Below are 288,358 nucleotides of genomic sequence, written 5' to 3' on the forward strand. Positions count from 1 at the left end.
TGGAACCACTTAAACATATTATGTTCTTATTTCCAATACAAGTGACTCCAAAATGATTCAATATGTAATTTACCAATCAATTCTATTGGGATATTGTTTATAGATGAGGATATTGTTTTTATGCAGATTTTTGAATATTCGCATGAAAATCTGTTTCCATTTGACTGGCGTCAGATGTGAATATTTGTGACACTCTGGCTCTATGGACTTTGAATATTGAGCCAGGGTTGTTCATTTTCATGTGTTTGGGTGTATTTCATTTGGTGGTGTTGGGGATGGGTGAGTTTCATTTTGTTTGTGTTGTGGTGATTGGTCTATGACTCCCAATCGGAGGTAACGAGTGTCAGCTGTCGGCTCGTTATCTCTGATTGGGAGCCATATATATTCTGTGTGTTTTCTCCTTTGTTTTGTGGGTTATTGTTTCCGTGTTGCTGTTAGTCTGTATCAGTATTTGAACTTCACGTATAGTCATTTGTTGTTTTCTTCGTGGTTGCTTTAAATAATAAAGTCATCATGTTCACTCGCAACGCTGCGCATTGGTCCGCTCCTTCAGACGATCGTGACAGAATAACCCACCACAAAAGGACCAAGCAGCGTAACAAGCGTGTCCAGGAGCCGAGGGTCTGGACATGGGAAGAGTTATTGGACGGAAAGGATCCTTGGGCACATGGCTTGGGCAGCTGGGCAGCAGGAGGCTGCCACAGGGAGAAAAGGAGAGAAGGCTAACGGAGTACGGGAGCCATTGGCGAGTGGAAGGAGGGAAGTTGTTGTGGCACGGCATGAGAGACTGAAGTGTGTTACCAGTCCGGTCCGGCCCGTTCCTGATCCGCAGTTAAGGCCATTGGTGTGTGTTCCCGGTATGGACCGGCCTGTTCCTACTCCACGCACCAGGTCCACGATGTGCGTCGCCAGCCGGCCAGAGTCTGCCGTCTGCCCTAGGGCGTCTGAACTGCCCGTCTGCCAAGCGCTGCATAAGCCGCCCGTCTGTACTGAGCCTGCAAAGCCGTCCGTCTGCCATGAGCCTTCAGAGCCGTCCGCCAGATCGGAGCCGCTAGAGCCTTCCGCCAGACAGGAGCCGCTAGAGCCTGCCGCCAGACAGAATCATACACCTGCTATGGAATCAGCAGGAGCCGACGCAGCCCATACTAGACTGGAAGCTCAGGTTCGGGACCAGAAAGAGCAGCTCCTGCAGATGGGAGCCGCCCTGCTGGAGGTGATGACTGCAATCCGAGGCTGGGGTCCGCCTCCACCGCCAGCCTCCCAGCCAGCACCATCAGCCAGCCATGAGCAGCCAGATCTGTCAACCAGCCATGAGCAGCCAGATCCGTCAGCCAGCCATGAGCAGCCAGATCCGTCAGCCAGCCATGAGCAGCCAGATCTGTCAACCAGCCATGAGCAGCCAGATCCGTCAGCCCGCCATGAGCAGCCAGATCCGTCAGCCAGCCATGAGCAGCCAGATCCGTCAGCCAGCCATGAGCAGCCAGATCCGTCAGCCAGCCATGAGCAGCCAGATCCGTCAGCCAGCCATGAGCAGCCAGATCCGTCAGCCAGCCATGAGCAGCCAGATCCGTCAGCCAGCCATGAGCAGCCAGATCCGTCAGCCAGCCATGAGCAGCCAGATCCGTCAGCCAGCCATGAGCAGCCAGATCCGTCAGCCAGCCATGAGCAGCCAGATCCGTCAGCCCGCCATGAGCAGCCAGATCCGTCAGCCAGCCAGGAGCAGCCAGATCCGTCAGCCAGCCATGAGCAGCCAGATCCGTCAGCCAGCCATGAGCAGCCAGATCCGTCAGCCAGCCATGAGCAGCCAGATCCGTCAGCCAGCCATGAGCAGCCAGATCCGTCAGCCAGCCATGAGCAGCCAGATCCGTCAGCCAGCCATGAGCAGCCAGAACCGTCAGCCAGCCATGAGCAGCCAGATCCGTCAGCCAGCCATGAGCAGCCAGATCCGTCAGCCAGCCATGAGCAGCCAGATCCGTCAGCCAGCCATGAGCAGCCAGATCCGTCAGCCCGCCATGAGCAGCCAGATCCGTCAGCCAGCCATGAGCAGCCAGATCCGTCAGCCAGCCATGAGCAGCCAGATCCGTCAGCCAGCCATGAGCAGCCAGATCCGTCAGCCAGCCATGAGCAGCCAGATCCGTCAGCCAGCCATGAGCAGCCAGATCCGTCAGCCAGCCAGGATCCGCCAGAGCCGTCCAGCCAGGATCCGCCAGAGCCGTCCAGCCAGGATCCGCCAGAGCCGTCCAGCCAGGATCCGCCAGAGCCGCCCGCCTGGATCCGCCAGAGCCGTCCCGCCAGGATCTGCCAGAGCCGTCCAGCCTGGATCCGCCAGAGCCGTCCCGCCAGGATCCGCCAGAGCCGTCCAGCCAGGATCCGCCAGAGCCGTCCAGCCAGGATCCGCCAGAGCCGTCCAGCCAGGATCCGCCAGAGCCGTCCAGCCAGGATCCGCCAGAGCCGTCCAGCCTGGATCCGCCAGAGCCGTCCCGCCAGGATCTGCCAGAGCCGTCCAGCCTGGATCCGCCAGAGCCGTCCCGCCAGGATCCGCCAGAGCCGTCCAGCCAGGATCCGCCAGAGCCGTCCAGCCAGGATCCGCCAGAGCCGTCCAGCCAGGATCCGCCAGAGCCGTCTAGCCAGGATCCGCCAGAGCCGTCCAGCAAGGATCCGCCAGAGCCGTCCAGCCAGGATCCGCCAGAGCCGTCCAGCCAGGGTCCGCCAGAGCCGTCCAGCCAGGATCCGCCAGAGCCGTCCAGCCTGGATCCGCCAGAGCCGTCCCGCCAGGATCCGCCAGAGCCGTCCAGCCTGGATCCGCCAGAGCCGTCCCGCCGGGATCCGCCAGAGCCGTCCAGCCGGGATCCGCCAGAGCCGTCCAGCCGGGATCCGCCAGAGCCGTCCAGCCGGGATCCGCCAGAGCCGTCCAGCCGGGATCCGCCAGAGCCGTCCAGCCGGGATCCGCCAGAGCCGTCCAGCCGGGATCCGCCAGAGCCGTCCAGCCGGGATCCGCCAGAGCCGTCCAGCCGGGATCCGCCAGAGCCGTCCAGCCGGGATCCGCCAGAGCCGTCCAGCCGGGATCCGACAGAGCCGACCAGCCGGGATCCGCCATTCAGCCTGGTACTGCCCCTTAGTCCGGTGCTGCCCCTTAGTCAGGTACTGTCCCTTAGCCCGGTGCTGCCCCGTAGTCCGGTGCTGCCCCTTAGTCCGGTGCTGCCCCTTAGCCCGGTGCTGCCCCTTGTCCCGGTGCTGCCCCTTATCCCGGTGCTGCCCCTTATCCCGGTGCTGCCCCTTAGGCCGATGCTGCCCCTTAGTCCGGTGTTGCCCCTTAGTCCAGGTGGGGTTAGTTGGAGGGTGGTCATTGGGAGGAAGCTACCGAAGCAGGTTGTGACTGTGGTGGGGTGGGGATCACGACCGGGGCCAGAGCCGCCACCATGGACAGACGCCCACCCAGACCCTCCCCTAGTCCTGATGTTGGTGCGCCCGGAGTTCGCACCTTTAGGGGGGGGTACTGTGACACTCTGGCTCTATGGACTTTGAATATTGAGCCAGGGTTGTTCATTTTCATGTGTTTGGGTGTATTTCATTTGGTGGTGTTGGGGATGGGTGAGTTTCATTTTGTTTGTGTTGTGGTGATTGGTCTATGACTCCCAATCGGAGGTAACGAGTGTCAGCTGTCGGCTCGTTATCTCTGATTGGGAGCCATATATATTCTGTGTGTTTTCTCCTTTGTTTTGTGGGTTATTGTTTCCGTGTTGCTGTTAGTCTGTATCAGTATTTGAACTTCACGTATCGTCATTTGTTGTTTTCTTCGTGGTTGCTTTAAATAATAAAGTCATCATGTTCACTCGCAACGCTGCGCATTGGTCCGCTCCTTCAGACGATCGTGACAATATTGTAAAATCTTCATAAAAACATGTGCATTTTACCAGCAGAAATGTTTCCATCAAATTGACGTGTTGAAGATAAATGGCAGTGCGTGATGACGTAATGCACATACAAATATATATTTTAGAAAATACTAATATATTTTTGCAGTTAAATTCCCATGTACCGGTTTAAAAAGTTATGTTAAATGGGTTTCCATCACATTTTCAACTCTACCGATGGTTTTGTCAGATGTTTTGGGGGCATTATATAGTGAACATGCCCACTCTGGATAGGCTGCCTACATGATGACATTATTATGGACAAAAAGACCCTCCATATTTATTGGAAAGGAGCATCAAGCTCATCACTGTGAACTGTCACCACCCTGTGAAGTTCAGCATAACTTATTTCATCTGTAGCTTAATAAACTGCATGGTTTCCCGAGTCGTAGTGGGAGGACCACACCACATATCATCGTGTGACTCCAAGTTTACTTCAATATGATGGTTATTTTATCAATATTTGTGCATAAAGCCGTTTCCACCGCCATTTCTCGCTTAATTAATTCTACAGAGGTATTTGCACCCCACTGCATCCACATGTTTCTTTACAATTTATGATCATTTTACATGACTGAAAATGAAATAAAAGTTTTGATTTGACATATTCATAATTCACCACTGTGGCTTCTGAATAGGTCACTCTACATTTATTGAACCTTTAAAACGTTGTAATGTTTTACCACAACCTTATATTTGGTTACACATCACTATGGCTTCCATCCCTATATACCTCAGTGCATCCATCCAGGACTAAAGTCTCCAAACAGATCTAAAAGGCCTCCCCCACCACTCGTACTTTCAAAGAAATTAAAGTTATCTCTGAAATTATGCCGTGCATTTTGTTGTATGGACATAGCAGAGGCCCTTTTAAAAGATCCATTCTGCTGTCTGATCTGTCTGGATCTACTAAAGGATCCAGTTACGATTTCCTGTGGACACAGCTGTATGCAACATCATCTTCTTAGCTTGACTTCCATCCCCCAAAAACCTGTAGATACAGAGTACACAGTCAAGAGGAAGCCACTCCCTGTCCTCTGGTGTAGAGTGCAATGAAACAGAAAGTCATCTTTGACACCCTGTTGCTCAACCTTCAGGTGAAAGCACTAAAATGGCTGACAATCTAGAACTGTTCTGTTGCTCCGTCTGTCTGGATCCACTGAAGGATCCGGTGACTACTGCCTGTGGACACAGCTACTGTATGGGCTGTATTAAAGAAAGCTGGGATCAGGATGATCTGAAAGGGGTCTACACCTGTCCCCACACTCTAAACAATACTGGGTTGTTTGGTTGACCCAAATGTTGGGTTGCAGGGGTTGGGTCACTTAGTTGAGTTGTTTTCTTTAAAAACTGCTGGGTTATGGATGCTGGGTGTTGGGTTATTATTGCTTGGTTATTGAGATATGACCCAGCAGGTCAGATCAGAAGACTGTAGGCATAGTTTAGTAGGGGTGTGGCTTTCAGATAGTTATTTTTAGCCACCCATGAGAGTAAATATAATTCCTGTTCATCTGGTCTGTTGCGTAGTTAGCACATTTTAAGGTTGAACATTGACATTTTTGTAGCTTCAATGATGCTTATAGAGTTTCCTAAAAGTCCACGTATGTCTCATTGTTGGGCTATAATACAGTGGTATACCTTATTATAATATGTAATAAATACTCTACATATTATAGAAGAATTTAATAAGGAAACGTTGAGTTTACTGTATGTAAACGCCTTAAAATAACCTACAGTAAGGATGACATTAAAACAGACCCAGTTGCTAGGGCAACCAAGCATGACATTAAAACAGACCCAGTTGCTAGGTCAACCAAGCATGACATTAAAACAGACCCAGTTGCTAGGTCAACCAAGCATGACATTAAAACAGACCCAGTTGCTAGGTCAACCGAGCATGACATTAAAACAGACCCAGTTGCTAGATCAACCAAGCATGACATTAAAACAGACCCAGTTGCTAGGTCAACCAAGCATGACATTAAAACAGACCCAGTTGCTAGGTCAACCAAGCATGAGAGTAAAAAATACCCAACTAATGGTTAAATTAACCCGTGTTCTGTTAATACTAACAACCCAACACATTGGGTTATTCACGCAACCAAACAGTCTGGGTCAAAATAACCCAACATGTTCTTTCCACTACTTAACCTGCGCTGGGGTACTAAATAAACCAGATTGAGTGTAGTGCAGACATACCTTCACCCCAAGACCTATTCTGAACAGGAGTGCTGTGCTCGCCTAAGTGGTGGAGAAACTGAAGAAGACAGGACTCCAAGCTGCTTCTCCTGCTCACTGTCATGCTGGACCTTTAGATGTGGGGTGTGACATCCTCAGTGCAGACAGACCTTCACTCCAAGGCCTAATCTGAGGAAAAATAACATGTTGGCTGAGATGGTGGAGAAACTGAAGAAGACAGGACTCCAGGCTGCTCCCCCTCCTGCTCTGTGCTATGCTGGACCTGGAGATGTGGCGTGTGATTTCTGCACTGGGACCAGAAAGCAGAAAGCCCTCATGTCCTGTCTGGTGTGTCTGGCCTCTTACTGTGAGGCTCACCTCCAACCTCACTGTGAATTTCCTGGTTTCAAGAAACACCAGCTGGTCAAAGCCACTGCACAACTACAGGAGAATATCTGTTCTCATCATGACAAACTGCTGGAGGTTTTCTGATGTACCTATCAGCAGTGTATCCAGGGCCGTGCACAGACCTTTCAGAAGCATGTGCTCAAAATGAAAATAGGGCAACCCCCCTTAAGAAAAATACATTCATATTTCATATCTGGAAATTCATAACAAACAAAATACATCTGTAGGAAACATTTGACAAGAGGGTGAGCTATTAGCTGATCATTGATGTTGATTGTAGTAACTTTACAAGGATTATCCACACGCCTTTCAATTCAACATGAGGTAGTGTCCCGTTAATGCCGTGCCAACTCTAGGATGATGACATCACAGGAGGGTAAAGGTCATGGTCAACAGCAATGTCCATAATAACCATGCTCCAATGTAAGGTAATAATACTATACTGCAGTTAAGTACACGACCTATTCAGTAGGAATTGTTTATATAGTGTCCACACTATAACACTGTTCAATGACTATCTCTAGACCTCTTTCCCAGTGAAATGTGCTTGAAATTAAATAACCTTTGTCTTTCTCAATATCATAGTTTCCAGTCTCTCTGTGTTCCTCCTGGATCTGAGGAAATACCCAGCATCATTATCACATTCAAGCATGTGAAGAAATGTGTCAATGAACTGAAAGAGCAACTACCAAACATCTACAAGGAGGAAATTGACAGGATATCCAGGAAATATGTTTTTTAATCAGATATTATTATTATTATTGTACTGTTGTTGTTTTGTGTGTGTGTGTGTGTGTGTGTGTGGGGGGGGGGGGGTCAGCTTTAATATTGCAGATATACTGTGGCTTCTATCTGTGTAATTGTCTGCATCATTTCCAATCCCCCATATATATGTTTTGTAAATATTATTTTAAATATATTTTCCTTCTTTATTATTTTCCCCTAACCCTACCACCCCTCCTAAACTAATGGACAACAATACTTAGGCTTCCACTTCCAGCTTATAAATGTACATACTACATACATTTCACAGACACTACATTTTACATTAGTTATCTTTTGTTTGTTTTTAGTCCCCGCCTTCAGCTACCCGAAGCCCCTCCCATCTATCTCTGAAGACCATCCAGTTTTGATTTCTAGCTGCCATACAGTGCATTCGGAAAGTATTCAGACCCTTTGACTTTTTCAACATTTTATTACGTTACAGCCTTATTCTAAAATTGATTAAATAAAACATTTTCCTCATCACTCTACCCACAACACCACATAATGACAAAGCGAAAACAGGTTTTTATTTTTACACACTTATTGAAAATACAAGACAGAAATACCTTATTTACATAAGTATTCAGACCCTTTGCTATGAGACTCAAAATTGAGCTCAGGTGCATCCTGTTTCCATTGATCATCCTTGAGATGTTTCTACAACTTGATTGGAGTCCACCTGTGGTAAATTCAATTGATTGGACATGATTTGTAAAGACACACAGCTGTCTATATAAGGTCCCACAGTTGACAGTGCATGTCAGAGCAAAAACCAAGCCATGAGGGTGAAAGAATTGTCCGTAGAGCTCTGAGACAGGATTGTGTTGAGGCACAGATCTGGGGAAGGGTCCCAAAACATTTCTGCAACATTGAAGGTCCCCAAGATCACAATGGCCTCCATCATTCTTAAATGGAAGAAGTTTGTAACCACCAAGACTCTTCCTAGAGCTGGCCGCCTGGCCAAACTGAGCATCGGGGGAGAAGGGCCTTGGTCAGGGAAGTGACCAAGAACCCGATGGTAACTCTGACAGAGCTCCAGAGTTCCTCTGTGGAGATGGGAGAAACTTCCAGAAGGAAAACCACCTCTGCAGCACTCCACCAATTAGGCCTTTATGGTAGAGTGGCCAGACGGAAGCCACTCCTCAGTAAAAGACACATGACAGCCCGCTTGGAGTTTGCCAAAAGGATCCTAAAGTACTCTCAGACCATGAGAAAGAAGATTCTCTGGTCTGATGAAACCAAGATTGAACTCTTTGGCCTGAATGCCAAGCGTCACGTCTGTAGAAAACATAGCACCATCCCTATGGTGAAGCATGGTGGTGGCAGCATCAGGCTGTGGGGATGTTTTTCAGAGGCACGGACTGGGAGAATAGCCAGGATCGAGGGAAAAATGAACAGAGCAAAGTACAGAGAGATCCTTGATGAAAACCTGCTTCAGAGCACTCAGGATCTCAGACTGGGGCGAAGGTTCAACTTCCAACAAGACAACAACCCTAAGCACACAGCCAAGACGCAGGAGTGGCTTCGGGACAAGTCTCTGAATGTCCTTGAGTGGTCCAGACAGATCCTGGAGTTGAACCCAATCGACCATCTCTGGAGAGACCTGAAAATAGCTGTGCAGCACTGATAGCAACAACAACCACCGCAGAAAAGTTGGCTGTGTTTACAGACAGACAGACATACAGACAGACAGACAGAGGTTGTTTACTATGACTGGATGAAGGGATACAGTGTTGAAGGCTTCCTTTAGGTCTCCTGGTCTCTTGGGATTTAAACAGAGAATACAGTGAGATAGTCCTAACCATTCAATCAATGTACAGAACAAACAGTCATCATTAACACTAGACAGAGTAGAGTCTATGGATAGAATATGTTATCAAATAATATAATACAATATAATTTTATGAATAGAAAATAATAAATGTTTTGACATGAAAGCACAGCCAGATGATTTGACTTGACTTGATCAGTCAATACATACAGTTTTCATTTAAACTACAGTATATTGTATCAATATCAAACCCCCCCCCCCATTACAACCACTTATGAATTATTATAGACACTTATAATCAGTGTTATAACACATAAGTGTATTATAAGGCATTATGAAGCTTATTATAATAATTATAATATGTACTTCATAGGAACTGTTACCCTTTATATATTCTAACAACTCATATTTGTTAGATTTATTCCAAATGAAGGGCCCTAACCTAGAAACTAAAATATTTGTCTCCCTCTCCACGTTGAACGCAGTTCTCTCTCTATCCCCCCCTCCCTCCCTCCCTCTAACCTCACCTATCTGGCAGAACCAGGAAGTCCCTCCCCCTCCCAAAAACTCACTTCTGTGGAAACGAAACTGATCTGAGTCTCTGTGTCGTCTGTCTGTGTGAGAGTGAACAACCATCCAAATGGCTCAGCAGGGAGTTCTGCTGGACCAGGACCAGTTCTGTTGCTCCATCTGTCTGGATCTACTGAAGGATCCGGTGACTACTGCCTGTGGACACAGCTACTGTATGGGCTGTATTAAAGAAAGCTGGGATCAGGATCATCTGAAAGGTGTCTACAGCTGTCCACAGTGCAGACAGACCTTTACCCCAAGGCCTGTTCTGAAGAGAAACATCGTGCTGGCTGAGGTGATGTCTGCACTGGGACCAGAAAGCAGAAAGCCCTCATGTCCTGTCTGGCGTGTCTGGCCTCTTACTGTGAGACACACCTCCAACCTCACTATGAATCTCCTGCTTTCAAGAAGCACAAGCTGGTCAAAGCCACCGCACAACTACAGGAGAAGATCTGCTCTGATCATGACAAACTGCTGGAGGTTTACTGTCGTACCGATCAGCAGTGTATCTGTATGCTGTGTACAATGGATGAACATAAAGGCCATGATACAGTGTCAGCTGCAGCAGAGAGGACTGAGAAACAGGTAAGACCAGAACTACTTGTTGGTGACTGTCTGATAAACAAAGAATTAAAGATACAGTAGGAACTAAAGCTCTTTGAATATGAGATCATTCAAATGAAATCGATCCTCAGCAGAACAAATATGAACACAAACCTTGAGTATATTGAGTTTGCTCCAAATGTTTCACAATTTTCTAAAGTCAAACAACATTATCATTCTGAATGCCCTTTTAGGAGTTCAAAGTTCAGCCTCAACCCCTTGATACATGTACGCCTACCATAAAAACTATAATCATTCACATAGCAACATAATAAAATTATTTCACACAGACAGTTCCTCAACATTTTAGTCCCTAACTTCTATGGGTACTATGTCACATTACTATACTATTGATCTACTGGACAAATAAAGCTTGGTAGCTCATTGAAGATTGATTCTCCACAGAGGCAGCTGGGGATGAGTCAGCAGAAGGTCCAGCAGAGATTCCAGGAGAGAGAGAAGGAGCTGAAGGAGCTCCAACAGGCTGTGGAGTCTCTCAAGGTGAGTATTGTTGACCAGAGGAGACACACCATTTTACATCTCTCCTCCAGTCAGAGAGAGGGAGAGAGACAGGCCTCTATCTAATCCCACTGACCCCACTGTTGGAAACAGGACCCCTTTCAGAGAACACACGGCTTAATGTAACTGACGGGATATGAACCCGGGTCTACTGCGGGAGAAACCAACATCTTGGGGGTTCGATCCCCGGGACCACCCATTTGTAAAAATGTGTTCACACATGACTGTAAGTCGTTTGGATAAAAGCGTCTGCTAAATGGCATATTATATATTATTATGTTACACCAAGAGGAGATTCCCTACTGGGCCGACACTGATTTTAAAGTCACAAGTGGGGCTACCTCATCACATAACCATGAGTAATCATGAGTGACTCATGTCCGCTATACATTAACAGAGCTCTCTCTCTCTCACTCTCTCTCAATTCAATTAAATGGGCTTTATTGACATGGGAAACATGTTACATTACCAAAGCAGGTTAAATAAATAATAAACAACAGTGAAATCAATGATCAGAAATTAACAGTAAACGTTACACTCACAAACGTTTCAAAGTAATAGAGACATTTCAAATGTTATAATTCAAGTGCAAACAGAGTGAGTCAGACCGAGTTCTGGAGGTGAAATGGAAATGAATGAGGGAGAGTTATGTGAGGTAGAAGGTGTGGTGATGAGCTCAGAACCAGAGCCTGGCATCAATGGACATGATAAAGAAGAATCTGGTGCAGTAGGAGTTACATTGTTGGAGAAAGTGGATCCATACCTTTTGGCAGATTCATTTGTGGTTTCAGGGTGGGTGGGAAAGGAGTTGGGTGCAGTTGAATCAGTGAAGGTAACCTGTAGTGGACTTGTGATATTTGTTTGTGTTTCTTCTGACCAGAGGGAGTGGGCGCTCCGTGTCACGCAACTTGGGTCAAGATCTGTTTTTTGCTTTGCTCTTAGGAACAGGACACCATTGAAAGGAGTGATTTCTGGGGTAGCGTTAAGTGTAGAAGTGGAGCAATTAAGGTTGAAGACTGCTGGTGTTTGTGATTCCCGCCGTTTGGTGCAACACAGACCCGGTGGTGAGCGTGGTGAAACAGAAGAGTCACTGTCAGTCCTTTTGAGTTTTGAGTCTACCCAACAAAGTCATGGTAGGATATATCAGTTATCCTGTTAGAGCTTTTGTGCCGAATCCACTGCACTGATTCAGGTGCAACGTTTATGGTCATGTTGCAGCAGTTTGTAGGAGGGAGATTCCAAGATGTGGGAAATGTGCAGGAGGGCGTGGGATAGAGGATTGTGTAGTTTCGGTGGATAAAGTTGTGTGTGTCAACTGTTGGGATGCCCATGTTGCTGGATATCGGAAGTGTCCGGTGCGAGAGAGGCAGGTTGAGGTGGCTAGAGTCAGAGTAGTGCAGAAGGTGTCGTATGCTGAGACAGTGAAGAAAGTAGAGGAGGATGGGTCAAGGGTGACAGATCCTGAGAGGATCCCTGTGAGTAGTAGATCTGTGCCAGCACAGAGGGATAGGCCAACGAGTGATATATGCTTTAGTAAAGATAGCTTCTTAGCATTCATAGCAATGTTTATTAACTGTTCCGCAGAAATGGAACGTAAATCACAGAAAATAGATGTTGTGGTGGCAGCTGCAGAGAAGTATTTGGGCATACAATATTTGACTTCAGAAGAGTTACAGGGTGTGTTGAGTGGTTGTGTCCCGTCCTCCCAGGCCGTTGGCATGGTGCAGGAGCAGATAGGGTCAAAGTAGTGGAATGGGGTAGTGGGTATTTAATGAGTGTAGGGTTAGTTGGAAGGGTGTTTTTCTGTATTATTATAATTTCCCCTTTTCCCATTTTGTGTCACAAAGTATAATGGATTGATATTATAGTCCAGTTGGGGGCGGTAATGCAAAATATTGGATGCCAACCGCTGTTAAACTCCAAAGAAGAAGAACCGTTATATTATGGCTATGTACAGTGTTGTAACGATGTCTCTGTCTCTCTCATTCCATCACTTTTGCGGTAGTTGGTTGTGTGGGTCTCTGGTTATGAATGGGGTGCTGACAGACAATCGTTGATGGATATTTATAGAGCTCTGATCAGGACGACAATTGATTATGGGTGTATAGTTTATGGAACAGAGGCAAAGACTTGCCTTCAGAACCTGGACAGAATCCAGTATATAGCTTTAAGGATATGTATTGGTGCATTTAAATCAACATCTGTATGTGCCTTACTAGTGGAGGCAGGTGAGATGCCTTTGTATGTACGGCGTAAAAAATGGTCATTATCTTATTGGGTTGAAAGGCTGTGAGGTTGAGCATCCCAATGCTACTGTTCTAGATGACTGTTGGGAATATACTAGTAGACAAGGCAGTGGTTTTGGTTGGACAGTTGGAAAGCTTGCTGATGAGAGTGGTTTGAGGGAGTTGGAGGTTGGCCCTTCTGTGGTGATAGGGGATGTTCCTCCATGGTTACTCCCAGACCCTGTTGTTGATCTAACCTTGGTAGAGAAAAGGAAAGATTTGTCAGAAGTCAGTGATATAGAGAAACTGGTTGACAATTACATTGGTAAAAGTTTTTATACTTTTTTACCGCTTTTCACAGATGGATCTAAGGACCCAGATAGTGGGCGCACAGGAGCAGGCGTTTACGTTCCTGAATTTGATGTGCAGATATGTAGAAGACTAACAGATTAACTGTCAGTATACTCAGTTGAACTGTTGGTGATAATAGTTGCCCTCCAGTGGGTGGAGGACGTACAACCTGTTAGAATTATAGTATTCTCAGATTCTCTGTCTGTATTGAATAGTTTATCATCTGGTAAATCTAATAGGAGTTACCTGCTATTGGAGGTATTAATGTTATTATGGAAAATTGAGAGAATGGGTGTAGTAGTGAGATTCTGCTGGGTCCCAGCACATTCGGGTGTGGAAGGGAATGAAATTGTAGACCAGTTAGCTAAAAGAGCTTTGAAACAAGATATAATTTATATTAATGTTCCACTGGGTAGAGGTGAGGCAAAATGTAAGATCAGAGTCAGTTTTATAGATGTGTGGCAGAAGAGATGGTAGTCTGAGCACAAGGGCCGGCATTTATATGAATAGTTTACAGTTTTACAGAAAGGTCGATGGACCAAGATTCAAAAGTCAGATTAGGAAGGAAGAGGTGGTGTTCACTCAATTGCGCTTAGGACATTGTACATTGAACTTTTCATTACATTTGGTTGGCAAGCATGTGAATGGTTTGTGTCTGGGGGGTACGGTCGATGAAACGGTGGAGCATGTGTTGTTATATTGTTGTAAGTATGTTGAAGAGAGGGAAAGATTGAAGTGTAGGGTCATTGAGGTTGGGGGGGGTTTGGAAGGGATTTTGGGGATGGGGGAGGGTCTATTAGAAGTTAGTAGGGCTCTTCTTTATTTTCTCAGAAGTACTGAGTTAGGTAGGAGGATTTAGAAATGTTGGAAACCGTGATTGACCACACACTCCAGCACAGTAGGTGGCGGCATGCACCTTTAACGCTGGTTTGTGGACCGCCATTATATCATAGAAGAAGAAGTTGGTTGTGTGAGAGATTTGTGGTTCGTGAAGAGGGTATTTTCTGAATTTACTTTCTCATGGTGGAGGGTTTGTTTATTGATTTCCACTGTTTATCGTTTAGAGTTGAGGGGGGAGTAGGGGTAGTTTGTTAGGGCGGCGTGATGGCCTCAACCGAGTGGAGAAGAAACGCTGTCGCTTCGGGTGCGTTCCGGAGAAAGGTGTGGAGGAAGTTTTGCTCATGGTCGGCGAACAGGTTGGAGCGGAACATCTGCACTCTGCATCCAGAATGAACAAGGCGGTGGTTGTGTTAATGAAAAAGGTTTGTCTTGTTGCGAGTGGAATTTTTGTGAGGGGTGTGTTGGTGCAGATTTCGCCTCTTTCGATAAGAGTTGTGGTGGCTAATCTGCCTCCGTTTATTACGTACGAACAGACCGCAAGTAGTTGGTTAGTTTAGGTAAATTTGCAAGTGGTTTTGTGTGCTCTCGGCTGGGTGCCAAGCGGAATCCGTTAAACATGTCTCTTTTCGTAGACAAGTGTTTGTTTCTTAACAAACTTCAAGATTACACAGGGGAGGGGTGGAACACAGGGTTTGCTAGCAAAGATAGTTTTCGGTGTTTCTAGTGTGGGGATCATCAGTTATAGGCTACAAGCAGCAATATGATTGATAGGTAGGATAGGTATTGAACCCCGGCCAAATAATCCCTACTCAGATGCGCTAACCTCAACCCTAGTAAACATGCATTATAAAAACCTATATAAAATTATCTCATATTGGGAGTAAATAGCCTCTGAATAGAAAAGAAAAAACACTGCATCTTCCAGCCCACCAATAAATTACATAATGCAACTGTCGCGGTTAGCATATTTACCTCAACATGCCCCTCACTTGCGTGAGAAGGCAGAGTGCTCGATGCTGGTTGATGAATTTGACAATTAATGTACTAGGAAAATACGTTTTTGTCGACCAGAGGTGACTGAATTAATATTCAGGCGTATTGATAATCATTATAGTAATGAAGTATAATTTCAAAACATGACCATAAAAACAGGTAATAATAAACATGAATCATCATTATATTACTTCACAGTAATGTGTTTTCAGTCCTTCCTCTTGCGTTAGCAGTGTGGAAAGGGACAGTAAAAAGCTCAGGCAGGAGTTTTCCTGTGAGGTGGAGTGGTGGTGTATCCAGGGAGAGAACTAAACTAATCTTCTGAAATGTCATTCATGGTCTTATGCTTCCATCTATTGGAATTATTAAGCAACTGCAGTAGTACTGAATAAAGTGTTTTTCCTTACTAATCCTTACTGAAGTAGTGATAACTCAGAATTGCAAAATAAATGGCAGGGGTACCAGGAGGGAGGAGAGGAATTTTTTTACATTTTAGTCATTTAGCAGATGCTCTTATCCAGAGCGACTTACAGTTAGCGAGTGCATACATTTTCATACTGTCCCGCCATTGGAAACGAACCCACAACCCTGGCGTTGCAAGCGCCATGCTCTACCAACTGAGCTACACGGTAGTAGTGCAGGGCCAAGTGGTGGTGCGCAGGCCGTGGAGAAAGTGGTGGTGGGGAGGGTTGCAGCTGGGCTACATGAGCTGAGGCAGGTTTCTGTAGTAACAGAGACTTCCGGTGGGCAAAGGCTTGGTGGGCTCATCCCAGGAAAGATTGCCTGTCATTGGGGAAGAGGCACTGATCAGGGGGGAAGTGCAGGGGGGCAGAGACTGGGGAGGAGGAGGACGGTACCGTGCCAATGGTGGAGGAGGAGGAAGAGGGGGGAGGTGAGTCTGCGGGAGCGGAGGACAAGGCGTCTCGTTTTCAGACGGCTCATTGGATCCAGAGCTGACAGCCAGTCAGGCTGAGGGCCCAGTATATACGGTGAGAGAACTTTCTAGGTTCCTGATGGAGACTAAAGGGGAAAAATAAGGTTCTGCTGGAGTCTTATTTGATTGATCCTGGAAGGTTTGTAAGGTCAGTACAACACGTGATGAAGAATGAGGGGTTTAGTGTCCTCTCACCCAGGAAGCGGTATAGGCTGAGAAAATGGGTCATGGGTTCTTAATGGCATGTCTTCAGAATATGCTTAAATGGATGTTTTTTTCTGGCATGGCGGCTTTATGGGCTTCTCTACTGGTTTCTGATTGTGGTGATTTCCCTCCCACCTCTTATGGAGATTTCACGGTTAGACTTCCTTAACATGAACGGCGGCAGAGACTGGGGGAATATGTCAAACAAAAACATTTAAATGCCATGGCAGAAATCTTAGTGCAGGGGTAGCAAAAGAGGTGTGTAAGGGTAGGATGTTAGTGTTTAGAACCCAAATAATGACCTTGTCTTTGCTTTCATAAATGTGTCTGCACCTGGTCCTCTGTAGCTCAGCTGGTAGAGCACGGCGCTTGTAACGCCAGGGTAGTGGGTTCGATCCCCGAGACCACCCATACACAAAAAAAAAATATATATATATAAATGCACGCATGACTGTAAGTCGCTTTGGATAAAAGTGTCTGCAAAATGGCATATTATATAGTACAGGGCTCAGTTCTCTGTTTCACCAGAAGGGTTGGAAAAACAGAGTGGGGAAACCAAGAAAATCACTTGTTTTACGTTTGTCTGATGGGCTTATAACTTCTGTTGTGGGGAGATGAGGGAGCCTGATGGGTGGGTAACTTCTGTTGTGGGGGAGATGAGGGAGCCTGATGGGTGGGTAACTTCTGTTGTGGGGAGATGAGGGAGCCTGATGGGTGGGTAACTTCTGTTGTGAGGAGATGAGGCTGTGGAGTTGTACTCTGATTTATAGGGGGCAGAACTCTGTGGTCCTGGGTGTTCTCAGGTTCTGCTCACAGACCTTTCCAAACTCTCTCTGTCACAGAGAAATCAAATAGACATTTCCCAGGCCTTTCACAAACTCTCAGCTGCTGTCTCTCAGACGGTCTGCCTGTGGATTTTTATAAAAAGTTCTGGGGAATTATTTTACAGGACGTGTGTTGCGTGAGTGCGTCGGGGTGGGGGAGCTGTCGCTAAGCTGTAGACGGGAGGCTTTGACTCTCCTGCCCAAAAAAGGGGATTTGAGCAACATAAAGAACTGGAGGCCTGTGGCATTGCTCTGTGTGGACTATAAGATGGACGGGTAACTGTGTATCAGGACACCTAATCACAGACAATCTGTTCATAATCAGGAGAAAGCCTTTAATAGGGTGGACCATGAATATCTGTTCAATGTGTTGTTTTGGTTGTGGGGAGAATTTTGTGGCCTGTGTTCATATGTTGTACGCTGGGGATCATGTATGGTCAAGGTGTGGGGAGGGCTCAGTAGGCCAGTCTGGGTAGGGAGGGGCATTCACCAGGGACAGTTCCATCGTTCTGACTCAAAGCGGTGCAGAGGCTACTGTACCCTACGGTGGTGGGCTGGAGGGAACCAGCATGTGCTCTGTTGAGGAGGGCTGGTGGATTGGGGCTGGATCAGCAGCTCTTCATCATGCGGCAGGAGAGACTCAATACAGCAGGGGTCTCTGATTTCTATGCTGCAGTACTTAGGGCTGGAGCAGCCTGAGGAGGGGCCACCACCGTTTCCACCACTGCAAGTGACAGCAGAGACTGGGGACTGGCAGGAGAGTCCGGAGGACTCACTGACTTTTAACACTCTGAGCCTGGGGGAGTTTGAGGAGGTGGGGGGTAAGGTGCTGTACACCCTCAGTGTCAAGGTTAGACACATCAGGAGCTTAGCGGTTTTGAAGGGGCATCAGTGGCAGGGGGTTGTGGGGGCTGAGAGCATGGCAGGGTATAGGTGGAGGGTGCTCTATAAGCTCCCAGTGCTGGAAAGGTCAGGGGTCCTCCAGTGGAGGGTATTAAATGGAGCCCTGGACACCAATAGCTGGTTGGCTCGGGTTGACCTGGGAGTTGGGGAGGGTGTCCGTTTTCTGCAATGACAGACTGTTCATCATGTTTTTTCTGTGTTGCCAGGGTAATGCCATTACTGTTGACGCCTTAGGGTTGAGTTTGAGTTGTACAAAATGATCAACAGTGTGGAGATGTTTCAGGAGGTATGGGGGCTCAGGGGGGCTGTCTGTACGGCTGGAGAGGAGGGGTTGGATGGACGGTTGGAATGTGGTGCTGGATGGTGTATTGTACTGTGGTGTTGGGTACTGTATAATGTGATTGTGTGGAGGTTGTGGTGGCACGCAATGTGCTTTTAGGGGTGGGGGTGTTAGTGTAATGAGGATGGCTCATTAAAGTAAGACAAGTCAGTCTCTCTCTCTCTCTTAACAGAGCTCTGCACAGGCAGCAGTGGAGGACAGTGATAAGATCTTTACTGAGCTGATCCGCTCCATTGAGAGAAGGCGCTCTGAGGTGAAGGAGCTGATCAGAGCCCAAGAGAAGGCTCAAGTGAGTCAAGCTGAAGGACTCCTGGAGCAACTGGAGCAGGAGATAGCTGAGCTGAGGAAGAGAAGCACTGAGCTGGAGTAGCTCTCACACACAGAGGATCACATCCATTTCCTCCAGGTAACTCAACTGCCTTGATACATGTGATATAAAATTAAAACTCTCAATCATTTGGTTCTGCTCTGTCTCTGTCTCTGTCTCTCTCTCTCTCTCTCTCTCTCTCTCTCTCGCTTTCTCGTTATCAGTCTCTCTCTCTCTCTCTGTCTCCAGAGTTATCAGTCTCTCTCCGGTACCAGTGTATCTTCAGACTTACCCAGCATCGTTGTCCGTCCTCTTCAGTACTTTGGAGATGTGAGTAAGATTGTGTCTGAACTGAGAGAGAAACTAGAAGACTTCCTTAAAGGAGAATGGACCAAGATCTCCACTACAGGTGTGTTGAAAATAATAAGAACATCAACTTCAGACCATTGAAAGTTCCCTACTAGTCATATACATGTGGAATATGGTATGATGATAACATTCCATCTCTGTGAATGTGTTTGTGTGTCTGTAGTGAATATAGTGGATGTTGTACTGCCTCCAGAGCCCAAGACCAGAGAACAGTTCTTACAATGTGAGTCTCTTTATTCTGAAGTAACTAACAGTCTCTTTTTACTGACACTCCTAACAACCCCTCTAGAAAAATTTATAGCAATAGTAGATCTAATCAAAGACTGGGTATCTATCTGACTCCTCATATTTCTCTGATTTGATCTCTGCTGTGCTCTAATCAAAGACAGGGTAGATACAGTATCTGACTTAACTTATTGTTCTAACTCCCCTCATTGGTCTCTGCTCTGCTCTTCTCCCAGATTCCTGTCAGCTCACACTGGACCCAAACACAGCATACAAACACCTCTCTCTGTCTAAAGGGAACAGAAAGGTGACTAATACAGACGAAGAACAACCATATCCTGACCATCCAGACAGATTCACAAACTACTACCAGGTTCTGTGTAGAGAGGGTCTGTCTGGACGCTGTTACTGGGAGGTGGAGTGGAGTGGGTGGTGTGTTTATACAGCAGTCTCATATGAAGACATCAGCAGAACAGAGACAGATGGTGGATTTGGAGAGAATAACAAGTCCTGGAGTTTAAAGTGTCATAGTGTTGGTTATTGGTTCAGACACAATAATGTTAGGACTAAAGTATCAGGCCCTCGGTCCTCCAGAGTAGGAGTGTACCTGGATCACAAGGCAGGTACTCTGTCCTTCTACAGTGTCTCTGACACAATGACCCTCCTCCACAGAGTCCAGACCACATTCACTCAGCCCCTCTATCCTGGGTTTGGGATTGGTACAAAATCATATATCAAAATATTTACCAGTAGATATAGATGATTTCAACTATTTCAGATATATAGATGGAGAGCTTCTTGGTTATTAACAGTCTTCCATCAGGCCTACGACCTGGTTCAATTCCCCTTCTTTAACATTATTGTAAAAAAAATAATTCTTTAAACATAGCACATTCTTATTAGCCTGGTCCCAGATCTGTTAGTGCTCGTATAACATGCCATTTAGCAGACACTTTTATCCAAAGCGACTTACAGTCATGTGTGCAAACATTTATTTTTTCTTTTAACGTATGGGTGGTCCCGGGGATCGAACCCACTACCTTGGCGTTACAAGCGCCATGCTCTACCAATTGAGCTACAGAGATGGAATGATGGCACATACAGACTGACACTCAGGCTTCAGACTTTTACTGTCTACCTGATCACCTCTTGGCTGTTGCAATCCTCTGTAAATGTGTCTCTTTTTCTCTTGATGTAAACTGTAGTACTGGCAAACCAGTCAAATCAGAAACTGGGATCATTGTTGATCCATTTATGGTCAGATGAGAATATTTAAATCACCCATGTACATGTATGAATACAAACAATTCCGTTTTCTGAATCAATTACTGAATCAATGTGATCTTTCAAAATAAAACTCATCATCATGACATTGGAATTGCTCTATTATTGAATTGATTGACCCAATGAATCAGCTATTTCCAGTCATCTATGTACCAGTACATCCATTTAGAGAAATGGATGATACATAATACACCAACACATTATATTGGAGCAGGAAGGAACACAAAGGTTGAAGTCTATAACCATCTAAACTGTCTAAAACTGACTGTCAATGAAAAGAAAACACAGTACATACATAAATAAACCAAGTGGAAGTCCAGCGCTAGAGGGGACAAAAGTAGTGTAGAGGTCACAACACTGTTTCTATGGAGACTGTTGTGGAGGAGTGTTCCATGGTGTCGTAGAATCACAGGCAGGTCTTGTACTGCAGGAGTTTCTCTGCCAGAAGGCTGCTTCCTACTCCTCTACTCTGCACCACACTCAGGTCTAGGTACCTGGGACACAGGGGAGGAGAGACTGCTAGGGTGGATCTGTCTCAATACTGTCACCTGCCTCAATACTGTCACCTGTCTCAATATTGTCACCTGTCTCAAAACTGTCACCTGTCTCAGTACTGTCACCTGTCTCAATACTGTAATCTGTCTCCACACTGTCACCTGTCTCAGTACTGTCACCTGTCTCAGTACTGTCAACTGTCTCAATATTGTCACCTGTCTCAATACTGTCACCTGTCTCAATACTGTCACCAGTCTCAATACTGTCAGCTGTCTCAATACTGTCACCTGTCTCAGTACTGTCACCTGTCTCAATACTGTAATCTGTCTCCACACTGTCACCTGTCTCAATACTGTCACCTGTCTCAGTACTGTCACCTGTCTCAATACTGTAATCTGTCTCAATACTGTCACCTGTCTCAATACTGTCACCTGTCTCAATACTGTCTCAATACTGTCACCTGTCTCAATACTGTCACCTGTCTCAATACTGTGACCTGTCTCAATACTGTCACCTGTCTCAGTACTCTCACCTGTCTCAATACTCTCACCTGTCTCAATACTGTCAGCTGTCTCAATACTGTCACCTGTCTCAATACTGTCACCTGTCTCAATACTGTCACCTGTCTCAATACTGTCACCTGTCTCAGTACTGTCACCTGTCTCAATACTGTCACCTGTCTCAATACTGTCACCTGTCTCAATACTGTCACCTGTCTCAATACTGTCACCTGTCTCAATACTGTCACCTGTCTCAATACAGTCACCTGTCTCAATACTGTCACCTGTCTCAATACTGTCAGCTGTCTCAATATTGTCACCTGTCTCATCTGCACAGACTATATTGAAACTTTGTTCAGGCCACGTCAAGGGGTCAAGGAAATTCTCAAATTTGTTTGACTGAAAATCTTGAAGTCCAAGACTGAATGAACTCTAATGGCTTCCTCTCCTCCTCATGTCCTCTGTCTCATCTACAGTGACTATATTGATACATGAGAGGTTCTCATACTGTACCTGGAAGATATCCACCAGAACACCAGAGTGTTTATGGTCATCAACATGGCTAAGAAGAAGAAGAAACGTTCCAGATTCCCTTCATGCAGTGTGTTTGGGTACAAGTTACCTGTAGTTGGACAGGAGAACAGTGCTATCAGTGGCCATAGGACTGAATCACCATAATGCAGACAGAACCCCATCAACCATTCCAACATGAATGTATGTTCCTCTTCAGTTTCTATGGTTACGATGATGCATCTGTTAGTGAAGCCTTTACCTCCAGAGAGTAGGTAGACCAGCTGGATGATGAGGGCTCCCAGGAAACAGCCCCCTCCGTAGGACAGGGGGAGGAAGTGCAGGGAGATGCCTCTGATATGACTGGGTGTCAGGTGGAAGGAGATCACAGAGCCTGGAACAGAGAAGAGAGGAAGGCTGGGAAGCATTCATTTGGTTCAAACGTTTCTTGTCTGTCTCTAATACACCAGTAGGGGGAATCCTAACCCTAGCTTCCAGAGTTCAGAATACTATCCTCCATGTTGGCAGTTGGTTCCAAAACTCCACATTCTAACTTCATCCCAACTACATATGGTGTCCATTGACATTCGAAATCTCAAACCCAGTTTGTCTCTGTGTACGAACAATGTAGGAGCAATAGGTGTGTCAGAAATACGTGCTCAGCCAGCCCCAGTAGGATGTACTGGGGAGCCAGCTGGAAGCAGGCCATGGAGGACACCTGGAGCACCTTCCCTGACAGGGCCTGCTCCATCAGAGGATAGCCCTTCCTGTGGACCTCAGACAGGCCTGCTACCAGGACAGACAGGGCTGCACACACATGACCCAGCACTGAGAGAGGAGAGGAGGGAGGGGACAGGGAGAGAAACAGAGAGAGAGAGGAAGAGAGAGAGACATTAACATTGACTGGCTCATTGATGTGGATGGTATTTGTGTGTGTGTGTGTGTCGTGTATGTGTCTGTGTCCGTGTGTGTCTGTGCGTGTGTGTGTCTCTGTCTGTGTGTGTGTTTGTGTCTGTTTGTCTGTCCGTGTGTGTGTGCCGTGTGTGTGCTTACTGATGACTCTGTCGGGGGAGAAGGGTGTTGTGAACTCCACATTAATCTAGGTAGCCATAACCAAATCAGTTAGTCACTGAGAGACGATATATCAACACAGAGATGGGCAAAATATACTGTACATCAAAATTGGATCTTGTTAAAAATACCAGATACTCTAAAGACTAATGTATCAAACTAAAATACAAAATACTTTTGTAGTTGTATGTAGATAAAATACAAATACATACAGGTAAATACATTTGCTAGTATACACCTTCACTACAACAACATTCTCAGTGACGGAAGAAAACAGCTTTTAACTTTCTATGACTGTGATATGAGATTGTTCATCTACATTAGTTGAATGTACTGATGGTAAGTCTCTCTGGATATGAGTCTCTCCTAAATGACTAAAATGACAATGTAAAAATGAACAATTGCAAAGCACACTGGGTATTATTATTTGCTTTCTTTTGGGTGCAGAGCTCATTATTTTAATACCCAGCATATTTTTCAAGTGTTCTTTTTTACATGTATATTTAGTTCATTTAGCAGACGCTCTTATCACACCATAGTGCTATCAGACTTCTGATACCAATGCAGGGTGAAGGTGGGGCCACAAGATGTGAACCGCTATAAAAAAATGGTATAGAAAAGTATTTTGTATTTTCAAAATACATTGGAGTGTAGTTCATCCCAGCATAATTCAAATGACTAAATACTCAGAAGTAATTAATATATGTATTTCAAATGCATGTAACATAAATACAAACTATCTCTGCCGACTACCAAAAAATCTGTCACACTTCCTTATCAAAGAAACCACACCCCCTCTACATACAGAGTACACATTTTTGTCATTTACTAGTCACTGTATCAAACCATAGTGCCATCAGACTTCTGATACCAATGCAGGATGAAAGGGGATCACAAAATGTCCAACCCCTATAAAGAATGGTATAGAAAAATATGTTGTATTTTACAACAACAAAATGTTTTTACAAATTACAGGTCTCAAAAGTATCTTGTTCCAAATACATAGGATTGTAGTTCAGGCCAGTGCAATACAAATGACAAAATAGTCAAAAGTCATTGAAATATGTATTTCAAATACGTATAACAGAGATACTGCCCATCTCTGTCTCCACATTATCTTCTGTAACATGTTGAAGGGAATGCCTGCTGTTGGAAGCGTACTCCACCCTAAAGCCACTCTCCAATTAGGGCCACATCCTAGTTAAGCAGTACACCTTGCTGCAGTCAACTCTCTATGCCCGTTTGGTGAGCCACCATGCGGCTGGTGGGTCTCCAACCCAGCCACTATCTCAAAGACTATGGACCTCTTGATGAACTCTTTTGATGTAGTTTTGATTGGTATGGTGGCCAAAGACATTTCAGTTATAGTTTTGACTTAAAGGGATACTTCAGGATGTTGTCAATGAAGCCCTATATTTATTTCCCCAGTCAGATGAACTTGTGGATAACATTTGTGGTGACAGAAATTGACTTAGGTACAAGGTAATTAAGTAAGATGACATACAGTTAGTCTTAAAGGTACTAAACGTATTTATTGTGTGAAGAAGATATAATGAAGAAAACATTCTGCCAGTAAAACTTCATTAGAACAGTGTGTCGCACAAGTTCCTCTTTCTGGTCCTCTGTCTAAACCAACTGTTCTAGGAGGAGTGCCAAAACAGCTTCTGGTTGAGGGGCAGCATCCTGTTGTTGATCCTCTGTCTAAACCAACTGTTCTAGGAGGAGTGCCAAAAGAGCTTCTGGGTGAGGCGCAGCATCCTGTTGTTGAGATAGAAGTCACAACAGCTCAGCATTAGGGTTGAAAACTGAGATGTGTCAGTTCTCAGAACCCTGTTCCGAGAACTGAAACAACACCCTGATCTCTTGAGTTTGTAAGTGATTGCCCAGTAATTATGCTCTGAGGAGAGATGGGTATTTTATTTTGCCTTTTCAATGCCTTTTCAAAGTGATTTGTGAAACATTTATTTTTAATAAAACTCCAGGACATTTTCCTGTTTAAACCGGTCCTTTGCCTCCAGTGTCCTGGTCCTAAAAAACCCCTGCAGACAGAGTATTCTACTACCACGGATGGGTAGAAATTACTACATACAATTACAAAATACAGATACAAAATACCATCAAGATCAATGTATCAAAATAAACTACTAAATACTTGTATTTTGTAATGTATTTCATTCAATGTAATGTATTCATTTTAAATACAAAAATACATTTGCAAGTAACCGATCCGAACACCAACAACATTCTCAGAAACAGTGACAAAACCTTTTTTCTTGCTATGACAGTGATACTGTATTTTGCTATCTACCTTAGTTGAGCAAGTCACTCTGGATAAGCTAAATGACTAAAATGTAAATGTATATGTGAAAATGAACCTACCAAATTAACTGTAAAGCACACTGGGTATTATTATTGGCCTTGTTTAGGGGTGGAGCTCTTTAGAATAAAACTCAGCATGCTTTGCAATTATTCATTTTTACATCGACATTTACATTTTAGTCATTTAGCAGACGCACTTATCCAGGGTGACTTTTAATTAGTGCCTTCATCTTAAGACAGCTAGGTGAGACAACAAAATATTACAATCATATCAAGTACATTTTCCCTCAACAAAGTATTTATCAACATTTTTACATATACATTTATATTTAGTTAATTTAACAGACGTTCTTATCACACCATAGTGCTATCAGACTTCTGATACCAATGCAGGGTGAAAGGGGGGCCAGAACATGTGAACCGCTATGATAAATGGTGTAGAAAAGTATTTAGTATTTATTTGGAAAATAAAAAATACAAAATGCATTGGAGTGTAGTTCAGCCCAGTGTAATTCTAATGACAAAATATTCAGAAGTAATTAAAATACGTATTTCAAATACATGTAACATAAATACTAACCATCTCTGCCTACTACCCAACACTCTGTCACGCTTCCTCATCAAATAAACCACATCCCCTCTACATACAGAGTTCACAGTCAAGTAGGAAGCCACTTCCTGTCCTCTGCTGTAGAGTTCCATGAAACAGAAAGTCATCTTTGACACTGAACAGAAAGTTATCTTTGACACTGCCATTGCTTAACCTACGGGAGAGAGCACCAAAATGGCAGAGAATCAGGAACTGTTCTGTTGCTCCATCTGTCTGGATCTACTGAAGGATCCGGGGACTACTGCCTGTGGACACAGCTACTGTATGGGCTGTATTAAAGAAAGCTGGGATCAGGATCATCTGAAAGGTGTCTACTGCTGTCCACAGTGCAGACAGACCTTTACCCCAAGGCCTGTTCTGAACAGGAGCACTGTGTTGGCTGAAGTGGTGGAGAAACTGAAGAAGACAGGACTCCAGGCTGCTCCCCCTCCTGCTCTGTGCTATGCTAGACCTGGAGATGTGGCGTGTGATGTCTGCACTGGGACCAGAAAGCAGAAAGCCCTCATGTCCTGTCTGGTGTGTCTGGCCTCTTACTGTGAGACTCACCTCCAATCTCACTATGAATCTCCTGCTTTGAAGAAGCACAAGCTGGTCAAAGCCACCGCACAACTACAGGAGAAGATCTGCTCTGATCATGACAAACTGCTGGAGGTTTACTGTCGTACCGATCAGCAGTGTATCTGTATGCTGTGTACAATGGATGAACATAAAGGCCATGATACAGTGTCAGCTGCAGCAGAGAGGACTGAGAAACAGGTAAGACCAGAACTACTTGTTGGTGACTGTCTGATAAACAAATAATTAAAGATAGAGTGATTCTCCACAGAGGCAGCTGGGGATGAGTCAGCAGAAGGTCCAGCAGAGATTCCAGGAGAGAGAGAAGGAGCTGAAGGAGCTCAAACAGGCTGTAAAGTCTCTCAAGGTGAGTATTGTTAACCAGAGGAGAGGCATAATTTCCCTTCTCTCCTCCAGTCAGAGAGAGAGAGAGAGAGGGGGGGGGAGAGGGGCCCCTCTCCAATCCCACTGACCCCACTGTTGGGAACAGGCTGTCTGGACTCTTTTCAGAGAATAGACTGCTTAATGTAACCGACGGGATATGAACCAGGTTACAGCGGGAGAAAGCAACATCTTGACCGTTACAAAAAGAGGACATTCCCTATTGGGCTGAGGGCTGACACTGATTTTGAAATCGCTGGCGGGGCTACTTCATCACATAACCATGAGTAACCATGACTGACTCATGTCCCCTATACATTAACATGGAGCCCTCTCTCTCTCTCTCTTTCTCTCTCTCTCTCTCTCTCTCTCTCTCTCTCTCTCTCTCTCTCTCTCTCTCTCTCTCTCTCTCTCTCTCTCAATTCAATCAATTCAAAGGACTTTATTGGCATGGGAAACAAAGCAAGTTAAATAGACAATAAACAAAAGTGAAATAAACAATCAGAAATGAACAGTAAACATTACACTCACATAAGATTCAAAGGAATAGAGACTTTCAAATGTTATAATTCAAGTGCAAACAGAGTGAGCCATTCGCCAGACTGAGTTCTGGAGGTGAAATGGAAATGAATGAGGGAGAGTTAAGTGAGGTAGAAGGTGTGGTGAAGAGCTCAGAACCAGAGCCTGGCATCAATGGACATGATAAAGAAGAATCTGGTGCAGTAGGAGTTACATTGTTGGAGAAAGTGGATCCATTCCTATTGGCAGATCCATTTGTGGTTTCAGGGTGGGTGGGAAAGGAGTTGGGTGCAGTTGAATCAGTGAAGGTAACCTGTAGTGGACTTGTGATATTTGTTTGTGTTTCTTCTGACCAGAGGGAGTGGGCGCTCCGTGTCACGCAACTTGGGTCAAAATCTGTTTCTTGCTTTGCTCTTAGGAACAGGGCACCATTGAAAGGAGTGATTTCTGGGGTAGCGGTAAGTGTGGAGGTGGAGCAATTCAAGTTGAAGATTCCTGGTGTTTGTGATGCCCGCCGTTTGGTGCAACACAGACCCGGTGGTGAGCGTGGTGAAACATAGGAGTCACTGTCAGTCCTTTTGAGTTTTGAGTCTTTACCCGACAAAGTCAAAGGCCAAAGAGTGATATATGATTCAGTAAAGTTAGCTTCTTAGCATTCATAGCAATGGTTATCAACTGTACCGCAGAAATGGAACGTAAATCACAGAAAATAGATGTTGTTGTGGCAGCTGCAGCGAAGTATTTGGGCATACCAGATTAGACTTCAGAAGAGTATTTAATGAGTGTAGGGTTAGTTGGAAGGGTGTATTTCTGTATCATTATAATTTCCCCTTTTCCCATTTTGTATCACAAAGTATAATGGATTTATATTATAGTCCAGTTGGAGGCGGTAATGCAACATATTGGATGCCAACCGCTGTTAAACTCCAAAGAAGAAGAAACATTATATTATGGCTATGTACAGTGTTGTAATGATGTCTCTGCCTCTCTCATTCCATCACTTTTGTGGTAGTTGGTTGTGTGGGTCTCTGGTTATGAATGGGGTGCTGACAGACAATCGTTGATAGATATGTATAGAGCTCTGATCAGGACAACAATTGATTATGAGTGTATAGTTTATGGAACAGCGGCATGGACAGAATCCGGAATATAGCTTTAAGGATATCTATTGGTGCATTTAAATCAACATCTGTATGTACAGTGGGGGAAAAAAGTATTTAGTCAGCCACCAATTGTGCAAGTTCTCCCACTTAAAAAGATGAGAGAGGCCTGTAATTTTCATCATAGGTACACGTCAACTATGACAGACAAATTGAGGAAAAAAATTCCTGAAAATCACATTGTAGGATTGTTTATGAATTTATTTGCAAATTATGGTGGAAAATAAGTATTTGGTCACCGACAAACAAGCAAGATTTCTGGCTCTCACAGACCTGTAACTTCTTCTTTAAGAGGCTCCTCTGTCCTCCACTCGTTACCTGTATTAATGGCACCTGTTTGAACTTGTTGTCAGTATAAAAGACACCTGTCCACAACCTCAAACAGTCACACTCCAAACTCCACTATGGCCAAGACCAAAGAGCTGTCAAAGGACACCAGAAACAAAATTGTAGACCTGCACCAGGCTGGGAAGAAATCAACTGTGGGAGCAATTATTAGGAAATGGAAGACATACAAGACCACTGATAATCTCCCTAGATCTGGGGCTCCACGCAAGAGCTCACCCCGTGGGGTCAAAATGATCACAAGAACGGTGAGCAAAAATCCCAGAACCACACGGGGGGACCTAGTGAATGACCTGCAGAGAGCTGGGACCAAAGTAACAAAGCCTACCATCAGTAACACACTACGCCGCCAGGGACTCAAATCCTGCAGTGCGAGACGTGTCCCCCTGCTTAAGCCAGTACATGTCCAGGCCCGTCTGAAGTTTGCTAGAGTGCATTTGGATGATCCAGAAGAGGATTGGGAGAATGTCATATGGTCAGATGAAACCAAAATAGAACTTTTTGGTAAAAACTCAACTCGTCGTGTTTGGAGGACAAATAATGCTGAGTTGCACCCAAAGAACACCATAATTTGCAAATAAATTCATTAAAAATCCTACAATGTGATTTTCTGGATTTTTTTTCTAATTTTGTCTGTCATAGTTGACATGTACCTATGATGAAAATTACAGGCCTCTCTTATCTTTTTAAGTGGGAGAACATGCACAATTGGTGGCTGACTAAATACTTTTTTCCCCCACTTTAGTTGTCCTCCTGTGGGTGGAGGACGTACAACCTGTTAGAATTATAGTATACTCAGTTTCTCTGTCTGTATTGAATAGTTTATCATCTGGTAAATCTAATAGGAGTGACCTGCTATTGGAGGTATTAATGTTATTATGGAGAATTGAGAGAATGGGTGTAGTAGTGAGATTCTGCTGGGTCCCAGCACATTCGGGTGTGGAAAGGAATGAAATTGTTGACCAGTTAGCTAAAAGAGTTTTGAAACGAGATATAATTTATATTAATGTTCCACTGGGTAGAGGTGAGGCCAAATGTAAGATCAGAGCCATTTTGATAGATGTGTGGCAGAAGAGATGGTACTCTGAGCACAAGGGCCGGCATTTATATGCCCTCCAAATAAATGTAGTTGGACCAAGATTCAAAGGTCAGATTAGGAAGGAAGAGGTAGTGTTTACTCGATTGCGCTTAGGACATTGTACATTGATCTCGTCATTACATCTGGTTGGCAAGCATGTGAATGGTTTGTGTCTGGGGGGTACGGTCGATGAAACGGTGGAGCATGTGTTGTTATATTGTTGTAAGTATGTTGAAGAGAGGGAAAGATTGAAGTGTAGGGTCATTGAGGTTGGACGGGGTTGGGGGGGTTTGGAAGGGATTTTGGGGATGGGGGAGGGTCTATTAGAAGTTAGTAGGGCTCTTCTTTATTTTCTCAGAAGTACTGAGTTAGGTAGGAAGATTTAGAAATGTTGGAAACCGTGATTGACCACACACTCCAGCACAGTAGGTGGCGGCATGCACCTTTAACATTGGTTTGTGGACCGCCATTATATCATAGAAGAAGAAGTTGGTTGTGTGATAGTTTTGTGGTTCGTGAGGAGGGCTACTATTCTTTTTTCTTTTGGTTCTTGCATATTTTCTGAATTTATTTTCTCATGGTGGAGGGTTTGTTTATTGGTTTCCACTGTTTATCGTTTAGAGTTGAGGGGGGAGTAGGGGTAGTTTGTTAGGGCGGCGTGATGGCCTCAACCGAGTGGAGAAGAAACGCTGTCGCTTCGGGTGCGTTCCGGAGAAAGGTGTGGAGGAAGTTTTGCTCATGGTCGGCGAACAGGTTGGAGTGGAACATCTGCACTCTGCATCCAGAATGAACGAGGCGGTGGTTGTGTTAATGAAAAAGGTTTGTCTTGTTGCGAGTAGGATTTTTGTGAGGGGTGTGTTGGTGCAGATGTCGCCTCTTTCGATAAGTTGTGGTGGCTAATCTGCCTCCGTTTATTACTTACGAACAGACCACAAGTAGTTGGTTAGTTTAGGTAAATTTGCAAGTGGTTTTCGTGTGCTCTCGGCTGGGTGCCAAGCGGAATCCTTTAAACATGTCTCTTTTCGTAGACAAGTGTTTGTTTCTTAACAAACTTCAAGGTTACACAGGGGAGGGGTGGAACACAGTGTTTGCTAGCACATATAGTTTTCGGTGTTTCTAGTGTGGGGATCATCAGTTATAGGCTACAAGCAGCAATATGATTGATAGGTAGGACAGGTATTGAACCCCGGCCAAATAATCCCTACTCAGATGCGCTAACCTCAACCCTAGTAAACATGCATTATAAAAACCTTCTATATAAAATGATCTCATATTGGGAGTAAATAGCCTCTGAATAGAAAATAAAAAACACTGCATCTTCCAGCTTACCAATAAATTACATAATGCAACCGTCGCGGTTAGCATATTTACCTCAACATGCCCCTCGCTTGCGTGAGAAGGCAGAGTGCTCGATGCTGGTTGATGAATTTGACAATTAATGTACTAGGAAAATACGTTTTTGTCGACCAGAGGTGACTGAATTAATGTTCAGGCGTATTGATAATCATTATAGTAATGAAGTATAATTTCAAAACATGACCATAAAAACAGGTAATAATAAACATGAATCATCATTATATTACTTCACAGTAATGTGTTTTCAGTCCTTCCTCTTGCGTTAGCAGTGTGGAAAGGGACAGTAAAAAGCTCAGGCAGGAGTTTTCCTTTGAGGTGAAGTGGTGGCGTATCCAGGGAGAGAACTAAACTAATCTTCTGAAATGTCATTCATGGTCTTATGCTGCCAACTATTGGAATTATTAAGCAACTGCAGTAGTACTGAATAACGTGTTTTTCCTTACTAATCCTTACTAAAGTAGTGATTACTCAGAATTGCAAAATAAATGGCAGGGGTACCAGGAGGGAGGAGAGTACATTTTTTACATTTTAGTCATTTAGCAGATGCTCTTATCCAGAGCAAATTACAGTTAGTGAGTGCATACATTTTCATACTGTCCCCCCATGGGAAACGAACCCACAACCCTGGCGTTGCAAGCGCCATGCTCTACCAACTGAGCTGCACGGTAGTAGTGCATGGCCAAGTGGTGGTGCGCAGGCCGTGGGCTACATGAGCTGAGGCAGGTTTCTGTAGTAACGGAGACTCCGGTGGGCAAAGGCTTGGTGGGCTCATCCCAGGAAATATTGCCTGTCATTGGGGAAGAGGCTCTGATCAGGGGGGAAGTGCAGGGGGGCAGAGACTGGGGAGGAGGAGGACGGTACCGTGCCAATGGAGGAGGAGGAAGAGGGGGGAGGTGAGTCTGCGGGAGCGGAGGACAAGGCGTCTCGTTTTCAGACGGCTCATTGGATCCAGAGCTGACAGCCAGTCAGGCTGAGGGCCCAGTATATATGGTGAGAGAACTTTCTAGGTTCCTGATGGAGACTAAAGGGGAAAAATAAGGTTCTGCTGGAGTCTTATTTGATTGATCCTGGAAGGTTTGTAAGGTCAGTACAACACATGATGAAGAATGAGGGGTTTAGTGTCCTCTCACCCAGGAAGCGGTATAGGCTGAGAAAATAGGTCATGGGTTCTTAAGGGCATGTCTTCAGAATCTGCTTAAATTGATGTTTTTTTCTGGCATGGCGGCTTTATGGACTTCTCTACTGGTTTCTGATTGTGGTGATTTCCCTCCCACCTCTTATGGAGATTTCACGGTTAGACTTCCTTAACATGAACGGCGGCAGAGACTGGGGGAATATGTCAAACAAAAACATTTAAACGTGATTTTTTTGCAAGAGACACACAGTGATGTGATTAATGAAGTGTATTGGGGGTCTGGTGGAAGGGGGCGCAGGTGCTGAGCCATGGCACACATCTTAGTGCAGGGGTAGCAAAAGAGGTGTGTAAGGGTAGGTTGTTAGTGGTTAGAGCCAAAATCAATGACCTTGTCTTTGCTTTCCAAAATGTGTCTGCACCTAGTACAGGGCTCAGTTCTCTGTTTCACCAGGGCCCAGGCAGGTGTCCTATTGGCAATTCCATGTAAAGCTCTTCCAAGATGTCACTTTTTGCTCAAGCTTCCAAGGCTTTTGGGAGAGGTGGGGACAGCAGAAGGGGGAGTTTGAGTCTCTCAGTCAGTGGTAGGATGTAGGGAAAGCCCAGAGCTTTAACATGTTGAGAGAGATGGATGCTCCCAGCTCTTTCTTTTTGGGGTTGGAAAAACAGAGTGGGGAAACCAAGAAAATCCCTTGTTTTACGTTTGTCTGATGGGCGTGTAACTTCTGTTGTGGGGAGATGAGGGAGCCTGATGTGTGCGTAACTTCTGTTGTGGGGAGATGAGGGAGCCTGATGGGTGGGTAACTTCTGTTGTGAGGAGATGAGGGAGCCTGATGGGTGGGTAACTTCTGTTGTGGGGAGATGAGGGAGCCTGATGGGTGGGTAACTTCTGTTGTGGAGGAGATGAGGGAGCCTGATGGGTGGGTAACTTCTGTTTTGGGGAGATGATGCCGCGGCTGTGGAGTTGTACTCTGATTTATAGAGGGCATAACTCTGTGATCCTGTTTTTTCTCAGGTTCTGCTCACAGACCTTTCCAAACTCTCTCTGTCACAGAGAAATCAAATAGACCTTTCCCTGGCCTTACACAAACTCAGCTGCTGTCTCTCAGACGGTCTGCCTGTGGATTATTATAAAAAGTTCTGGGGAATAATTGGACAGGACTTGTGTTGCGTCGGGGTGGGGGAGCTGTCGCTAAGCTGTAGACGGGAGGCTTTGACTCTCCTGCCCAAACAAGTAGATTTGAGCGACTTAAAGAACTGGAGGCCTGTGGCATTGCTCTGTTTGGACTATAAGGTATTTTCCAAGGTCCTCGTTAACAGACTGAAGTCCCACCTGGACTCTATTGTACACAAGGACCAAACGTACTGTGTACCAGGACGCTCAAACACAGACAATCTGTTCATAATCAGGAGAAAGCCTTTGATAGGGTGGACCATGAATATCTGTTCAATGTGTTGTTTTGGTTGTGGGGAGAATTTTGTGGCCTGTATTCAAATGCTGTACGCTGGGGCTTCATTTATGGTCAAGGTGTGGGGAGGGCTCAGTAGGCCAGTGCTCGCTGCCGCTGATGGCACAAGCTTTTTGCGGGGCTTGTTGAGTTGGCTACTTGTTCGAGAAGGCAGAGTGGCTCTGTGCTGGTTGATGAATTTGACAATTAATTTACTAGAAAAATATATTTTTGTTGACCAGAGGTGACTGAATTGCTGCTGGAGAGAGTCATGGGGTAGGTCCAGGAGGCTCTGCCTGACCCAGTGAGGAGGGGGCTGGAGCAGCCTGAGGAGGGGCCACCACCGTTTCCACCACTGTAAGTGACAGCAGAGACTGGGGACTGGCAGGAGAGTCCGGAGGACTTACTGACTTTTAACACTCTGAGCCTGGGGGAGTTTGAGGAGGTGGGGGGTAAGGTGCTGTACACCCTCAGTGTCAAGGTTAGACACATCAGGAGCTTAGCGGGAGTGAAGGGGCATCAGTGGCAGGGTGTTGTGGGGGCTGAGAGCATGGCAGGGTATAGGTGGAGGGTGCTCTATAAGCTCCCAGTGCTGGAAAGGTCAGGGGTCCTCCAGTGGAGGGTATTACATGGAGCCCTGGACACCAATAGCTGGTTGGCTCGGGTTGACCTGGGAGTTGGGGAGGGGTGTCCGTTTTCTGCAATGACAGACTGTTCATCATGTTTTTTCTGTGTTGCCAGGGTAATTCCATTACTATTGACACCTTAGGGTTCAGTTTTAGTTGTACAAAATGATCAACAGTGTGGAGATGTTTCAGGAGGTATGGGGGCTCTGGGGGGCTGTCTGTACGGCTGGAGAGGAGGGGTTGGATGGACGGTTGGAATGTGGTGCTGGATGGTGTATTGTACTGTGGTGTTGGGTACTGGATAATGTGATTGTGTGGAGGTTGTGGTGGCACGCAATGTGCTTTTAGGGGTGGGGGTGTTAGTGTAATGAGGATGGCTCATTAAAGTAAGACAAGTCAGTCTCTCTCTCTCTCTCTCTCTCTCTCTTAACAGAGCTCTGCACAGGCAGCAGTGGAGGACACTGATAAGATCTTTACCGAGCTGATACGCTCCATTGAGAGAAGGCGCTCTGAGGTGAAGGAGCTGATCAGAGCCCAAGAGAAGGCTCAAGTGAGTCAAGCTAAAGGACTCCTGGAGCAACTGGAGCAGGAGATAGCTGAGCTGAGGAAGAGAAGCACTGAGCTGGAGCAGCTCTCACACACTGAGGATCACATCCATTTCCTCCAGGTAACTCAACTGCCTTGATACATGTGATATGAAACTAAAACTCAATGTGAAACTCTCAATCATTTGGTTCTGTTCTCTCTCTCTCTGTGTCTCTGTCTCCAGAGTTATCAGTCTCTCTCCAGTACCAGTGTATCTTCAGACTTACCCAGCATCGTTGTCCGTCCTCTTCAGTACTTTGGAGATGTGAGTAAGACTGTGTCTGAACTGAGAGAGAAACTAGAAGACGTCCTTAAAGGAGAATGGACCAAGATCTCCACTACAGGTGTGTTGAAAATAATAAGAACATCAACTTTAGACCATTGAAAGTTCCCTACTAGTCATATACATGTGGCATATGGTGTGATGATAACATTCCCTCTCTCTGTGAATGTGTTTGTGTGTCTGTAGTGAATATAGTGGAGGTTGTACTGCCTCCAGAGCCCAAGACCAGAGAACAGTTCTTACAATGTGAGTCTCTTTATTCTGAATTAACTAACAGTCTCTTTTTACTGACACTCCTAACAATCCCTCTAGAAATATATAGCAATAGTAGATCTAATCAAAGACTGGGTATCTATCTGACTCCTCATATTTCTCTGATTTGATCTCTGCTGTGCTCTAATCAAAGACAGGGTAGATACAGTATCTGACTTAACTTATTGTTCTAACTCCCCTCATTGGTCTCTGCTCTGCTCTTCTCCCAGATTCCTGTCAGCTCACACTGGACCCAAACACAGCAGGCACACTCCTCTCTCTGTCTGAAAGGAAGAGAAAGGTGACACATACAGGCCAAGTCCAACCATATCCTGATCATCCAGACAGATTCACAAACTACCAGGTTCTGTGTAGAAAGGGTCTGTCTGGACGCTGTTACTGGGAGGTGGAGTGGAGTGGGGGGTTTGTTGTTACAGCAGTCTCATATAAAGACATCAGCAGAACAGGGACAGATGGTGAATTTGGATACAATGACAAGTCCTGGAGTTTACTGTGTTATAGTGGTGGTTATTTGTTCAGACACAATAATGTTCTGACTAAAGTACCAGGCCCTCAGTCCTCCAGAGTAGGAGTGGACCTGGATCACAAGGCAGGTACTCTGTCCTTCTACAGTGTCTCTGAAACAATGACCCTCCTCCACAGAGTCCAGACCACATTCACTCAGCCCCTCTATCCTGGGTTTTGGCTCTCTTTACAAGGTACTGCTGAGCTGGTTAAACTGTAGTAGGGTCCACATAGATACGAGTCATGCTGGTGTAGTCTATAGCTGAGCTGGTTAAACTGTAGTAGGGTCCACATAGATACTAGTCATGCTGGTGTAGTCTATAGCTGAGCTGGTTAAACTGTAGTAGGGTCCACATAGATACTAGTCATGCTGGTGTAGTCTATAGCTGAGCTGGTTAAACTGTAGTAGGGTCCACATAGATACTAGTCATGCTGGTGTAGTCTATAGCTGAGCTGGTTAAACTGTAGTAGGGTCCACATAGATACTAGTCATGCTGGTGGTGATGGTCCCCAGATGTGATGATTCATTCTGCTCTGTTTTTATGTACAATGATTTGATTGATTTGATCTTCAGAAGATGTTATGAATTACAATTCAATGCATTCATATTATTTGTAAGTGCAACGTTTTAATCTTATACATTTACATTAATCATGATGTATGCTGTTAATGTATGTTGGTTGTCATTCAGAACCATTGAAATGTTTTCTCAATTGGTTCTCTGTCTCAATGTAATTTTCCTCAGTATCATGGAACAGGTAGTGTTACTTACTTGCTAATTGAACTATATGGGCCGGTTTCCCGGACACAGATGAAGCCTAGTCCTAGACTAAAAAGCATGTTCAATGGAGATGTCCGGGAAACCGGCCCTAAATTTGGCATCTTTTATTCTCCCATACTGCTCAGTCAAGCAATATTAAACCTGTCCAGCAGGTGGTGATATTAACCAAACAATAAAAACAGCAGATATCTTGACTTGTCACTCAGTATATCAGTAATGTTCAGAATTGTACTTTAATATCATTTGAGATTGATGGTCTTTTTAATCCACTATCCAGAGTCAGGAACAGATGAAGTTAGGTCTGCTACTGTTCAGTTATTAAATATGATTCATGGTGATGGGAAATAAAAAATACATCTAGTAGTAGTTTTCCTTTGCTATTTATTCCAAGGTGTGTCTTTAACTTGTAAATGGATTGTGTTGAAGCTGGCATGTGGTGTGGATGACAGAATAGAGTGAATAGAGGAGAGAAGAGAGGAGGAGAGGAGAACATAATATAGAAGACAGATAAGATAGAGAGAGAATTCATACCCAGGGGAGTTACTGACTCTGGCCCAAATGACACCCTGTTCCCTACGTAGTGCACTAGGCTACTTCTGACCAGATCTAAAGTAGTGCACTACATAGGGAATAGGGTGGAGATTGGAGATTTGCTCACTGTCATTAGAATGAAGATTTCCATACAGGAGTTAATGTCTCTGTCCCAAATCTCTCCCTGTTCCTTGCATAGTGCACTAGGCTTCTTTTGACCAGACCTAAAGTAGTCTTCTAGATTTTACATGTTTTCTCCCTGTCATTAGAAAATGACAATATGATAATGACTTTAGTGGTTTCCTCCCCCTTTGTTTTTATTGGTTGTGTGTTGTTGTGTTAGGTTTTCCCCTGTGTTCCTAATTGAAAATCCATTAACAATGAATCAGAAACAAATTATATTCCAGTTGTGTTTAGACAACTTCATGGCTGACATCCCCCAGTTCTGTTAAGACCCATTGAACTGGGTCACATTCTAAATGGTCACTTGTATTGATAGTCCATACTGGGGTTAACCATACTGGAGGGTTTCTTTCTGCACACACATTCCCTCATCTCCAGAACTTTACCTGATGTCCCGTCTCTCTCTCTCTCTCTCTCTCTCTCTGCCTCGCGCTCTCTCTCTCTCTGCCTCTCTCTCTCTCTCTCTCTCTCTGCCTCTCGTCTCTCTCTCTGTCTCTCTCTCTCTCTCTCTCTCTCTCTCTCTCTCTCTCTCTCTCTCTCTCTCTCTCTCTCTCTCTCTCTCTCTCTCTCTCTCTCTCTCTCTCTCTCTCTCTCTCTCTCATCAAACTGTATAGAAAGCAGACAACCTCAATATGGTTTCATTCCTGTAGTTATCAGGACACATGGGGTGTGTAACTATTATCTCCTTTCTAAGTTTGAACTTGTCCACTTCCCTTCATGGATTTAAAAGAAATGACTGGTATATGTAAACTCCCTCTACCCCATGCCAACACCAATCCAATGCTGTACGATTAATTCCATAGCTTAACATGGGAAATGCTCACTGCCTCCCATAAGAGTCATTGAAGCGTTGGATGAGATAGGACCCTGCCTTCACCAGGGGATATTTGTTGGACCCGTCACAACAGGTGAGGAGGGCCTCATCCTCCAGCTGCACAAAGAAAGCCAGGGACTGCCTTGTGCTCCAGTCACCTGCAGGGTGCAGCAAAACCCTATAGACCTGAAAGGGAAAGTGAGGAGTAAAAACCTAAGGTGAATTTACATTGATGTTTCCATAGAGACCTGAGTCGTATTCACTAGGCACCAAACTGAAGATAATTAGCTGAAACAGGGAGGGACTAACTGAACGAGAAAAGTTTTTGATGTTTGTACTTTTAGGACTTTTCTATTGGTTCCATTACAACGGGCAAACTCAATCAAGCACTGCTTATTAAGTATTCAACATTATTTTAAATAGTATTTGAACGCAGGTCTGTTTCCACATGCAATAAGCCTGTAACATCTTGTATGATCTTATGAGGTAAAGGTGTGTCAAATGGAAGGGCAAGTCTCACCACTGAGAGGAAAACATCACTGGTCCACCTCTGCATCAGGTCAGCTATGTTGTCAGTACTGTACCGTCGTTCTGTTACCAAACTTTGCATCTGCGCTGTTCTTCAAGTCAATGTGTTTTTGTTATTTTTTGTGTATATATTGTTAAAAGTAGTCCTTGTGCATAAAGTTGTAAGGTTTGTTTAACTTTGCAATCATTAGTTTTTGTTTGACGTACATTTTAAAGTGAAAAATCTGAGTGTCAGTGTCACTCTATTACCATGGAACTTCAGTTTTACATTCCTAGGACTGAGCAGCCCTTCACCCAGGTGTGATTGTACATAGATAACCCCCTGACAGAGAGAGAGCTGGACTCACTCCCTATGTGTCTGTCTGCACTCAGGAAGACCTCAGCCTCCAGGCCCAGACTGTAGGCCATCACATGGAGCACCCGGAGACTCCGGTCTTTACAGCGCAAGAAGAACGACGACTGGATCTCACAGAATCCACTCACTCCTTCCCACAATGGCCATTTCTATAGACCAGGAAGAGTTGTGTAAGGACAGTGAAATCAGAGCTATATACAATATAGGATATAAAAGATGACATGTTTTGACAACTGTCAATGTATTCCTATGGGTGGACTGGTGAGTTCTGTTAGAAGATGGAGGTATATCAGAGTGGTTGAACTCTGTATATGGGTCAGAGTGAGGTCAATCACTTTGTACCTTGACCTTAACACTGATAGCAACAACAACCACCACAGAGAAGTTGGCTGTGTCTAAAGCTGTCACAATAGATAGATAGATAGATAGATAGATAGATAGATAGATAGATAGATAGATAGATAGATAGATAGATAGATAGATAGATAGATAGATAGATAGATAGATAGATAGACAGACAGACAGACAGACAGACAGACAGACAGACAGACAGACAGACAGACAGACAGACAGACAGACAGACAGACAGACAGACAGACAGACAGACAGACAGACAGACAGACAGACAGACAGACAGACAGACAGACAGACAGACAGACAGACAGACAGACAGACAGACAGACAGACAGACAGACAGACAGACAGACAGACAGACAGACAGACAGACAGACAGACAGACAGACAGACAGACAGACAGACAGACAGTCAGTCAGTCAGTCAGTCAGTCAGTCAGTCAGTCAGTCAGTCAGTCAGTCAGTCAGTCAGTCAGTCAGTCAGTCAGTCAGTCAGTCAGTCAGTCAGTCAGTCAGTCAGTCAGTCAGTCAGTCAGTCAGTCAGTCAGTCAGTCAGTCAGTTAGTTAGTTTACTATGACTGGATGAAGGGATGCAGTGTTGAGGGCTTCCTTTTGGTCTCCTGGTCTCTTGGGATTTAATCTGTGAATACATTGAGATAGTCCTAACCATTCAATCAATGTACAGAACAAACAGTCATCATTAACACTATACAGAGTGGAGCCTATGGATATAATATATTATCTTATAATAGAATATAATTTTAAAAATAGAATAGAATAACTGTTTTGACATGAAAGCACAGACAGATGTTTTGACTTGACAGTGTGTATCTATACCTCAGTCTCTGAAGACACCCAGCAATGGTTAGGATTATTTGAGAAGCTTTTCCTGCTGAAAGGCAGTTTCATTTCATCTGGTTGCAGAAACAATTCATGGGATATTTTCATAACCCCATCCACCTATAAGATGTGGGGGATTTCTGTATGACTAAGAAGTATTACAAAGAACTCTGATTGTAAAACGTCTTCTCTTTTTAGTCCTAGATATGGCTAGGGTTATGGTTACTGCTGAATGTAGTAACTCTAACCCTGACCCTAGACCTAACAGTAATAACCACACTAATGTAAAGTGATATAACGTCTTGTCATAGTGTTGTGGGAACTAAGTTAAATCTGTTAGATAGGTAACTCTTGGTGCCACATGGTGCCACAGAGTCTGAATGCCAAGGATTCCATTATCTCGAGGGAGCTTACTAGGGTTTATCTTAGAATGATTGCTAGATGGAATATACTGACTTGGGGTACAAGGTAATAACATCAGAGTGGGGAGTGCCCACTGATGGTTACCAGATGTTGTTGAAGAAACGTGTAACATGAAAAATATAAACTGAGAGATTTCCTTTGTCCAGAGTTCGGATGACAAGAGGCAAAGCACGTGCCGTTTGTTATACGAACCCGGTACCGTAATCAATGAAATACTTTGCATCAACTCTCCATCTAAGTGTTAAATATCTTCTTGCATCATGAATTACTTGATACCAGAGGAACTTGTCATAACAGATTGGAGTCTAAATGAACAGGATGCAGTTTACAGCTGAAATAACAGGTAAGCAGACTTTCATTATATTGATTGTCAAATTCTGCTTATCTGTGGTAAAGCTGAGCTGTAACGAACGTTTAAAATTCAATTTTTTTTTTTTAGGGGAATAGATTTGTGGTTTTCAAGTATGTAAACATATGTAAGGAGAAATATCAAATTAGACAATGACATGGTGCTATGATTCAAAACAGGGTGTGTTCAGAGTAATGAGTAAAAAAGCAACAGAGGATAAACAGAGTGGGCGCAGGACTTCCCTTAATGTGTAATGGCATTATAAACAGAGTGGGCGCAGGACTTCCCTTAATGTGTAATGGCATTATAAACAGAGTGGGTGTTATTCCATTATGTTTAAAGTACATTATAAAAAGATTGGGCGCAGGTATCCCTTAGTGTATAGAGACATTATAAAGAGATAGGTTACGGGCCTTTGGTGTGGTAAATCATCATAAAAAGAAGTACAGAATTAGTCCTTTGTGAATTACTCAAAACGAGCATGTTGAATCATGGCACCAATGACAAAACAGGCAAACAAAATTTTAATAAAGATCAAGTTGGGGATTTGATTCAAGTATTTGATTACTAATATTGCATGAACTAATAATAAAAACTATAGCGTCAACTCAGTAGACTGGAATCTGGCAAGACAATCACAAGAACAAATCAGAGCTTCATTTAACTCGAAGAGAGAGAAAGGAAATGACGAAATTATTACAGACAAATCAGTATTTTAAACAAGTCTGTACTAAAAGTATCGAAAATCAGAGAATGGGCGAATGGATGTTAAGTAAATTAGGATTTGTCTCTGGGGAACCACATCTCAGTGATGTAGCAGCATGGACCGATAATGAGTATCCTCAAGAAGGGATTTTTAAAAGGGATCAATTACAGATAGCGTGAAAATATATAATTGACAATATCGCCGTAAGCAACACGAAATGGGATTTAGATGATATGAAAGAGGCGTATAAAGCATGTGATCTAATGAGCGCACGATGACCTGGAAATATAATGAATTAGGAGGAAAAGGCTGCTAACGAAGTTAAGTAGTGGAATGGAACAAAGTAGGCGATTTTATGAACAAACAGTAGAAAGTACTTTTAATCTGAAGGGTGCATAATAAATTATATAAATGTGTATGATAATTTGATATAAGTTTGGATAAGAAGTTTCGATATATCACAGAGTTAGGTCATAGAATATCAAGGAGTGGTATGGAGAGCGTGAGGTTATTTTAGAGAGTTTTAGAAAGTCTGTATTTTCTGGGAGGATCCCATGACAGGCAGGGCAGGGTCCTGGAAACTACAGTCTGTTTTTTGGTTCCGCTGGGAGTATGTTTGGAGAAGTTGATTTGTGTCGATTGAGAATTGTAAAAAAAAAAGAAGGGATTGTTTGATGTGAGTACCTAAGGATTTATAACGTTCTATATGGATTATGTTAATATATGAAAATGTTGGCCCTGGGTTCCTCCTAATGCAAGACAATGCTAGACCTCATGTGGCTGGAGTGTGTCAGCAGTTCCTGCAAGAGGAAAGCATTGATGCTATGGACTGGCCCGCCCGTTCCCCAGACCTGAATCCAATTGAGCACATCTGGGACATCATGTCTCGCTCCATCCACCAACGCAACGTTGCACCACAGACTGTCCAGGGGTTGGCGGATGCTTTAGTCCAGGTCTGGGAGGAGATCCCTCAGGAGACCATCCGCCACCTCATCAGGAGCATGCCCAGGCGTTGTAGGGAGGTCATACAGGCACGTGGAGGCCACACACACTACTGAGCCTCATTTTGACTTGTTTTAAGGACATTACATCAAAGTTGGATCAGCCTGTAGTGTGGTTTTCCACTTTAATTTTGAGGGTGACTCCAAATCCAGACCTCCATGGGTTGATACATTTGATTTCCATTGATCATTTTTGTTTGATTTTGTTGTCAGCACATTCAACTATGTAAAGAAAAAAGTATTTAATAAGATTATTTCATTCATTCAGATTTAGGATGTGTTATTTTAGTGTTCCCTTTATTTTTTGAGCAGTGTATATTATCATTGAGGAGCTATGGTGAGGAAGTGAAGGAATTTCATTATGGATCAGATGTTAAGACGACAAACCATTGTAATTGGGCTATTTGCGGGATTTCTTTGTCATTTCAATAGCATTGGGTCAATGGCATAGAGTAAAATCTGGGTTTCTGAGTGTAATTCAACTGTTGGTATGTGTTGCTTAGACAGATACTGCAGCCAGTGTTTGTTTTGTGATGTAGACTGGAAGATTTAGCAGCTTGTTTGGTTCAAATTGAAAGACTCACTTATGCCACAGAAATAGCGTGACGATTTCGAGGTAGTCATTTTTTTGAGTTGCCTAATGGTTTGCTAGCTTAAACGACTGAGAAATGGCGTCGTAATGTCAATCAATAGATTGAATATTAATAATAAATTTCCCTCATTAAAATGCAAATCAATTTATAACTTTTTGACATCCGTTTTTCAGGATTATTTTGTTGTTATTCTGTCTCTCACTGTTCAAATAAACCTACCATTAAAATTATAGACTGATCATGTCTTTGTCAGTGGGCAAACGTACAAAATCAGCAGGGGATCAAATACTTTTTTCCCTCACTGTAGATTTAAATTGAATGTATGATCGTCCAAAAAGAGTAGATGTTTGTTTCACTCCCTGCAGCCTAATTAAATGGGACAGTTACCTAAATCTACTGACTTCTAATAATAGGGGACTGGTAATTGCGATAGAGCTGTAGCCATGGTAACATTCTAGGGAAGGGGCAGAATATAAAGCAGTGGCTGTAGTGTTGAGAGAGTTGAGGTGGGTTATTCTGAAACGAGCTACAGTACTGGGGAGGCAAGTAGGCACAGATAGAAAATAGAACGGAGGAATATTTGATAAAATAGGGTGGGGTCTAGTGACCCGAAGCTGAATAAATCATTGGGGAAATACCTAAGCACAGGAGAGGAAAGTGGTTTTATAGGTTTGAGATAAGATAAATAAAGAATATAATACCAAAGCACAGGAAAGGGAGTGTGTTTTCTTAATGGGAAGTGAAGCAAGGGGACAAAGAGAATAAACAGACTATTAAAAACACAAGGGATAAAAACTCATTGTTGAAAAGAAGCAGAGTATGAAGATATATTAGGGAGAGAGATACCATTAACTGAGGGCTAGAAACACTTTTTGCTGAGAAAGAAATAATTTACCTTGCATCCTAACAGAGACACTGAACCAAAACATAAAGCTACAACAGGAATCTAGGATTGTGAAAGTTGTCAAGTTAGTTTTTAACCTTACGATAGAGGTAAACGCAGAACGCTGTTTGAGAATGGGTTTTATTTTTTGTCTACTAGTAAGAATGGAAGAGTTTCCATGGTTTTGCCTGTGGGTGTTAGCGACTGGGGCTCGCTGAACTACAGGGGGCTATAAGTGACATAATGGGTTCAGTTTGGTGTATTGGGATCACTGGTTGCTTCGGAAAAGGAGGAAGTCAAAGGGTGGGTGAGTGTAACCGGTTTGAAATGGCTAGCTACTTAGCGGTGAGAACTACTAGCATTTCCATTGGTGACGTAACTCGCTCTGAGACCTTGAAGTAGTTGTTTACCTTGCTCTGCAAGGGCCGCGGCTTTTGTGGAGCGATGGGTAACGGTGCTTCAAGGGTTACTGTTGTCGATGTTTGCAGAGGGTCCCTGGTTCAAGCCCACGTAGGGACGGAAGCAAAACTGTTACATTGATACTATTGACCCGGAGCACTGGTTGCATTGATTAGATTATAGGAAAGGGATTGTCCTACCAATCCATGGCGGCCTAGGATAACGTAGTAATTAAAGTGGATTCACTGTGAATAGATGTTTTGTTTGTTTTGACTATAATTTAACAATAATGTGTCACCTGCTAAAGTAACATTGGATGGAAACACAGCGGTAGAGAATAATATAAATTGTAGAGGGTTTTCTGGGTTAAAAAGTAAGTAGGTTAATTGGGAAATGAGACATGTCGAATTGGATTGTTTGAGTAGACTAGTATTAAAATAATGCCTTCTAGTAATGTGAATGCAAATATGTTATTAGGTAGTAGTGGTTTGTGGATAACATTTACTAATGCCATGATTTAGTCTGAGGGTGAAAGAGAGTCGTGCTCGTTGGGCTATATCAGGATGTAAAGGACTCAGAGGGTAATGAGGAGCAGAGATCTGAATAGGTGAATAGGAAACGTTCTTTGACAATTTTTTATTATTATTATTCAATTCTATAGTTTGCGTAACACCAGTGAGTTATGTAGACAGTTAATTAATTATAAAAACGATCATCTGTTTCTGTTACATTGAAATTAGGGGATGGCAGGTAGTTTTGACTATTACGCTGATCGGGCAGCGCAAACTTTTTGAAGGTTCTAGATTTGTTGGTCAACAGGTTTATATTTTTACTAAATCAATGCAACAGATAGCGATGATTAAATTAACGGAAATGGGTTATAGGTTTATTCCAATTAATGAAACGTGTTATTATCTGATGTGTCTTGAGTGGGAGTTTTTTTTCCAGGATTGATGGAAGGCCCCTCCAGTATATGTTAAAGGAAAAGTAGGAGACAACGTCTCAAACAACTTTTTTAATAGATGCCTGGGATAAAATATCACGGCTTCCTTACGCGGAGTAATTGGTTATATTGGCGAATGAATAAAATATGACATTGAGAGGGGTGACAGGAACAATATAAGGGGAAACAGATATTTCCTATGTTGTTGATCAAGTAATGATACTAGGATAATTTGATATGGGAGCAAATGGAGCCGATTTCGGGGTGGAATAATCCTTGCGAGAATTACAGAAAGTGGATTCTAAAGGGTACTCAGTTGAAAATACTCATTGCAAACTCAGAGAACATTGGGTGGTTTTCATCTTGTGAGAGATTTTAGGTCATCTTATTTTTGAGTAGAAACGAGGAATTGGATTGAAAGAAACGATTAGTGATATGAGGTAGTACAGTGGAATTATCTGCATCATGTTTTGTGTGTAATTACTATTTTGGGGATTGCTGATTATAACTGAATGTTAACAACAAGTCAACTTTCTGTTCCAGGAGAAGGGGGTTTCGTTATCTTTTTCAGATGTTCCCGAGTATGTGGTCTCACTGAGTGGACTATTTAATTTCGTTGAGGGGGTTTTCACGGGTTTGAAATTATATGTCTTAAAGGGACACACACATGGAATTTTTTGAAGTTTTATTTTCTGAGTGAGTTTTAATTAATCATATGTGATTTATTTTGATAAGAACTGTAATGAAGTCTTACTGTACACTGGGGATACGATATGTATGAAATGTTTTGACTGTTGTTAAGGATTAGTCTACTATAGAATGAAGCACTTCTTTGAAGGATTTGATTGACCTCTGACCTCTGTCCTGACTTTCTAGTGTGATTTGATCACCCACACTGGAAACCCGAGAGACATAGGATGGTGAATTTAAGGTAATTTATTATAACGAGTTGAGGGTAATTTGTAATACTGATAATTATGACGAAGGTTATGGTTCATAATCGTATATATGATTCGGACTATGACAAGGACAGAGAGGGAGTGCTAGCCCTGAATGAGGAATATCTGTCGCTAGTCAATTTTACTATTCTTGAATTACTTTATGGGATACAATTAAGTTAAGATATTATCAAAGGTTGTCATTTTAATTTCATGTATTATTTTAGTTTAACAGGCAATGTTGTTATTTTGTTTTTTGAACGCATGAATCACGATGTGAGGAGGAATTACTGGTCTCATGGGGCCTTTTTGGTAAATATGCAAATGGTATTAAGAATGTGAGCAGTAGTTATTAATGTGTTATGGGTTAGATAAAATGTGCAATTGTATTTGTGGTAGGAGGCAGGGTGTAGAGGAGGCCTGTGTCTGAAACTAGTGGACTACAACGGGCTGTAAGGATGTGCACTTCCTAATCTCAAGGTTTCTCCTGACTGAGGAGAAGACATGGTACAGTAGCTTACTGTGTCTCACCTAACAATGTTCTTAAGACTTTCTTCCCATGGGTGAAGGCAACTTTGCCCAACCTAACAGGAGAATCTGGGCATTTTCTGCCGCCCTGGAGGCTTTGTGGCGGTAAAGGATTACAGAAGTAAGAGATGGACGAACCCTAGGTGGAGAGGTCAGTACTAGGTGTTACTGTCTACCTCGATGGAGGGGAAAGTAGCAGAGAGAGATACCTAGATCCATGTCTCTCACTGTAGGAGAGGTCCAACCCCAGAAGAGGAAGATGGCCTCGCCATTGGGTAGCGTTATTTTATTTTGTGTGTCTTTGCAGTAGTGACTCTCAGCTTCCCTATTGGTATGCTGCCAGAAGGACACTATCCACAGACCGATGTCGGTGGATTGAGAGGGACTCTGACTGATCCGAGACCCTAGTGACGGAGGAAGGTTCAGAGCTAAAGGGACCGTACATCGTCATCCAGGCTACACCAACGGCTGTACGGATAGAGGGGAGATCGACCTGGTATCATCTAAACCACTGCACCAGAGTACCACGAGGAAACTGACGACCTGGAGAGGAGGAAGATGAGGATGCAGGGGATGATCAGAATCAGGAGATGGGAGACGATGGCAATGGGAAGGCTAATGATGAGCTACGTGCTCTGGCTGATTCCACAGGGTGATAAGGAGAGTATATTAGAAATTGGTATTAAGAAGAATTGGTAAAACATAATAATTTGTCATATAGTCTACGCTTATATGGATTTATTGGATTAGAAATGAACTCAGCTGAACTGTTATTATCTGTCCTGTAACTACAGAGGGAGTCTGGAATGCATAGCAGAGATAATTAGGTCAAGAACAGTGGGAACCTCAAAACCCCTCTAAACCGGCTGAAGATGAGCATCAGAGGCGTTGAAGACGTTCCTGTACAGCACCACTTCTACCTGCAGCCGATGTACAGCATCCAATAGAAGCTATCAACTGTCTTTTATCTCATGCTTTTCTCACGGGAGACAGGAGTCCATGTGGAGTGTGACAGGAGTCCATGTGGAGTGTGACATGAGTCCATGTGGAGTGTGACAGGAGTCCATGTGGAGTGAGACAGGAGTCCATGTGGAGTGTGACAGGAGTCCATGTGGAGTGTGACAAGAGTCCATGTGGAGTGTGACAGGAGTCCATCTGGAGTGTGACAGGAGTCCATCTGGAGTGTGACAGGAGTTCATCTGGAGTGTGACAGGAGTCCATGTGGAGTGTGACAGGAGTCCATGTGGAGTGTGACAGGAGTCCATGTGGAATGTGACTGGAGTCCATGTGGAGTGGGCATGGAGAGAGATCTGTTCAAATACAACAATTCTCATGTTGTTGGTATACTGGTTGGCAAATGGACGAGACAGAATTGGGTGTAGTGATGGTAGTGGCTCGTATGAAACATTGAAATTGGGACATTGTTATGGGAAATTCAAGTTGAAATATAAAGCTATCTGAAGAACATAATGAAGAAACGCCAGAAGATTGAGTGCCGGGGAAGGACGGGGTTGTCACGCCCTGACCTATAGAACTCTAGTAGTTTGGTCAGGGTGTGAATATCATGTGTGTGTTTTTCTATGTGGACTTTCTATGTTGTGTATTTCTATGTTTGGCCGGGTGTGATTCCCAATCAGAGGCAGCTGTCGCTCGTTGTCTCTGATTGGGGATCATACTTAGGCAGTCAGTTTTCCTGCCTGGGTTGTGGGATCTTGTTTGTGCTCTGTGAGTTTGTCTTGTTAGTGTATAGCCTACCGACGTCACGTTTCGTTGCCTTTTGTTGTTTTTGTATGTTTATTCAGTTTAATAAACATGTATGCATTTCACGCTGCGCCTTGGTCTGACCCGTTCTTCAACAACCGTGACAGGGGTTGGTCAGCTGTGTCCATAATTAATTTGGACTTCTTTAAATTTGATAATTTGGGTATGAGGTTGATGTAGAAGGTATATACACTGCTAAATGTATAGTAATGTGGACTAAGAATGCATTGTGATCTGTAGTTATTATCATGATGAGGAAGGTAATACTAGAATTCTGGATAGTTATACTGTATGTTAATATACATGTACATTCTGCCAGTGTCAATGGGTGCTAAGTTGAGCGTTTTAACTTTGAGTGATAGGAACAATGTGAATCACCAAGAATTGTCATTCTAAATTTGTGTTGGATAATTTATTTGATTTTGGTTATGATTTATAAGATGACTGAGTGATTTAAGTAAGTTGACACTGCAATTAATGTATTAGATATTGATATTGATTATTTTGATTGTTATACTAATTGTGATATGGGTAAAGAAGGTATGTGAGCTAAAGATGTTGAAACTATTCTCAGCATGCCCTGGCAGTGCTGGTACAATCGCAAGATACATGTCTTAAATAGATATTATGGTTAAAACAACGCTACATTAGTTATAATGTGTTAGGATACACAATTTGGAATATTACTGTTTGAAACATGTAAGGTTGATGCAAGGATTGTGCCTGATATCAGGAACATGTTGATTCACTGGGTTTGGTCACTATATACTATATACATTATATTGGGATGTATTGATATGGGACCTATGAAGTCCCAGAGAGGGGGGATTGAGGTGTATTTTTACATTGAAAGGTTTAAACATTGGTACATATGTGTTGTTAGAACTTAATGGGTTCATATCATTGGGTTTGGTGTGTGAAAGAGGAATGTTTGTTTTCTATCTTTATCTGATCTGACCTCGGGTTGAATTCCTCGCTCCTAACTAATCCAAGGCAGTCCTGATTCATCAGGGACTGGAACCAGAGTGTTATCCTTTGTCTCTATCTAAGGAATATTACTGGAACGGAGTCGGGGTTGAACAGAGTTCAGACTAAACATGGTACCTACTAACAGTATTAGGTTTTCAAGCAATTGGGTCTGAAAGGGCACTCATCAGACAATATGTAATGGATACTCGCATAGCATTGGATGCTATTACAGCAGCTCAAGGGGGCGTGTGTGCGATTGTAGGAGGAGATACATGTTGGGCATACTTGCCATCAGAATCAGGAAGGTCTTGGGAAGCTAAGGGAAATATTAGAGAAATACAGGATGGAATTAAGAATACGAATAGATATGCAAAAATATTAAGGGGATATAGCAATTTGAACGCTGTTGAAGTCTTTTCAAGGTTTGTTAGTGGTAATTCAATAGGAACATGGATGGCAAGCATTCTAGATCCCCTAGTGGCCATAGTAATTATTGTAGCCATAGTGATGGGGTGATGCCATAGTAATTATTGTAGCCATAGTTATGGGGTGTTGTTTTCCCATATTTCGGGGATTGATTTTGAGATCTGTACAAACGATTACGAACATGCCAGTGATTACAGCTAGACATGTATAAGGCAAATCCCCGCCTTATCTTAGCTCATTGGTCACCATAGCAACACCCACCTGTAGTATGCGCTCCAGCAGGTATATCTCACTGGTCATCCCCAAAGCCAACACCTCCTTTGGCCGCCATTCCTTCCAGTTCTCTGCTGCCAATGACTGGAACGAACTGCAAAAATCTCTGAAGCTGGAGACTCTTATCTCCCTCACTAACTTTAAGCATCAGTTGTCAGAGACGCTTACCGATCACTGCACCTGTACACAGCCCATCTGTAATTAGCCCACCCAACTACCTCATCCCCATATTGTTATTTATTTTACTCATTTGTACCCCAGTATCTCTATTTGCACATCATCTTCTGCACATCTATCACTCCAGTTTTAATACTAAATTGTAAATTTTCTCCCGAGTGGCGCAGTGGTCTAAGGCACTGCATCGCAGTGCTAGCTGTGCCACTAGAGATCCTGGTTCAAATCCAGGCTCTGTCATAGCCGGCCGTGACCGGGAGACCCATGGGGCGGCGCACAATTGGCCCAGCGTCGTCCAGGGTAGGGGAGGGAATGGCCGGCAGGGATGTAGCTCAGTTGGTAGAGCATGGTGTTTGCAACACCAGGGTTGTGGGTTCGATTCCCACGGGGGGCCAGTATGAAAAATAAAAATGTATACACTCACTAACTGTAAGTCGCTCTGGATAAGAGCGTCTGCTAAATGACTAAAATGTAATGTAAATGGAATTATTTTGCACTATGGCCTATTTATTGCCTTAACTCCATAACTTACTACATTTGCCCACACTGTTTATATATTTTTTATCGTGTTATTGACTGTACATTTTGTTTACCCTATATGTAACTCTGTGTTGTTGTTGTTTTTATCGCACTGCTTTGCTTTATCTTGGCCAGGTCGCAGTTGTAAATGAGAACTTGTTTTCAACTGGCTTACCTGGTTAAATAAAGGTTAAATAAATAAAAAATAAAATAAAATAAAAATAAATGTATCAGTCAATATTAATGCAGGGAGGAAAAGTACAAATTCATCATCTATATCATCTTATTCAAGTGTAGAGTCCATTGATAATGTTGATTGAGGATTTGGGAATGTGATGTGGGAATTGTATGACGTTGAATATAAGGTTTACAGGATGTGTAATGGGGAACGTGACTATTTTAGTAGATCAGATAGCGCCCCAAGTAACCAGAGAAAAGCTTGGGGCCCCTCTGAATCAAGAAAATTAAGAATTACATTTTTATTGGGATATATTCATATACCTATATTGTAGTTTACATGTAACTTAGAAATTGTCATGAATCAATGTATCTGGTTGGATGATGTCATGATGTTCAACATTCATTTGATGTATGTTTTTCTTGTATGGTCTATGTGGGATTTTTCCTTATGTATAAGTGAGGTTTTGCCTACATAGATATTAAGCGTGAATATAGTAGTTAATCATGTATCGATCTTTTACTCGGACTGACTCCATAGAGGTTTGATATGTTTGATCGTGCAGGAGCCAGGTGACTGAGAATCTATACCTTTGTTGATGAAATATATGGAGAATCTGGTTGGATTCAGGTATAGAAAGTAGAGGGGGATGAATTCTCCGGTATCTAGCATAGTTTAGGCTCTAATCTTATATACAGTGGGGGAAAAAAGTATTTAGTCAGCCACCAATTGTGCAAGTTCTCCCACTTAAAAAGATGAGAGAGGGTTGTAATTTTCATCATAGGTACACGTCAACTATGACAGACAAAATGAGAAAAACATTTCCAGAAAATCACATTGTAGGATTTTTTATGAATTTATTTGCAAATTATGGTGGAAAATAAGTATTTGGTCAATAACAAAAGTTTCTCAATACTTTGTTATATACCCTTTGTTGGCAATGACACAGGTCAAACGTTTTCTGTAAGTCTTCACAAGGTTTTCACACACTGTTGCTGGTATTTTGGCCCATTCCTCCATGCAGATCTCCTCTAGAGCAGTGATGTTTTGGGGCTGTCGCTGGGCAACATGGACTTTCAACTCCCTCCAAAGATTTTCTATGGGGTTGAGATCTGGAGACTGGCTAGGCCACTCCAGGACCTTGAAATGCTTCTTACGAAGCCACTCCTTCGTTGCCCGGGCGGTGTGTTTGGGATCATTGTCATGCTGAAAGACCCAGCCACGTTTCATCTTCAATGCCCTTGCTGATGGAAGGAGGTTTTCACTCAAAATCTCACGATACATGGCCCCATTCATTCTTTCCTTTACACAGATCTGTCGTCCTGGTCCCTTTGCAGAAAAACAGCCCCAAAGCATGATGTTTCCACCCCCATGCTTCAAAGTAGGTATGGTGTTCTTTGGATGCAACTCAGCATTCTTTGTCCTCCAAACACGACGAGTTGAGTTTTTACCAAAAAGTTCTATTTTGGTTTCATCTGACCATATGACATTCTCCCAATCCTCTTCTGGATCATCCAAATGCACTCTAGCAAACTTCAGACGGGCCTGGACATGTACTGGCTTAAGCAGGGGGACACGTCTCGCACTGCAGGATTTGAGTCCCTGGCGGCGTAGTGTGTTACTGATGGTAGGCTTTGTTACTTTGGTCCCAGCTCTCTGCAGGTCATTCACTAGGTCCCCCCGTGTGGTTCTGGGATTTTTGCTCACCGTTCTTGTGATCATTTTGACCCCACGGGGTGATATCTTGCATGGAGCCCCAGATCGAGGGAGATTATCAGTGGTCTTGTATGTCTTCCATTTCCTAATAATTGCTCCCACAGTTGATTTCTTCAAACCAAGCTGCTTACCTAATGCAGATTCAGTCTTTCCAGCCCTACAATTTTGTTTCTGGTGTCCTTTGACAGCTCTTTGGTCTTGGCCATAGTGGAGTTTGGAGTGTGACTGTTTGAGGTTGTGGACAGGTATCTTTTATACTGATAACAAGTTCAAACAGGTGCCGTTAATACAGGTAACGAGTGGAGGACAGAGGAGCCTCTTAAAGAAGAAGTTACAGGTCTGTGAGAGCCAGAAATCTTGATTGTTTGTAGGTGACCAAATACTTATTTTCCACCATAATTTGCAAATGAATTCATAAAAAATCCTACAATGTGAGTTTCTGGATTTCTTTCCCCTCAATTTGTCTGTCATAGTTGATGTGTACCTATGATGAAAATTACAGGCCTCTCTCATCTTTTTAAGTGGGAGAACTTGCACAATTGGTGGCTGACTAAATACTTTTTTTCCCTACTGTATATGTGCTTTCTTGAGCAGGGGGACCTTGCAGGCGCTGCAGGATTTCAATCCTTCACGGCGTAGTGTGTTACCAATAGTTTTCTTGGTGACTATGGTCCCAGCTGCCTTGAGATCATTGACAAGATCCTCCCGTGTAGTTCTGGGCTGATTCCTCACCGTTCTCATGATCATTGCAACTCCACGAGGTGAGATCTTGCATGGAGCCCTAGGCCGAGGGAGATTGACAGTTATTTTGTGTTTCTTCCATTTGCAAATATTCGCACCAACTGTTGTCACCTTCTCACCAAGCTGCTTGGCGATGGTCTTGTAGCCCATTCCAGCCTTGTGTAGGTCTACAATCTTGTCCCTGACATCCTTGGAGAGCTCTTTGGTCTTGGCCATGGTGGAGAGTTTGGAATCTGATTGATTGATTGCTTCTGTGGACAGGTGTCTTTTATACAGGTAAAAAAGCTGAGATTAGGAGAACTCCCTTTAAGAGTGTGCTCCTAATCCCAGCTCGTTACCTGTATAAAAGACACCTGGGAGCCAGAAATCCTTCTGATTTGAGAGGGGATCAAATACTTTTTTCCCTCACTGTAGTGGTTGCATCCCCCCTTTTTCTTCTGTTGTGTTTTCCCTCAGTGTTCCTTATTGAAAATCAATTAACAATTCATCCCCCCCAAAAAAATCATATTACGGTTTTGTTTTAATCATTTTGGTACTATTTTTACAAGCAGGTGGTACATTTTCACAACTCTTAGTATAAAACTCCAAGCTGGTCACAGGCGGTGTCAGAGGAAGGCCCTCAAAATTGTCAAAGACTCCAGCCACCCTAGTCATAGACTGTTCTCTCTGCTACCGCACGGCAAGCGGTACCGGAGTGCCAAGTCTAGGTCCAAAAGACTTCTCAACAGCTTCTACCCCCAAGCCATAAGACTGCTGAACAGCTAATCATGGCTACCCGGACTATTTGCACTGCCCCCCCCCACCCCATCCTTTTATGCTGCTGCTACTCTGTTAATTATTTATGCATAGTCACTTTAACTCTGCCCACATATACATATTACTTCAACTACCTCAACTAGCCGGTGCCCCCGCACATTGACTCTGCACCGGTACCCCCCTGTATATATAGCCTCCCTACTGTTATTTTATTTTACTTCTGCTCTTTTTTTCTCAACACTTTTTTTGTTGTTGTTTTATTTTTACTTTTTTGTTAAAAATAAATGCACTGTTGGTTAAGGGCTGTAAGTAAGCATTTCACTGTAATGTCTGCACCTGTTGTATTCGGCGCATGTGGCCAATACAATTTTATTTTATTTTATTTGTAACGCAGCCAGTCTTTCATTCAAAACCTGTCATTGTGCATTCATTTGGATTGGAAACATCTCTCACCACACAACCATTGACTCAAAATATAAATGTAATGACAGCATTGGTTTAATCACCAAAACAACTTAAAACTACTCAATTGAAAATATATCATTAACTACCAGTTAATCCAATAGCAATCACTGCAAGATAATTGTTTAAAATAACCCTTAGAAGTGCTGAAAGTAATATGCTACAGTACTGTAAATTACAGTTTACATTAGGCAATACTCTTACATTACCCAACAAAATTGACAATCTATCATTTCCATGATATCTATCCAATGTGTAATCAAAGGTGTAATCAATGATGACATCCTCTACAGTCATTCATGGGGAAAAAAAGTTATTTTTCGGATATAATTGCGACATACAGTACTGTCTGTAATTAGATGTAAGACATTAAATGAAACATTAAATGAATGAAAATAAAATAATGTTTAGCACGCATTAATTTGCATCAAACCTATCTAGAGCATTTGGCCATAAATTCTCATCCACATCAGTAAATGTCCTCATTGTTCAGGCACCGCTGGAGAAACCTTTCGGCATGTTGAATCAAAGCTTGACATTGGTCTGCATTGATGTCATCACATGCCTCATCCATGGCCAGAAGGAGGGTGGGACGCTCATGGGGATGGCGATCGTACACCTTCCACCTCCATGATGAAAAAAATTATTTAATAAGGTTGAGGAAGGAGAGTATCGGGGCTGGTATAGAGTCACAAATCAGGGAGGGACCTGAAACCATGCCTGAACCACCTCTGAATGGTGGAACCTGACATTGTCCCACACAATGACATAGGTGACCCCTTCACCTTGACAGGCCTGCTCAATTTAATTGAGAAACACAATGAGGTGTGCAGCGTGGTAGGATCCAAGTAATGGTCTACGTCCTACCACACCATCTTCAGAGATAGCTGCTGCTCTTGGAAATGTTTCCCCCACGTTGTCCAGGCACTTGGACGGACGCCCGTTGGCAGATGAGGTTCCGCCCACGGCGGCAAGTTTTGGCCAAGTTGAAGCCCGCTTCATCAACAAAGATATACTAGTGATGGTTCACAGCAGCATCAAGCACCATCACCCTCTAAATATATATTTTGGTTAGTTATTTTTACAGTATAGTTCCATTATGATATTGTGAAGTAGCATGTTCATTAATAGTAACAGTAATACAGTATATAGTGCTGTACCTGAACATACTCGGCCCGCAGTTGTTTCTCTCAGAAGGCACCAGGTAGATGTGTTCCATAGATACCTGGTGCCTCTTCAAAAGGCGGTTGATTGTTGGTAGGCTGATGGATGCCACATTGGCAAAGGTGTCATCATTCTCCTCAATGGCCTGCTTTATTTCAGACAGACGTATGTCATTCCTGGCCCTCACCATTTCCACCACTGCCCACTCCTGCTGGTCGGTCAGCACACGGCCACCACCATGGGGTCTTCTGTCAATTCTGAGGGTAGAACAAGAGTATACTGTCAGTAGATTATACTGGAAGAATACTGGAACAAGTTATGTGAATTTACATGCATTACAACATGTAATTTATTGTAAATGTAATGGTAAAGCATAGTGCATATCCAGCAGACTTACCGGTTTTCTTGGAGAAAATGTTCTTATGATCTTATTGACAGTTGATCTTTTCAGATTGGGGTGAACTAATCTGGCAGCCTCTGCCATGGTAAGGCCTCTGTTTACCACATGGTCCACAACGATGGCCCAGACTTCATTAGACACAACAGTTCCTTGCCGTCTGCTGTTGTAGAAATATAATTGACTCGTGAAGTAGTCAACTCAAACATATCTCACAAGAAACTGGAGCCTGTGAATCCAAGAATTAGACTTTTATTATCTAATAACGAAAGCCGAGCAGTTCCATGAAACGGCTGTCTCTCTCTGGCTTAGACATCCCTTTTATAAACCAAATGCACAAACATGCATACATGGCATATACAGTTACCCCCGGTTAAGTGATTAACCGTTAAGCGCAGTTAGATTAAGTGATGGTCAAATGTATTTAAACAAATGAGAAGAGAATCATATGAAAAGTATTGTGAGCATTGCATTGTGAAAGGCATTTACTTTATATGAAAGGTATTTCTAGATGAAACACTGATTTAGGGTTGGTGAAAATGTTACTGTGTGGTTTTGTGTTTCGTACTTAGTCAATTGAAAATGTGCTTCAAGTTTTGAAGAAAAAAGTAACAGCCTTTTTGACGATCTGTGATGAGTTTTGTTCTAAGAGTTGTGAAATTTTACCACACACTTGTGAAAATAGTACCAAGACAACACTGGGGAACAGGTTGTCTGGAATCCATTAACAGTGGAAATTGACCCCCTCCTCTCTCTCTGTGAGTTATCAGTGCTCTGTACAGGCAGAAGTTAGTAAGTATGAGACAATCTTTACTGAACTGATCGGGTCCATTGAGAGAATACTCACTGAGGTGAAAAGGTTGATTAGAGGCCAGGAGAAGACTGCAGCGAGACGGGCTGAAGGACTCCTGGAGCAACTGGAGCAGGAGATAGCTGAGCTGAGGAAGAGAAGCACTGAGCTGGAGCAGCTCTCACACACAGAGGATCACATCCATTTCCTCCAGGTAACTCAACTGCCTTGTTACATGTGATATGAAGTTGCATTTTTTAATAGTGACAGAATTCGAAATGTCTCCTTAGCTGAAGACCAAAAAAGAGTTGTCCCTCTGTAAGTGATATTCAAACACCCTCTCAAAGACAACATACATGTTCTTTCTTTTACTTATTGGGTTTTGTTGTTCATCAGTCAGACGTCCTCCAGCTGACATTGGATCTGAATACAGCTCATCCAGAACTCAGCTTGTCTGAGGGAAACTGGAAGGTGACAGCCACTGATAAAGCTCAGCCCTATCCTGACTACTGGAGACAGCTGCTGTGTAGAGAGGGCCTGTCTGGAGTCTGCTACTGGGAGGTAGAGTGGAGCGGTGGATGGGTTGAAATAGTAGTGTCATATAAACGGATCATCAGGAAAGGAAAGGTCCAAGAGTCTACATTTCTAGGTAACAGTCAGTCCTGGACTTTGGAGTGCTATCCCCCCCATTGTAGGGTTTGGCACAATGCTAATAAAACAGAAATATCTGTCCCCTGCTCCTCCAGAGTAGGAGTGGACCTGGACCACAGGGCAGGAACTCTGTCCTTCTACAGCGTCTCTGACACAATGACCCTCCTCCACAGAGTCCAGACCACATTCACTCAGCCCCTCTATCCTGGGTTTGGGATTGGTACAAAATCATATCTCAATAATTACCAGCAGGTACAGATGATTTCAACCATTTCAGACATATTGATGGCGAGCTTCTGGGTTATTAACAGTCTTCCAGTAGGCCTATGATCTGGTTCAATTCCCCTTTTTTAAAGTTATTGTAAAAATAAAAATAAAAGCCTGGTCCCAGATCTGTTAGTGCTCTTGCTAAACAGATGGCATGATGGCACATACAGACTGACACTCAGGCTTCAGACTTTTACTGTCTACCTGATCACCTCTTGGCTGTTGCAATCCTCTGTAAATGTGTCTCTTTTTCTCTTGATGTAAACTGTAGTACTGGCAAACCAGTCAAATCAGAAACTGGGATCATTGTTGATCCATTTATGATCAGATGAGAATATTTAAATCACCCATGTACATGTATGAATCCAAACAATTCTGTATTCTGAATCAATTACTGAATCAATGTGATCTTTCAATATAAAAGTCAAAATTATGACATTGGAATTGCTCTGTTATTGAATTGATTGACACAATGAATCAGCTATTTCCAGTCATCTATGTAGCAGTATATCCACAGGGGGAGGAAGTGCAGGGAGATGCCTCTGATATGACTGGGTGTCAGGTGGAAGGAGATCACAGAGCCTGGAACAGAGAAGAGAGGAAGACTGGGAAGAGAAAGAAGCATTCATTTGGTTCAAACGTCTCTTGTCTGTCTCTAATACACCAGTAGGGGGCAGGTACACCAGTAGGGTGTGTGTGTGTGTGTGTGTGTGTGTGTGTGTGTGTGTGTGTGTGTGTGTGTGTGTGTGTGTGTGTCTTTCTCTGTGTGTGTTTGTGTGTGTATCTGTGCCGTGTGTGTGTGTGTGCTTACTGATGACTCTGGCGTGGGAGAAGGGTGTTTTCTCCATGGACAGGTAGCAGTAGGTGACACACTCCATGAGAGGGGCCAGCAGCAGCAGAGGTAGGATGCTGATGACGTTCATGGCACCGATGGGCAGGAGGAAGCTGTTCAGGTGCAGGTTAGAGTTCATGGTCTGAATGTAGTAACCTGATGGAATCTGTGGGAGAGGTCAGGGTAACAACAGATTCTAGGACAACTTTATGGAGCATAAATAAACATTATAGATTTGCCAGTTTTACCCCCAACATCTGAAAAATAATGTATTTGGACTTTCCACTGAAAACAAACAATGACCTGTACATGTTCTAAAAATCAATGAATGAATGGAACCATTTATTTGTCTCTACAGTTTGAAGGAAGTTTCTAACTAACATTAGCGCTATGAAGTCTATAGTAACTGCTAGCATGCCATAGACTTCCAGTCATTGCTCTAACGCTAGTTGGCATTGGCTCACAAAACGACCTCTAACTTCCTTCATACTGGATGCAGAGACATTAAAATGGTATCCATGAGCTCATCTGACTCTGAGGAAGTAGATAAAGGGCTTCATTGCCTAAATCCCGAAGAATCCCTTTAAATTGAGTTTTTCAGTGATTGCAATTATTAATTTTTGCAATTACATTTACATTGTAATCATTTAGCAGACACTCTTATCCAGAGCAACTTTCAATTAATGCAAAATGTGAATCACAATTTTTTTAAAATGGTATAGAAAAGTATTTAGTATTTTGAAAAGTTTAGTTCAGCCCAGTGTGATTCAAATGACAAAATACTCAGAAGTAATTAAAATACGTATTTCAAATAGATGTAAGATAAATACTGAACATCTATGGCTACTACCCAACACTCTGTCACACTTCCTTATCAAAGAAACCACACCCCCTCTACATACAGAGTACACAGACAAGTAGGAAGCCCCTCCCTGTCCTCTGGTGTAGTGTTCCATGAAACACAAAGTCATCTTTGACACTGAACAGAAAGTTATCTTTGACACTGCCATTGCTTAAGCTACGGGAGAGAGCACCAAAATGGCAGAGAATCAGGAACTGTTCTGTTGCTCCATCTGTCTGGATCTACTGAAGGATCCGGTGACTACTGCCTGTGGACACAGCTACTGTATGGGCTGTATTAAAGAAAGCTGGGATCAGGATGTTCTGAAAGGTGTCTATAGCTGTCCTCAGTGCAGAGAGACCTTCACTCCAAGGCCTGGTGGTGGAGAAACTGAAGAAGTGGTGGAGAAACTGAAGAAGACAGGACTCCAGGCTGCTCCCCCTCCTGCTCTGTGCTATGCTGGACCTGGAGATGTAGCGTGTGATTTCTGCACTGGGACCAGAAAGCAGAAAGCCCTCATGTCCTGTCTGGCGTGTCTGGCCTCTTACTGTGAGACTCACCTCCAACCTCACTATGAATTTCCTGCTTTCAAGAAGCACAAGCTGGTCAAAGCCACCACACAACTACAGGAGAAGATCTGCTCTCATCATGACAAACTACTGGAGGTTTTCTGTCGTACCGATCAGCAGTGTATCTGTTATCAGTGTACAATGGATAAACATAAAGGCCATGATACAGTGTCAGCTGAAGCAGAGAGGACTGAGAAACAGGTAAGACCAGATGACTGTCTGTTGGTGACTGTCTGATAAACAAAGAATTAAAGAAACAGTAGGAACTAAGGTTGTTTGAATATGAGATCATTCAAATGAAATCAATCCTCAGCAGAACAAATATGAACACAAACCTTGAGTATATTGAGTTTGCTCCAAATGTATCACCATTTTCTAAAGTCAAACAACATTATCATTCTGAATGCCCTTTTATGAGTCCAAAGTTCAGCCTCAACACCTTGATACATGTACGCCTACCATAAACACTATAATCATTCACATAGCAACATAATAATATAGTTTCACACAGACACTTCCTCAACATATTAATCCCTAACTTCTATGGGCCCTATGTCACATTACTATACTATTGATCTACTGGACAAATAAAGCTTGATAGCTCATTGAAGAGTGATTCTCCACAGAGGCAGCTGGGGATGAGTCAGCAGAAGGTCCAGCAGAGATTCCAGGAGAGAGAGAAGGAGCTGAAGGAGCTCCAACAGGCTGTGGAGTCTCTCAAGGTGAGTATTGTTGACCAGAGGAGACACACCATTTCACATCTCTCCTCCAGTCAGAGAGAGAGAGATGCCCCTATCCAATCCCACTGTTGGGAACAGGCTGTCTGGACCCCTTTCAGAGAATAGACTGCTTAATGTAACTGACGGGTTATGAACCCGGGTCTACTGAGGGAGAAACCAACATCTTGGGGGTTCGATCCCCGGGACCACCCATACGTAAAAATGTGTTCACACATGACTGTAAGTCGTTTGGATAAAAGCGTCTGCTAAATGGCATATTATATTATTATTATGTTACACCAAGAGGAGATTCCCTACTGGGCCGACACTGATTTTAAAGTCACAAGTGGGGCTACCTCATCACATAACCATGAGTAACCATGAGTGACTCATGTCCGCTATACATTAACAGAGCTCTCTCTCTCTCACTCTCTCTCAATTCAATTAAATGGGCTTTATTGACATGGGAAACATGTTACATTACCAAAGCAGGTTAAATAAATAATAAACGAAAGTGAAATCAATGATCAGAAATTAACAGTAAATGTTACACTCACAAACGTTTCAAAGTAATAGAGACATTTCAAATGTTATAATTCAAGTAAAAACAGAGTGAGCCATTCGCCAGACTGAGTTCTGGAGGTGAAATGGAAATGAATGAGGGAGAGTTAAGTGAGGTAGAAGGTGTGGTGATGAGCTCAGAACCAGAGCCTGGCATCAATGGACATGATAAAGAAGAATCTGGTGCAGTAGGAGATACATTGTAGGAGAACGTGGATCCATTCCTTTTGGCAGATCCATTTGTAGTTTCAGGGTGGGTGGGAAAGGAGTTGGGTGCAGTTGAATCAGTGAAGGTAACCTGTAGTGGACTTGTGATATTTGTTGGTGTTTCTTCTGACCAGAGGTAGTGGGCGCTCCATGTCACGCAGCTTTGGTCAAGATCTGTTTCTTGCTTTGCTCTTAGGAACAGGGCACCATTGAAAGGAGTGATTTCTGGGGTAGTGTTAAGTGTGGAGGTGGAGTAATTAAGGTTGAAGATTCCTGGTGTTTGTGATTCCCGCCGTTTGGTGCAACGCAGACCCGGTGGTGAGCGTGGTGAAACAGAGGAGTCACTGTCAGCCCTTTTGAGTTTTGAGTCTTTACCCGATAAAGTCATGGTAGGATATCAGTTATCCTGTTAGAGCTTTTGTGCCGAATCCACTGCACTGATTCAGGTGCAACGTTTATGATCATGTTGCAAAAGTTTGTAGGAGGGAGATTCCAAGATGTGGTAAGTGTGCAGGAGGGCATGGGATAGAGGATTGTGTAGTTTCGGTGGATAAAGTTGTGTGTCAACTGATGGGATGCCCATGTTGCTGGGGATCGAAAGTGTCCGGTGCGAGAGAGGCAGGTTGAGGTGGCTAGAGTCAGAGTAGTACAGAAGGTGTCGTATGCTGAGACAGTGAAGAAAGTAGAGGAGGATGGGTCAAGGGTGAGAGATCCTGAGAGGATCCCTGTGAGTAGTAGATCTGTGCCAGCACAGAGGGATAGGCCAACGAGTGATATACAGTGGGGGAAAAAAGTATTTAGTCAGCCACCAATTGTGCAAGTTCTCCCACCTAAAAAGATGAGAGAGGCCTGTAATTTTCATCATAGGTAGACATTAACTATGACAGACATCTTGCTTGTTTGTAGGTGACCAAATACTTATTTTCCACCATCATTTGCAAATAAATTCATTAAAAATCCTACAATGTGATTTTTTGGCAAAAAAATTCTCATTTTGTCTGTCATAGTTGGCGTGTACCTATGATGAAAATTACAGGCCTCTCTCATCTTTTTAAGCGGGAGAACTTGCACAATTGGTGGCTGACTAAATATTTTTCCCCCCACTGTATGCTTTAGTAAAGTTAGCTTCTTAGCGTTCATAGCAATGGTTATCAACTGTACCGCAGAAATGGAACGTAAATCACAGAAAATGGATGTTGTGGTGGCAGCTGCAGAGAAGTATTTGGGCATACAAGATTAGACTTCAGAAGAGTTACAGGGTGTATTGAGTGGTGGTGTCCCGTCCTCCCAGACCGTTGGCATGGTGCAGATTCAGATAGGGTCAAATTAGTGGAATGGGGTACTGGGTATTTAATGTGTAGGGTTAGTTGGAAGGGTGTTTTTTAAAAATTATTATAGTTTCCCCTTTTCCCATGTTGTATCACCAAGTAAAATGGATTTATATTATAGTCCAGTAGGGGCGGTAATGCAACATATTGGATACCAACCGCCGTTAAACTCATTAAAGACATTTTATATTACGCTATGTACAGTGTTGTAACGATGACTCTGTCTCTCTCATTCCATCACTTTTGCAGTAGTTGGTTGTGTGGGTCTCTGGTTATGAATGGGGTGCTGACAGACAATCGTTGATGGATATTTATAGAGCTCTGATCAGGACAACAATTGATTATGAGTGTATATTTTATGGAACAGCGGCAAAGACATAATCCAGTATATAGCTTTAAGGATATGTATTGGTGCATTTATATCAACATCTGTATGTGCCTTACTGGTGGAGGCAGGTGAGATGCCTTTGGATATACAGCGTAAAAAATGGTCATCATCTTATTGGGTTAGGTTGAAAGGCTGTGAGGTTGAGCATCCCACTGCTACTGTTCTATAAACTACTTTTCTTTACAGATCTGACACAGTTGCCACCTCAGATAATGAGCCTAGCAAGTGTCGTGAATGAGGTATGTAGTACCCACAGAAGGCCACAGGGAGGAGCAAGAGAGCTATAAACCTATTCATTTTTTTTGCTTTAAATACCCTAAACCTAACAATCAATCAATCAATCAAATGTGTTTATAAAGTCCTTTTTACATCAGCAGATGTCACAAAGTGCTATACAGAAACTCTTACCCTACTTATAACCTATTTTAGCTTTAACTCTTTTCACTTTGCTTTAAATTAGTCATTTTATTATAGGTATTATTGCAAGGCAGAACACTTGATAAACAACACATTTGTTTTATTTTTTAAATGTGGTTTGAACTGGGTGTGACCTAGTAACCTCTATGTGAAAGTCCAGCAATTGGCATGTCATAGGTGGGGCAGGTTTGAGACTGATCTACAGAATTATTACGAAAAATACACTTTATTTCTCAGCTGCCTCACCAATGTCTTTACGTGAATTAATAACTTTTAATTGCTAAATGTTTCAAATAGATGGCTGCATAAGACCACAAACATCAGTTATAGGCTACAAGCATAAAATAGCATGCAACCAAAGACCATCTCCTATGATTTTCTAAAAAGGTCACTCATTACTTTACAGTTAGCTATATATCTCGTATTATTCCTGTGTTGCTTTTGGGAGAGCAACAAAATATTAACTCTAGCAGGTATTGAACACCGGCCAAATAATCACTAGTCAGATGCGCTAACCTCAACCCTAGTAAACATGCATTATGACATCATCTTAATATCTCATATATTCCAGCCCACCAATAAATCATGCAACCATCGCGGTTAGAATATTTACCTCAACATGCCCCTCGCTTGTGCTAGAAGGCAGAGTGCTCGCTGCCGCTGACGGCACAAGCTTTTTGCGGGGCTTGTTGAGTTGGCTACTTGTTCGAGAAGGCAGAGTGGCTCTGTGCTGGTTGATGAATTTGACAATTAATTTACTAGAAAAATACATTTTTGTCGACCAGAGGTGACTGAATTCCTGCTGGAGAGAGTCATGGGGGAGGTCCAGGAGGCTCTGCCTGACCCAGTGAGGAGGGGGCTGGAGCAGCCTGAGGAGGGGCCACCACCGTTTCCACCACTGCAAGTGACAGCAGAGACTGGGGACTGGCAGGAGAGTCCGGAGGACTTACTGACTTTTAACACTCTGAGCCTGGGGGAGTTTGAGGAGGTGGGGGGTAAGGTGCTGTACACCCTCAGGGTCAAGGTTAGACACATCAGGAGCTTAGCGGGAGTGAAGGGGCATCAGTGGCAGGGGGTTGTGGGGGCTGAGAGCATGGCAGGGTATAGGTGGAGGGTGCTCTATAAGCTCCCAGTGCTGGAAAGGTCAGGGGTCGTCCAGTGGAGGGTATTACATGGAGCCCTGGACACCAATAGCTGGTTGGCTCGGGTTGACCTGGGAGTTGGGGAGGGGTGTCCGTTTTCTGCAATGACAGACTGTTCATCATGTTTTTTCAGTGTTGCCAGGGTAATGCCATTACTGTTGACGCCTTAGGGTTGAGTTTGAGTTGTACAAAATGATCAACAGTGTAAAGATATTTCAGGAGGTATGGGGGCTCAGGGGGGCTGTCTGTACGGCTGGAGAGGAGGGGTTGGATGGACGGTTGGAATGTGGTGCTGGATGGTGTATTGTACTGTGGTGTTGGGTACTGCATAATGTGATTGTGTGGAGGTTGTGGTGGCACGCAATGTGTTTTTAGGAGATGGGGTGTTAGTGTAATGAGGATGGCTCATTAAAGTAAGACAAGTCAGTCTCTCTCTCTCTCTCTCTTAACAGCGCTCTGCACAGGCAGCAGTGGAGGACAGTGATAAGATCTTTACCGAGCTGATCCGCTCCATTGAGAGAAGGCGCTCTGAGGTGAAGGAGCTGATCAGAGCCCAAGAGAAGGCTCAAGTGAGTCAAGCTGAAGGACTCCTGGAGCAACTGGAGCAGGAGATAGCTGAGCTGAGGAAGAGAAGCACTGAGCTGGAGCAGCTCTCACAAACAGAGGATCACATCCATTTCCTCCAGGTAACTCAACTGCACAGATACATGTGATATGAAATTAAAACTCTCAATCATTTGGTTCTGCTCCCTCTCACTCTCTCTCTCTCTCTCTCTCTCCAGAGTTATCAGTCTCTCTCCAGTACCAGTGTATCTTCAGACTTACCCAGCATCGTTGTCCGTCCTCTTCAGTACTTTGGAGATGTGAGTAAGACTGTGTCTGAACTGAGAGAGAAACTAGAAGACTTCCTTAAAGGAGAATGGACCAAGATCTCCACTACAGGTGTGTTGAAAATAATAAGAACTTCAACTTTAGACCATTGAAAGTTCCCTAGTAATCATATACATGTGGAATATGGTATGATGATAACATTCCCTCTCTCTGTGAATGTGTTTGTGTGTCTGTAGTGAATATAGTGGATGTTGTACTGCCTCCAGAGCCCAAGACCAGAGAACAGTTCTTACAATGTGAGTCTCTTTATTCTGAAGTAACTAACAGTCTCTTTTTACTGACACTCCTAACAATCCCTCTAGAAATATATAGCAATAGTAGATCTAATCAAAGACTGGGTATCTATCTGACTCCTCATATTTCTCTGATTTGATCTCTGCTGTGCTCTAATCAAAGACAGGGTAGATACAGTATCTGACTTAACTTATTGTTCTAACTCCCCTCATTGGTCTCTGCTCTGCTCTACTCTTCTCCCAGATTCCTGTCAGATCACACTGGACCCAAACACAGCACACACACTCCTCTCTCTGTCTAAAGGGAACAGAAAGGTGAAACGTACAGACCAAGTCCAACCATATCCTGATCATCCAGACAGATTCACCGACTACTGTATGGTTCTGTGTAGAGAGGGTCTGTCTGGACGCTGTTACTGGGAGGTGGAGTGGAGTGGGGAGTGGGTTTATACAGCAGTCTCATATAAAGACATCAGCAGAACAGGGACAGATGGTGGATTTGGACACAATAACATGTCCTGGAGTTTAGAGTGTTATAGAAGTGGTTATTTGGTCATACACAATAATGTTGGGACTAAAGTATCAGGCCCTCAGTCCTCCAGAGTAGGAGTGTACCTGGATCACAAGGCAGGTACTCTGTCCTTCTACAGTGTCTCTGATACAATGACCCTCCTCCACAGAGTCCAGACCACATTCACTCAGCCCCTCTATCCTGGGTTTTTTCTCTATAATAGTACTGCTGAGCTGGTTAAACTGTAGTAGGGTCCACATAGATACTAGTCATGCTGGTGTAGTCTATAGCTGAGCTGGTTAAACTGTAGTAGGGTCCACATAGATACTAGTCATGCTGGTGTAGTCTATAGCTGAGCTGGTTAAACTGTAGTAGGGTCCACATAGATACTAGTCATGCTGGTGTAGTCTATAGCTGAGCTGGTTAAACTGTAGTAGGATCCACATAGATACTAGTCATGCTGGTGTAGTCTATAGCTGAGCTGGTTAAACTGTAGTAGGGTCCACATAGATACTAGTCATGCTGGTGTAGTCTATAGCTGAGCTGGTTAAACTGTAGTAGGGTCCACATAGATACTTGTCATGCTGGTGGTGATGGTCCCCAGATGTGATGATTCATTCTGCTCTGTTTTTATGTACAATGATTTGATTGATTTGATCTTAAGAAGATGTTATGAATTACAATTCAATGCATTCATATTATTTGTAAGTGCAACGTTTTAATCTTATACATTTACATTAATCATGATGTATGCTGTTAATGTATGTTGGTTGTCATTCAGAACCATTGAAATGTTTTCTCAATTGGTTCTCTGTCTCAATGTAATTTTCCTCAGTATCATGGAACAGGTAGTGTTACTTACTTGCTAATTGAACTATATGGGCCGGTTTCCCGGACACAGATGATGCCTAGTCCTAGACTAAAAAGCATGTTCAATGGAGATGTCCCGGAAACCGGCCCTAAATTTGGCATCTTTTATTCTCCCGTACTGCTCAGTCAAGCAACATTAAACCTGTCCAGCAGGTGGTGATATTAACCAAACAATAAAAACATCAGCTATCTTGACTTGTCACTCAGTATATCAGTAATGTTCAGAATTGTACTTTAATATCATTGGAGATTGATGGTCTTTTTAATCCACTACCCAGAGTCAGGAACAGATGAAGTTAGGTCTGCTACTGTTCAGTTATTAAATATGATTCATGGTGATGGGAAATAAAAAATACATCTAGTAGTAGTTTTCCTTTGCTATTTATTCCAAGGTGTGCCTTTAACTTGTAAATGGATTGTGTTGAAGCTGGCATGGGGTGTGGATGATAGAATAGAGTGAATAGAGGAGAGAAGAGAGGAGGAGAGGAGAACATAATATAGAAGACAGATAAGATAGAGAGAGAATTCATACCCAGGGGAGTTACTGACTCTGGCCCAAATGACACCCTGTTCCCTACGTAGTGCACTAGGCTACTTCTGACCAGATCTAAAGTAGTGCACTACATAGGGAATAGGGTGTAGATTGGATATTTTCTCCCTGTCATTAGAATGAAGATTTCCATACTGGAGTTACTGTCTCTGTCCCAAATCTCTCCCTGTTCCCTGCAGAGTGCACTAGGCTTCTTCTGACCAGATCTAAAGTAGTCTTCTAGATTTTACATGTTTTCTCCCTGTCATTAGAAAATGACAATATGGTAATGACGTTAGTGGTTTCCTCCCCCTTTGTTTTTATTGGTTGTGTGTTATGTGTGTTTGTCACGCCCTGGCTCTGGGGACTCTCGTATGTTGAGCCAGGGTGTTATATTCTATGTTTGTATTTCTAGGTTGGTCTGAGTGACTCCCAATCAGAGGCAACGAGTGTCAGCTGGTTGTCTCTGATTGGGAGCCATATTTAACTGTCTGTCTTTCACTTTGTGTTTGTGGTTTCTTGTTCCTTTTGATTTGTGTTTGTGTCGAAGGACTTCACGTATCGTTTGTTGTTTTGTTCGCTGTGGTGTACAAGTAAATAAATATGTACGCATCTCACGCTGCGCCTTGGCCCGCTTCTTTTCAAGACGATCGTGACAGAAGAAACCACCACGACTGGGTCAAGCAGCGTGATGAGGAGAAAGGCTGGAATTACGAGAAGTGGAGAGAGAATTGGACGAGAACCATGGAGGCCTGGTCCACGGGGGAGAGACAAGCCCAGAATTTTTTTAGGGGGGGGCTCACGCCGTGGACGACGGGGCAGCAGGAGTACGGGATAGAGTGGTGCAGAAGGTTGGCAGAGAAGGCCGCCAGGTTAAGGGGGCCACCGGTCACAGAGGAGAGGGAAAGTGTGGAGGCACGGCGAGAGGTACTGGGGTGTGTTACCAGTCCGGTCCGGCCCGTTCCTGATCCCTGCGTAGGGCCAGTGGTGTGTGTCCCCAGTACGGTCCGGCCTGTTCCTGTTCCTCGCATCGAGCCTGTGGTGCGTGTCGTCAGCCCGGCCCGGCCTGTTCCTGCTCCACGCACCACGCCTACAGGGTGCGTCGCCAGCACGGCCCGGCCTGTCCCTGCTCCACGCACCAAACCTACGGTGTGCGTCGCCAGCCCGGCCCAGCATGTTCCTGCCACTCGCACCAAACCTACGGTGTGCGTCGCCAGCCCAGCCCGGCCTGTCCCTGCTCCACGCACCAAACCTACGGTGTGCGTCGCCAGCCCGGCCCGGCCTGTTCCTGCCACTGGCACCAAACCTACGGTGCGCGTCGCCAGCCCGGCCCGGCCTGTTCCTGCCACTCGCACCAAACCTACGGTGCGCGTCGCCAGCCTGGTCCAGCCCATTCCTGCCACTCGCACCAAGCCAGGGGTGCGAGTCGTCAGCCTGGTCCAGCCCGTTCCTGCCACTCGCACCAAGCCAGGGGTGCGAGTCGTCAGCCTGGTTCAGCCCGTTCCTGCTACTCGCACCAAGCCCGGGGTACGAGTCGTCAGCCTGGTAAGGACAGTCGCTGCTCCACACACCAAGCCTAGGGTGCGAGTCGTCAGTCCGGCACAACCCGTGCCTGGGTCATCGGTGCCAATTCAGGTACCGCTCAACTGCTCCACTAAGGAGCTGAAGCCTACCGCCCCTGCTACGTCCAGTCCAGCTCCAGCCAGCGGGGTCAGACCGGACCAGGGGCGCTATGGGGGGTTTGTTGGAGGGTGGTGGGCAAGCCCGGAGCCGGATCCACCGCCGAGGCGGAGTGCCCACCCGGTCCCTCCCCTGTTGTGTTTGGTTGGCGCGGCCGGTGTCCGCGCCTTTGGGGGGGGGGTACTGTCACGCCCTGGCTCTGGGGACTCTCGTATGTTGAGCCAGGGTGTTATATTCTATGTTTGTATTTCTAGGTTGGTCTGAGTGACTCCCAATCAGAGGCAACGAGTGTCAGCTGGTTGTCTCTGATTGGGAGCCATATTTAACTCTCTGTCTTTCACTTTGTGTTTGTGGTTTCTTGTTCCTTTTGATTTGTGTTTGTGTCGAAGGACTTCACGTATCGTTTGTTGTTTTGTTCGCTGTGGTGTACAAGTAAATAAATATGTACGCATCTCACGCTGCGCCTTGGCCCGCTTCTTTTCAAGACGATCGTGACAGAAGAAACCACCACGACTGGGTCAAGCAACGTGATGAGGAGAAAGGCTGGAATTACGAGAAGTGGAGAGAGAATTGGACGAGAACCATGGAGGCCTGGTCCACGGGGGAGAGACAAGCCCAGAAAATTTTTAGGGGGGGGCTCACGCCGTGGACGACGGGGCAGCAGGAGTACGGGATAGAGTGGTGCAGAAGGTTGGCAGAGAAGGCCGCCAGGTTAAGGGGGCCACCGGTCACAGAGGAGAGGGAAAGTGTGGAGGCACGGCGAGAGGTACTGGGGTGTGTTACCAGTCCGGTCCGGCCCGTTCCTGATCCCTGCGTAGGGCCAGTGGTGTGTGTCCCAAGTACGGTCCGGCCTGTTCCTGTTCCTCGCATCGAGCCTGTGGTGCGTGTCGTCAGCCCGGCCCGGCCTGTTCCTGCTCCACGCACCACGCCTACAGGGTGCGTCGCCAGCACGGCCCGGCCTGTCCCTGCTCCACGCACCAAACCTACGGTGTGCGTCGCCAGCCCGGCCCGGCATGTTCCTGCCACTCGCACCAAACCTACGGTGTGCGTCGCCAGCCCAGCCCGGCCTGTCCCTGCTCCACGCACCAAACCTACGGTGTGCGTCGCCAGCCCGGCCCGGCCTGTTCCTGCCACTGGCACCAAACCTACGGTGCGCGTCGCCAGCCCGGCCCGGCCTGTTCCTGCCACTCGCACCAAACCTACGGTGCGCGTCGCCAGCCTGGTCCAGCCCGTTCCTGCCACTCGCACCAAGCCAGGGGTGCGAGTCGTCAGCCTGGTCCAGCCCGTTCCTGCCACTCGCACCAAGCCAGGGGTGCGAGTCGTCAGCCTGGTTCAGCCCGTTCCTGCTACTCGCACCAAGCCCGGGGTACGAGTCGTCAGCCTGGTAAGGCCAGTCGCTGCTCCACGCACCAAGCCTAGGGTGCGAGTCGTCAGTCCGGCACAACCCGTGCCTGGGTCATCGGTGCCAATTCAGGTACCGCTCAACTGCTCCACTAAGGAGCTGAAGCCTACTGCCCCTGCTACGTCCAGTCCAGCTCCAGCCAGCGGGGTCAGACCGGACCAGGGGCGCTATGGGGGGTTTGTTGGAGGGTGGTGGGCAAGCCCGGAGCCGGATCCACCGCCGAGGCGGAGTGCCCACCCGGTCCCTCCCCTGTTGTGTTTGGTTGGCGCGGCCGGTGTCCGCGCCTTTGGGGGGGGGTACTGTCACGCCCTGGCTCTGGGGACTCTCGTATGTTGAGCCAGGGTGTTATATTCTATGTTTGTATTTCTAGGTTGGTCTGAGTGACTCCCAATCAGAGGCAACGAGTGTCAGCTGGTTGTCTCTGATTGGGAGCCATATTTAACTCTCTGTCTTTCACTTTGTGTTTGTGGTTTCTTGTTCCTTTTGATTTGTGTTTGTGTCGAAGGACTTCACGTATCGTTTGTTGTTTTGTTCGCTGTGGTGTACAAGTAAATAAATATGTACGCATCTCACGCTGCGCCTTGGCCCGCTTCTTTTCAAGACGATCGTGACAGTGTTGTTGTTGTTAGGTTTTCCCCCTGTGGTCCTAATTGAAAATCCATTAACAATGAATCACAAACAAATTATGTTCCAGTTGTGTTTAGACAACTTCATGGCTGACATCCCCCAGAACTTTACCTGATGTTTTCTCTCTCTCTCAAACCATACACGTCATTTAGCAGACGCTCTTATCTAGAGCAACTTACCGTTAGTGCATATATATATATATACATGACTGTAAGTCGCTTTGGATAAAAGCGTCCGCGAAATGGCATATTAATATTATATATATATTTTTCATACTGGCCCCCATGGGAATCGAAACCACAACCCTGGCATTGCAAACACCATGCTCTACCAACTGAGCTACATCCCTGCCGGCCATTCCCTCCCCTATCCTGGACCAATTGTGCGCCGCCCGGTCGCTGACGGCTACGACAGAGCCTGGATTTGAATCAAGATCTCTAGTGGCACAGCTATCACTGTGATGCAGTGCCTTAGACCACTGCGCCACTCGGGAGACTATAGAAAGCAGACAACCTCAATATGGTTTCATTCCTGTAGTTATCAGGACACATGGGGTGTGGAACTATTATCTCCTTTCTAAGTTTGAACTTGTCCACTTCCCTTCATGGATTTAAAAGGAAATGACTGGTATATGTAAACTCCCTCTACCCCATGCCAACACCAATCCAATGCTGTACAATTAATTCCATAGCTTAACATGGGAAATGCTCACTGCCTCCCATAAGAGTCATTGAAGCGTTGGATGAGATATGACCCTGCCTTCACCAGGGGATATTTGTTGGACCCGTCACAACAGGTGAGGGCCTCAGCCTCCAGCTGCCCAAAGAAAGCCAGGGACTGCCTTGTGCTCCAGTCTCCAGCAGGGGGCAGCAAAACCCTATAGACCTGAAAGGGAAAGTGAGGAGTTAAAATCTAAGGTGAATTTACATTGATGTTTCCATAGAGACCTGAGTCATATTCACTAGGCACCAAACTGAAGTTAATTAGCTGAAACAGGGAGGGACTAACTGAACGAGAAAAGTTTTTGATGTTTGTACTTTTAGGACTTTTCTATTGGTTTTATTTTTTATTTATTTTACCTTTTTTTAACTAGGCAAGTGAGTTAAGAACACATTCTTATTTACAATGACGGCCTACACCGGCCAAACCTGGACGATGTAAACTCAATCAAGCACTGCTTATTAAGTATTCACAATTATTTTAAATAGTAATTGAATGCAGGTCTGTTTCCACATGCAATAACCTGTAACATCTTGTATGATCTTATGAGTTAACAGTGTGTCAAATGGAAGGGCAAGTCTCACCACTGAGAGGAAAACATCACTCGTCCACCTCTGCATCCGGTCAGCTATGTTGATCAGTACTATCCCAGGGATGCTGGGAGCAGAGATGAACTACCCTGACCTGGTACCCACCTATGGAGTTGTCATTTTAATATCAGTTTAACCCCATTACTGCTATAACACACATAAGCCATGTTAATAGAATGAAATGGATCCAGGTTCCATTTATTCTACAATAGATTTACTGCCTGTGGAACACTTCTCAAAAGTGGTCTTAAATCAAGATGACTGCAGGTCTCAATCCCAAATTAATGGGGGAACAATTAATGAAATGGCCACCCGGACTATTTACATTGACCCCCCCCCAACCCCCTTTTTGATTTTACACTGCTGCTACTTGCTGTTTATCTATGCATAGTCACTTTACAAATGACCTCAACTAACCTGTACCCCCACACATTGACTGGCAGAGCTACTCCACCTCAAGAATGACCCCCTGTATATTGCCTCATTATTGTTATGTCATTTTATTGTGTTACTTTTTTGATTTGATTTGTTTTTAAAATTTAGTTTATTTCGTAAATATTTTCTTAACTCTATTTCTTGAACAGCATTGTTGGTTAAGGGTTTGTAAGTAAGCATTTCACGGTAAGGTCTACACCTGTTGTATTCGGCGCATGTGACAAATTTAATTACATTTTATTTTATTTTATTTGAAAATGGCACCATCTAGTAAGATGGCATTTAGAGGTATGGAGAAACAAGATTCACACATCAGAGCTGACCACAACTGGACTGTACTGGCTGGGATATTTTCTTTACACATTGTCCTTTCAAGGATGGTTCCAGAACTTGGCTTGACTCAGCTCTGTAGCGTTAGCCAGCCCAGTTTGGCCCTGCTTGACTCAGCTCTGTAGCGTTAGCCAGCCCAGTTTGGCCCTGCTTGACTCAGCTCTGTAGCGTTAGCCAGCCCAGTTTGGCCCTGCTTGACTCAGCTCTGTAGTGTTAGCCAGCTCAGTTTGGCCCTGCTTGACTCAGCTCTGTAGTGTTAGCCAGCTCAGTTTGGCCCTGCTTGACTCAGCTCTGTAGTGTTAGCCAGCCGAGTTTGGCCCTGCTTGACTCAGCTCTGTAGTGTTAGCCAGCTCAGTTTGGCCCTGCTTGACTCAGCTCTGTAGTGTTAGCCAGCCCAGTTTGGCCCTGCTTGACTCAGCTCTGTAGTGTTAGCCAGCTCAGTTTGGCCCTGCTTGACTCAGCTCTGTAGTGTTAGCCAGCCCAGTTTGTCCCTGCTTGACTCAGCTCTGTAGTGTTAGCCAGCCCAGTTTGGCCCTGCTTGGCTTGACTCAGCTCTGTAGTGTTAGCCAGCCCAGTTTGGCCCTGCTTGACTCAGCTCTGTAGTGTTAGCCAGCCCAGTTTGGCCCTGCTTGGCTTGACTCAGCTCTATAGTGAGAAACAGGAATCAGTGTGTTGGAGGGGATCAGTCTGATCAAGGAGAGGCGCAGAATCACTGATCTGGACCACTTAGTGAGTCAATATTTGAGATGCAAGTGGATTTGTAGATGAGTGAGTCTGTGCAGTTGACTGCAATGGATTTGATCTAAAACATGCACAATGTCATGAAGATCACTGCTACTCCATAGAATGAAACCATCCCCTATGAGGACTAATGACCAACTCTGAAACTCACCACACTATGCTGTACTGACAGCATCATCATCACACTAGCATTAATGTTCACACTCTGGGGCTCATTTGTCCACATTTAAACTGGTCTAGGTCTCCTTACAGGTGAGACACATTTAAACTGGTCTAGGTCTCCTTACAGGTTGGACACATGGGTCTAGAGGTCTCTAGTGGTTGAATCTTGGTCTGGGTCTCACTGGTTCTGTTCCAATCAGTCTTGTCTCCATCTCTGGTATATTCAGTACCAATACACCAACGTCATACACTCCAGACCTAGGTTCCAGTGCTTAATTTGAGCCGGATCTGGCACCTCTCAGATTTGACCTAATTTGTTCCAGCACCTATTTGCCCGGCTCCGGTACCTCACGCGGCATTATTTATTCAATTTGTTCACTGTTTGCACTGTAAACATTTAAAAAAGCAATCAGAGTTAAATCAAGTTGCCTCCTGGTTATTTCTCCCACCTCCCAGAAAAACCATCATGTAAAAGTGTGGTGATCCTTCTATGCAGTCATCCTAATCCTTCCCCACTGATTTCAGACCTGCTCTCTTATTTCTACATATGTCCATCCACCGACGAAGTGCACGGGGGGGCAGTGCCCCGGAGCAGGTGCAATTTGGACGGAGGCTCAGTTCAAGGCCAAACAAACGTATAACCCCTGGCTTGTCAAGCAACATTCAAAGCTTATAATTGTAATAGCCAGTTATAATTGTAATGGCTTAGCAGACAATAACAAAAGAAGAACAATATTTACATGGCTCAAAGAGAAGGAACATAATATCTATTGTTTACAGGAAACCCATTCAACAATTCTAGATGAAGTTGGGTGGAAAAAGGAGGGGGGGGGGGGGGGGGGGGCGAAATATACTTCTCCCATGGGCTAAGAAACTCAAAAGGGGTGATGATATTAATTAACAGTAATTTCGATCCGAATGTGCAAATTGTCCAAACAGATACGCAAGGTAGATAGATTATTTTAAATATGTTATTGGACCATAAACAAATATGTCTCATTAACCTTTACGGACCAAATAATGATGATCTGAGGATGCCTCCCGCGACGGCGTGACCCGTCAGAGCTATAGTGGCCTTGCCATGCGGATATCCTCGCATGCGTTTGTTAACAATCTAGGTCTTAGTTGTTGAAGTGCATCACACATATCTGAATTGGCACTCGAGCTCCAAAAGAGAGACACACAGGGCAGTCACCAGGGAAGTGAGGGTGTTATTACTGCACACAGGGCAGTCACCAGGGAAGTGAGGGTGTTATTACCGCACACAGGGCAGTCACCAGGGAAGTGAGGGTGTTATTACTGCACACAGGGCAGTCACCAGGGAAGTGAGGGTGTTATTACTGCACACAGGGCAGTCACCAGGGAAGTGATGGTGTTATTACTGCACACAGGGCAGTCACCAGGGAAGTGAGGGTGTTATTACTGCACACAGGGCAGTCACCAGGGAAGTGAGGGTGTTATTACTGCACACAGGGCAGTCACCAGGGAAGTGATGGTGTTATTACTGCACACAGGGCAGTCACCAGGGAAGTGAGGGTGTTATTACTGCACACAGGGCAGTCACCAGGGAAGTGATGGTGTTATTACTGCACACAGGGCAGTCACCAGGGAAGTGATGGTGTTATTACTGCACACAGGGCAGTCACCAGGGAAGTGAGGGTGTAATTACTGCACACAGGGCAGTCACCAGGGAAGTGAGGGTGTTATTACTGCACACAGGGCAGTCACCAGGGAAGTGATGGTGTTATTACTGCACACAGGGCAGTCACCAGGGAAGTGAGGGTGTAATTACTGCACACAGGGCAGTCACCAGGGAAGTGAGGGTGTTATTACTGCACACAGGGCAGTCACCAGTGGACAATACAGGATACAGCCAGTTCATAGAGGAGCTGAAGGTGCTTTATGCTCAATACTGGCCAGAGGATGCAGGAGCACTGTATGGAGAAACAGTGATAGAATCTCTCTGCCAGAGGTTTGGCATTGGCAGTCCACGTACGGTCATACAGGCCTACAAGCAGTACAGGGACACTGATGGTAATGATAAAGGAGACTTTCCAGATGGACTTAAAGAGATGTTGATGGAGGTCAGCACCATCCCCATCTCCAGATGGACTTAAAGAGATGTTGATGGAGGTCAGCACGATCTCCATCTCCAGATTGACTTAAAGAGATGTTGATGGTGGTCAGCACCATCCCCATCTCCAGATGGACTTAAAGAGATGTTGATGGAGGTCAGCACCATCCCCATCTCCAGTGCAGAAGGCCAGCAGGGATTTTCTCAAATGAATCTGATTTGCACCTCAACCCACGCCTCTCTGCATACCTCCACCATAACAGGGCTACTCTTTCTGAACCTTGTTGGCCCACCCCTGACCAAATTCAACCCAGTCCCCTATGTGAGGTCATGGATTGCTAAAGGACCCAGATGTGTCACAGACACCAGGAGCAAAACAAGAGATAGGGATGAGAAGATGCACCAGGAAATGGCCGTGTTGTGGGAGGTTCTGGAAAACTTTACAAACTTGTTCTGTACTGTGAAGTTAATCTGAATATGCGCTTCATATTATCAGATAGGCAGGAGGCCTATATACTATAATATGTGTTCTGCTGTAGCATACATTGATTTATTTTATTTGAAGTATATTCTGATATCAAATCAAATGTTTGTCCTACAGTGATGTCTTGAAAAGTATATGAAATGTGAGTCTTGTAAGCCCCACCTCTGAGTATGTGAAATGTGAGTCTTGTAAGCCCCACCTCTGAGTATATGAAATGTGAGTCTTGTAAGCCCCACCTCTGAGTATGTGTTCATATGCATATGGAGGGTGTTCTGCAGTGACACCTAAAAATGTTGCTGTACATTGATGTCTTGAAAATTAGGCTGTAAGAAATTCAGACTTGTAAGCCCCACAGCTACACTTGAGTATGTGGGCATAGTATATGTTGGAGACAAACGCGTGGCCGACGTGTGACGGTGGCTGTGTGAGAAGCACGCCTGTATCTCTCACATAACTAGAATGACTGTGATGAGTGTGGTGGAAGGAGTCAGGCGCAGGAGGGTAATCACCGAATACAGAGTTTATTCCTACGTTGACACACAAATGCGCTCCAATAGCGATCAACGAAACAGGCACAGGGCAAACTAACATCCCTGGCAAATACACTGTAACGGAATCCAATAATACATAGGCACAGGGGGGAAATCTACCCTGGCAACACAATGTTATGAGTAGCTCCACCGAGCTACACTACTCTCACCATTAACAATCACCCACAAGGACAAGGGGGTAGAGGGAACACTTATACACTGACTAATTAGGGGATAGGAACCAGGTGTGTGTGATTGACAATACAAGACAATTGTGATGATGATTGGGGCAGCAGTGGTTAGTAAGCCGGTGACGACGAACGCCGAAGCCTGCCCGAACAAGGAGGAGAGGCAGCATCGGCCGAAGTCGTGACAATGACATTCACTTTCTACGATCTCTCTCCCTCTCTGCTCTGATAAAATGAGTTTAAATGTATTTGGCTAAGGTGTATGTAAACTTCCGACTTCAAATGTAACTAGAATGAGATTCACTTTCTATGATCTCTCTCCCTCTCTGCTCTGATAGACAGGAGCCTGAACTCTCATCTCTCAAGCGTTGCACTTCATCATTTATTTAGACTATGCTGTAGGCCACCAAAATATTTGATCAACTTCCAAATATTGTTTTACAAAAGAGAGAGAGAGAGAGAGAGGCTTTTGGCAGGAGTGCATCGGCCATCACCAGTGAGGGAGCTGTGCATCATTGGGTGAGTCAGTGAAACTGGAAAGCATTGTTAGGACTATAATTTCCTCCTCATATTGTAGCCTACAATATGTGTCTCCACACACCTAGGCCTAGGCTATTGATGGATTCAAGACAAGGTCGTTTTTATTGATCTCTGATTCTCAGTTTGTCAGTGTAGCCTGCCATTTCGATCATTTGTGTGGTATTAACAAATACTCTACCAAAGTCTCGTCATGTAAAATGACATAGAATTGCATGAAATGCGTTTATAAAAGGCCAACATTTTCTCGGCCATTATGCTATTAAAAATGTCCCCCATGTGTACAACTTCTGGAAGTGCCTCTACTCTACTGCTCTATGCCACTACGCAAATGTGATGATATGAATGCAATGCTTTATTATAAAGGATATGTATATTTTAATGCATTCCAGTACCTCAGATCCCCCAGGTCACCACCCTCTCGTGCTCACTGTTTGTAAAATAAGGTGCAGGACGGCAGATTAATTCCCTTCAGTGATATTACTTGCTGACACGTTTTGGAGAAAGCTTCTTCGTCAAAGCACTATTGTAAACAGGGTTAGAATGTTACAAATACACATTGACATTGAAAGGGAAGCATGATTATAGATTCATATTTTAAATCCTCAGAATTCATACAGTATGGAACACAATGTAGAAGACATAGACATATCATTACATACAGTATAGAACACCATATAGAAGACATAGACATGTCATTACATACAGTATAGAACACCATATAGAAGACATAGACATATCATTACATACAGTATAGAACACCATCTAGAAGACATAGACATATCATTACATACAGTATAGAACACCATCTAGAAGACATAGACATATCATTACATACAGTATAGAACACCATCTAGAAGACATAGACATATCATTACATACAGTATAGAACACCATATAGAAGACATAGACATATCATTACATACAGTATAGAACACCATATAGAAGACATAGACATATCATTACATACAGTATAGAACACCATCTAGAAGACATAGACATATCATTACATACAGTATAGAACACCATATAGAAGACATAGACATATCATTACATACAGTATAGAACACCATCTAGAAGACATAGACATATCATAACATACAGTATAGAACACCATCTAGAAGACATAGACGTATGTAGTTCTGTCCTTGAGCTGTTCTTGTCTATTAATGTTCTGTATTATGTCATGTTTCATGTTTTGTGTGGACCCCAGGAAGAGTAGCTGCTGCTTTTGCAACAGCTAATGGGGATCCTAATAAAATACCAAATATCAAATACACCAATAAAGACAATAATGTAAGGTTTTACATTATTTTCAATGATCAGTCAATACATACACTATTCATTTCACCTACAGTACATTGTATCCATTTCAAGTCCCCCCTCCCCCATTGTAGCTAATTATCTATAAAACATTGTACAGTTTTACAACCACGTATTACTTATTATGGATGGTTATAGTTAGTGTCATAGCACATAGGTTTAAGGCATTACACAATTCATTAAAAGCATTATACATATGTACTTCATAGAAACTGTTACATACTATAGGCTATAAATCACCTATCTGTCCCTAGATGTCTCAGTCGGAATATATTAGTAGCATATATCTTTGCACTTAATACCCAGTTTATCTTTTGACACTTACCGACTTTGAACGGGTGATGTATACTGCCTGAAACGCGTTTTTTATTGGCCGGAATCTCTTTCCATGTCAGAATCACACGGTTTAACAATACTTCGAAGACGCTGTTTTTCAGGAGGAGTTGGGATGCCAATAACCTCGGTTGTTTTTCCATGTCTTCACCAATAAGTCACCGCACTAGGTGACTTAGAGAGCGTATCAATGTTATCTTAATCTAAGCATTTCTTTAGTAATTTATCGGGTTACTGAGACCCATTCTCTACACAAGGAAACAATGTTGCTGTTTTCGACTGCCACAATTGGATAGCGGATTCTCCATTCACCAAAAGGGGACGGGCTGAAATTATGGTTGACGTCACGACGCATTCCAATTTTGGTGCTAGAGAAAGAGGCTTTGAGATGAGCTTGTTCATAAATAATATAATTGGTCATTTAGCAGACGCTCTTATCCAGAGCGACTTACAGGAGCAATTAGGGTTAAGTGCCTTGCTCAAGGGCACATCGACAGATTTTTCACCTAGTCGGCTCGGGGATTAGAACCAGCGACCTTTCGGTTACTGGCACAACACTCTTAACCACTAAGCTACCTGCCGCCCGTTCAGAGAGCAAATATTTCAATAAAATAAAATATAATTAATATGATTGTAGGCCTATGTGTATATTTGTAAAATAAATACAATTAAATTGTTATGTATTTTAAAAACGTCAGAATGACACTCAAACGGACCATTATTATTATACACAAAAAAAAAAAATGTATGCACGCATGACTGTAAGACGCTTTGGATAAAAGTGTCTGCTAAATGGCATTTTATTTTATTTATTTATTTTATTTATTTCACTTTCATGTTAGGCCTACTACTTCTGTCCAATAGAGATAGATAGAGGACTCTAGTGGCCAAAAGCCTGATCGTTTTAGCATGGGCAGCACCATTGAGGACTTTCACCATTTTGAAGTAGTGAACTGTATGGGACTTCCTAGGGGTTAAGGAAGGATCACAGAATTCCATCCAGGTCACCAAGAGGGATCAGCCAATGAATTATACTTGTGAGCAAACATTCCATAACTACAGGTGGCAGTAAATCGCCAACCTTGGCATTATATCTGTTCAAACAACACACTCCAGGTGGCAGTATGCACCCTTTCAGTTTGTTTACCAACTCATAAAAGTAGTAGTAGAAGAAAATGGACTACTTCAAAATGGAGATGGCCTTAATGGCAGTGCCCGTGCTCTCACAGACGCCATAATGGGACAGATACCATGATGCCATGTCTATCTAAGTCTATGTTCTATCCAGCACTTATAGTCTTTGATTTTGTGCCATAGGTGCACAAAAAATTAGTTTTATTTTGACATGAGGTAAGCCGAGAGGAAGTGGGTCTACAACAGACCCACGTTTGTAAAGTCTGTTCAATAATATTATCCTTTAGATATTTTGTCTCAAATTACCCCTCTCATAATGACCAACCGCCCTGCCCACCGGCACATTAAGTTTAAATGGAATTGTATTTAACTTCTGGCTTCCCACGGACTGTTGTTGTGCAACCGAGTACATTTGAAAGCAACGCTAGTGTGTGTTCTGTAAATACAGCTTATTTGCTAAAAGTAACTAGTACATTGGGTGCAGTAGGTCTTTAGAGTCTCCTGGAGGTGGTTTGTAAATCTTCCCTAGCGTGAGGTAATTTTTTTCTTATTTCTCTGGACTCTCGTTTGAGGTCAAGCAGGTCATAAACAGTTTCTCTGTATTGTAAAATTATGCTTTTGTTAATTCCATGAAGTTTGGACGTTGAAAGGGATTGAATTTATTTCTCACAAAATGTATTGCTGCAAAGCAGATCAATCTATGTGCTAGTTAGTCACTGCAGTAGATCATTCAAGAAAACAACGTCTTCAATGGCCAGTACTGTATAATCAATGATCTCACTAACAAAGCATCATTGGTTTAATTGGAACACAACACATCTCTGTTATGTAGTGGCTGTGTGAGCAATGACAGCTTTGTCAGAGTCCCATTACAATGAACTGGGAGTCTGTAGTTGTACATAGTGAAGCATTGAGGATGAGTAGAATGCCATCTTGGAGTGATGTCATAATGGGGTCATAAGAAGATAGAATCCTCTTGCCATTAGGCTAGAATCTTAGGTGGGAGAACATTCAGAGAGAAGGTTAGTTGGAGAAAGTCATCATATTGGTAAGTCATGTTTCTAAATTGTTCCTAAAGTTAAGGTGAATCTACTATAATGGAGAGGACGGTTTTAGGCAAATATGATAGAATTTCATATCACTTTGCGTAGCCTACTGCGAGTATCAAATTCCTGTCTTATGTTTAAATGAATATTTTCATGGTTAAGTATTGGTATGCATTCATTTATCTAAACTGATTACTGTATAATCTAGATTACCGAACCTGAGAGTGATTTCTGATGAGATTGAATTGATTAGTACTGTCTTAAAACACATTTAACAGCATAGTGTACTATACTATAAACATTTTTGAAAAGATTTACACAAAATCTATAGTATAAAGAGAAGTTTGCATAATTGGTTGGTCACACCTTGTTTAGTTTGGATACAGGGCTGTTTTATGGTGAGATGCAAAATAATGTGTTAGAGGCACTAGAAATGTAGGCATTGATGAAAGGCACCGCATAGGCTAAAAGGCTTTAATAGTAGTTTGAATGGCTATAGGGACACTGAGAGGTCATGTTTATTGGACATACTGTCACTATAATCACAGGATGCATAGCCGCGGGAAGTAGTTGTCACGATCGTCGGGAACAGAGGAGGACCAAGGCGCAGCGTGGAATGCGAACATATTTATTAATTGATGATCACACGAACAAAAACAAAACGAAAACGTGACGTCCCTGGTTACATTCACAAACCAACACGGAACAAGAAACCACACCAAATGAATGCCTAACGGCTACCTAAGTATGACTCCCAATCAGAGACAACGAGCTACAGCCGTCTCTGATTGGGAGCCACCCTGGCCAACATAGATATACAAAACCAGAACAAACACAAATGAAAACTCACACCCTGGCTCAACATACTAGAGTCCCCAGAGCCAGGGCGTGACAGTACAGAGTGGAGGACAGAGGAGCCTCTTAAAGAAGAAGTTACAGGTCTGTGAGAGCCAGATATCTTGCTTGTTTGTAGGTGACCAAATACTTATTTTCCACCATAATTTGCAAATAAATTCATTAAAAATCCTACAATGTGATTTTCTAGATTTTTTTTTCTCAATTTGTCTGTCATTGTTGACGTGTACCTATGATGAAAATTACAGGCCTCTCTCATCTTTTTAAGTGGGAGAACTTGCACAATTGGTGGCTGACTAAATACTTTTTTCCCCCACTGTAAATGTAAATTCTGTCAATTTGGAATTTACGTTAAGGTCAAATTAATCTTTGGCAATTGGGTAAAAAATTAATGTGGAACTGTTAAAAGTGATTTGCTTAATTTCTTTTGATGCCGATGCTGTCTTTAGGTTGTTTAAGGATTTGTTTTCCATTAGCAGCATCCTGTAGGTTGCTAACATTTAGGAACTCTCTTTTAGAGCTCATTCGTATTGGAAGTGCACAGTTTTGGTCAAGGCGACTTGCATGTTGAGGTGGGCCTGCTGAGGAAGGAGGTGGGCCTGCTGAAGCAATTGGCCTGTATGGGGGAGATGAGATGGATAGAGAGACAGTCTCTGGAGATGAATAGAGAGATTGTGTTGAAGGAAGTGGAGAGGGACAGACTTGAGAGGATGAAGAGGGAGGAGAAGAAGGAGCATGCAAAAATAAATCAGATGAAGGATGAAGAGTTGCTGTTGATGGATATTAGAATGAGGGAAAGGGAGAGAGAGATGGAGGAGGAAAGGAGGAGGTTAATGGAGAAATCTGAGAGGCAAAAGTTAGAGAAACAGATGGCGCTCCAGAAGAAAAGACAGGAGGAGAGAGACAAGTGGGAGATATCTGAAAAGAAGAGAGTGGAGGAATGGAAAGAGTTTTACTGGAAGGAAGAAGAAAACCGAAAGGAAGATGCATGGATGAAAGCAGAGAGGAAGGCAAAGAGAAAGGTGGAAGAAGCAAATAGAAAGGTGGAAGAAGCAAAGAGAAAGATGGAAGAAGCAAAGAGAAAGGTGGAAGAAGCAAAGATAATGATGGAAGAAGCAAAGAGAACGGTGGAAGAAGCAAAGAGAAAGGTGGAAGAAGCAAAGAGAAAGGTGGAAGAAGCAAAGAAAAAGATGGGAGAAGAACAACAGATGCTGAAAAAGCAAGCCAGGCTAACGGAGACCCTGAGCGATAGAAAAAGAAGAGACGGGGAAGAGAGAAAGGAAGATGAAAATAAGTGTGTGAAGGAAGCAAGGGAAGGAGACAGGAGAGAGCTCCTGAAAGAAAAGAGACTAAGTGCAGAAGAAAATATGACACACATGGAGAAACAAATGAGAGAGCTGGAGGTCAAAGGTAAAAAGGAGAGGGAATAGACAGAGAATAAAGTGTGATATGTGAGGTTAGCTTCAACACCTTAACTTATACTGTCTGTTTCCCAACTCCCTCTCTCCCAGATTCCTCCATCTTCTCAGCTGGTGCTGAGGTCAAACAGACCCAGTGCAAAGGTCATCTTAGTTTACAGTTCTTTTGTACATTGAAAGTGTTATACAACTGCACACATGGAGTGTGGTATTAACATCCTCCATTTTCCTTTGTCTTGTCAGATGTCTCCATGGTTACTGCAACTGAGTCAAAGACTCTGAACCCTCAGAAGGACCAGCCAGCAAAGTGCAAAGGTAAAGACCAGGGCCCGGTTTCCTGATAGCGATGGAACTTAAGCTTACTAGTGTTTTAACGATGTATCGTTTTTATAATGGCCGAAGATGTAAAAAATTACAGACAGTGTAGCCTACAAATAGAAGTAAATTGACTGAACATGAAATTGATTTCAATATGATTGAAATATAGGCCTATACAGCCTACTGGATTTATTTTCTAATGCAGTCATCTCGGTTTTCAGTTGAAGCATATTTTTATCCTTCGCTTGTTGAATTGCAAAGATATTGGCAACTTTGTATTTGTAGTCAACTTCCTGCCAAAGTTATCGTCAGTCACAGAGAGACAGATAAACAGCTTGATTCTATGTTTAGCAGATGTCTTCTGTGTAGAAAGTGACGCGGAAGGGCAAAAAAGAATCTAACAACGCATTTAGCTGTCTGATATCAGTGGAGTTTTCTGGTTGAATCACCCTTCTTTCCACCCAATTTTGTTTTTATGTGATGACGTTGAATCAACATCTCTCTCTCTCTCTCTCTCTCTCTCTCTCTCTCTCTCTCTCTCTCTCTCTCTCTCTCTCTCTCTCTCTCTCTCTCTCTCTCTCTCTCTCTCTCTCTCTCTCTCTCTCTCTCTCTCTCTCTCTCTCTCTCTCTCTCTCTCAGAATTCTCTGTGTTTTCCACGAGCAGTCAAGGCGTGGCCAAGGTCCCCCAGGTTCTGCAGGTCAAAGTGAGTAATAAAAGTGAGAGTGTCCAAAAGAAAGATGGGAATGACAAAGTAACAGCGCCAAAGACAGAGGCAGAGCTCCTTATGGACAAATTTGAGAGGATGGCAGAAGAGGAGAGAATTTGGCCTTGTCAGAAGGATAGGAGAGATAAAGACCAGGCCAAAGAGATAGAGGGAAAGAGAAAGGATAAGGAGGTGCTGTCTAAAGAAGAGCAGCGCAGGCTGAGGAATGAGAAGGCCTTACAGGAACACCTGGACAGGGTAAAGAATCCGGAATTGACAGGCAAACAGACCAGACAACCACAATGTAAAGGTAGGACCAGGCAAAGTGACAATGGACTCAAACACAAAACATTTCATTCTCTGTGGTTTAAAAGCAAAGAGCACCATCGTGCTCTCCCTAAAGTTAGGTTGGTGTGTAAAACCCTTAAATTCAAATAAGCAATAAAGTGTGATGGTCCGCACTCAAAAAGATGTCGCAGAAAGCTGACGTCATTTTTTTTGTTTTTGTTTTTGTCTTTTTCACTGCATGAGGGATAGCGTACACAGATGTTTCTGCTTTGCATCCTTCAGGGTGGTTTAGCATCACGTTGTACTCAGACGATGCCATCTTAATCCCCATGGGGAGGCTAATAAAACTGTATTACATTTAAGTAACAGCAGTGTATCTCACTAAGGTACTGAGTTATGTGTGACTACTCCTCTGGTGCATTGAAACAGCCTATAGGACTTAACTCTACTTTTACTGCTGTGTGTTATTGTCCTATCAAATCTCCATTCATATATATTCATTTTCTGTCCTTAGATTACTCTATTTTCACTGCATCAGGGCTAAAGAGCAAGGACCCGTATGATCAACAGTCAGCAAAATGCAAAGGTAAAACATGAAGGGGATAGAGAGGGACAGACTTTTCACAAAGTATTTGATGACACAGTGCAAAGATAAAAAGGACGAGAGATCTAGAGAGAGGGAGACAAAAAAGGACAAGAGAGAGAGACAGAGAGAGAGACAGAGAGAGAGACAGAGAGAGACAGAGAGACAGAGAGAGAGACACAGAGAGAGAGAGAGAGACAGAGACAGAGACAGAGAGAAACAGAGAGAGAGAGACAGAGAGAGAAACAGAGAGAGAGACAGAGAAAGAGAGAGAGAGAGAGAGAGAGAGAGAGAGAGAGAGAGAGAGAAAGAGCGAGACAGAGAGAGAGAGACAGAGAGAAATTCATTATTAGAGAGCGGACCCCATACTTCACTGCCATATAGAGCACTTGGTTCTATAACTGATTGAGCCAGATTCTAATTGGAATTTCGATTTTAATATTCCTTTTAATGGCTCTTCTTGCTTTGTCTCTGAGCTCATTCACAGCCATGTGAAAGCTACCTGTGTTGCTGATATTTAGTCCTAGATACGTGTAATTTTTGGTGTGTTCTAATAGAACTGTGTCCAAATAGAATTTATATTTGTCATCCTGATTTCCTGACCTTTTTTTGGAATATCATTATATTCATTTTTTTTTTGATTAACGGTCAGAGCCCAGGTCTGACAGAACCTGTGCAGATGATCTAGATGCTGCTGTAACCCCTCCTAAGTGGGAGACAGTTGCATCAGGTCATCTGCATACAGCAGACACTTGATTTCAGTGTTGTGTAGGGTGAGACCAGGTGCTGCCGATTCTTCTAATGTTTTTGCCAATTCATAGAGGTTAAATAGTGTTGCACTTATTGGGCAGCCCTGTTTCACTCCACGTCCCTGAGAGAAGAAGTCTCGGCTTGTTGCCGATTTTAAGTTGTTTTTAGTGTACATTGATTTAATAACATCATATGTTTTCCCTCCAATACCACTTACTATTCGTTTGTAATAAAATACCTTATTGCAAAATTGAATCAAATGCTTTCTTGAAGTCTACAAAACACGAGTAGATTTTGCCTTTGTTTTGGTTGACTTGTTTGTCAATTAGAGTGTGGAGGGTGTAAATGTGGTCTCTCTGTCTCTCTCTCTCTCTCTCAATTCAATTTCAATTTAAGGGCTTTATTGGCATGGGAAACGTATGTTAACATTGTCAAAGCAAGTGAAGTAGGTAGTAAACAAAAGAGAAATAAACAATAAATATTAACAGTAAACATTACACTCAGAAGATCCAAAAGAATAAAGACATTTCAAATGTCATATTGCGTCTATATACAGTGTTGTAACGATGGGCAAAGAGTTCAAAATTCTTTGTGGGTCTGTGTAATCTGAGGGATTCCACCTAATTTTTTGGGCAGTGCCTACGGCGGCCTCTCTCAATAGCAAGGCTATGCTCACTGAGTCTGTATATAGTCAAAGCTTCTCTCTCTCTCTCTCTCTCTCTCTCTCTCTCTCTCTCTCTCTCTCTCTCTCTCTCTCTCTCTCTCTCTCTCTCTCAGATTTCTCTGTGTTTTCCACGAGCAGTCAAGGCGTGGCCAAGGTCCCCCAGGTCAAAGTGAGTAATAAAAGTGAGAGTGTCCAAAAGAAAGATGGGAATGACAAAGTAACAGCGCCAAAGACAGAGGCAGAGCTCCTTATGGACAAATTTGAGAGGATGGCAGAAGAGGAGAGAATTTGGCCTTGTCAGAAGGATAGGAGAGATAAAGACCAGGCCAAAGAGATAGAGGGAAAGAGAAAGGAGGAGGAGGTGCTGTCTAAAGAAGAGCAGCGCAGGCTGAGGAATGAGAAGGCCTTACAGGAACACCTGGACAGGGTAAAGAATCCGGAAAGGACAGGCAAACAGACCAGACAACCACAATGTAAAGGTAGGACCAGGCAAAGTGACAAGGGACTCAAACACAAAACATTTCATTCTCTGTGGTTTAAAAGCAAAGAGCACCCTCGCGCTCTCCCTAAAGTTAGGTTGGTGCGTAAAACCCTTAAATTCAAATAAGCAATAAAGTGTGATGGTCCGCACTCAAAAAGATGTCGCATAAAGCTGACGTCATTTTTTTAGTTTTTGTTTTTGTCTTTTTCACTGCATGAGGGATAGCGTACACAGATGTTTCTGCTTTGCATCCTTCAGGGTGGTTTAGCATCACGTTGTACTCAGACGATGCCATCTTAATCCCCATGGGGAGGCTAATAAAACTGTATTACATTTAAGTAACAGCAGTGTATCTCACTAAGGTACTGAGTTATGTGTGACTACTCCTCTGGTGCATTGAAACAGCCTATAGGACTTAACTCTACTTTTACTGCTGTGTGTTATTGTCCTATCAAATCTCCATTCATATATATTCCTTTTCTGTCCTTAGATTACTCTATTTTCACTGCATCAGGGCTAAAGAGCAAGGACCCGCATGATCAACAGTCAGCAAAAAGCAAAGGTAAAACATGAAGGGGGATAGAGAGGGACAGACTTTTCACAAAGTATTTGATGACACGGTGCAAAGATAAAAAGGACGAGAGATATAGAGAGAGGGAGACAATAAAAGGACGAGAGAGAGAAAGAGAGAGAGACAGAGAGAGAGACAGAGAAAGACAGAGAGACAGAGAGAGAGACACAGAGAGAGAGAGACAGAGACAGAGATAGAGAGAAACAGAGAGACAGAGAGAGAAACAGAGAGAGAGACAGAGAAAGAGAGAGAGAGAGAGAGAGAGAGAGAGAGAAAGAGCGAGACAGAGAGAGAGAGACAGAGAGAAATTCATTATTAGAGAGCGGACACCATACTTCGCTGCCATATAGAGCACTTGGTTCTATAACTGATTGAGCCAGATTCTAATTGGAATTTCGATTTTAATATTCCTTTTAATGGCTCTTCTTGCTTTGTCTCTCAGCTCATTCACAGCCATGTGAAAGCTACCTGTGTTGCTGATATTTAGTCCTAGATACGTGTAATTTTTGGTGTGTTCTAATAGAACTGTGTCCAAATAGAATTTATATTTGTCATCCTGATTTCCTGACCTTTTTTTGGAATATCATTATATTCATTTTTTTTTAGATTAACGGTCAGAGCCCAGGTCTGACAGAACCTGTGCAGATGATCTAGATGCTGCTGTAACCCCTCCTAAGTGGGAGACAGTTGCACCAGGTCATCTGCGTACAGCAGACACTTGATTTCAGTGTTGTGTAGGGTGAGACCAGGTGCTGCCGATTCTTCTAATGTTTTTGCCAATTCATAGAGGTTAAATAGTGTTGCACTTATTGGGCAGCCCTGTTTCACTCCACGACCCTGAGAGAAGAAGTCTCGGCTTGTTGCCGATTTTAAGTTGTTTTTAGTGTACATTGATTTAATAACATCATATGTTTTCCCTCCAATACCACTTACTATTCGTTTGTAATAAAATACCTTAGTGCAAAATTGAATCAAATGCTTTCTTGAAGTCTACAAAACACGAGTAGATTTTGCCTTTGTTTTGGTTGACTTGTTTGTCAATTAGAGTGTGGAGGGTGTAAATGTGGTCTCTCTGTCTCTCTCTCTCTCTCTCAATTCAATTTCAATTTAAGGGCTTTATTGGCATGGGAAACGTATGTTAACATTGTCAAAGCAAGTGAAGTAGGTAGTAAACAAAAGAGAAATAAACAATAAATATTAACAGTAAACATTACACTCAGAAGTTCCAAAAGAATAAAGACATTTCAAATGTCATATTACGTCTATATACAGTTTTGTAACGATGGGCAAATAGTTCAACATTCTTTGTGGGTCTGTGTAATCTGAGGGATTCCACCTCATTTTGTGGGCAGTGCCTACGGCGGCCTCTCTCAATAGCAAGGCTATGCTCACTGAGTCTGTATATAGTCAAAGCTACACTCTCACTCACACACTCTCATACTTTTTATACTGGCCCCACGTGGGAATCGAACCCACAACCCTGGTGTTGCAAGCGCCATTCCATAACAACTGAGACACACTAGGCTCTAAATAACAGCGATGATGTATATTTCCAATCTCTCTCTCTCTCTCTCTCTCTCTCTCTCTCTCTCTCTCTCTCTCTCTCTCTCTCTCTCTCTCTCTCTCTCTCTCTCTCTCTCTCTCTCTCTCTCTCTCTCTCTCTCTCTCTGATGGTATTAACATCCCCCATTTTCCTTTGTCTTGTCAGATGTCTCCATGGTTACTGCAACTGAGTCAAAGACTCTGAACCCTCAGAAGGACCAGCCAGCAAAGTGCAAAGGTAAAGACCAGGGCCCGGTTTCCTGATAGCGATGGAACTTAAGCGTACTAGTTTTTTAACAATGTATCGTTTTTATAATGGCCGAAGATGTCAAAAATTACAGACAGTGTAGCCTACAAATAGAAGTAAATTGACTGAACATGAAATTGATTTCAATATGATTGAAATATAGGCCTATACAGCCTACTGGATTTATTTTCTAATGCAGTCATCTCGGTTTTCAGTTGAAGCATATTTTTATCCTTCGCTTGTTGAATTGCAAAGATATTGGCAACTTTGTATTTGTAGTCAACTTCCTGCCAAAGTTATCGTCAGTCACAGAGAGACAGATAAACAGCTTGATTCTATGTTTAGCGGATGTCTTCTGTGTAGAAAGTGACGCGGAAGGGCAAAAAAGAATCTAACGATGCATTTAGCTGTCTGATATCAGTGGAGTTTTCTGGTTGAATCACCCTTCTTTCCACCCAATTGTGTTTTTATGTGATGACGTTGAATCTACTTTTCTCTCTCTCTCTCTCTCTCTCTCTCTCTCTCTCTCTCTCTCTCTCTCTCTCTCTCTCTCTCTCTCTCTCTCTCTCTCTCTCTCTCTCTCTCTCTCTCTCTCTCTCTCTCTCTCTCTCTCTCTCTCTCTCTCTCTCTCTCTCTCTCTCTCTCTCTGATGTCTCTATATTTGCAGCTGGGAAAAATCGCTTGGCTACATTCTTGAAAACCCTTGTGTGCAGAAAAACGAAGGCATAATGCATAGGTAAGAGAGGAGAATGTTAAAGCTGATGACTGAAGTTTGTTTGACACACAGTATTACATGATTCTAACAATGATACCTTTTTGTATTTTTTCAGCTCCTGACGTTTTCCTTGCTAACAAGTGACCTCTGCAATTTTACAAATATTTTCTGAAATTCATTCTCATTCTTTCCCTTGTTTTCTATATCCATTTCTATATAAAATTCTTCAAGCATTATAAAATAATAAAAATAATTTTAGCATCAAATGTTTGTGTGTGCACATTCTTTTTAAGGGTCAGGTCAAGACGAATTCTTTGTTCTGTGTTTTGCTAGAGAGAAACTGTATGGATATTAGCCCAGATTCCTAACCTCTAGTTTTTGCCAAGACTTTCAAAAAAAAATTGTCACCAGCCTTAGATTCTCAACAATTATTTTGTCGCATTAGACTTGAAAGATATGCTAAGAGAATTGAGCGTGCCAGAGAAAATGGTCTCTAATGGTCTCTAATGTATCCACAGTTTTGTACTCAAAGCATTCTTTCTCTCTTTAGATTGTCACAGATGGTTGTGGCCATAGAGCTCGCCAGTTTGTAGTCCTAAAAACTGGAAATGAAACCTCATTCACAGATAGGGGTCTACCTCTGCCTGAGCACCTGCCCTTTGCCCTCCCACTCACAAGTGCCCTTTTGGTGGTATATTTATACTTTTTTGTATACAGTTTTTGCCATTGTTGTTCTAAACCCACTGTCCGCAAGTTGTCGTCAAGTTCCCCACATCCCACCCCCACCCCATCCATGGTTGGTTGCGCCTGTTTCCCAGTCTGCCCTGTATGGAGATTGTACCCGTCCAGTATCCAAACATGCATGGCTTGAGATGTATATATCTCCCTCTCTCTCTCTCTCTCTCTCTCTCTCTCCCCCCCCCCCTCTCTCGCCCTCTCTCTCTCACCCTCCCTCTCTCTCTCGGCCTCTCTCTGTCTCTGTGCATGCCAATACATCAGCTTAATGGAGATACAAGTCAAATGCATATATGTCAGCATGAATACATATTCAAACACATATTCTCAGCTGGATAATGCTGTGGGATAGTGCCCTCTAGTTCAGGATGTGATCAATAATCCAGTCATTGCACAGTCTATTAAAGAAGGTGTATATAGAAATCAGCCACAGGGCTGTCTGCCTCACAGACATTCTGAGTACGTACCGTATGTTATTGAGAAATAGGTTCTGGGGGATCCTTGCCAATTGGATGAGGAGACAAAGAAAGGAGACCAGGAAAAGAGACTAGGAAAGAAAGTCAGCTCCCATTGCTGGGACACATCACGAGACATGAACCCTGATGTCAAACGTACTCTTAGATGGCTGTTCTCTCTCCATACAAGCTGTGAGGGTCGGCATGAAAGCTCAGCTGAAATGAACAGGATCAGATATGCCCCCGGTTGCCAGATTGAAGGTTGCCAGATTGACGGTTGGCAGATTGACGGTTGCCAGATTGAGATTTACAAAAAAATGCCCTGGCTCATCTATCCAGACTAGGGGGTATTTCTCCTGAGCTTCCTCCTCAGAAGTGTGCATTCACACACTTGATACAGCATAGCCTAGATATCTTCATTTTCATTTCATGAGGGAGTTGGGGAATGCTTCTGGTATTGTGCATTTGTTGCTTAAGACGGGGTATGTTATAAGATGTGTGTTTGATGCCATTTTTTGTTATTCTGTAAATGTCTGGTTAGCACAGATACAACTTAGTAGTTGTATAGTAATAATAACAGATACAACAACTCCCACGTGGAGTTCCAGGTCTCAGGCAGCCTCTGGAATTGCCGTTCTGCTGCCAACAAGGCAGAGTTCATCTCAGCCTATGCTACCCTCCAGTCCCTCGACTTCTTGGCGCTGACGGAAACATGGATTACCACTGAAAACACTGCTACTCCTACTGCTCTCTCCTCGTCTGACCATGTGTTCTCGCATACCCCGAGAGCATCTGGTCAGCGGGGTGGTGGCACAGGAATCCTCATCTCTCCCAAGTGGACATTCTCTACTCCTCATCTCTCCCAAGTGGACATTCTCTCTTTTTCCCCTGACCCATCTGTCTATCTCCTCATTTGAATTCCATGTTGTCACAGTCACTAGCCCATTCAAGCTTAACATCCTTGTCATTTATCGCCCTCCAGGTTCCCTTGGAGAGTTCATCAATGAGCTTGACGCCTTGATAAATTCCTTTCCTGAGGATGGCTCACCCCTCACAGTTCTGGGTGACTTTAACCTCCCTACGTCTAGCTTTGACTAATTTCTCTCTGCCTCCTTCTTTCCACTCCTCTCCTCTTTTGACCTCACCCTCTCACCGTCCCCCCCTACTCACAAGGCAGGCAATACGCTTGACCTCATCTTTACTAGATGCTGTTCTTCTACTAATCTCACTGCAACTCCCCTCCATGTCTCCGACCACTACTTTTAGGGGTGTAACGATTCGTTTTAACAACGATTCGATTTGTATCACGATTCGTGGTTGTCGATACGATTCAAGGATGATATTGGTTCATTTAGAACGACACGATCCGAAATTATTCAGTGACTTGAAATCGATTCAGTAACCTTTTAGCCAAAAAATTCAACCAGTGTGATTGAAATAAATACCTGGATACTGGACAGTGCAGGTGAAGTTTCCTAGATTCCTGTTTCTTGTAATGGAATCAGGTATCAATTAATTATGAATATAAATAAACAAGTAAACAACAATGAATGGCAAATGCATTCACATTTTATTTGAATAAAGTGCAAACAACACTTTAGGTTGAATTAACAGGAAGTTAAAATTGTCTGATCTCATTTTCAATATTCAATACATTTTCAATAAAAGTACAGTAAGTGCAACCAACATTTCAACAGTAGGTTTACCTGCTACTTCTGCTTTTGTTTTTCAACATAAAAATATTACAATATTAATATCAAAAATAAAGTGCAACCAACATCTCTTCAGGTTGAATTAACAGTAGGTTTACCTGCTACTTCTGCTTTTGTTTTTCAACATAAAAATATTACAATATTAATATCAAAAATAAAGTGCAACCAACATCTCTTCAGGTTGAATTAACAGTAGGTTTACCTGCTACTTCTGCTTTTGTTTTTCAACATTACAATACAAATACAGTATTAATATCAAAAATAAAGTGCAACCAACATTTATTCAGGTTGAATGAGCAGTGGATGAACCTGCTACTACTCTCATTTTTATAAACAAACAATATTCAACAAAAGATCAAGTGTAACCTACTAGGCTACTCTTCAATGACTACAGAATTTCTTTCAAAAATATCAACTGATCAACATGATCTGGCTGCAGAACACTTCTCTGTGCGTTCACTATGTCGCCAGCAGTACTAAAAACTCGTTCTGCTGGCACACTGGTGCCTGGAATGCACAGGTACCGTTTAGCAAGGGTGGAAAGTACAGGTAGCAATTTCTCCTGAGATCTTCACCACTTCATGGCATTTTCAGTCAAAGGCAATGCATCTTTTGCTCGGTACCTTAACACCTCTGCTCTGGCTGTCTCACTTGTGGATTTTCTTTCTCTTTGGGTGAAGGAATCGCCAAACAGTGCATCTAAGGCTTTCTTCCTACAAGGAGGTGACTCATTTGGAGCTACAATATAAGAAATATATTTCAAAATATAGTCATGTTTCTCATTAATACAAAACAACAACAATCTTTTATTGGTATCACATGAAACACACCTGTGGTCTCTTCATTGAATCCTGACAGCTTTGTGCTTGAGCTTCCCTCGTCTTCCTCCTGATTTCCCATTGCTTGCATCTATTGATGTAAGAATGTGTGAACTGTTCAAATTTCTGCTCTGTAATACTGCACACATAAATTTAGAGGAAGATAAAGAACAGATGAGATTTGAGAGAGGACAAATGAAAGGGGAGAAGAGAAAAGAGCAGAGGAAAGAGGAGAGAAGAGTTACCTGGTGGGACACTTCTGCCTCAAAAACCAGTTTTGTGTAGACCTGTTCTCTGTCCTCTTTTTCCAGGTAGGGCAGTTCTTTAAATCGCGGGTCCAACGCTGATGCTGTTTAAAGAACAAGAATATTGCATTCATTGCATTATTAAATTAAGTTGACCTGAAATTGCAAGTGATGACCACCTCCTCATACACAAAATAATCAGAAGATTAAACTTTAGTATGTTTAAAAGAAATGTGGCACAGTGATGATGTAAAGCCACCATGAACTAAGAATTGTATTGCAGATATCTTGTTTACTTTTCCATATGAAAAAACAACTCAAATTCAAACTTGAAAACGCAAAGGTGTGGCATTTTACAAATTAATACAGTCTAATAACCTAAAATATTAACCAAGTTGATTTTAATTAAGACTCCAAATTAATTACCTATGTTGAGAGCATCTTGGGTGCCTCTGTAGCGTGTGGAGAGGTCACTGGCCATCACCCTCTTAATCTCTGCAACCAGGGTTGAGTCGTCTTCGCATGGCTGTAGGTGTTTCAGCAGTTTTGCTTGAAGAGGAGCAATTACAGAGAGAGTTGGCTGGTCTTCTTCACACATCACAGTGGTTGCCATTTTGACAGGACCCATCAACTGAACAATGTCATCCATGTTGGCAATATCACTCTCACTCAGCGTGCTTACATCTGTGACCCCCTTTCGTAGATCCTTGGACATCAGAGTTGCCATTATAGCTGGCTGTTGTTCCAAAAAACGTTCAAGCATTTCGAATGAACTGTTCCATCTGGTGATTTATGTCTTGGATCAGTTTATGTTTTGGTAAATCCATCAGAGTTTGTTTTTCCTGTAGGGCGTGACATGCAATCGGGCTGCGGTGAAAATATCCAACAATTTTTCGCACTTTCCCCCAACAACCTGGAAGCACGGTCCACCCCCAATCCCTTCTGCGAGGCAAGGTTGAGTGTATGTGCGAAGCAGGTAATGTGTGGACTGAACTGGGCTTCTGCACCGGCCACAATCATATTCCTGGCATTATCTGTGACGATGGCAGGATTCTTGTCGTAGATTTTCCACTCCATGCAGGCTTCACGCAGTAACGCGCCAATATTTTTACCAGTATGGGCTTCATTTAAAACTCTGGTTAGCAGAACAAAGGTCTTCATTTTCCACTCCGGATCAATGTGATGAGAGGTAATTGTCACATTCCCTTGATTTGAGCATGACGTCCAGCCATCTGTCGTTATCGCTACTCGTTCAGCTTGAGAAAGCAACAGCTTCACATCATTCTTAGTACTTTCGTACAATGCAGGAATAACCTTTTCTGAGAAGTGTGGTCGGCTTGGTATTGTGTACCTTGGCTCCAATGTTTGAATCATTTCACAGAATCCCGGATTTTCAACCACACTGTAGGGTCGCATGTCTTTGCAGATAAACTTGGCAATTGTTGCCGTGATGTTTTTCGCCCGAGCTGAGTTTTGGCCTAGTCTCTGACTAAACATGCAGGCGAGACCTGAGGCTTCTGCAGAGTTGACTTTACCTTTCGCTGCTGTAGCAGCGGGAACGCTGCAAGAGGTGCCTGGACGGTCGGTGTTGTGTGAAATCCCATGGCGCCTTAGTAGGTGGTTGGAGAGATTTGTCGTGTTGCCGTTGTACTTTACTTGACCTTTACATATCCTACAAACAGCGAGCAACTTATTTAGAACATCTCCGTCTTTGCAAAAGCCAAAGTGTTTCCACACACTGGACCGCAATGGTGGCTTGATAATTTTCGCTCGTCGGCTTCTCCTCTGTCGTCCGCCATGCTATGTTTTGTTGTCTTTGCGCCTTTGCGCTGCTGCTGGCGCGGGGCGATGACGTCACGGATAAGCAGACTGAATCGAGTAATGTTTAAAGCCTTTATCATTAAAAGTGCTAAGAAAAAACATCCATATAAAGTCTGACGTGCTTAAATCCAATGGGTTATTTCCTAGTATCGATTCAATCGATTTATTACATTTTAAAACGATGTTAGATTGATATATGTTGTCCAAAAGGCCAACTCGCCGAGCGATGTAGTTGGATCATAGGACTATAAATCGATACATCGTTACACCCCTAGTTATTATATATATTTTTCATACTGGCCCTCATGGGAATCGAAACCACAACCCTGGCATTGCAAACACCATGCTCTACCAACTGAGCTACATCCCTGCCGGCCATTCCCTCCCCTACCCTGGACCAATTGTGCGCCACCCGGTCGCTGACGGCTACGACAGAGCCTGGATTTGAACCAAGATCTCTAGTGGCACAGCTATCACTGTGATGCAGTGCCTTAGACCACTGCCCCACTCGGGAGACTATAGAAAGCAGACAACCTCAATATGGTTCCATTCCTGTAGTTATCAGGACACATGGGGTGTGGAACTATTATCTCCTTTCTAAGTGTGAACTTGTCCACTTCTCTTCATGGATTTAAAAGGAAATGACTGGTATATGTAAACTCCCTCTACCCCATGCCAACACCAATCCAATGCTGTACAATTAATTCCATAGCTTAACATGGGAAATGCTCACTGCCTCCCATAAGAGTCATTGAAGCGTTGGATGAGATAGGACCCTGCCTTCACCAGGGGATATTTGTTGGACCCGTCACAACAGGTGAGGAGGGCCTCATCCTCCAGCTGCCCAAAGAAAAGCCAGGGACTGCCTTGTGCTCCAGTCTCCAGCAGGGGGCAGCAAAACCCTATGGACCTGAAAGGGAAAGTGAGGAGTAAAAACCTAAGGTGAATTTACATTGATGTTTCCATAGAGACCTGAGTCGTATTCACTAGGCACCAAACTGAAGATAATTAGCTGAAACAGGGAGGGACTAACTGAACGAGAAAAGTTTTTGATGTTTGTACTTTTAGGACTTTTCTATTGGTTCCATTACAACAGGCAAACTCAATCAAGCACTGCTTATTAAGTATTCAACATTATTTTAAATAGTATTTGAACGCAGGTCTGTTTCCACATGCAATAAGCCTGTAACATATTGTATGATCTTATGAGGTAAAGGTGTGTCAAATGGAAGGGCAAGTCTCACCACTGAGAGGAAAACATCACTGGTCCACCTCTGCATCAGGTCAGCTATGTTGTCAGTACTGTGCCGTCATTCTGTTACCAAACTTTGCATCTGCGCTGTTCTTCAAGTCAATATGTTTTTGTTATTTTTTGTGTATATATTGTTAAAAGTAGTCCTTGTGCATAAAGGTGTAAGGTTTGTTTAACTTTGCAATTGTAATACCTTGCTAAAACCAAGTATAGAGTTTATTTGTTATAATTCATTGGTATTAGATTTAAAAGGTGATCGAATAGCTCCTGATTTGTAATGTCATTAATGCATTTCTTTTGAAGCAATGTTTAAAAAAAATGTACAAGTGAATAGGTTGGTTTATTTTTAAGTTTAAATTTCCCACGTATCTCGTTAAAGTTTTGACCAATGAGGTAACTTGTTAAGTTGTGGCCAATGGGAGAGTGGACTGGTTGCTGGGGGAAAAAAAGAGAGGGAAAGGTTGAAAGAGGAGAGACGTTAGTGGGGTTGGTGAAGGAAAAAACGACCAAAGGAAACGATAAAGATAAAACAAAACCATACCTACAGAGTTTTATAAAGGGAAATCCTGATTTTATTTTTATAAGAAAGTGTTTATTAGTTCGTTAAGAAAGACCTAGTAGAGACTGAAGCTGCCGTCACATTGTGGAGACATTCGACATCCTAGAGGTTAGCCTAGCATCGTGCAAGACTTGGAGAGAATTGCTGGTGACGATCAGTTCGGGTTTCCAACGGATGTCTGTTGCTGCTACGGATTACTGGCTGCATTGATAGCTGTGTTCGTTGTGGATCTTGTGAGGACACCTGCACGGAACTACTATATTTTGCTGAGGCATTATCTACAAGTAGTGAGTAACTACAAATGTGTGGTGGACTTCGGGACTTTATGTATGTCGTCATTTTTTTTGAGCTCCAACGCGCGCCCAGGGTTTAAGCAAGCTTGCAAATAATTTGGACATGGGTTGTGGAAAAATCATTGGGGTTTATAATTTTTATTTCTTTTGATGTGATACATTGAACATTTGATTAATATAGATATTGAACCTTATGTCTGTTGTATTGGTGGAGTCATTTACTGTTTCAGTTTCATTTAATGCATGGGAAAGTATGTCCTTATACCAATAACCAAGTCTATAATCATTCTATCTGAAGTTAATACCCTATTTGTCATTCACCCTAGCAAGTTTACAATAGGGATTCTTATTGGAGATGTCCTTCTCACCTAATATCCCATGCTGTTCAGATATTCTAAATAAGGTAATATCTTGAGAGTCAAATTCGAGCCTGGTGAGAGGGTTACACAATCATTAGTTTTTGTTTGACATACATTTTAAAGTGAAAAATCTGAGTGTCAGTGTCACTCTATTACCATGGAACTTCAGTTTTACATTCCTAGGACTGAGCAGCCCTTCACCCAGGTGTGATTGTACATAGATAACCCCCTGAGAGAGAGAGAGCGCTGTACTCACTCCCTATGTGTCTGTCTGCACTCAGGAAGACCTCAGCCTCCAGGCCCAGACTGTAGGCCATCACATGGAGCACCCGGAGACACAGGTCCTTACAGCGCAAGAAAAACGACGACTGGATCTCACAGAATCCACTCACTCCTTCCCACAATGGCCATTTCTATAGACCAGGAAGAGTTGTGTAAGGACAGTGAAATCAGAGCTATATACAATACAGGATAAAGAAGATGACATGTTTTGACAACTTTAAATGTATTCTAATTTGTGGCCTGGTGAGTTCTGTTCCAAGATGGAGGTCTATCAGAGTGGTTGAACTCTGTATATGGGTCAGAGTGAGGTCAATCACTTTGTACCTTGACCTTAACACTGATAGCAACAACAACCACCACAGAGAAGTTGGCTGTGTCTACATCTGTCACAATAAAGAGAGAGACAGGTTGTTTACTATGACTGGATGAAGGGATGCAGTGTTGAAGGCTTCCTTTTGGTCTCCTGGTCTCTTGGGATTTAATCTGTGAATACAGAGAGATAGTCCTAACCATTCAATCAATGTACAGAACAAACAGTCATCATTAACACTATACAGAGTGGAGCCTATGGATATAATATATTATCTTATAATATAGTAGAATAACTGTTTTGACATGAAAGCACAGCCAGATGATTTGACTTGACAGTGTGTCTCTATACCTCAGTCTCTGAAGACACCCAGCAAAGATTAGGATTATTAGAGAAGCTTTTCCTGCTGAAAGGCAGTTTCATTTCATCTGGTTGCAGAAAACAATTCATTGGATATGTTCATAACCCCGTCCACCTATAAGATGTGGGGGGTTTCTGTCTGACTAAGAAGATATACAAAGAACTGATTGTGAAACGTCTTCTCTTTTTAGTCCTAGATATGGCTAGGGTTAGGGTTACTGCTGAATGTAGTAACTCTAACCCTGACCCTAGACCTAACAGTAATAACCACACTAATGTAAAGTGATATAACGTCTTGTCTTAGTGTTGTGGGAACTAAGTTAAATCTGTTAGATAGGTAACTCTTGGTGCCACATGGTGCCACAGAGTCTGAATGCCAAGGATTCCATTATCTCGAGGGAGCTTACTAGGGTTTATCTTAGAATGATTGATAGATGGAATATACTGACTTGGGGTACAAGGTAATAACATCAGAGTGGGGAGTGCCCATTGATGGTTACCAGATGTTGTTGAAGAAACGTGTAACATGAAATATATAAACTGAGAGATTTCCTTTGTCCAGAGTTCGGATGACGAGAGGCAAAGCACGTGCCGTTTGTTATACGAACCCGGTACCGTAATCAATTAAATACTTTGCATCAACTCTCCATCTAAGTGTTAAATATCTTCTTGCATCATGAATTACTTGATACCAGAGGAACTCGTCATAACAGATTGGCGTCTAAATGAACAGGATGCAGTTTACAGCTGAAATAACAGGTAAGCAGACTTTCATTATATTGATTGTCAAATTCTGCTTATCTGTGGTAAAGCTGAGATGTAACGAACGTTTAAAATTCAATATATATTTTTTTAGGGGAATAGATAAGTGGTTTTCAAGTATGTAAACATATGTAAGGAGAAATATCAAATTAGACAATGACATGGTGCTATGATTCAAAATAGGGTGTGTTCAGAGTAATGAGTAAAAAAGCAACAGAGAATAAATGAGTGGGTGCAGGACTTCCCTTAATGTGTAATGGCATTATAAACAGAGTGGGCGCAGGACTTCCCTTAATGTGTAATGGCATTATAAACAGAGTGGGCGCAGGACTTCCCTTAATGTGTAATGGCATTATAAACAGAGTGGGCGCAGGACTTCCCTTAATGTGTAATGGCATTATAAACAGAGTGGGCGCAGGACTTCCCTTAATGTGTAATGGCATTATAAACAGAGTGGGTGTTATTCCATTATGTTTAAAGTACATTATAAAAAGATTGGGCGCAGGTATCCCTTAGTGTATAGAGACATTATAAAGAGATAGGTTACGGGCCTTTGGTGTGGTAAATCATCATAAAAAGAAGTACAGAATTAGTCCTTTGTGAATTACTCAAAACGAGCATGTTGAATCATGGCACCAATGACAAAACAGGCAAACAACATTTTAATAAAGATCAAGTTGGGGATTTGATTCAAGTATTTGATTACTAATATTGCATGAACTAATAATAACTATAGCGTCAACTCAGTAGACTGGAATCTGGTGTAGTGTCGAGAACGATGCTGAGATGCTGTGATGACAAGAAATCCGCTGACACTGTCCTCGATTATAATAGTTTATTACATCTTTACTTTCAGCGTCAATTTACAGATTTCTGCAGACATCTGGAGAACAACTGGCCCCAATCTCTGATATGTTGTTACCTCCGTCCTTTGTCCCAACCAAGTATATATATGTTTTAGGGTGCCCCTATATAAATGCTCTCCAGATGCTTCCACAAGCTGAGTCAACTTCCTCTAACAACCTTTGCAAACGTCAGCAAAGTCATAAATTGTCTAGATACTACACTGGCAAGACAATCACAAGAATAAATCAGAGCTTCGTTTAACTCGAAGAGAGAGAAAGGAAATGACGAAATTATTACAGACAAATCAGTATTTTAAACAAGTCTGTACTAAAAGTATCAAAAATCAGAGAATGGGCGAATGGATGTTAAGTAAATTAGGATTTGTCTATGGGGAACCACATCTCAGTGATGTAGCAGCATGGACCGATAATGAGTATCCTCAAGAAGGGATTTTTAAAAGGGATCAATTACAGATAGCGTGAAAATATATAATTGACAATATCGCCGTAAACAACACGAAATGGGATTTAGATGATATGAAAGAGGCGTATAAAGCAGGCGATTTAATGAGCGCACGATGACCTGGAAATATAATTAATTAGGAGAAAAAATCTGCTAACGAAGTTAAGTAGTGGAATGGAACAACATCGGCTATTTTATGAACAAACAGCAGAAAGTACTTTTAATCTGAAGGGTGCATAATAAATTAAATAAATGTGTATGATAATTTGATATAAGTTTGGATAAGAAGTTTCGATATATCACAGAGTTAGGTCATAGAATATCAAGGAGTGGTATGGAGAGCGTGAGGTTATTTTAGAGAGTTGTGGAAAAGTCAGTATTTTCTGGGAGGATCCCATGACAGGCAGGGCAGGGTCCTGGAAACTACAGTCTGTTTTTTGGTTCCGCTGGGAGTATGTTTGGAGAAGTTGATTTGTGTCGATTGAGAATCGTTTAAAAAAAAGAAGGGATTGTTTGATGTGAGTACCTAAGGATTTCTAACGTTCTATATGGATTATGTGAATATATGAAAATGTTGGCCCTGGGTTCCTCCTAATGCAAGACAATGCTAGACCTCATGTGGCTGGAGTGTGTCAGCAGTTCCTGCAAGAGGAAAGCATTGATGCTATGGACTGGCCCGCCCGTTCCCCAGACCTGAATCCAATTGAGCACATCTGGGACATCATGTCTCGCTCCATCCACCAACGCAACGTTGCACCACAGACTGTCCAGGGGTTGGCGGATGCTTTAGTCCAGGTCTGGGAGGAGATCCCTCAGGAGACCATCCGCCACCTCATCAGGAGCATGCCCAGGCGTTGTAGGGAGGTCATACAGGCACGTGGAGGCCACACACACTACTGAGCCTCATTTTGACTTGTTTTAAGGACATCAAAGTTGGATCAGCCTGTAGTGTGGTTTTCCACTTTAATTTTGAGAGTGACTACAAATCCAGATCTCCATGGGTTGATACATTTGATTTCCATTGATCATTTTTGTGTGATTTTGTTGTCAGCACATTCAACTATGTAAAGAAAAAAGTATTTAATAAGATTATTTCATTCATTCAGATCTAGGATGTGTTATTTTAGTGTTCCCTTTTTTTTTTGAGCAGTGTATATTATCATTGAGGAGCTATGGTGAGGAAGTGAAGGAATTTCATTATGGATCAGATGTTAAGACGACAAACCATTGTAATTGGGCTGGGTTTCTGAGTGTAATTCAACTTTTGGTATGTGTTGCTTAGACATATACTGCAGCCAGTGTTTGTTTTGTGATGTAGACTGGAAGATTTAGCAGCTTGTTTGGTTCAAATTGAAAGACTCACTTATGCCACAGAAATAGCGTGACGATTTCGAGGTAGTCATTTTTTTGAGTTGCCTAATGGTTTGCTAGCTTAAACGACTGAGAAATGGCATCGTAATGTCAATCAATAGATTGAGTATTAATAATACATTTCCGTCATTAAAATGCAAATCAATTTATAACTTTTTGACATCCGTTTTTCAGGATTAATTTGTTGTTATTCTGTCTCTCACTGTTCAAATAAACCTACCATTATAATTATAGACTGATCATGTCTGTCAGTGGGCAAACGTACAAAATCAGCAGGGGATCAAATACTTTTTTCCCTCACTGTAGATGTAAATTGAATGTATGATCGTCCAAAAAGAGAAGGTGTTTGTTTTACTACCTGTAGCCTAATTAGATGGGACAGTTACCTAAATCTACTGACTTCTAATAATAGGGGACTGGTAATTACGATAGAGCTGTAGCCATGACAACATTCTAGGGAAGGGGCACAATATTAAGCAGTGGCTGTAGTGTTGAGAGAGTTGAGGTGGGTTATTCTGAAACGAGCTACAGTACTGGGGAGGCAAGTAGGCACAGATAGAAAATAGAACGGAGGAATATTTGATAAAATAGGGTGGGGTCTAGTGACCCGAAGCTGAATAAATCATTGGGGAAATACCTAAGCACAGGAGAGGAAAGTGGTTTTATAGGTTTGAGATAAGATAAATAAAGAATGTAATACCAAAGCACAGGAAAGTGAGTGTGTTTTCTTAATGGGAAGTGAAGCAAGGGGACAAAGAGAATAAACAGACTATTAAAAACACAAGGGATAAAAACTCATTGTTGAAAAGAAGCAGAGTATGAAGATATATTAGGGAGAGAGATACCATTAACTGAGGGCTAGAAACACTTTTTGCTGAGAAAGCTAACATAAATAATTTACCTTGCATCCTAACAGAGACACTGAACCAAAACATAAAGCTACAACAGCAATCTAATATTGTGAAAGTTGTCATGTTAGTTTTTAACCCTACGATAGAGGTAAACGCAGAACGCTGTTTGAGAATGGGTTTTATTTTTTGTCTACTAGTAAGAATGGAAGAGTTTCCATGGTTTTGTCTGCGGGTGTTAGCGACTGGGGCTCGCTGAACTACAGGGGGCAATAAGGGACATAATGGGTTCAGTTTGGTGTATTGGGATCACTGGTTGCTGCGGAAAAGGAGGAAGTCAAAGGGGGGGTGAGTGTAACCAGTGTGAAATGGAAAGCTACTTAGCGGTGAGAACTACTAGCATTTCCATTGGTGACGTAACTCGCTCTGAGACCTTGAAGTAGTTGTTTACCTTGCTCTGCAAGGGCCGCGGCTTTAGTGGAGCGATGGGTAACGGTGCTTCAAGGGTTACTGTTGTAGATGTGTGCAGAGGGTCCCTGGTTCAAGCCTATGTAGGGACGGAAGCAAAACTGTTACATTGATGCTATTGACCCGGAGCACTGGTTGCTGTCGTTAGATTATAGGAAAGGGATTGTCCTACCAATCCATGGCGGCCTAGGATAACCTAGTAATTAAAGTGGATTCACTGTGAATAGATGTTTTGTTTGTTTTGACTATAATTTAACAATAATTTGTCACCTGCTAAAGTAACATTGGATGGAAAGACAGCGGTAGAGAATAATTTAAATTGTAGAGGGTTTTCTGGGTTAAAAAGTAAGTAGGTTAATTGGGAAATGTCGAATTGGATTGTTTGAGTAGACTAGTATTAAAATAATGCCTTCTAGTAATGTGAATGCAAATATGTTATTAGGTAGTAGTGGTTTGTGGATAGAATTGACTTATGCTATGATTTAGTCCACGGGTGAAAGAGAGTCGTGCTCGTTGGGCTATATCAGGATGTATAGGACACAGAGGGTAATGTGAAGCAGAGATCTGAATAGGTGAATTAATGAATTCTAAAAACGATCATCTGTTTCTGTTACGTTGAAATTAGGGATGGCAGGTAGTTTTGACTATTACGCTGATCGGGCAGCGCTAACTTTTTGAAGGTTCTAGATTTGTTGGTCAGCAGGTTTATATTTTTACTAAATCAATGCAACAGATAGCGATGATTAAATTAACGGAAAGGGGTTATACAGTGGGGAGAACAAGTATTTGATACACTGCCGATTTTGCAGGTTTTCCTACTTACAAAGCATGTAGAGGTCTGTAATGATTTTTAAGTAATTAATTTGCATTTTATTGCATGACATAAGTATTTGATACATCAGAAAAGCAGAACTTAATATTTGGTACAGAAACCTTTGTTTGCAATTACAGAGATCATACGTTTCCTGTAGGTCTTGACCAGGTTTGCACACACTGCAGCAGGGATTTTGGCCCACTCCTCCATACAGACCTTCTCCAGATCCTTCAGGTTTCGGGGCTGTCGCTGGGCAATACGGACTTTCAGCTCCCTCCAAAGATTTTCTATTGGGTTCAGGTCTGGAGACTGGCTAGGCCACACCACGACCCATCTTTAATGCTCTTACTGAGGGAAGGAGATTGTTGGCCAAGATCTCGCGATACATGGCCCCATCCATCCTCCCCTCAATATGGTGCAGTCGTCCTGTCCCCTTTGCAGAAAAGCATCCCCAAAGAATGATGTTTCCACCTCCATGCTTCACGGTTGGGATGGTGTTCTTGGGGTTGTACTCATACTTCTTCTTCCTCCAAACACGGCGAGTGGAGTTTAGACCAAAAAGCTCTATTTTTGTCTCATCAGATCACATGACCTTCTCCCATTCCTCCTCTGGATCATCCAGATGGTCATTGGCAAACTTCAGACAGGCCTGGACATGCGCTGGCTTGAGCAGGGGGACCTTGCGTGCGCTGCAGGATTTTAATCCATGACTGCGTATTGTGTTACTAATGGTTTTCTTTGAGACTGTGGTCCCAGCTCTCTTCAGGTCATTCACCAGGTCCTGCCATGTAGTTCTGGGCTGATCCCTCACCTTCCTCATGATCATTGATGCCCCACGAGGTGAGATCTTGCATGGAGCTCCAGACCAAGGGTGATTGACCGTCATCTTGAACTTCTTCCATTTTCTAATAATTGCGCCAACAGTTGTTGCCTTCTCACCAAGCTGCTTGCCTATTGTCCTGTAGCCCATCCCAGCCTTGTGCAGGTCTACAATTTTATCCCTGATGTCCTTACACAGCTCTCTGGTCTTGGCCATTGTGGAGAGGTTGGAGTCTGTTTGATTGAGTGTGTGGACAGGTGTCTTTTATACAGGTAACGAGTTCAAACAGGTGCAGTTAATACAGGTAATGAGTGGAGAACAGGAGGGCTTCTTAAAGAAAAACTAACAGGTCTGTGAGAGCCGGAATACTTACTGGTTGGTAGGTGATCAAATACTTAAGTCATGCAATAAAATGCAAATTAATTACTTAAAAATCATACAATGTGATTTTCTGGATTTTTGTTTTAGATTCCATCTCTCACAGTTGAAGTATACCTATGATACAAATTACATACCTCTACATGCTTTGTAAGTAGGAAAACCTGCAAAATCGGCAGTGTATCAAATACTTGTTCTCCCCACTGTAGGTTTATTCCAATTAATGAAACGTGGTATTATCTGATGTGTCTTGAGTGGGAGTTTTTTCCACAGGATTTATGGAAGGCCCCTACAGAATATATTAAGGGAAAAGTAGGTGACAACGTCTCAAACTACTTTTTTAATAGATGCCTGTGATAAAATATAACGGCTTCCTTACGCGGAGTAATTGATTATATTGGCGAATGAATAAAATATGACATTTAGAGGGGTGACAGGAACAATATAAGGGGAAACAGATATTTCCTATGTTGTTGATCAAGTAATGATACTAGGAAAATTTGACATGGGAGCAAATGGAGCCGATTTTGGGGTGGAATAATCCTTGCGAAAATTACAGAAAGTGGATTCTAAAGGGTACTCAGTTGAAAATACTCATTGCAAACTCAGAGAACATTGGGTGGTTTTCATCTTGTGAGAGATTTTAGGTCATCTTATTCTTGAGTAGAAACGAGGAATTGGATTGAAAGAAACGATTAGTGATATGAGGTAGTACAGTGGAATTATCTGCATCATGTTTTGTGTGTAATTACTATTTTGGGGATTGCTGATTATAACTGAATGTTAACAACAAGTCAACTTTCTGTTCCAGGAGAAGGGGGTTTCATTATCTTTTTCAGATGTTCCCTAGTATGTGGTCTCACTGAGTGGACTATTTAATTTCGTTGAGGGGGTTTTCACGGGTTAGAAATTATATCTCTTAAAGGGACACACACATGGAATTTTTTGAAGTTTTATTTTCTGAGTGAGTTTTAATTAATCATATGTGATTTATTTTGATAAGAACTGTAATGAAGTCTTACTGTACACTGAGGATACGATATGTATGAAATGTTTTGACTGTTGTTGAGGATTAGTCTACTATAGAATGAAGCACTTCTTTGAAGGATTTGATTGACCTCTGACCTCTGTCCTGACTTTCTAGTGTGATTTGATCACACACACTGGAAACCCGAGAGACATAGGATGGTGAATTTAAGGTCATTTATTATAACGAGTTGAGGGTAATTTGTAATACTGATAATTATGACGAAGGTTATGGTTCATAATCGTATATATGATTCGGACTATGACAAGGACAGAGAGGGAGTGCTAGCCCTGAATGAGGGATACCTGTCGCTAGTCAATTTTACTATTATTCAATGACTTTATGGGATACAATTAAGTTAAGATATTATCAAAGGTTGTCATTTTAATTTCATATATTATTTTGGTTTAACAGGCAATGTTGTTGTTTTGTTTTTTGAACACATGAATCACGATGTGAGGAGGAATTACTGGTCTCCTGGGGCCTTTTTGGTAAATATGCAAATTGTATTAGGAATGTGAGCAGTAGTTATTAATGTGTTATGGGTTAGATAAAATGTTCATGTTCAAGTGTATATGTGGTAGGAGGCAGGGTGTAGAGGAGGTCTGTGTCTGAAACTAGTGGACTACAACAGGCTGTAAGGATGTGCACTTCCTAATCTCAAGGTTTCTCCTGACTGAGGAGAAGACATGGTACAGTAGCATACTGTGTCTCACCTAACAATGTTCTTAAGACTTTCTTCCCATGGGTGAAGGCAACTTTGCCCAACCTAACAGGAGAATCTGGGCATTTTCTGCGCCCTGGAGGCTTTGTGGCGGTAAAGGATTACAGAAGTAAGAGATGGACGAACCCTAGGTGGAGAGGTCAGTACTAGGTGTTGCTGGCTACCTCGATGGAGGGGAAAGTAGCAGAGAGAGATACCTAGATCCATGTCTCTCACTGTAGGAGAGGTCCAACCCCAGAAGAGGAAGATGGCCTCGCCATTGGGTAGCGTTATTTTCTTTTGTGTCTGTGTGTCTTTGCAGTAGTGACTCTCAGCTTCCCTATTGGTATGCTGCCAGAAGGACACTATCCACAGACCGATGTCGGTGGATTGAGAGGGACTCTGACTGATCCGAGACCCTAGTGACGGAAGAAGGTTCAGAGCTAAAGGGACCGTACATCGTCATCCAGGCTACACCAACGGCTGTACGGATAGAGGGGAGATCGACCTGGTATCATCTAAACCACTGCACCAGAGTACCACGAGGAAACCGACGACCTGGAGAGGAGGAAGATGAGGATGCTGGGGATGATCAGAATCGGGAGATGGGAGACGATGGCAATGGGAAGGCTAATGATGAGCTACGTGCTCTGGCTGATTCCACAGGGTGATAAGGAGAGTATATTAGAAATTGGTATTAAGAATAATTGGTAAAACATAATAATTTGTCATATAGTCAATGCTTATATGGATTTCTTGGTTTAGAAATGAACTCAGCTGAACTGTTATGATCTGTCCTCTCTCTCAAGGTAACTACAGATGGTGTCTGGAAAGCATAGCAGAGATAATTAGGTCAAGAACAGTGTGAACCTCAAAACCCCTCTAAACCGGCTGAAGATGAGCATCAGAGGCGTTGAAGACGTTCCTGTACAGCACCACCTCTACCTGCAGCCGATGTACAGCATCCAATCGAAGCTATCAACTGTCTTTTATCTCATGCTTTTCTCACGGGAGACAGGAGTCCATGTGGAGTGTGACAGGAGTCCATGTGGAGTGTGACAGGAGTCCATCTGGAGTGTGACAGGAGTCCATGTGGAGTGTGACAGGAGTCCATGTGGAGTGTGACAGGAATCCATGTGGAGTGTGACAGGAGTCCATCTGGAGTGTGACAGGAGTCCATGTGGAGTGTGACAGGAGTCCATGTGGAGTGTGACAGGAGTCCATGTGGAGTGTGACAGGAATCCATGTGGAGTGTGACAGGAGTCCATGTGGAGTGTGACAGGAGTCCATGTGGAGTGTGACAGGAGTCTATGTGGAGTGTGACAGAGGTCCATGTGGAGTGTGACAGGAGTCCATGTGGAGTGTGACTGGAGTCCATGTGAAGTGGGCATGGAGAGAGATCTGTTCAAATACAACATTTCTCATGTTGTTGGTTTACTGGTTGGCAAATGGACGAGACAGAATGGGGGGTAGAGATGGTAGCTGCTCGGATGAGACATTGAAATTGGGACATTGTTATGGGAAATTCAAGTTGAAATATAAAGCTATCTGAAGAACATAATGAAGAAACGCCAGAAGATTGAGTGCCGGGGAAGGATGGGGTTGTCACGCCCTGACCTATAGAACTCTAGTTAGTTTGGTCAGGGTGTGAATATCATGTGTGTGTTTTTCTATGTGGACTTTCTATGGTTTCTATTTCTATGTTTGGCCGAGTGTGATTCCCAATCAGTCTCTGATTGGGGATCATATTTAGGCAGCCAGTTTTCCTGCCTGGGTTGTGGGATCGTGTTTGTGCTCTGTGAGTTTGTCTTGTTAGTGTATAGCCTTCCGACGTCACGTTTCGTTGCCTTTTGTTGTTTTTGTATGTTTATTCAGTTTAATAAACATGTATGCATTTCACGCTGCGCCTTCGTCTGACCCGTTCTTCAACGACCGTGACAGGGGTTGGTCAGCTGTGTCCATAATTAATTTGGACTTCTCTAAATTTGATTATTTGGGTATGAGGTTGATGTAGAAGGTATATACACTGCTACATTTATAGTAATTTGGACTAAGAATGCATTGTGATCTGTAGTTATTATCATGATGAGGAAGGTAATAGTAGAATTCTGGATAGTTATACTGTATGTTAATATAAATGTACATTCTGCCAGTGTCAATGGGTGCTAAGTTGAGCGTTTTAACTTTGAGTGATAGGAACAATGTGAATCACCAAGAATTGTCATTCTAAATTTGTGTTGGATAATTAATTTGATTTTGGTTATGATTTATAAGATGACTGAGTGATTTAAGTAAGTTGACACTGCAATTAATGTATTAGATATTGATTTTGATTGTTATACTAATTGTGATATGGGTAAAGAAGTTATGTGAGCTAAAGATGTTGAAACTATTCTCAGCATGCCCTGGCAGTGCTGGTACAATCGCAAGATACATTAAACAATGCTACATTAGTTATAATGTGTTAGGATACACAATTTGGAATATTACTGTTTGAAACATGTAAGGTTGATGCAAGGATTGTGCCTGATATCAGGAATATGTTGATTCACTGGGTTTGGTCACTATATACCTTATTATATTGGGATGTATTTATATGGGACCTATGAAGTCCCAGAGAGGGGGGATTGAGGTGTATTTTTACATTGAAAGGTTTAAACATTGGTACATATGTGTTGTTAGAACTTAATGGGTTCATATTAGAGAAATACAGAATGGAATTAAGAATACGAATAGATATGCAAAAATATTAAAGGGATATAGCAATTTGAACGCTGTTGAAGTCTTTTCAAGGTTTGTTAGTGGTAATTCAATAGGAACATGGATGGCAAGCGCTCTAGATCCCCTAGTGGCCATAGTAATTATTGTAGCCATAGTGATGGGGTGTTACCATAGTAATTATTGTAGCCATAGTTATGGGGTGTTGTTTTCCCATATTTCGGGGATTGATTTTGAGATCTGTACTAACGATTACGAACATGCCAGTGATTACAGCTAGACATGTATAAGGCAAATCCCCGCCTTATCTTAGCTCATTGGTCACCATAGCAACACCCACCCGTAGTATGCGCTCCAGCAGGTATATCTCACTGGTCATCCCCAAAGCCAACACCTCCTTTGGCCGCCATTCCTTCCAGTTCTCTGCTGCCAATGACTGGAACGAACTGCAAAAATCTCTGAAGCTGGAGACTCTTATCTCCCTCACTAACTTTAAGCATCAGTTGTCAGAGCAGCTTACCGATCACTGCATCTGTACACAGCCCACCCAACTACCTCATCCCCATATTGTTATTTATTTTGCTCATTTGCACCCCAGTATCTCTATTTGCACATCATCTTTTCCACATCTATCTCTCCAGTGTTAATACTAAATTGTAATTATTTTGCACTATGGCCTATTTATTGCCTTACCTCCATAACTTACTACATTTGCCCACACTGTTTATAGATTTTCTATTGTGTTGTTGACTGTACGTTTTGTTTATCCCATATGTAACTCTGTGTTGTTGTTGTTTTTATCGCACTGCTTTGCTTTATCTTGGCCAGGTCGCAGTTGTAAATGAGAACTTGTTCTCAACTGGCTTACCTGGTTAAATAAATAAAAAATTAAATAAAAATAAAAATAACTGTATCAGTCAATATTAATGCAATGAGGAAAAGTACAAATTCATCATCTATATCATCTTATTCAAGTGTAGAGTCCATTGATATTGTTGACTGAGGATTTGGGAATGTGATGTGGGAATTGTATGACGTTGAATATAAGGTTTACAGGATGCGTAACGGGGAATGTGACTATTTTAGTAGATCAGATAGCGCCCCAAGTAACCAGAGAAAAGCTTGGGGTTCCTCTGAATCAAGAAAATGAAGAATTCAGTTTTTATTGGGATATATTCATATACATATATTGTAGTTTACATGTAACTTAGAAATGGTCATGAAAAAATGTATCTGGTTGGATGATGTCATGATGTTCAACATTCATTTTATGTATATTTTTCTTGTATGGTCTATGTGGGATTTTTCCTTATGTATAAGTGAGGTTTTGCCTACATAGATATTAAGTGTGAATATAGTAGTTAATCATGTATCGATCTTTTACTCGGACTGACTCCATAGAGGTTTGAGATGTTTGATCATGCAGGAGCCAGGTGACTGAGAATCTATACCTTTGTTGATGAAATATATGGAGAATCTTGGATTCAGGTATAGAAAGTAGAGGGGGATGAATTATCCGGTATCTAGCATAGTTTAGGCTCTAATCATATATCTATACTACTGATTTGGGAACATTTTAGTTAATATGAAGTTTTGTGTGAATTGTTGGGTTTAAGTAATGTCATACAAGGGGAATTTTACTTACAACAAAATAAAAATAAATGGGGGATTGATATTTTATATAACATCTTGTCATAGTGTTGTATGAACAAGTTTAAATCTGTTAGATAGGTAACTCTTGGTGCCACAGTGTCTGAATGCTAAGGATTCCAGTATGTCTAGGGAGCTTACTAGGGTTTATCTTAGAATGATTGATAGATGGAATATACTGACTTGGGGTACAAGGTATTAACATCAGAGTGGGGAGTGCCCACTGATGGTTACCAGATGTTGTTGAAGAAACGTGTAACATTAAGTATATAACATTTCCTTTGTCCAGAGTTCGGATGACAAGAGGCAAAGCACCTGCCGTTTGTTTTACGAACCCGGTACCGTAATCAATTAAATACTTTGCATGAACTCTCCATCTAAGTGTTAAATATCTTCTTGCATCATGAATTACTTGATACCAGAGGAACTCATCATAACAGCTACTAAAAATGTACCCCATGTGTACAACTTCTGTAAGTGCCTCTACTCTACTGCTCTATGCCACTACGCACATTTGATGATATGAATGCAATGCTTTATTATGAAGGATATTTCTTTCTTCATGCATTCCAGTACCTCAGAACTCCCCAGGTCACCACCCTCTCGAGCTCACTGTTTGTTCCGGCACCTCCCGATTGACAAATTAAGCACTGCTGGGTTCAAATACTATTTGAAATCTTTGAAATACATTGAGTGCTTGCTTTTCCCAGCCTGTAGTGTCGGGTGGGCGGGGTTTTGGACTTTTCTCACTTTTCTATTGGCTCCATTTGACCAGCCAAGTTTAATCAAGCTTTTGAAATGGTTTCAAATAGTGAAATTGTAAAATAAGGTGCAGGAGGGCAGATTAATTAGCTTCAATTATATTACTTGCTGATGCGTTCCAAAGAAAGCTTCTTCATCAAAGTACTATTATAACACTGTGTTAGAATGTTACAAACACACATTGACATGAAAAGGGAAGCATGATTATAGATTCATATTTAAATCCTCAGAATTCATACAGTATGGAACACCATATAGAAGACATAGACATATCATTACATAGAGTATAGAACACCATCTAGAAGACATAGACATATCATTACATACAGTATAGAACACCATCTAGAAGATATAGACATATCATTACATACAGTATAGAACACCATCTAGAAGACATAGACATATCATTACATACAGTATAGAACACCCCCTAGAAGACATAGACATATCATTACATACAGTATAGAACACATCTAGAAGACATATACATATCATTACATACAGTATAGAACACCATCTAGAAGACAGACATATCATTACATACAGTATATAACACCATATAGAAGACATATACATATCATTACATACAGTATAGAACACCACCTAGAAGACATAGACATATCATTACATACAGTATAGAACACCATCTAGAAGACATAGACATATCATTACATACAGTATAGAACACCATCTAGAAGACAGACATATCATTACATACAGTATATAACACCATATAGAAGACATATACATATCATTACATAGAGTATAGAACACCATCTAGAAGACATAGACATATCATTACATACAGTATAGAACACCATATAGAAGACATAGACATATCATTACATACAGTATAGAACACCATCTAGAAGACATAGACATATCATTACATACAGTATAGAACACCATATAGAAGACATATACATATCATTACATACAGTATAGAACACCATATAAAAGACATAGACATATCGTTACATACAGTATAGAACACCATCTAGAAGACATAGACATATCATTACATACAGTATAGAACACCATATAGAAGACATATACATATCATTACATACAGTATAGAACAACATATAGAAGACATAGACATATCATTATATACAGTATAGAACACCATCTAGAAGACATATACATATCATTGCATACAGTATAGAACACCATATAGAAGACATAGACATATCATTACATACAGTATAGAACACCATATAGAAGACATAGACATATCATTACATACAGTATAGAACACCATCTAGAAGACATAGACATATCATTACATACAGTATAGAACACCATCTAGAAGACATAGACATATCATTACATACAGTATAGAACACCATCTAGAAGACATAGACATATCATTACATACAGTATAGAACACCATATAGAAGACATAGACATATCATTACATACAGTATAGAACACCATATAGAAGACATAGACATATCATTACATACAGTATAGAACACCATATAGAAGACATAGACATTTCATTTCATAGAGTATAGAACACCATATAGAAGACATAGACATATCATTACATACAGTATATAACACCATCTAGAAGACATAGACATATCATTACATACAGTATAGAACACCATATAGAAGACATAGACATTTCATTACATAGAGTATAGAACACCATATAGAAGACATAGACATATCATTACATAGAGTATATCATAGATGACATGTATAAATCCTTCCTTTATATTTCCTGTAACCCTTTCCATTACAGTAGCCGTATTACTGGCTAGGGTTACTGCTGCTAGTACAGTGTAAGAATGAGGCATCACAGTACTTTTACACCACTGTACTAACAGGAATAATTACACACCAATAAACACACTGTAATGTAAAGTGTTACATCATTCCCAATGATCAGTCAATACATACGGTATTCATTTCAGCTACAGTGCATTGTACCCCCTATTGTAGATCATTCTCTCTCTCTCTCTCTCTCTCTCTCTCTCTCTCTCTCTCTCTCTCTCTCTCTGTCTCTGTCTCTCTCTCTCTCTCTCTCTCTCTCTCTCTCTCTCTCTCTCTCTCTCTCTCTCTCTCTCTCTCTCTCTCTCTCTCCCTCTAACCCCTCCCCCCCTCTAACCCCACCCTTCTGGCAGAACCAGAAGTCCCACAAACTTTCTTCTGAGGAAACTAAACTGATCTGAGTCTCTGTGTCGTCTGTCTGTGTGAGAGTGAACAACCGTCCAAATGGCTCAGCAAGGAGTTCTGCTGGACCAGGACCAGTTATGTTGTTCTGTCTGTCTGGATCTACTGAAGGAGCCGGTCACCATCCCCTGTGGACACAGTTACTGTAGGAGCTGTATTGACGGCTGCTGGGATCAGGATGTTCTGAAAGGGGTCTATAGCTGTCCTCAGTGCAGAGAGACCTTCACTCCAAGGCCTAATCTGAGGAAAAATAACATGTTGGCTGAGTTGGTGGAGAAACTGAAGAAGACAGGACTCCAGGCTAATCCCCTTCCTGCTCTGTGCTATGCTGGACCTGGAGATGTGGCGTGTGATGTCTGCACTGGGACCAGAAAGCAGAAAGCCCTCATGTCTTGTCTGGCGTGTCTGGCCTCTTACTGTGAGACTCACCTCCAATCTCACTATGAATCTCCTGCTTTGAAGAAGCACAAGCTGGTCAAAGCCACCGCACAACTACAGGAGAAGATCTGCTCTGATCATGACAAACTGCTGGAGGTTTACTGTCGTACCGATCAGCAGTGTATCTGTATGCTGTGTACAATGGATAAACATAAAGGCCATGATACAGTGTCAGCTGCAGCAGAGAGGACTGAGAAACAGGTAAGACCAGAACTACTTGTTGGTGACTGTCTAATAAACAAATAATAATTACAGTAGGAACTAAGGCTGTTTGAATACGAGATCATACAAATGAAATCAATCCACGTTAGAACAAATATGAACATGGGTTTGCTTCCAATGTATCACCATTTTCTGAACTCAAACACTTATCATTCCGAATGCCCTTTTAGGAGTTCAAAGTTCAGTCTCAACCCCTTGATACATGTACGCCTACCATAAAAACTATAATCATTAACATAGCAACATAGAAAATGTCATATGGTAAAGGGACTTCCTCAAGATTTTAGACCTTCCTCTCTATGGGCCCTATGTCACATTACTCTACTATTGATCTACTGGACAAATAAAGCTTGATAGCTCATTGAAGAGTGATTCTCCACAGAGGCAGCTGGGGATGAGTCAGCAGAAGGTCCAGCAGAGATTCCAGGAGAGAGAGAAGGAGCTGAAGGAGCTCAAACAGGCTGTGGAGTCTCTCAAGGTGAGTATTGTTGACCAGAGGAGACACACAATTTCACTTCTCTCTTCCAGTCAGAGAGAGAGAGAGAGAGAGACAGAGAGACAGAGAGAGGGAGAGGGGACTCTCTCCAATCCCACTGACCTCACTGTTGGGAACATGCTGTCTGGACTCTGTTCAGAGAATAGACTGCTTAATGTAACCGACGGGATATGAACCAGGTCTACCGCGGGAGAAAGCAACAGCTTGACCATTACACCAAGAGGACATTCCCTATTGGGCTGAGGGCCGACACTGATTTTGAAATCACAGGCGGGGCTACTTCATCACATAACCATGAGTAACTATGGTGGCGGCAGGTAGCTTAGTGGGTAAGAGCGTTGTGCCAGTAACTGAAAGGTCGCTGGTTCTAATCCCCGAGCCGACTAGGTGAAAAATCTGTAGATGTGCCCTTGAGCAAGGCACTTAACCCTAATTGCTCCTGTAAGTCGCTCTGGATAAGAGCGTCTGCTTAATGACTAAAAATGTAACCATGACTGACTCATGTCAACTATACATTAACATGGAGCTCTCTCTCTCTCTCTCATTTCAAATAAATTCAAATGGCTTTATTGGCATGGGAAACATATGTTTACATTGCCACAGCAAGTGAAATAGATAATAAACAAAAGTGAAATAAACATTCAGAAATGAACAGTAAACATTGCACTCACAAAATGTTCAAAGAAATAGAGACATTTCACATGTTATAATTCAAGTGCAAACAGAGTGAGCCATTCGCCAGACTGAGTTCTGGAGGTGAAATGGAAATGAGTGAGGTAGAAGGTGTGGTGAAGAGCTCAGAGCCTGGCATCAATGGACATGATAAAGAAGAATATGGTGCCATAGGAGTTACATTGTTGGAGAAAGTGGATCCATACCTATTGGTAGATCCATTTGTGGTTTAAGGTTGGTGGGAAAGGAGTTGCGTGCAGTTGAATCAGTGAAGGTAACCTGTAGTGGACTTGTGATATTTGTTTGTGTTTCTTCTGACCAGAGGGAGTGGGCGCTCCGTGTCACGCAACTTGGGTCAAGATCTGTTTCTTGGTTTGCTCTTAGGAACAGGACACCATTGAAAGGAGTGATTTCTGGGTTAGCGTTAAGTGTAGAAGTGGAGCAATTAAGGTTGAAGACTGCTGGTGTTTGTGATTCCCGCCGTTTGGTGCAACACAGACCCGGTGGTGAGCGTGGTGAAACAGAGGAGTCACTGTCAGTCCTTTTGAGTTTTGAATCTTTACCCGACAAAGTCATGGTAGGATATATCAGTTATTCTGCCCATGTTGCTGGGGATCGGAAGTGTCCGTTTCGAGAGAGGCAGGTTGAGATGCCTAGAGTCAGAGTAGTGCAGAAGGTGTCGTATGCTGAGAGTGAAGAAAGTAGAGGAGGATGGGTCAAGGGTGAGAGATCCTGAGAGGATCCCTGTGAGTAGTAGATCTGTGCCAGCACAGAGGGATAGGCCAACGAGTGATATATGCTTTAGTAAAGTTAGCTTCTTAGAGTTCATAGCAACGGTTATCAACTGTACCGCACAAATGGAACGTAAATCACAGAAAATAGATGTTGTGGTGGTAGCTGCAGAGAAGTATTTGGGCATACGAGATTTGACTTCAGAAGAGTTACAGGTTGTGTTGAGTGGTGGTGTCCCGTCCTCCCAGGCCGTTGGCGTGGTGCAGGAGCAGATAGGGTCAAAGTAGTGGAATGTGGTAGTGGGCATTTAATGAGTGTAGGGTTAGTTGGAAGGGTGTTTTTTGTATTATTATAATTTCCCCTTTTCCCATTTTGTATCACAAAGTATAATGGATTTATATTATAGTCCAGTTGGGGGCGGTAATGCAACATATTGGTTGCCAACCGCTGTTAAATTCCTAAGAAGAAGAACCGTTATATTAAGGCTATGTTCAGTGTTGTAACGATGTCTCTGTCTCTCTCATTCATTAACTTTCGCGGTAGTTGGTTGTGTGGGTCTCTGGTTATGAATAGGGTGCTGACAGACAATTGTTGATGGGTATTTATAGAGCTCTGATCAGGACGACAATTGATTACTGGTGTACAGTTTATGGAACAGAGGTAAAGACTTGGCTTCAGAAGCTGGACAGAATCCAGTATATAGCTTTAAGGATATGTATTGGTGCATTTAAATCAACATCTGTATGTGCCTTACTTTTGGAGGCAGGTGAGATGCCTTTGGATATACAGCATAAAAATTGGTCATTATCTTATTGGGTTGAAAGGCTGTGAGGTTGAGCATCCCACTGCTACTGTTCTAGATGACTGTTGGGAATATACTAGTAGACAAGGCAGTGGTTTTGGTTGGACAGTTGGAAAGCTTGCTGATGAGAGTGGTTTGAGGGAGTTGGAGGTTGGCCCTTCTGTGGTGATAGGGGATGTTCCTCCATGGTTACTCCCAGACCCTGTTGATCTAACCTTGGTAGAGAAAATGAAAGATTGGTCAGAAGTCAGTGATATAGTGAAACTGGTTGACAATTATATTGGTAGAAGTTTTTATGCTTTTCTACCGCTTTTCACAGATGGATCCAAGGACCCAGATAGTGGGCGCACAGGAGCAGGCGTTTACGTTCCTGAATTTGATGTGCAGATATGTAGAAGACTAACAAATGAACTGTCAGTATACTCAGTTGAACTGTTGGCGATAATAGTTGCCCTCCAGTGGGTGGAGGACGTACAACCTGTTAGAATTATAGTATGTTCAGATTCTCTGTCTGTTTTGAATAGTTTATCATCTGGTAAATCTAATAGGAGTGACCTGCTATTGGAGGATGAGCCATTTTGATAGATGTGTGGCAGAAGAGATGGTACTCTGAGCACAAGGGCCGGTATTTATATTCGCTCCAAAGAATTTTTGTTGGACCAAGATTCAAAGGTCAGATTAGGAAGGAAGAGGTGGTGTTTACTCAATTGCGCTTAGGACATAAGTTAGTAGGGCTCTTCTTTATTTTCTCAGAAGTACTGAGTTAGGTAGGAGGATTTAGAAATGTTGGAAACCGTGATTGTCCACACACTCCAGCACAGTAGGTGGCGGCATGCACCTTTAACGTTGGTTTGTGGACCGCCATTATATCATAGAAGAAGAAGTTGGTTGTGTGAGAGTTTTGTGGTTCGTGAGGAGGGCTAATATTCTTTTTTCTTTTGGTTCTTGCGTATTTTCTGAATTTATTTTCTCATGGTGGAGGGTTTGTTTATTGGTTTCCACTGTTTATCGTTTAGAGTTGAGGGGGGAGTAGGGGTAGTTTGTTAGGGCGGCGTGATGGGCTCAACCGAGTGGTGAAAAAACGCTGTCGCTTCGGGTGCGTTCCGGAGAAAGGTGTGGAGGAAGTTTTGCTCATGGTCGGCGAACAGGTTGGAGCGGAACATCTGCACTTTGCATCCAGAATGAACAAGGCGGTGGTCGTGTTAATGAAAAAGGTTTGTCTTGTTGCGAGTGGGATTTTTGTGAGGGGTGTGTTGGTGCAGATTTCGCCTCTTTCGATAAGAGTTGTGGTGGCTAATCTGCCTCCGTTTATTACTTACGAACAGACCGCAAGTAGTTGGTTAGTTTTGGTAAATTTGCAAGTGGTTTTCGTGTGCTCTCGGCTGGGTGCCAAGCGGAATCCGTTAAACATGTCTCTTTTCGTAGACAAGTGTTTGTTTCTTAACAAACTTCAAGGTTACTCAGGGGAGTGGTGGAACACAGGGTTTGCTAGCACAGATAGTTTTCGGTGTTTCTAGTGTGGGGATCATCAGTTATAGGCTACAAGCAGCAATATGATTGATAGGTAGGACAGGTATTGAACCCCGGCCAAATAATCCCTACTCAGATGCGCTAACCTCAACCCTAGTAAACATGCATTTTAAAAACTTTCTATATAAAATTATCATATTGGGAGTAAATAGCCTCTGAATAGAAAATAAAAAACACTGCATCTTCCAGCCCACCAATAAATTACATAATGCAACCGTCGCGGTTAGCATATTTACCTCAACATGCCCCTTGCGTGAGAAGGCAGAGTGCTCGATGCTGGTTGATGAATTTGACAATTAATGTACTAGGAAAATACGTTTCTGTCGACCAGAGGTGACTGAATTAATGTTCAGGTTTATTGATAATCATTATAGTAATGAAGTATAATTTCAAAACTTGACCATAAAAACAGGTAATAATAAACATGACTCATCATTATATTACTTCACAGTAATGTGTTTTCAGTCCTTCCTCTTGCGTTAGCAGTGTGGAAAGGGACAGTAAAAAGCTCAGGCAGGAGTTTTCCTGTGAGGTGGAGTGGTGGTGTATCCAGGGAGAGAACTAAACTAATCTTCTGAAATGTCATTCATGGTCTTATGCTGCCATCTATTGGAATTATTAAGCAACTGCAGTAGTACTGAATAAAGTGTTTTTCCTTACTAATCCTTACTAAAGTAGTGATTACTCAGAATTGCAAAATAAATGGCAGGGGTACCAGGAGGGAGGAGAGTACATTTTTTACATTTTAGTCATTTAGCAGATGCTCTTATCCAGAGCGACTTACAGTTAGTGAGTGCATACATTTTCATACTGTCCCCCCATGGGAAACGAACCCACAACCCTGGCGTTGCAAGCGCCATGCTACCAACTGAGCTACACGGTAGTAATGCATGGCCAAGTGGTGGTGCGCAGGCCGTGGAGAAAGTGGTGGTGGGGAGGGTTGCAGCTGGGCTACATGAGCTGAGGCAGGTTTCTGTAGTAACAGAGACTCCGGTGGGCAAAGGCTTGGTGGGCTCATCCCAGGAAATATTGCCTGTCATTGGGGAAAAGGCACTGATCAGGAGGAAGTGCAGGGGGGCAGAAACTGGGGAGGAGGAGGACGGTACCTTGCCAATGGAGGAGGAGGAAGAGGGGGGAGGTGAGTCTGCGGGAGCAGAGGACAAGGCGTCTCGTTTTCAGATGGCTCATTGGATCCAGAGCTGACAGCCAGTCAGGCTGAGGGCCCAGTATATACGGTGAGAGAACTTTCTAGGTTCCTGATGGAGACTAAAGGGGAAAAATAAGGTTCTGCTGGAGTCTTATTTGATTGATCCTGGAAGGTTTGTAAGGTCAGTACAACACGTGATGAAGAATGAGGGGTTTAGTGTCCTCTCACCCAGGAAGTGGTATAGGCTGAGAAAATGGGTCATGGGTTCTTAAGGGCATGTCTTCAGAATCTGCTTAAATTGATGTTTTTTTCTGGCATGGCGGCTTTATGGGCTTCTCTACTGGTTTCTGATTGTGGTGATTTCCCTCCCACCTCTTATGGAGATTTCACGGTTAGACTTCCTTAACATGAACGGTGACAGAGACTGGGGGAATATGTCAAACAAAAACATTTAAATGCCATGGCAGAAATCTTACTGCAGGGTTAGCAAAAGAGGTGTGTAAGGGTAGGTTGTTAGTGGTTAGAGCCAAAATCAGTGACCTTGTCTTCGCTTTCCAAAATATGTATGCACCTAGTACAGGGCTCAGTTCTCTGTTTCACCAGGGCCCAGGCAGGTGTCCAATTGGAAATTCCATGTAAAGCTCTTCCAAGATGTCACTTTTTGGCTTTTGGGAGAGGTGGGGACAGCAGAAGGGGGGAGTTTGAGTCTCTCAGTCAGTGGTGGGATGTAGGGAAAGCACAGATTCAGGTTTTCTGTCTGCAGTATACATATTTTTCCTCTTCAGAGGCCAGGACAGTACTGGGGGAGCTTGAATGGTTCATAAGTGAGGTGGAGGCTGAGCTGGTGGGGCAAGGTAGGGTGGGGCTACAAGATAATCTATCTGAACTACGCAGGGACCTAGGGGCTTTCTTTTCAGAGAAAGCAAAAGGATCACTTGTAAGAGCTAGTTCTTCCATGTTGAGGGAGATGGATGCTCCCAGCTCTTTTGGGTTGGAGAAACAGAGTGGGGAAACCAAGAAAATCCATTGTTTTACGTTTGTCTGATGGGCGGGTAACTTCTGTTGTGGGGTGATGAGGGAGCCTGATGGGTGGGTAACTTCTGTTGTGGGGGAGATGAGGGAGCCTGATGGGTGGGTAACTTCTGTTGTGGGGAAATGAGGGAGCGTGATGGGTGGGTAACTTCTGTTGTGGGGGAGATGAGGGAGCCTGATGGGTGGGTAACTTCTGTTGTTGGGAGATGAGGGAGCCTGATGGGTGGGTAACTTCTGTTGGGGGGGGGAGATGAGGGAGCCTGATGGGTGGGTAACTTCTGTTGTGGGGAGATGAGGGAGCCTGATGGGTGGGTAACTTCTGTTGGGGGGGAGATGAGGGAGCCTGATGGGTGGGTAACTTCTGTTGTGGGGAGATGAGGGAGCCTGACGGGTGGGTAACTTCTGTTGTGGGGGAGATGAGGGAGCCTGATGGGTGGGTAACTTCTGTTGTGGGGGAGATGAGGGAGCCTGATGGGTGGGTAACTTCTGTTGTGGGGAGATGAGGGAGCCTGATGGGTGGGTAACTTCTGTTGTGGGGGAGATGAGGGAGCCTGACGGGTGGGTAACTTCTGTTGTGGGGAGATGAGGGAGGCTGATGGGTGGGTAACTTCTGTTGTGGGGGAGATGAGGGAACCTGATGGGTTGGAAACTTCTGTTGTGGGGGAGATGAGGGATCCTGATGTATGGGTAACTTCTGTTGTGAGGAGATGAGGCTTTGGAGTTGTAATCTGATTTATAGAGGGCAGAACTCTGTGGTCCTCTGTAGCTCAATTGGTAGAGCATGGCACTTGTAATGCCAGGGTAGTGGGTTCGATCCCCGGGACCACCCATATGTAAAAATTTATGCACATGACTGTAAGTCGCTTTGGATAAAAGCGTCTGCTAAATAGCTTATTATTATTATTATTATTATTATCCTGGGTTTTCTCAGGTTCTGCTCATAGACCTTTCCAAACTCTCTCTGTCACAGATAAATCAAATAGACATTTCCCTGGCCTTTCACAAACTCTCAGCTGCTGTCTCTCAGACGGTCTGCCTGTGGATTTTTATAAAAAGTTCTGTGGAATTATTTTACAGGACGTGTGTTTTGTGAGTGCGTCGGGGTGGGGGAGCTGTCGCTAAACTGTAGACGGGAGGCTTTGACTCTCCTGCCCAATAAAGTAGATTTGAGCAACATAAAGAACTGGAGGCCTGTGGCATTGCTCTGTGTGGACTATAAGATGGACGGGTAACTGTGTATCAGGACACCTAATCACAGACAATCTGTTCATAATCAGGAGAAAGCCTTTGATAGGGTGGACCATGAATATCTGTTCAATGTGTTGTTTTGGTTGTGGGGAGAATTTTGTGGCCTGTGTTCAAATGCTGTACGCTGGGGCTTCATGTATGGTCAAGGTGTGGGGAGGGCTCAGTAGGCCAGTCTGGGTAGGGAGGGGCATTCACCAGGGATGCCCTCTGTCAGGGCAGCTATACACTCTTGTTATTGAGCCCTTTCTGGGCCTGCTACGCAGGAGGCTACAGGGAGTGTGGGAGCTAGGCATAGGGTTGGGGACAGGCATAGCAGTGTCAGTATACGCTGATGACGTCTGTGTTGGTTAGGGATGAGCAGAACATACAGGCCCTGGAGAATAGTTTGAGGGTGTACGAGGGGGCGTCTTCTGCTTAGGTAAACTGGGGCAAGAGTGAGGCTCTGTTATGTGGGGCATGGAGGGACAGGGCACCACCGCAGCTTCCAGGGGGGTTGCAGTGGGGCTGTGAGTGGCTCAAGATGCTTGGGGTGTATCTGGGCTCGGAGGGTTGGGTTAGGAAGAACTGGGAAGGAGTGTCACAAGCGGTGGTGTCGAGGCTGACTAAGTGGAGGTGGCTCATCTCCCAAGTGGCATACAGAGGGACGGTGCTGATCATCAACAACTTGGTGGCATCCTCTCTATGGCTTAAATTGGCCATTCTCAACGCCCCCGGTGGTCTGCTTGTGGACCTGCAGCGCAAGTTAGTGAATTTTTTCTTGTCAGGGTGGCAGCGTTCTGACTCAGCAGCACAGAGGCTACTGTACTACATGGAGCCCTGGACACCAATAGCTGGTTGGCTCGGGTTGACCTGGGAGTTGGGGAGTGGTGTCCATTTTCTGCAATGACAGACTGTTCATCATGTTTTCTTCTGTGTTGCCACGGTAATGCCATTACTGTTGACGCCTTAGGGTTGAGTTTGAGTTGAACAAAATGATCAACAGTGTGGAGATGTTTCAGGAGGTATGGGGGCTCAGGGGGGCTGTCTGTACGGCTGGAGAGGAGGGGTTGGATGGACGGTTGGAATGTGGTGCTGGATGGTGTTTGTACTGTGGTGTTGGGTACTGGATAATGTGATTGTGTAGAGGTTGTGGTGTCACGCAATGTGCTTTTAGTGGTGGGGGTGTTACTTTAATGAGCCATCCTCATTACACTAAGACAAGTCTCTCTCTCTCTCTCTCTCTCTCTCTCTCTCTCTTTCTCTCTTAACAGTGCTCTGCACAGGCAGCAGTGGAGGACAGTGATAAGATCTTTACTGAGCTGATCCGCTCCATTGAGAGAAGGCGCTCTGAGGTGAAGGAGCTGATCAGAGCCCAAGAGAAGGCTCAAGTGATTCAAGCTGAAGGACTCCTGGAGCAACTGGAGCAGGAGATAGCTGAGCTGAGGAAGAGAAGCACTGAACTGGAGCAGCTCTCACACACAGAGGATCACATCCATTTAATCCAGGTAACTCAACTGCCTTGATACATGTGATATGAAATTAAAACTCTCAATCATTTGGTTCTGCTCCCTCTCACTCTCTCTCTCTCTCTCTCTCTCTCTCTCTCTCTCCCTCTCTCTCTCTATCTCCAGAGTTATCAGTCTCTCTCCAGTACCAGTGTATCTTCAGACTTACCCAGCATCGTTGTCCGTCCTCTTCAGTACTTTGGAGATGTGAGTAAGACTGTGTCTGAACTGAGAGAGAAACTAGAAGACATCCTTAAAGGAGAATGGACATAGATCTCCACTACAGGTGTGTTGAAAATAATAAGAACATCAACTTTAGAACATTGAAAGTTCCCTACTAGTCATATACAGTGAGCTCCATAATTCATTGGACAGTGACCATTTTTTTGTTATTTTGGTTCTGTACTCTAGCACTTTGAGTTTGAAAGGATACAATGACAATGAGGGTGGAGTGCAGACTGTCAGCTTTAATTTGAGGGTATTTTCATACATATCGGATGAACCGTTTAGAAATTATAGAAGCTTTTGTACATGGTCCCCCCCATTTTCAGGCATCAAAAAACATTGGACAGTTTAACATAATGTAGAATAAAGTAATCATTGTTAATATTTGGTCGCATATCCTTTGCATGCAATGACTGCTTGAAGTCTGCGATGCATTGACATCACCAGACGCTGGGTATCTTCCCTGGTGATGCTCTGCCAGGCCTGTAGTGCAGCCATCTTCAGTTCCTGCTTATTTTGGGGACTTATTGCCTTCAGTCTCCTCTTCAGCATGTAAAATGCATGTTCAATTGGATTCAGATCCGGTGATTGTCTCGGCCAGTCAAGGATTTTCCACTTTTTGGCCATCAAAAACCCCTTTGTTGCTCTAGCAGTATGTTTAGGGTCATTGTCTTGTTGCATGATGAAGTGCCGTCCAATGAGTTTGGAGGCATTTGGTTTTATCTGAGCAGATAAAATATTTCTGTAGACTTTCATTCATTGTTCTACTTCTGTCTGCAGTCACATCATCGATAAAGACAAGTGAGCCTGTTCCAATGGCAGCCATACAGGCCCAAGCCATAACACCCCCTCCACGGATGAGGTGGTATGCTTTGGATCATGGGAATTTCATTTTTTTCTCCAAACTTTCCTCTTTCCATCCCTCTGGTACATGTCAATCTTTGTATCATCTGTCCACAATACTTTTTTCCAGAACTCTTGGGGCTCTTTTAGGTGCTTTTTAGCAAACTGTAATCTCGCCTTTCTGTTCTTCAGACTTATCAGTGGTTTGCATCTTGTAGTGTACCCTCTGTAGTCCTGCTGGTGTAGTCTTCTACGTATGGTAGACTTTGACACATCTACACCTGCATCCAGGAGAGTGTTTTTGATCTGTTGGGCTGTTGTCAGGGGGGTTTTCTTCACCATAGAGAGTATTCTCCGGTCATCCACTACAGTGGTCTTCCTCAGTCTACCGGGTCTTTTGACATAATTGAGTTCACCGGTTGTTTTTTTCTTGTTAATGATGAACCAAACTGTTGACTTGGGCATGGCCAGGGTTTTTGCAATGTTCCTGATTGATTGATTTTCATTTCTGAGCCTTATGACGGCCAGCTTCATTTGCATCGACACTGCTGTCTTCCTCATGTTGTCACACCCCAACAACAACCTCCAAAGGCAATAGCAAAGTCTAGAATCAATACTATTCATCAACAGCTCTCCTGCATTCACTAACGACACAAATTAATACACCTGCCTAATGACACACATCTGTGAAGCCAATTTAACAAATACTTGTAGTACCTTAAAATGGGGGGACCATGTACAAAAGGTGCTGTCATTTCTAAATGATTCATCCGATATGTATGAAAATACCCTCAAATTAAAGCTGACAGTCTGCACTTCACCCTCATTGTCATTGTATCCTTTCAAACTCAAAGTGCTAGAGTACAGAACTAAAATAACAAAAAAATGGTTACTGTCCAATGAATTATGGAGCTCACTGTACATGTGGAATATGGTATGATGATAACATTCCCTATCTCTGTGAATGTGTTTGTGTGTCTGTAGTGAATATAGTGGAGGTTGTACTGCCTCCAGAGCCCACGACCAGAGAACAGTTCTTACAATGTGAGTCTCTTTATTCTTAAGTAACTAACAGTCTCTTTTTACTGACACTCCTAACAATCCCTCTAGAAATATATAGCAATAGTAGATCTAATCAAAGACTGGGTATCTATCTGACTCCTCATATTTCTCTGATTTGATATCTGCTGTGCTCTAATCAAAGACAGGGTAGGTACAGTATCTGACTTAACTTATTGTTCTAACTCCCCTCATTGGTCTCTGCTCTGCTCTTCTCCCAGATTCCTGTCAGCTCACACTGGACCCAAACATAGCACACACACTCCTCTCTCTGTCTAAAGGGAACAGAAAGGTGAAACGTACAGGCCAAGTCCAACCATATCCTGTTCATCCAGACAGATTCACAAACTACCAGGTTCTGTGTAGAGAGGGTCTGTCTGGACGCTGTTACTGGGAGGTGAAGTGGAGTAGGGGGGAGGTTGTTACAGCAGTCTCATATAAAGACATCAGTAGAACAGGGACAGGTAGTGGATTTGGATACAATGACAAGTCCTGGAGTTTAGTGTGCTCTAGTGGTGGTTATTGGTTCAGACACAATAATGTTGAGACTAAAGTATCAGGCCCTCAGTCCTCCAGAGTAGGAGTGGACCTGGATCACAAGGCAGGTACTCTGTCCTTCTACAGTGTCTCTGAAACAATGACCCTCCTCCACAGAGTCCAGACCACATTCACTCAGCCCCTCTATCCTGGGTTTTGTTTCTATAATAGTACTGCTGAGCTGGTTAAACTATAGTAGGGTCCACATAGATACTAGTCATGCTGGTGAAGTCTATAGCTGAGCTGGTTAAACTGTAGTAGGGTCCACATAGATACTAGTCATGCTGGTGAAGTCTATAGCTGAGCTGGTTAAACTGTAGTAGGGTCCACATAGATACTAGTCATGCTGGTGGTGATGGTCCCCAGATGTGATGATTCATTCTGCTCTGTTTTTATGTACAATTATTTGATTGATTTGATCTTCAGAAGATGTTACGAATTATAATTCAATGCATTCAGATTTTTTTTAAGTGCAATGTTTTAATCTTATATATTCACATTAATCATGATTATGCTGTTAATGTATGTTGGTTGTCATTCAGAACCATTTAAATGTTTTCTCAATTGGTTCTCTGTCTCAATGTCTTTTTCCTCAGTATCATGGAACAGGTAGTGTTACTTACTTGCTAATTGAACTATATGGGCCGGTTTCCCGGACACAGATGAAGCCTAGTCCTAGACTAAAAAGCATGTTCAATGGAGATGTCCGGGAAACCGGCCATAAGTTTGGCATCTTCTATTCTCCCATCCTGATCAGTCAAGCAACATTAAACCTGTCCAGCAGGTGGTGCTATTAACCAAACAATAAAAACAGCACATATCTTGACTTGCCACTCAGTATATCAGTAATGTTCAGAATTGTACTTTAATATAATTGGAGATTGATGGTCTTTTTAATCCACTATCTAGAGTCAGGAACAGATGAAGTTAGGTCTGCTACTGTTCAGTTATTAAATATGATTTATGGTGATGGGAAATAAAAAATACATCTAGTAGTAGTTTTCCTTTGCTATTTATTCCAAGGTGTGTCTTTAACTTGTAAATGGATTGTGTTGAAGTGGCATGTGGTGTGGATGATAAAATAGAGTGAATAGAGGAGAGAAGAGAGGAGGAGAGGAGAACATAATATAGAAGACAGATAAGATAGAGAGAGAATTCATACCCAGGGGAGTTACTGACTCTGGCCCAAATGACACCCTGTTCCCTACGTAGTGCACTAGGCTACTTCTGACCAGATCAAAAGTAGTGCACTACATAGGGAATAGGGTGGATATTGGAGATTTGCACACTGGCATTAGAATATTAGAATATCATACTGTAATGTTAGTGGTTGCCTCATTAGAATATCATACTGTAATGTTAGTGGTTGCCTCGTTAGAATATCATTGTAATGTTAGTAGTTGCCTCATTAGAATATCATATTGTAATGCTAGTGGTTGCCTCATTAGAATATCATACTGTAATGTTAGTGGTTGCCTCATTAGAATATCATACTGTTATGTTACAGTGAGGGAAAAAAGTATTTGATCCCCTGCTGATTTTGTACGTTTGCAAACTGACAAAGAAATGATCGGTCTATAATTTTAATGGTAGGTTTATTTGAACAGTGAGAGACAGAATAACAACAACAAAATCCAGAAAAACGCATTTCAAAATGTTATAAATTGATTTGCATTTTAATGAGGGAAATAAGTATTTGACCTCTCTGCAAAACATGACTTAGTACTTGGTGGCAAAACCCTTGTTGGCAATCACAGAGGTCAGACGTTTCTTGTCGTTGGCCACCAGGTTTGCACACATCTCAGGAGGGATTTTGTCCCACTCCTCTTTGCAGATCTTTTCCAAGTCATTAAGGTTTCGAGGCTGACGTTTGGCAACTCAAACCTTCAGCACCCTCCACATATTTTCTATGGGATTAAGGTCTGGAGACTGGGTAGGCCACTCCAGGACCTTAATGTGGTTCTTCTTGAGCCACTCCTTTGTTGCCTTGGCCGTGTGTTTTGGGTCATTGTCATGCTGGAATACCAATCCACGACCCATTTTCAATGCCCTGGCTGAGGGAAGGAGGTTCTCACCCAAGATTTGATGGTACATGGCCCCGTCCATCGTCCCTTTGATGCGGTGAAGTTGTCCTGTCCCCTTAGCAGAAAAACACCCCCAAAGCATAATGTTTCCACCTCCATGTTTGACGGTGGGGAAGGTGTTCTTGTGGTCATAGGCAGCATTCCTCCTCCTCCAAACACGGCGAGTTGAGTTGATGCCAAAGAGCTCCATTTTGGTCTCACAACACTTTCACATAGTTATCCTCTGAATCATTCAGATGTTCATTGGCAAACTTCAGACGGGCATATACAGTGGGGAAAAAAGTATTTAGTCAGCCACCAATTGTGCAAGTTCTCCCACTTAAAAAGATGAGAGAGGCCTGTAATTTTCATCATAGGTACACGTCAACTATGACAGACAAAATGATTTTTAAAAATCCAGAAAATCACATTGTAGGATTTTTTATTAATTTATTTGCAAATTATGGTGGAAAATAAGTATTTGGTCAATAACAAAAGTTTCTCAATACTTTGTTATATACCCTTTGTTGGCAATGACACAGGTCAAACGTTTTCTGTAAGTCTTCACAAGGTTTTCACACACTGTTGCTGGTATTTTGGCCCATTCCTCCATGCAGATATCCTCTAGAGCATTTATGTTTTGGGGCTGTCGCTGGGCAACACAGACTTTCAACTCCCTCCAAAGATTTTCTATGGGGTTGAGATCTGGAGACTGGCTAGGCCACTCCAGGACCTTGAAATGCTTCTTACAAAGCCACTCCTTCGTTGCCCGGGCGGTGTGTTTGGGATCATTGTCATGCTGAAAGACCCAGCCACGTTTCATCTTCAATGCCCTTGCTGATGGAAGGAGGTTTTCACTCAAAATCTCACGATACATGGCCCCATTCATTCTTTCCTCTACACGGATCAGTCGTCCTGGTCCCTTTGCAGAAAAACAGCCCCAAAGCATGATGTTTCCACCCCCATGCTTCACAGTAGGTATGGTGTTCTTTGGATGCAACTCAGCATTCTTTGTCCTCCAGGCACGACGAGTTGAGTTTTGACCAAAAATTTATATTATGGTTTCATCTGACCATATGACAGACTCCAAATCCTCTTCTGGATCATCCAAATGCACTCTAGCAAACTTCAGACGGGCCTGGACATGTACTGGCTTAAGCAGGGGGACACGTCTGGCACTGCAGGATTTGAGTCCCTGGCGACGTAGTGTGTTACTGATGGTAGGCTTCGTTACTTTGGTCCCAGCCCTCTGTAGGTCATTCACTAGGTCCCCCGTGTGGTTCTGGGATTTTTGCTCACCGTTCTTGTGATCATTTTGACCCCACGGGGTGAGATCTTGCGTGGAGCCCCAGATCGAGGGAGATTATCAGTGGTCTTGTATGTCTTCCATTTCCTAATAATTTCTCCCACAGTTGATTTCTTCAAACCAAGCTGCTTACCTATTGCAGATTCAGTCTTCCCAGCCTGGTGCAGGTCTACAATTTTGTTTCAGGTGTCCTTTGACAGCTCTTTGGTCTTGGCCATAGTGGAGTTTGGAGTGTGACTGTTTGAGGTTGTGGACAGGTGCCTTTTATACTGATAACAAGTTCAAACAGGTGCCATTAATACAGGTAACGAGTGGAGGACAGAGGAGCCTCTTAAAGAAGAAGTTACAGGTCTGTGAGAGCCAGAAATCTTGCTTGTTTGTAGGTGACCAAATACTTATTTTCCACCATAATTTGCAAATAAATTCATTAAAAATCCTACAATGTGATTTTCTGAATTTTTTTATTCTCAATTTGTCTGTCATAGTTGACGTGTACCTATGATGAAAATTACAGGCCTCTCTCATCTTTTTAAGTGGGAGAACTTGCATATTGGTGGCTGACTAAATACTTTTTTTCCCACTGTATATGTGCTTTCTTGAGCAGGGGGACCTTGCAGGCGCTGCAGGATTTCAATCATTCACGGCGTAGTGTGTTACCAATAGTTTTCTTGGTGACTATGGTCCCAGCTGCCTTAAGATCATTGACAAGATCCTCCCGTGTAGGTCTGGGCTGATTCCTCACCGTTCTCATGATCATTGCAACTCCACAAGGTGAGATCTTGCATGGAGCCCCAGGCCGAGGGAGATTGACAGTTCTTTTGTGTTTCTTCCATTTGGGAATATTTGCACCAACTGTTGTCACCTTCTCACCAAGCTGCTTGGCAATGGTCTTGTAGCCCATTCCAGCCTTGTGTAGGTCTACAATCTTGTCCCTGACATCCTTGGAGAGCTCTTTGGTCTTGGCCATGGTGGAGAGTTTGGAATCTGATTGATTGTTTGCTTCTGTGGACAGGTGTCTTTTATACAGGTAAAAAGCTGAGATTAGGAGCACTCCTTTTAAGGGTGTGCTCCTAATCTCAGCTCGTTACCTGTATAAAAGACACCTGGGAGCCAGAAATCCTTCTGATTTGAGAGGGGATCAAATACTTTTTTCCCTCACTGTAGTGGTTGCGTCCCCCCTTTTTCTTCTGTTGTGTTTTCCCTCAGTGTTCCTTATTGAAAATTAATTAACAATTCATCCCCGCCCAAAAAAATCCTATTGCGGTTTTGTTTTAATCACTTTGGTACTATTTTCACAAGCAGGTGGTACATTTTCACAACTCTTAGTATAAAACTCCAAGCTGGTCACGCTTGTAAGGCAGCCAGTCTTTCATTCAAAACCTGTCATTGTGCATTAATTTGGATTGGAAACATCTCTCACCACACAACCATTGATTCAAAATATAAATGTAATGAGAGCATTGGTTTAATCACCAAAACAACTTAAAACTACTCAATTGAAAATATATCATTAACTACCAATAGAAATCACTGCAAGATAAGTGTTTCAAATAACCCTTAGAAGCGTTGAAAGTAATATGCTACAGTACTGTAAATTACAGATTACATTAGGCAATACACTTACATTACCCAACAACATGGACAATCTATCATTTCCATGATATCTATCCAATGTGTAATCAAAGGTGTGATCAATGATGACATCCTCTACAATCATTCATGGGGATTTATTTTTATTTTTCTGATGTAATTGCAACATACAGTACTGTCTGTAATTAGATGTGAGACATTAAATGAAACATTAAATGAATAAAAATAAAATAATGTTTAGCACGCATTAATTAGCATCAAGCATATCTTGAGCATTTGGCCATAAATTCTCATCCACATCAGAAAATGTCCTCATTGTTCATGCACCGCTGTAGAAACCTTTCGGCATGTTGAATCAAAGCTTGACATTGGTCTGCATTGATGTCATCACATGCCTCATCCATGGCCAGAAGGAGGGTGGCACGCTCATGGGGATGGCGATCATACACCTTCCACCTCCATGATGAAAACAATTATTTAATAAGGTTGAGGAAGGAGAGTACCGGGCTGGTATAGGGTCACGAATCAGGGAGCGACCTGAAACCATGCCTGGACCACCTCTGAATGGTGGAACCTGACATTGTCCCACACAATGACATACAGTGGGGAGAACAAGTATTTGATACACTGCCGATTTTGCAGGTTTTCCTACTTAGAAAGCATGTAGAGGTCTGTAATTTTTATCATAGGTACACTTCAACTGTGAGAGACGGAATCTAAAACATAAATCCAGAAAATCACATTGTATGATTTTTAAGTAATTAATTTGCATTTTATTGCATGACATACAGTGGGGGAAAAAAGTATTTAGTCAGCCACCAATTGTGCAAGTTCTCCCACTTAAAAAGATGAGAGAGGCCTGTAATGTTCATCATAGGTACACGTCAACTATGACAGACAAAATGAGATTAAAAAAAATCCAGAAAATCACATTGTAGGATTGTTAATGAATTTATTTGCAAATTATGGTGGAAAATAAGTATTTGGTCAATAACAAAAGTTTCTCAATACTTTGTTATATACCCTTTGTTGGCAATGACACAGGTCAAACGTTTTCTGTAAGTCTTCACAAGGTTTTCACACACTGTTGCTGGTATTTTGGCCCATTCCTCCATGCAGATCTCCTCTAGGGCAGTGATGTTTTGGGGCTGTTGCTGGGCAACACAGACTTTCAACTCCCTCCAAAGATTTTCTATGGGGTTGAGATCTGGAGACTGGCTAGGCCACTCCAGGACCTTGAAATGATTCTTACGAAGCCACTCCTTCGTTGCCCGGGCGGTGTGTTTGGGATCATTGTCATGCTGAAAGACCCAGCCACGTTTCATCTTCAATGCCCTTGCTGATGGAAGGAGGTTTTCACTCAAAATCTCACGATACATGGCCCCATTCATTTTTTCCTTTACACGGATAAGTCATCCTGGTCCCTTTGCAGAAAAACAGCCCCAAAGCATGATGTTTCCACCCCCATGCTTCACAGTAGGTATGGTGTTCTTTGGATGCAACTCAGCATTCTTTGTCCTCCAAACACCACGAGTGAGTTTTTACCAAAAATATATATTTTGGTTTCATCTGACCATATGACATTCTCCCAATCCTCTTCTGGATCATCCAAATGCACTATAGCAAACTTCAGACAGGCCTGGACATGTACTGGCTTAAGCAGGGGGACACGTCTGGCACTGCAGGATTTGAGTCCCTGACGGCGTAGTGTGTTACTGATGGTAGGTTTTGTTACTTTGGTCCCAGCTCTCTGCAGGTCATTCACTAGGTCCCCCCGTGTGGTTCTGGGATTTTTGCTCACCGTTCTTGTGATCATTTTGACCCCACGGGTGAGATCTTGCGTGGAGCCCCAGATCGAGGGAGATTATCAGTGGTCTTGTATGTCTTCCATTTCCTAATAATTGCTCCCACAGTTGATTTCTTCAAACCAAGCTACTTACCTATTGCAGATTCAGTCTTCCCAGCCTGGTGCAGGTCTACAATTTTGTTTCTGGTGTCCAGCTCTTTGGTCTTGGCCATAGTGGAGTTTGGAGTGTAACTGTTTGAGGTTGTGGACAGGTGTCGTTTATACTGATAACAAGTTCAAACAGGTGCCATTAATACAGGTAACGAGTGGAGGACAGAGGAGCCTCTTAAAGAAGAAGTTACAGGTCTGTGAGAGCCAGAAATCTTGCTTGTTTGTAGGTGACCAAATACATATTTTCCACCATAATTTGCAAATAAATTCATTAAAAATCCTACAATATGATTTTCTGGATTTCTTTTTCTCATTTTGTCTGTCATAGTTGACGTGTACCTATGATGAAAATTACAGGCCTCTCTCATCTTTTTAAGTGGGAAAACTTGCACAATTGGTGGCTGACTAAATACTTTTTTCGCCCACTGTAAGTATTTGATCACCTACCAACCAGTAAGAATTCCGGCTCTCACAGACCTGTTAGTTTTTCTTTAACAAGCCCTCCTGTTCTCCACTCATTACCTATATTAACTGCACCTGTTTGAACTCGTTACCTGTATAAAAGACACCTGTCCACACACTCAATCAAACAGACTCCAACCTCTCCACAATGGCCAAGATCAGAGAGCTGTGTAAGGACATCAGGGATAAAATTGTAGACCTGCAGAAGGCTGGGATGGGCTACAGGACAATAGGCAAGCAGCCTGGTGAGAAGGCAACAACTGTTGGTGCAATTATTAGAAAATGGAAGAAGTTCAAGATGACAGTCAATCACCCTCGGTCTGGGGCTCCATGCAAGATCTCACCTCGTGGGGCATCAATGATCATGAGGAAGGTGAGGGATCAGCCCAGAACTACACAGCAGGACCTGGTCAATGACCTGAAGAGAGCTGGGACCACAGTCTCAAAGAAAACCATTAGTAACACACTACGCCGTCATGGATTAAAATCCTGCAGCGCACGCAAGGTCCCCCTGCTCAAGCCAGCGCATGTCCAGGCCCTTCTGAAGTTTGCCAATGACCATCTGGATGATCCAGAGGAGGAATGGGAGAAGGTCATGTGGTCTGAAGAGACAAAAATAGAGCTTTTTGGTCTAAACTCGCCGTGTTTGGAGGAAGAAGAAGGATGAGTACAACCCCAAGAACACCATCCCAACCGTGAAGCATGGAGGTGTAAACATCATTCTTTGGGGATGCTTTTCTGCAAAGGGGACAGGACGACTGCACCGTATTGAGGGGAGGATGGATGGGGCCATGTATCGCGAGATCTTGGCCAACAATCTCCTTCCCTCAGTAAGAGCATTGAAGATGGGTTGTGGCTGGGTCTTCCAGCATAACAACGACCCGCAACACACAGCCAGGGCAACTAAGGAGTGGCTCCGTAAGAAGCATCTCAAGGTCCTGGAGTGGCCTAGCCAGTCTCCAGACCTGAACCCAATAGAAAATCTTTGGAGGTAGCTGAAAGTCCGTATTGCCCAGCGACAGCCCCGAAACCTGAAGGATCTGGAGAAGGTCTTTATGGAGGAGTGTGCCAAAATCCCTGCTGCAGTGTGTGCAAACCTGGTCAAGACCTACAGGAAACGTATGATCTCTGTAAATGCAAACAAAGGTTTCTGTACCAAATATTAAGTTCTGCTTTTCTGGTGTATCAAATACTTATGTCATGCAATAAAATGCAAATTCATTACTTAAACATCATACAATGTGATTTTCTGGATTTTTGTTTTAGATTCCGTCTCTCACAGTTGAAGTGTACCTATGATAAAAATGACAGACCTCTACATGCTTTGTAAGTAGGAAAACCTGCAAAATCGGCAGTGTATCAAATACTTGTTCTCCCCACTGTAGGTGACCCCTTCACCTTGACAGGCCTGCTCAATTTCATTGAGAAACACAATGAGGTGTGCAGCGTGGTAGGATCCAAGTAATGGTCTACGTCCTACCACACCATCTTCAGAGATAGATGCTGCTCTTGGAAATGTTTCCCCCACGTTGTCCAGGCACTTAGACGGACGCCCGTTGGCAGATGAGGTTCCGCCCACGGCGCCAAGTTTTGGCCAGGTTGAAGCCCGCTTCATCAACAAAGATATACTAGTGATGGTTCACAGCAGCATCAAGCACCATCTCCCTCTAAAAATATATTTTGGTTAGTTATTTTTACAGTATAGTTCCATTATGATATTGTGAAGTAGCATGTTCATTAATAGTAACAGTAATACAGTATATAGTGCTGTACCTGAACATACTCGGCCCACAGTTGTTTCTCTCAGAAGGCTCCAGGTAAATGTGTTTCATAGATACCTGGTGCCTCTTCAAAAGGCGGGTGATTGTTGGTAGGCTGACGGATGCCACATTGGCAAAGGTGTCATCATTCTCCTCAATGGCCTGCTTTATTTCAGACAGACGTATGTCATTCCTGGCCCTCACAATTTCCACCACTGCCCACTCCTGCTGGTCGGTCAGCACACGACCACCACCATGGGGTCTTCTGTCAATTCTGAGGGTAGAACAGAGTATACTGTCAATAGATCATACTGTAAGAATACTGGAACATGTTTTGTGAATTTACTAAGAGTTGTGAAACTTTACCACACACTTGTGAAATAGTACCAAGACAACACTGGGGAACAGGTTGTCTGGAATCCAGTATGAGTGGAAATTGACCCCCTACTCTCTCTTTGTGAGTTATCAGTGCTCTGTACAGGCAGAAGTTAGTAAGTATGAGACAATCTTTACTGAACTGATCGGGTCCATTGAGAGAATACTCACTGAGGTGAAAAGGTTGATTAGAGGCCAGGAGAAGACTGCAGTGAGACGGGCTGAAGGACTCCTGGAGCAACTGGAGCAGGAGATAGCTGAGCTGAGGAAGAGAAGCACTGAGCTGGAGCAGCTCTCACACACAGAGGATCACATCCATTTCCTCCAGGTAACTAAACTGCCTTGTTACATGTGATATGAAGTTGCATTTTTTAAATAGTGACAGAATTCGAAATGTCTCCTTAGCTGAAGACCAAAGAAGAGTTGTCCCTCTGTAAGTGATATTCAAACACCCTCTCAAAGACAACATACATGTTCTTTCTTTTACTTATTGGATTTTGTTGTTCATCAGTCAGACGTCCTCCAGCTGACATTGGATCTGAATACAGCTCATCCAGAACTCATGCTGTCTGAGGGGAACTGGAAGGTGACAGCCACTGATAAAGCTCAGCCCTATCCTGACTACTGGAGACAGGTGCTGTGTAGAGAGGGCCTGTCTGGAGTCTGCTACTGGGAGGTAGAGTGGAGCGGTGGATGGGTTGAAATAGCAGTGTCATATAAAGGGATCATCAGGAAAGGAAAGGTCCCAGAGTCTACATTTCTAGGTAACAGTCAGTCCTGGACTTTGGAGTGCTATCCCCCCCATTGTAGGTTTTGGCCCAATGCTAATAAAACAGAAATATCTGTCCCCTGGTCCTCAAGAGTAGGAGTGAACCAGGACCACAGGGCAGGAACTCTGTCCTTCTACAGCGTCTCTGACACAATGACCCTCCTCCACAGAGTCCAGACCACATTCACTCAGCCCCTTTATCCTGAGTTTGGGATTGGTACAAAATCATATCTCAATAATTACCAGTAGGTACAGATGATTTCAACCATTTCAGACATATTGATGGAGAGCTTCTGGGTTATTAACAGTCTTCCAGTAGGCCTATGATCTGGTTCAATTCCCCTTTTTTAACGTTATTGTAAAAAAAAAAAAAAAAAAAATATTTGTAGCCTGGTCCCAGATCTGTTAGTGGTCTTGCTAAACAGATGGCATGATAGCACATACAGACTGACACTCAGGCTTCAGACTTTTACTGTCTACCTGATCACCTCTTGGCTGTTGCAATCCTCTGTAAATGTGTCTCTTTTTCTCTTGACGTAAACTGTAGTACTGGCAAACCAGTCAAATCAGAAACTGGGATCATTGTTGATCCATTTATGATCAGATGAGAATATTTAAATCCCCCATGTCCATGTATGAATCCAAACAATTCTGTATTCTGAATCAATTACTGAATCAATGTGATCTTTCAATATAAAACTCATCATCATGACATTGGAATTGCTCTGTTATTGAATTGATTGACACAATGAATCAGCTATTTCCAGTCATCTATGTAGCAGTATATCCACAGGGGGAGGAAGTGCAGGGAGATGCCTCTGATATGACTGGGTGTCAGGTGGAAGGAGATCACAGAGCCTGGAACAGAGAAGAAAGGAAGACTGGGAAGAGAAAGAGGCATTCATTTGCTTCAAACGGCTCTTGTCTGTCTCTAATACACCAGTAGGGGGCATCCTAACCCTAGCTTCCAGAGTTCAGAATACTATCCTCCATGTTGGCAGTTGGTTCCAACACTCCACATTTTAACTTCATCCCAACTACATATGGTGTCCATTGACAGTCTAAATCTCAAACCCAGTTTGTCTCTGTGTACGAACAGTGTAGCAGCAATAGGTGTGTCATAAATTCGTGCTGGCTCTCTGTCACTCACAGGCAGGGGTGACGAGGGCCTCAGCCAGCCCCAGAAGGATGTACTGGGGAGCCAGCTGGAAGCAGGCCATGGAGGACACCTGGAGCACCTTCCCTGACAGGGCCTGCTCCGTCAGAGGATAGCCCTTCCTGTGGACCTGAGACAGGCCCGCTACCAGGACAGACTGGGCCGCACACGCATGATCCAGCACTGAGAGAGGAGAGGAGGGAGGGGACAGGGAGAGAAACAGAGAGAGAGAGGGAGAGAGAGACATTAACATTGACTGGCTCATTGATGTGGATGGTATTTGTGCATGTGTGTGTGTGTGGCTGTGTGTGTGTCTGTGTGTGTGTGTGTCTGTGTGTGTGTGATTGTTTGTGTCTGTCTGTGTGTGTGTGTGTGTGTGTGTCTTTCTCTGTGTGTGTTTGTGTGTGTATCTGTGCCGTGTGTGTGTGCTTACTGATGACTCTGGCGGGGGAGAAGGGTGTTTTCTCCATGGACAGTTAGCAGGAGGTGACACACTCCATGAGAGGGGCCAGCAGCAGCAGAGGTAGGATGCTGATGACGTTCATGGCACTGATGGGCAGGAGGAAGCTGTTCAGGTGCAGGTTAGAGTTCATGGTCTGAATGTAGTAACCTGATGGAATCTGTGGGAGAGGTCAGGGTAACAACAGATTCTAGGACAACTTTATGGAGCATAAATAAACATTATAGATTTGCCAGTTTTACCCACAACATCTGAAAAATAATGTATTTGGACTTTCCACTGAAAACAAACAATGACCTGAAAATGTTCTAAAAATCAATGAATGAATGGAACCATTTATTTGTCTCTACAGTTTGAAGGAAGTTTCTAAATAATATTAGCGCTATGAAGTCTATAGCTAACGCTAGTTGGCATTGGCTCACAAAACGACCTCTAACTTACTTCATACAGGATGCAGAGACATTAAAATGGTATCCATGAGCTCATCTGACTCTGAGGAAGTAGATAAAGGGCTTCATTGCCTAAATCCCGAAGAATCCCTTTAAATTGAGTTTTTCAGTGATTGCAATTATTAATTTTTGCAATTACATTTACATTGTAATCATTTAGCAGACACTCTTATCTAGAGCGACTTTCAATTAATGCAAAATGTGAATCACAATTTTTAAAAAATGGTATAGAAAAGTATTTTGTATTTTGAAAAGTTTAGTTCAGCCCAGTGTGATTCAAATGACAAAATACTCAGAAGTCATTAAAATACGTATTTCAAATAGATGTAAGAGAAATACTGAACATCTCTGGCTACTACCCAACACTCTGTCACACTTCCTTATCAAAGAAACCACACCCCCTCTACATACAGAGTACACAGTCAAGTAGGAAGCCACTTCCTGTCCTCTGGTGTAAAGTTCCATGAAACAGAAAGTCACCTTTGACACTGAACAGAAAGTCATCTTTGACACTGCCATTGCTTAACCTACGGGAGAGAGCACCAAAATGGCAGAGAATCAGGAACTGTTCTGTTGCTCCATCTGTCTGGATCTACTGAAGGATCCGGTGACTACTGCCTGTGGACACAGCTACTGTATGGGCTGTATTAAAGAAAGCTGTGATCAGGATGATCTGAAAGGTGTCTACAGCTGTCCACAGTGCAGACAGACCTTTACCCCAAGGCCTGTTCTGAACAGAAGCACTGTGTTGGCTGAAGTGGTGGAGAAACTGAAGAAGAACAACCATCCAAATGGCTCAGCAGGGAGTTCTGCTGGACCAGGACCAGTACTGTTGTTCTGTCTGTCTGGATCTACTGAAGGAGCCGGTCACCATCCCCTGTGTACACAGTTACTGTAGGAGCTGTATTGAGGGCTGCTGGGATCAGGATGTTCTGAAAGGTGTCTATAGCTGTCCTCAGTGCAGAGATACTTTTACCCCAAGGCCTAATCTGAGGAAAAATAACATGTTGGCTGAGATGGTGGAGAAACTGAAGAAGACAGGACTCCAGGCTGCTCCCCCTCCTGCTCTGTGCTATGCTGGACCTGGAGATGTGGCGTGTGATTTCTGCACTGGGACCAGAAAGCAGAAAGCCCTCATGTCCTGTCTGGCGTGTCTCGCCTCTTACTGTGAGACTCACCTCCAACCTCACTATGAATTTCCTGGTTTCAAGAAGCACAAGCTGGTCAGAGCCACCGCACAACTACAGGAGAAGATCTGCTCTGATCATGACAAACTGCTGGAGGTTTACTGTCGTACCGATCAGCAGTGTATCTGTATGCTGTGTACAATGGATAAACATAAAGGCCATGATACAGTGTCAGCTGCAGCAGAGAGGACTGAGAAACAGGTAAGACCAGAACTACTTGTTGGTGACTGTCTGATAAACAAATAATTAAAGATACAGTAGGAACTAAGGCTGTTTAAATATGAGATCATTCAAATGATATCGATCCACGGCAGAACAAATATGAACACAAACCTTGAGTATATTGATGTGTTAACCCATATTCTCCAAATGTATCACCATTTTCTAAAGTCAAACACCATTGTAATTTGTTATCAAACATCATTATCATTCATTATCAAACACCATTATCATTTGTTATCAAACTCCCAATCAGCTCCCTGTTTTGTGCACTGTTAAAACTATAATCATTCACATAACAACATAATAAAATAATTTCACACAAACACTTCCTCAACATATTAATCCCTATCTTCTATGGGCCCTATGTCCCATTACTATACTATTGATCTACTGGACAAATAAAGCTTGATAGCTCATTGAAGAGTGATTCTCCACAGAGGCAGCTGGGGATGAGTCAGCAGAAGGTCCAGCAGAGATTCCAGGAGAGAGAGAAGGAGCTGAAGGAGCTCCAACAGGCTGTGGAGTCTCTCAAGGTGAGTATTGTTGACCAGAGGAGACACACAATTTCACTTCTCTCTTCCAGTGAGTGAGTGAGTGAGTGAGTGAGTGAGTGAGTGAGTGAGTGAGTGAGTGAGTGAGTGAGTGAGTGAGTGTGAGAGAGAGAGAGAGAGAGCGAGAGAGGACTCCAATCCCACTGACCTCACTGTTGGGAACAGTCTGTCTGGACTCTGTTCAGAGAATAGACTGCTTAATGTAACTGACGGGATATGAACCAGGTCTACCGCGGGAGAAAGCAACAGCTTGACCGTTACACCAAGAGGACATTCCCTATTGGGCTGAGGGCCGACACTGATTTTGAAATCGCAGGCGGGGTTACTTCATCACATAACCATGAGTAACCATGACCGACTCATGTCCCCTATACATTAACATGGAGCCCTCTCTCTCTCTCAATTCAAATCAATTCAAATGGCTTTATTGGCATGGGAAACATATGTTTACATTGCCAAAGCAAGTTAAATAGATAATAAACAAAAGTGAAATAAACAATCGGAAATGAACAGTAAACATTGCACTCACAAAAGTTTCAAAGGAATAGAGACATTTCAAATGTTATAACTCAAGTGCAAACAGAGTGAGCCATTCGCCAGACTGAGTTCTGGAGGTGAAATGGAAATGAATGAGGGAGAGTTAAGTGAGGTAGAAGGTGTGGTGATGAGCTCAGAACCAGTGCCTGGCATCAATGGACATGATAAAGAAGAATCTGGTGCAGTAGGAGTTAAATTTTTGGAGAAAGTGGATCCATTCCTTTTGGCAGATCCATTTGTAGTTTCAGGGTGGGTGGGAAAGGAGTTGGGTGCAGTTGAATCAGTGAAGGTAACCTGTAGTGGACTTGTGATATTTGTTTGTGTTTCTTCTGACCAGAGGGAGTGGGCGCTCCGTGTCACGCAACTTGGGTCAAGATCTGTTTCTTGCTTTGCTCTTAGGAACAGGGCACCATTGAAAGGAGTGATTTCTGGGGTAGCGTTAAGTGTAGAAATGGAGCAATTGAAGTTGAAGATTCCTGGTGTTTGTGATTCCCACCATTTGGTGCAACGCAGACCCGGTGTTGAGCGTGGTGAAACAGAGGAGTCACTGTCAGTCCTTTTGAGTTTTGAGTCTTTACCCGACAAAGTCATGGTAGGATATATCAGTTATTCCGTTAGAGTCATAGTGCCGAATCCACAGCGCTCTTTCAGGTTGTAGATCTGTGCCAGCACAGAGGGATAGGTCAATGAGTGATATATGCTTCAGTAAAGTTAGCTTTTAGCGTTCATAGCAATGATTATCAACTGTACCGCAGAAATGGAACGTAAATCACAGAAAATAGATGTTGTGGTGGTAGCTGCAGAGAAGTATTTGGGCATACGAGATTTGACTTCAGAAGAGTTACAGGTTGTGTTGAGTGGTGGTGTCCCGTCCTCCCAGGCCGTTGGCATGGTGCAGGAGCAGATAGGGTCAAAGTAGTGGAATGGGGTAGTGGGTATTTAATGAGTGTAGGGTTAGTTGGAAGGGTGTTTTTTGTATTATTATAATTTCCCCTTTTCCCATTTTGTATCACAAAGTATAATGGATTTATATTATAGTCCAGTTGGGGGCGGTAATACAACATATTGGATGCCAACCGCCGTTAAACTCCAAAGAAGAAGAACCGTTATATTATGGCTATGTACAGTGTTGTAACAATGTCTCTGTCTCTCTCATTCATTAACTTTCGCGGTAGTTGGTTGTGTGGGTCTCTGGTTATGAATGGGGTGCTGACAGACAATTGTTGATGGATATTTATAGAGCTCTGATCAGGACGATAATTGATTACTGGTGTACAGTTTATGGAACAGAGGTAAAGACTTGGCTTCAGAAGCTGGACAGAATCCAGTATATAGCTTTAAGGATATGTATTGGTGCATTTAAAATCAACATCTGTATGTGCCTTACTGGTGGAGGCAGGTGAGATGCCTTTGGATATAAGCCATAAAAAATGGTCATTATCTTATTGGGTTGAAAGGCTGTGAGGTTGAGCATCCCACTGCTACTGTTCTAGATGACTGTTGGGAATATACTAGTAGACAAGGCAGTGGTTTTGGTTGGACAGTTGGAAAGCTTGCTGATGAGAGTGGTTTGAGGGAGTTGGAGGTTGGCCCTTCTGTGGTGATAGGGGATGTTCCTCCATGGTTACTCCCAGACCCTGTTGTTGATCTAACCTTGGTAGAGAAAAGGAAAGATTGGTCAGAAGTCAGTGATATAGAGAAACTGGTTGACAATTACATTGGTAGAAGTTTTTATGCTTTTCTACCGCTTTTCACAGACGGATCCAAGGACCCAGATAGTGGGCTCACAGGAGCAGGCGTTTACCTTCCTGAATTTGATGTGCAGATATGTAGAAGACTAACAGATGAACTGTCAGTATACTCAGTTGAACTGTTGGTGATAATAGTTGCCCTCCAGTGGGTGAATTATAGTATGCTCAGATTCTCTGTCTGTATTGAATAGTTTACCATCTGGTAAATCTAATAGGAGTTACCTGCTATTGGAGGTATTACTGTTATTATGGAGAATTGAGAGAATGGGTGTAGTAGTGAGATTCTGCTGGGTCCCAGCACATTCGGGTGTGGAAGGGAATGAAATTGTAGACCAGTTAGCTAAAAGAGCTTTGAAACGAGATATAATTGATATTAATGTTCCACTGGGTAGAGGTGAGGCCAAATGTAAGATCAGATCCATTTTGATAGATGTGTAGCAGAAGAGATGGTACTCTGAGCACAAGGGCCTGCATTTATATGAATAGTTTACAGTTTTACAGAAAGGTCGATGGACCAAGATTCGAAGGTCAGATTAGGAAGGAAGAGGTGGTGTTTACTCAATTGCGCTTAGGACATTGTACATTGATCTCGTCATTACATCTGGTTGGCAAGCATGGGAATGGTTTGTGTCTGGAGGGTATGGTTGATGAAACGGTGGAGCATGTGTTGTTATATTGTTGTAAGTATGTTGAAGAGAGGGAAAGATTGAAGTGTAGGGTCATTGAGGTTGGACGGGGTTGGGGGGCTTTGGAATGGATTTTGGGGATGGGGGAGGGTCTATTAGAAGTTAGTAGGGCTCTTCTTTATTTTCTCAGAAGTACTGAGTTAGGTAGGAGGATTTCGAAATGTTGTAAACCGTGATTGACCACACACTCCAGCACAGTAGGTGGCGGCATGCACTTTTAACGTTAGTTTGTGGACCGCCATTATATCATAGAAGAAGAAGTTGGTTGTGTGAGAGTTTTGTGGTTCGTGAGGAGGGCTAATATTCTTTTTTCTTTTGGTTCTTGCGTATTTTCTGAATGGATTTTCTCATGGTGGAGGGTTTGTTTATTGGTTTCCACTGTTTATCGTTTAAAGTTGACGGGGGAGTAGGGGTATTTTGTTAGGGCGGCGTGATGGCCTCAACCGAGTGGAGAAGAAACGCTGTCGCTTCGGGTGCGTTCCAGAAAAAGGTGTGGAGGAAGTTTTGCTCATGGTCGGCGAACAGGTTGGAGCGGAACATCTGCACTCTGCATCCAGAATGAACAAGGCAGTGGTTGTGTTAATGAAAAAGGTTTGTCTTGTTGCGAGTGGGATTTTTGTGAGGGGTGTGTTGGTGCAGATTTCGCCTCTTTTGATAAGAGTTTTGGTGGCTAATCTGCCTCCGTTTATTGCTTACGAACAGACCGCAAGTAGTTGGTTAGTTTTGGTAAATATGCAAGTGGTTTTCGTGTGCTCTCGGCTGGGTGCCAAGCGGAATCGGTTAAACATGTCTCTTTTCGTAGACAAGTGTTTGTTTCTTAACAAACTTCAAGGTTACACAGGGGAGGGGTGGAACACAGGGTTTGCTAGCACAGATAGTTTTCGGTGTTTCTAGTGTGGGGATCATCAGTTATAGGCTACAAGCAGCAATATGATTGATAGGTAGGACATGTATTGAACCCCTGCCAAATAATCCCTACTCAGATAAGCTAACCTCAACCCTAGTAAACATGCATTATAAAAACCTTCTATATAAAATTATATCATATTGGGAGTAAATAGCCTCTGAATAGAAAAGGAAAAACACTGCATCTTCCAGCCCACCAATAAATTACATAATGCAACGGTCGCGGTTAGCATATTTACCTCAACATGCCCCTCGCTTGCGTGAGAAGGCAGAGTGCTCGATGCTGGTTGATGAATTTGACAATTAATGTACTAGGAAAATACGTTTTTGTCGACCAGACGTGACTGAATTAATGTTCAGGCTTATTGATAATCATTATAGTAATGAAGTATAATTTCAAAACATGACCATAAAAACAGGTAATAATAAACATGACTCATCATTATATTACTTCACAGTAATGTGTTTTCAGTCCTTCCTCTTGCGTTAGCAGTGTGGAAAGGGACAGTAAAAAGCTCAGGCAGGAGGAGTTTATGCTGCCATCTATTGGAATTATTAAGCAACTGCAGTAGTACTGAATAAAGTGTTTTTCCTTACTAATCCGTACTAAAATAGTGATTACTCAGAATTGCAAAATAAATGGCAGGGGTACCAGGAGGGAGGAGAGTACATTTTTTACATTTTAGTCATTTAGCAGATGCTCCTATCCAGAGCGACTTACAGCGTGAGTGCATACATTTTCATACTGTCCCCCCATGGGAAACGAACCCACAACCCTGGTGTTTCAAGCGCCATGCTCTACCAACTGAGCTACACGGTAGTAGTGCATGGCCAAGTGGTGGTGCGCAGGCCGTGGAGAAAGCGGTGGTGGGGAGGGTTGCAGCTGGGCTACATGAGCTGAGGCAGGTTTCTGTAGTAACAGAGACTTCACGGTGGGTGAAGGCTTGGTGGGCTCATCCCAGGAAAAATTGCCTGTCATTGGGGAAGAGGCTCTGATCAGGGGGGAAGTGCAGGGGGGCAGAGACTGGGGAGGAGGAGGACGGTACCGTGCCAATGGAGGAGGAGGAAGAGGGGGGAGGTGAGTCTGCGGGAGCGGAGGACAAGATGGTCTCGTTTTCAGACGGCTCATTGGATCCATAGCTGACAGCCAGTCAGGCTGAGGGCCCAGTACATACGGTGAGAGAACTTTCTAGGTTCCTGATGGAGACTAAAGGGGAAAAAGAAGGTTCTGCTGGAGTCTTATTTGATTGATCCTGGAAGGTTTGTAAGGTCAGTACAACACGTGATGAAGAATGAGGGGTTTAGTGTCCTCTCACCCAGGAAGCGGTATAGGCTGAGAAAATGGGTCATGGGTTCTTAAGGGCATGTCTTCAGAATCTGCTTAAATGGATGATTTTTTCTGGCATGGCGGCTTTATGGGCTTCTCTACTGGTTTCTGATTGTGGTGATTTTCGGCCAAAAACATTTAAATGTGATTTTTTTGCAAGAGACACACAGTGATGTGATTAATGAAGTGTATTGGGGGTCTGGTGGAATGGGGGCACAGGTGCTGAGCCATGGCACAAATCTTAGTGCAGGGGTAGCAAAAGAGGTGTGTAAGGGTAGGTTGTTAGTGGTTAGAGCCAAAATCAATGACCTTGTCTTTGCTTTCCAAAATGTGTCTGCACCTAGTACAGGGCTCAGTTCTCTGTTTCACCAGGGCCCAGGCAGGTGTCCTATTGGAAATTCAATGTAAAGCTCTTACAAGATGTCACTTTTTGCTCAAGCTTCCAAGGCTTTTGGGAGAGGTGGGGACAGCAGAAGGGGGAGTAACTTCTGTTGTGGGGGAGATGAGGGAGCCTGATGGGTGGGTAACTTCTGTTGTGGGGAGATGAGGGAGCCTGATGGGTGGGTAACTTCTGTTGTGGGGAGATGAGGCTGTGGAGTTGTACTCTGATTTATAGAGGGCAGAACTCTGTGATCCTGGGTGTTCTCAGGTTCTGCTCACAGACCTTTCCAAACTATCTCTGTCACAGAGAATTGACATTTCCCTGGCCTTTCACAAACTCTCAGCTGCCGTCTCTCAGACGGTCTGCATCAGATTTTTTTTTTTAAAAGGTCTGGGAAATTATTGGACAGGACGTGTGTTGCGTGAGTGCGTCGGGTGGGGGAGCTGTCGCTAAGCTGTAGACGGGAGGCTTTGACTCTCCTGCCCAAAAAAGGGGATTTGAGCAACATAAAGAACTGGAGGCCTGTGGCATTGCTCTGTGTGGACTATAAGATGGACGGGTAACTGTGTATCAGGACACCTAATCACAGACAATCTGTTCATAATCAGGAGAAAGCCTTTGATAGGGTGGACCATTAATATCTGTTCAATGTGTAGGTTTGGTTGTTGGGAGAATTTTGTGGCCTGTGTTCAAATGTTGTACGCTGGGGCTTCATGTATGGTCAAGGTGGGGGGAAGGCTCAGTAGGCAAGTCTGGGTAGGGAGGGGCATTCACCAGGGACAGTTCCATCGTTCTGACTCAAAGCGGCGCAGAGGCTACTGTACCGTATGGAGGTGGGCTGGAGGGAACCAGCATGTGCTCTGTTGAGGAGGGCTGGTGGTTTGGGGCTGGATCAGCAGCTCTTCATTAACATTTAAGTCATTTAGCAGACGCTCTTATCCAGAGCGACTTACAAATTGGTTCATTCAACTTACGATAGCCAGTGGGACAACTACATCTCGATCACAATAAGTACATTTCTTTAAACAAGTCAATGCTAGCAGGTGAAATAAGTCAGGTGTTAGTTTAGACAAAAGACAGTGGTAGTAAAGGGGGGGTAGAAGGATAACTATTATACTATTGCAGGTATTCCTTAAAGAGGTGGGGTTTCAAGTGTCTCCGGAAGGTGGTCAGTGACTCCGCTGTCCTGGCGTCGTGGGGGAGCTTGTTCCACCATTGGGGTGCCAGAGCAGCGAATAGCTTTGACTGGGCTGAGCGGGAACTGTGCTTCCGTAGAGGTAGGGGGGCTAGCAGGCCATAGGTGGATGAACATAGTGCCCTCATTTGGGTGTAGGGTCTGATCAGAGCCTGAAGGTAAGTAGGTGCCGTTCCCCTCACAGCTCCGTTGGCAAGCACCATGGTCTTGTAGTAGATGCGAGCTTCAACTGGAAGCCTGTGGAGTGTGCGGAGGAGCGGGGTGACATGAGAGAACTTGGGAAGGTTGAACACCAGACGGGCTGCAGCGTTCTGGATAAGTTGCAGGGGTTTAATGGCACAGGCAGGGAGCCCAGCCAACAGCAAGTTGCAGTAATCCAGACGGGAGATGACAAGTGCCTGGATTAGGACCTGTGCCGCTTTCTGTGTAAGGTAGGGTCGTAGTCTGACTAGCAGACCTGCGGCTGCCGGGGGGTGGAAAACCCCCCAAGAGTCGGCACAGCAGGCGGGACAAACGTCTCTTAGGCTGCTGGAGAGAGTCATGGGGAAGGTCCAGGAGGCTCTGCCTGACCCAGTGAGGAGGGGGCTGGAGCAGCCTGAGGAGGGGCCACCACCGTTTCCACCACTGCAAGTGACAGCAGAGACTGGGGACTGGCAGGAGAGTCCGGAGGACTTACTGACTTAACACTCTGAGCCTGGGGGAGTTTGAGGATGTGGGGGGTAAGGTGCTGTACACCCTCAGTGTCAAGGTTAGACACATCAGGAGCTTAGCGGGAGTGAAGGGGCATCAGTGGCAGGGGGTTGTGGGGGCTGAGAGCATGGCAGGGTATAGGTGGAGGGGCTCTATAAGCTCCCAGTGCTGGAAAGGTCAGGGGTCCTCCAGTGGAGGGTATTACATGGAGCCCTGGACACCAATAGCTGGTTGGCTCGGGTTGACCTGGGAGTTGGGGAGGGGTGTCTGTTTTCTGCAATGACAGACTGTTCATCATGTTTTTTCTGTGTTGCCAGGGTAATGCCATTACTGTTGACGCCTTAGGGTTGAGTTTGAGTTGTACAAAATGATCAACAGTGTGGAGATGTTTCAGGAGGTATGGGGGCTCAGGGGGGCTGTCTGTACGGCTGGAAAGGAGGGGTTGGATGGACGGTTGGAATGTGGTGCTGGATGGTGTATTGTACTGTGGTGTTGGGTACTGGATAATGTGATTGTATGGAGGTTGTGGTGGCATGCAATCTGTTTTTAGGAGGGGGGGATGTTAGTGTAATGAGGATGGCTCATTAAAGTAAGACAAGTCAGTCTCTCTCTCTCTCTCTCTCTCTCTCAACAGCGCTCTGCACAGGCAGCAGTGAAGGACAGTGATAAGATCTTTACCGAGCTGATCCGCTCCATTGAGAGAAGGTGCTCTGAGGTGAAGGAGCTGATCAGAGCCCAAGAGAAGGCTCAAGTGAGTCAAGCTGAAGGACTCCTGGAGCAACTGGAGCAGGAGATAGCTGAGCTGAGGAAGAGAAGCACTGAGCTGGAGCAGCTCTCACACACAGAGGATCACATCCATTTCCTCCAGGTAAATAAACTGCCTTGTTACATGTGATCTGAAACTAAAACTCAATGTGAAACTCTCAATCATTTGGTTCTGTTCTCTCTCTCTCTCTCTCTCTCTCTCTCTCCAGAGTTATCAGTCTCTCTCCAGTGTATCTTCAGACTTACCCAGCATCGTTGTCTGTCCTCTTCAGTACTTTGGAGATGTGAGTAAGACTGTGTCTGAACTGAGAGAGAAACTAGAAGATGTCCTTAAAGGAGAATGGACCAAGATCTCCACTACAGGTGTGTTGAAAATAATCAGAACATCAACTTTAGACCATTGAAAGTTCCCTACCAGTCATATACATGTGGAATATGGTATGATGATAACATTCCCTCTCTCTGTGAATGTGTTTGTGTGTCTGTAGTGAATATAGTGGAGGTTGTACTGCCTCCAGAGCCCAAGACCAGAGAACAGTTCTTACAATGTGAGTCTCTTTATTCTGAAGTAACTAACAGTCTCTTTTTACTGACACTCCTAACAATCCCTCTAGACATATATAGCAATAGTAGATCTAATCAAAGACTGGGTATCTATCTGACTCCTCATATTTCTCTGATTTGATATCTGCTGTGCTCTAATCAAAGACAGGGTAGATACAGTATCTGACTTAACTTATTGTTCTAACTCCCCTCATTGGTCTCTGCTCTGCTCTTCTCCCAGATTCCTGTCAGCTCACACTGGACCCAAACACAGCACACGCACACCTCTCTCTGTCTGAAGGGAACAGAAAGGTGACCGTTACAGACCAATCCAACCATATCCTGATCATCCAGACAGATTCACCAACTACAGTATGGTTCTGTGTAGAGAGGGTCTGTCTAGACGCTGTTACTGGGAGGTGGAGTGGAGTGGGGTGGATGTTGCGTGGATGTTGCGTTTTGTGCGCTGTGATAATATAGCAGTCTCATATAAAGACAGCAGAACAGGGACAGATGGTGGATTTGGATTTGGACTCAATGACAAGTCCTGGAGTTTAGAGTGTTGTAGAGGTAGTTATTGGTTCACACACAATAATGTTAAGACTGAAGTATCAGGCCCTCAGTCCTCCAGAGTAGGAGTGGACCTGGATCACAAGGCAGGTACTCTGTCCTTCTACAGTGTCTCTGACACAATGACCCTCCTCCACAGAGTCCAGACCACATTCACTAAGCCCCTCTATCCTGGGTTTTTTCTCTGTAATGGTACTGCTGAGCTGGTTAAACTGTAGTAGGGTCCACATAGATACTAGTCATGCTGGTGTAGTCTATAGCTGAGCTGGTTAAACTGTAGTAGGGTCCACATAGATACTAGTCATGCTGGTGTAGTCTATAGCTGAGCTGGTTAAACTGTAGTAGGGTCCACATAGATACTAGTCATGCTGGTGTAGTCTATAGCTGAGCTGGTTAAACTGTAGTAGGGTCCACATAGATACTAGTCATGCTGGTGTAGTCTATAGCTGAGCTGGTTAAACTGCAGTAGGGTCCACATAGATACTAGTCATGCTGGTGTAGTCTATAGCTGAGCTGGTTAAACTGTAGTAGGGTCCACATAGATACTAGTCATGCTGGTGTAGTCTATAGCTGAGCTGGTTAAACTGTAGTAGGGTCCACATAGATACTAGTCATGCTGGTGTAGTCTATAGCTGAGCTGGTTAAACTGTAGTAGGGTCCACATAGATACTAGTCATGCTGGTGTAGTCTATTGCTGAGCTGGTTAAACTGTAGTAGGGTCCACATAGATACTAGTCATGCTGGTGTAGTCTATTGCTGAGCTGGTTAAACTGTAGTAGGGTCCACATAGATACTAGTCATGCTGGTGTAGTCTATAGCTGAGCTGGTTAAACTGTAGTAGGGTCCACATAGATACTAGTCATGCTGGTGGTGATGGTCCCCAGATGTGATGATTCATTCTGCTCTGTTTTTATGTACAATGATTTGATTGATTTGATCTTCAGAAGATGTTATGAATTACAATTCAATACATTCATATTATTTGTAAGTGCAACGTTTTAATCTTATACATTTTCATTAATCATGATGTATGCTGTTAATGTATGTTGGTTGTCATTCAGAACCATTGAAATGTTTTCTCAATTGGTTCTCTGTCTCAATGTAATTTTCCTCAGTATCATGGAACAGGTATTGTTACTTACTTGCTAATTGAACTATATGGGCCGGTTTCCCGGACACAGATGAAGCCTAGTCCTAGACTAAAAAGCATGTTTAATGGAGATGTCCGGCATTCCGACCCTAAATTTGGCATCTTTCATTCTCCCATACTGCTCAGTCAAGCAACATTAAACCTGTCCAGCAGGTGGTGCTATTAACCAAACAATAAAAACATCAGCTATCTTGACTTGCCACTCAGTATGTCAGTAAAGTTCAGAATTGTACTATAATATCATTGTAGATTGATGGTCTTTTTAATCCACAACCCAGAGTCAGGAACAGATGAAGTTAGGTCTGCTACTGTTCAGTTATTAAATATGATTCATGGTGATGGGAAATAAAAAATACATCTAGTAGTAGTTTTCCTTTGCTATTTATTCCAAGGTGTGTCTTTAACTTGTAAATGGATTGTGTTGAAGCTGGCATGTGTTGTGGATGATAGAATAGAGTGAATAGAGGAGAGAAGAGAGGAGGAGAGGAGAACATAATATAGAAGACAGATAAGATAGAGAGACAATTCATACCCAGGGGAGTTACTGACTCTGGCCCAAATGACACCCTGTTCCCTACGTAGTGCACTAGGCTACTTCTGACCAGATCTAAAGTTGTGCACTACATGGGGAATAGGGTGGAGATTGGAGATTTGCTCACTGTCATTAGAATGAAAGATTTCCATACAGGAGTTACTGTCTCTGTCCCAAATCTCTCCCTGTTCCCTACGTAGTGCACTAGGCTTCTTCTGACCAGATCTAAAGTAGCCTTCTAGATTTTACATGTTTTCTCCCTGTCATTAGAAAATGACAATATGGTAATGACTTTATTGGTTTCCTCCCCCTTTGTTTTTATTGGTTGTGTGTTATGTGTGTTGTTGTGTTAGGTTTTCCCCCTGTGTTCCTAATGGAAAATCCATTAACAATGAATCAGAAACAAATTATATTCCAGTTGTGTTTAGACAACTTCATGGCTGACATCCCCCAGTTCTGTTAAGACCCATTGAACAGGGTCACATTCTAAATGGTCACTTGTATTGATAGTCTATACTGGGACTAACTGTGGTTAACCATACTTGAGGGTTTCTGCACACATATTCCCTCATCTCCAGAACTTTACCTGATGTCCCGTCTCTCTCTCTCTCTCTCTCTCTCTCTCTCTCTCTCTCTCTCTCTCTCTCTCTCTCTCTCTCTCTCTCTCTCTCTCTCTGTCTCTGTCTCTGTCTCTGTCTCTGTCTCTGTCTCTGTCTCTGTCTCTGTCTCTGTCTCTGTCTCTTTCTCTTTCTCTTTCTCTTTCTCTTTCTCTTTCTCTTTCTCTTTCTCTTTCTCTCTCTCTCTCTCTCTCTCTCTCTCTCTCTCTCTCTCTCTCTCTCTCTCTCTCTCTCTCTCTCTCTCTCTCTCTCTCTCTCTCTCTCTCTCTCTCTCTCTCTCTCTCTCTCTCTCTCCCCTCAAACCGTATAGAAAGCAGACAACCTCAATATGGTTTCATTCCTGTAGTTATCAGGACACATGGGGTGTGGAACTATTATCTCCTTTCTAAGTGTGAACTTGTCCACTTCCCTTCATGGATTTAAAAGGAAATGACTGGTATATGTAAATTCCCTCTACCCCATGCCAACACCAATCCAATGCTTTTACATTTGAGAGGAGTAGTTAAGGAATGCTACACTTCAGGAGGAAGGAGAGATTATTGGGACACACCCATGGAGTGATGATAGAGGGATGTGAAAGAGGAGAGAGGTAATGGTTGGACTTGACTTATTTATTCTCTCATTAGACTTATTCTGTTTCAATAACATAATTGAATAACACACAATAAGTACATTTAAGGAAGTATCCATGTATTATAGATTTTATAATCACTTTTGTACTATTTTCACAAGTATGTGGTAAAATTTCACAACTCTTTATACAAAACTCAAAACAGATCATCAAAAAGGCTGTTATTTCAAAACTTTAAACACATTTTCAATTGACTAAGTACAACACACAAAGGAAGTTTCCTTGTATTATATCTTAATATGTGAAATGCACACTTCCTCCCATAAGTCATTAGTAGTTGATGTAGGGTTTCCTCTGTCAAAAGGTAAATCACACCTGTTGACCTATGAGTTATAAATGTTATTACTGTGGAGTCACCATGATCTGATTACTGTCTTGTGTGTGTGTGTTAGTCTTTGATTAGTTTAGTCATCAAGGCTGAGAGGATGTATCTATTTGAAAGGGTGTCCTGCTCTTTGATCAGACCAAATTGTTGTAAAGTCCTCAAGACAATAGAATGGTTGTCAGGCAGTGGAGTCTGGTGGGAGGAGCTATAGCAGGACAGGCTCATTGTGATGTCTGGAATGGAATAAATGGAACTCAGTCAAACATGTGGTTTCATGTGTTTGTGTTTGATACCTTCCATTGATTCCATTCCAGCCATTACAATGACCCCGTCCTCCTATAGCTCCTCCCAACAGCCTCCTCTGGTGTCAGACCTGCATGGTGCCTCAGAGTCTGTGTAGGAACTGTGAGGTGGGTGTGTTGGGAACATTATTCCCTATTTTTCATAGTTCCACAATCTATTAATAGCAAGAGATCTGCAAATCATGGTTATTTTATTTATAACTAGAGAATTGTGCTGATTCAAACAAGACAAACATGCTTATTTTTAAAGTAAGGACATGTGCAAGAAAGGTTACTTGTAAAACTAAAATAACCAACACCCTTTCTTGTGATGGGTTGTAATATATATATAAAAATATGATAATATATTTCCATTCACATTGTGTGTGTGTGGTCCCAGGTGTGAGGGGCTTGTTGTGATCCTGGGGGTAGTGCATTGGGCTGTACACTGACTGTATGCCTTCTTAATATTGAGTTGCATCGGGTGGGGGGCTGTTGAAACTGTTTTGAATGGGGTGTGTTTTGGGGTCTGGGGGTGAAATCAAACATTGTATTCAAACTGGTTAGGGGTAGACTTAGACCCCCCAGAACATTCACACCTGGTCCTTTGTTGCAGGATTTGTTTTATACATGTTTGTACATTAATTTCTTACATTTCCATTCCCAGGTTGAATGTCAATAAGAAGTAATATAATTGTATGTATGACTTTACAATGTCCAGCTACATTTTACTCCACATAGCTTTATAGGAAGCAGACTTTACAATGTCCAGCTACATTATACTCCACATAGCTTTATAGGAAGAATACTTTACAATGTCCAGCTACATTATAAACCACATAGCTTTATAGGAAGCAGACTTTACAATGTCCAGCTACATTATACTCCAGATAGCTTTATAGGGATTAGACTTTACAATGTCCAGCTACATTATACTCCACATAGCTTTATAGGAAGCAGACTTTACAATGTCCAGCTACATTATACTACACATAGCTTTATAGGAAGCAGACTTTACAATGTCCAGCTACATTATACACCACATAGCTTTATAGGAAGCAGACTTTACAATGTCCAGCTACATTATACACCACATAGCTTTATAGGAAGCAGACTTTACAATGTCCAGCTACATTATACTCCACATAGCTTTATAGGAATCCGACTTTACAATGTCCAGCTACATTATACTACACATAGCTTTTAAAGGAAGCAGACTTTACAATGTCCAGCTACATTATACTCCACATAGCTTTATAGGAAGCAAACTTTACAATGTCCAGCTACATTATACTCCACATAGCTTTATAGGAAGCATACTTTACAATGTCCAGCTACATTATACTAAACATAGCTTTATAGGAAGCAGACTTTACAATGTCCAGCTACATTATACACCACATAGCTTTATAGTAAGCAGACTTTACAATGTCCAGCTACATTATACTACACATAGCTTTATAGGAAGCAGACTTTACAATGTCCAGCTACATTATACTACACATAGCTTTTATAGGAAGCAGTTCCTAATCTACTGAAACTTCTTCATGGCCAAGTTGTTTTATTGAATAATGTTGACCCACCCTTGGTTTTTGAATTTATTCAACTATGAATTTGGCTCTATACTCCAGCATTTTAGATTTAATATTAAATGTTTTAAATGAGTCGACAGTACAGAATGTCACCTTTTATTTGAGGGTATTTTCATTAATGTCTGTTTTACTGTTTAGAAATAAATATACTTTATTTATCTAGGCCCTCCATATGTAGGTGTCATAAGTATTTGTAAAAATTCACTTATAGTGTATTACACTTTGTCAAAAGTTTAGTATTTGGTCCCATATTCCTAGCAGGCTATGACTACATCAAGCTTGGGACTCTTGTTGGATGCATTTGCAGTGTGTTTCGGTTGTGTTTCAGATGATGTTGTGCCCAATAGAATTGAATGGTAAATAATGTATTGTGTCATTTTGGAGCCACTTAAACATATTATGTTCTTATTTACAATACAAGTGACTCCAAAATGATTCAATACGTAATTTACCATTCAATTCTATTGGGATATTGTTTATAGATGAGGATATTGTTTTTATGCAGATTTTTGAATATTCGCATGAAAATCTGTTTCCATTTGACTGGCGTCAGATTTTCATGTGAATATTGTAAAATCTTCATAAAAACATGTGCATTTTACCAGCAGAGATGTTTCCATCAAATTGACGTGTTGAAGATAAATGGCTGTGCGTGATGACGTAATGCACATACAAATATATATTTTAGAAAATACTAATATATTTTTGCAGTTAAATTCCCATGTACTGGTTTAAAAAGTTATGTTAAATGGGTTTCCATCCCATTTCCAACTCTACCGATGGTTTGGTCAGATGTTTTGGGGGCATTATATAGTGAACGTGCCCACTCTGGATAGGCTGCCTACATGATGACATTATTATGGATAACTTATTTCATCTGTAGCTTAATAAACTGCATGGTTTCCCGAGTTGTAGTGGGAGGACCACATCACATATCATTGTGTGACTCCAAGTTTACTTCAATATGATGGTTATTATATCAATATTTGTGCATTAAGCGTTTCCACTGCCATTTCTCGCTTAATTAATTCTACAGAGGTATTTGCACCCCACTGCATCCACATGTTTCTTTACAATTTCTGATCATTTTACATGACTGAAAATGAAAGAGAACTTTTGATTTGACATATTCATCATTCACCACTGTGGCTTCTGAATAGGTCACTGTACATTTATGGAACCTTTAAAACGTTGTAATGTTTTACCACAACCTTATATTTGGTTACACGTCACTATGGCTTCCATCCCTATATACCTCAGTGCATCCATCCAGGACTAACGTCTCCAAACAGATCTAAAAGGCCTCCCCCACCACTCAGACTTTCAAAGAAATTAAAGTTATCTCTGTTACTCTGCTGTGCAGTTTGTTGTATGGACATTGCAGAGGCCCTTTTAAAATATCCACTCTGCTGTCTGGATCTACCAAAGGATCCAGTTACTATTCCTTGTAGACACAGCTGTATGCAACATCATCTTCTTAGCTTGACTTCCATCCCCCAAAAACCTGTAGATACAGAGTACACAGTCAAGAGGAAGCCACTCCCTGTCCTCTGGTGTAGAGTTCCATGAAACAGAAAGTCATCTTTGACACCCTGTTGCTCAACCTTCAGGTGAAAGCACTAAAATGGCTGACAATCTAGAACTGTTCTGTTGCTTCGTCTGTCTGGATCCACTGAAGGATCCGGTGACTACTGCCTGTGGACACAGCTACTGTATGGGCTGTATTAAAGAAAGCTGGGATCAGGATCATCTGAAAGGTGTCTACGCCTGTCCCCACACTCTAAAAAATGCTGGGTTGTTTGGTTGACCCAAATGTTGGGTTGCAGGCGTTGGGTCACTTAGTTGGGTTGTTTTCTTTCAAAACTGCTGGGTTATGGATGCTGGGTGTTGGGTTATTGTTGCTTGGTTATTGAGATATGACCCAGCAGGTCAGATCAGAAGACTGTAGGCATAGTTTAGTAGGGGTGTGGCTTTCAGATAGTTATTTTTAGCCACCCATGAGAGTAAATATATTTCCTGTTCATCTGGTCTGTTGCATAGTTAGCACATGTTAAGGTTGAACATTGCACAGTGCAGACAGTCCTTTACCCCAAGGCCTGTTCTGAACAGGAGTACTGTGCTGGCTGAAGTGGTGGAGAAACTGAAGAAGACAGGACTCCAGGCTGCTCCCCCTCCTGATCTGTGCTATGCTGGACCTGGAGATGTGGCGTGTGATGTCTGCACTGGGACCAGAAAACAGAAAGCCCTCATGTCTTGTCTGGCATGTCTGGCTTCTTACTGTGAGACTCACCTCCAACCTCACTATGAATCTCCTGCTTTGAAGAAGCACAAGCTGGTCAAAGCCACTGCACAACTACAGGAGAAGATCTGCTCTCATCATGACAAACTGCTGGAGGTTTTCTGCTGTACCTATCAGCAGTGTATCCAGGGTCGTGCACAGATCTTTCAGAGGCATGTGCTCAAAATGAAAATAAGGCAACCCCGCTTAAGAAAAATACATTAATAATTCATACCTGGAAATTCATAACAAATGAAATACATCTGTAGGAAACATTTGACAAGAGGGTTTATAAGAGCTATTAGCTGATCATTGATGTTGATTGTAGTAACTTTACAAGGATTATCCACAGGCCTTTCAATTCAACATGAGGTAGTGTCCCGTTAATGCTGTGCCAACTCTAGGATGATGACATCACAGGAGGGTAAAGGTCACGGTCAACATCAATGTCCATAATAACCATGCTCCAATGTAAGGTAATAATACTATACTGCAGTTAAGTACACAACCTATTCAGTAGGAATTGTTTATATAGTGTCCACACTATAACACTGTTCATTTACTATCTCTAGACCTCTTTCCCAGTGAAATGCACTTGAAATCAAATAACCTCCTGGATCTGAGGCCATACCCAGCATCATTATCACATTGAAGCATGGGGGGGAGAGATCAGCTTTAATATTGCAGATATATTGTGGCTTCTATCAGTGTAATTGCATAATTTCCAATCCCCCATATATATGTTTTGTAAATGTTATTTTAAACATATATATATTTTAAATATATTTTCCTTCTTTATTATTTTCCCCTAACCCTACCACCCCTCCTAAACTAATGGACAACAATACTTAGGCTTCCACTTCCAGCTTATAAATGTACATACTACATACATTTCACAGACACTACATTTTACATTAGTTATCTTTTGTTTGTTTTTAGTCCCCGCCTTCAGCTACCCTCAGCCCCTCCCATCTATCTCTGAAGACCATCCAGTTTTGATTTCTAGCTGCCATACAGTGCATTCGGAAAGTATTCAGACCCTTTAACTTTTTCAACATTTTATTACGTTACAGCCTTATTCTAAAATTGATTTAAAATGTTCCTCATCAATCTACCCACAATACCCCAAAATGACAAAGCGAAAACAAGTTTTTATTTTTCCACACTTATTAAAAATACAAAACAGAAAAACCTTATTTACATAAGTATTCAGACTCTTTGCTATGAGACTCACAATTGAGCTCAGTGCATGTCAGAGCAAAAACCAAGCCATGAGGGTGAAGGAATTGTCCGTAGAGCTCTGAGACAGGATTGTGTTGAGGCACAGATCTGGGGAAGGGTTCCAAAACATTTCTGCAACATTGAAGGTCCCCAAGATCACAATGGCCTCCATCATTCTTAAATGGAAGAAGTTTGGAACCACCAAGACTCTTCCTAGAGCTGGCCGCCTGACCAAACTGAGCATCGGGGGAGAAGGGCCTTGGTCAGGGAAGTGACCAAGAACCCGATGGTAACTCTGACAGAGCTCCAGAGTTCCTCTGTGGAGATGGGAGAAACTTCCAGAAGGACAACCATCTCTGCAGCACTCCACCAATTAGGCCTTTATGGTAGAGTGGCCAGATGGAAGCCACTCCTCAGTAAAAGGCACATGACAGCCCGCTTGGAGTTTGCCAAAAGGCACCTAAAGGACTCTCAGACCATGAGAAACAAGATTCTCTGGTCTGATGAAACCAAGATTGAACTCTTTGGCCTGAATGCTAAGCGTCACGTCTGTAGAAAACATGGCACCATCCCTACGGTGAAGCATGGTGGTGGCAGCATCAGGCTGTGGGGATGTTTTTCAGAGGCACAGACTGGGAGAATAGCCAGGATCGAGGGAAAAATTAACAGAGCAAAGTACAGAGAGATCCTTGATGTAAACCTGCTTCAGAGCGCACAGGATCTCAGACTGGGGCGAAGGTTCACTTTCCAACAGGACAACGACCCAAGACAATGCAGGAGTGGCTTCGGGACAAGTCTCTGAATGTCCTAGAGTGGCCCAGCCAGAGCCCGGAGTTGAACCCGATCTAACATCTCTGGAGAGACCTGAAAATAGTATAATAATATATATAATATGCCATTTAGCAGACGCTTTTATCCAAAGCGACTTACAGTCATGCGTGCATACATTTTTTTTTTTTTTGTGTATGGGTGGTCCCGGGGATCGAACCCACTACCTTAGCGTTACAAGCGCCGTGCTCTACCAGCTGTGCAGTGACTCTCTCCATCCAACCTGACAGAGATTGAGAGGATCTGCAAAGAAGAATGGGAGAAACTCCCCAAATACAGGTGTGCCAGGCTTGTAGCGTCATACCCAGGAAGACTTGAGGCTGTAATCGCTGTCAAAGATGCATCAACAAAGTACTGAGTAAAGGCTCTGAATACTTATGTAAATGTCATATTTCCGTTTTTATTTTTAATACATTTGCAAAAATGTCTACAAACCTGTTTTTGCTTTGTCATTGTGGGGTATTGTGTGTAGATTGATGGGTTAAAACAACAATGTTATCAATGTTATAATAAGGTTGTAACCTAACAAAATGTGGAAAAAGTCAAGGGGTCTGAATACTTTCCAAAGGCACTGTATACAAAAGTATGTGGACACCCCTTCAAATTAGTGGATTTGGCTATTTCAGCCACACCCATTGTTGACAGGTGAATAGAATCGAGCACACAGCCATGCAATCTACAAACATTGGCAATAGAATGGCCTTACTGAAGAGCTCAGTGACTTTCAACGTGGCACCGTCATAGGATGCCACCTTTCCAACAAGACAGTTCGTCAAATGTCTGCCCTGGCGCCGGAGAAGATGGCTGCTGTTTTACAGCCCTCTAACCAATTGTACTATTATGTGTGTTTTTCCGCATTATTTGTAATTTATTCTGTACATAATGTTTGATCACCAACAACTACGAGACAGCCTATAGGGAGGAGGTCAGAGACCTGGCCATGTGGTGTCAGGATAACAACCTCTCCCTCAACGTGACCAAGACAAAGGAGATGATTGTGGACTACAGGAAAAAAAAGAGGACTGAGCACGCCCCCATTCTCATCGACGGGGCTGTAGTGGAACAGGTTGAGAGCTTCAAGTTCCTTGGTGTCCACATTACCAACTAACTATCATGGTCCAATCACACCAAGACAGTCGTGAAGAGGGCACGACAAAGCCTATTCCCCCTCAGGAGACTGAAAAGATTTGGCATGGGTCCTCAGATCCTCAAAAAGTTCTACAGCTGCACCATCGAGAGCATCCTGACTGGTTACATCAACGCCTGGTATGGCAACTGCTCGTCCTCCGACAGCAAGGCACTACAGAGGGTAGTGCGTACGGCCCTGTACATCACTGGGGCCAAGCTTCCTGCCATCCAGGACCTCTATACCAGGCGGTGTCAGAGGAAGGCCCTCAAAATTGTCAAAGACTCCAGCCACCCTAGCCATAGACTCTTCTCTCTGCTACCGCACGGCAAGCGGTACCGGAGCGCCAAGTCTAGGTCCAAAAGACTTCTCAACAGCTTCTACCCCCAAGCCATAAGACTCCTGAACAGCTAATCATGGCTACCCGGACTATTTGCACTGCCCCCCCACCCCCACCCCATATTTTTACGCTGCTGCTACTCTGTTAATTATTTACGCATAGTCACTTTAACTCTACCCACATGTACATATTACCTCAACTACCTCAACTAGCCGGTGCCCCCGCACATTGACTCTGCACCAATACCACCCTGTATATACAGTATATTCTCCCTACTGTTATTTTATTTTACTTCTGCTCTTTTTTTCTCAACAATTTTTTGATGTTGTTGTTTTACTTTTTTATTAAAAATAAATGCACTGTTGGTTAAGGACTGTAAGTAAGCATTTCACGGTAATGTCTACACCTGTTGTATTCGGCGCATGTGGCAAATAACATTTTATTTTATTTTATTTTATATGATAGTGCTGCCCATGTGAACTGTAAGTGCTGATATTGTGAAGTGGAAACGTCTAGGAACAACAAGGCTCACCGCGAAGTGGTAGGCCACACATACCGGGACCGCGAGTGCTGAAGCATGTAAAAATTGTCTGTCCTCGGTTGCAACACTCACTATCGAGTTCCAAAATGGAAGCAGCGTCAGCACAAGAACTGTTTGTCGGGAGCTTCATGAAATGGGTTTCCATGGCTGACCAGCCGCACACAAGCCTAAGATCACCAGGAATAATGGTATGGGGCTGTTATTCATGGTTCGGGCCAGGCCCCTTAGTTCCAGTGAAGGGAAATCTTAACACTAAATGACCCTGTGCACAAAGCAAGGTCCTTACAGAAATGGTTTGTCGAGATAGCTGTGGAAGAACTTGACTGGCCTGCACAGAGCCCTGACCTCAACCCCATCGAACACCTTTGGGATGAATTGTAAAACCGTCTGCGAGCCAGGCCTAATCGCCCAACATCAGTGCCCAACCTCACTAATGCTCTTGTGGCTGAATGGAAGCAAGTCCCCGCAGCAATGTTCCAACATCAAGTGGAAAGCCCTCCCAGAAGAGTGGAGACTGTTATAGCAGCAAAGGGGGGACCATCTCTATATTAATGCCCATGATTTTGGAATGAGATGTTCGACGAGTAGGTGTCCACATACTTTTGGTCATGTAGTGTATCTCTCCTCTTATCTGTGTTGCCATACCTTCTTGCCCCTCAGGGAAAATATTTCAGACAAGGTAAATCATCTCTACTCACCCTCAGTCACATCAATGATTTATCTGACTAACCTAACTTATACTATAAATCAGCCGACATGGTGAAAAATCTGCCAATGTGCCCTTGAGCAAGGCACTTAACCCTAATTGCTCCTGTAAGTTGCAATGGATAAGAGCTTCTGCTAAATGACAAAAATGTAAATGTAAATCCCAGTCAGGATGGGAAGGAAGAAGATATGACCGTCTTCTGGTAGTTGCAGACTGATAGTCAACTTCAAACATGTTCTCAACAGGGGCTCGGATCAAATAGGCCTCCACATTTCATTTCCCATGGAGCCTTGCGTAAATAAGTAAAGTATGTGTATATATGTGTGTTTGGGGAGGGGATGTTAAGCCTGCTTGTTGTAGTACAGTATTGTACCACGTCTGTGTGTGTGTGTGTATCTCTCTGTGTGTCGTCTCCCCTCATCCATTCCTCACCTGTTTCTGGGTCCGTTGACATTGCTGAGGCTGCCTCCTACCAGTGTCTCTAGGGAGGGCAGAGCAGAGCTGCTATCTACTCGGCCCTCTCCGGCCCCCAGGCATGGCCTGGCATGGACACCACCTCAACACCCACAGCCTCTCCTCCGCTGCAGATTCCTCCTGCCTCTGCCTCTCCACCTAGACCAGCACCCAGAGACCAGCACCACCTCACAGCCAGGACACTGGGGAAATAGGAACAGAAGACAACATGGTCAATACAAGAATAACAACAACAGGCCACTACAGAGACGGACAGAGAAGAAGTCAATAAAGGACAGGGTAATGTTTAGAAGGCACAACACAGAAAAACCCCCAGTGAAACAGGAGGTAGAATACTATCTGAACTTGCAACACATTTTGTTATGGTGTGTGCTCAAATGAACACAACCCAGCTTCAATAGAGAACATCAATAGAGGACAGCATTAACAGGGTTGAGTTCAGGTGGATGACAATGTACACTGTGGTGTCAAGACAACGATGCTGACATGCTGTGATGACAAGAAATCCGCTGACACTGTCCTTGATTATAATGGTTTATTACATCAAAGATTACAGTATCAATTTACAGACTCCTGCAGAAATCCGGAGAACAACTGACCCAATCTCTAATATGTTATTCTCCCCGTCCTTTGTTCAAAACATGGTATTTATATCCTATGTAACATAATATGGCGTAATTTTAATAGACCAATCCCTGGCCTCTACATAGCAGACTCTCCTCTGTTTATAGTAATGTTTTCCAGATGTTTCCGCAAGCAGAGCCAAGTTCCTCTAACACACCATTTGCAAACGTCAGCAAAATCATAGACTTTCAGATACTACATATTTCCCCCCTTTGAGACTAATTAAATCTCGAAAACAAAAATAATAGGATTATGACAAATCTTGTGTAACTTTAGCAATAAAACCAAGTTTATGGAGTGTAAATAAATTGTTATGAAGTGTAAATAAATTGTTATGGAGTGTAAGAGCGAAAAACCTGTCTGACAGCTTTCATTCCAAATATCCATCAATCAATCAAGACAGGAAAATTATCTCACGGCCCCTCTGCCCCAGGCGACCACCTAAGTAATCCAGATGAATTTATAAATCTTTATCAATGCATTTTAAGATATGATGCAATTGAATACACATGAAAACCTCAGAAAACAAAATACAATCAAAAATGTCCACATTCAGGCTGGTCGACCCATCGGACCCTCCTGTGGATTCTCTCTGTCCCTGCCTAGACCCAATATCACTAAGCTTCAACTAAATAAACAAAAACATCTGAGGTCCCCACATGTACCCAACAACAGAAAACATCATTCTTCAAAAATTAATACAAAAAGAATATAACACTGGAATGTTGTCCACTACACTGCAGCTCCTCCGCAGTGTCGACTTTCAATGCAACGTCGATGATGGAATCTGAACATTTCCACACCTTGTTCAACTTCCTCCAGTCCCTTCATATTGTCCATGTTTGAGTATTTGAATCCCACCCACTCTACACATCCCCATATACTTCTGGAAGAAAAGAAAACACCAACCAGTATCTTTTGCAAAACAACACATGCAAATTAAAACATCAATATCAACAATAATATAAAAATGATATATAAAAGGAATCACATTCCATTTCCCCCCTTTGATTCATAAGAAAATACTAAATATCACAATAATATGTCAAGAAATGTGAAAATTATCACACAATCAGATATTCAAAATTTCCTAGAGTTACTTCAACCCTAGTTTTCCTAACATTTTGGACTGACTTTTTTCCCCACATTTTTCTTTCTCAAATTTTTGAAAAATCAATTTCACTGATTTATCCACAAAACTGTTTCCCACTATCTGAGGATATTTCGATCGGGAAATCCCCACCTGCTTATGACTTCTTTACACAAAAACTTGGCAACCTACTTAGCTTCTTTTTGCTTGGTTGCACATGCCTCTTTTCTACCAATACCTGTAGCAATTTATTTATTTTTATTTTTATTTCACCTTTATTTAACCAGTTAAGCCAGTTGAGAACAAGTTCTCATTTACAACTGCGACCTGGCCAAGATAAAGCAAAGCAGTGCGATAAAAACAACAACACAGAGTTACATATGGGGTAAAAAAACATAAAGTCAAATTTAATTGAGTCTTTATGACACGTTTCCTTATTCTGTAAACAGATAATTATATCATCCACATACTGAATGACAGTGCTTTGCATGATCTGATCTATCCCTACCAAATCTTCTGCTGGAAACTCATTTACTACTTCATTCACTGCTCTCAAATCATGAACCATACGATAAGTCTCATCAGGTTTCTTCAAAGGCAACAAATGCTTGTTACTCTGAGGATTTTTTTTTATTTTCTTCAAAACACTTGCTTTCGAAAGTCCTTCAATTTGTGGTTCAATCCCTTGGATTGCTTCATCTTTCAATGGATACTGATTCTTCCAAGGAGGTCTGGCTCATGGTCGAAGTTCAACTTTCACCGGTTGGGCTGATTTCACAAGTCCAATATCAGTACTGTGTTGAGACCACAAACATTCTGGAACTTGTTGCAACATCTCCTCTTTCATAGGGTCTGAATCCATCTTCACACTGCAAATAGATTCATGTGTCATCCGTACAGCTTGTGGCTGTCCCCGTCCCTGAGCCGAAATCATGATCCCGAGAAATCGCCGATCTTCACTCCTCCAAATCTCCAAATTCTTCCCCATTGGCACAAAAACAGCTTTCTCTGCTTCTGTCATCATTTCTCCTATATGCTTCTGCTCATAGTCTTCAGAAACCAACAAGGTCACATGTGGCACATGCTTCTCAATGTCAAATACTTTATCCAGATAATCGTCTGTGTTTATCTTCATAGCTGCTCCTTGTGGTCCTAAAATTATGCAACAAGAGTTGAGTTGAACTTTCTTTGGTTGCTGACTCAACCATTCCTCTGAGTTCGATTGGGCAGCATTCTTGAAATACTTGAGCGTACAATGAAATGGATATTCTGGAAGCCTCACATCTGGCATGTTTGCTACAATGAATTTCTCCCGTATCTTAGCCTGCTTCAAAAAATCTGCACTGAGATTTCCAATCCAAAATACTGAAGAAGAGTGAATCTCTGTCGTCATCAACAATTAGTAAACCTTTTCTTTTGGCACTTCACCAGACAGCCATCTGGCGTACATTTTATTGTACAATTAAATCTACACAATACATCTCTTCCCAACAATGCAATAGGTGTATGTTCCGATACCAGTATGGGTATTGTAATTTTCTGATTTTTATAGCAGAGCTCAATTGGTTCCGCAAGAGGAATCAGCTGTTTCACTCCCTCAAATCCGATTGTCCTAATTAGTTGATTGGACATAGGGAGATGTGTAGCATCTTTAGGCCGAACACAGGTGAAATCAGCTCCGCTATCCGCCATCACTTCCAATGGTCGGTTGTTTACTTTCACCTCAATTTTTTGATCTTTTTCCGGTCCTGATGCTACCAGCTGACACCCCCCTTTCGGATCTTCTGGGCACCTCTAGAATCCTTGCTCCGGGCCCCTATAAGGGTTCACCGGTCCTCCAGATGATCTTGACTGGCCCCTGTATCTTCCTCTGAAATTCCCTCTGGTGTTTCCTCCTGGCCCATTACACTCATGGGCAAAGTGACCAAACTGTCCACAATTATAAAACACTTCTGAAGATTGCTGGAAGTATGGCTTAAATCTTCCTCCTCTTCCTCTTCCTAAGCCTTCTCGTCCTCTTCCTCTCCAATTCTGTGTCTCTCCAGAAAATGGCTGTGGATATGAAACAACTGGTACCGCTATTGGTGGCTGGTACAATTGCGGTTGCAACTGGTTCGGTTGAAGCTGTGGCATCGATTGTTGATTTGGTGCACACTGATTCTGCATAACCAAAGCTTGTTTCTTCTCGTTCTTATTCTCCACCAGTTGTATTTGATTGAGTTTTCTGAGAGTTTCTTCGTCCTGTTCTTTCTGGTTGTGTTCCTTTTTCCGGTACAGATCCACTTGATGGGCTATATGATCTGTATAGACACCTTTTGTCATGCTTCCAAGTCCAACCACCTCTGCCAGTTTGCTCCTTACTGATGAGGGCAGTCCCATCTGTAGTTTAGCTCTCAAAATGGTGTCAAAAATGGTGGTCCTCTGTAGCTCAGCTGGTAGAGCACGGTGCTTGTAACGCCAAGGTAGTGGGTTCGATCCCCGGGACCACCCATACACATAAATGTATGCACACATGACTGTAAGTCGCTTTGGAAAAAAGCGTCTGCTAAATGGCATATTTATTTATTTAAAATTGACTGCTCAATTTGTCTCACATCTGGATCATTTCCGGTAATATTTCTCCACACTTGATGAACTCTTGACACATAGGCTCTTGGATTTTCTTGTTGTCCTAGTGGGTCAATCAGAATGTTGTCAGGATGCACATTTGTTGGAAATGTATCTTTCAGTGCTCTCCACAGCCGATTTCTACTTGCAGCTAACAATTCAGGATCATTCACCGCAGTCCCCATATATCGATGAAGTCCAGCTCTCTGAAAAAATTCTTCCATACCTGGAATCCCAAGGAGATTAGCCAAAAGTCTCTTATTGTCTCCTATGGCAGACTGTGTTCCCACCGTAATTTCTTCCAACTTAGAAATCCAAGGATATGCTCCATCTTGAAGAGTAGGCAGCTTCTCAAGTATATCTGACATATCGGTATTCTGCAAAGGCTTATACTCCAGGTTCTGTCCTCGAATGATCACTGGCATCATCTTCTTACTTGTGCTCCCTTGTCTTGGCCTCAATGTCTACCTCTTCTCCAATTCTTGGGATCCTTTTTTCAGCAGTTTTTTCTTCTGTATCTTCAACTTCTTGAGTTGTTCTTCCAGTTCTCTTACTTCTTCTAAATTATTGGCCTTATCCAGGCATGATATGCATCGATCTATATATTTTTCTATTTCTTCTGTGCTAGTCATTGTAGGATAAAATCCTCTTGAATATGAAGCACCTTTAATCTCCAAATCTTCATCGCTGTCTCCATCTTCACTTTCATCAGAACTCGAATCTCTTGTATTCTTCTTCTTCCAACTTCCATCACCCCTTCTTTCTGCTCTGGCCAACCTCCATCTGATCACAGGGTCATATCCACCCATGATCTCTTCTGAATCACTCTGATCATCATCATCATCATCATCATCATCTTCAAGTTCCATCCTCCTGAACCTCACTCCACCCTTAGTTTCCAGACATCTCATTTTCTTCTTACTTTTGGAGTTTGGATTAATCTTTATGGTCGTTTCTGCTTGTCCTCTTTCTATTATTCGTTCATCTTCATCTCTGATGCAATAATCACCCTCCTGAATGATCACTGGAAGCTGAGGATAGACGTCCTTAAACTCTACTTCTTCCTCGTAAGGTGGGGGTCTTTTTGCTGAATCCGTATGTGAGAAAGGTGTATTGACTTCTGCCATTAGTTTTTCTGTTACCTTCACCTCTTTTGCCATTTTCTCTATACCTCTGTCTCTTTTATCTTTTGTATATTTTATCAGTTTTTGTCCTTCATTTTCAAACAGCTTAAGAACACCCAGCTCTCTTTGTCTCTTTTCTTTACGTTGTTCCCCTTTTTTTCCCTTCTTTTGATCTGCCTTTTACGTGGATACAAGCACTTACATTATCTTGATGACGTCTGGGTTAAGAGTCCCTTCCACTGGCCATGGTTGTTCAATGTCAGGCCAACGTTTATTCTATTTTCCAGATAACCTTACAATAGCATTAACTAGAGGATTACTATTTTGTACTACATCAACAGGAGTAATTACTTTCACAGTTTTGATGTCCTTTTTCCCCATTGCAACAACTGTAACCACTCTTTTATATTCCTTTATTGTGAATTATTTCATTATTATTATTATTATTATTTTAAACCAATTAATTAGTAAACCCAAAAAACGTTTAGCTATGTAGCTTATCATTCCCTCCTATTAATATATTTATTATTATAATTATTTTAATTAATTAATTAATTAATTAATTAATTAATTAATTAATCAATATATATATACACAGCTGGAACACAACAGAGACCTCTTTAATTTTGCGCACACACATAGGCTCTCTCTCTCACACACACACAATTCAACAAGAATGCATCCGTTCATACAATGCTCTAAAGCAGGGTTCTTCAATTCCGGTCCTGGAGGGCCGAAACACCTCTGTTTTTCATCCTCTCCTTCTAATCAGGGACTAATTCAGACCTGGGACACCAGGTGAGTGCAATTAACTACCAGGTAGAAATAAAAAACAGAAGTGTTTCGGCCCTCCAGGACCGGAATTGAAGAACCCTGCTCTAAAGCATGCTTACGTCGCTCCTTTTTTCCTTTATATTCCTTCCTAAATTTCTGCTACCTTGAGTTGCAGATATTCAATGAGAGGCTACATCGGACATATACCTCGTCAACTATATTCCGAGAGGTAACATGCAATTGAATGTATATTAAACAATCTCACAGTTCCCAGAACTGACCCGAAAATCAACCTAGTGAATTGACAGGATTTGTGGACCATCTTAATGATCGCCTCTTTGAGGGCTTCTGTAGATCAGCGACGTCCTAACCGTATACATTTTCCTGATTCCTTCATTCTATTCCTGGACACATTCTATTCAAGCCAAATATCCCTGTGCCCAGTGTTATCAATTCCTATAGACACTCCCCCCTGTTTGCGTTGTTTTCAACGCAAACAAAGGTAGAAATTTAGAACGGAAATCTATCACACAGCAAACAGCACGGCACACACAGGTCCGTCACGGTGCGTTCCCCCAACGCACACACAAAGCCACACGAACTGACCAGCGCCCAAAGTTGTGAGAAAGCTCACCTTATCTGCCGGCGTCTTGAGTGGGAGTCACTTCGTAGCCCATGAATGGAACGCTGAAGAGACGCAACACGTCCCAAAAATCCTCGTCGCCATTTAATGTGGTGTCAAGACAACGGTGCTGACATGCTGTGATGACAAGAAATCCGCTGACACTGTCCTTGATTATAATGGTTTATTACATCAAAGATTACAGTATCAATTTACAGACTCCTGCAGAAATCCGGAGAACAACTGACCCAATCTCTAATATGTTATTCTCCCCGTCCTTTGTTCAAAACATGGTATTTATATCCTATGTAACATAATATGGCGTGATTTTAATAGACCAATCCCTGGCCTCTACATAGCAGACTCTCCTCTGTTTTAGGGGGCCCCTATAGTAATGTTTTCCAGATGTTTCCGCAAGCAGAGCCAAGTTCCTCTAACACACCATTTGCAAACGTCAGCAAAATCATAGACTTTCAGATACTACAACACATTGAAGATAGTAGTAGGGTTCATTTAATGAGTAGAGATGATATGATTAATTGCTAGACCTACTTGGCAGAGAGACACATAAGAGAATATCTAGACAATGAATTTATATCTGAACTTTCGACAATTGTTGTGCTCTACTGAACACAGGCTGGGCGCGCACACACACACACACACACACACACACACACACACACACACACACACACACACACACACACACACACACACACACACAACACACACACACACACACACACACACACACACACACACACACACACACACACTCACACACATACACACACACTTTACAATGACAGACAGGTGAGCAACTACACTACATAGAACAAGGGATAACCAAACCAGGTTATACCAATATTTTGGTGTGTGTGTGTGTGTGTGTGTGTGTTTGTGTGAATGTATGGACAGTGGAGGAGGTTTATATAAAATAATTTCTAACAACATTACCCCTGTTTAACACCTTCAATATGGGCCATTACCCACCTATCGAGCTATCTGTAGCTAGCTAAACATAGATAACTAGTAGCTAGCTAACTTTAGCTAACCAAGCTAGCTAGCTAGCTGATCGTTTTGTAAACAGAACTCGTGAACATCACATTCAGATTTGCTTTTTTATTTTATTTTATTTATAAAAAATATTATTTGTTGCAAACGGACTAAGTAGATATCTATTCAGCTATCTATCTAAACCCATTTCTGATGATGCATTGATATCATCAATGATGTCTTGAGGGCTGTGTCACAAGCTAAATGCAAAAAACCTAAACAAATCGTTAGGACCAATGAGAGTAGAGCTACTGAGTTCGGATGTAACACCCACATGTCCATATATGGCATTGCGTTGGCAGCCATATTGGGATTTTCTATCCGGTGATGTCCCTGGAACTGGGACCACATTATACCTCAAATTTATTTTTTATTGCAAACTTATTTTGAGAATGAATGCAACAACACTGTATTTATTCACACATCACATTACCTGCTTGCTAGTGTTGTTGCACTCATTCTCAAAATAACAAATAATTGAACTACAAAACTGATTATACAGGCACAACTCATATTTTACATTTCAAATCATACTTTACATGCTTGTACACTTATGACATTAATTTACCTTCATAGTGTTGGTCTTCCTGACGGGCCCAAAGGTGGTGAAGGTCGGCAACAACACCTCTGTGGCATTTTGTATCGGAGGCCACGTGACCACTTAGGGGACACGCAGCCCGCGCATAGGATTGGGAGAGCGGGAGATCCTGAATGTACGTTACTTGTACGGCTCCGGTTAACTTGAATAAAGAAGGACTTATGTTTTAAAGAACAGTTGTTTTCTTTAGTATTTCTTAGACAAGATTCAACATGGTACCAGGAGTGAACTAACTCGCCTTTGACTCATCCATCATCGAGTTTGGTCGAAAATGCTGAACGGCGCTAAGAGGCTTCACGTCAACTAGCTAACTTGACTAACGTTAGCTAACTAGCCACTGGGCTAACGAGACTGAGGTAAAAAAAAAAAACCAAGCCGGAGCTAATGGAGCGTGCAGTACATGTAGCTAGTCGTTTTGCAGTGCTAGCTGGCTAACGACATGGAGCAGCTAAAGCCTCCAACAGAACTGAAACTGAACGGCAACGTTGAAGAGCAATGGAAGCGGTTCAAGCAGCGTTTCACCCTCTATCTGACGGCGATAGGAGCGGCTGGAAAAGACAATGCTCAGAAGGTCGCACTGTTTCTCAAAGTCTAGGACACCATTGATGTCTACAACAGCTTTCAGCTAATGGATGAAGAGAAAGCAGATTATGAACTGGTGTTAGACACATTTCTGTCTTTTTGTACTCCCAGAAGAAACTAGGTATGTTTTCAACAGTAGATGGCAGAAGAAACAGATGAGGAATTTATTATGGACTTGAAATTTTGGTCAAATTGCAGACTTGCTGATAAGAGAGAATTGTCATGGGGTGAGAGACAATGGGCTGAGATAAAAGTTACTTGGTGTCAAACAAATGTGTCAAGCTAGAGAGGTGACTCAGAGTCACATACGGCCAATGGACAGCGGTGTTCTTAGTGACACCGTATGCAAAGTGGAGTACATTAGCGAAGGAAGAGCTACAGCTAAACGGCTAACTTCAAAGGACAGCATCACACTTCAGGGAACCAGCGCTCCTGTAGCAACTGAGGTGGAGAGCACAGACCTTGCCAGTGCCCAGCATATAGAAAAGAGTGTTATAACTGTGGAATGAAGAACCCCTTCTCACTCAAATGCAGGCAGCGGAGACAACAAAATACAGTACACTGTGTCAACGAGGAACAAGACAACAGCGGTGACAATGAGTACAGTGAGGGGTCTTTGGGTGACCTCTTTGTGGGAATAGTCGCACTTGCAGGACCAGACGAGGACTGGACTGCTACCTACAAGACTAATGGAACTGATATTTTGTTCAAACTTGACACTGGAGCACAGGTCAACATCATTCCAGAGACTGAATTGTTACGGTTACAGGTAAAACCAGTGGTCTTCAGGGACATGCACATTGGTGCTGGAGGTAGGTGGCAGATCTACTGAGGATAGAGTCCTTAGATATCCTAGACAAAGTAGAAGAGCCTACTGAATGGGTCCACTCACTAGTAGTAGTTGAGAAGGAAGACGGCTCGCTCAAACTGTGTATGGATCCAAAAGAGCTAAACAAGCATGTAAAAAGGGAATACTTTCAGCTGCTTACCAAAGGGGAGATATTCAGGGACATAGCAGGGGCTAAATACTTCTCAAAGCTAGATGCTTCTTCAGGGTTTTGGCAGATCAGTCTAAACAAGGAGTACTTTGTACTTTCAATACTCTTTTTGATAGATAGTCATTTAAAAGACTCCCATTTGGTCTCACTTCAGCACCAGAAGTCTTTCACAGGACAGTCCAACAGATATCTGAGAGTGTTTCAGGCACCACAGTGTCCATTGATGATGTGCTAATATGGGCTCAGACTCTTGAACAGCACAACACCAGGTTGAAATCAGCACTTGATCTAGCCAGAGATAATGGGCTAAAGCTAAACGCAGACAAATGGAAATTCAGAAAGACAGAAATAACCTTATTGGGTGAAAAACTAACATGTGAAGGTGTTCAGGTAGACCAGAGCAAAGTGACAGCCATCAAGAACATACCACTTCCTACAGATTAAGAGGTCGTACAAAGGTTCTTAGGGATGGTTAACTATGTGGGCTAATTTGAACCTAATCCGGCAACTCACACTAGTCAGATGAGAAGTCTACTGTGTAAAACTACACAGTAGTGTTGGAACAGTAATCACCAGAAAGAGTTTGAGGAGCTCAAGGCATTGATCACGCATGCTCCAGTACTTTGGTTCTATGATAAAAAGCGCAAAACCTAAATCTCAGCAGATGCCTCTAAAGCAGGTTTAGGTGCAGTGTTGTTACAGCAGTATGGCACTAGATGGCGCCCAGTTGCATATGCCTCCAGGGCTCTGGCAACTTCTGAGTGTAACTATGCTCAGATTGAGAAAGAGGCATTGGCACTGTCATATGCATGTGAGAAATTCAGTGTGTTTATCTGTGGTAAAACAGTGTGGGATGAAACAGATCATCAACATTAAGTTACTATTATAAAGAAGGGTCTAACACACACACCACCAAGGGAACAGACTGTTTCTAAAACTTCAGAAATATGACTTGCAACTCGAGTACAGGCCAGGGAAAGAATTGTTAGTGGCAGACACATTGTCCAGAGCTTTTGACAGCTCAGAATCAAACTAGATATAGGAGCAGGATGTAAACCTTATCAGAAAGAGTTGCCCAGTCTCAGATGAAATGTGGACAGTTATTTCACGTGCTGCTGCAGAAGATGAGTGTTTACAAAATGTGATTCAAGCCATAACATGCAGGTAGTCTGTATAAGCTATACCATACCCTTATAGTCAATACAGGGATGAGCTATCTGGAATTGATGGAATTCTGTTTAAGGGTTCAAGAATTGTGATACCAAGTGTGTTACAGAAAAACACACTGATCAATATATATATATATATATATATACACTGCTCAAAAAAAGATAGGGAACACTTAAACAACACACTGTAACTCCAAGTCAATCACACTTCTGTGAAATCAAACTGTCCACTTAGGAAGCAACACTGATTGACAATACATTTCACATGCTGTTGTGCAAATGGAATAGACAACAGGTGGAAATTATAGGCAATTAGCAAGACACCCCCAATAAAGGACTGGTTTTGCAGGTGGGACCACAGACCACTTCTCAGTTCCTATGCTTCCTGGCTGATGTTTTGGTCACTTTTGAATGCTGGCGGTGCTTTCACTCTTGTGGTAGCATGAGACGGAGTCTACAACCCACACAAGTGGCTCAGGTAGTGCAGCTCATGCAGGATGGCACATCAATGCGAGCTGTGGCAAGAAGGTTTGCTGTGTCTGTCAGCGTAGTGTCCAGAGCATGGAGGCGCTACCAGGAGACAGGCCAGTACATCAGGAGACGTGGAGGAGGCCGTAGGAGGGCAACAACCCAGCAGCAGGACTGCTACCTCCGCCTTTGTGCAAGGAGGAGCAGGAGGAGCACTGCCAGAGCCCTGCAAAATGACCTCCAGCAGGCCACAAATGTGCATGTGTCTGCTCAAACGGTCAGAAACAGACTCCATGAGGGTGGTATGAGGGCCCCACGTCCACAGGTGGGGGTTGTGCTTACAGCCCAACACCGTGCAGGACGTTTGGCATTTGCCAGAGAACACCAAGATTGGCAAATTCGCCACTGGTGCCCTGTGCTCTTCACAGATGAAAGCAGGTTCACACTGAGCACATGTGACAGACGTGACAGAGTCTGGAGACACCGTGGAGAACGTTCTGCTGCCTGCAACATCCTCCAGCATGACCGGTTTGGCGTGGGTCAGTCATGGTGTGGGGTGGCATTTCTTTGGGGGGCCGCACAGCCCTCCATGTGCTCGCCAGAGGTAGCCTGACTGCCATTAGGTACCGAGATGAGATCCTGAGACCATATGCTGGTGCGGTTGGCCCTGGGTTCCTCCTAATGCAAGACAATGCTAGACCTCATGTGGCTGGAGTGTGTCAGCAGTTCCTGCAAGAGGAAGGCATTGATGCTATGGACTGGCCTGCCCGTTCCCCTGACCTGAATCTAATTGAGCACATCAAGGACATCATGTCTCGCTCCATCCACCAACGCCACGTTGCACCACAGACTGTCCAGGAGACCATCCGCCACCTCATCAGGAGCATGCCCAGGCGTTGTAGGGAGGTCATACAGGCACGTGGAGGCGACACACACTACTGAGCCTCATTTTGACTTGTTTTAAGGACATTACATCAAAGTTGGATCAGCCTGTAGTGAGGTTTTCCACTTTAATTTTGAGGGTGACTCCAAATCCAGACCTCCATGGGTTCATAAATTTGATTTCCATTGGTCATTTTTGTGTGATTTTGTTGTCAGCACATTCAACTATGTAAAGAAAAAGGTATTTAATAAGATTATTTCATTCATTCAGATCTAGGATGTGTTATTTTAGTGTTCCCTTTATTTTTTTGAGCAGTGTATATATACACCACACACTCCGGACTCTAACATTGCTCGTCCCAATCTTTTTAAATTTCTTAATTCCAGTCCTTTTCTTTTTGGATTAGTGTGTATTGTTGTGTATTGTAAGTTATTACTGCACTGTTGGAGCCAGGAACACAAGCATTTCGCTACACCCGCAATAACATCTGCTAAATATGTGTATGCGACCAATAAAATGTGATTTGATTTTTGAAAGTGTTCCATAATTCTCAATCCGCGTTGCGTTGTGCCTAAGAACAGCTCTTAGCTGTGGTACTGTATATTGGCCATATACCACACCTCCTCAGGCCTTATTGCTTAATTTAAACAAGTAAGTGTATTATAAGGCATTATAAAGGTCATTAAAATAATAACACATATGTAGTTCATACAAACTGTTATCCTTTATATATTCTAACAACAAACATTTTATGATTCATTATTTCATTTGTTCCATGTTAAGGGCTCTAACCTAGGAATGTTGTGGAAAATAACCACTATACTTTATTACAAATAAGGTCTTACAGAGTTTTTGTTGCATCAAGAAATGACTTTATTTAAGTTTTCAACAAAGCCGATACCAGTCTGCAGATTGGCACACCGTTCTTACGGTCCCCCTCCATCTTATATAGTCCTCTTCAGTTTTCCCGCTATTTTATTGCTCCGCCCACTTCCTTTGTCTCTGAGAGCGGCTAAACTCAACTTTCATTAAATTCAGAGTACTACAATCAATCAATCCTTATCTTACAAAAACACTCATGTTTAGTTTAAACTCTGTTCAACCCTGGCTCTTTTCACTGTGTTTGAAGACAATAACAAATGGCCCCAAGCTAGTTTCAGTCTCTCATCAGATAAGACAGCCATGGATTTAAGTAAGAGCAAGCACTCTGACCCTAGGGCAGATTCCCGCTCTACTCACCCACACAGTGAAATTAAATGACCCAATACAATTCCTGGCCCAGTAACAAAGAATTCGAACTTTATGCTCTTGATTAACCCAGTTCTACCTCATAGTCCATTAAACTTTACAATTTATTAATAATAATTCACCACAGGAACAAAACTATTTGTCTCTCTCTTGCTGTTGCATGCCGTCCCTCTCTCTCTTCTTCCATTCCTCAAAACTCTCCCTCCCTCCCTCCCTCCCTCCCTCCCTCCTTCTAACCCCACCCCTCTGGCACAACCAGGAAGTCCATCCCTCTCCACAAACTCTCTTCTGTGGAAACAAAACTGATCTGAGTCTCTGTGTCATCTGTCTGTGTGAGAGTGAACAACCGTCCAAATGGCTCATCAGGGTGTTCTGCTGGACCAGGACCAGTTCTGTTGTTCTGTCTGTCTGGATCTACTGAAGCAGCCGGTCACTACTGCCTGTGGACACAGTTACTGTAGAAGCTGTATTGAGGGCTGCTGGGATCAGGATGTTCTGAAAGGGGTCTATAGCTGTCCTCAGTGCAGACAGACCTTCACTCCAAGGCCTACTCTGAGGAAAAATAACATGTTGGCTGAAGTGGTGGAGAAACTGAAGAAGACAGGACTCCAGGCTGCTCCCCCCCATGCTCTGTGCTATGCTGGACCTGGAGATGTGGCATGTGATTTCTGCACTGGGACCAGAAAGCAGAAAGCCCTCATGTCTTGTCTGGCATGTCTGGCCTCTTACTGTGAGACTCACCTCCAACCTCACTGTGAATTTCCTGCTTTCAAGAAGCACAAGCTGGTCAGAGCCACCACACAACTACAGGAGAAGATCTGCTCTGATCATGACAAACTGCTGGAGGTTTTCTGTCGTACCGATCAACAGTCTATCTGTCTGCTGTGTACAATGGATAAACATAAAGGCCATTATACAGTGTCAGCTGCAGCAGAGAGGTCTGAGAAACAGGTAAGACCAGAACTACTTGTTGGTGACTTTCTGATAAACAAAGACTTAAAGATACAGTAGGAACTAAAGCTCTTTCAATATGAGAGAATTCAAATCAAATTGATCCTCAGCAGAACAAATATGAACACAAACCTTGAGTATATTGAGTTTGCTCTAAATCTATCACCATTATCTAAAATCAAACACTATTATCATTCTGAATGCCATTTTATGAGTCCAAAGTAAAGTCTCAACCCCTTGATACATGTACGTCTACCATAACTATAATCATTCACATAGCAACATAAAAATATATAATATTGGAAAGGGACTTCCTCAAGATTTTAGACCCTTCTCCCTATGTGCCCTATGTCACATTACTATACAATTGATCTAGTGGACAAATAAAGCTTGATAGCTCATTGAAGAGTGATTCTCCACAGAGGCAGCTGGGAATGAGTCAGCAGAAGGTCCAGCAGAGATTCCAGGAGAGAGAGAAGGAGCTGAAGGAGCTCCAACAGGCTGTGGAGTCTCTCAAGGTGAGTATTGTTGACCAGAGGAGAGGCATCATTTCACTTCTCTCCTCCAGTCAGAGAGAGAGAGAGAGAGAGAGGGAGAGGGGCCCGTCTCCAATCCCACTGAGCCCACTGTTGGGAACGGGCTGTCTCGACCCCTTTCAGAGAATAGACTACTTAATGTAACCAGCGGAATATGAACCCAGGTCTACCATGGGAGAAACCAACATCTGGACCATTCCCTATTGGGCCGTGGGCCAACACTAATATTTTGAAGTCGCAGGCGGGGCTACATCGTCACATAACCTTGAGTAAACATGACCGACTCATGTCCCCTATACATTAACATTTTTTACATTTTAGTCATTTAGCAGACACTCTTATCCAGAGCGACTTACAGTTAGTGAGTGCATACATTATTTTATTTTTTCATACATGGAGCTCTAAATTCAATTAAATTCAAAAGGGCTTTATTGGCATGGGAAACATATGTTTACATTGCCAAAGCAAGAGAAATAGATAATAAACAAAAGTGAAATAAACAGTCAGAAATGAACAGTAAACATTACACTCACAAAATGTTCAAAGGAATAGAGACATTTCACATGTTATAATTCAAGTGAAAACAGAGTGAGCCATTCGCCAGACTGAGTTCTGGAGGTGAAATGGAAATGAATGAGGGAGAGTTATGTGAGGTAGAAGGTGTGGTGATGAGCTCAGAACCAGAGCCTGGCATCAATGGACATGATAAAGAAGAATCTGGTGCAGTAGGAGTTACATTTTTGGAGAAAGTGGATCCATACCTTTTGGTAGATCCATTTGTGGTTTAAGGTTGGTGGGAAAGGAGTTGCGTGCAGTTGAATCAGTGAAGGTAACCTGTAGTGGACTTGCGATATTTGTTTGTGTTTCTTCTGACCAGAGGGAGTGGGCGCTCCGTGTCACGCAACTTGGGTCAAGATCTGTTTCTTGCTTTGCTCTTAGGAACAGGGCGCCATTGAAAGGAGTGATTTCTGGGGTAGCGTTAAGTGTAGAGGTGGAGCAATTCAAGTTGAAGATTCCTGGTGTTTGTGATTACCGCCGTTTGGTGCAACACAGACCTGGTGGTGAGCGTGGTGAAACAGAGGAGTCACTGTCAGTCCTTTTGAGTTTTGAGTCTTTACCCAACAAAGTCATGGTAGGATATATCAGTTATCCTGATAGAGCTTTTGTGGCGAATCCACTGCACTGATTCAGGTGCAACGTTTATGGTCATGTTGCAGCAGTTTGTAGGAGGGAGATTCCAAGATGTGGGAAGTGTGCAGGAGGGCATGGGATAGAGGATTGTGTAGTTTCGGTGGATAAAGTTTTGTGTGTCAACTGTTGGGATGCCCATGTTGCTGGGGATCGGAAGTGTCCGGTGCGAGAGAGGCAGGTTGAGGTGGCTAGAGTCAGAGTAGTGCAGAAGGTGTCGTATGCTGAGGCAGTGAAGAAAGTAGAGGAGGATGGGTCAAGGGTGAGAGATCCTGAGAGGATCCCTGTTAGTAGTAGATCTGTGCCAGCACAGAGGGATAGGCCAACGAGTGATATATGCTTTAGTAAATATAGCTTCTTAGCGTTCATAGCAATGGTTATCAATTGTACAGCAGAAATGGAACGTAAATCACAGAAAATAGATGTTGTGGTGGCAGATGCAAAGAAGTATTTGGGCATACAAGATTAGACTTCAGAAGAGTTACAGGGTGTGTTGAGTGGTGGTGTCCCGTCCTCCCAGGCCGTTGGCATGGTGCAGGAGCAGATAGGGTCAAAGTAGTGGAATGGGGTAGTGGGTATTTATTGAGTGTAGGGTTAGTTGGAAGGGTGTTTTTTGTATTATTATAATTACCCCTTTTCCCATTTTGTATCACAAAGTATAATGGATTTATATTATAGTCCAGCGGTAATGCAACATATTGGATGCCAACCGCCGTTAAACTCCAAAGAAGAAGAACCGTTATATTATGGCTATGTACAGTATTGTAACGATGTCTCTGTCTCTCATTCATTAACTTTCGCGGTAGTTGGTTGTGTGGGTCTCTGGTTATGAATAGGGTGCTGACAGACAATTGTTGATGGATATTTATAGAGCTCTGATCAGGACGACAATTGATTACTGGTGTACAGTTTATGGAACAGAGGTAAAGACTTGGCTTCAGAAGCTGGACAGAATCCAGTATATAGCTTTAAGGATATGTATTGGTGCATTTAAATCAACATCTGTATGTGCCTTACTGGTGGAGGCAGGTGAGATGCCTTTGTATGTACGGCGTAAAAAATTGTCATTATCTTATTGGGTTAGGTTGAAAGGCTGTGAGGTTGAGCATCCCACTGCTACTGTTCTAGATGGCTGTTGGGAATATACTAGTAGACAAGGCAGTGGTTTTGGTTGGACAGTTGGAAAGCTTGCTGATGAGAGTGGTTTGAGGGAGTTGGAGGTTGGCCCTTCTGTGGTGATAGGGGATGTTCCTCCATGGTTACTCCCAGACCCTGTTGTTGATCTAACCTTGGTAGAGAAAAGGAAAGATTGGTCAGAAGTCAGTGATATAGTGAAACTGGTTGACAATTACATTGGTAGAAGATTTTATGCTCTTTTACTGCTTTTCACAGATGGATCCAAGGACCCAGATAGTGGGCTCACAGGAGCAGGCGTTTACGTTCCTGAATTTGATGTGCAGATATGTAGAAGACTAACAGATGAACTGTCAGTATACTCAGTTGAACTGAAGGTATTAATGTTATTATGGAGAATTGAGAGAATGGGTTTAGTAGTGAGATTCTGCTGGGTCCCAGCACATTCGGGTGTGGAAGGGAATGAAATTGTAGACCAGTTAGCTAAAAGAGCTTTGAAACGAGATATAATTGATAATAATGTTCCACTGGGTAGAGGTGAGGCCAAATGTAAGATCAGAGCCATTTTGATAGATGTGTGGCAGAAGAGATGGTACTCTGAGCACAAGGGCCGGCATTTATATGAATAGTTGACAGTTTTACAGAAAGGTCGATGGACCAAGATTCAAAAGTCATATTAGGAAGGAAGAGGTGGTGTTTACTCAATTGCGCTTAGGACATTGTACATTGATCTCGTCATTACATCTGGTTGGCAAGCATGTGAATGGTTTGTGTCTGGAAGGTACGGTCGATGAAACGGTGGAGCATGTGTTGTTATATTGTTGTAAGTATGTTGAAAAGAGGGAAAGATTGAAGTGTAGGGTCATTGAGGTTGGACTGGGTTGGGGGGGTTTGGAAGATGATTTTGGGGATGGGGGAGGGTCTATTAGAAGTTAGTAGGGCTCTTCTTTATTTTCTCAGAAGTACTGAGTTAGGTAGGAGGATTTAGAAATGTTGGAAACCGTGATTGACCACACACTCCAGCACAGTAGGTGGCGGCATGCACCTTTAACGTTGGTTTGTGGACCGCCATTATATCATAGAAGAAGAAGTTGGTTGTGTGAGAGATTTGTGGTTCGTGAGGAGGGCTACTATTCTTTTTTCTTTTGGTTCTTGCGTATTTTCTGAATTTATTTTCTGATGGTGGAGGGTTTGTTTATTGGTTTCCACTGTTTATCGTTTAGAGTTGAGGGGGGAGTAGGGGTAGTTTGTTAGGGCGGCGTGATGGCCTCAACCGAGTGGAGAAGAAACGCTGTCGCTTCGGGTGCGTTCCGGAGAAAGGTGTGGAGGAAGTTTTGCTCATGGTCAGCGAACAGGTTGGAGTGGAACATCTGCACTCTGCATCCAGAATGAACAAGGCAGTGGTTGTGTTAATGAAAAAGGTTTGTCTTGTTGCGAGTGGGATTTTTGTGAGGGGTGTGTTGGTGCAGATGTCGCCTCTTTCGATAAGAGTTGTGGTGGCTAATCTGCCTCCGTTTATTGCTTACGAACAGACCGCAAGTAGTTGGTTAGTTTTGGTACATTTGCAAGTGGTTTTCGTGTGCTCTCGGCTGGGTGCCAAGCGGAATCCATTAAACATGTCTGTTTTCATAGACAAGTGTTTGTTTCTTAACAAACTTCAAGGTTACACAGGTGAGGGGTGGAACGCAGGGTTTGCTAGCACAGATAGTTTTCGGTGTTTCTAGTGTGGGGAGCATCAGTTATAGGCTACAAGCAGCAATATGATTGATAGGCAGGACAGGTATTGAACCCAAATAATCCCTACTCAGATGCGCTAACCTCAACCCTAGTAAACATGCATTATAAAAACCTTCTATATAAAATCTCATATTGGGAGTAAATAGCCTCTGAATAGAAAAGAAAAAACACTGCATCTTCCAGCCCACCAATAAATTACATAATGCAACCGTCGCGGTTAGCATATTTACCTCAACATGCCCCTCGCTTGCGTGAGAAGGCAGAGTGCTCGATGCTGGTTGATGAATTTGACAATTAATGTACTAGGAAAATACGTTTTTGTCGACCAGAGGTGACTGAATTAATGTTAAGGCGTATTGATAATCATTATAGTAATGAAGTATAATTTCAAAACATGACCATAAAAACAGGTAATAATAAACATGAATCATCATTATATTACTTCACAGTAATGTGTTAAATGCTTTTTCAGTCCTTCCTCCTGCGTTAGCAGTGTGGAAAGGGACAGTAAAAAGCTCAGGCAGGAGTTTTCCTGTGAGGTGGAGTGGTGGTGTATCCAGGGAGAGAACTAAACTAATCTTCTGAAATGTCATTCATGGCCTTATGCTGCCATCTATTGGAATTATTAAGCAACTGCAGTAGTACTGAATGAAGTGTTTTTCCTTACTAATCCTTACTAAAATAGTGATTACTCAGAATTGCAAAAAAATGGCAGGGGTACCAGGAGGGAGGAGAGTACATTTTTTACATTTTAGTAATTTAGCAGATGCTCTTATCCAGAGCGACTTACAGTTAGTGAGTGCATACATTTTCATACTGTCCCCCCATGGGAAACGAACCCACAACCCTGGTGTTGCAAGCGCCATGCTCTACCAACTGAGCTACACGGTAGTAGTGCATGGCCAAGTGGTGGTGCGCAGGCCGTGGAGAAAGCGGTGGTGGGGAGGGTTGCACCTGGGCTACATTAGCTGAGGCAGGTTTCTGTAGTAACAGAGACTCCGGTGGGCGAAGGCTTGGTGGGCTCATCCCAGGAAATATTGCCTGTCATTGGGGTAGAGGGACTGATCATGGGGGAAGTGCAGGGGGGCAGAGACTGGGGAGGAGGAGGACGGTACCGTGCCAATGGAGGAGGAGGAAGAGGGGGGAGGTGAGTCTGCGGGAGCGGAGGACAAGGCGTCTCGTTTTCAGACGGCTCATTGGATCCAGAGCTGACAGCCAGTCAGGCTGAGGGCCCAGTATATACGGTGAGAGAACTTTCTAGGTTCCTGATGGAGACTAAAGGGGAAAAATAAGGTTCTGCTGGAGTCTTATTTGATTGATCCTGGAAGGTTTGTAAGGTCAGTACAACACGTGATGAAGAATGAGGGGTTTAGTGTCCTCTCACCCAGGAAGCGGTATAGGCTGAGAAAATGGGTAATGGGTTCTTAAGGGCATGTCTTCAGAATCTGCTTAAATTGATGTTTTTTTCTGGCATGGCGGCTTTATGGGCTTCTCTACTGGTTTCTGATTGTGGTGATCTCCCTCCCACCTCTTATGGAGATTTCACGGTTAGACTTCCTTAACATGAACGGCGGCAAAGACTGGGGGAATATGTAAACCAAAAACATTTAAATGCCATGGCAGAAATCTTAGTGCAGGGGTAGCAAAAGAGGTGTGTATGGGTAGGTTGTTAGTGTTTAGAGCCCAAATAATGACCTTGTCTTTGCTTTCATAAATGTGTCTGCACCTGGTCCTCTGTAGCTCAGCTGGTAGAGCACGGCGCTTGTAACGACAGGGTAGTGGGTTCGATCCCTGGGACAACCCATACACAAAAAAAAAATATATATATATATATACACGCATGACTGTAAGTCGCTTTGGCACATTATATTATATTATAGTACAGGGCTCAGTTCTCTGTTTCACCAGAGGGGTTGGAAAAACAGAGTGGGGAAACCAAGAAAATCCCTTGTTTTACGTTTGTCTGATGGGCGGGTAACTTCTGTTGTGGGGAGATGAGGGAGCCTGATGGGTGGGTAACTTCTGTTTTGGGGAGATGAGGGAGCCTGATGGGTGGGTAACTTCTGTTGTGGGGGAGATGAGGGAGCCTGATGGGTGGGTAACTTCTGTTGTGGGGAGATGAGGGAGCCTGATGGGTGGGTAACTTCTGTTGTGTGGGAGATGAGGGAGCCTGATGGGTGGGTAACTTCTGTTGTGGGGAGATGAGTGAGCCTGATGGGTGGGTAACTTCTGTTGTGGGGGAGATGAGGGAGCCTGATGGGTGGGTAACTTCTGTTGTGGGGGAGATGAGGGAGCCTGATGGGTGGGTAACTTCTGTTGTGGGGTGATGAGGGAGCCTGATGGGTGGGTAACTTCTGTTGTGGGGGAGATGAGGGAGCCTGATGGGTGGGTAACTTCTGTTGTGGGGGAGATGAGGGAGCCTGATGGGTGGGTAACTTCTGTTGTGGGGAGATGAGGGAGCCTGATGGGTGGGTAACTTCTGTTGTGGGGGAGATGAGGGAGCCTGATGGGTGGGTAACTTCTGTTGTGGGGAGAGGAGGGAGCCTGATGGGTGGGTAACTTCTGTTGTGGGGGAGATGAGGGAGCCTGATGGGTGGGTAACTTCTGTTGTGAGGAGAGGAGGGAGCCTGATGGGTGGGTAACTTCTGTAGTGAGGAGATGAGGCTGTGGAGTTATACTCTGATTTATAGAGGGCAGAACTCTGTGGTCCTCTGTAGCTCAATTGGTAGAGCATGGCGCTTGTAATGCCAGGGTAGTGGGTTCGATCCCCGGGACCACCCATATGTAAAAATGTATGCACATGACTGTAAGTCGCTTTGTATAAAAGTGTCTGCTAAATGGCATATTATTATTATTATCCTGGGTTTTCTCAGGTTCTGCTCACAGACCTTTCCAAACTCTCTCTGTCACAGATAAATAAAATAGACATTTCCCTGGCCTTTCACAAACTCTCAGCTGCTGTCTCTCAGACGGACTGCCTGTGGATTTTTATAAAAAGTTCTGGGGAATTATTTTACAGGACGTGTGTTGTGTGAGTGCGTCGGGGTGGGGGAGCTGTCGCTAAGCTGTAGACGGGAGGCTTTGACTCTCCTGCCCAAAAAAGTAGATTTGAGCGACTTGGAGGCCTGTGGCATTGCTCTGTTTGGACTATAAGATGGACGGGTAACTGTGTACCAGGACACCTAATCACAGACAATCTGTTCATAATAAGGAGAAAGCCTTTGATAGGGTGGTCCATGAATATCTGTTCAATGTGTTGTTTTGGTTGTGGGGAGAATTTTGTGGCCTGTGTTCAAATGTTGTAAGCTGGGGCTTCATGTATGGTCAAGGTGTGGGGAGGGCTCAGTAGGCCAGTCTGGGTAGGGAGGGGCATTCACCAGGGATGCCCTCTGTCAGGGCAGCTATACACTCTTGTTATTGAGCCCTTTCTGGGCCTGCTATGCAGGAGGCTACAGGGAGTGTGGGAGCCAGGTATAGGGTTGGGGACAGGCATAGTAGTGTCAGCATACGCTGATGACGTCTGTGTTGGTTAGGGATGAGCAGAACCTACAGGCCCTGGAGAATAGTTTGAGGGTGTACGAGGGGGCGTCTTCTGCTTAGGTAAACTGGGGCAAGAGTGAGGCTCTGTTATGTGGGGCAAGGAGGGACAGGGCACCTCCGCAGCTTCCAGGTGGGTTGCAGTGGGGCTGTGAGTGGCTCAAGATGCTTGGGGTGTATCTGGGCTCAGAGGGTTGGGATAGGAAGAAATGGGAAGGAGTGTCACAAGCGGTGGTGTCGAGGCTGACGAAGTGGAGGTGGCTCATCTCCCAAGTGGCATACAGAGGGACGGTGCTGATCATCAACAACTTGGTGGCATCCTCTCTGTGGCTTAAATTGGCCATTCTCAACCACCCCCCCGGCGTTCTGCTTGTGGACCTGCAGCGCAAGTTAGTAAACATTTTATGGTCAGGGTGGCAGCGTTCTGACTCCCTCAGTGTCAAGGTTAGACACATCAGGAGCTTAGCGGGAGTGAAGGGGCATCAGTGGCAGGGGGTTGTGGGGGCTGAGAGCATGGCAGGGTATAGGTGGAGGGGCTCTATAAGCTCCCAGTGCTGGAAAGGTCAGGGGTCCTCCAGTGGAGGGTATTACATGGAGCCCTGGACACCAATAGCTGGTTGGCTCGGGTTGACCTGGGAGTTGGGGAGGGGTGTCCGTTTTCTGCAATGACAGACTGTTCATCATGTTTTTTCTGTGTTGCCAGGGTAATGCCATTACTGTTGACGCGTTAGGGTTGAGTTTGAGTTGTACAAAATGATCATCAGTGTGGAGATGTTTCAGGAGGTATGGGGGCTCAGGGGGGCTGTCTGTACGGCTGGAGAGGAGGGGTTGGATGGATGGTTGGAATGTGGTGCTGGATGGTGTATTGTACTGTGGTGTTGGGTACTGGATAATGTGATTGTGTAGAGGTTGTGGTGGCACGCAATGTGTTTTTAGGAGGGGGGGTGTTAGTGTAATGAGGATGGCTCATTAAAGTAAGACAAGTCAGTCTCTCTCTCTCTCTCTCTCTTAACAGCACTCTGCACAGGCAGCAGTGGAGGACAGTGATAATATCTTTACCAAGCTGATCCGCTCCATTGAGAGAAGGCGCTCTGAGGTGAAGGAGCTGATCAGAGCCCAAGAGAAGGCTCAAGTGAGTCAAGCTGAAGGACTCCTGGAGCAACTGGAGCAGGAGATAGCTGAGCTGAGGAAGAGAAGCACTGAGCTGGAGCAGCTCTCACACACAGAGGATCACATACATTTCCTCCAGGTAACTAAACTGCCTTGATACATGTTATATGAAAATTAAAACTCAATGTGAAACTCTCAATCATTTGGTTCTGTTCTCTCTTTCTCTCTGTCTCTCTCTCCAGAGTTATCAGTCTCTCTCCGGTACCAGTGTATCTTCAGACTTACCCAGCATCGTTGTCCGTCCTCTTCAGTACTTTGGAGATGTGAGTAAGACTGTGTCTGAACTGAGAGAGAAACTAGAAGACGTCCTTAAAGGAGAATGGACCAAGATCTCCACTACAGGTGTGTTGAAAATAATAAGAACATCAACTTTAGACCATTGAAAGTTCCCTTCTAGTCATATACATGTGGAATATGGTGTGATGATAACATTCCCTCTCTCTGTGAATGTGTTTGTGTGTCTGTAGTGAATATAGTGGATGTTGTACTGCCTCCAGAGCCCAAGACCAGAGAACAGTTCTTACAATGTGAGTCTCTTTATTCTGAAGTAACTAACAGTCTCTTTTTACTGACACTCCTAACAATCCCTCTAGAAATATATAGCAATAGTAGATCTAATCAAAGACTGGGTATCTATCTGACTCCTCATATTTCTCTGATTTGATCTCTGCTGTGCTCTAATCAAAGACAGGGTAGATACAGTATCTGACTTAACTTATTGTTCTAACTCCCCTCATTGGTCTCTGCTCTGCTCTTCTCCCAGATTCCTGTCAGCTCACACTGGACCCAAACACAGCACACACACACCTCTCTCTGTCTGAAGGGAACAGAAAGGTGACCTATACAGGCCAAGTCCAACGATATCCTGTTCATCCAGACAGATTCACAAACAACTTGATGGTTCTGTGTAGAGAGGGTCTGTCTGGACACTGTTACTGGGAGGTGGAGTGGAGTGGGGGGTTTGTTTATACAGCAGTCTCATATAAAGACATCAGCAGAACAGAGACAGATGGTGCATTTGGAGAGAATGACAAGTCCTGGAGTTTAGTGTGCTATAGTGGTAGTTATTGGTTCAGACACAATAATGTTGAGACTAAAGTATCAGGCCCTCAGTCCTCCAGAGTAGGAGTGTACCTGGATCACAAGGCAGGTACTCTGTCCTTCTACAGTGTCTCTGACACAATGACCCTCCTCCACAGAGTCCAGACCACATTCACTCAGCCCCTCTATCCTGGGTTTTGGCTCTCTGGTACTGCTGAGCTGGTTAAACTGTAGTAGGGTCCACATAGATACTAGTCATGCTGGTGTAGTCTATAGCTGAGCTGGTTAAACTGTAGTAGGGTCCACATAGATACTAGTCATGCTGGTGTAGTCTATAGCTGAGCTGGTTAAACTGTAGTGGGGTCCACATAGATACTAGTCATGCTGGTGTATTCTATAGCTGAGCTGGTTAAACTGTAGTAGGGTCCACATAGATACTAGTCATGCTGGTGTAGTCTATAGCTAAGCTGGTTAAACTGTAGTAGGGTCCACATAGATACTAGTCGTGCTGATGTAGTCTATAGCTGAGTTGGTTAAACTGAAAGTAGGGTCCACATAGATACTAGTCATGCTGGTGGTGATGGTCCGCAGATAAAAATGCTGATTTTCTGTACAATTATTTTTGTCTGACTGATTTAATCTTCAGAGTGTAATTAAAACGTTATAACGTATTTTTATCAATTGCAATGTTTTAATTGGCTACATTTACATTAATCATGATGTTTGCTGTTAATGTATGTTGGTTGTCATTCAGAACCATTGAAATGTTTTCTCAATTGGTTCTCTGTCTCTATGTAATTTTCCTCAGTATCATTGAACAGCTTGTAGTCTCGGCCCTAATTGATGTGTTCTCTGTCACCTGGAGCTGCATGGAAAATGGTCCAGGAACAAAAGGACAATTCCCAAGGACTAGTCAGCCCACTACAAGCTGGAATAACTTAATTTCTACTTAAACTATATGGGCTGGTTTCCCGGACACAGATTAAGCCTAGTCCTAGACTAAAAAGCATGTTCAATGGAGATGTCCGGAAATCCGACCCTAAATTTGGCATCTTTCATTCTCCCGTCCTGCTCAGTCAAGCAACATGAAACCTGTCCAGCAGGTGGTGCTATTAACCAAACAATAAAAACATCAGCTATCTTGACTTGTCACTCAGTATATCAGTAATGTTCAGAATTGTACTTTAATATCATTGGAGATTGATGGTATTTTTAATCCACTACCCAGAGTCAGGAACAGATGAAGTTAGGTCTGCTACTGTTCAGTTATTAAATATGATTAATGGTGATGGGAAATAAAAAATACATCTAGTAGTAGTTTTCCTTTGCTATTTATTCCAAGGTGTATCTTTAACTTGTAAATGGATTGTGTTGAAGCTGGCATGTGGTGTGGATGATAGAATAGAGTGAATAGAGGAGAGAAGAGAGGAGGAGAGGAGAACATAATATAGAAGACAGATAAGATAGAGAGAGAATTCATACCCAGGGGAGTTACTGGCTCTGGCCCAAATGACACCCTGTTCCCTACGTAGTGCACTAGGCTACTTCTGACCAGATTTAAAGTAGTCTTCTAGATTTTACATGTTTTCTCCCTGTCATTAGAAAATGACAATATGGTAATGACTTTAGTGGTTTCCTCCCCCTTTGGTTTTATTGGTTGTGTGTTATGTGTGTGTTGTGTTAGGTTTTCCCCCTGTGTTCCTAATGGAAAATCCATTAACAATGAATCACAAACAAATTATATTCCAGTTGTGTTTAGACATCTTCATGGCTGACATCCCCCAGTTCTGTTAAGACCCATTGAACTGGGTCACATTCTAAATGGTCACTTGTATTGATAGTCCATACTGGGCCTAACTGGGGTTAACCATACTGGAGGGTTTCTTTCTGCACACATATTCCCTCATCTCCAGAACTTAACCTGATGTCCTCTCTCTCTCTCTCTCTCTCTCTCTCTCTCTCTCTCTCTCTCTCTCTCTCTCTCCCTCTCTCTCTCTCTCTCTCTCTCTCTCTCTCTCTCTCTCTCTCTCTCTCTCTCTCTCTCTCTCTCTCTCTCTCTCTCTCTCTCTCTCTCTCTCTCTCTCTCTCTCTCTCTCTCTCTCTCTCTCTCTCTCTCTCTCTCTCTCTCTCTCTCTCTCTCTCTCTCTCTCTCTCTCTCTCTCTCTCTCTCTCTCTCTCTCTCTCTCTCTCTCTCTCTCTCTCTCTCTCTCTCTCTCTCTCTCTCTCTCTCCCATCAAACCGTATAGAAAGCAGACAACCTCAATATGGTTCCATTCCTGTAGTTATCAGGACACATGGGGTGTGGAACTATTATCTCCTTTCTAAGTTTGAACTTGTCCACTTCCCTTCATGGATTTAAAAGGAAATGACTGGTATATGTAAACTCCCTCTACCCCATGCCAACACCAATCCAATGCTTTTACATTTGAGAGGAGTAGTGAAGGAATGATACACTTCAGGAGGAAGGAGAGATTATTGAGACACACCCATGGAATGATGATAGAGGGATGTGGAAGAGGAGAGAGGTAATGGTTGGACTTGACTTATTTATTCTCTCATTATACTTATTCTGTTTCAATAACATAATTGCATAACACAAAATAAGTACATTTAAGGAAGTATCCATGTATTTTAGATTTTAGAATAACTTTTATACTATTTTCACAAGTATGTGGTAAAATCTCACAACTCTTAATACAAAACTCAAAACAGATCATCAAAAAGGCTGTTTTTTCAAAACTTTAAGCACATTTTCAATTGACTAAGTACAACACACAAAGGAAGTATCCTTGTATTATATCTTAATATGTGAAATGCGCACTTCCTCCCATAAGTCATTAGTAGTTGATGTAGGGTTTCATCTGTCAAAAGGTAAATCACACCTGGTGACTTATGAGTTATAAATGTTACTACTGTGGAGTCACCATGATCAGATTACTGTGGTGTGTGTGTGTGTGTGTGTGTTAGTCTTTGATTAGTTTAGTCATCAAGGCTGAGAGGATGTATCTATTTTAAAGGGTGTCCTGCTCTTTGATCAGACCAAATGGTTGTAAAGTCCTCAAGACAATAGAATGGTTGTCAGGCAGTGGAGTCTGGTGGGAGGAGCTATAGCAGGACAGGCTCATTGTGATGTCTGGAATGGAATAAATGGAACTCAGTCAAACATGTGGTTTCATATGTTTGTGTTTGATACCTTCCATTGATTCCATTCCAGCCATTACAATGAGCCCGTCCTCCTATAGCTCCTCCCACCAGCCTCCTCTGGTGTCAGACCTGCATGGTGCCTCAGAGTCTGTGTAGGAACTGTGAGGTGGGTGGGTTGGGAACATTATTCCCTATTTTTCATAGTTCCACAATGCATTAATAACCAGAGATGTGAATTAAACATTCTGCCAATCATGGTTATTTTATTTATAACCAGAGAATTGGGCTGATTCAAACAAGACCAAACATGCTTATTTTTAAAGTAAGGACATGTCCAAGAAATGTTACTTGTAAAACTAAAATAACCAACACCCTTTCTTGTGATTGTAATATATAGAAAATATAATAATATATTTCCATTCACATTGTGTGTGTGTGGTCCAATGTGTGAGGGGCTTGTTGTGATCCTGGGGGTAGTGCATTGGGCTATACACTGACTGTATGCCTTCTTAATATTGAGTTGCATCGGGTGGGGGGCTGTTGAAACTGTTTTGAATGGGGTGTGTTTTGGGGTCTGGGGGTGAAATCAAACATTGTCTTCAAACTGGTTAGGGGTAGACTTAGACCCCCCAGAACATTCACACCTGGTCCTTTGTTGCAGGATTTGTTTTAGACATGTTTGTACATTAATTTCTTACATTTCCATTCCCGAGTCCAACCATATCCTGACCATCCAGACAGATTCACAAACTACTATTTGTTTTGTACGTGTGTACATTAATTTCTTAAATTTTCATTCCCAGGTTGAATGTCAATAAGAAGTAATATAATTGTGTGTATGACTTTACAATGTCCAGCTACATTATACTCCACATAGCTTTATAGGAAGCAGACTTTACAATGTCCAGCTACATTATACTCCACATAGCTTTATAGGAAGCAGACTTTACAATGTCCAGCTACATTATACTCCACATAGCTTTTATAGGAAGCAGACTTGACAATGTCCAGCTACATTATACTACACATAGCTTTATAGGAAGCAGTTCCTAATCTACTGAAACTTCTTCATGGCCAAGTTGTTTTATTGAATAATTTTGACCCACCCTTGGTGTTTGAATTTATTCAACTATGAATTTGGCTCTATACTCCAGCATTTTAGATTTGATATTAAATGTTTTATATGAGGCGACAGTACAGAATGTCACCTTTTATTTGAGGGTATTTTCATTAATGTCTGTTTTACTGTTTAGAAATGAATATACTGTATTTATCTGGGCCCTCCATATGTAGGTGTCATAAATATTTGGACAAATTCACTTATAGTGTATTACACTTTGTCAAAAGTTTAGTATTTGGTCCCATATTCCTATCAGGCTATGACTACATCAAGCTTGGGACTCTTGTTGGATGCATTTGCAGTGTGTTTCGGTTGTGTTTCAGATGATGTTGTGCCCAATAGAATTGAATGGTAAATAATGTATTGTGTCATTTTGGAGCCAGTTAAACATATTATGTTCTTATTTACAATACAAGTGACTCCAAAATGATTCAATACGTAATTTACCATTCAATTCTATTGGGATATTGTTTATAGATGAGGATATTGTTTTTATGCAGATTTTTGAATATTCGCATGAAAATCTGTTTCCATTTGACTGGCGTCAGATGTGAATATTGTAAAATCTTCATAAAAACATGGTCATTTTACCAGCAGAGATGTTTCCATCAAATTGACGTGTTGAAGATAAATGGCTGTGCGTGATGACGTAATGCACATACAAATATATATTTTAGAAAATACTAATATATTTTTGCAGTTAAATTCCCATGTACCGGTTAAAAACGTTCTGTTAAATGGGTTTCCATCACATTTTCAACTCTACCGATGGTTTTGTCAGATTTGGTTGTGCATTATATAGCGAACGTGCCCACTCTGGACAGGCTACCTACATGATGACATTATTATGGACAAAAAGACCCTCGATATTTATTGGAAAGGAGCATCAAGCTCATCACCGTGCACTTTCACCACCCTGTGAAGTTCAGCATAACTTATTTCATCTGTAGCTTTAATAAACTGCATGGTTTCCCGAGTCGTAGTGGGAGGACCACACCACATATCATCGTGTGTGTGACACTCTGGCTCTAGGACTTGTGTATGTGAGCTAGAGTGTATGTTGTTTTGTTGGGGATTTGGGTGTATTTCTATGTTTGCATGTCTGTGGGTTATATTTCTAGGTTGTTGTATGTTGTCGTCAATGACTCCCAATCGGAGGTAACGAGTGTCAGCTGTCGGCTCGTTATCTCTGATTGGGAGCCATATTTAAACTGTGTGTTTTCACCTTGTGTTTGTGGGTTTTTGTTTCCTTGTTCCATGTTCCGTGTGTCAGTATTTTGTAACTTGAGGACTTCACGTATCGTCTTTTGTTTTGTTTTCGTGAGTACGTTATTTAATAAATCATGTTCACTCGCAACGCTGCGCATTGGTCTCCTGTTCTAGACGATCGTGACAGAAAAACCCACCATCAAAGGACCAAGCAGCGTGTCCAGGAGCCGAGGGTCTGGACATGGGAAGAGTTATTGGACGGAAAGGGTCCTTGGGCACAACCGGGAGAATATCGCCTCCCTCGTGAAGAGCTGGAGGCAGCCAAAGCCGAGAGGAGGTGGTACGAGGAGGCAGCACGAAGGCGAGGCTGGAAGCCCGTGGAAGAGAGGCAACCCCAAGAAATTTTTTGGGGGGGGCACATGGCTTGGGCGACTGAGCAGCAGGAGGCAGCCACAAGGCAGAGTCAGAAGGCTGCCAGGTTAAGGGGGCTGACGGAGGCAGAGAAGGGACGGATTCAGGAGGCTACCAGGTCAAGGGGGCTACTGGGAAAAGCAGGGAAGGAAGGTGTAGAGGCACAGCGAGAGGTACTGGGGTGTGTAACCAGTTCGGTCCGGCCCTTTCCTAGTCCCGAGGTACAGCCAGTAGTGTGTGTTCCCCGTACGGTACGGCCTGTTCCGGCCCCTCGCACTAAGTGTACGGTGCGCGTCGCCAGCCCGGTTCGGCCTGATCCTGCCACCCGCACCAAGTGTACGGTGCGCGTCGCCAGCCCAGCCCGGCCTGTTCCGGTCCCTCGCACTAAGTGTACGGTGCGCGTCGCCAGCCCGGTTCGGCCTGTTCCTGCCATCCGCACCAAGTGTACGGTGCGCGTCGCCAGCCCAGCCCGGCCTGTCCCTGCGCCACGTAGGAAGTGTACGGTGCGCGTCGCCAGCCCGGCCTGTTCCTGCTCTCCGCACTAGGCGTGAGGTGAGTCCCCAGGGTCCAGCATGCCCTGTTCCGACTCCCCGCACTAGCCCTGAGATGCGTGTCCTCAGCCCGGTACCTCCAGTTCCGGCACCACGCATCAGGCCTACGGTGCGTCCCCAGGGCCAAGCATGCCCTGTTGCTGCTTCCCGCACTAGCCCTGAGATGCGTGTCCTCAGCCCGGTACCTCCAGTTCCGGCACCATGCATCAGGCCTACGGTGCGTCCCCAGGGTCCAGCATGCCCTGTTGCTTCTCCCCGCACTAGCCCTGAGATGCGTGTCCTCAGCCCGGTACCTCCTGTTCCGGCACCACGCACCAGGCCTACGATGCGCCTCAGACGGCCAGAGTCTGCCGTCTGCCCAACGGGGCCTGAACTGCCCGTCTGCCCAAAGCCTGCAAAGCCGCCCGTCTGCCATGAGCCATCAGAGCCGTCCGCCAGACCGGAGCCGCTAGAGCCTTCCGCCAGACAGGATCAGCCAGAGCCTTCCGCCAGACAGGATCAGCCAGAGCCTTCTGCCAGACAGGATCAGCCAGAGCCTTCTGCCAGACAGGATCAGCCAGAGCCTTCTGCCAGACAGGATCAGCCAGAGCCTTCCGCCAGACAGGATCAGCCAGATCCGTCAGTCGGCCATGAGCAGCCAGATCCGTCAGCCAGCCATGAGCAGCCAGATCCGTCAGCCAGCCATGAGCAGCCAGATCCGTCAGCCAGCCATGAGCAGCCAGATCCGTCAGCCAGCCATGAGCAGCCAGATCCGTCAGCCAGCCATGAGCAGCCAGATCCGTCAGCCAGCCATGAGCAGCCAGATCCGTCAGCCAGCCATGAGCAGCCAGATCCGTCAGCCAGCCATGAGCCGTCCAGCCAGGATCCGCCAGAGCCGTCCAGCCGGGATCCGCCAGAGCCGTCCAGCCGGGATCCGCCAGAGCCGTCCAGCCGGGATCCGCCAGAGCCGTCTAGCCGGGATCCGCCAGAGCCGTCCAGCCAGGATCCGCCAGCCAGCCAGGATCCGCCAGAGCCAGCCAGCCAGGATCCGCCATTTAGTCCGGTGCTGCCCCTTAGCTTGGTGTTGCTCCTTATCCTGGTGCTGTCCCTTATCCTGGTGCTGGCCCTTAGTCCGGTACTGCCCCTTAGTCCGGTACTGCCCCGTAGTCCGGTGCTGCCCCTTAGTCCGGTGCCGCCCCTTAACCCAGTGGGGTTTAGTTGGGGGGTGGTATTGTGGAGGAGGCTAGGGAAGCTGGTGACTAAGGTGGGGTGGGGACCACGACCAGGGGCAGAACCGCCACCGTGGACAGACGCCCACCCAGATCCTCCCCTAGACTGTGGGCTGGTGCGCCCGGAGTTCGCACCTTTAGGGGGGGGTACTGTGACACTCTGGCTCTAGGACTTGTGTATGTGAGCTAGAGTGTATGTTGTTTTGTTGGGGATTTGGGTGTATTTCTATGTTTGCATGTCTGTGGGTTATATTTCTAGGTTGTTGTATGTTGTCGTCAATGACTCCCAATCGGAGGTAACGAGTGTCAGCTGTCGGCTCGTTATCTCTGATTGGGAGCCATATTTAAACTGTGTGTTTTCACCTTGTGTTTGTGGGTTTTTGTTTCCTTGTTCCATGTTCCGTGTGTCAGTATTTTGTAACTTGAGGACTTCACGTATCGTCTTTTGTTTTGTTTTCGTGAGTACGTTATTTAATAAATCATGTTCACTCGCAACGCTGCGCATTGGTCTCCTGTTCTAGACGATCGTGACAGTGTGACTCCAAGTTTACTTCAATATGATGGTTATTATATCAATATTTGTGCATAAAGCCGTTTCCACCGCCATTTCTCGCTTAATTAATTCTACAGAGGTATTTGCACCCCACTGCATCCACGTTTCTTTAGAATTTATGATCATTTTACATGACTGAAAATGAAAGAGAACTTTTGATTTGACATATTCATCATTCACCACTGTGGCTTCTGAATAGGTCACTGTACATTTATGGAACCTTTAAAACGTTGTAATGTTTTACCACAACCTTATATTTGGTTACACGTCACTATGGCTTCCATCCCTATATTCCTCAGTGCATCCATCCAGGACTAACGTCTCCAAACAGATCTAAAAGGCCTCCCCCACCACTCAGACTTTCAAAGAAATTAAAGTTATCTCTGATACTCTGCTGTGCAGTTTGTTGTATGGACATTGCAGAGGCCCTTTTAAAATATCCACTCTGCTGTCTGGATCTACCAAAGGATCCAGTTACTATTCCCTGTGGACACAGCAGTATGCAACGTCATCTTCTTAGCTTGACTTCCATCCCCCAAAAACCTGTAGATACAGAGTACACAGTCAAGAGGAAGCCACTCCCTGTCCTCTGGTGTAGAGTTCCATGAAACAGAAAGTCATTTTTGACACCCTGTTGCTCAACCTTCAGGTGAAAGCACTAAAATGGCTGACAATCTAGAACTGTTCTGTTGCTCCATCTGTCTGGATCCACTGAAGGATCCGGTGACTACTGCCTGTGGACACAGCTACTGTATGGGCTGTATTAAAGAAAGCTGGGATCAGGATGATCTGAAAGGTGTCTACACCTGTCCCCACACTCTAAACAATACTGGGTTGTTTGGTTGACACAAATGTTGGGTTGCAGGCGTTGGGTCACTTAGTTGGGTTGTTTTCTTTAAAAACTGCTGGGTTATGGATGCTGGGTGTTGGGTTATTGTTGCTTGGTTATTGAGATATGACCCATCAGGTCAGATCAGAAGACTGTAGGCATAGTTTAGTAGGGTTGTGGCTTTCAGATAGTTATTTTTAGCCACCCATGAGAGTAAATATAATTCCTGTTCATCTGGTCTGTTGCGTAGTTAGCACATGTTAAGGTTGAACATTGACATTTTTGTAGCTTCAATTATGCTTATAGAGTTTCCTAAAAGTCCACGTATGTCTCATTGTTGGGCTATGATACAGTGGTATACCTTATTATAATATGTAATAAATACTCTACATATTATAGAATAATTTAATAAGGAAACATTGAGTTTACAGTATGTAAACGCCTTAAAATAACCTACAGTAAGGATGACATTAAAACAGACCCAGTTGCTAGGGCAACCAAGCATGACATTAAAACAGACCCAGTTGCTAGGTCAACCAAGCATGACATTAAAACAGACCCAGTTGCTAGGTCAACCAAGCATGACATTAAAACAGACCCAGTTGCTAGGTCAACCAAGCATGACATTAAAACAGACCCAGTTGCTAGGTCAACCAAACATGACATTAAAACAGACCCAGTTGCTAGGTCAACCAAGCATGACATTAAAACAGACCCAGTTGCTAGGTCAACCAAGCATGACATTAAAACAGACCCAGTTACTAGGTCAACCAAGCATGACATTAAAACAGACCCAGTTGCTAGGTCAACCAAGCATGACATTAAAACAGACCCAGTTGCTAGGTCAACCGAGCATGACATTAAAACAGACCCAGTTGCTAGGTCAACCAAGCATGACATTAAAACAGACCCAGTTGCTAGGTCAACCAAGCATGAGAGTAAAAAATACCCAACTGATGGTTAAATTAACCCGTGTTCTGTTAATACTAACAACCCAACATATTGGGTTATTCACGCAACCAAACTGTTTGGGTCAAAATAACCCAACATGTTCTTTCCACTACTTAACCTGCGCTGGGGTACTAAATAAACCAGATTGAGTGCAGTGCAGACATACCTTCACCCCAAGACCTATTCTGAACAGCAGTGCTGTGCTCGCCTAAGTGGTGGAGAAACTGAAGAAGACAGGACTCCAAGCTGCTTCTCCTGCTCACTGTCATGCTGGACCTTTAGATGTGGGGTGTGACATCCTCAGTGCAGACAGACCTTCACTCCAAGGCCTAATCTGAGGATAAATAACATGTTGGCTGAGTTGGTGGAGAAACTGAAGAAGACAGGACTCCAGGCTGCTCCCCCTCCTGCTCTGTGCTATGCTGGACCTGGAGATGTGGCGTGTTATGTCTGCACTGGGACCAGAAAGCAGAAAGCCCTCATGTCCTGTCTGGTGTGTCTGGCCTCTTACTGTGAGACTCACCTCCAACCTCACTATGAATTTCCTGCTTTGAAGAAGCACCAGCTGGTCAAAGCCACCGTACAGCTACAGGATCAGCTTTAACATTGCAGATATATTGGGGCTTCTATCTGTGTAATTGTCTGCATCATTTCCAATCCCCCATATATATGTTTTGTAAATATTATTTTAAATATATTTTCCTTCTTTATTATTTTCCCCTAACCCTACCACCCCTCCTAAACTAAGTAAAAGACACATGACAGCCTGCTTGGAGTTTGCCAAAAGGATCCTAAAGTACTCTCAGACCATGAGAAAGAAGATTCTCTGGTCTGATGAAACCAAGATTGAACTCTTTGGCCTGAATGCCAAGCGTCACGTCTGTAGAAAACATGGCACCATCCCTATGGTGAAGCATGGTGGTGGCAGCATCAGGCTGTGGGGATGTTTTTCAGAGGCACGGACTGGGAGAATAGCCAGGATCGAGGGAAAAATGAACAGAGCAAAGTACAGAGAGATCCTTGATGAAAACCTGCTTCAGAGCGCTCAGGATCTCAGACTGGGGCGAAGGTTCAACTTCCAACAAGACAACAACCCTAAGCACACAGCCAAGACGCAGGAGTGGCTTCGGGACAAGTCTCTGAATGTCCTTGAGTGGTCCAGCCAGATCCTGGAGTTGAACCCGATCGACCATCTCTGGAGAGACCTGAAAATAGCTGTGCAGCACTGATAGCAACAACAACCACCGCAGAAAAGTTGGCTGTGTTTACAGACAGACAGACAGACATACAGACAGACAGAGGTTGTTTACTATGACTGGATGAAGGGATACAGTGTTGAAGGCTTCCTTTAGGTCTCCTGGTCTCTTGGGATTTAAACAGTGAATACAGTGAGATAGTCCTAACCATTCAATCAATGTACAGAACAAACAGTCATCATTAACACTATACAGAGTGGAGCCTATGGATATAATATATTATCAAAGAATATAATACAATAGAATTTTATGAATAGAAAATAATAAATGTTTTGACATGAAAGCACAGCCAGATGATTTGACTTGACAGTGTGTCTCTATACCTCAGTCTCTGAAGACACCCAGCAATGGTTAGGATTATTAGAGAAGCTTTTCCTGCTGAAAGGCAGTTTCATTTCATCTGGTTGCAGAAAACAATTCATTGGATATGTTCATAACCCCGTCCACCTATAAGATGTGGGGGGTACAAGAGATACAAAGAACTCTGATTATAAAACGTCTTCTCTTTTTAGTCCTAGATATGGCTAGGGTTAGGGTTACTGCTGAATGTAGTAACTCTAACCCTGACCCTAGGCCTAACAGTAATACCCACACTGTAATGTAAAGTATTACCTAATTCTCAATGATCAGTCAATACATACAGTATTCATTTAAACTACAGTATATTGTATCAATATCAAACCCCCCCATTACAACCACTTATTAATTATTATAGACACTTATAATCAGTGTTATAACACATAAGTGTATTATAAGGCATTATGAAGCTTGTTAAAATAATTATAATATGTACTTCATAGGAACTGTTACCCTTTATATATTCTAACAACTCATATTTGTTAGATTTATTCCAAATGAAGGGCCCTAACCTAGAAACTAAATAATTTGTCTCCCTCTCCACGTTGAACGCAGTTCTCTCTCTATCCCTCCCTCCCTCCCTCCCTCTAACCTCACCTATCTGGCAGATCCAGAAAGTCCTCGCCCTCCCAAAAACTCACTTCTGTGGAAACGAAACTGATCTGAGTCTCTGTGTCGTCTGTCTGTGTGAGAGTGAACAACCGTCCAAATGGCTCAGCAGGGAGTTCTGCTGGACCAGGACCAGTTCTGTTGTTCTGTCTGTCTGGAACTACTGAAGGAGCCGGTCACTACTGCCTGTGGACACAGTTACTGTAGGAGCTGTATTGAGGACTGCTGGGATCAGGATGTTCTGAAAGGGGTCTATAGCTGTCCTCAGTGCAGAGAGACCTTCACTCCAAGGCCTAATCTGAGGAAAAATACCATGTTGGCTGAGATGGTGGAGAAACTGAAGAAGACAGGACTCCAGGCTGCTACCCCTCCTGCTCTGTGCTATGCTGGACCTGGAGATGTGGCGTGTGATGTCTGCACTGGGACCAGAAAGCAGAAAGCCCTCATGTCCTGTCTGGTGTGTCTGGCCTCTTACTGTGAGATTCACCTCCAACCTCACTATGAATCTCCTGCTTTGAAGAAGCACAAGCTGGTCAAAGCCACCGCACAACTAGAGGAGAAGATCTGCTCTCATCATGACAAACTGCTGGAGGTTTTCTGTCGTACCGATCAACAGTGTATCTGTATGCTGTGTACAATGGATAAACATAAAGGCCATGATACAGTGTCAGCTGCAGCAGAGAGGACTGAGAAACAGGTAAGACCAGAACTACTTGTTGGTGACTGTCTGATAAACAAAGAATTAAATATCTGTTTGAATAAGAGAGAAATCAAATGAAATTGATCCTCAGCAGAACAAATATGAACACAAACCTTGAGTATATTGAGTTTGATCCAAATGTATCACCATTTTCTGATGTCAAACACTATTATCATTCCGAATGCCCTATTAGGAGTTCAAAGTTCAGCCTCAACCCCTTGATACATGTACACCTACCATAAAAACTATAATCATTAACATAGCAACATAGAAAATATCATATGGTAAAGGGACTTCCTCAAGATTAAGACCTTCCTCTCTATGTGCCCTATGTCACATTACTATACTATTGATCTAGTGGACAAATAAAGCGTGATTCTCCACAGAGGCAGCTGGGGATGAGTCAGCAGAAGGTCCAGCAGAGATTCCAGGAGAGAGAGAAGGAGTTGAAGGAGCTCCAACAGGCTGTGGAGTCTCTCAAGGTGAGTATTGTTGACCAGAGGAGACACACCATTTCACTTCTCTGCTCCAGTCAGAGAGAGAGAGAGAGAGAGAGAGAGGGGACTCTCTCCAATCCCACTGACCCCACTGTTGGGACCAGGCTGTCTGGACTCTTTTCAGAGAATAGACTGCTTAATGTAACCGACGGGATATGAACCAGGTCTACCGCGGGAGAAAGCAACAGCTTGACCGTTACACCAAGAGGACATTCCCTATTGGGCCGAGGGCCGACACTGATTTTGAAATCGCAGGCGGGGCTACTTCATCACATAACCATGAGTAACCATGACTGACTCATGTCCCCTATACATTAACATGGATCTCTCTCTCTCTCTCTCTCTCTCTCTCTCTCTCTCTCTCTCTCTCTCTCTCTCTCTCTCTCTCTCTCTCTCTCTTCTCTCTCTCTCTCTCTCAATTCAAATCAATTCAAAGGGATGTATTGGCATGGGAAACATGTTTACATTGCCAAAGCAAGTGAAATAGATAATAAACAAAAGTGAAATAAACAATCAGAAATGAACAGTAAACATTACACTCACATAAGTTTCAAAGGAATAGAGACATTTCAAATGTTATAACTCAAGTGCAAACAGAGTGAGCCGTGCGCCAGACTGAGTTCTGGAGGTGAAATGGAAATGAATGAGGGAGAGTTAAGTGACGTAGAAGGTGTGGTGAAGAGCTCAGAACCAGAGCATGGCATCAATGGACATGATAAAGAAGAATCTGCTGCAGTAGGAGATACATTGTCGGGCGGCAGGTAGCTTAGTGGTTAAGAGCGTTGTGCCAGTAACCGAAAGGTCTCTGGTTCTAATCCCCAAGCCGACTAGGTGAAAAATCTGTCGATGTGCCCTTGAGCAAGGCACTTAACCCTAATTGGTCCTGTAAGTCGCTCTGGATAAGAGCGTCTGCTAAATGACTTAAATGTAAATGTAAATGTAAATTGTTGTAGAAAGTGGATCCATACCTTTTGGCAGATCCATTTGTGGTTTCATGTTGGGTGGGAAAAGAGTTGGGTGCAGTTGAATCAGTGAAGGTAACCTGTAGTGGACTTGTGATATTTGTTTGTGTTTCTTCTGACCAGAGGGAGTGGGCGCTCCGTGTCACGCAACTTGGGTCAAGATCTGTTTCTTGCTTTGCTCTTAGGAACAGGGAACCATTGAAAGGAGTGATTTCTGGGGTAGCGTTAAGTGTAGAAGTGGAGCAATTAAGGTTGAAGACTGCTGGTGTTTGTGATTCCCGCCGTTTGGTGCAACACAGACCCGGTGGTGAGCGTGGTGAAACAGAGTCACTGTCAGTCCTTTTGAGTTTTGAGTCTTTACCCAACAAAGTCATGGTAGGATATATCAGTTATCCTGTTAGAACTTTGTGCCGAATCCACTGTGCTGTTTCAGGTGCAACGTTTATGGTCATGTTGCAGCAGTTTGTAGGAGGGAGATTCCAAGATGTGGGAATTGTGCAGGAGGGGATAGAGGTTTGTGTAGTTTTGGTGGATAAAGTTGTGTGTGTCAACTGTTGGGATACCCATGTTGCTGGGGATCGGAAGTGTCCGGTGCGAGAGAGGCAGGTTGAGGTGGCTAGAGTCAGAGTAGTGCAGAAGGTGTCGTATGCTGAGGCAGTGAAGAAAGTAGAGGAGGATGGGTCAAGGGTGAGAGATCCTGAGAGGATCCCTGTGAGTAGTAGATCTGTGCCAGCACAGAGGGATAGATCAACGAGTGATATATGCTTTAGTAAAGTTAGCTTCTTAGAGTTCATAGCAATGGTTATCAACTGTACAGCAGAAATTGAATGAAATTAAATGTAAATCACAGAAAATAAATGTTGTGGTGGCAGCTGCAGAGAACTATTTGGGCATACAAGATTAGACTTCAGAAGAGTTACAGGGTGTGTTGAGTTGTGGTTTCCTGTCCTCCCAGGCCGTTGGCATGGTGCAGGAGCAGATAGGGTCAAAGTAGTGGAATTGGGTAGTGAGTATTTAATGAGTGTAGGGTTAGTTGGAAGGGTGTTTTTTTATTATTATTATAATTTCCCCTTTTCCCATTTTGTGTCACAAAGTATAATGGATTTATATTATAGTCCAGTTGGGGGCGGTAATGCAACATATTGGATGCCAACCGCCGTTTAACACCAAAGAAGAAGAACCGTTACATTATGTCTATGTACAGTATTGTAACGATGTTCATGTCTCTCTCATTCATTAACTTTCATGGTAGTTGGTTGTGTGGGTCTCTGGTTATGAATAAGGTGCTGACAGACAATTGTTGATGGATATTTATAGAGCTCTGATCAGGACGACAATTGATTACGGGTGTATAGTTTATCGAACAAGGCAAAATTTGGCTTCAGAAGCTGGACAGAATCCAGTATATAGCTTTAAGGATATGTATTGGTGCATTTAAATCAACATCTGTATGTGCCTTACTGGTGGAGGCAGGCGAGATGCCTTTGGATATACAGTGTAAAAAATGGTCATTATCTTATTAGGTTGAAAGGCTGTGAGGTTGAGCATCCCACTGCTACTGTTCTAGATGATTGTTGGGAATATACTAGTAGACAAGGCAGTGGTTTTGGTTGGACAGTTGGAAAGCTTGCTGATGAGAGTGGTTTGAGGGAGTTGGAGGTTGGCCCTTCTGTAGTGATAGGGGATGTTCCTCCATGGTTACTCCCAGACCCTGTTGTTGATCTAACCTTGGTAGAGAAAAGGAAAGATTGGTCAGAAGTCAGTGATATAGTGAAACTGGTTGACAATTACATTGTTAGAAGTTTTTATGCTTTTCTACCACTTTTCACAGATGGATCCAAGGACCCAGATAGTGGGCTCACAGGAGCAGACGTTTACGTTCCTGAATTTGATGTGCAGATATGTAGAAGACTAACAGATGAACTGTCAGTATACTCAGTTGAACTGTTGGTGATAATAGTTGCCCTCCAGTGGGTGGAGGACGTACAACCTGTTAGAATTATAGTATTCTCAGATTTGTCTGTATTGAATAGTTTATCATCTGGTAAATCTAATAGGAGTGACCTGCTATTGGAGGTATTAATGTTATTATGGAGAATTGAGAGAATGGGTTTAGTAGTGCGATTCTGCTGGGTCCCAGCACATTCGGGTGTGGAAGGGAATGAAATTGTAGACCAGTTAGCTAAAAGAGCTTTGAAACGAGATATAATTGATATTAATGTTCCACTGGGTAGAGGTGAGGCCAAATGTAAGATCAGAGCCATTTTGATAGATGTGTGGCAGAAGAGATGGTACTCTGAGCACAAGGGCCGGCATTTATATGAATAGTTTACAGTTTTACAGAAAGGTCGATGGACTAAGATTCAAAGGTCAGATTAGGAAGGAAGAGGTGGTGTTTACTCGATTGCGCTTAGGACATTGTACATTGATCTCGTCATTACATCTGGTTGGCAAGCATGGGAATGGTTTGTGTCTGGAAGGTACGGTCGATGAAACGGTGGAGCATGTGTTGTTATATTGTTGTAAGTATGTTGAAGAGAGGGAAAGATGTGTAGGGTCATTGAGGTTGGACGGGGTTGGGGGGGTTTGGAAGGGATTTTGGGGATGGGGGAGGGTCCATTAGAAGTTAGTAGGGCTCTTCTTTATTTTCTCAGAAGTATTGAGTTAGGTAGGAGGATTTAGAAATGTTGGAAACCGTGATTGACCACACACTCCAGCACAGTAGGTGGCGGCATGCACCTTTAACGTTGGTTTGTGGACCGCCATTATATCATAGAAGAAGAAGTTGGTTGTGTGAGAGATTTGTGGTTCGTGAGGAGGGCTACTATTCTTTTTTCTTTTGGTTCTTGCGTATTTTCTGAATGTATTTTCTCATGGTGGAGGGTTTGTTTATTGGTTTCCACTGTTTATCGTTTAGAGTTGAGGGGGGAGTAGGGGTAGTTTGTTAGGGCGGCGTGATGGCCTCAACCGAGTGGAGAAGAAACGCTGTCACTTCTGATGCGTTCCGGAGAAAGGTGTGGAGGAAGTTTTGCTCATGGTCGGCGAACAGGTTGGAGCGGAACATCTGCATTCTGCATCCAGAATGAACAAGGCGGTGGTTGTGTTAATGACAAAGGTTTGTCTTGTTGTGAGTGGGATTTTTGTGAGGGGTGTGTTTGTGCAGATTTCGCCTCTTTCGACAAGAGTTGTGGTGGCTAATCTGCCTCCGTTTATTGCTTATGAACAGACCGCAAGTAGTTGGTTAGTTTTGGTAAATTTGCAAGTGGTTTTCGTGTGCTCTCGGCTGGGTGCCAAGCGGAATCCGTTAAACATGTCTCTTTTTGTAGACAAGTGTTTGTTTCTTAACAAACTTCAAGGTTACACAGGGGAGAGGTGGAACACAGGGTTTGCTAGCACAGATAGTTTTCGGTGTTTCTAGTGTGGGGATCATCAGTTATAGGCTACAAGCAGCAATATGATTGATATGTAGGACAGGTATTGAAGCGAAATAATCGCTACTCAGATGCGCTAACCTCAACCCTAGGAAACATGCATTATAAAAACCTTCTATATAAAATTATCTCATATTGGGAGTAAATAGCCTCTGAATAGAAAATAAAAAACACTGCATCTTCCAGCCCACCAATAAATTACATAATGCAACCGTCGCGGTTAGCATATTTACCTCAACATGCCCCTCGCTTGCGTGAGATGTTCAGGCTTTTTGATAATCATTATAGTAATGAAGTATAATTTCAAAACATGACCATAAAAACAGGTAATAATAAACATGACTCATCATTATATTACTTCACAGTAATGTGTTTTCAGTCCTTCCTCTTGCGTTAGCAGTGTGGAAAGGGACAGTAAAAAGGGCTGGCAGGAGTTTTCCTGTGAGGGGGAGTGGTGGTGTATCCAGGGAGAGAACTAAACTAATCTTCTGAAATGTCATTCATGGTCTTATGCTGCCATCTATTGGAATTATTAAGCAACTGCAGTAGTACTGAATAAAGTGTTTTTCCTTACTAATCCTTACTAAAATAGTGATTACTCAGAATTGCAAAAAAATGGCAGGCGTACCAGGAGGGAGGAGAGTACATTTTTTACATTTTAATCATTTAGCAGATGCTCATATCCAGAGCGACTTACAGTTAGTGAGTGCATACATTTTCATACTGTTCCCCCCATGGGAAACGAACCCACAACCCTGGCGTTGCAAGCGCCATGCTCTACCAACTGAGCTACACGGTAGTAGTGCATGACCAAGTGGTGGTGCGCAGGCCGTGGAGAAAGTGGTGGTGGGGAGGGTTGCAGCTGGGCTACATGAGCTGAGGCAGGTTTCTGTAGTAACAGAGACTCAGGTAGGCGAAGGCTTGGTGGGCTCATCCCAGGAAATATTGCCTGTCATTGGGGAAGAGGCTCTGATCAGGGGGGAAGTGCAGGGGGGCAGAGACTGGGGAGGAAGAGGACGGTACCGTGCCAATGGAGGAGGAGGAAGAGGGGGGAGGTGAGTCTGCGGGAGCGGAGGACAAGGCGGTCTCGTTTTCAGACGGCTCATTGGATCCAGAGCTGACAGACAGGCTGAGGGCCCAGTATATACGGTGAGAGAACTTTCTAGGTTCCTGATGGAGACTAAAGGGGAAAAATAAGGTTCTGCTGGAGTCTTATTTGATTGATCCTGGAAGGTTTGTAAGGTCAGTACAACACGTGATGAAGAATGAGGGGTTTAGTGTCCTCTCACCCAGGAAGCGGTATAGGCTGAGAAAATGGGTCATGGGTTCTTAAGGGCATGTCTTCAGAATCTGCTTAAATTGATGTTTTTTTCTGGCATGGCGGCTTTATGGGCTTCTCTACTGGTTTCTGATTGTGGTGATTTCCCTCCCACCTCTTATGGAGATTTCACGGTTAGACTTCCTTAACATGAACGGCGGCAAAGACTGGGGGAATATGTAAACCAAAAACATTTAAATGCCATGGCAGAAATCTTAGTGCAGGGGTAGCAAAATAGGTGTGTAAGGGTAGGTTGTTAGTGTTTAAAGCCCAAATAATGACCTTGTCTTTGCTTTCATAAATGTGTCTGCACCTGGTCCTCTGTAGCTCAGCTGGTAGAGCACGGCGCTTGTAACGCCAGGGTAGTGGGTTCGATCCCCGCGACCACCCATACACAAAAAAAAAAATATATATATATATATGCACGCATGACTGTAAGTCGCTTTGGATAAAAGCGTCTGCAAAATGGCACATTATATTATATTATAGTACAGTGCTCAGTTCTCTGTTTCACCAGAGGGGTTGGAAAAACAGAGTGGGGAAACCAAGAAAATCCCTTGTTTTACGTTTGTCTGATGGGCGGGTAACTTCTGTTGTGGGGAGATGAGGGAGCCTGATGGGTGGGTAACTTCTGTTGTGGGGAGATGAGGGAGCCTGATGGGTGGGTAACTTCTGTTGTGGGGAGATGAGGGAGCCTGATGGGTGGGTAACTTCTGTTGTGGGGAGATGAGGGAGCCTGATGGGCGGGTAACTTCTGTTGTGGGGAGATGAGGGAGCCTGATGGGTGGGTAACTTCTGTTTTGGGGAGATGAGGGAGCCTGATGGGTGGGTAATTTCTGTTGTGGGGAGATGAGGGAGCCTAATGGGTGGGTAACTTCTGTTGTGGGGGAGATGAGGGAGCCTGATGGGTGGGTAACTTCTGTTGTGGGGAGATGAGGCTGCGGCTGTGGAGTTGTACTCTGATTTATAGAGGGCAGAACTCTGTGATCCTGGTTGTTCTCAGGGTCTGCTCACAGACCTTTCCAAACTCTCTCTGTCACAGATAAATCAAATAGACATTTCCCTGGCCTTTCACAAACTCTCAGCTGTTGTCTCTCAGACGGTCTGCCTGTGGATTTTTATAAAAAGTTCTGGGGAATTATTGGACAGAACGTGTGTTGCGTGAGTGCGTCGGGGTGGGGGAGCTGCCGCTAAGCTGTAGACGGGAGGCTTTGACTCTCCTGCCCAAAATAGGGATTTGAGCGACATAAAGAACTGGAGGCCTGTGGCATTGCTCTGTTTGGACAATAAGGTGGACGGGAAACTGTGTATCAGGACCCCTAATCACAGACAATCGGTTCATAATCAGGAGAAAGACTTTGATAGGGTGGACCATGAATATCTGTTCAATGTGTAGTTTTGGTTGTGGGGAGAATTTTGTGGCCTGTGTTCAAATGTTGTACGCTGGGGCTTCATGTATGGTCAAGGTGTGGGGAGGGCTCAGTAGGCCAGTCTGGGTAGGGAGGGGACATTCACCAGGGACAGTTCCATCGTTCTGACTCAAAGCGGTGCAGAGGCTACTGTACCGTACGGAGGTGGGCTGGAGGGAACCAGCATGTGCTCTGTTGAGGAGGGCTGGTGGTTTGGGGCTGGATCAGCAGATCTTCATCATGCGGCAGGAGAGACTCAATACAGCAGGGGTCTCTGATTTCTATGCTGCAGTACTGAGGGCTGGAGCAGCCTGAGGAGGGGCCACCACTGTTTCCACCACTGCAAGTGACAGCAGAGACTGGGGACTGGCAGAAGAGTCCGGAGGACTTACTGACTTTTAACACTCTGAGCTTAGTGGGAGTGAAGGGGCATCAGTGGCAGGGGGTTGTGGGGTCTGAGAGCATGGCAGGGTATAGGTGGAGGGTGCTCTATAAGCTCCCAGTGCTGGAAAGGTCAGGGGTCCTCCAGTGGAGGGTATTACATGGAGCCCTGGACACCAATAGCTGGTTGGCTCGGGTTGACCTGGGAGTTGGGGAGGGGTGTCCGTTTTCTGCAATGACAGACTGTTCATCATGTTTTTTCTGTGTTGCCAGGGTAATGCCATTACTGTTGACGCCTTAGGGTTGAGTTTGAGTTGTACAAAATGATCAACAGTGTGGAGATGTTTCAGGAGGTATGGGTGCTCAGGGGGGCTGTCTGTACGGCTGGAGAGGAGGGGTTGGATGGACGGTTGGAATGTGGTGCTGGATGGTGTATTGTACTGTGGTGTTGGGTACTGGATAATGTGATTGTGTGGAGGTTGTGGTGGCACGCAATGTGCTTTTAGGGGTGGGGGTGTTAGTGTAATGAGGATGGCTCATTAAAGTAAGACAAGTCAGTCTCTCTCTCTCTCTCTCTCTCTTAACAGCGCTCTGTACAGGCAGCAGTGGAGGACAGTGATAAGATCTTTACCGAGCTGATCTGCTCCATTGAGAGAAGGCGCTCTGAGGTGAAGGAGCTGATCAGAGCCCAAGAGAAGGCTCAAGTGAGTCAAGCTGAAGGACTCCTGGAGCAACTGGAGCAGGAGATAGCTGAGCTGAGGAAGAGAAGCACTGAGCTGGAGCAGCTCTCACACACAGAGGATCACATCCATTTCCTCCAGGTAACTAAACTGCCTAGATACATGTGATATGAAATTAAAACTCTCAATAATTTGTTTCTGCTCTCTCTCCCTCTCTCTCTCTCTTTCCAGAGTTATCAGTGTCTCTCCGGTACCAGTGTATCTTCAGACTTACCCAGCATCGTTGTCCGTCCTCTTCAGTACTTTGGAGATGTGAGTAAGACTGTGTCTGAACTGAGAGAGAAACTAGAAGACTTCCTTAAAGGAGAATGGACCAAGATCTCCTCTACAGGTGTGTTGAAAATAATAAGAACATCAACTTTAGACCATTGAAAGTTCCCTACTAGTCATATACACGTGGAATATGGTATGATGATAACATTCCCTCTCTCTGTGAATGTGTTTGTGTGTCTGTAGTGAATATAGTGGATGTTGTACTGCCTCCAGAGCCCAAGACCAGAGAACAGTTCTTACAATGTGAGTCTCTTTATTCTGAAGTAACTAACAGTCTCTTTTTTTCTGACACTCCTAACAATCCCTCTAGAAATATATAGCAATAGTAGATCTAATCAAAGACTGGGTATCTATCTGACTCCTCATATTTATCTGACTTCTCATATTTCTCTGATTTGATCTCTGCTGTGCTCTAATCAAAGACAGGGTAGATACAGTATCTGACTTAACTTATTGTTCTAACTCCCCTCATTGGTCTCTGCTCTGCTCTTCTCCCAGATTCCTGTCAGCTCACACTGGACCCAAACACAGCAGGCACACACCTCTCTCTGTCTAAAGGGAACAGAAAGGTGACACGTACAGGCCAAGTCCAACGATATCCTGATTATCCAGACAGATCCACAAACTACCAGGTTCTGTGTAGAGAGGGTCTGTCTGGACGCTGTTACTGGGAGGTGGAGTGGAGTGGGTGGTGTGTTACAGCAGTCTCATATAAAGACATCAGCAGAACAGGGACAAATGGTGCATTTGGACACAATGACAAGTCCTGGTGTTTACAGTGTTATAGAGGTAGTTATTGTTTCATACACAATAATGTTGTGACTGAAGTATCAGGCCCTCAGTCCTCCAGAGTAGGAGTGGACCTGGATCACAAGGCAGGTACTCTGTCCTTCTACAGTGTCTCTGACACAATGACCCTCCTCCACAGAGTCCAGACCACATTCACTCAGCCCCTCTATCCTGGGTTTTATCTCTCTGGTACTGCTGAGCTGGTTAAACTGTAGTAGGGTCCACATAGATACTAGTCATGCTGGTGTAGTCTATAGCTGAGCTGGTTAAAATGTAGTAGGGTCCACATAGATACTAGTCATGCTGGTGTAGTCTATAGCTGAGCTGGTTAAACTGTAGTAGGGTCCACATAGATACTAGTCATGCTGGTGTAGTCTATAGCTGAGCTGGTTAAACTGTAGTAGGGTCCACATAGATACTAGTCATGCTGGTGTAGTCTATAGCTGAGCTGGTTAAACTGTAGTAGGGTCCACATAGATACTAGTTATGCTGGTGGTGATGGTCCCCAGATGTGATGATTCATTCTGCTCTGTTTTTATGTACAATGATTTGATTGATTTGATCTTCATAAGATGTTATGAATTACAATTCAATGCATTCATATTATTTGTAAGTGCAACGTTTTAATCTTGTACATTTACATTAAGCATGATGTATGCTGTTAATGTATGTTGGTTGTCATTCAGAACCATTGAAATGTTTTCTCAATTGGTTCTCTGTCTCAATGTCATTTTCCTCAGTATCATGGAACAGGTAGTGTTACTTACTTGTAATTGAACTATATGGGCCGGTTTCCCGGACACAGATGAAGCCTAGTCCTAGACTAAAAAGCATGTTCAATGGAGATGTCCGGGAAACCGTCCCTAAATTTGATATATTTTATTCTCCCATCCTGCTCAGTCAAGCAACATTAAACCTGTCCAGCAGGTGATGCTACTAACCAAACAATAAAAACAGCACATATCTTGACTTGTCACTCAGTATATCAGTAATTTTCAGAATTGTACTTTAATATCATTGGAGATTGATGGTCTTTTTAATCCACTACCCAGAGTCAGGAACAGATGAAGTTAGGTCTGCTACTGTTCAGTTATTAAATATGATTCATGGTGATGGGAAATAAAAAATCCATCTAGTAGTAGTTTTCCTTTGCTATTTATTCCAAGGTGTGTCTTTAACTTGTAAATTGATTGTGTTGAAGCTGGCATGTGGTGTGGATGATAGAATAGAGTGAATAGAGGAGAGAAGAGAGGAGGAGAGGAGAACATCATATAGAAGACAGATAAGATAGAGAGACAATTCATACCCAGGGGAGTTACTGACTCTGGCCCAAATGACACCCTGTTCCCTACGTAGTGCACTAGGCTACTTCTGACCAGATCTAAAGTAGTGCACTACATAGGGAATAGGGTGGAGATTGGAGATTTGCTCACTGTCATTAGAAAGAAGATTTCCATACAGGAGTTACTGTCTCTGTCCCAAATCTCTCCCTGTTCCCTACGTAGTGCGCTAGGCTTCTTTTGACCAGATCTAAAGTAGTCTTCTAGATTTTACAGGTTTTCTCCCTGTCATTAGAAAATGACAATATGGTAATGACTTTAGTGGTTTCCTCCCCCTTTGTTTTTATTGGTTGTGTGTTATGTGTGTTGTTGTGTTAGGTTTTTCCCCTGTGTTCCTAATGGAAAGTCCATTAACAATGAATCACAAACAAATTATATTCCAGTTGTGTTTAGACAACTTCATGGCTGACATCCCCCAGTTCTGTTAAGACCCATTGAACTGGGTCACATTCTAAATGGTCACTTGTATTGATAGTCCATACTGGGCCTAACTGGGGTTAACCATACTGGAGGGTTTCTTTCTGCACACATATTCCCTCATCTCCAGAACTTTACCTGATGTCCTCTCTCTGTCTCTCTCTCTCTCTCTCTGTCTCGGACTCTGTCTCGGACTCTGTCTCAGACTCTGTCTCGGACTCTGTCTCGGACTCACTCACTCACTCACTCACTCACTCACTCACTCACTCACTCACTCACTCACTCACTCACTCACTCACTCACTCACTCACTCACTCACTCACTCACTCACTCACTCACTCACTCACTCACATCAAACCGTATAGAAAGCAGACAACCTCAATATGGTTTCATTCCTGTAGTTATCAGGACACATGGGGTGTGGAACTATTATCTCCTTTCTAAGTTTGAACTTGTCCACTTCCCTTCATGGATTTAAAAGGAAATGACTGGTATATGTAAACTCCCTCTACCCCATGCCAACACCAATCCAATGCTTTTACATTTGAGAGGAGTAGTGAAGGAATGATACACTTCAGGAGGAAGGAGAGATTATTGGGACACACCCATGGAGTGATTATAGAGAGATGTGAAAGAGGAGAGAGGTAATGGTTGGACTTGACTTATGTATTCTCTCATAACACTTATTCTGTTTCAATAACATAACTGCATAACACAAAATAAGTACATTTAAGGAAGTATCCATGTATTATAGATTTTATAATCACTTTTGTACTATTTTCACAAGTATGTGGTAAAATCTCACAACGCTTAATACAAAACTCAAAACAGATAATCAAAAAGGCTGTTTTTTCAAAACTTTAAGCATATTTTCAATTGACTAAGTGCAACACACAAAGGAAGTATCCTTGTATTATATCTTAATATGTGAAATGCTCACTTCCTCCCATAAGAGTCATCAGTAGTTGATGTAGGGTTTCATCTGTCAAAAGGTAAATCACACCTGGTGACTTATGAGTTATAAATGTTATTACTGTGGAGTCACCATGATCTGATTACTGTGGTGCGTGTGTGTGTGTGTTAGTCTTTGATTAGTTTAGTCATCAAGGCTGAGAGGATGTATCTATTTGAAAGGGTGTCCTGGTCTTTGATCAGACCAAATGGTTGTAAAGTCCTCAAGACAATAGAATGGTTGTCAGGCAGTGGAGTCTGGTGGGAGGAGCTATAGCAGGACAGGCTCATTGTGATGTCTGGAATTGAATAAATGGAACTCAGTCAAACATGTGGTTTCATGTGTTTGTGTTTGATACCTTCCATTGATGCCATTCCAGCCATTACAATGAGCCCGTCCTCCTATAGCTCCTCCCACCAGCCTCCTCTGGTGTCAGACCTGCATGGTGCCTCAGGGTCTGTGTAGGAACTGTGAGGTGGGTGTGTTGGGAACATTATTCCCTATTTTTCATAGTTCCACAATCTATTAATAGCCAGAGATGTGAATTAAACATTCTGCCAATCATGGTTATTTTATTTATAACCAGAGAATTGGGCTGATTCAAACAAGACAAACATGCTTATTTTTAAAGTAAGGACATGTCCAAGAAATGTTACTTGGAAAACTAAAATAACCAACACCCTTTCTTGTGTAATTGTAATATATAAAAATATAATAATATATTTCCTTTCACATTGTATGTGTGTGGTCCAATGTGTGAGGGGCTTGTTGTGATCCTGGGGGTAGTACATTGGTCAGTAAATAAATTCATAAAAAATCCTACAATATAATTTCCTGGATTTCTTTTTCTCATTTTGTCTGTCATAGTTGACGTGTACCTATGATGAAAATTACAGGCCTCTCTCATCTTTTTAAGTGGGAGAACTTGCACAATTGGTGGCTGACTAAATACTTTTTTCCCCCACTGTAAGTATTTGATCACCTACCAACCAGTAAGAATTCCGGCTCTCACAGACCTGTTAGTTTTTCTTTAACAAGCCCTCCTGTTCTCCACTCATTACCTGTATTAACTGCACCTGTTTGAACTCGTTACCTGTATAAAAGACACCTGTCCACACACTCAATCAAACAGACTCCAACCTCTCCACAATGGCCAAGATCAGAGAGCTGTGTAAGGACATCAGGGATAAAATTGTAGACCTGCACAAGGCTGGGATGGGCTACAGGACAATAGGCAAGCAGCCTGGTGAGAAGGCAACAACTGTTGGCGCAATTATTAGAAAATGGAAGAAGTTCAAGATGACGGTCAATCACCCTCGGTCTGGGGCTCCATGCAAGATCTCACCTCGTGGGGCATCAATGATCATGAGGAAGGTGAGGGATCAGCCCAGAACTACACGGCAGGACCTGGTCAATGACCTGAAGAGAGCTGGGACCACAGTCTCAAAGAAAACCATTAGTAACACACTACGCCGTCATGGATTAAAATCCTGCAGCGCACGCAAGGTCCCCCTGCTCAAGCCAGCGCATGTCGAGGCCCGTCTGAAGTTTGCCAATGACCATCTGGATGATCCAGAGGAGGAATGGGAGAAGGTCATGTGGTCTGAAGAGACAAAAATAGAGCTTTTTGGTCTAAACTGTCATGCTGGAAGACCCAGCCACAACCCATCTTCAATGCTCTTACTGAGGGAAGGAGGTTGTTGGCCAAGATCTCGCGATACATGGCCCCATCCATCCTCCCCTCAACACCATCCCAACCGTGAACCATGGAGGTGGAAACATCATTCTTTGGGGATGCTTTTCTGCAAAGGGGACAGGACGACTGCACCGTATTGAGGGGAGGATGGATGGGGCCATGTATCGCGAGATCTTGGCCAACAACCTCCTTCCCTCAGTAAGAGCATTGAAGATGGGTTGTGGCTGGGTCTTCCAGCATGACAACGACCCGAAACACACAGCCAGGGCAACTAAGGAGTGGCTCCGTAAGAAGCATCTCAAGGTCCTGGAGTGGCCTAGCCAGTCTCCAGACCTGAACCCAATAGAAAATCTTTGGAGGGAGCTGAAAGTCCGTATTGCCCGGCGACAGCCCCGAAACCTGAAGGATCTGGAGAAGGTCTGTATGGAGGAGTGTGCCAAAATCCCTGCTGCAGTGTGTGCAAACCTGGTCAAGACCTACAGGAAACGTATGATCTCTGTAAATGCAAACAAAGGTTTCTGTACCAAATATCAAGTTCTGCTTTTCTGGTGTATCAAATACTTATGTCATGCAATAAAATGCAAATTCATTACTTAAAAATCATACAATGTGATTTTCTGGATTTTTGTTTTAGATTCCGTCTCTCACAGTTGAAGTGTACCTATGATAAAAATGACAGACCTCTACATGCTTTGTAAGTAGGAAAACCTGCAAAATCGGCAGTGTATCAAATACTTGTTCTCCCCACTGTAGGTGACCCCTTCACCTTGACAGGCCTGCTCAATTTCATTGAGAAACACAATGAGGTGTGCAGCGTGGTAGGATCCAAGTAATGGTCTACGTCCTACCACACCACCTTCAGAGATAGCTGCTGCTCTTGGAAATGTTTCCCCCACGTTGTCCAGGCACTTGGACGGACGCCCGTCGGCAAATAGGGTTCCGCCCACGGCGCCAAGTTTTGGCCAGGTTGAAGCCCGCTTCATCAACAAAGAAATACTAGTGATGGTTCACAGCAGCATCAAGCACCATCACCCTCTAAAAATATATTTTGGTTAGTTCTTTTTACAGTATAGTTCCAATATGATATTGTGAAGTAGCATGTTCATTAATAGTAACAGTAACACAGTATATAGTGCTGTACCTGAACATTGTACTCCTGAGTGGTGCAGTGGTCTAAGGCACTGCATCGCAGTGCTAACTGTGCCACTAGATCCTGGTTCGAATCCAGGCTCTGTCGCAGCCGGCCGCGACAGGGAGACTCATGGGCGGTGCACAATTGGCCCAGCGTCGTCCAGGGTAGGGGAGGGAATGGCCGGCAGGGATGTAACTCAGTTGATAGAGCATGGCGTTTGCAACGCCAGGGTTGTGGGTTCGATTCCCACGGGGGGCCAGTATAAAAAAAAAAAAGATGTATTCACTAACTGTATGTCGCTCTGGATAAGAGCGTCTGCTAAATGACTAAAATGTAAACATACTCGGCCCACTGTTGTTTCTCTCAAAAGGCTCCAGGTAAATGTGTTTCATAGATACCTGGTGCCTCTTCGAAAGGCAGGTGATTGTTGGTAGGCTGATGGATGCCACATTGGCAAAGGTGTCATCATTCTCCTCAATGGCCTGCTTTATTTCAGACAGCCGTATGTCATTCCTGGCCCTCACCATTTCCACCACTGCCCAGTCCTGCTGGTCGTTCAGCACACGGCCACCACCACCACGGGGTCTTCTGTCAATTCTGAGGGTAGAACAGAGTATACTGTCAATAGATCATACTGTAAGAATACTGGAACTTGTTTTGTGAATTTACTAAGAGTTGTGAAACTTTACCACACACTTGTGAAAATAGTACCAAGACAACACTGGGGAACAGGTTGTCTGGAATCCAGTAACAGTGGAAATTGACCCCCTCCTCTCTCTCTGTGAGTTATCAGTGCTCTGTACAGGCAGAAGTTAGTAAGTATGAGACAATCTTTACTGAACTGATCGGGTCCATTGAGAGAATACTCACTGAGGTGAAAAGGTTGATTAGAGGCCAGGAGAAGACTGCAGTGAGACGGGTTAAAGGACTCCTGGAGCAACTGGAGCAGGAGATAGCTGAGCTAAAGAAGAGAAGCACTGAGCTGGAGCAGCTCTCACACACAGAGGATCACATCCATTTCCTCCAGGTAACTCAACTGCCTTGTTACATGTGATATGAAGTTGCATTTTTTAATAGTGACAGAATTCGAAATGTCTCCTTAGCTGAAGACCAAAGAAGAGTTGTTCCTCTGTAAGTGATATTCAAACACCCTCTCAAAGACAACATACATGTTCTTTCTTTTACTTATTGGGTTTTGTTGTTCATCAGTCAGACGTCCTCCAGCTGACATTGGATCTGAATACAGCTTATCCAGAACTCAGGCTGTCTGAGGTAAACTGGAAGGTGACAGCCACTGATAAAGCTCAGCCCTATCCTGACTACTGGAGACAGCTGCTGTGTAGAGAGGGCCTGTCTGGAGTCTGCTACTGGGAGGTAGAGTGGAGCGGTGGATGGGTTGAAATAGTAGTGTCATATAGAGGGATCATCAGGAAAGGAAAGGTCCCAGAGTCTACATTTCTAGGTAACAGTCAGTCCTGGACTTTGGAGTGCTATCCCCCCCCCCCCCCCCATTGTAGGGTTTGGCACAATGCTAATAAAACAGAAATATCTGTCCCCTGGTCCTCCAGAGTAGGAGTGAACCAGGACCACAGGGCAGGAACTCTGTCCTTCTACAGTGTCTCTGACACAATGACCCTCCTCCACAGAGTCCAGACCACATTCACTCAGCCCCTTTATCCTGGGTTTGGGATTGATACAAAATCATATCTCAATAATTACCAGTAGGTACAGATGATTTCAACCATTTCAGACATATTAATGGAGAGCTTCTGGGTTATTAACAGTCTTCCAATAGGGCCATGATCTGGTTCAATTACCCTTTTTTAACATTATTGTAAGAAAATACATCTTTAGACATAGCACATTCTTTGTAGCCTGGTCCCAGATCTGTTAGTGGTCTTGCTAAACAGATGGCATGATGGCACATACAGACTGACACTCAGGCTTCAGACTTTTACTGTCTACCTGATCACCTCTTGGCTGTTGCAATCCTCTGTAAATGTGTCTCTTTTTCTCTTGATGTAAACTGTAGTACTGGCAAACCAGTCAAATCAGAAACTGGGATCATTGTTGATCCATTTATGATCAGATGAGAATATTTAAATCACCCATGTACATGTATGAATACAAACAATTCTGTATTCTGAATCAATTACTGAATCAATGTGATCTTTCAATATAAAACTCATCATCATGACATTGGAATTGCTCTGTTACTGAATTGATTGACACAATGAATCAGCTATTTCCAGTCATCTATGTAGCAGTATATCCACAGGGGGAGGAAGTGCAGGGAGATGCCTCTGATATGACTGGGTGTCAGGTGGAAGGAGGCAGTTGGTTCCAACACTCCACATTCTAACTTCATCTCAACTACATATGGTGTCCATTGACATTGTAAATCTCCAACCCAGTTTGTCTCTGTGTATGAACAGTGTAGCAGCAATAGGTGTGTCAGAAATACGTGCTGGCTCTCTGTCACTCCCAGGCAGGGGTGACGAGGGCCTCAGCCAGCCCCAGTAGGATGTACTGGGGAGCCAGCTGGAAGCAGGCCATGGAGGACACCTGGAGCACCTTCCCTGACAGGGCCTGCTCCGTCAGAGGATAGCCCTTCCTGTGGACCTCAGACAGGCCCGCTACCAGGACAGACTGGGCCGCACACGCATGACCCAGCACTGAGAGAGGAGAGGAGGGAGGGGACAGGGAGAGCAACAGAGAGAGAGAGGGAGAGAGAGAGAGAGAGAGACATTAACATTGACTGGCTCATTGATGTGGATGGTATTTGTGTGTGTGTGTGTGTGTGTGTGTGTCGTGTCTCTCTGTGTGTGTGTGTGTGTGTCTGTGTGTGTGTGTCTGTCTGTCTGTGTGTGTGTGTGTGTGTGTGCTTACTGATGACTCTGGCGTGGGAGAAGGGTGTTTTCTCCATGGACAGGTAGCAGGAGGTGACACACTCCATGAGAGGGGCCAGCAGCAGCAGAGGTAGGATGCTGATGACGTTCATGGCACCGATGGGCAGGAGGAAGCTGTTCAGGTGCAGGTTAGAGTTCATGGTCTGAATGTAGTAACCTGATGGAATCTGTGGGAGAGGTCAGGGTGACAACAGATTCTAGGACAACTTTATGGAGCCTAAATAAACATGATATATTTGCCTGTTTTATCTCCTTTGAAGCATGTCAGTGTAGAGCCCTGATGTTCTCCATTACATTGACCTGCCTGAGTGATGCAGGCTCGGTACAGTATCTGCAAGAGGTACAGGGGAAAGAGCCTGGCCAGGACCTTGACGTTCTCCATGTGCGTCTCACTGTAGCGCCCCCCCGTTGTTCTCCTTGGCGCGGACCTGAAGATGAGGTTGAGGATGTGTTACCTTTCTTGGAGCTGAAGATGAGGTTGTTTTGGACCATACAGTCAGTAGCCAGGTTGTTGGCTACTCACTGCTGGATGTAGGTGATACCCAGAAACACTACCGTCCACTTCAGGTTCACCAGCCAGTAGAACCTGAGAGGACAACATATCAAACAGGGTTGAGGGGAAACTTTTTGGAATTAAATGCAGGACCTGTGATCTCCACATGAATCTAGGTAGCCATAACCAAATCAGCTAGTCACTGAGAGACGATATATCAACACAGAGATGGGCAAAATATACTGTACATCAAAAATGGATCTTGTTAAAAATACCAGATACTCTAAAGACTAATGTATCAAACTAAAATACAAAATACTTGTCACGATCGTCTTGACGAGAAGTAGACCAAAGCGCAGCGCGTTGAGCGAACATGACTTTATTAGTAAAGTGCACACACGAAAATACAAAAACAATAAACGAAACGTCCTTAGCACAAATGACTGACAAGGAACAAAAACCCACAACCCTAAGGTGAACACTGACAGTTTAAATATGGCTCCCAATCAGAGATAACGAGCCGACAGCTGACACTCGTTACCTCCGATTGGGAGTCACATGACGAGACAAGACACTAGAACCAAAACCAAACACAACCAAATGAACACACCCTATACCCAACACAACCAAATGAATACACCCTGGCTCAAACTACACAGTCCCGGAGCCAGAGCGTGACAGTACCCCCCCCTAAAGGCGCGGACTCCGACCGCGCCTACACCCCAAAATAGGGGAGGGCTGGGTGGGTGTTGCTCCTCGGAGGCGGCTCCGGCTCCGGGCTTGACCACCACCCCACTTCACTCCCCCCGTAGTGCCCCCGGTCCGATCTGACCCAGCTTGCTGGATCAGGACCTCCGACGATGCGCACCCCTGGCTTGGCGCGTGAGGCAGGAACGGACCGGACCTGGCTGACGATACGCACCCTAGGCTTGATGCGTGGAGCCGGAACGGGCCTCACCAGGCTGACGACTTGCATCCCTGGCTTGGTGCGAGTAGCAGGAACGGGCTGGATCAGGCTGACGGCTCGCACCCTTGGCTTGGTGCGAGTAGCAGGGACGAGCTGAACCAGGCTGACGACTCGCACCCTTGGCTTGGTGCGAGTAGCAGTAACGGGCTGGACCAGGCCGACGACTCGTACCCCTGGCTTGGTGCGAGTAGCAGGAACGGGCTAGACCAGGCTGACGACTCGCACCCTTGGCTTGGTGCGAGTAGCAGGAACGGGCTGGACCAGGCTGACGACTCGCACCCTTGGCTTGGTGCGAGTGGCAGGAACAGGCCGGGCCGGGCTGGCGACGCGCACCGTAGGTTTGGTGCGAGTGGCAGGAACAGGCCGGGCCGGGCTGGCGACGCGCACCGTAGGTTTGGTGCGAGTGGCAGGAACAGGCCGGGCCGGGCTGGCGACGCGCACCGTAGGTTTGGTGCGAGTGGCAGGGACAGGCCGGGCTGGGCTGGCGACGCACACCGTAGGTTTGGTGCGAGTGGCAGGAACAGGTCGGGCTGGGCTGGCGACGCACACCTTAGGCTTAGTACGTGGAGCAGGAACAGGCCGGGCTGGGCTGACGACGCACACCGTAGGCTTCGTACGTGGAGCAGGAACAGGCCGGGCTGGGCTGGCGACGCACCCCGTAGGCTTGGTGCGTGGAGCAGGAACAGGCCGGGCTGGGCTGGCGACGCACACCGTAGGCTTCGTACGTGGAGCAGGAACAGGCCGGGCTGGGCTGGCGACGCACACCGTAGGCTTCGTACGTGGAGCAGGAACAGGCCGGGCTGGGCTGGCGACGCGCACCGTACACTTAGTGCGGGAAGCAGGAACGAGCCGGGCCGGGCCGGGCTGGCGACGTGCACCATACACTTAGTGCGGGAAGCAGGAACGAGCCGGACCGGACTGGTGACGCACACCACTTGCTTGGTGTGAGGAGCGGGACTGGGTTTCCTCATAACCCTCCGCTCCCTCAGCTGCCTACCGAGTTCCTCTCGCCGTGCCTCGTTTCTCACCTTTTCCCTAATCGCCTCTAATAGCTCCATCCTCTGCCACATTAACTCCTGCTCCCTCTTCGCCAGTAGCCCCCTTAACCTGGTGGCCTCCTCACCTAATCGCCCTGTGGCAGCCTCCTGCTGCCCAGTCGCCCCTGCCGTGTGCCCCCCCCTAAAAAATGTTTGGGGTTGCCTCTCGACCCTCCGACGCTGCTCCCACGTCCAGGCTGCCTGTTCCTGGACACGCTGCTTGGTCGTAGTATGGTGGGTTTTTCTGTCACGATCGTCTTGACGAGAAGTAGACCAAAGCGCAGCGCGTTGAGCGAACATGACTTTATTAAATAAAGCGTAACACGAAAACCACAAAACAAATGACGATACGTGAAGTCCACAGTGACAATGACTGAACAGGAACAAAAACCCACAACCACAAGGTGAAAACACACAGTTTAAATATGGCTCCCAATCAGAGATAACGAGCCGACAGCTGACACTCGTTACCTCCGATTGGGAGTCATTGACAAACAAGGAAACATACCAAATAGACAACCAACCAAACAAAACACAACCAAAACGAACACACCCTGGCTCAACATACAAAGTCCCGGAGCCAGAGCGTGACAATACTTTTGTAGTTGTATGTAGATAAAATACAAATACATACAGGTAAATACATTTGCTAGTACACACCTTTCTCAGTGACGGAAGAAAACAGCTTTTAACTTTCTATGACTGTGATATGAGATTGTTAATCTACCTTAGTTGAATGTACTGATGGTAAGTCTCTCTGGATATGAGTCTCTGCTAAATGACTAAAATGTAAATGTAAAAATGAACAATTGCAAAGCACACTGGGTATTATTATTGGCCTTCTTTCAGGTGCAGAGCTCATTAATTTAATACCCAGCATGCTTTTCAAGTGTTCTTTTTTCATGTATATTTAATTCATTTAGCAGACGCTCTTATCACACCATAGTGCTATCAGACTTCTGATACTAATGCAGGGTGAAAGCGGGGCCACAAGATGTGAACCGCTATAAAAAATTGTATTGAAAAGTATTTAGTATTTTGAAAATACATTGGAGTGTAGTTCAGCCCAGCATAATTCAAATGACTAAATACTCAGAAGAAATTAAAATATGTATTTCAAATACATGTAACATAAATACTAACTATCTCTGCCTACTACCCAACATTCTGTCACACTTCCTTATCAAAGAAACCACACCCCCTCTACATACAGAGTACACAGTCAAGTGGAAGCCCCTCCCTGTCCTCTGGTGTAGAGCTCCATGAAACACAAAGTAGTCTTTGACACTGAACAGAAAGTAATCTTTGACACTGCCATTGCTTAACCTACGGGAGAGAGCACCAAAAGGGCAGAGAATCAGGAACTGTTCTGTTGCTCCATCTGTCTGGATCTACTGAAGGATCCGGTGACTACTGCCTGTGGACACAGCTACTGTATGGGCTGTATTAAAGAAAGCTGGGATCAGGATTATCTGAAAGGTGTCTACAGCTGTCCCCAGTGCAGACAGACCTTTACCACAAGGCCTGTTCTGAACAGGAGCACTGTGTTGGCTGAAGTGGTGGAGAAACTGAAGAAGACAGGACTCCAGGCTGCTCCCCCTCCTGCTAAGTGCTATGCTGGACCTGGAGATGTGGCGTGTGATTTCTGCACTGGGACCAGAAAGCAGAAAGCCCTCATGTCTTGTCTGGCGTGTCTGGCCTCTTACTGTGAGACTCACCTCCAACCTCACTATGAATTTCCTGCTTTGAAGAAGCACTAGCTGGTCAAAGCCACCGCACAACTACAGGAGAAGATCTGCTCTCATCATGACAAACTGCTGGAGGTTTACTGTCGTACCGATCAGCAGTGTATCTGTTATCTGTGTACAATGGATGAACATAAAGGCCATGATACAGTGTCAGCTGCAGCAGAGAGGACTGAGAAACAGGTAAGACCAGAACAACTTGTTGGTGACTGTCTGATAAACAACAAATTAAAGATACAGTAGGAACTAAGGCTGTTTGAATATGAGATCATTCAAGTGATATCGATCCACGGCAGAACAAATTTGAACACAAACATTGATTATATAGATGTGTTAACCCAGAGTCTCCAAATGTATCACCATTTTCTAAAGTCAAAGACCATTGTAATTTGTTATCAAACACCCAATCAGCTCCCCTGTTTTGTGCACTGTTAAAACTATAATCATTCACATAACAATATAATAATATAATTTCACACAAACACTTCCTCAACATTTTAATCCCTATCTTCTATGGGCCCTATGTCCCATTACTATACTATTGATCTACTGGACAAATAAAGCTTGATAGCTCATTGAAGAGTGATTCTCCACAGAGGCAGCTGGGGATGAGTCATCAGAAGGTCCAGCAGAGATTCCAGGAGAGAGAGAAGGAGCTGAAGGAGCTCCAACAGGCTGTGGAGTCTGTCAATGTGAGTATTGTTGACCAGAGGAGACTTCTCTCCTCCAGTCAGAGAGAGAGAGAGAGAGGGAGAGGGGCCCCTCTCCAATCCCACTGACCCCACTGTTGGGAACAGGCTGTTTGGAACCATTTCAGAGAATATACTGCTTAATGTCACTGGCGAGATATGAACTCGGGTCAACCACAGGAGAAACCAACATCTTGACCGTTTCACCAAGAGGACATTCCTTATCGGGCCAAAGGCCGACACAGATTTTGAAGTTGCAGGCGGGGCTACCTCATCACAAAACCTTGAGTAATCATGACTGACTCATGTCCCCTACACATTAACATGGAGCTCTCTCTCTCTCTCAATTCAAATCAATTCAAAGGGATTTATTGGCATGGGAAACATGTTTACATTGCCAAAGCAAGTGAAATAGATAATAAACAAAAGTGAAATAAACAATCAGAAATTAAGAGTAAAGATTACACTCAGTTTCAAAGGAATAAAAACTTTCAAATGTTATAATTCAAGTGCAAACAGAGTGAGCCGTGCGCCAGACAGAGTTCTGGAGGTGAAATGGAAATGAATGAGGGAGAGTTAAGTGAGGTAGAAGGTGTGGTGAAGAGCTCAGAACCAGAGCCTGGCATCAATGGACATGATAAAGAAGAATCTGGTGCAGTAGGAGTTACATTGTTGTAGAAAGTGGATCCATACCTTTTGGCAGATCCATTTGTAGTTTCAGGGTGGGTGGGAAAGGAGTTGGGTGCAGTTGAATCAGTGAAGGTAACCTGTAGTGATATTTGTTTGTGTTTCGTTTGGTGGGACGCAGACCCGGTGGTGAGTGTGGTGAAACAGAGGAGTCACTGTCAGTCCTTTTGAGTTTTGAGTCTTTACCTGACAAAGTCATGTTAGGATATATCAGTTATCCTGTTAGTCTTTGTGCCGAATCCACTGCACTGATTCAGGTGCAACGTTTATGATCATGTTGCAGCAGATTGTAGGAGGGAGATTCCAAGATGTGGGAAGTGTGCAGGAGGGCATGGGATAGAGGATTGTGTAGTTTTGGTGGATAAAGTTGTGTGTGTCAACTGTTGGGATGCCCATGTTGCTGGGGATCGGAAGTGTCCGGTGCGAGAGAGGTAGGTTGAGGTGGCTAGAGTCAGAGTAGTGCAGAAGGTGTCGTATGCTGAGACAGTGAAGAAAGTAGAGGAGGATGGGTCAAGGGTGAGAGATCCTGAGAGGATCCCTGTGAGTAGTAGATCTGTGCCAGCACAGAGGGATAGGTCAACGAGTGATATATGCTTCAGTAAAGTTAGCTTCTTGCCGTTTATAGCAATGGTTATCAACTGTACAGCAGAAATTGAATGAAATTGAATGTAAATCACAGAAAATAGATGTTGTGGTGGCAGCTGCAGAGAACTATTTGGGCATACAAGATTTGACTTCAGAAGAGTTACAGGTTGTGTTAGTTGTGGTTTCCTGTCCTCCCAGGCCGTTGGCATGGTGCAGGAGCAGATAGGGTCAAAGTAGTGGAATGGGGTAGTGGTAGGGGTGTAACGATCCATCTACTACATCGATGTATCGATTTATATTCATATGATCCAACTACATCGATCTGTGCTCGGCGAGTTGGCCTTTTGGACAACATATATCGATCTAACATCGTTTTAAAATGTAATAAATCGATTGTATCGATACTAGGAAATAACCCATTGGATTTAAGCACGTCAGACTTTATATGCAGGGGTGCACATAACTGGTACGCAGATACGCAAGCGCGACAAAAATCAGGAATGTGTAATGCCACTTGTGTTACTACGCGCCTTTGCGTACTTGACCGATCTTCTCATCTAACCTTACACATGACATGTTGCTTGTCAACTACTGTCAGGGATGTCCAAAAAGCAACAGACATTAAGCAGATTCTTTGGCGTTTCGCCACCTACAAAGAAACGCCAACTGGAGCCAGAGCCGAAGAAAATACTTTTTTCGGAAAAGTGGCTTGAAGCTAACGATGAGCGCACTGAAATGTGGTGCAAGATTTGCCGCTCAAATCCACATCTAGCAGACAAAACAGGTGCATTTTATAAAGGCTCAAAGAATTTCAACCATCCTTTATTTGACAAACATGAAAAGAGCAAGGAGCACACGAATGTGGCGCAAGCCATTGCTAAAAGCTAGCCGAGAATAAATGTCCAGTCGCCGAGACAAGCTGAATGAAGAACAGCGGCAAGCTCTGTTTAATATTTTTCTCTTTCCATAAAGCTAAACACGCACGTCCCATGTCTTCCTATTCTGAGGATGTTCCTTTACTGAATGCTTTTTGATGGATCTGAGGACATCACAAAAACTGAGCAGGAAATAGTTTACATTGTGTCTGTGTCCAGCAACGGAGAGTTTACTTCGGACTTTATTGGACTGATTGAATTGGGTGCTGACCGAACCGCACAGGCCATAACAGACGGACTTGTGAGACTTTTGGTAAGTTTCATAATACCAGATGTTCTGCATGGAGTCATGAAACACTGTTAAAAATATCAAGACTATTGCCAGCCATTAAAATGGAACTGGTTACCAGGTATTTATTTCAGTCACACTGGTTGAATTTTTGGCTAAAAGGTTACTGAATCGATTTCAAGTCACTGAATCGTTTCGGATCGTATCGTTCTAAATGAACCAATATCGTCCTTGAATCGTATCGACAACCACGAATCGTGATACAAATCGAATCGTTGTTAAAACGAATCGTTACACCCCTAGGTAGTGGGTATTTAATGAGTGTAGGGTTAGTTGGAAGGGTGTTTTTTAAAATTATTATAATTTCCCCTTTTCCCATTTTGTGTCACAAAGTATAATGGATTCATATTATAGTCCAGTTGGGGGCGGTAATGCAACATATTGGATGCCAACCGCCATTAAACTCCAAAGAAGAAGAACCGTTACATTATGTCTAAGTACAGTATTGTAACGATGTTCATGTCTCTCTCATTCATTAACTTTCACAGTAGTTGGTTGTGTGGGTCTCTGGTTATGAATAGGGTGCTGACAGACAATTGTTGATGGATATTTATAGAGCTCTGATCAGGATGACAATTGATTACTGGTGTACAGTTTATGGAACAGAGGTAAAGACTTGGCTTCAGAAGCTGGACAGAATCCAGTATATAGCTTTAAGGATATGTATTGGTGCATTTAATTCAACATCTGTATGTGCCTTACTGGTGGAGGCAGGAGAGATGCCTTTGGATATACAGCGTAAAAAATGGTCATTATCTTATTGGGTTGAAAGGCTGTGAGGTTGAGCATCCCACTGCTACTGTTCTAGATGACTGTTGGGAATATACTAGTAGACAAGGCAGTGGTTTTGAATTGGACAGTTGGAAAGCTTGCTGATGAGAGTGGTTTGAGGGAGTTGGAGATTGGCCCTTCTTTGGTGATAGGGGATGTTCCTCCATGGTTACTCCCAGACCCTGTTGTTGATCTAACCTTGGTAGAGAAAAGGAAAGATTGGTCAGAAGTCAGTGATATAGGGAAACTGGTTGACAATTACATTGGTAAAAGTTTTTATGCTTTTTTAATGCTTTTCACAGACGGATCCAAGGACCCAGATAGTGGGCGCACAGGAGAAGGCGTTTACGTTCCTGAATTTGATGTGCAGATATGTAGAAGACTAACAGATGAACTGTCAGTATACTCAGTTGAACTGTTGGCGATAATAGTTGCCCTCCAGTGGGTGGAGGACGTAAAACCATACAACTGTACATTTATATGAATAGTTTACAGTTTTACAGAAAGGTCGATGGACCAAGATTCAAAGGTCAGATTAGGAAGGAAGAGGTGGTGTTTACTCAATTGCACTTAGGACATTGTACATTGAACTCGTCATTACATCTGGTTGGCAAGCATGTGAATGGTTTGTGTCTGGAGGGTACGGTCGATGAAACGGTGGAGCATGTGTTGTTATATTGTTGTAAGTATGTTGAAGAGAGGAAAAGATTGAAGTGTAGGGTCATTGAGGTTGGGGGGGTTTGTAAGGGATTTTGGGGATGGGGGAGGGTCTATTAGAAGTTAGTAGGGCTCTTCTTTATTTTCTCAGAAATACTGAGTTAGGTAGGAGGATTTAGCAATGTTGGAAACCGTGATTGACCACACACTCCAGCACAGTAGATGGCGGCATGCACCTTTAACGTTGGTTTGTGTACCGCCATTATATCATAGAAGAAGAAGTTGGTTGTTTGAGAGATTTGCGGTTCGTGAGGAGGGCTACTATTCTTTTTTCTTTTGGTTCTTGCGTATTTCCTGAATTTATTTTCTCATGGTGGAGGGTTTGTTTATTGGTTTCCACTGTTTATCGTTTAGAGTTGAGGGGGAGTAGGGGTAGTTTGTTAGGGCGGCGTGATGGCCTCAACCGAGTGGAGAAGAAACGCTGTCGCTTCGGGTGCATTCCGGAGAAAGGTGTGGAGGAAGTTTTGCTCATGGTCGGCGAACAGGTTGGAGCGGAACATCTGCACTCTGCATCCAGAATGAACAAGGCGGTGGTTGTGTTAATGAAAAAGGTTTGTCTTGTTGTGAGTGGGATTTTTGTGAGGGGTGTGTTGGTGCAGATGTCGCCTCTTTCGATAAGAGTTGTGGTGGCTAATCTGCCTCCGTTTGTTTCTATATTACTGCTGGGTAATTTGATATGCGTCGAAATCTGTACGTTCGTAGGCATTGAATTGAGCGAATGCTGCGCAGGTTCACTGAGTTGTAAACTAAATGGATAGGTGTAGCTCATTGATTTATAGATCTGACACAGTTGCTACCTCAGATAATGAGCCTAGCAAGTGTCGTGAATGAGGTATGCAGTACCCACAGAAGGCCACAGGGAGGAGCAAGAGAGCTATAAACCTATTCATTTTTGTTGCTTTTAATACCCTAAACCTAACAATCAATCAATCAAATGTTTATAAAGTCCTTTTTACATCAGCAGATGTCACAAAGTGCTATACAGAAACTCTAACCCTTCTTATAACCTATTTTAGCCTTAACTCTAACCCCTAACCCTAATTCTAGGGTAGGGTAGCCTAGAACACGTTTATAAACTATTTTAGTAATAATTTTATGTTATTAAATACCATTATAGTACTAAATAGCATTTATTTTTATTTTTTAAATAAAACCTATGTAACCTTTATTAGTCATTTTATTATATATATTATTGCAAGGCAGAACACTTGATAAACAACACATTTGTTTTATTTTTTTAATGTGGTTTGAACTGGGTGTGACCTAGTAACCTCTATGTGAAAGTCCAGCAATTGGCATGTCATAGGTGGGGCAGGTTTGAGACTGATCTCCAGAATTAATAAGAAAAATACACTTTATTTCTCAGCTGCCTCACCAATGTCTTTACGTGAATTAGTAACTTTTAATTGCTAAATATTTCCAATAGATGGCTGCATAAGACCACAAAGCATCAGTTATAGGCTACAAGCATAAAATAGCATGCAACCAAAGACTATGTCCTATGATTTTCTAAAAAGGTCACTCATTACTTTACAGTTAGCTATATATCTCGTATTAGGCCTGTGTTGCTTTTGGGAGAGCAACAAAATATTAACTCTAGCAGGTATTGAACCCCGGCCAAATAATCACTAGTCAGATGTGCTAACCTCAACCCTAGTAAACATGCATTATGACATCATCTTAATATCTTATATATTCCAGCCCACCAATAAATCATGCAACCATCGCGGTTAGAAAATGTACCTCAACATGCCCCTTGCTTGTGCTAGAAGGCAGAGTACTCGCTGCCGCTGACGGCACAAGCTTTTTGCGGGGCTTGTTGAGTTGGCTACTTGTTCGAGAAGGCAGAGTGGCTCTGTGCTGGTTGATGAATTTGACAATGAATGTACTAGAAAAATACATATTTGTCGACCAGAGGTGACTGAATTAATGTTCGCGCTTTTTGATAATTGTTATAGTAATGAGGTATAATTTTAAAACATGAGCATAAAAACAGGTAATAATAAACATGAATCATCATTATATTACTTCACAGTAATGTGTTTTCAGTCCTTCCTCTTGCTTTAGCAGTGTGGAAAGGGACAGTAAAAAGCTCAGGCAGGAGTTTTCCTGTGAGGTGGAGTGGTGGTGTATCCAGGGAGAGAACTAAACTAATCTTATGAAATGTCATTCATGGTCTTATGCTGCCATCTATTGGAATTATTAGGAACTGCAGTAGTACTGAATAAAGTGTATATCCTTACTAAGTGTATCCTTACTAAAGTAGTAATTACTCAAAATTGCTAAGTATAAAATGTTCTAGTTCATTTGATCACTTACAACCATAAAATAACAATTCATTGCATAACAAACAATGAAACTGACATAAACCAAAAACACCATACATTCAGTTAATTATCAAAAAAATAATATATATATTTAGATGGGTGACATTATCTGCCAAAGTAACACCCCCTTAACATATAAACAGACACTGGACACACACTGAAAATGAGCTTTTTTTTACATAAATCTGGTAGCTCTCAAAAGAGCCTTTGCTTTGCTGAGCAGTTAGTTTTCAGGAATGTGCTGCCTGCCTGCCTTCAGAGGAGTCTGTCTGTGAATAATGTAAAGTTAATAAGTTATTGCCACGCTTTCACAGAGGCCTAGTTTACATTTACATGCGAGTCATTTAGCAGACACTCTTATCCAGAACGACTAGGGTTAAGTGCCTAAATCTGTCGATGTACAAGGGCACAGATTTCTCACCTAGTCGGCTCGGGGATTCGAACCAGCCACCTTTAGATTACTGCCCAACGCTCTTAACTGCTAGATTAAGAGTGTCTGCTAAATGACTCACATGTAAATGTAAACTAAATGTAATCAATCCACAAAAAGGCAAATGGTCGTAGATAAATGGTCAGCTGGTTAAATAAAAGACTGCTCTAAGAACTTTCAGACTGCCATTGTTTTGGGAAATAGGGACATGTCTGTCTATTTCACCAATTATGTCAAATAGATGTATTCATTTTAATGGTTTGAAGTTCTACATCATTTTAATCAAGATAACCTATTATTTCTAATGATGTAAGTTTGGGCAGCGTATAATGCTGTTACAAATTGCCGCTAGACCAGAAATAGTCAGAAGTTTTCAAAAAATTCCTACTTCCTGGTAATGCAGACATAAGCACACTTGGCACCATCGAGGTGTGGATGTTTACTTTCTACACCAGTTGTTATTTATTACTTTTTTCTTTCTGTTTCGTCCTAAAAACAGATTGTAGTGGTAAAATAAAAAGGTAGACATTTGTTGGTGCTATTTAGGGAAAATTGAATTCTAAGGATCATTCCAGTCAGAAGAGTGTAGAGCAGGGTCAAGTGGTGGTGGTACCAGGAAGGAGGAGAGTAGAGTAGGGTCAAGTGGTGGTGGTACCAGGAAGGAGGAGAGTAGAGCAGGGTCAAGTGGTGGTGGTACCAGGAAGGAGGAGAGTAGAGCAGGGTCAAGTGGTGGTGGTACCAGGAGGGAGGAGAGTAGAGCAGGGTCAAGTGGTGGTGGTACCAGGAGGGAGGAGAGTAGAGCAGGGTCAAGTGGTGGTGGTACCAGGAGGGAGGAGAGTAGAGCAGGGTCAAGTGGTGGTGGTACCAGGAGGGAGGAGAGTAGAGCAGGGTCAAGTGGTGGTGGTACCAGGAAGGAGGAGAGTAGAGCAGGGTCAAGTGGTGGTGGTACCAGGAGGGAGGAGAGTAGAGCAGGGTCAAGTGGTGGTGCGCAGGCCGTGGAGAAAGCGGTGGTGGGGAGGGTTGCAGCTGGGCTACATGAGCTGAGGCAGGTTTCTTTAGTAACAGAGACTCCGGTGGGCAAAGGCTTGGTGGGCTCATCCCAGGAAATATTGCCTGTCATTGGGGAAGAGGCACTGATCAGGGGGGAAGTGCAGGGGGGCAGAGACTGGGGAGGAGGAGGACGGTACCGTGCCAATGGTGGAGGAAGAGGGGGGAGGTGAGTCTGCGGGAGCGGAGGACAAGGCGTCTCGTTTTCAGACTGCTCATTGGATCCAGAGCTGACAGCCAGACAGGCTGAGGGCCCAGTATATACGGTGAGATAACTTTCTAGGTTCCTGATGGAGACTAAAGGGGAAAAATAAGGTTCTGCTGGAGTCTTATTTGATTGATCCTGGAAGGTTTGTAAGGTCAGTACAACACGTGATGAAGAATGAGGGGTTTAGTGTTGTCAAGAATGCTGAGTGTGGATGTGGTGCGAGAAATCAAGCGCAGGAACAAGGGCGTTCGTCAACAGACTTTAGTGATCCAAAAATAAAACTCCAAACAGGTAACTGGCCAACCCAACCGGGAGGCATGAACAATTACGCACACACACAACAGTGCGTAAAATAGTAGAAAAGCGCACGCAGTGCGGACTCTCAAAAAACAAACAACATGAGAGGAAAACCCACCAACAGCTAACAGCTGACATAACAATCACACATAACACCTGACCCAACACACGATAACTAAATAGGAAACCAAATCAAACACTAACAAGGGACAGGTGTACAAACAGACACAACCAAACAAACATGAAACATCGAACGGTGGCAGCTAGTACTCCGGGGACGACGACCGCCGAAGCCTGCCCGAACAAGGAGGAGGAGCAGCCTCGGCCGAAACCGTGACAAGTGTCCTCTCACCCAGGAAGCGGTATAGGCTGAGAAAATGGGTCATGGGTTCTTAAGGGCATGTCGCCAAAATCAATGACCTTGTCTTTGCTTTCATACATTTCTTTTCAGATGAAAGCAAAAGGAGCACTTGTAAGAGGTAGTTTTTCCATGTTGAGAGAGATGGATGCTCCCAGCTCTTTTGGGTTGTAGAAACAGAGTGGGGAAACCAAGAAAATCCATTATTTACGTTGGTCGGATGGGCGGGTAACTTCTGTTGTGGGGAGATGAGGGAGCCTGATGGGTGGGTAACTTCTGTTGTGGGGAGATGAGGGAGCCTGATGGGTGTGTAACTTCTGTTGTGGGGAGATGAGGGAGCCTGATGGGTGGGTAACTTCTGTTGTGAGGAGATGAGGGAGCCTGATGGGTGGGTAACTTCTGTTGTGGGGAGATGAGGGAGCCTGATGGGTGGGTAACTTATGTTGTGGGGGAGATGAGGGAGCCTGATGGGTGGGTAACTTCTGTTGTGGGGAGATGAGGGAGCCTGATGGGTGGGTAACTTCTGTTGTGGGGAGATGAGGGAGCCTGATGGGTGGGTAACTTCTGTTGTGGGGGAGATGAGGGAGCCTGATGGGTGGGTAACTTCTGTTGTGGGGGAGATGGGGGAGCCTGATGGGTGGGTAACTTCTGTTGTGGGGAGATGAGGCTGTGGAGTTGTACTCTGATTTATAGAGGGCAGAACTCTGTGATCCTGGGTGTTCTCAGGTTCTGCTCACAGACCTTTCCACTCTCTCTCTGTCACAGAGAATTGACATTTCCCTGGCCTTTCACAAACTCTCAGCTGCCGTCTCTCAGACGGTCTGCCTCTGATTTTTTTTTTAAAAGGTCTGGGAAATTATTGGACAGGACGTGTGTTGTGTGAATGCGTCTGGGTGGGGGAGCTGTCGCTAAGCTGTAGACAGGAGGCTTTGACTCTCCTGCCCAAAAAAGGGGATTTGAGCAACATAAAGAACTGGAGGCCTGTGGCATTGCTCTGTGTGGACTATAAGATGGATGGGTAACTATGTATCAGGACACCTAATCACAGACAATCTGTTCATAACCAGGAGAAAGCCTTTGATAGGGTGGACCATGAATATCTGTTCAATGTGTTGTTTTGGTTGTGGGGAGAATTTTGTGGCCTGTGTTCAAATGTTGTACGCTGGGGCTTCATGTATGATCAAGGTGTGGGGAGGGCTCAGTAGGACAGTCTGGGTAGGGAGTGGCATTCACCAGGGACAGTTCCATCTATTGCAGGTATTCCTTAAAGAGGTGGGGTTTAAAGTGTCTCCGGAAGGTGGTCAGTGACTCCGCTGTCCTGGCGTCATGGGGGAGCTTGTTCCACCATTGGGGTGCCAGAGCAGCAAATAGCTTTGACTAGGCTGAGCGGGAACTGTGCTTCCGTAGAGGTAGGGGGGCTAGCAGGCCAGAGGTGGATGAACGTTGTGCCCTCGTTTGGGTGTAGGGTCTGACCAGAGCCTGAAGGTAAGGAGGTGCCGTTCCCCTCACAGCTCCGTTGGCAAGCACCATGGTTTTGTAGTAGATGCGAGCTTCAACTGGAAGCCTGTGGAGTGTGCGGAGGAGCGGGGTGACATGAGAGAACTTGGGAAGGTTGAACACCAGACGGGCTGCAGCGTTCTGGATAACTTGCAGGGGTTTAATGGCACAGGCAGGGAGCCCAGCCAACAGCGAGTTGCAGTAATCCAGACGGGAGATGACAAGTGCCTGGATTAGGATCTGTTCCGCTTTCTGTGTAAGGTAGGGTCGTACTCTGTGAATGTTGTAGAGCATGAACCTGCAGGATCGGGTCACCGCTTTGATGTTAGCAGAGAATGACAGGGTGTTGTCCAGGGTCACGCCAAGGTTCTTTGCACTCTGCGAGGAGGACACAATGGAGTTGTCAACCGTGATGGCGAGATCATGTTGCGGGCAGTCCTTCCCCTGGAGGAAGAGCAGCTCCGTCTTGCCAAGGTTCAGCTTGAGGTGGGGATCCGACATCCACACTGATTGTGTGGAGGTTGTGGTGGCACACAATGTGTTTTAGGAGGGGGGTTGTTAGTGTAATGAGGATGGCTCATTAAAGTAAGACAAGTCAGTTTCTCTCTCTCTCTTAACAGCGCTCTGCACAGGCAGCAGTGGAGAACAGTGATACGATCTTTACTGAGCTGATCCGCTCCATTGAGAGAAGGCGCACTGAGGTGAAGGAGCTGATCAGAGCCCAAGAGAAGGCTCAAGTGAGTCAAGCTGAAGGACTCCTGGAGCAACTGGAGCAGGAGATAGCTGAGCTGAGGAAGAGAAGCACTGAGCTGGAGCAGCTCTCACACACAGAGGATCACATCCATTTCCTCCAGGTAACTAAACTGCCTTGATACATGTGATATGAAGCTAAAACTCAAATTGAAACTCTCAATAATTTGGTTCTGCTCTCTCTCTCTCTCTCTCTCTCTCTCTCTCTCTCTCTCTCTCTCTCTCTCTCTCTCTCTCTCTCTCTCTCTCTCTCTCTCTCTCTCTCTCTCTCTCTCTCTCTCTCTCTCTCTCTCTCTCTCTCTCTCCCCAGAGTTATCAGTCTCTCTCCGGTACCAGTGTATCTTCAGACTTACCCAGCATCGTTGTCCGTCCTCTTCAGTACTTTGGAGATGTGAGTAAGACTGTGTCTGAACTGAGAGAGAAACTAGAAGACTTCCTTAAAGGAGAATGGACCAAGATCTCCACTACAGGTGTGTTAAAAATAATAAGAACATCAACTTTAGACCACTGAAAGTTCCCTAGTAGTCATATACATGTGGAATATGGTGTGATGATAACATTCCCTCTCTCTGTGAATGTGTTTGTGTGTCTGTAGTGAATATAGTGGATGTTGTACAGCCTCCAGAGCCCAAGACCAGAGAACAGTTCTTACAATGTGAGTCTCTTTATTCTGAAGTAACTAACAGTCTCTTTTTACTGACACTCCTAACAATCCCTCTAGAAATATATAGCAATAGTAGATCTAATCAAAGACTGGGTATCTATCTGACTCCTCAAATTTCTCTGATTTGATCTCTGCTGTGCTCTAATCAAAGACAGGGTAGATACAGTATCTGACTTAACTTATTGTTCTAACTCCCCTCATTGGTCTCTGCCCTGCTCTTCTCCCAGATTCCTGTCAGCTCACACTGGACCCAAACACAGCACACACAGACCTCTCTCTGTCTAAAGGGAACAGAAAGGTGACATATACAGACCAAGTCCAACCATATCCTGATCATCCAGACAGATTCACAGACTACTGTATGGTTCTGTGTAGAGAGGGTCTGTCTGGATGCTGTTACTGGGAGGTGGAGTGGAGTGGGGGGGGGTGTTGATACAGCAGTGTCAAATAAAGACATCAGCAGAACAGGGACAGATGGTGCATTTGGAGAGAATGACAAGTCCTGGAGTATAGAGTGCTCTAGGGGTGGTTATTGTTTCATACACAATAATGTTGGGACTAAAGTATCAGGCCCTCAGTCCTCCAGAGTAGGAGTGGACCTGGATCACAAGGCAGGTACTCTGTCCTTCTACAGTGTCTCTGAAACAATGACCCTCCTCCACAGAGTCCAGACCACATTCACTCAGCCCCTCTATCCTGGGTTTTGGCTCAATAATGGTACTGCTGAGCTGGTTAAACTGTAGTAGGGTCCACATAGATACTAGTCATGCTGGTGTAGTCTATAGCTGAGCTGGTTAAACTGTAGTAGGGTCCACATAGATACTAGTCATGCTGGTGGTGATGGTCCCCAGATGTGATGATTCATTCTGCTCTGTTTTATGTACAATGATTTGACTGATTTGATCTTCAGAATATGTTATGAATTAAAATGTAATTCATTCATATTTATTTAAGTGCAATGTTTTGATCTTGTACATTCACATTAATCATGATGTATGTTTCTGATGTATATTGTTTGGCATTCAGAACCATTGATATGTTTTCTCAATTGGTTCTGTCTCTATGTAATTTCCCTCAGTATCATTGAACAGCTTGTAGTCTCGGCCCTAATTGATGTGTTCTCTGTCACCTGGAGCTGCATGGAAAATGGTCCAGGAACAAACAAACAATTCCCAAGGACTAGTCAGCCCACTACAAGCTGGAATAACTTACTTTCTACTTAAACTATATGGGCCGGTTTCCCGGACACAGATGAAGCCTAGTCCTAGACTAAAAAGCATGTTCAATGGAGATGTCTGGGAAACTGGCCCTAAGTTTGGCATCTTTTATTCTCCCGTACTGCTCAGTCAAGCAACATTAAACCTGTCCAGCAGGTGGTGCTATTAACCAAACAATAAAAACAGCACATATCTTGACTTGTCACTCAGTATATCAGTAATGTTCAGAATTGTACTTTAATATCATTGGAGATTGATGGTCTTTTTAATCCACTACCCAGAGTCAGGAACAGATGAAGTTAGGTCTGCTACTGTTCAGTTATTAAATATGATTCATGGTGATGGGAAATAAAAAAATACATCTAGTAGTTTTCCTTTGCTATTTATTCCAAGATGTGTCTTTAACTTGTAAATGGATTGTGTTGAAGCTGGCATGTGGTGTGGATGATAGAATAGAGTGAATAGATGAGAGAAGAGAGGAGGAGAGGAGAACATAATATAGAAGACAGATAAGATAGAGAGAGAATTCATACCCAGGGGAGTTACTGACTCTGGCCCAAATGACACCCTGTTCCCTACGTAGTGCACTAGGCTACTTCTGGCCAGATCAAAAGTAGTGCACTACATAGGGAATAGGGTGGAGATTGGAGATTTGCTCACTGTCATTAGAATGAAGATTTCCATACAGGAGTTACTGTCTCTGTCCCAAATCTCTCCCTGTTCCCTGCATAGTGCACTAGGCTTCTTTTGACCAGATCTAAAGTAGTCTTCTAGATTTTACATGTTTTCTCCCTGTCATTAGAAAATGACAATATGGTAATGACTTTAGTGGTTTCCTCCCCCTTTGTTTTTATTGGTTGTGTGTTATGTGTGTTGTTGTGTTAGGTTTTCCCCCTGTGTTCCTAATTGAAAATCCATTAACAATGAATCACAAACAAATAATGTTCCAGTTGTGTTTAGACAACTTCATGGCTGACATCCCCCAGAACTTTACCTGATGTTCTCTCTCTCAAACCATACACATTTACGTCATTTAGCAGACGCTCTTATCCAGAGCAACTTACCGTTAGTGCATATATATATATATATATATATACATGACTGTAAGTCGCTTTGGATAAAAGCGTCCGCTAAATGGCATATTATTATTATTTATATTTTTCATACTGGCCCCCATGGGAATCGAAACCACAACCCTGGCATTGCAAACACCATGCTCTACCAACTGAGCTACATCCCTGCCAGCCATTCCCTCCCCTATCCTGGACCAATTGTGCGCCGCCCGGTCGCTGACAGCTACAACAGAGCCTGGATTTGAACCAAGCTCTCTAGTGGCACAGCTATCACTGTGATGCAGTGCCTTAGACCACTGCGCCACTCAGGAGACTATAGAAAGCAGACAACCGCAATATGGTTTCATTCCTGTAGTTATCAGGACACATGGGGTGTGGAACTATTATCTCCTTTCTAAGTGTGAACTTGTCCACTTCCCTTCATGGATTTAAAAGGAAATGACTGGTATATGTAAACTCCCTCTACCCCATGCCAACACCAATCCAATGCTGTACAATTAATTCCATAGCTTAACATGGGAAATACTCACTGCCTCCCATAAGAGTCATTGAAGCGTTGGATGAGATAGGACCCTGCCTTCACCAGGGGATATTTGTTGGACCCGTCACAACAGGTGAGGAGGGCCTCATCCTCCAGCTGCCAAAAGAAAGCCAGGGACTGCTGTGTGCTCCAGTCTCCAGCAGGGGGCAGCAAAACCCTATAGACCTGAAAGGGAAAGTGAGGAGTAAAAACCTAAGGTGAATTTACATTGATGTTTCCATAGAGACCTGAGTCGTATTCACTAGGCACCAAACTGAAGATAATTAGCTGAAAGTTATCATTAACACTATACTGAGTGTAGCCTATGGATATAATATATTATCATATAATATAATACAATGATCTTTGACATTGTTCAGTAATTGAGTCATGTAGGGGATGGATGATCTTTGACATCGTTCAGTAATTGAGTCATGTTGGGGATGGATGATCTTTGACATCGTTCAGTAATTGAGTCATGTAGGGGATGGATGATCTTGGACATCGTTCAGTAATTGAGTCATGTGGGGGATGGATGATCTTTGACATCGTTCAGTTCTTGCTCTGACGGGTCTGAGTTTGTGTGAGGGGCGTGTTTTTCTTTCAGAGGTTGTGATGATTGGTTGTGGTAGGAAGTTCCTGTTGTCAGACTGGAGGAGATGATGGTCAAACTGGAGGCAGACTGTTGGGTTCTTCTCTCAATCAGGGGTCAGAGGTTGAGGGTTCAGTGTGCTGATGCATAGCTGCTGTATCATGTGTGACTTTATACATCTCAATTTGATTGAAATTACAGCTTGTAAACTCAGTGTCATTTTCCCCTTAATGGCCCCATACAGACTCAGGTTGTACCACTGATATACAAAGCATTTGACACAACGGTTGGGTCAATATTTTGTTCCAAACAACTGTTGTGTTAAATGCGTTGTACAACCTGAGAGGGTATGTGGACAATATGTGTTTGTTTTCAGGTTGAAGTTGCCCTCCATCCAGCCCTTAAGAGTAGGAGTGAGGAGAATTCTATCAACTCATGTGTTTACAGACATGTTACTTCAGTATGATCCTATGAACCAATCTGAAGTCAGATGTGTCTTCTACATAAAACATTACATTTCATTGATAGGACCATGGGAAAGGTGTGTCCCCATAAACCATGTTATAAACTGATTGACATCATAAACCATATTAACAAGTATCTGTGTGTGTGTGTGTGTGTGTGTGTGTGTGTGAGAACAGTTAATGTACTATATGAAAAAGTACCTGATTAAATAAAAACACATTTTATGAAACCCTTGACTAAGACTGTTGAATCCCTCCCTGATAGTCAAAATATCATGAGAGAAACATATTGTTCCTTCATAGACCGACTGCTTTGTGAGGTTCAACCTTTTGTTGGTGTCTTCATATTCTCAGAAAGGGGGACATTGGTGAATCTCAATAGATAAGGCCTAAAAAAATACTAACTCTATATGCTGTGGTCTACATCCTGGGGTTTACCCAGGACATCCTCCAGTATTACTACCATCACCACAGCAGCTAGATAACTGTGGTCTACATCCTGGGGTTTACCCAGGACATCCTCCAGTATTACTACCATCACCACAGCAGCTAGATAACTGTGGTCTACATCCTGGGGTTTACCCAGGACATCCTCCAGTATTACTACCATCACCACAGCAGCTAGATAACTGTGGTCTACATCCTGGGGTTTACCCAGGACATCCTCCAGTATTACTACCATCACCACAGCAGCTAGATAACTGTGGTCTACATCCTGGGGTATACCCAGGACATCCTCCAGTATTACTACCATCACCACAGCAGCTAGATAACTGTGGTCTACATCCTGGGGTTTACCCAGGACATCCTCCAGTATTACTACCATCACCACAGCAGCTAGATAACTGCCTATGCAAGACTCTAAGCCAAACATACTGCAAGCCAAACATGTTGAATAGCAGGTTTATTCATAGGGTCACAGTCATCATGTGACTCCCTAATGGATTACAATGAAAACCTTGTAGACTGATGTAGGACACTTTTATCCAAAGGTGAATGTCTTTAAACTGCATTTTTCTCATGATGTATAGCATGTGTGGGGCAAATAAATAAAAAAGTGGGATGCATGCCAGCAAAGCCACTACACAACACAACTCTAAACAATACATTAATTGCACTATAACGGTGACAAACGGTGCCCACAAACTGATAGAGCCTCCATAAAGCTGTCCCAACAGCAGTCCCAACAGCAGTCCCAACAGCAGTCCCAACAGCAGTCCCAACAGCAGTCCCAACAGCAGTCCCAACAGCAGTCCCAACAGCAGTCTCAATACCTTACCACTGCTACACAGTGGAGCCTTGTCTGGCAGCGAAACAGTTCCTTCAGCCTAATTTGCTGCCTTTAAAAAAAATATAGCTGATATGGCTGACTTGCTTAAACAAATGTGGTTTCTACTGACAATTGAGATGTACTAACTATGGCATAAGGGGACGACAAGCGGATAAGAGGCAATCCGTAATTTTGATTAAGACATTAATGAGCGATCTAGGACGGAGGTAGTCAATATAACTATTTGTTCAGCACTTTTGAAATGTACAGCGACAGATTTCAGAACATGGGCCGTTCTTACAGTGTTTTCCCTGTACACCAAGTCAGAAGCGTAGGATAAATAAAGGGGGCATATAAGCAGACAATGAAAGCTCTTACAATATTCGATGATTGCATTTCTCTAAAACAGGTTATAGGCTATATGTGCACCACCAAATCAGAACAGTAGGCGAAATTAAGAGGTGAAAATATACCAAATTATTAGGGTGAGGCACATGGGTTACTAACAGCTTACTACACAACATACATCTCCCTGGCATATTAAATCATTTATGCAGCAGCATACAATACATGTTTGGTCTCACCTTGTTGTGCTGTGCTCACTTGAACAGGAAGGTGGCGTGGCGGTCCTTCGTGGGCAAATGTTGTCTCTCAAACTTTGTCAACAAAGTCTGGCATTCTCTGGATTTATGGTATTTTCAAGACAACTGGGAACTGAAAGAAAAAAAGGTTGAATCATGATGACGTCAGTGATCTTCAGGTCGTAGCTCTAGAAAGATGCCAGAGTTCCCGATTTACAATTCAGAGTTTGATGAAAGTTCAAAACGTATTTTCCCAGTCGTAGCTCGTTTTTCCCGAGTTCCCAGTTGACTTGAACTCACTAAAGTCCGAATGGCTTTTTTTTTTTTTTGGGGGGGGGGGGGGGGGGGGGGTGGTCAGCTTAATATTGCAGATAGATTGTATCTTCTATCAATGTAATTGTCTGCATCACTTCCAATCCCCCATGTTTTTTATATACAGTAGGGAGAACAAGTATGTGATACACTGCCGATTTTGCAGGTTTTCCTACTTACAAAGCATGTAGAGGTCTGTAATTTTTATCATAGGTACACTTCAACTGTGGGAGACGGAATCTATAACAAAAATCCAGAAAATCACATTGTATGATTTTTATGTAATTAATTTTCATTTTATTGCATGACATAAGTGTTTGATACATCAGAAAAGCAGAACTTAATATTTGGTACAGAAACCTTTGTTTGCAATTACAGAGATCATACCTTTCCTGTAGGTCTTGACCAGGTTTGCACACACTGCAGCAGGGATTTTGGCCCACTCCTCCATACAGACCTTCTCCAGATCCTTCAGGTTTCGGGGCTGTCGCTGGGCAATACGGACTATCATCTCCCTCTAAAGATTTTCTATTGGGTTCAGGTCTGGAGACTGGCTAGGCCACTCCAGGACCTTGAGATGCTTCTTACGGAGCCACTCCTTAGTTGCCCTGGCTGTGTGTTTCGGGTCGTTGTCATGCTGGAAGACCCAGCCAAGACCCATCTTCAATGCTCTTACTGAGGGAAGGAGGTTGTTGGCCAAGATCTCGCGATGCATGGCCCCATCCATCCTCCCCTCAATACGGTGCAGTCGTCCTGTCCCGTTTGCAGAAAAGCATCCCCAAAGGATGATGTTTCCACCTCCATGCTTCACGGTTGGGATGGTGTTCTTGGGGTTGTACTCATCCTTCTTCTTCCTCCAAACACGGCGAGTGGAGTTTAGACCAAAAAGCTCTATTTTTGTCTCATCAGACCACATGACCTTCTTCCATTCCTCCTCTGGATCATCCAGATGGTCATTGGCAAACTTCAGATGGGCCTGGACATGCGCTGGCTTGAGCAGGGGGACCTTGCGTGCGCTGCAGGATTTTAATCCATGATGGCGTAGTGTGTTACTAATGGTTTTCTTTGAGACTGTGGTCCCAGCTCTCTTCAGTTGATTGACCAGGTCCTGCCGTGTAGTTCTGGGCTGATCCCTCACCTTCCTCATGATCATTGATGCCCCATGAGGTGAGATCTTGCATGGAGCCCCAGACCGAGGGTGATTGACCGTCATCTTGAACTTCTTCCATTTTCTAATAATTGCGCCAACAGTTGTTGCCTTCTCACCAAGCTGCTTGCCTATTGTCCAGTAGCCCATCCCAGCCTTGTGCAGGTCAACAATTTTATCATTGATGTCCTTACACAGCTCTCTGGTCTTGGCCATTGTGGAGAGGTTGGAGTATGTTTGATTGAGTGTGTGGACAGGTGTCTTTTATATAGGTAACGAGTTCAAACAGGTGCAGTTAATACAGGTAATGAGTGGAGAACAGGAGGGCTTCTTAAAGAAAAACTAACAGGTCTGTGAGATCCGGAATTCTTACTGGTTGGTAGGTGATCAAATACTTATGTCATGCAATAAAATGCAAATTCATTATTTAAAACTCATACAATGTGATTTTCTGGATTTTTGTTTTAGATTCTGTCTCTCACAGTTGAAGTGTACGTATGATAAAAATTACAGACCTCTACATGCTTTGTAAGTAGGAAAACCTGCAAAATCGGCAGTGTATCAAATACTTGTTCTCCCCACTGTATATACTCCCCTTTATTACTTTTCAACCCCACCATCCTTTCCCTACTTGGAGTAAATTAGTGAACAACAATGCCCAGGCCTCTACTTCCGGTCTATACTTACTATCTACACCTTATGGACAGAGTTAATTTTACAATAATTATATTATATATTTTTATTTTTATTTTTTTTTGCTCCTGAACTTCTGCTACTCTCAACCTCTCCGATCATTTTCATGATGTCCATCCGGTTTGCTTCTATATGCCATATCTTTCTAACTGTGCTCTTTCCCAAAAGCTCCCAACATACAACCTATATACTTATTATGGACACAGTATGCTTACATTATTAGCTATCTTTGTTATTATTTGTTGTTATTTGTTATTAATCCCATCCTTCAACTCTATTCAATACCTCCCATCTATCTCTTAACACCATCCATATAGGATTTCTATTTGCCATATATATTTCAACCGTACTGTGATGTTTTACAAAAGTTCTGAACCTTTCTATTCTCATTGCTTCTACAGATTGTGAATTAAAAATAAACATTTTTGCTAAAAGTATTATTTTATTATTGATCGATTGACTATGACTTTTCAGATCACCCAGTAATGCTATCTGCAAGGTTAGCTCCAGGTAAATATTGCAATCCTTTAGCCATTCCTGGACCTGTGTCCAAAAACAAGCTACAAATGGACAGAACCAAAACAAATGATCTAATGATTCTGTCTCTTCACAGCAAAATCTGCAGAGCTGGGAAGATTGTATCCCCCATATAAATAACATTCTATTGGTAGCAAGAATTTTATATAATAATTTAAATTGAAAGATTCTAATTTTTGAATCCGGTGTCGTTTTGCGTGTCAGTTCATAAACACTATGCCATGGGATCGGTACGTCAAAAATCTCTTCCCAACTATTTTGCAATCTATATGGGACAGCTGTCAATTTCCTTAACCAATTATGTTCTTTAATGCAAGGCCGACAGACAAGTTCCTTACTTTCTCCCCCTTCCACTTTCTTCTTCCACTTTTAAGGTAAGGCTGCAATTATTTGGTTGTAATTTTGGGTAGAGCAGACATTTCCATATGTTTTTGTTAGCTGCATGTGCGACATAACTCCACCAGTCCTACCGATGATATCATTTACGAAGATTATACCTTTTTTAAACATTCTGTCAAAAAATAAAGTTTTTTTGTCAATTAGTATATTTGAATTTAACCACAATATTTGTTGCATTATTTGTTCTGTCGTTTCAGGAGGATTAAATTGAAATTGCAACCAACTTTCTATGGCTTGATTTAGAAATAGTGATATTTGGGAGATGATTTCCTTTTCAAATAACTGCAAATGAGTTGTTGTAATCTGAATAAATGGAAAAAGGCCTTTCTTGAACATTGGGTGAGACAATCTAACTAATTTACTTGAGAACCAATTAGGATTTAAGTATAACTTTTGTATGACTGAAGCTTTTAGTGATAGGTCTAATGCTTTAACATTTAATATTTTCTGTCCTCCGAATTCATATTAATTATATAAATATGCCCTTTTAATTTTGTCTGGCTTGCGTTCCAAAAAAAAAAAAAAAAAAAAAAAGCCAGGGAAACTAAAGAGCATCTCAAGGTCCTGTAGTGGCCTAGCCAGTCTCCAGACCTGAACCCAATAGAAAATCTTTGGAGGGAGCTGAAAGTCCGTATTGCCCAGCGACAGCCCCGAAACCTGAAGGATCTGGAGAAGGTCTGTATGGAGGAGTGAGCCAAAATCCCTGCTGCAGTGTGTGCAAACCTGGTCAAGACCTACAGAAAAGGTATGATCTCTGTAATTGCAAACAAAGGTTTCTGTACCAAATATTAAGTTCTGCTTTTCTGATGTATCAAATACTTATGTCATGCAATAAAATGCAAATTGTTACTTAAAAATCATACAATGTGATTTTCTGGATTTTTGTTATAGATTCCGTCTCATTGATTTGATCTTCAGAAGATGTTGTGAATTACAATTCAATGCATTCATATTTTTTTTAAGTGCAATGTTTTAATCTTATATATTCACATTAATCATGACGTATGCTGTTAATGTATGTTGGTTGTCATTCAGAACCATTGAAATGTTTTTTCAATTGGTTCTTATGTATTCCAAGGTGTGTCTTTAACTTGTAAATGGATTGTGTTGAAGCTGGCATGTGGTGTGGATGATAGAATAGAGTGAATAGAGGAGAGAAGAGAGGAGGAGAGGAGAACATAATATAGAAGACAGATAAGATAGAGAGAGAATTCATACGCAGGGGAGTTACTGACTCTGGCCCAAATGACACCCTGTTCCCTACTTAGTGCACTAGGCTACTTCTGACCAGATCTAAAGTAGTGCACTAGATAGGGAATAGGGTGGAGATTGGAGATTTGCTCACTGGCATTAGAATATTAGACTATCATACTATAATGTTAGATGTTGCCTCATTAGAATATTAGAATATCATACTGTAATGTTAGTGGTTGCCTCATTACAATATCATACTGTAATGTTAGTGGTTGCCTCGTTAGAATATCATACTGTAATGTTAGTGGTTGACTCATTAGAATATCATACTGTAATGCTAGTGGTTGCCTCATTAGACTATCATACTGTAATGTTAGTGGTTGACTCATTAGAATATTAGAATATTATACTGTAATGTTAGTGGTTGCCTCATTAGAGTATCATACTGTAATGTTAGTGGTTGCCTCATTAGAATATCATACTGTAATGTTAGTGGTTGACTCATTAGAATATTATAATATCATACTGTAATGTTAGTGGTTGCCTCATTAGAATATCATACTGTAATGTTAGTGGTTGCCTCATTAGAATATTTTACTGTAATGTTAGTGGTTGCCTCGTTAGACTATCATACTGTAATGTTAGTGGTTGCCTCATTAGAATATCATACTGTAATGTTAGTGGTTGCCTCATTAGAATATTAGAATATCATACTGTAATGTTAGTGGTTGCCTCGTTAGACTATCATACTGTAATGTTAGTGGTTGCCTCATTAGAATATTATAACATCATACTGTAATGTTAGTGGTTGCCTCATTAGAATATTAGAATATTATACTGTAATGTTAGTGGTTGCCTCATTCCAATATTAAAATATCATACTGTAATGTTAGTGGTTGCCTCATTAGAATATCATACTGTAATGTTAGTGGTTGCCTCATTAGAATATCATACTGTAATGTTAGTGATTGACTCATTAGAATATCATACTGTAATATTAGTGGTTACATCATTAGAACATCATACTGTAATGTTAGTGGTTACATCATTAGAATATCATACTGTAATGTTAGTGGTTGACTCATTAGAATATTATAAAATAATGTAGTGCACTACAGTGTCTTGTGAAAGTATTCATCCCCCTTGGCATTTTTCCTATTTTCTTGCCTTACAACCTGGAATTAAAATGGATTTTTGGGGGGGGGGGGGTTGAATCATTTGAATTACACAACATGCCTACCACTTTGAAGATGCAAAATATTTTTTATTTTGAAACAAACAAGAAATAAGACAACAAAAAAAATATTGATGAGAGGTGTTGGGTTTGCAACAGACATAGCGTTTTCCTTGATGGCCAAATAGCTCAGTTTTAGTCTCATCTGACCAGAGTACCCTCTTCCATATGTTTGGGGAGTCTCCCACATGCCTTTTGGCGAACACCAAATGTGTTTGCTTATTTTTTTCTTTAAGCAATGGCTTTTTTCTTTCCCCTTCCATAAAGCCCAGCTCTGTGGAATGTACGGCCTAAAGTGGTCCTATGGACAGATACTCCAATGTACGTTATGGAGCTTTGCAGCTCCTTCAGGGTTATCTTTGGTCTCTTTGTTGCCTCTCTGATTAATGCCCTCCTTGCCTGGTCCGTGAGTTTTGGTGGGCGGCCCTCTCTTGGCAGGTTTGTTGTGGAGACATATTCTTTCCATGTTTTAATAATGGATTTAATGGTGCTTCGTTGGATGTACACATTTTCGTATATTTTTTTATAACCCAACCCTGAACTGTACTTCTCCACAACTTTGTCCCTGACCTGTGTGGAGAGCTTGGTCTTCATGGTGCCGCTTCCTTAGTGGTGTTGCATACCCTGGGGCCTTTCAGAACAGGTGTATATATACTGAGATCATGTGACAGAACATGTGACACTTAGATTGCACACAAGTGAACTTTATTTAACTAATTATGTGACTTCTGAAGGTAATTGGTTGCACCAGATGTTATTTAGGGGCTTCATAGCAAAGGGGGTGAATACATATGCACGCATCACTTTTCCGTTTTTATTCTTTTGAATTTTTTGAAATAAGTAATTTTTTTCATTTCACCTCACCAATTTGGACTATTTTGTGTATGTCCATTATGTCCAAATAAAAATCAATTTAGATTACAGGTTGCAATGCAACAAAATAGGAAAAACGCCAAAGGGGATGAATACTTGTCAAGGCACTGTATCTGACTAACCTAACCTCTACTCTAAATCAGCCGACAAGGTGAAACATCTGCTCCTGTAAGTCACTCTGGATAAGAGCGTCTGCTAAATGACTAAAATGTAAATGTAAATCCCAGTCAGGATGGGAAGGAAGAAGATATGACCGTCTTATGGTAGTTGCAGACTGATAGTCAACTTCAAACATGTTCTCAACAGGGGCTCGGATCAAATAGGCCTCCACATTTCATTTCCCATGGAGCCTTGCCTAAATAAGTAAAGTATGTATATGTTTTTAGGGGAGGGGATGTTAAGCCTGCTTGTTGTAGTACAGTACACCTCAACACCCACAGCCACTCCTCCACTGCAGCTTCCTCCTGCCTCTGCCTCTCCACCTAGACCAGCACCCAGAGACCAGCACCACCTCACAGCCAGGACACTGGGGAAATAAGAACAGAAGACAACATGGTCAATACAACAATAACAACAACAGGCCACTACAGAGACGGACAGAGAAGAAGTCAATAAAGAACAGGGTCATGTTTAGAAGGCACCACACAGAAGAAAACCCAGTGAAACAGGAGGTAGAATACTATCTGAACTTGTGCAATATCAAATGCGTATTTCCCCTGTTTAACACCTTTAATATGGGCCATTACCCGTCTATCGAGCTATCTGTAGCTAGCTAAACATAGCTAGCTAACGTTAGCTAACCAAGCTAGCTAGCTGATCGTTTTGTGAACAGAACTCGTGAGCATCGCATTCAGAATTGCTTTTTTATTTTATTTTATTTATAAAATATATATAATTTGTTGCAAACTGACTAAGTCGATATCTATTCAGCTATCTATCTATACCCATTTCTGATGATCCATTGATCTCATCCATGATGTCATGAGGGCTGTGTCGCAAGCTAAATGCAAAACTATTTAAACAAATCCTTAGGACCAATGAGAGTAGAGCTACTGAGTTCAGATGTAACACCCACATGTCCATATATGGCATTGCGTTGGCATCCATATTGGATTTTCTATCCAGTGATGTCCCTGGAACTGGGATCAGAATGAGAATGAATGCAACATCTGCGACCTGGCCAAGATAAAGCAAAGCAGTGCGATAAAAATAACAACAACACAGAGTTACATATGGGGTAAACAAAACTACAGTCAATAACACAATAGAAAATCTATAAACAGTGTGGGCAAATGTAGTAAGTTATGGAGTTAAGGCAATAAATAGGCCATAGTGCAAAATAATTACAATTTAGTATTAACACTGGAGAGATAGATGTGCAAAAGATGATGTGCAAATAGAGATACTGGGGTGCAAATGAGCAAAATAAATAACAATATGGGGATGAGGTAGTTGGGTGGGCTGTGTACAGATGCAGTGATCGGTAAGCTGCTCTGACAACTGATGCTTAAAGTTAGTGAGGGACATAAGAGTCTCCAGCTTCAGATATATTTGCAGTTCGTTCCAGTCATTGGCAGCAGAGAACTGGAAGGAATGGCGGCCAAAGGAGGTGTTGGCTTTGAGGATGACCAGTGAGATATACCTGCTGGAGCGCATACTACGGGTGGGTGTTGCTATGGTGACCAATGAGCTAAGTTAAGGCGGGGATTTGCCTAGCAGTGATTTATAGATGACCTGGAGCCAGTGGGTTTGGCGACGAATATGTAGTGAGGGCCAGCCAACGAGAGTGTACAGGTCACAATGGTGGGTAGAAGACTACATCCAATTTGCTGAGTAGAGTGTTGGAGGCTATTTTGTAAATGACATCGCCGAAGTCAAGGATCGGTAGAATAGTCAGTTTTACGAGGGCATGTTTGGCAGCATGAGTGAAGGAGGCTTTATTGCGAAATAGGAAGCCGATTCTAGATTTAACTTTGAATTGGAGATGCTTAATGTGAGTCAGGAAGGAGAGTTTACGGTCTAACCAGACACCTAGGTATTTGTAGTTGTCCACATATTCTAAGTCAGACCCGCCGAGAGTAATGATTCTAGTCGGGCGGGCAGTTGCAAGCAGCGTTCGATTGAAGAGCATGCATTTAGTTTTACTAGTGTTTAAATCAAATCAAATCAAATCAAATTGTATTTGCCACATGCGCCGAATACAACAGGTGTAGACATTCCAGTGAAAAGCTTACTTACAATGCAGTTTTTTAAAGAAAAATGTAAAATAAAAAAGTGTTAATTAGTAAAATATAAAAGCAAATAGCTAAAGAGCAGAAGTAAAATAAAATAACAGTAAGGAGGCTATATACAAGGTGGTACCGGTACAGAGTCAATGTGCGGGGGCACCGGCTAGTCGAGGTAATTGAGGTCATATGTACATGTGGTCCTCTGTAGCTCAGCTGATAGAGCACGGCGCTTGTAACGCTAAGGTAGTGGGTTCGATCCACGGGACCACCCATACACAAAAAAAAAATGTATGCACGCATGACTGTAAGTCGCTTTGGATAAAAGCGTCTGCTAAATGGCATATTATTATTATTATTATGTGGGTAGAGTTATAGTGACTATGCATAAATAGTAAACAGAGTAGCAGCAACATAAAAGAGGGGGATGGGGTGGGGATGGGGGGCAGTGCAAATAGTCCGTGTAGCCATGATTAGCTGTTCAGGAGTCTTATGGCTTGGGGGTAGAAGCTGTTGAGAAGCCTTTTGGACCTAGACTTGGCGCTCCGGTACCGCTTGCCGTGCGATAGCAGAGAGAACAGTCTATGACTAGGGTGGCTTGAGTCTTTGACAATTTCTAGGGCCTTCCTCAGACACTCCCTGGTATAGAGGTCCTGGATGGCAGGAAGCTTGGCCCCAGTGATGTACTGGGCTGTACACACTACCCTCTGTAGTGCCTTGCGGTCGGAGGCAGAGTAGTTGCCATACCAGGCGGTGATGCAACCAGTCAGGATGCTCTCGATGGTGCAGCTGTAGAACTTTTTGAGGATCTGAGGACCCATGCCAAATCTTTTCAGTCTCCTGACGGGGAATAGGTTTTGTCGTGCCCTCTTCACGACTGTCTTTGAGTGTTTGGACCATGATAGTTCGTTGGTGATGTGGACACCAAGGAACTTGAAGCTCTCAACCTGTTCCACTACAGCCCCGTCGATGAGAATGGGAGCGTGCTCAGTCCTCTTTTTTTTCCTGTAGTCCACAATCATCTCCTTTGTCTTGATCATGTTGAGGGAGAGGTTGTTATCCTGGCACCACACGACCAGGTCTCTGACCTCCTCCCTATAGGCTGTCTCATCGTTGTCGGTGATCAGGCCTACCACTGTTGTGTCGTCGGCAAACTTAATGATGGTGTTGGAGTCGTGCCTGGCCATGCAGTCATGGGTGAACAGGGAGTACAGGACGGGACTGAGCACGCACCCCTGAGGGGCCCCCGTGTTGAGGATCAGCATGGCAGATGTGTTGTTACCTACCCTTACCAGCTGGGGGCGGCCCGTCAGGAAGTCCAGGATCCGGTTGCAGGTGGAGGTGTTTAGTCCCAGGAACCTTAGCTTAGTGATAAGCTTTGAGGGCACTATGGTGTTGAACGCTGAGCTGTAGTCAATGAATAGCATTCTCACGTAGGTGTCCAGGTGGGAAAGGGCAGTGTGGAGTGCAATAGAGATTGCATCATCTGTGGATCTGTTGGGGTGGTATGCAAACTGGAGTGGGTCTAGGGTTTCTGGGATAATAGTGTTGATGTGAGCCATGACCAGCCTTTCAAAGCACTTCATGGCTACAGACGTGAGTGCTATGGGTCGATATTCATTTAGGCAGGTCATCTTAGTGTTCTAGGGCACATGGACTATAGTGGTCTGCTTGAAACATGTAGGTATTATAGACTCAGTCAGGGACATGTTGAAAATGTCAGTGAAGACACTTGCCAGTTGGTCAGCACATGCTCGGAGTACTCGTCCTGGTAATCCGTTTTGCCCTGCGGCCTTGTGAATGTTGACCTGCTTAAAAGTCTTACTCACATCGGCTACGGAGAGCGTGATCACATAGTCATCCGGAGCAGTTGGAGGCTACGGAAGGAGGGTTGTATGGCATTGAAGCTTGTTTGGAGGTTTGTTAACACAGTGTCCAATGAAGGGCCAGATGTATACAAAATGGTGTCGTCTGCGTAGAGGTGGATCGGAGCGTCACCAGCAGCAAGAGCGACATCATTGATATACACAGAGAATAGAGTCGGCCCGAGAATTGAACCCTGTGGCACCCCCACATAGACTGCCAGAGGTCCAGACAACAGGCCCTCCGATTTGACACATTGAACTCTATCTGAGAAGTAGTTGGTGAACCAGGCGAGGCAGTCATTTGAGAAACCAAGGCTATAATTGAACTACAAAATTGCCTGATTATACAGGCACAACTCATATTTTACATTTCAAATCATACTTTACATGCTTGTACACTTATGACATTAATTTACCTTCATAGTCCTGGACTTCCTGACGGGCCGCCCCAAGGTGGTGAAGGTAGGCAACAACACCTTTGTGGCATTTTGTATCGAAGGCCACGTGACCACTTAGGGCAGGGGTGTCAAACGTCCGGCCCGCGGGCCGGAACAGGCCCGCAAACGATTTTGTAAAGTATAAAAATGCGCTGCAATTTTTCAATAAAATAAACTGCTGTTCCAATTGCATCCACTGGATGGCGCAATAGCAATTGTGTTAAGCAAGCAAACTGTTTATACTGGGGCAGAGCAAGTAGGTTAAGCACATGCAGCCAGTCCGGATGAGCTACTTTGTTTTGCCCGCGATATTTATTACGGCTTCTACTTTTAACATTATGTGCTTTGGCACCCTCATTGCCCCAATATGTCTCTGTCAAAAAAGAGAAAAGTGGACGCAGAGTGCAGAGTGTTCCAAGAAAAATGGTCATCCTCCTATTGATTCGCAGAATTGAATGGGAAAGCTGTATGTTTGGTGTGTTCACAGCATGTTGCAGTGCTGAAAGAATATAACCTTCGTCGCCACTATTTTATTTTATTTTTTTATTTCACCTTTATTTAACCAGGTAAGCCAGTTGAGAACAGGTTCTCATTTACAACTGCGACCTGGCCAAGATAAAGCAAAGCAGTGCAATAAAAACAACACAGAGTTACATATGGGGTAAAAAACATAAAGTCAAAAATATAACAGAAAATATATATACAGTGTGTGCAAATGTAGCAAGTTATGGAGGTAAGGCAATACATAGGCTGTAGTGCAGAATAATTACAATAGTATTAACACTGGAATGCTAGATGTGCAAGAGATTATGTGCAAATAGAGATACTGGGGTGCAAAAGAGCAAGATAAATAACAATATAGGGATGAGGTAGTTGGGTGGGCTAATTTCAGATGGGCTGTGTACAGGTGCAGTGATCGGTAAGGTGCTCTGACAACTGATGCTTAAAGTTATTGAGGGAGATAAGAGTCTCCAGCTTCAGAGATTTTTGCAATTCGTTCCAGTCATTGGCAGCAGAGAACTGGAAGGAATGGCGGCCAAAGGAGGTGTTGGCTTTGGGAATGACCAGTGAGATATACCTGCTGGAGTGCAGACTACGGGTGGGTGCTGCTATGGTGACCAATGAGCTAAGATAAGGCGGGGATTTGCCTAGCAGTGATTTATAGATGGCCTGGAGCCAGTGGGTTTGACGACGAACATGTAGTGAGGACCAGCCAACAAGAGCGTACAGGTCACAGTGGTGGGTAGTGTATGGGGCTTTGGAGACAAAACGGATGGCACTGTGATAGACTACATCCAATTTGCTGAGTAGAGTGTTGGAGGCTATTTTGTAAATGACATCGCCGAAGTCAAGGATCGGTAAGATAGTCAGTTTTACGAGGGCATGTTTGGCAGCATGAGTGAAGGAGGCTTTGTTGCAAAATAGGAAGCCGATTCTAGATTTAACTTTGGATTGGAGATTCTTTATGTGAGTCTGAAAGTTGAGTTTACAGTCTAACCAGACACCTACGTATTTGTAGTTGTCCACATACTCTAGGTCAGACCCGTCGAGAGTGGTGATTCTAGTCGGGTGGGCGGGTGCCAGCAGCGTTCGATTGAAAAGCATGCATTTAGTTTTACTAGTGTTTAAGAGCAGTTGGAGGCTACTGAAGGATTGTTGTATGGCATTGAAGCTCGTTTGGAGGTTTGTTAACACAGTGTCCAATGAAGGGCCAGATGTATACAAAATGGTGTCGTCTGCGTAGAGGTGGATCTGAAAGTCACCAGCAGCAAGAGCGACATCATTGATATACACGGAGAAAAGTGTCGGCCCAAGAATTGAACCCTGTGGCACCCCCATAGAGACTGCCATAGGTCCAGACAACAGGCCCTCCGATTTGACACACTGAACTCTATCTGAGAAGTAGTTGGTGAACCAGGCGAGGCAGTCATTTGAGAAACCAAGGCTATTTAGTCTGCCAATAAGAATGCGGTGGTTGACAGAGTCGAAAGCCTTGGCCAGGTCGATGAAGACGGCTGCACAGTACTGTCTATTATCAATCGCGGTTATAATATCGTTTAGGACCTTGAGCGTGGCTGAAGTGCACCCGTGACCAGCTCGGAAACCGGATTGCATAGCGGAGAAGGTACGTTGGTATTCGAAATGGTCGGTGATCTGTTTGTTAACTTGCCTTTCAAATACTTTCGAAAGGCAGGGAAGGATGGATATAGGTCTGTAGCAGTTTGGATCTAGAGTGTCACCCCCTTTGAAGAGGGGGATGACCGCGGCAGCTTTCCAATCTCTGGGGATCTCAGACGTTATGAAAGAGAGGTTGAAGAAATAGCAGTCTGTGTTTACTCACAGCCGAGACATCAGTGACGCTGCAGTGAAAGCTAGCTACCTCATTGCTAATGAAATCGCAGTGGCTTCAAAACCATTTAGTGAGGGTGAATTTGTAAAAACATGTATGATGAAGGCAGCGGAGATTGTGTGCCCTGAAAAGCGTCAGGCTTTTGTAAATATCAGCCTGACAAGAAACACTGTAGCAGACAGGATTTCCGATCTTTCCGTGGATTTGGACAGCCAGTTGAAGCAAAAAGTGAAGTCATTTATTGCGTTTTCGGTTGCAATTGATGAAAGCACGGACATTACAGATGTTGCACAACTGGCCATTTTCATCCGCGGAGTTGATGACACATTGACCGTCACCGAGGAGTTGGTGGAGTTGGTGCCGATGACAGATACAACGACAGCAGCTGATATTTTCACCGCACTCGTCGGCGCGCTGGACAGGGTCGGAGTGGACTGGTCCCGCGCTGTCAGCCTGGCTACAGATGGTGCGCCCTCAATGATCGGGAAAAAAGCAGGCGTTGTGACAAAGTTCAGAGAGAAAGTGCAATCTGCAAATGGAGGACGTGATTTTTTGACTTTTCACTGTATTTTGCACCAGGAGGCTTTGTGTTGCAAGTCATTAAAGATGGATAACGTCATGAAGGTGGTCATCCAAACTGTTAATTTCATCCGATCCAGAAGCATGAATCACCGTCAGTTTGACAGCCTTCTCAGAGAGAAAGACACATCTATGGCCTGCCATACCACACTGAGGTAAGATGGTTAAGCCGAGGTGCTTTACTGAGGCGTTTCTTTGATTTATGAGAAGAAATTGAACAGTTCATGGAAGAAAAGGGCTAACCAGTGTTAGAATTTCATTCTGCAGAATGGATGCAGGACCTTGCATTTATGGGGGATGTTACAGAGCACCTGAATAACTTGAATAAACAGCTGCAAGGGCGCAACAAAGTTGTCACGCAGTATTATGACAGCATACGTTCTTTCAAGTTGAAGCTGTCATTGTGGGAGACGCAACTCGCCGGTGGTGATGCAGCTCACTTCCCCTGTCTAAAAAATGTGTGCGCGACCCAGCATGTGGCAGACATGAAGCGGTTCAAAGATAAAATAACGGGACTGTTACGGGAGTTTGAGCAACGCTTTCAGATTTTTGGTGAACTGGAGAAAGACTTCAACGTTTTTTGCTCGCCATTCACCGTGAATCCCTCTGATCTGCCCGTCAGCATCCAACTTGAAATAATAGACTTGCAGTGTGACTCGGATTTGAAGGGCAAATTTGCCGCAGCTGGCTTGGACACATTTTATCAGAATCTCTTGCCAGGTTACCCCAATTTGACAGCCCTCGCTGCAAAACTGTTGTGCATGTTTGGAACCACATATCTTTGTGAGCAACTTTTCTCTGTAATGAGCATAAATAAAACAAAGCTGCGCTCAAGGCTCACGCACAAGCACTTGAATCACATCCTGAAGTTGGCTGCCACTCAGGATGTGACGCCTGATATTGATGCGCTGGTGAAAGCTAAAAGATGCCAGGTATCAGGAGTCAAATAAACTATGCAACCCCACTTAAAGTGCTGCATGAGACACCCTGATATAGTTCTGTGATCTGTGATATACTTCTGTGAATCACTGAGGCATTGTGTGTTTGTGTGTTCTTTGTCCTCAGAACTTTCAAATAACTTGAGGTGTTTTATGATTAGTAGTGATGTTGTGCTTTTGGACACACTGTCCTCAGGCTCCAGCTTTATGTTTATATGTTTTTATGTTGATGTGCTATTGTTTTTAATTGATTTTATTTTATTTGTATATTTAACCTATTCTTGACTCTGTGGTTCTTGCACTTGTTTGGGGAACAGGATTTCATTATTTGTATCTACATTTCTGCCTGAGAAATGACACCCTGATATAGTTCTGTGATCTGTGAAACAGTTCTGTTAATCACTGAGGCATTGTGTTTTTGTGTGTTCTTTTTCTTTAGAATTTTCAAATAAACTTGAGGTGTTTTATGATTAATAGTGATGTTGTGCTTGTACTATTTTGGACACACGGTCCTCAGGCTCCAGCTTTATGTTTTATGTTGATTGTATTAAAACAAAGAAAACAATCTGAAGTTGTTGTTTTTAAGTTATATATACCATGATTTTACCGGTCCGGCCCACTTGGGAATAGATTTTCCTCCATGTGGCCTCTGAGCTAAAATGAGTTTGACACCCCTGACTTAGGGGACGAGCAGCCCGCACAGAGGAGTGGGAGAGCAGGAGATCTCATCTCAATGCACGATACTTGTACGGCGCCGGTTAACTTCAATAAAGAAGGACTTATGTTTTAAAGAACAGTTCTTTTCTTTAGTATTTCTTAGACAAGAAGATACAAGATGGTACCAGGAGTGAAATAACTCGCCTTTGACTCATCCATCATCGAGTTTTGGTTGAAAATGCTGAACGGCGCATACACATATATCAACTAGCAATCTTGACTAACGTTAGCTAACTAGCCACTGGGCTAACGAGACCGAGGTAAAAATAACCACGCCGGAGCTAACGGAGCGTGCAGTGCATGTAGCTAGTCGTTTTGCAGTGCTAGCTGGCTAACGACATGGAGCAGCTAAAGCCTCCAACAGAACTGAAACTGAACGGCAACGTTGAAGAGCAATGGAAGCGGTTCAAGCAGCGTTTCACCCTCTATCTGACGGCGATAGGAGTGGCTGGAAAAGACGACGCTAGTCATAGACTGTTCTCTCTGCTACCGCACGGCAAGCGGTACCGGAGTGCCAAGTCTAGGTCCAAAAGACTTCTCAACAGCTTCTACCCCCAAGCCATAAGACTCCTTAACAGCTAATCATGGCTACCCGGACTATTTGCACTGCCCCCCCACCCCATCCTTTTACGCTGCTGCTACTCTGTTAATTATTTATGCATAGTCACTTTAACTCTACCCACATGTACATATTACTTCAACTACCTCAACTAGCCGGTGCCCCCGCACATTGACTCTGCAACGGTACCCCCCTGTATATATAGCCTCCCTACTGTTATTTTATTTTACTTCTGCTCTTTTTTTTCTCAACACTTTTTTTGTTGTTGTTTTATTTAATAAAAATAAAAAAATGCACTGTTGGTTAAGGGCTGTAAGTAAGCATTTCACTGTAATGTCTGCACCTGTTGTATTCGGCGCATGTGACCAATACATTTTGATTTGATTTGATTTGTTTCTCACAGTCTAGGACACTATTGATGTCTACAACAGCTTTCAGCTAATGGATGAAGAGCAAGCAGATTATGAACTGGTGTTAGCCAAATTTCTGTCTTTTTGTACTCCCAGAAGAAACGAGGTATGTTTTCAACAGTAGATGTCAGAAAGAAACAGAGACTTGAGGAATTTATTATGGACTTCACTGAAATGTCAGTTGTGTAATTTCGGTCAAATTGCAGACTCGCTGATACGAGAGAGAATTGTCATGGGGGTGAGAGACAAGCTAGAGGGGTGACTCAGAGTAGCATACGGTCAATGGACAGTGGTGGTCTTAGTGAAACAGTATGCAAAGTGGAGTATTTTAGCAAAGGAAGAGCTACGGCTAACTTCAAAGGACAGCAGCACACTTCAGGGAACCAGCGCTCCTGCAGCATCTGTGGAGGAGAGCACAGACCTTGCCACTGCCCGGCAGTCTCTATGGGGGTGCCACAGGGTTCAATTCTTGGGCCAACTCTTTTCTCTGTGTATATCAATGACGTCGCTCTTGCTGCTGGTTACTCTCAGATCCACCTCTACGCAGACGACACCATTTTGTATACATCTGGCCCTTCATTGGACACTGTGTTAACAAACCTCCAAACGAGCTTCAATTCCATACAACACTCCTTCAGTAGCCTCCAACTGCTCTTAAACACTAGTAAAACTAAATGCATGCTCTTCAACCGAACGCTGCTTGCACCCGCCCACCCGACTAGAATCACTACTCTAGACGGGTCTGACCTAGAGTATGTGGACAACTACAAATATCTAGGTGTCTGGTTAGACTGTAAACTCCCCTTTCAGACTCACATTAAGAATCTCCAATCCAAAGTTAAATCTAGAATCGGTTTCCTATTTCGCAACAAAGCCTCCTTCACTCATGCTGCCAAACATGCCCTCGTAAAACTGACTATCCTACCGATCCTTGACTTCGGCGATGTCATTTACAAAATAGCCTCCAACACTCTACTCAGCAAATTGGATGTAGTCTATCACAGTGCCATCCGTTTTGTCTCCAAAGCCCCATATAATACCCACCACTGTGACCTGTACGCTCTTGTTGGCTGGTCCTCACTACATATTCGTCGCCAAACCCACTGGCTCCAGGCCATCTATAAATCACTGCTAGGCAAATCCCCGCCTTATCTTAGCTCATTGGTCACCATAGCAACACCCACCCGTAGTCTGCGCTCCAGCGGGTATATCTCACTGGTCATCCCCAAAGCCAACACCTCCTTTGGCCGCAATTCCTTCCAGTTCTCTGCTGCCAATGACTGGAACAAATTGCAAAAATCTCTGAAGCTGGAGACACTTATCTCCCTCACTAACTTTAAGCATCAGTTGTCAGAGCACCTTACCGATCACTGCACCTGTACACAGCCCATCTGAAATTAGCCCGCCCAACTACCTCATCCCTATATTGTTATTTATTTTGCTCATTTGTACCCCAGTATCTCTATTTGCACATCATCTCTTGCACATCATTCCAGTGTTAATACTAAATTGTAATTATTTTGCACTATAGCCTATTTTATTGCCTTACCTCCATAACTTGCTAAATTTGCACACTGTATATTATATGTATTTCTGTTGTATTTTTGACTTTGTTTTGTTTTACCCCATATGTAACTCTGTGTTGTTGTTTTTTATCGCACTGCTTTGCTTTATCTTGGCCAGGTCGCAGTTGTAAATGAGAACTTGTTCTCAACTGGTTTACCTGGTTAAATAAAGGTGAAATAAAAATAAAAAATAAAAATATAGAAAAGAGTGTTACAACTGTGGCATGAAGAACCCCTTCTCACTCAAATGCAGGCAGCTGAGACAACAAAATACAGTACACTGTGTCAACGATGACCAGGACAACAGTGGTGACAACGAGTACAGTGAGGGGTCTTTGGGTGACCTCTTTGTGGGAACAGTCGCACTTGCAGGACCAGACGAGGACTGGACTGCTACCTACAAGACTAATGGAAATGATATTGTGTTCAAACTTGACACTGGAGCACAGGTCAGCATCATTCCAGAGACTGAATTGTTACGGTTACAGGTAAAATCAGTGGTCTTCAGGGACATGCAGGTTGGTGCTGGAGGTAGATGATGAATCTCACAAGGTTCCGTTTGTCATAGTAAAGGGAGAAACAACACGATGGTTAACTCTGTGGGCTAATCTGAATCTGTACCTAATCTGGCAACTCACACTAGTCAGATGAGAAGTCTACTGTGTAAAACTACAGAGTGGTGTTGGAACAGTAATCACCAGAAAGAGTTTTGAGGAGCTCAAGGCATTGATCATGCATGCTCCAGTACTTTGGTTCTATGGTAAAAAGCTCAAAACCAAAATCTCAGCAGATGCCTCTAAAGCAGGTTAAGGTGCAGTGTTGTTACAGCAGTATGGCACTAGATGGAGCCCAGTTGCATATGCCTCCAGGGCTCTGACAACTTCTGAGTGTAACCATGCTCAGATTGAGAAAGAGGCATTGGCACTGTCATATGCATGTGATAAATTCAGTGTGTTTATCTGTGGTAAAACAGTGTGGGATGAAACAGATCATCAACCTTAAGTTACTATTGCAAAAAAGGGTCTAACATACACACCAACAAGGGAACAGAGACTGTTTCTAAAACTTCAGAAATATGACCTGCAACTCGAGTACAGGCCAGGGAAAGAATTGTTAGTGGCAGACACATTGTCCAGAGCTTTTGACAGCTCAGAACCAAACTAGATATACGAGCAGGATGTAAACCTTATCAGAAAGAGTTGCCCAGTCTCAGATGAAATGTGGACAGTTATTTCATGTGCTACTGCAGAAGATGAGTGTTTGCAAAAGTTGATTCAAGCCATAACATGCAGGTAGTCTGTATAAGCTATACCATACCCTTATGGTCAATACAGGGATGAGCTATCTGGACTTGATGGAATTCTGTTTAAGGGTTCAAGAATTGTGATACCAAGTGTGTTACAGAAAAACATTCTGATCAAAATACACAAGGACCATCTAGGGATGGAAAAGTCAAAACGACGTGCTAAAGCAGGGTTATTCTGGCCCAAGATGAATGCTGATATAGAGCAGACACTTACAGCCTGTGAAACATGCCAGAAATACAGGTCAAAACAGCAAAGAGATGATGTTGGTTGAGGAAAAAAGGTATTGAGACCATGGGGCAAAGTAGGAATAGACACTGGCTGGAATGCGGTTTTAACCAATCAGCATTCAGGATTAGACCCACCCGTTGTATAATGATGGACTATTACTCTCATTACCCAGAGAGCTTTGCTGAAGGACACTACTGCTAGTCAGGTGATAACTCACATTAAGTCATTCTTTGCTCGTCATGGGGTCGCAGAGGTAGTCCGTACGGACAACGGATCAGCTGTTCAGCTTTCAGTGATTTTGCTAAACTGTACGGGTTCAAGCATGTCACATCCAGCCCACTGTACCCACAGTCTAATGGGTTAGTCGAGAACGGTGCCAAAACAGTGAAACTACTGCTTGAGAAAGCTCTCAACTCAGACAGATCCGAATCTAGCTTTGTTAAACTACAGGGCTATTCCACAAAAACAAGATTCTGTCTCCTGCAGAGCTGTTGTTCAACAGGAAACTCAAAACTAGGTTGCCAGTACTCCTAGAAACAGAGAAGCATGACAAGGTGATTCTTAACCAACGGAGAGAAAAGACTGAACAGAAAAGGTACTATGACAAAGTGTCCAAGGTGCTCAGTACACTCAGTCCAAATGATAGGGTGAAAATGCATGATGGGAAAACATGGAGCGCTGAGGCCCGTGTGGTGAAAACAGTGGCAACCAGGTCATGTGATCTAATGACACCTGAAGGAGTTACATACAGGAGAAATAGGAGACACTTGTTACATGTACCTGAGTGTGAGCAAACAGACATGCAAGACAGTGACATTACAGGTCAGAAAACGTCAAGCCCAGAAACTCCTGTGTCATTACAGGTCAGACAACGTCAAGCCCAGACACTCCTGTGTCAGACCCACCTGTTGAAATGAGACGGTCAGGTAGAGAAGGACAAGCTCATCAGAGGCTGATTGAGGAAGTATAAATGTGTTATTGGAGTGCAGTGTTCACTATGCAAAGAAGTGTAACCAGGTTTTATAGAGAATTGTTATTGTTTTATCTTATAAGGGAAAAAGCATATCTTGATAAGGGGGATGTGGCATATTGTATCGGAGGCCGCGTGATCACTTAGGGGACGCTCAGCCCGCGCAGGGGAGTGGGAGATCTCATCTCAATGCACGATACTTGTACGGCTCAGGTTAACTTGAATAAAGAAGGACTTATGTTATAAAGAACTGTTGTTTTATTTAGTATTTCTTAGACAAGAAGATACAACAACCTCCTCTACGCTGATCCTCAATACAGGGGCTCCACAAGGGTACGTACTCAGCCCCCTCCTGTACTCCCTGTTCACACATGACTGCAGGGCCACGCACGTCTCCAACTCAATCATCAAGTTTTTAGACAACACAATAATGGTAGCCCTGATTACTAACAATGACGAGACAGCCTACAGGGAGGAGTTGAGGGCCCTGGCGGAGTGGTGCCATAAAAATAACCTCTCCTTCAACGTCAACAACACATTGACAGGGCCACAGTGGAGAAGGTGGAAAGCTTAAAGTTCCTCGGCGTACACATCACTGACAATCTGAAATGGTCCACCCACACAGACAGTGTGGTGAAGAAAGTGCAACAGCACCTCTTGAATCTCAGGAGGCTGAATACATTTGGCTTGGCCCATAAGACCCTCACAATCTTTTACAGATGCACCATTGAGAACATCCTGTCGGACTGTATCACCGCCTGGTACGGCAACTGCACCGTCCGCAACCACAGGGCTCTCCAGAGGGTGGTGCGGTCTGCTCAACACATCACCGGGGGCACACTGCCTGCCCTCCAGGACATTTACAGCACTCGCTGTCAAAGGAAGGCCAACAAGATCCTCAAGGACCTCAGCCACCCAAGCCACGGCCTGTTCACCCCGCTACCATCCAGAAGGCAAGGTCAGTACAGGCGCATCAAAGCTGGGACCGAGAGACTGAAAAATAGCTTCTATCTCAAGGCCATCAGACTGTTAAATAGTCACCACTAGCTAGCCCCCGCCCAGTAACCTGCCCTGAACTTTAGTCACTGTCACTAGATGGCTACCATCCGGTTACTCTACCCTGCACCTTAGAGGCTGCTGCCCGATGTACATAGACATGGAATCACTGGTCACTTTCATGTTTACTGTAAACTCTATTCTGGTCAAGGCCCATCCTATTTAACTATTGCTGTACATATACTATTCTTCAGATACAGTGCCCTGGTGCACAACTGAGCAAGAGGACAAATACATTAAAGTGTCTAGTTTGAGAAACAGACGCCTCACAGGTCCTCAACTGGCAGCTTCATTAAATAGTACCCGCAAAACACCAGTCTCAACGTCAACAGTGAAAAGGCGACTCCGGGATGCTGACCTAGACAGAGCTGCAAAGAAAAAGCCATATCTCAGACTGGCCAATAAAAATAAAAGATTAAGATGGGAAAAAGAACACAGACACTGGACTTTTTCTTTGCAACTGCCTAGGTCAGCATCCCAGAATCGCCTCTTCACTGTTGACGTTGAGACTGGATTTTTGCGGGTACTATTTAATGAAGCTGCCAGTTGAGGACCTGTGAGGCGTCTGTTTCTCAAACTAGACACTAATGTATTTGTCCTCTTGCTCAGTTGTGCACCGGGGACTCCCACTCCTCTTTCTTTTCTGGTTAGCGCCTTAGACCACTGCACCACTCGGGAGATCAAAAATACACTGTAGACATTGTTAATGTTGTAAATGGCTTTTGTAGCTGGAAACGGCTGATTTTTTATGGAATATCTACATAGGCAGATGCACATTATCAGCAACCATCAGTCCTGTGTTCCAATGGCACGTTGTGTTTGCTAATCCAAGTTTGGGATTCAAGATCTCATACAATGCTGTGTACTACTCCCTTCACAGAACTGCGCAAACTGCGCTGTGCCACTAGAGATCCTGGTTCGAATCCAGGCTCTGTCGTAGCCGGCCGCGACCGGGAGACCCATGGGGCGGCGCACAATTCGTCCAGGGTAGGGGAGGGAATGGCAGGCATGGATGTAGCTTAGTTGATAGAGCATGCCGTTTGCAACGCCAGGGTTGTGGGTTCGATTCCCACGGGAGGCCAGCATTAAAATTTAAAATTTAAAATTTAAAAATAAAATGTATGCACTCACTAACTGTAAGTCGCTCTGGATAAGAGCGTCTACTAAAATGTAAATGTAAATCTTCAGTTTCTTGGCAATTTCTCACATGGAATAGCCTTCATTTCTCAGAACAAGAATAGACTGACAAGTTTCAGAAGAAAGTTTTTTGTTTCTGGCCATTTTTATCCTGTAATCGAACCCACAATTGCTGATGCTCCAGATACTCAACTAGTCTCAAGAAGGCCAGCTTTATTGTTACTTTAATCAGCACAACAGTTTTCAGCTGTGCTAACATAATTGCAAAAGGGTTTTCTAATGATCATTTAGCCTTTTTTAAATGATAAACTTGGATTAGCAAACACAACGTGCCATTGGAACACAGGACTGATGTTTGCTGATAATGTGCATCTGTACGCCTATGTAGATATTCCATAAAAAATCAGCCGTTTCTAGCTACAAAAGCCATTTACAACATTAACAATGTCTACAGTGTATTTTTGATCAATTTGATGTTATTTTAATGGACAAAAAATGTATTTTTCTTTCAAAAACAAGGACATTTCTAAGTGACCCCAAACTTTTGAACGGTAGTGTATATATATATTTATGCTCCGGACTCCAACATTGGTCGTCGTAATATTTTAATATTTCTTAATTCCACTCCTTTACTTTTTAGATAAAATCAAAGCTTATTTGTCACATGAGCCGAATACATCAGGTGTAGACCTTACAGTGAAATGCTTACTTACATGCCCTTAACCAACAATGCAGTATTAAGAAAGAATACCCAAAAAAATCACATATAAAATAATACGAAATAAAAGTAACAAATAATTAAAGAGCAGCAGTAAAACGCGAGGCTATATACAGGGGGTACCGGTACCGAGCCAATGTGCAGGGGCACCGGTTAGTCAAGGTAATTGAGGTAATATGTACATATAGGTAGAGTTATTAAAGTGACTATGCATAGATAATAAACAGAGAGTAGCAGCAGTGTAAAAGAGGGGGGGGGGGCAATGCAAACAGTTTGGGGGCTGGATTAGATGTTCAGGAGTCTGGATCAGATGTTCAGGAGTCTAATGGCTTGGGGATAGAAGCTGTTTAGAAGCCTCTTGGACCTAGACTTGGTGCTCCGGTACCGCTTGCCGTGCGGTAGCAGAGAGAACAGTCTATGACTACAGTAGCTGGAGTCTTTGACAATTTTTAGGGCCTTCCTCTAACACCGCCTGGTATAGAGGTCCTAGATGGCAGGAAGCTTGGCCCCAGTGATGTAATGGGCCGTATGCACTACCCTCTGTAGTGCCTTGAAGTCGGAGGCCGAGCAGTTGCCATACCAGGCAGTGATGCAACCAGTCAGGATGCTCTCGATGGTGCAGCTGTAGAACCTTTTGAGGATTTGAGGACCCATGCCAAATCTTTTCAGTCTCCTGTGGGGGAATAGGTTTTGTCGTGCCCTCTTCACAACTGTCTTGGTGTGCTTGGACCATGTTAGTTTGTTGGTGATGTATACACCAAGGAACTTGAACCTCTCAACCTGCTCCACTACAGCCCCGCCGATGAGAATGGGGGTGTGCTCGGTCCTCTTCTTTTTCCTGTAGTCCACAATCATCTCCTTCGTCTTGATCGTGTTGAGGGACAGGATGTTGTCCTGGCACCACACTGCAGGTCTCTGACCCTCCTCCCTATAGGCTGTCTCGTCGTTGTCGGTGATCAGCAAAGTTAATGATGGTGTTGGAGTCGTGCCTTGCCATGCAGTCATGAGTGATCAGGGAGTACAGGAGGGGACTGAGCACGCACCCCTGAGGGGCCCCCTTGTTGAGGATCAGCATGGCGGATGTGTTGTTACCTACCCGTACCACCTTGAGTCAATGAATAGAATTATCACATAGGCGTTCCTTTTGTCCAGGTGTGAAAGGGCAGTGTGGAGCGCAATAGAGATTGCATCATCTGTGGATCTGTTGGGGCGGTATGCAAATTAGAGTGGATCTAGGGTTTCTGGGATAATGGTGTTGATGTGAGCCATGACCAGCCTTTCAAAGCACTTAATTGCTACAGAAGTGAGTGCTACGGGTCAGTAGTCATTTAGGCAGGTTACCTTAGTGTTCTTGGGCACAGGGACTATGGTGGTCTGCTTGAAACATGTTGGTATTACAGACTCAGACAGGGAGAGGTTGAAAATGTCAGTGAAGACACTTGCCAGTTGGTCAGCGCATGCTCAGAGTACACGTCCTGGTAATCCATCTGGAGCTGCGGCCTTGTGAATTTTGACCTGTTTAAAGGTCTTACTCACATCGGCTACGGAGAGCGTGATCACACAGTCGTCCGGAACAGCTGATGCTCTCATGCTTGTTTCAGTATTACTTGCCTCGAAGCGAGCATAGAAGTAATTTAGCGTGTCTGGTAGGCTTGTGTAACTGGGCAGCTCGCGGATGTGCTTCCCTTTGTAGTCTGTAATAGTTTGCAAGCCCTGCAACATCCGACGAGCGTCGGAGCCGGTGAAGTACGATTCGATCTTAGTCCTTAGACGCTTTGCCTGTTTGATGGTTCGTCGGAGGGCATAGCGGGATTTCTTATAAGCTTCCGGGTTAGAGTCCCGCTCCTTGAAAGCGGCAGCTCTACCCTTTAGCTCAGTGCGGATGTTGCCTGTTGGGGTATGTACGTACAGTCACTGTGGGGACGACGTCATCATTGACTTATTGATGAAGCCAGTGAATGATGTGGTGTCCTTCTCAATGCCATCAGAAGAATCCCGGAACATATTCCAGTCTGTGCTGGCAAAACAGTTCTGTAGCTTAGCATCTGCTTCATCTGACCACTTTTTTATTGACCAAGTCACTGGTGCTTCCTGCTTTAGTTTTTGCTTGTAAGCAGGAATCAGGAGGATATAATTATGGTCAGATTTGCCAAATGGAAGGCGAGGGAGAGCTTTGTACGTGTCTATGTGTGTGGAGTAAAGGTGGTCTAGAGTTTTTTTTCCCTCTGGTTGCACGTTTAACATGCTGGTAGAAATGAGGTAAAACAGATTTAAGTTTTCCTGCATTAAAGTCCCCGGCCACTAGAAGCGCCGCCTCTGGATGAGCGTTTTCCTGTTTGCTAATGGCCGTATACAGTTCATTTAGTGCTGTGTTAGTGCCTGCATTGGTTTGTGGTGGTAAATAGACAGCTACGAAGAATATAGATGAAAACTCTCTTGGTAGATGTGTGGTCTACAGCTTATCATGAGATACTCTACCTCAGGCGAGCAAAACCTCAAGACTTCCTTAGCTTCGTGCACCAGCTGTTGTTTACAAATATACATAGACAGCCACCCCTTGTCTTACCAGAGGCTGCTGTTCTATCCTGCCGATACAGTGTATAACCCGCCAGCTGTATGTTATTCATGTCCTCGTTCAGCCACGACTCGGTGAAACATAAGATATTACAGTTTATAATGTCCCGTTGGTAGGATATTCATGCCTGTAGTTTGTCCACTTTATTATCAAGCGATTGTAAATTGGCCAATAGTATCGATGGCAAAGGCATATTAACCACTCGTCACCGGCTCCTTACCAAGTACCCCGATCTCCTTCCGCGATATCTCCTTTTCTTTCTACTGCGAATAACGGGGATGAGGGCCCTGTCAGGTGTCTGGAGCAAATCCCACTGATTAAAGAAAAATTATTCGTCCAGTTCAAGGTGAGTAATCGCTTTTCTGATGTCCAGAAGCTCTTTTCGGTCATAAGAGACGGTAGAAGCAACATTATGTACAAAATAAGTTACAAACAATGCGAAACAACGAACAAAATAGCACGGTTGGTTAAGAGTCCATTGTGTATTGTTAGATATTACTGCACTGTTGGAGCCAGGAACACAAGCATTTCACTACACCCACAATAACATCTGCTAAATATTTGTGTTAAAATTTGATTTGATTTTTGAAAGTGTTCCATAATTCTCAATCCGCATTGCGTTGTGGCTAAGAACAGCCCTTAGCTGTGGTATTGTATATTGGCCATATACCACACCTCCTCAGGCTTTATTGCTTAAGTAGAACACATAAGTGTATTATAAGGCATTATAAAGGTCATTAAAATAATTATACATATGTTCTTCATAGAAACTGTTACCCTTTATATATTCTAACAACTCACATTTTAAGATTCATTATTTCATTTGTTCCATGTTAAGGACTCTAACCTAGGAACAAAACTATTTGTCTCCCTCTTGCTGTTGCATACAGTTCCTCTCTCTCTTCCTCCCTTCTTCTATCATATCCCTCCCTCCTTTTAACCCCACCCCTCTGGCAGAACCAGGAAGTTTCTCCCCCTCACACAAACTATTTTAGGAGAAAACGAAACTGGTCTGACTCTCTGTGTCGTCTGTCTGTGTGAGAGTGAACAACCGTCCCAAATGGCTCAGCAGGGAGTTCTGCTGGACCAGGACCAGTTCTGTTGTTCTGTCTGTCTGGATCTACTGAAGGAGCCGGTCACTACTGCCTGTGGACACAGTTACTGTAGGAGCTGTATTGAGGGCTGCTGGGATCAGGATGTTCTGAAAGGGGTCTATAGCTGTCCTCAGTGCAGACAGAATTTCATTTCAAGGCCTAATCTGAGGAAAAATAACATGTTGGCTGAAGTGGTGGAAAAACTGAAGAAGACAGGACTCCAGGCTGCTCCCCCTCCTGCTCTGTGCTATGCTGGACCTGGAGATGTGGCGTGTGATGTCTGCACTGGGACCAGAAAGCAGAAAGCCCTCATGTCATGTCTGGTGTGTCTGGCCTCTTACTGTGAGACTCACCTCCAACCTCACTATGAATCTCCTGCTTTGAAGAAGCACAAGCTGGTCAAAGCCACCGCACAACTACAGGAGAAGATCTGCTCTGATCATGACAAACTGCTGGAGGTTTTCTGTCGTACCGATCAGCAGTGTATCTGTTATCAGTGTGTGATGGATGAACATAAAGGCCATGATACAGTGTCAGCTGCAGCAGAGAGGACTGAGAAACAGGTAAGACCAGAACTACTTGTTGGTGACTGTCTGATAAACACATAATTAAAGATACAGTAGGAACTAAGTCTGTTTGAATATGAGAGAAATAAAATGAAATTGATCCTCATCAGAACAAATATGAACACAAACCTTGAGTATATTGAGTTTGATCCAAATGTATCACCATTTTCTAAAGTCAAACACTATTATCATTCTGAATGCCCTTTTATAAGTCCAAAGTTCAGCCTTAACCCTTTGATACGTGTACGCCTACCATAAAAACTATAATCTTTCACATAGCAAGATAAACAAATATAATATTGGAAAGGGACTTCCTCAAGATTATATACCTTCCTCTCTATGTGCCCTATGTTACATTACTATACTATTGATCTACTGGACAAATAAAGCTTGATAGCTCATTGAAGAGTGATTCTCCACAGAGGCAGCTGGGGATGAGTCAGCAGAAGGTCCAGCAGAGATTCCAGGAGAGAGAGAAGGAGCTGAATGAGCTCCAACAGGCTGTGGAGTCTCTCAAGGTGAGTATTGTTGACCAGAGGAGAGGCATCATTTCACTTCTCTACTCCAGTCAGAGAGAGAGAGATGCCCCTATCCAATCCCACTGGCTCCACTGTTGGGAACAGGCTGTCTGGAACCCTTTCAGAGAATAGACTGCTTAATGTAACCGGCGGGATATGAACCCGGGTCTACTGAGGAGAGAAACCAACATCTTGACTGTTTCACCAAGAGGTCATTCCCCATTAGGCTGACACTGATTTTGAAGTCGCAAGAGGGGTTACCTCATCACATAACAAGCACGGCGCTTGTAACGCCAAGGTAGTGTGTTCGAACCCCGGGACCACCCATACACAAAAAAAATTATGCACGCATGACTGTAAGTCGCTTTGGATAAAAGCGTCTGCTAAATGGCATATTTAAATACTCAAGTCCCCTATACATTAAAATGGAGCTCTCTCTCAATTTAATTCAAAGGGCTTTATTGGCATGTGAAACATATATGTTTACATTGCGAAAGCAAGTGAAATAGATAATAAACAATCAGAAATAAAAAGTAAACATTACACTTACAAAAGTTTCAAAGTAATAGAGACATTTCAAATGTTATAATTCAAGTGCAAACAGAGTGAGCCATTCGCCAGACTGAGTTCTGGAGGTGAAATGGAAATTAATTCGACAAGAGTTGTGGTGACTAATCTGCCTCCGTTTATTACTTACGAACAGACCGCAAGTAGTTGGTTCGTTTTGGTAATTTTGCAAGTGGTTTTCGTGTGCTCTCGGCTGGGTGGCAGGTGTAGTCCGTTAAACATGTTGTCTCTTTTCGTAGACCAATGTTTGTTTCTTAACAATCTTCAAGGTTACGCAGGGGAAGGGTGGAACGCAGGGTTTGCTAGCACAGATAGTTTTGGGTGTTTCTAGAGTGGGGATGTAGGGCATAATGCTAGTGCAGACAAGCGCGACCAGCCGGCAGCGGGGGCTAGGACTAGGCTGGACACAATACATTTTGAACACCTTTTTCTGATAAAACTACTTCATTGCATCTGCCATGGAGCCCAGTTTCATAATATTACCATATGTCCCAGATGCTTGCCGTAGGTTAGAAATAATAGGGCATGTTTCACCCTGCCAGCTCCTATTAGTTGTTTTGAGCTCTGTGGCACCAACTCGCCTAATGAAAGTTCTATTCCCAGCCCATTGTTCTGCGTCACAATGCCAGCTTCACTATTGTTGCTAATGAGACCAGCCCGTATTAACATTGTAGCTTTACCTCAGGTAACTTATTATTAACAAGGTTATGACTACTTGGTGAGCAAACTCACTGTTCACCTGGGTACACGTTGTGGTGACCCACAGTGCTACATATGGTTGGCGCATAGCAATCAAACATTAAACATTTTCTGGTCACAGTTAATCATATTTCCTTTCAGAAAAAGGTGTGTAACCTAAACAAAACACATATCCGTCCTCTTTTTCAAGATGTGGTCGATTTAAACAGACAGAATATTTTTTTTCAATTAAGAAAAAACCTTTTAATTTTATTTTTATTGTTTCTATATTACTGCTGGGTAATTAGATATGTGTCATTTACATTACATTTACGTCATTTAGCAGACACTCTTATCCAGAGCGACTTACAAGTTGGTGCATTCACCTTATAGCCAGTGGGATAACAACTTTACAATTATTATAATTTTGCCAGAGCAGCGAACAGTTTTGACTGGGCTGAGCGGGAACTGTGCTTCAGCAGAGGTAGGGGAGCCAGCAGGCCAGAGGTGGATGAACGCAATGCCCTCGTTTGGGTGTAGGGACTGATCAGAGCCTGAAGGTACGGAGGTGCCGTTCCCCTGTCGAAATCTGTAAGTTCGTTGGCATTGAATTGAGCTAATGCTGCGCAGGTTCACTGAGTTGTAAACTAAATGGATAGGTGTAGCTCATTGATTTATAGATCTGACACAGTTGCTACGTCAGATAATGAGCCTAGCAAGTGTCGTGAATGAGGTATGTAGTACCCACAGAAGGCCACAGGGAGGAGCAAGAGAGCTATAAACCTATTCATTTTTTTGTTGCGTTAAATACCCTAAATCAAATCAAATCAAATCAAATGTTATTGGTCACATGCGCCGAATACAACAGGTGCAGAGATTACAGTGAAATGCTTACTTACAGCCCTTAACCAACAGTGCATCTATTTTTAACAAAAAAAGTAAAAATAAAACAACAACTAAAAAAGTGTTGAGAAAAAAAGTAAAATAAGAGTAGGGAGGCTATATATACAGGGGGGTACCGGTGCAGAGTCAATGTGCGGGGGCACCGGCTAGTTGAGGTAGTTGAAGTAATATGTACATGTGGGTAGAGTTAAAGTGACTATGCATAAATAATTAACAGAGTAGCAGCAGCGTAAAAAGGATGGGGTGGGGGGGGGGGGCAGTGCAAATAGTCCGGGTAGCCATGATTAGCTGTTCAGGAGTCTTATGGCTTGGGGGAAGAAGCTGTTGAGAAGTCTTTTGGACCTAGACTTGGCACTCCGGTACCGCTTGCCGTGCGGTAGCAGAGAGAACAGTCTATGACTAGGGTGGCTGGAGTCTTTGACAATTTTGAGGGCCTTCCTCTGACACCGCCTGGTATAGAGGTCCTGGATGACAGGAAGCTTGGCCCCAGTGATGTACTGGGCCGTACGCACTACCCTCTGTAGTGCCTTGCAGTCGGAGGCCAAGCAGTTGCCATACCAGGCGGTGATGCAACCAGTCAGGATCCTCTCGATGGTGCAGCTGTAGAATTTTTTGAGGATCTGAGGACCCATGCCAAATCCTTTCAGTCTCCTGAGGGGGAACCTAACAATCAATCAATCAATCAAATGTGTTTATAAAGTCCTTTTTACATCAGCAGATGTCACAAAGTGCTATACAGAAACTCTAACCCTACTTATAACCTATTTTAGCCTTAACTCTAACCCCTAACCCTAATTCTAGGGTAGGGTAGCCTAGAACACGTTTATAAACTATTTTAGTATTAATTTTATGTTAGTAAATACCATTTTAGTACTGTATAGCATTTATTGTTATTTTTTAAATAAAACCTATGTAACCTTTATTAGTCATTTTATTATATGTATTATTGCAAGGCAGAACACTTGATAAACAACACATTTGTTTTATTTTTTAAATGTGGTTTGAACTGGGTGTGACCTAGTAACCTCTATGTGAAAGTCCAGCAATTGGCATGTCATAGGTGGGGCAGGTTTGAGACTGATCTCCAGAATTAATAAGAAAAATACACTTTATTTCTCAGCTGCCTCACCAATGTCTTTACGTGAATTAATAACTTTTAATTGCTAAATGTTTCCAATAGATGGCTGCATAAAACCACAAAGCATCAGTTATAGGCTACAAGCATAAAATAGCATGCAACCAAAGACTATGTCCTATGATTTTCTAAAAAGGTCACTCATTACTTTACAGTTAGCTATATATCTCGAATTAGGCCTGTGTTGCTTTTGGGAGAGCAACAAAATATTAACTCTAGCAGGTATTGAACACCGGCCAAATAATCACTAGTCAGATGCGCTAACCTCAACCCTAGGAAACATGCATTATATAAAAATGTTCTTAATATCTGATATTGGGAGTAAACAGTCTCGGAATAGAAAAGACAAAACACTGCATCTTCCAGCCCGCCAATCAATTACGTCATGCAACCCTCGTGGTTAGCAAATCTACCTCAACATACCCCTCGCTTGTGCGAGAAGGCTTATTGATAATCGTTATAGTACAGAGTGCTCGCTGTCGCTGACGGCTCAAGCTTTTGTCGGGGCTTGTTGATTTGGCTACTTGTTCGAGAAGGCATACTGGCTCGATGCTGGTTTATCAATTTGACAATGAATGTACTAGAAAAATACGTTTTTGTCAAGCAGAGGTGACTCAATTAATGTTCAGGCTTATTGATAATCGTTATAGTAATGAGGTGTAATTTAAAACATGACCATAAAAACAGGTAATAATAAACATGAATCATCATTATATTACTTCACAGTAATGTGGTAAATGCTTTTTCAGTCCTTCCTCTTGCGTTAGCAGTGTGGAAAGGGACAGTAAAAAGCTCAGGCAGGAGGAGTTTTCCTGTGAGGGGGAGTGGTGGTGTATCCAGGGAGAGAACTAAACTAATCTTCTGAAATTTGTGGTCTTATGCAGCCGTCTATTGCAATTATTTAGCAACTGCAGTAGAACTGAATAATGTGTATGTCCTTACTAAGTGTATATCCTTACTAAAGTAGTAATTACTTAGAATTGCAGAATATATGGATGGGGGTACCAGGAGGGAGGAGAGTAGAGCAGGGTCAAGTGGTGGTGGTACCAGGAGGGAGGAGAGTAGAGCAGGGTCAAGTGGTGGTGGTACCAGGAGGGAGGAGAGTAGAGCAGGGTCAAGTGGTGGTGTTACCAGGAGGGAGGAGAGTAGTGCAGGGTCAAGTGGTGGTGGTACCGGGAGGGAGGAGAGTAGAGCAGGGTCAAGTGGTGGTGGTACCAGGAGGGAGGAGAGTAGAGCAGGGTCAAGTGGTGGTGGTACCAGGAAGGAGGAGAGTAGAGCAGGGCCAAGTGGTGGTGCGCAGGCCGTGGAGAAAGTGGTGGTGGGGAGGTTGCAGCTGGGCTACATGAGCTGAGGCAGGTTTCTGTAGTAACAGAGACTCCGGTGGGCAAAGGCTTGGTGGGCTCATCCCAGGAAATATTGCCTGTCATTGGGGAAGAGGCACTGATCATGGGGGAAGTGCAGGGGGGCAGAGACTGGGGAGGAGGAGGACGGTACCTTGCCAATGGAGGAGGAGGAAGAGGGGGGAGGTGAGTCTGCGGGAGCGGAGGACAAGGCGTCTCGTTTTCAGACGGCTCATTGGATCCAGAGCTGACAGCTAGTCAGGCTGAGGGCCCAGTATATACGCTGAGATAACTTTCTAGTTTCCTGATGGAGACTAAAGGGGAAAAAGAAGGTTCTGCTAGAGTCATATTTGATTGATCCTGGAAGGTTTGTAAGGTCAGTACAACACGTGATGAAGAATGAGGGGTTTAGTGTCCTCTCACCCAGGAAGCGGTATAGGCTGAGAAAATGGGTCATAGGTTCTTAAGGGCATGTCTTCAGAATCTGCTTAAATTGATGTTTTTTTCTGGCATGGCGGCTTTATGGGCTTCTCTACTGGTTTCTGATTGTGGTGATTTCCCTCCCACCTCTTATGGAGATTTCACGGTTAGACTTCCTTAACATGAACGGCGGCAGAGACTGGGGGAATAAGTCAAACAAAAAAATGTTAACGTGATTTTTTTGCAAGAGACACACAGTGATGTGATTAATGAAGTGTATTGGGGGTCTGGTGGAAAGGGGGCGCAGGTGCTGAGCCATGGCACAAATCTTAGTGCAGGGGTAGCAAAAGAGGTGTGTAAGGGTAGGTTGTTAGTGGTTAGAGCCAAAATCAGTAACCTTGTCTTTGCTTTCCAAAATGTGTATGCACCTAGTACAGGGCTCAGTTCTCTGTTTCACCAGGGCCCAGGCAGGTGTCCTATTGGAAATTCCATGTAAAGCTCTTCCAAGATGTCACTTTTTGCTCAAGCTTCCAAGTCATTTGGGAGAGGTGGGGACAGCAGAAGGGGGAGTAACTTCTGTTGTGAGGAGATGAGGGAGCCTGATTGGTGGGTAACTTCTGCTGTGGGGAGATGAGGGAGCCTGATGGGTGGGTAACTTCTGTTGTGGGGAGATGAGGGAGCCTGATGGGTGGGTAACTTCTGTTGTGGGGAGATGAGGGAGCCTGATGGGTGGGTAACTTCTGTTGTGGGGAGATGAGGGAGCCTGATGGGTGGGTAACTTCTGTTGTGGGGAGATGAGGGAGCCTGATGGGTGGGTAACTTCTGTTGTGGGGGAGATGAGGGAGCCTGATGGGTGGGTAACTTCTGTTGTGGGGAGATGAGGGAGCCTGATGGGTGGGTAACTTCTGTTGTGGGGGAGATGAGGGAGCCTGATGGGTGGGTAACTTCTGTTGTGGGGAGATGAGGGAGCCTGATGGGTGGGTAACTTCTGTTGTGGGGAGATGAGGGAGCCTGATGGGTGGGTAACTTCTGTTGTGGGGAGATGAGGCCGCGGCTGTGGAGTTGTACTCTGATTTATAAAGGGCAGAACTCTGTGATCCTGGGTGTTCTCAGGTTCTGCTCACAGAGCTTTCCAAACTCTCTCTGTCACAGAGAAATCAAATGGACCAGGGGCGGTGTGTTCATTAGGGCGATATGGGCGACGCACTGCCAAACGGGAAAAGCAAGGGATTTTTTTTCTAATCAATTATATCACGGCAACAGTAGTTATCAGTGTTCTAATCTAGACGTCTGATCTGCCACTAAATGTCCAATCAGGCTAAAGTCGTGCTTCAAATGGCCCCGCCCGTTTTGGGGCGATTTCAGTCAGGTTGAAAATCGCCCAGAAGTCTCTCATAGCCTCTCATGTAAAATCTTTTTTTTTCAAATATCAGAGCTTTCAATACAATCTCTATGGGTTTCTGAGGGCTTGCACTTACGCGCTTTCGTCATACGTAACATAACCATGAACGTAACTAAGAAAAGAGCGGGTAGCAGCGTCAATCAATTCACGTACTACTATCAAGATGGCTATAGCGTTCAGTGCAACTCGATTGTCTCTTTGAAAGAAGTTCACATCAAAGACCATTCAAAACGAGCTACTGGAGTGTATGCTAGCGGTCATGAGGGAACATATTGTGGAGGAGGTGAAGTCGGCGAACTTCGTAGCTATCCAAGCTGACGAGACCACGGACGTTTCTACACATACACAGCTGGTGCTGAGGTACATAGATAGCAACCACAGAGTGCAGGAGCGCTTTTTTGAGTTCCTTCCCATCTCGGAATCAACCTCAGTCTCAATCGCCAGTGTGCTTTTGGAGAGACTGAAACTGAGAGTCAAACTCATTGCGCAAGCTTACGATGGAGCCAGTGTGATGAGGGGAGAGAAGGCTGGTGTGCAGCAAAATGTACGTGAGCATTTCAAGAATGCCCATTACGTGCATTGCTATGTGCATCAGCTGAATTTTATGCCTGATTTCAATGAGAAAGTCATTGACCGCTTTGCTGCATTGAAAGAGAGAAGAGAACAGTTTCAGTACAAGTAATGTAGCCTCTCTCTCTCTTTGTCCCTCCCTGTCTGTCTCTTTAACACACACACGCCCAAATCAGTTCACAGTTGATGTTGTTTAAAATAGTTATTTTTCATTTAAAAAAAAGTTAAACTTTTTTTTTACAAATCTATACAATTGGCCAGAATATGGTTGTTCATATTTACAAATCTACACAATTGGCCAGAATATGGTTGTTCATTTTTACAAAGCCATACAGATAGCTGTGTTTACCTTTTCTAGAAATTATTTTCAAATTCTGTTTTCAGGCAAAATGTCTATCACTGTTCATTTTCACAAATCTATACAAGAGGGCAGAATATGGAAGTGTATAAACATTTCCTATTACCAATAACTTGCATCAATGTTTTCAGTAGCCTCTATCAAAAGCTCCTGCTTGCTTGTTGTGAATTATGCTCAGGTGCACATATTTCCAATTCAACCATGAGGCCTTTTTGAAGCAAGTAATGTGTATATCAGTGTTGACTTATATGCTGCCCCTGTCTTCATGTTGTTGCTGGACATATCTTTTTTTAAATGTGTGTAGGTCACCTAAATCATCAGAAAAATTGCCCCCCCTGAGAATTTTTTCAGGAGCCGCCACTGAAATGGACATTTCCCTGGCCTTTCACAAACTCTCAGCTGCCGTCTCTGAAGGTCTGGGAAATTATTGGACAGGACGTGTGTTGCTACTGTACCGCACGGAGGTGGGCTGGAGGGAACCAGCATGTGCTCTGTTGAGGAGGGCTGGTGGTTTGGGGCTGGATCAGCAGCTCTTCATTAACATTTAACATTTAAGTCATTTAGCAGACGCTCTTATCCAGAGCAACTTACAAATTGGTGCATTCAACTTAGGATAGCCAGTGGGACAACTACATCTCGATCACAATAAGTACATTTCTTTAAACAAGTCAGTGCTAGCAGGTGAAATAAGTCAGGTGTTAGTTTAGACAAAAGACAGTGGTAGTAAAGGGGGGGTAGAAGGATAACTATTATACTATTGCAGGTATTCCTTAAAGAGGTGGGGTTTCAAGTGTCTCCGGAAGGTGGTCAGTGACTCCGCTGTCCTGGCGTCGTGGGGGAGCTTGTTCCACCATTGGGGTGCCAGAGCAGCGAATAGCTTTGACTGGGCTGAGCGGGAACTGTGCTTCCGTAGAGGTAGGGGGGCTAGCAGGCCAGAGGTGGATGAACGTAGTGCCCTCGTTTGGGTGTAGGGTCTGATCAGAGCCTGAAGGTAAGGAGGTGCCGTTCCCCTCACAGCTCCGTAGGCAAGCACCATGGTTTTGTAGTAGATGCGAGCTTCAACTTGAAGCCTGTGGAGTGTGCGGAGGAGCGGGGTGACTTGAGAGAACTTGGGAAGGTTGAACACCAGACGGGCTGCAGCGTTCTGGATAAGTTGCAGGGGTTTAATGGCACAGGCAGGGAGCCCAGCCAACAGCGAGTTGCAGTAATCCAGACGGGAGATGACAAGTGCCTGGATTAGGACCTGTGCCGCTTCCTGTGTAAGGTAGGGTCGTACTCTGACTAGCAGACCTGCGGCTGCCGGGGGGTGGAAAACCCCCCAAGAGTCGGCACAGCAGGCGGGACAAACGTCTCTTAGGCTGCTGGAGAGAGTCATGGGGGAGGTCCAGGAGGCTCTGCCTGACCCAGTGAGGAGGGGGCTGGAGCAGCCTGAGGAGGGGCCACCACCGTTTCCACCACTGCAAGTGACAGCAGAGACTGGGGACTGGCAGGAGAGTCCGGAGGACTTACTGACTTTTAACACTCTGAGCCTGGGGGAGTTTGAGGAGGTGGGGGGTAAGGTGCTGTACACCCTCAGTGTCAAGGTTAGACACATCAGGAGCTTAGCGGGAGTGAAGGGGCATCAGTGGCAGGGGGTTGTGGGGGCTGAGAGCATGGCAGGGTATAGGTGGAGGGTGCTCTATAAGCTCCCAGTGCTGGAAAGGTCAGGGGTCCTCCAGTGGAGGGTATTACATGGAGCCCTGGACACCAATAGCTGGTTGGCTCGGGTTGACCTGGGAGTTGGAGAGGAGTGTCCGTTTTCTGCAACGACAGACTGTTCATCATGTTTTTTCTGTGTTGCCAGGGTAATGCCATTACTGTTGACGCCTTAGGGTTGAGTTTGAGTTGTACAAAATGATCAACAGTGTGGAGATGTTTCAGGAGGTATGGGGGCTCAGGGGGGGTGTCTGTACGGCTGGAGAGGAGGGGTTGGATGGACGGTTGGAATGTTGTGCTGGATGGTGTATTGTACTGTAGTGTTGGGTACTGTATAATGTGATTGTGTAGAGGTTGTGGTGGCACGCAATGTGCTTTTAGGGGTGGGGGTGTTAGTGTAATGAGGATGGCTCATTAAAGTAAGACAAGTCTCTCTCTCTCTCTCTTTTAACAGAGCTCTGCACAGGCAGCAGTGGTGGACAGTGATAAGATCTTTACTGAGCTGATCCGCTCCATTGAGAGAAGGCGCTCTGAGGTGAAGGAGCTGATCAGAGCCCAAGAGAAGGCTCAAGTGAGTCAAGCTGAAGGACTACTGGAACAACTGGAGCAGGAGATAGCTGAGCTGAGGAAGAGAAGCACTGAGCTGGAGCAGCTCTCACACACAGAGGATCACATCAATTTCCTCCAGGTAACTCAACTGCCTTGATACATGTGATATGAAATTAAAACTCTCAATCATTTGGTTCTGCTCCCTCTCTCTCTCTCTCTCTCTCTCTCTCTCTCTCTCTCTCTCTCTCTCTCTCCTCTCTCTCTCTCTCTCTCCAGAGTTATCAGTCTCTCTCCAGTACCAGTGTATCTTCAGACTTACCCAGCATCGTTGTCCGTCCTCTTCAGTACTTTGGAGATGTGAGTAAGACTGTGTCTGAACTGAGAGAGAAACTAGAAGACGTCCTTAAAGGAGAATGGACCAAGATCTCCACTACAGGTGTGTTGAAAATAATAAGAACATCAACTTTAGACCATTGAAAGTTCCCTACTAGTCATATACATGTGGAATATGGTATGATAATAACATTCCCTCTCTCTGTGAATGTGTTTGTGTGTCTGTAGTGAATATAGTGGATGTTTTACTGCCTCCAGAGCCCAAGACCAGAGAACAGTTCTTACAATGTGAGTCTCTTTATTCTGAAGTAACTAACAGTCTCTTTTTACTGACACTCCTAACAATCCCTCTAGAAATATATAGCAATAGTAGATCTAATCAAAGACTGGGTATCTATCTGACTCCTCATATTTCTCTGATTTGATCTCTGCTGTGCTCTAATCAAAGACAGGGTAGATACAGTATCTGACTTAACTTATTGTTCTAACTCCCCTCATTGGTCTCTGCTCTGCTCTTCTCCCAGATTCCTGTCAGCTCACACTGGACCCAAACACAGCACACACAGACCTCTCTCTGTCTGAAGGGAACAGAAAGGTGACCGATACAGACCAAGTCCAACCATATCCTGATCATCCAGACAGATTCACCGACTACTGTATGGTTCTGTGTAGAGAGGGTATGTCTGGACGCTGTTACTGGGAGGTGGAGTGGAGTGGGGAGTGTGTTTATACAGCAGTCTCATATAAAGACATCAGCAGAACAGGGACAGATGGTGCATTTGGAGAGAATGACAAGTCCTGGAGTTTACAGTGCTGTAGTGGTGGTTATTATTTCAGACACAATAATGTTGAGACTAAAGTATCAGGCCCTCAGTCCTCCAGAGTAGGAGTGTACCTGGATCACAAGGCAGGTACTCTGTCCTTCTACAGTGTCTCTGACACAATGACCCTCCTCCACAGAGTCCAGACCACATTCACTCAGCCCCTCTATCCTGGGTTTTGGCTCTCTGGGACTGCTGAGCTGGTTAAACTGTAGTAGGGTCCACATAGATACTAGTCATGCTGGTGTAGTCTATAGCTGAGCTGGTTAAACTGTAGTAGGGTCCACATAGATACTAGTCATGCTGGTGTAGTCTATAGCTGAGCTGGTTAAACTGTAGTAGGGTCCACATAGATACTAGTCATGCTGGTGTAGTCTATAGCTGAGCTGGTTAAACTGTGGTAGGGTCCACATAGATACTAGTCATGCTGGTGTAGTCTATAGCTGAGCTGGTTAAACTGTAGTAGAGTCCACATAGATACTAGTCATGCTGGTGTAGTCTATAGCTGAGCTGGTTAAACTGTAGTAGCATCCACATAGATACTAGTTATGCTGGTGGTGATGGTCCGCAGATAAAAATGCTGAATTTTTCTGTACAATTATTTTTGTCTGACTGATTTAATCTTCAGAGTGTAATTAAAACGTAATAATGTATTTTTATCAAATGCAATGTTTTAATTGGCTATATTTACATTAATCATGATGTATGCTGTTAATGTATGTTGGTTTTCATTCAGAACCATTGAAATGTTTTCTCAATTGGTTCTCTGTCTCAATGTCATTTTCCTCAGTATCATGGAACAGGTAGTGTTACTTACTTGCTAATTGAACTATATGGGCCGGTTTCCCGGACACAGATGAAGCCTCGTCCTAGACTAAAAAGCATGTTCAATGGAGATGTCTGGGAAACCGGCCCTAAGTTTGGTATAATTTATTCTCCCATACTGCTCAGTCAAGCAACATTAAACCTCTCCAGCAGGTGGAGCTGTTAACCCAACAATAAAAACAGCAGATATCTTGACTTGCCACTCAGTATATCAGTAATGTTCAGAATTGTACATTAATATCATTGGAGATTGATGGTCTTTTTAATCCACTATCTAGAGTCAGGAACAGATGTAGTTAGGTCTGCTACTGTTCAGTTATTAAATATGATTCATGGTGATGGGAAATAAAACAATACATCTAGTAGTAGTTTTCCTTTGCTATTTATTCCAAGGTGTGTCTTTAATTTGTAAATGGATTGTGTTGAAGCTGGCATGTGGTGTGGATGATAGAATAGAGTGAATAGAGGAGAGAAGAGAGGAGGAGAGGAGAACATAATATAGAAGACAGATAAGATAGAGAGAGAATTCATACCCAGGGGAGTTACTGACTCTGGCCCAAATGACACCCTGTTCCCTACGTAGTGCACCAGGCTACTTCTGACCAGATCTAAAGTAGTGCACTACATAGGGAATAGGGTGGAGATTGGAGATTTGCTCACTGGCATTAGAATATTAGAATATCATACTGTAATGTTAGTGGTTGACTCATTAGAATATCATAATGTAATGTTAGTGGTTGCCTCATTAGAATATTAGAATATCATAATGTAATGTTAGTGGTTGCCTCATTAGAATATCATAATGTAATGTTAGTGGTTGCCTCATTACATTTACATTTACATTTTAGTCATTTAGCAGATGCTCTTATCCAGAGCGACTTACAGTTAGTGAGTGCATACATTTTCATACTGGCCCCCCGTTGGAAACGAACCCACAACCCTGGCGTTGCAAGCGCCATGCTCTACCAACTGAGCTACAGGGGACTACATCATGTCCAAATGTATCTCAAATAGATTTGAACATGATTACATTTTACGTTTTAGTGATTTAGCAGACGCTCTTATCCAGAGCGACTTACAGTTAGTGAATGCATACATTTTTCATACTGATGCGAGACAAATGCCAATATCGGTCAAATGACTTGAATGAGATTTGTGCCACAAATGCCAAAACGCTACAATGTGACAACAGTGCAAGGGAAACTAAACCAAAGCATGTTGTTGTCATACCTTGTCCATAGACTGGCTTACAGGGTAGGGAAACCAATGTCATTGTAATTTGGGTGAACTAACTGGCCAAGAAATCCACCCATGCTAATGTAAAGCTTATGGGAGGGTCAGAATTCCAGTCGGGATCAGAACAAATGAATTTACAGCCAGAATTCCAGACTCCTAAAAGATGTTGAGCAGATCGTGGTCCTGGGGAAGAATAGCAACACACACACACACAGAGATCCGCTCAACTGAGTCTCCTACACAGACAGTAACAACTGGCTCTGCTCGATAGCACATTTTCACCCTTCATACAATATAGAAATGTGTTTAGATACATTTATATTCAGAGAGATGTATCCCGTTCTCAGTTTATTGTCGATTCATTTAGTTTGTTCCTAAAACCGACAATTTTGGTCACACAGAAGGAATCTCTGCAGCACTTAGACAGAAAACGACAGGAACCACAGATAAAAAATCTTCATTATTATATCTGCGTCAACAGAGGAATCATGACACTAACAGCTATTGGAAATAGTAGAGGACTTGAGTGCAGGAAAAGACAGCGAGAGAGCGCGATGGAATGGGGGCCAGAGAGCTTTAGAGCAGCACAACAAAGCACTAAATACAAAAACATGACGATTCATGACTAATATACTCAGGGAAGGCGGGGTGTTATCAAATCAAAACGTATAAAATGGCATGACACTTAATGGATGCATCTACACTGCATACTGCTGCAAACTACTCACTAGGCTAAATATACAGATACAGGGACAGGGCTGGGGAGAGAGAGGTGGGACAGGAGACGTGTTAGTTGCAACAGGAAAACAGAAGAGCGACACACACACTACTACGCCAGCATCAAGAGAGGGAGGGTAGCAGTTACCCCTAAGCCAATGACACATGGTCAGATACTTTTTCTATCCTCCTAATACATTAGGATTGAGGGTATGGTGCGTAATCTGATCCTAGATCTGTGGTTATGGGCAAGAGGGACAGTCGTCCACTAATTCAGTGCCATGAGGAATAGATGGGGTAGAGGAATAGTAGACTACTATGGTAATGTAACTTGTGGCTTTAATTTGACCAGAGCCCTATGTGGCTCTGCTCAGTAGGACTCCATGAAGAAACTACATGTCATGGGGGTGGAATGTCGTTTTTGTTTAGATTAAAAGAGGGAAAATACCCTTTAGATGCAGATGGTATTTTTTGTACTCCACAGGACGTTTCCATTATTTATACATACATGCATTTAATCATTTCATAATTTTCAACACTTTTGAAAGCATGGTCCTGTTTGTTGTTTTGTTTTCATTTGTCAGCCCATTGGGAAAAAATACTGAAAAAACAGAAGCGATGGGAAGGTAGCGATCCCATGTTGTTGTCGTTCGCTCCCTCCCTTGTTCCAGCCTCCTCCCTGTTGCGCCCCTTTTTCCACCCGATCGCGAGGGGGCAGTTAGCAGCGCGTCTCGTAGATGCCGCTGCGACCAATGTAGCGCACCCATTTGATGACGTCGTGGTCACTGTAGTTCAGCTTGGGCTCGAACACCTTCAGGTAGCGCACCTTGAGCCCGGACGGAGCAAATGGCACCTCAAGCTGAATATCATAATGTAATGTTTGTGGTTGCCTCATTAGAATATCATATTGTAATATTAGTGGTTGCCTCATTAGAATATCATACTGTAATGTTAGTGGTTGCCTCGTTAGAATATTAGAAAATCATACTGTAATGTTAGTGGTTGCCTCATTAGAATATTAGAAAATCATACTGTAATGTTAGTGGTTGCCTCATTAGAATATTAGAATATCATACTGTAATGTTATTGGTTGCCTCATTATAATATCATAATGTAATGTTAGTGGTTGCCTCGTTAGAATATTAGAAAATCATACTGTAATGTTAGTGGTTTCCTCATTATAATATCATAATATAATGTTAGTGGTTGCCTCGTTAGAATATTAGAATATCATACTGTAATGTTAGTGGTTGCCTCATTAGAATATCATACTTTAATGTTAGTGGTTGCCGCATTAGAATATCATAATGTAATGTTAGTGGTTGCCTCATTAGAATATTAGAAAATCATACTGTAATGTTAGTGGTTGCCTCATTAGAATATTAGAATATCATACTGTAATGTTATTGGTTGCCTCATTAGAATATCATAATGTAATGTTAGTGGTTGCCTCATTAGAATATTAGAATATCATACTGTAATGTTAGTGGTTGCCTCATTAGAATATCATACTGTAATGTTAGGGGTTGCCTCATTAGAATATTATACTGTAATGTTAGTGGTTGCCTCAATAGAATATCATACTGTAATGTTAGTGGTTGCCTCATTAGAATATCATACTGTAATGTTAGTGGTTGCCTCATTAGAATATTAGAATATCATACTGTAATGTTATTGGTTGCCTCATTAGAATATCATAATGTAATGTTAGTGGTTGCCTCATTAGAATATTAGAATATCATACTGTAATGTTAGTGGTTGCCTCAATAGAATATCATACTGTAATGTTAGTGGTTGCCTCATTAGAATATCATACTGTAATGTTAGTGGTTGCCTCATTATAATATCATACTGTAATGTTAGTGGTTGCCTCATTAGAATATCATACTGTAATGTTAGTGGTTGCCTCATTAGAATATTAGAATATCATACTGTAATGTTAGTGGTTTCCTCATTAGAATATCATAACGTAATGTTAGTGGTTGCCTCGTTAGAATATTAGAATATCATACTGTAATGTTAGTGGTTGCCTCATTAGAATATTATACTGTAATGTTATTGGTTGCCGCATTAGAATATCATAATGTAATGTTAGTGGTTGCCTCATTAGAATATTAGAAAATCATACAGTAATGTTAGTGGTTGCCTCATTAGAAT

At 43.5% G+C, this 288,358-nt stretch overlaps 12 protein-coding genes, 1 long non-coding RNA gene and 3 pseudogenes across 16 annotated transcripts; 14 read left to right on the forward strand and 2 right to left on the reverse strand.

Annotated features, from left to right (window-relative positions):
- Positions 1-9,921: 9,921 nt before the first annotated feature.
- LOC311149198 (tripartite motif-containing protein 29-like) lies at positions 9,922-18,964 on the forward strand. The gene is made up of 4 exons (XM_084186284.1): positions 9,922-10,191; positions 10,615-10,710; positions 18,515-18,748; positions 18,899-18,964. Exons 1-3 carry the CDS (start codon positions 9,940-9,942, stop codon positions 18,710-18,712), a joined length of 546 nt encoding a protein of 181 aa, XP_084042410.1. The 5' UTR covers positions 9,922-9,939; the 3' UTR covers positions 18,713-18,748; positions 18,899-18,964.
- Positions 18,887-20,159, forward strand: LOC311149199 (tripartite motif-containing protein 16-like; the record flags this gene model as incomplete). Its single annotated transcript, XM_084186285.1, has 3 exons — positions 18,887-19,058; positions 19,182-19,241; positions 19,480-20,159. Coding segments are annotated over 3 exons (759 nt in total), but the record flags the coding sequence as incomplete, so codon positions are not given.
- Positions 20,160-20,933: 774 nt separating this feature from the next.
- Positions 20,934-222,982, reverse strand: LOC311148715 (solute carrier family 15 member 5-like; annotated as a pseudogene). Its single transcript has 7 exons — positions 222,976-222,982; positions 222,544-222,862; positions 222,220-222,406; positions 221,813-222,005; positions 22,295-22,449; positions 22,036-22,144; positions 20,934-21,021 (listed from the first exon to the last, which is right to left on the reverse strand). The product of its transcript is annotated as a solute carrier family 15 member 5-like (transcript).
- Positions 26,113-37,421, forward strand: LOC311149191 (tripartite motif-containing protein 16-like). The gene is made up of 6 exons (XM_084186275.1): positions 26,113-26,788; positions 26,859-26,954; positions 35,066-35,299; positions 35,402-35,561; positions 35,687-35,746; positions 35,983-37,421. The coding sequence occupies exons 1-6, from the start codon at positions 26,207-26,209 to the stop codon at positions 36,495-36,497; spliced, it is 1,647 nt and encodes a 548-aa protein (XP_084042401.1). The 5' UTR covers positions 26,113-26,206; the 3' UTR covers positions 36,498-37,421.
- LOC311148651 (E3 ubiquitin/ISG15 ligase TRIM25-like) lies at positions 60,503-61,148 on the forward strand (the record flags this gene model as incomplete). Its single annotated transcript, XM_084185638.1, has 1 exon — positions 60,503-61,148. The coding sequence occupies exon 1, from the start codon at positions 60,540-60,542 to the stop codon at positions 61,146-61,148; it is 609 nt and encodes a 202-aa protein (XP_084041764.1). The 5' UTR covers positions 60,503-60,539.
- On the forward strand, positions 61,550-66,386 carry LOC311148652 (uncharacterized protein; the record flags this gene model as incomplete). Its single annotated transcript, XM_084185639.1, has 2 exons — positions 61,550-61,633; positions 66,126-66,386. The coding sequence occupies 2 exons, from the start codon at positions 61,550-61,552 to the stop codon at positions 66,384-66,386; spliced, it is 345 nt and encodes a 114-aa protein (XP_084041765.1).
- On the forward strand, positions 67,047-67,935 carry LOC311148653 (stonustoxin subunit beta-like; the record flags this gene model as incomplete). Its single annotated transcript, XM_084185640.1, has 1 exon — positions 67,047-67,935. A coding segment is annotated over one exon (510 nt), but the record flags the coding sequence as incomplete, so codon positions are not given.
- On the forward strand, positions 84,558-89,677 carry LOC311148654 (uncharacterized protein; the record flags this gene model as incomplete). The annotated part of the gene is made up of 7 exons (XM_084185641.1): positions 84,558-85,308; positions 85,410-85,460; positions 85,560-85,631; positions 86,274-86,648; positions 87,141-87,212; positions 88,737-89,102; positions 89,595-89,677. 7 exons carry the CDS (start codon positions 84,558-84,560, stop codon positions 89,675-89,677), a joined length of 1,770 nt encoding a protein of 589 aa, XP_084041767.1.
- LOC311149212 lies at positions 91,382-92,395 on the forward strand. Its single transcript, XR_014615010.1, has 3 exons — positions 91,382-91,455; positions 92,132-92,200; positions 92,295-92,395. It is a non-coding gene; the product is annotated as an uncharacterized lncRNA (long non-coding RNA).
- On the reverse strand, positions 95,653-96,871 carry LOC311148655 (E3 SUMO-protein ligase ZBED1-like; the record flags this gene model as incomplete). Its single annotated transcript, XM_084185642.1, has 4 exons — positions 95,653-95,819; positions 95,912-95,990; positions 96,145-96,248; positions 96,571-96,871. The coding sequence occupies 4 exons, from the start codon at positions 96,869-96,871 to the stop codon at positions 95,653-95,655; spliced, it is 651 nt and encodes a 216-aa protein (XP_084041768.1).
- LOC311148656 (E3 ubiquitin-protein ligase TRIM47-like) lies at positions 117,228-127,011 on the forward strand (the record flags this gene model as incomplete). Its single annotated transcript, XM_084185643.1, has 3 exons — positions 117,228-117,829; positions 118,233-118,328; positions 126,760-127,011. Exons 1-3 carry the CDS (start codon positions 117,233-117,235, stop codon positions 127,009-127,011), a joined length of 945 nt encoding a protein of 314 aa, XP_084041769.1. The 5' UTR covers positions 117,228-117,232.
- Positions 142,796-153,630, forward strand: LOC311148657 (tripartite motif-containing protein 16-like; annotated as a pseudogene). Its single transcript has 5 exons — positions 142,796-143,392; positions 143,851-143,946; positions 152,073-152,306; positions 152,697-152,751; positions 152,988-153,630. The product of its transcript is annotated as a tripartite motif-containing protein 16-like (transcript).
- LOC311149186 (tripartite motif-containing protein 16-like) lies at positions 180,078-192,401 on the forward strand. The gene is made up of 6 exons (XM_084186269.1): positions 180,078-180,752; positions 181,175-181,270; positions 189,900-190,133; positions 190,237-190,396; positions 190,522-190,581; positions 190,818-192,401. Exons 1-6 carry the CDS (start codon positions 180,156-180,158, stop codon positions 191,327-191,329), a joined length of 1,659 nt encoding a protein of 552 aa, XP_084042395.1. The 5' UTR covers positions 180,078-180,155; the 3' UTR covers positions 191,330-192,401.
- On the forward strand, positions 203,343-214,202 carry LOC311149208 (tripartite motif-containing protein 16-like). The gene is made up of 6 exons (XM_084186293.1): positions 203,343-203,990; positions 204,380-204,475; positions 212,579-212,812; positions 212,903-213,062; positions 213,188-213,247; positions 213,503-214,202. Exons 1-6 carry the CDS (start codon positions 203,394-203,396, stop codon positions 214,006-214,008), a joined length of 1,653 nt encoding a protein of 550 aa, XP_084042419.1. The 5' UTR covers positions 203,343-203,393; the 3' UTR covers positions 214,009-214,202.
- Positions 222,983-225,704: 2,722 nt separating the features above from the next.
- Positions 225,705-227,314, forward strand: LOC311148716 (E3 ubiquitin/ISG15 ligase TRIM25-like; annotated as a pseudogene). Its single transcript has 4 exons — positions 225,705-225,711; positions 226,072-226,664; positions 227,078-227,173; positions 227,279-227,314. The product of its transcript is annotated as an E3 ubiquitin/ISG15 ligase TRIM25-like (transcript).
- A 44,211-nt stretch (positions 227,315-271,525) lies between these two features.
- Positions 271,526-283,974, forward strand: LOC311149207 (tripartite motif-containing protein 16-like). The gene is made up of 6 exons (XM_084186292.1): positions 271,526-272,131; positions 272,557-272,652; positions 282,175-282,408; positions 282,546-282,705; positions 282,831-282,890; positions 283,127-283,974. Exons 1-6 carry the CDS (start codon positions 271,535-271,537, stop codon positions 283,636-283,638), a joined length of 1,659 nt encoding a protein of 552 aa, XP_084042418.1. The 5' UTR covers positions 271,526-271,534; the 3' UTR covers positions 283,639-283,974.
- The last annotated feature ends 4,384 nt before the right edge of the window (positions 283,975-288,358 follow it).

The sequence above is a fragment of the Coregonus lavaretus genome (genome assembly GCF_964263955.1).
Source record: "Coregonus lavaretus genome assembly, chromosome: 21".
In the NCBI taxonomy this organism is placed as follows: Eukaryota; Metazoa; Chordata; class Actinopteri; order Salmoniformes; family Salmonidae; genus Coregonus; species Coregonus lavaretus.

What these genes read in the sequence shown, in the direction of transcription:
- LOC311149207 (XM_084186292.1), top strand. Translation starts at nt 271,535, where the DNA reads ATGGCTCAGCAGGGAGTTCTGCTGGACCAGGACCAGTTCTGTTGTTCT. An exon ending in AGGCTGTGGAGTCTCTCAAG is followed by an intron (nt 272,653 to 282,174) that starts GTGAGTATTGTT and finishes CTCTTTTAACAG; the next exon opens with AGCTCTGCACAGGCAGCAGT. An exon ending in ATCACATCAATTTCCTCCAG is followed by an intron (nt 282,409 to 282,545) that starts GTAACTCAACTG and finishes CTCTCTCTCCAG; the next exon opens with AGTTATCAGTCTCTCTCCAG.
- LOC311149198 (XM_084186284.1), top strand. Translation starts at nt 9,940, where the DNA reads ATGTCCTGTCTGGCGTGTCTGGCCTCTTACTGTGAGACACACCTCCAA. An exon ending in CAGAGAGGACTGAGAAACAG is followed by an intron (nt 10,192 to 10,614) that starts GTAAGACCAGAA and finishes GATTCTCCACAG; the next exon opens with AGGCAGCTGGGGATGAGTCA. An exon ending in AGGCTGTGGAGTCTCTCAAG is followed by an intron (nt 10,711 to 18,514) that starts GTGAGTATTGTT and finishes CTCTCTTAACAG; the next exon opens with AGCTCTGCACAGGCAGCAGT.
- LOC311149191 (XM_084186275.1), top strand. Translation starts at nt 26,207, where the DNA reads ATGGCAGAGAATCAGGAACTGTTCTGTTGCTCCATCTGTCTGGATCTA. An exon ending in CAGAGAGGACTGAGAAACAG is followed by an intron (nt 26,789 to 26,858) that starts GTAAGACCAGAA and finishes GATTCTCCACAG; the next exon opens with AGGCAGCTGGGGATGAGTCA. An exon ending in ATCACATCCATTTCCTCCAG is followed by an intron (nt 35,300 to 35,401) that starts GTAACTCAACTG and finishes CTCTGTCTCCAG; the next exon opens with AGTTATCAGTCTCTCTCCAG.
- LOC311149208 (XM_084186293.1), top strand. Translation starts at nt 203,394, where the DNA reads ATGGCTCAGCAGGGAGTTCTGCTGGACCAGGACCAGTTCTGTTGTTCT. An exon ending in CAGAGAGGACTGAGAAACAG is followed by an intron (nt 203,991 to 204,379) that starts GTAAGACCAGAA and finishes GATTCTCCACAG; the next exon opens with AGGCAGCTGGGGATGAGTCA. An exon ending in AGGCTGTGGAGTCTCTCAAG is followed by an intron (nt 204,476 to 212,578) that starts GTGAGTATTGTT and finishes CTCTCTTAACAG; the next exon opens with CGCTCTGTACAGGCAGCAGT.
- LOC311149186 (XM_084186269.1), top strand. Translation starts at nt 180,156, where the DNA reads ATGGCTCATCAGGGTGTTCTGCTGGACCAGGACCAGTTCTGTTGTTCT. An exon ending in GACCAAGATCTCCACTACAG is followed by an intron (nt 190,397 to 190,521) that starts GTGTGTTGAAAA and finishes GTGTGTCTGTAG; the next exon opens with TGAATATAGTGGATGTTGTA. An exon ending in CAGAGAACAGTTCTTACAAT is followed by an intron (nt 190,582 to 190,817) that starts GTGAGTCTCTTT and finishes CTCTTCTCCCAG; the next exon opens with ATTCCTGTCAGCTCACACTG.